This window comes from Rhinichthys klamathensis, unplaced genomic scaffold (genome assembly GCF_029890125.1).
Source record: "Rhinichthys klamathensis goyatoka isolate OS25496 unplaced genomic scaffold, OSU_Roscu_1.1 h1tg000059l_1, whole genome shotgun sequence".
NCBI classification, from domain to species: Eukaryota; Metazoa; Chordata; class Actinopteri; order Cypriniformes; family Leuciscidae; genus Rhinichthys; species Rhinichthys klamathensis.
In genome coordinates this window covers 5,182,743-5,402,684 of record NW_026606604.1, presented here as the reverse complement: position 1 = coordinate 5,402,684, position 219,942 = coordinate 5,182,743, and the positions used below count along the sequence as shown (strand labels likewise).

The window sequence follows — 219,942 nt, the reverse complement described above, 5'->3', positions numbered from 1 at the left end:
AAAAAAAAAAATTTAATTTTTTTTTTAAATATATATATATATGTGTGTGTATATAATTATTTAATATTATTTATGTATAAGATGATTTATTTAACTTATTTATTTGCCATATGCATATACATTGCTGCACAAAATTAGTTTTGTGGACTAATATACATTTTGCGCTGAATATGAAATGTATATTATATAATATATTTAATGTAAATTAAAATTGCAGAATTAAGCTAAAATATAAGATGATTAATTTAACATTTTTGTGCTCATGTATACAACACTTAAATTAGTTTTGTAGACTAGAATATAAATTGTATATTCAATCTAAAATATATTAGTAATATTAAATATATATTTTATATAAATACATGTTGATTTGTTTAACATTTTCACTTTTACTTTGTGTCAATTGCTTTGTACTTTCTGTAGTGTAATTATAATTTTTTTTTACTCATCTCAGAGATCATCCCGCTGTATAACGTCTCCACTTTCATGGGTCATGAGGAGTACTGTAAACCTCCACCCAAGAAGCTCAAACAACCAGTGGAGCGTACAGGTCTAAGTCAGGTGTCCAGCTCGCTTTCCAGCAGCTACAAGAACAGCACGGCCTGCACAACCACAGCGAACGGCCATGGAAAGAGCCACAGCAGCTCTGGAGGAGGAGGAGGAGGAGGAGGAGGAAGCCCTGGCAACAAGAGGCCAGATCGAAGAGCCAGAGGAAGCCCCAAACACACAGACACCGAGCCACAAGGTGGGCTAAGTAGATGTCTAAATTAAGAGACTTCTTGTTGATTTTGTTCTCATGTCTCTGTTGTATTTTCATATGTGTGGAAACAGCTGAGAGCAAAAACAGGATATTTCCAGTGTCAGCTGGACTCAAATAACAGCAGTCAGAGTTGCTGACTCTTCAAGATGAGTCAACAATCTTGTCCACATCTGTTCACTTTAAAGCCTAATTTCTATGAAGCATTATGGGTATTTACCTCCAAGCCTTTATTTTTTAGCTTTTATATCAGTCAGCACTTACTCTGTGGTGTGACACACATACACATTGGATAAACAGTTGATAGTACAGGAAGCAAGTAGGAATATGGAAGAGTGCCCACTTCTGGTGAAATGCAGTCAGTCACTTGAATGGCATAGAGGCTGTGTTTGGAATGTTCAAAAGTAGGATTTTTTTCTTTCTGAAAGAAATTAATACTTCTGATCAAAAAAGTTACATTAAATTGACCAAAAGTTTCAATGACGACATTTATAATGCTACAAAAGATATTTCAAATAAATATATTTAGTAAAATATCTATATTTTATATTTCAAATAAATGCTGTTCTTTTGATCTTTCTGTGCAAAGAGTCCTGAAAAACATGTATCACAGTTTTCACAACAATAATTAAGCAACACAACTGGTTTCAACATAGATAATAGTAAGAAATTTTACTTGAGCACCAAATCAGCATATTAGAATGATTTCGACATATGCATATTTTCAATACTAATGATAACCTACTACATTTTTCTAAAATATGCAATATACAACCAGAGCACACTGCAAATATTGTATCCACAAAGCAATGCGATCAACTTAACCTTCCGCTGCAGTGTCTGTTACCCCCCATATATATATATTTAAATTTCTTTCTTGGCTAATTGATTGACCTGGAAGGTAAGAAGTTAAAAAATAATAAAAATAATAATATATATATATATATATATATATATATATATAATATATATATATATATATATATATATAACATTTATCTGAAATTTTATACATTAAAATCTAATTTTATATAATTTTTATATATTTATTTTATACATTTATTTTATATTCTAGCGGTTCCTGATATAATAATATATTAGTAAATGCTGTAGATGCTGTGGCAAATCAGAACACGCTGTTCTGAGGAAGAACCGGTTCTTGATCCCCAACCTTAGTATACAGTATTCATTTGAAGTATGTAGTTTACAGTAAGCTTGTATTTCATTGAGAATTCCACATAGCTGAGGATTCCAAGCAGATGGTAGATGAATGTGCAACACATGTTGCGTCAGATGCAGTTGTTTCCATATTCTCCATATCATAATTTCCTTTTCTTTCATCATTCCTTTTGAAAGCAGCTCACTCTGTCTCACTGTTTTCCTCTGTGTTCTTTAATGTCTTATCTTACCCTGGTCTTTGTTCTTGCGAACCTTTGGTTCCTATGCCTCTGTGTCTGTGTGTGTTAGAGAGAGAGAGAGAGAGTGTGTGTGTCTGTAGTCTGTCTGTGGCAAAACCACAGCGCATAATGAGATGCAGATCTTTTCCTGTCTGAAGTGATAGCACAAGGCTGGACCGTGTTAAAATGCACAGGCAAAGGGCGCTGCAAGTTAAAACAAGAGGGGAAGATGAGCGGTCCCTGTGAAGAGTGTCTGAGAAGAGGCTGAAATCTGGCTGAAATGTGTAACGTCAGAAGTTTAGACTTGGCCTTCATTCCCAGCGGTGTTCAGGATTTTGAAGCTGTAGCTTTTTAACAAACTACTAATACACATAAACTAGGTGCAGTCAAGCTATCATTTGGAAAAGGTAGCTAGATACAGAAACGTTTAAAAGTTTTGGGTTGTTTTTTTACAAATATTTAAACGTACTTAAATAATATATATATATTATAATATTATTATTATTATTATTTTACTTTAAACTTTTAAAGTATCTTACTGAAATTAATCAGTCCAGGAAAATTAATCATTGAATTGTCTTATTTAAAAAGTGCATTCAAATAAACCATTTAGCAAAATGAATCACTTTTGTACACACACCATTGGTAGACATGTGCAGTACTATATTACAAAAAAGTTGTGACGTTTGTGAGCTTTCTACTGAAAAATGTATTTTTTTGTTTTCCAACTTAATTTCTGTTAAGTTGGAAAACAATTATTGTCCAATTGTTTTCCAACACTGTCGTGACTCTTTATTTGAATCTTTGATCTATTTTGATTCATTTTAAATCCATACATGGAGTGGAATCTCTCATTTCTCATCTTGTTGGGGGGGAAACCATAGAGGTCAGTGTTGGGTCATGTCGCCATGACTTCATCGCAGTGATGATGACTCATTGCAGGAGCCCCTTGGGCCCCTTAAGAGCCAGACCTATGATCCTCAGTCGCCCAACAACCACTTCCCTTCCCGCCGCAGGCCCGCTCCGACAGCTCCATCCATCAGGACGTCTCTAATGCCCCAGATCTGTGTCTCTGTCTGCTGATACCGAATTGATGTTCTTTGTGTTTCTTTCTCTTTCCAAACAAGCATGAAGATGTTACAGGCACACACAAACTCTGATTTATGACTGATAGGAGACGGCTGGCTATATTTAATCTCTTTTCTGTGCAGATCATGATGTGGACACGAGACGAGTTCAGGCTGTGCCATCAGGAATGGACAAGCCCCAGGTGGGTGATTCAAACCATGTCACAAATCTCCTCTTGTGCAGCAAATCGAAAAGCTTTAATATCATAATTTCACGCTTTTGCCCGTGATTGTTTTATTTGTCCTGCAGGATTATGGCTCCACTCTAAATATGTTATTGCTTGCCAAGTGCTTCGTATTAGAAATATGAACATGATCCTAAGTATTATGATTTACATTTACCCATTTAGCAGACGCTTCTATCCTAAGGGAGTTACAAAAGAGGAACAAAACAATTTGTCAAAGACAAAGCAAAATTTATAATATACAATTCCAGGTTTATTAGACAACTAGATTAGGATACAAGCTAAGAAATGCAGAAATTGAAGTTTTGTTCAGTATTTGTTGTTTCTGTTGGTTCAAATCATGCGCCTTGAGGAGAGTTGTTCTGTTTGCTTTCTTAGCAGTTGATAGTATGGTTTTTGTGTGGTGGACGATAAAATTGGTTTATAAAAACTTGACTTGAGTAATAACCTGGGATCAGATTGTCAAAAGGTGGGCAACCACCTAGCAACCATCCAGAACACCCTTGCTACCTGCACAACAACATAACGCTTGAAATGTAAGGATTGTAATTGTCTAGAGGTGGTTAGAATGAAGCACTTCCGTTTACGTTCACAAGGGGGCAGCAGCAGTTAATGAATTACTTAAGGGTTCACCTCTCTTGCTACCTCATTTCATAATCTTCATCACTTTCTGTCAGTAGAAACGCCATTAAATGTGCATTCAAGCTTCAAAATGTGACGGTAATATACAGGGGCCCAAAGTATTTAAAATGTATGAATGTCACAAGTTATAGCACAAGCACAATAAGGTTTTGTAAGGTTTTAAATGATGAAACACTAAAAATACTGTTCAAAATAAAGATCAGAAAGCATTTGGACTTGTTTTCAAATGTTAGTGAAACCTATTCATAGATGTGATGAACCAAACCTGTTTGATCTTGAGGCAAAGTGACTTTTATATATATATATATATATATATATATATATATATATATATATAATATAATATATATATATATATATATATATATATATATATATATATATATATATATATATATATATCTATATCCACCTTGGGAGCAGGTATTTAAAAAAGAATTTGCAAAAATGACTCGGGGTCCTGAAAACCCCTAATTCTGTGTAAATGTATTAGTTCAAGGTCAATTTGACCCCTGCAAAAACACGCTGTAGAAAAAAAAGAAAGAAAGAAAAGCAGCCTGAAGTAAACAACTGACAGCAATGTGCCTCTATAGTGAGTACGCCACGAGAATGTTAGCATGTGAAGAAAATAAATCAAAGTATCAACCTGATTCTATATCTTTTATTTGAGATTTATGTATACATAATTAATTTATTTTATATATATATATACACACATGCATACATACATACATACTGTTATTTTTTTTTTAGATAAAATATGTTATATAATATTTGTTTTATATCTTTGAGATTGTGTTTTATTTAGTGTAGATTGAGTCTCCAAATCATTTTTGGAGCCACTAAACATGTACCGTTTTTCTATTTAAGTGTCTTTTTTTTGTGTGTTATCAAGATGATAACTAGGTAATCCGCTTTTGTTGTTCTGCTTTAATACTAAATCACTTAATTTGAATGCAAAAGGGAAAGTATTGGGTAAATAGTCCTGGTTTGTCATGGCTGAAGCCTCTTCAGACGCAGATGTTTTTTGTTTTGTGAATAAAGAGTCTCTCCGCTCTGAGCTGTGAAGGACGTCAGCTGTACGGTGTTCTGACTGATGCTTCATTCTCTGAAGATGAGCCTACAGTAGCCTTGGCACCCAAATTAACTCCTATTTACAGCTGCCTCGATTTATTGATGTACCTTACATCATAAATAATTCGAAATTAGAATTTTTTATTTTGTACTTTAAATCTTCCAGGCTCTTTTCTAAAAAAGATGTTTCAGACTTGTTGTCACAACTCTTTTTAAGTAAACATTAAAAAAAATGATTTGCACTTTTTTTATCATGAATATGTTACAATGCAACTAAACTCAATTTCAAGTGTTTTGCTTTACAATGAAACTTGAATGTGTCTTGGCTCCTCAGGTGTCTAATGTACAGTCCCACTCCGCACTTGTGTCGTGGACTTCTGTTTTCTTATCGGGATCATCTGGACGGGTCCCTTCCTGTAGTTACGAGCTACAGCTCAAGGACAAGGGCCGTGAAGGGAAATACAAGGTTGTGTACAGGTAAGGCCCTTGTTTAACATCATGTGTACTGCACTTCACTCTTGACAAATTTTTTTTTGATTGACTGGTTTATTAGATCTGCACGATTAATCGTTTAAAGATCGCAGTTTTAGGTTTTTCAAACCCCCTCATGATCTTATTCTAAATTACAACAATTTGATCGGTCTATCAAACCTTTGAAAAGTTACAACATTCAAATGTTCATTTGCGCTGCCGCTGAACCCCAGAGAAAGCAGCTGTCATGGGTATTAAACAGCTGCACAAACTCACACTATCGTTTCATTCAAAGACGCTGATTCATCCAGTAATGAAACGAGTCTTTATGTGTGAGTCATTGAATCATTCATTCAAACCATTATGTACATTTCATTATGTACATCTACAGCTTTCTTTTTTTTTTTGTGTCCCCAGAAAGCAAATCATAAAGCTATTATGAATTGATTTGAAAGCTGAAGGAGGTTTTACAGATGCTTCATCCATCTCTCATCCATCCATCTCTCACACACAGATTGTCACTCTTAGTCTATCTTTTTTTTCAGTGGTGAGGAACTCCAGTATACACTCACTGACCTCAGACCAGCCACAGACTATCACATCCGTAAGAATAGTGTTTCATATTTGCATTTATTAATCTAGCACACACTTTTAACTGAACGACGTACAAATGAGATGAAACGCTCCATTAACCCGAGCACTTTGAACTTCATTCGAGTGCTGAAGAGAGATGAATGGTCTGATTAACAAGAGTAAAATTAAAGATAATGAATGTGAAAAAAATGGATTTGTATTTAAATGTGAATTTCCTGGATCTAAAGGGCGGAGTGGCACAAAGCGTTTTTCTTGTAATTACAGTGGATGCAGCATTTTAATACATTCGTTGTTATCACTAAATGATTCATTTAAATTGGCAATAGCCGTTTTCTGTGTATTAGTTGAACATGATTAATTACTCTAGTCCTCTTTTGGAAATTCTCACCACGTGTTTTACAGAGTAAAGCACGGTGTGTAACTCTGTCAAGGGTCCCAGTTCGGATGCGAGGGCCTTCACTACACAGAGTGCCCCTCCTGAACCCCTCTACCCCCCAGACTGTCCCATCGCACCAAGAGCTCCCCTCACATTACAGTGGAAGGTACGTTCTGTATTATTGTGCTGAGTTGCTACAAACCATTAAAACTTTAATTGTTGGGCTTGTTGAACTTTATTACTTGATGGTGGAATAGTCCTGATTATTGATCCTGATTATTATTATAAATATAATTATTAATTTAGTAGTTATTTTATTGATCATTGACCATTAGTGTTGCTTATCATGCCAAGTAATGCCTCCACAGTTATGTATGACCTCTTCGTCAATATTGACTTATTTTGTTATATTGTTTAATTGATAATATATAATTATATATAATATTTAGATCAAATAAAATGCATCCTTGGTGTGCATAATGTAAAAGACTTCTTTCAAAAACATTTTTAAACTCTTACCAACCTCAAACTTTTGAATGATAGTGTATACTGTGTATAACTTTTTTTGTAATTTCTCTTTTTTAATTGCAGCCCCCTATGGACAACGGCTCAAAAAATCACCAATTATGTTCTAGAATGGGATGAGGTATGTACCACATCACCTGTGTTTAATTAATTTGGTAAAATCCTGAGTGTCACCTATCCCTCAACCCATTTCAGTTGATTCTCTCTCTCTCTCTCTCTCTCTCTCTCTCTCTCTCTCTCTCTCCTCTCTCTCTCTCTCTCTCTCTCTCTCTCTCTCTCTCTCTCTCTCTCTCTCTCTCTCTCTCTCTCTCTCTCTCTCTCTCTCTCTCTCTCTCTCTCTCTCTCTCTCTCTCTCTCTCTCTCTCTCTCTCTCTCTCTCTCTCTCTCTCAATTTAAAGGATTAGTTCACCTCAAAATGAAAATTTCCTGATAATTTACTCACCCCAATGCCATCCAAGATGTTCATGTCTTTCTTTCTTCAGTGGAAAAGAAATTAAGTTTTTTGAGGAAAACATTTCAGGATTTTTCTCCACACAATGGACTTCAACGGTAACCAAATTGTTGAAGTCCAAATCAATGCAGTTTCAAAGGGCTTTAATAATAATATAAAAAAAAAAAAAAAAATGTATATACTTTTTAACCACAATTGTTCGTCTTGTGCTTGTCTGCGACGTGCCAGGCATTACGTAATCACGTTGGAAAGGTCACGCTGGACGTAGGCGGAAGTACCGCCCCATTGTTTATAAGTGTGGAGAAGGAACTGTCTTTGTGTCAGTTTATTGTTTCAAATGGTCCTTTCGTGTGTGTATCCTAGATGTTTAAAACAATGGGGCGTTACTTCTGCCTACGTCCAGCGTGACCTTTCCAACGTGATTATGTAATGCCTAGCGCGTCGCAGATCAGCACAAGATGAACAATTGTGGTTAAAGTATATAAATTATTTCTATTTAGAAAATGACCGATCTTTTCGCTAGATAAGACCCTATTCCTCAGCTGGGATCGTGCAGAGCCCTTTGAAACTGCATTGATGCATTTGGACTTCAACAATTTGGTTACCGTCCATTGTGTGGAGAAAAATCCTGAAATGTTTTCCTCAAAAAACTTAATTTCTTTTCCACTGAAGAAAGAAATACATGAACATCTTGGATGGCATTGGAGTGAGTAAATGATCAGGACATTTTCATTTTGAGGTGAACTAATACTTTAACCGACTGTTCTGCTTAACGCCACAGACGCAGTCTACTTTATTTTCATTTACTCAAAGCTTTTCTGGCTCAATAAGAGTTCATTAAAACTCCTCAGCTGTGGCTGGCAGCGGTTCCTCCCCGCAGAATCCATTCTGAATACCTCTGCCTTTTAACTTTAATTATATTCTGGCTCCTGTTGTTGTGACAATTAGCACAGCTTCCAGCAGCAGTTTTGTTTTTGTTGTTCTTTTCATGTCAGGAGTGTTCTGTTCTGACACAGCGTATGGCTGCTGCTGGTCTTTTCAGTCTTTTCTGCTTGTTTTAAGATGTTTATTTTATACGTGCCATCCTATTTGTCATTTCTAACTGCATCGTTTTATCCTCGTTGCTTTTTCAGGGGAAAAAGAACAGCATTTTCCGCGAATATTACGTCGGACACCAGCGACACTGCAAAGTAATGAGGTTGTGCCCTGCTGTCGGGTACACGTTTCGAGTGGCAGCGCTAAATGACATTGGCACCAGGTTTGTTTATTTGTCTGTATGTCATTGACAAAAAATATATATATATTAATAAAATAATAAAACATGGATTACTGGTTAATTTATTTTTATTTTATTATTATTATTATTATTATTATTTTATACCCAGTAATACACACCATGTGTTTTTTATATTTATTAGGATAATTCCGTTGTTCTTTGAAGTACCTTGGAGTACTATCAAAAAATCTATGGTAAATGAATATAATGATCTATATCAGCAATATAGAAATATTTCCATCTGATACTACTATTTATCATGATACTGCCATAGTTCTTATTTCTGAGTTATTTATTTTTCTGGTTATCTCCGAGGTTTAGGTGAAATTTTGTATGGTTTTTATTTATCTATTTATTTTTTGCAATAAATCATACTGTAAAACAATTTTTATAAATATAACCCACCAGCATATGTCCTTTTGGTTGTATGCAGTTAATAGAATTTTAGCCCTGTGGTGTCCTTGTGTTTAATGGCGTGGTAAATGAGAAAATTCTCCTCACTACTCGTACTCACTGTGAGTGTTGTTTTCCCAGGGGAAAAAGTCTAAACAATTTATAACTTTGTGCTTCTCGCACGCTTTGATGAGACACGGATATGTCATATAATCTTTATAGGATGGGAAAGGATGGGATTTATTACTGTTTACTGTTTTCTTTTTCTCCAGTGGGTTCAGCACAGAAGTCGTCTTCTACACCACAGGAAGTCTCCCACAGATTTCCTTGCCTCCACGGCTGATAAAGGCAGGTCCGTCCTGGGTTAAGCTGGAGTGGACTCGACCAAACAGCTGCAGCGCTGAGGAGGTGGTCACGTACACCCTGGAGATGCAGGATGAGACCAAGGTGTTGAACTCAGCCCTACCATACGCATCACATAATCCCCCTTGTGCAGTAGTTATTACGGCTTTCTGTTGCCTTCATTTTCACCACAAATAGGTTTTCTCAGTGTTGTGGGAATATGACCGCTAATAGATATAAGTCTATAAGCTGTTTTTCCTACCTCACTGGTCACCTTTGCCCACAGTTGTCAGGGTAAATCGACTCTTCTGGATCCATGACTAATGCCTTTGTTTAACACAGCAGACTGATGCGCCATCCAAATATTTGAGCGAGATTTCATGCACATAATATTTTTTATCATGCAGAGTAATTGTAGGATCTTGCCATTTTTAATAGATTTAAACCACAAATTTGTTAGGAAATAGGCTTATTCTATGATTTTCAATTACATTTTAATATATAGTTTTAATTGTATAATTATATAACATTAATTATAGAATTCACAGATTTTTATATAATTTATATAGTATTAATAATAAAATATTTTTATCCCAGTTTAATGTCATGAAACATGCAACAACATCTGCTACCTATTATACCTTTGTATTTGGACATATTTCAGAGTGTATATTAATCAAGAAAAAATGTAGGACTCCGCTTTATTTTGTCTATCATTTGATTGGATTGTAAACAGAAGTGTTACATACCAGATTGGAGGGAAGGTATTGAAAAATAAGAGGCATTGGTTTGATAAAAACAAATTGTGGTGTTAGTTTGGGGTGGGACTAGCTGGAAATAATTGTTCCATACTTCACTTCTTGACACCTAAAGAACAATGTGTTTTTGGCAGGGACTGAACTTCCAGGAAGTTTACAGCGGTTTGGAGCTGAACTGTAAGTTGGAGTCCCTAAGAAGGAACACGCAGTACAAATTCAGGGTGAGTGACGAATTTTCCAGCACCGAAAACATGAGATTTATTTCATGATTTCTTTTGTTCACATACACAACCATATGCATGTAAACAAACCATCCATGGATGTGTTAAGGGTTCTAGAAAATCACGCGTTCCTCAAGCACTTTTGCTTCATTTCCTCCTTCACTAATCAGGCAATTAGCGATAATCTAATGAACTTTAGTTTGTCCGCTAACCTGGAGCGGTTTCTCAGATCTAGCAGCTGTTGTTGGGGGAAGGTGAATTGATTTCCTGTGGTGTGGCGTGTAAAAGGCTTTTACTCTAATCTCTGAGAAGGCAGAGAACACTGCGTTATTATCAGGGGAGAAAGGTACTTCAGGCAAGATTTTAAATGCTGCTCCCTGCGATGCTGTAGGAGATTGGGACACAAAAATGGTGTTGTCTAGTACACAAAACAAGTGTGTCCTGAAATCCTCAAACGTCACCTTGGTAGTCTGCTTTTCAGTGATGTCGTCTGAAGTCACTCAGAGCTGTTTGGAATGAAATACTAGAAGCCTGAATACAGTATAAAAAGATAGATCTTCTGCATTTTTAATCAGTAATACATTTGGCTGCAATTTATATTATATTTTTTTCTATTTAATACATTTTAAAATGTCATTTATTCCTGTGATGGCAAAGCTGATTTTTTAGCATACATACTCCAGTCTTCAGTGTCACATGATCCTTCAGAAATCATTCTTATATGCTGATTTGCTGCTCAAAAAACATTTCTTATTATTATCATCGATGTTGAAAACAGCTGTGCTACTTACATTTTTTTTGTGGATTCTTTTATAAATAGAAGTTTTAAAAGAGCAGAACATTTATTTGAAATAGGATTATTTTGTAACATTTTTGATCAATTTAATGCATCCTTAAAGGTGTTCATTAATTAACATTTTCTGATCCCAAACTTTTGAACGGTAGTGTGTAGATCTGTACATATACTGCAGACATGCTTCCCCTTGTGTGATCTTCTTTACTGTGTCCTCTACAGCTCATCACTTGCAGCGGTGAGTGGCGCAGTGCACCGAGCTCTCTGCTTGTGTGTAAGACCACCCCAGACAGACCTGGACCGCCTGTGAATCCTGCAGTAAACGCAGTCACATATCACAGCTTCTGTGTGGCGTGGGGTAGGAAAGCATAATCATTTTATGTTTCACACAGGCTTTTTTTTTTATTGTCCATTTATCATTATATTCTAACCGTCACCGTTTTATATAATTAAATCAGAACCTCCACAAGATGATGGTGGATCTGGAGACTTGACTTACGTCCTGGAGATATCAGAAGGGAATTCTGAAGGTATTTCTGATTGCAAACGGGTGAATCTGACAAGTGACATGTCCACGTCACATTATCCCAAAAATGAAAGAACATTATAGTTGTAAACACTTTATTTTAAATTTAAATGTGTTCATATTTAAAACTTTTTTTATTTCAATTTTCATTTTATTTTTTTAATTATGGATTTTACGTTTTAAAGAATACATTATTCTTTCACATTATTTTTTTAGAAGTTATTTTCTTTATTGTAATGCGAATTGAGGTGGTACATGTGCTTAATTTATATATTAAATATTGATATATATATATATATATATATATATTTGTATTAAATATTTCAAATTAAATTATTCCTGTGATGCAAAGTTGAATTTTTAGCATCATTACTCCAGTCTACAGTGTCAAATGATCCTTCAGAAATCTTTCTAACATGCTGATTTGATGCTCAAGAAACATTTCTTATAATCAATGTTGAAAAGAGTTGTGCTGCTTAATATTTTTGTAGAAACTGTGATACATTTTTTTAGGATTTCTTTTATTAATATATATAAGAACATAATTAATTGCCTAATTATTTTATCAATTGAATTCATACTTCTTAAAAACATTCTTACTGACTCCAGACTTTTGAACAGTCATTTTATTTCAATAATATAATTTTGATTTTGATGTGAAATATGCCTGTGATTATGTTTTGGACCGGTTCACTGAGATAGATATGTATGAATCTGTGTTTGTTCAGCAGAGAGGCAGTGGGTGACTCGCTATAGAGGACCAGAGAGGAAACATTTGTGTGAGGATGTAAAACCAGCAACAAGCTACTCCCTGAGACTCAGCTGTGTCGATGTGGGCGGACAAAGCCAGGTATGAGAACCAAAGTGCATTTACTGATTTTCCTGGCTGATTCATAAGATCTCATTGTACTCCTTGTGTTGTACATTGACTCGTTGTATTGGTTGTGCAGTGCTCAGATGACTTGACGGTGCACACTCATATTCCGCCCCCTGGCCGCTGTCGACCCCCAAGGATCATGGGTGATGTCAAACACAAGGAGCTGACTTTGCAGTGGGGTGAGGCTCTTATTTTTTCTTTTGATATCCATTAGGGCTGGGTAAAAAATATCGATTTCTCGATATTAATCGATTCTGAGTTTTACGAACCGATATCGATTCTTAAATCTCAAGAATCGATTAGTCATCCTGTTTTCATTTGATGAATGAATGGAACATTATAGCGTGCATCAATAATCTTTGTGCTTTGTGACTATTATTATGAAATAAAGTCTCAAATTTCGAATCATGTCCATTTTCTTACGGAATTCAAAAACATAAATAGCGTTTTGTCGCTGTGGCGGGCGTGAGATCGCTCTGGATCTCATCGAAATCCATATCATGTCACATGGAATCACTCAATCAGTGTTTCATCCGTGGAAAGACGTTAGTTAAACAGCTTGTAAACAATGTCATGTGACGTCACATTTACCTCAGAAAAACCATATCCAGTGACCATAAACTCAGTTAGTCAGCTAGAAAAATTAACTCTACAGAGGAGAATTTTGCTACACATATGCACCAGATTACATATTCATTATAATTTGTAATGTTCTTCAATATTTAATGCATGTTTGATTAAATCTGGCAAGTTTTTATGACAGCCACCATTTCAATTTTTATATTTCATATAACTTTCTTATTATAAAAATTAATAAGTGTAATTTAAGTGTTTGTATAGCTACAAATCAGTTAATTTTTACCTTCAATATTATAGGCTAATGGAGCCTATAGGCTACAACTGACTCCCATAGTTTACAGCATTAGTTAAGAGATTTGTTTTCCTTGAAAAAATGTGCCATGTATTGTACCTGATATCCAACATAATCAATATTGAATCGAATCGAATCGTAATCGAATTGTGAAATTTGTGTCAATACCCAGCCCTAATATCCATTATTCTTTTCTTCTCCTCTTAAAGTCTCAATGAAACAAACAGATTATCTAAAAATAGTTTAGCATTTGTGGCCATCCATTTGGAAAGAGAAATTGAAGTTAAAAACAAGTTAAAGTGACACGTGTGCTTTTAGACGAATTATGTTTGTTGCCAGGTCAACTGGTGAAATATGCAGTGTGTTTATAGTTATAGAAGTCCAAATTACCCAGAATGCACTTGGATCAACAGAGCTTTGTATCTACTTTTTGTGTTGTTCACACATTGCATAACCCTATTTAGTGTGGGTCTGTGTTTGCATTCATGCGTGTGTGTTTGAGAGAGCTAGAAGTATAATGCAGTTGTTTGTTAGCGATAATACCCCTGACTCACTGTTTTTGAGTGAAGGTGGGCTCATTTAAGAGGCTGAACACCATCTATAAATAACTGTGAAATGTCAGTGCTGATTTCAGGCATCCATGCTGACTCTTAGAGCTCGGACATCAGGCGTGAGCTTTCCTGCATGTTCTCCATCACTGCGATTGATCGGCTCCTTCCTGTAGCCAGTTAGTTGTAGAGGGAACTGAGATCTTGTTTTGGTTTTGAGAGGCTGGTTGTAGATGGATGACTTCTGAGATCATCAAGTCATGTGTCTTGGGGACGTGTCGTGAGCGTAACGACAGTAGGATTGCATTGTGGTTTCACACCAACAGCGTTTTAGAACTGTGTCTCTATACAGAAAATAATAGTCTCTCATAATAATGGCAATAAAAATGTTATTGGGTGTGTGAATTCTTACACATTTGATTTGTCATTTACAAGAGGAAAAGGAAGGTAAATAATTTACATTCCATAAGTTATCTTTAGTCTGCCTGTGTAACTTGTATCAAGCCAGATTTTTTAACAATAGTTGAAATACAATAATGCAAAACATTTAAAAATAATAGTAGTAATAATAATAGTTATTATAATTATTATTATCATTCCGATTATTCATTTCAAATTATATGTATATATTTTTTATGTTCTGCAATTATAGGCTTTTATTAATTATAATTATTTTATTAATTATTTTAATTATTCATTACATTTTTCTTGTCAACACCTCCCAGGTCACGATTTTTTGAATTATTAGTATGAGGCATTAATTAAAGTATTATTTTTATTTTTTTGCCATGTACATTTCTATGAGGTATTCATGATAATAATTCATAAAATGCCTGGTCAACTCCTTCACAATTTTTTGGGGGGATTATTGTGAGGCATTTATGAATTATTATTGTTATTATTATCATTTGTTTTGCAATATACACTTTTATTAATTATCCTCCCAAGTCACAATTTTTTTCATATATTTTTAATGAATTATTATTATGAGGCTTCTAAATAAGCTCAGGACTTTTTCTATAACCTGTTAATATGGCCACCAAAACTAATATGTGCCACTTAGAATGTGTGAAACAGTCCTAACGTTGTGGTCATGTATATTGGACTGGAGTGATGGATCATGATTTGACTTTTGCACTTTTAAATTATTTCTTATTGTCCCTGTCTCTATATTTCTCCCCCACACTTTTAATTCTTCGTTTCTCCAGATGGTCCTGTATGTGGTGAAGAGAGTGAAGGTGTGGAGTTTAGCTTGGAGATGTGTGCAATAGAGGAAGCTTCAGAGCCGGCGGAGGTGTACCGTGGATCTAAAACAGAGTGCACTGTGGGTAATTTGCTCCCTGGCACTACCTACAGGTTCCAAGTTCGTGCAGTCAACAGTGTTGGGGTAAGTCACCCTGTACACAAAAACACATGACAAAATGACTAAAATCTAAACTAAAATTTTAAATGAAAAATATAAAAATAAAAGCTAATTCCAAATATTAATAAATACTATAATAGTTTATAAAAAATACTAAAATAACACTGAGACAGATACACCTTTTTTTTATTTTTTTTTATGCAAAATAACAAGTTCTTGGCCCTTATGAAATAGTTTTTGCTGGATTATTTGTATCTATCTATCTATCTATCTATCTATCTATCTATCTATCTATCCATCTATCTATCTGTCTGTCTGTCTAATCGATCTATATATAAATAGTATATATTTTTAGTGAAGGGAACTTGGCAAGTATTTTAGCTTTTATTCTCTTTCATAAGCAATGAGTCAGGACAAATTGTATCTCAAACAGCTATAATTTTGTCCAAATCAGATAAAATTCAGCTCTCCAGTTGTTTTTCCTCTCTTACTTGAAATCCTCCTTTTATAACAAACCCTCCACATCACATGCTGTCTGCCTCGGCAAAGATATTAAGAAAGCTAATTCAGCCATCACTGAAGATAGATGCCTAAAAGAGTTTAACGCTTTGGGTTTACCTGCCACAGAAATAACAGATTTCCCTCCTTATTGTAGAACCCAGGCTATTCATTACCTTTGAGATAGCTAAAACGCTCTTAATCTCATCCACTTTCTCTCTCTCCTTTTTTCCAGTATGGACCTTACTCTGAATCTGTGGAAATAAGCACTGCCGCTGGGCCCCCAGGACAATGCAGTCCCCCTGCCATCAATGTGACATCACACACTTGTGCTGATGTGACCTGGGAGGTGAGTCTGCAAGAGCCATTCACACTGTATACAATGCAGTAAATGATGAATCGTACTGTCAAATGATAAAATTGTCGGAGTGATTTTCTGCTGCGTTGAGAAAGAAATCAATTTTCAGAAGCAATCGTTGGCTTTGGGACTCCTAGAAAGAAAAAATGTTTTGAATTACAAGAATATGTGCTCAATACTGGTACAGAAACTCCATCCAAACTCGAAAGTTCATTATAATAACATCATCGATCACCCAAAAAGTGTTGAAGATTGATTCTTGCCAGAGAAGTTGGCAGATTGTGTCCACGCAAAATGTTTTCTTCACTTCTATCACTTCTTCTCAAAAGACACTTGCTTTTCATGACAAAGGGCCTTTAAGGTTTTGTTCACAATGAAAATGAATGTGATTTTAATCCTTGATGTCTCCTGAATGACAAAGCTTTCAGTTATTTGCATTCTGTTTGCTGTCTTGAGAGGTTGTTTCATTTATTATTGGTGCGCATGATGCATTGGCTCTCTTGTGTTTGTCCTGATGAAACCGTGTCAAGCAGGTACTGCTGGGAATATGCGTTTGTTGCTCTCGTTTCCTGGAGTGTAACGCTTGCTCTGATCTCAATCCCCAGAACAACGAGAGCTCTGGGATAGACATTTCTGAATACCGGCTGGACTGGGGACGTGATTTGGACTCTCTTGAAATGGTTTACAGTGGATTGGAAACCTACTTCCAAATCTCCAACCTGGAGGCATCAACAGACTACTGCTGCAGGCTACAGGTAGCTCATGATCTGTTAGGACCATGACACATGCGCTCAAACACTAATATAATTTTTAAAAAGCCAAAAAGAAAGTGTATTTATTTTATGATGTTATATTATTGTTATATTATTTTATATAATTTTTTTTATTGCTTTTTTATTTTATTTCTTTATTTTTTAAATCGCTTTATTTGTAATTGCTTTATTTTTATTTATTTTTTATTTTTTAAATAGTTTTATATTTAATTATCCGCTTGTTTCAAGATATTTAGTGCTGTGAAACAGGTATTAAATAAGCTTTTGCTTTTCGCTATCATTTGTCAGAGTCTTGTTTTCTTGGGTTTTTTCTGAACAGGTATCAACAGGTATCTTTTATCAAGGAGCGGCAGAAACAGTCTGTGTCTGTTCAGTAGCAAGTTTCCCTGTTAGAGTAAGGTGAAGTGGTTGAGCACAAGGTGCAGCGACAAGCGGGTGCGTTCCCGTGAAACTGTTGCGGTTGTGCGCACACGCCCGCCCGCTGCCGAAGTTGAATTGTCTTGAACTTTTTGTACACAACGAGCAGCACAAATCTTTGGAAGAGAGACTGATCCTCGCTGTTTGTGAGTTTCTAGAATCTAAATAGTTATCAGGACATCAACAGGACATTCACATGGCAGAGCATCCCTGCTAAACTAAACGCAGGCCTATCAGGTAAAGTTATGTATAATTTTAATTTAAGTTAAAAAGGCTGCAGCTGCGCATTGAAGCCGTTGCCATGGTTACTAACCATAGAGCGCCTGCCGTTCACTCGCGGAGCGCTGTCTCCCTTTCTGTTCACATGAGAGAACCTGGCGAAGCCTCCCTCCACTGCTTGTTTGGGATGGTTATTTTCCTGGCTGACCAACATCCCACCCTTCCTGTGACCCATGGTTTGACTGTGGGCCTATGTGTATTCAGAGCCAGTGAGCAACGGACTTTTTAAGATAATAATAAATAAAAAAACTGCGTTAATGTGCGATAAAAAAATTGTCGGTGTTAATAAATGTGTTAAAGCGATAATAACGCGTTAACGTGCCCACAGCCCTAATTTTTATCTTATTTTTTTTTTTATTCACATTTTCTGTTTTCAAAGAAAATACTTTTTTTTTTTTTACAGTACTGTAAATGTTAGTCTAGCAGTTGCTTGCTAAAATGAACATTTTAGTTTGTGATGAATCAATAGTTCACAGTAACATGAGTTGTGAATAAATCATCTTCCTAAGTTCTTATTCAAGGAAACACATTATTCTAATTGTTCCTGAAATTAAGTAAGCTCAAAATTGAGCATAATCACATTGAAAATGCATGCATCACTCGCTGCTTGCATTATAATTAAACAAACAAGAAGAGTGTAAAACCTTAATCACGCAGTATGAAGAGGATTAACACTCTGTTTACAATGAATATATATATTTTTTTACTTATTGTATTAAACTCAGCCTACATGCGTTGGTTTGTACATTATCATTGTCTCTGTGCAAACTGGTTTTAATGCACCAAAAATAAACCTGTGAATTGTGTTGATTAAACAATATATAAGCAGTAATATGGTTCAAATGTTAGATTGGAGCTGTTATATCTGAAAATGTTCTGACCTTTTAGTGCTCCTCTTCACATTTAATTGGCTCTGAATCACTGTGTTTGTTATGTAGTGGATGCAAAACAATCTGATCAGCACGAGAATGAAGAAAATTCATTTCTCGTTGTACTCTCCAAAATACTCTGTGTCCTTCCAAATATTTTGACAAACCAAATGCATGATTGTAAAAATGGCTCAAAAGATAATCAGCAAAACTGGTTAATAACTTTTAAGTTTAAAGTCAGCATGAAACCGATGTGATAGTCTTTTCCTGCCTAATTTGTGATGTATATCAAAGTAAAACGGCTTCTCGAACAAGAATAAATGTAGGGCGGAACTTGATTTTGTCCATCTGGAATTGTTTGGATGGTTGTGGTTTGCTATTAATTGTAATCTCATGTGAGTGACATGTTGTCCTGCCCTTGCGCCAGTAAATCATTTATAAAAATAACAGAATTGTAATTTTTGATCTCATGGTGCCATTTTTCAGTTTTTTCTTGTATTCGGTTCGTAGGCAGTGAACCAGGCAGGGGCGGGCCCCTACAGTGATCTGGTGACGTGTCGGACCCCTGCAGCAGTCCCTGATGTAGTATCCGGAGTTCACCTGCTCGACCTCCCTCCGACCCCAACAGAAAGTGAGTCCTTCTCCCCCTCCACCTGTCTGGCCCTCACCTGGGACGAGCCCCACTGTAATGGAGCAGAAATCACCTCCTACAGCATCTCAATGGGAGACGACATCATCACCACCGGAAACGCAACCTGCCACATTATCAGGGACCTGCTGCCGGACAGCGAGTACAGGTGAGCAAGAGATGTTGTTTAACACTTTGTATCTCTTTTTCTACCATACTGCATCATCAGATATATATATATATATATATATATATTTGTGCATTAGTGATGACCAGGGACCTTATTTTCACGTGTAATATACAGAAGAGTGCTGGTGAGCCACGAGCAGGTACCTGAATTAGTGTTATTAGCTGTACAAATGGACTCCACTTATGTCTGGCTCAAGAAGTGCTCAGAAAAATGGTGCATTCTGGGTGCAAGTTGTTAGAAGGGTATATTTGCTGTTTTTTTATATACAAAACCACAGTGTGTTTATATCCAATGTACCGTGGTATTCACATCTGGTATTTACTATGGTACTGAATGGCTGTCATATTCATGCACCATGCTGTTTACAAAAAAACTACAGTATTATGTCAAAAAACATGGTATTACAGTAGTATGTTTCCAAAAAACAAAACAAAAATAAAGGTTATTTATTGGTATCTATGGTTCCATGAAGAACATGTAACATCCATGGAACATTTCCATTGCGCAATAGGTTCTTTATAGTGGGAAATGGTTCTTGGGTTATTAAAATGTTCTTCAAATGAAGAAAAATGGTTCTTTTAAGAACTGTTTACTAAAAGGCTCTTTGAGGATCCAAAATGGTTCTTCCGTGGCTTCACGGCAAAAAAACTTTTTTGATCCTTTATTTTTAAGAGTGTAATGGTACTTCTAAAATAAAATAATAAAAAAAAGCGAAGTCCTCGTGTAAATAGGGATATATTTTAAAAGGATGATCTTCTTAACACATTTGCATATAAAAATTACTCTCTCACATGGTCTTCGGGCTAATAGGCTTCGGGAAAGCAAGTCTGTTAAATGTTACCTGAGGTAAAGGCTTTAATTTGGGATGGATGATAACATTAAATGGACACAGAAGTGACTTCTCCATTGAGGTAATGGACAGTGAAATACATCCCCAATTAATATGGCAAATGCACTCGTAATTATAATGACTAGAGATTTTGAAATCCTTCGCTATCGGTCCAAAAAAATAACGTTCCAGCTCACCCTGCTGACCCAATGTTACCAAAATGTATGTGAATTTCAAAGCATTAGATGACTAAATGTCAAGCCACGTGGTCTCTGAAAACAAATTATGCTCAACTTTTGCAATTTTGCAATTACCAATGTGATTTTAAATGGGTGTATGAATTCAGTTGTCCTTACGTTCACACAGGTGCCCTATCAACATCACATTAGTTGTAAACATCGCTTTTGACAAGCACAGTGTTCTCTTTCTCTCTCTCAAAATACTACCATTCAAATGTTTTAAGATTTCTTCAAATAAATGCTGTTCTATTCATCAAAGAATCCTTAATTGTTCAGTTTCCACAAAAATATTAAGCAGCTCAACTACTGTATTTTCTACACTGTCATATAATATATGTTCTAATAATAGGAGTTAGTTAATAATAATAATAATAATAGGAGGTAGTAAATTTAGTCATCATTTCCTCACCCTCATGTTGTTCCAAATGTGTATAACTTTCTTTCAATAAGACACAAAAAGAGAAATTTTAAAGAATGTTCATGCTGCCCTTTTTTATTCAGTGAATAAATGACACCAAAACAACTGGTTCTTATGCGTTTGCGCAAGTGTAACTGATATATGTTTCATAGAAGACAGTCATACAGGTTTAGAACAACATGAGCAGGGCCTAAAATTAACTTTTTGACAGCAAAATACCAGTGAAAATTCACCATTCTTTATTCCATTTTCAAGACCACAGTTAAAACTACTAGCCTAACTAATATAAATTTAAAACATCATTAAAGACAAATAACAGTAATAGCACACAGTAATACAACAAAGTAAAATAAACTATACCTGAAAACTATTTCAGGAAGATCCAACAGTAGTTTTCAGGTACAGAAATGTAATCAAATGTAAAACAATTTGCATTGCATAGTCTTCACTGTATAAATTAAATGTAAATTTAATCCTTATTAAAGTTATTCAAACAAGAGCAGTGAGTGAGTTTTTTTTTTTTTTTTGATATACATTGACACGGACAGCAGCAGGATTATAAGGCTGATGTCACTTTAAGACCTGCATGGATCCAATATAGGCTACTGATACTGTAAACATGCGTTTTCTTTCTCAACTATTTACTCTCACTTAAGACATAACCGACTATGTTTACTAGGACACTTTGTGTGAATTTGTCACTTCAAGCGCAAGACATGAAAGAGAGTTCCATTCAGTATTCAGCACTTAAAATGTTTAGGCACAGAAAACTTCCCACAACTCGCTTCTTGCACTTGAATATTTAAATGCGCAAGGCTTAAACTTTCGTGACAATGCAGCACTGTTCCGAGTATCATTCATGTTGGTTCACGTTTATGTGCTCACAACATTGCATTGTTAGAATTCATAAAAATGTTACCAGCCAAGTATTGTAATAACCTTCCCTCTTTTTAGATCTTTTCTGCTAAAACAATTTAGAAATGTTTTTCTGTCCCATGTGCACTTACAATCATTGGATTCTTGGATATCAGATGGGTAACTTCTTAGAAATCCCCATTCGTATGCAAGACCACCCCTTCAACCAGAGTAGATCATTTTCATCTGTGCTTGAAAGGTCACCGAGCTTCATTTTTGGGTGATTTATTCCCTTTAAATTTACCAATACTGAATCATTGACACCGAGTTTCCTTATAATAGTCTGTAGGGTCGTTCAAGTGAAGAGAGATCATTTGAAGAGAATCAGAATTGATTTTAGGAGTTACTTAGTCTTTTAAGCCCAAGGGAGCTAACAACTGTACAAGATTAAAAAGCTTTAACACTTTATTTCCTTTCTTCTCTCAGCCTGCAGATTCGAGCAGAAAATGAAATGGGCCCCGGGCCCTTCAGTCAGACCCTAACGGTGAGGACAAGGCCCCTGCCCCCCTTTCCACCACGGCTGGAGTGTGCAGCGGTCGGACCCCAGAGTCTCAAACTACGCTGGGGTTTCAGCAGCCGAAGTCAACTCAACAACGACACTACCTACATTCTGCAGATGGAGGACAGGAATCAGAGGTTAGCACTGAAGGATGTGCAGAACTACATAGTTTCATTATCAACTAGTCTGAGAGATGACTAATTGGTCTTAATGAAGTCTTGTGTAATTAGGCTAAATTAGATGTATTTTTAGAAGACTTATGAAGCCTTTCATGCAGCGAGGTACCAACTGATTGTGGGCTTTAATAGTTAATTGACCTATATGTTAAGGTACCTTTGTTACCTTTAGGTAAAAATGTTAGTCAGTCTTGCACAGTCGGTGAGTGTTTGTTCTAGACTTTTAGAAATGACTTGTAAAATTCTATAACAACATTTAAGAAAGCCATTTGTCTATTCGTTCAGTGTTATTTTAGTACCATGTGTTGGGGAAAGGTTATTCTTTTGAATATTGCATTACTCCCTAAAAAAGTATGTTTTTGCTTATTGGTGTGGTTGAATTGGATCATCGAAAGTCAGCAGCAAAAAGATGAAATATTAAAAAAGTGAGACTTAATACATAAAGTATATTTGTGCAATTTAACATTTCAATTATTGCAGGTTTTCGTAATATACTGAGTTTGCGTTTTACAGTGGGGTTTTTTTATTTATTTTTTTACTTTGAGGAATACTGAATCTGTTTTTGTGCAAGTGAGATGAGCAATGCCTGCTCACATTTAGTCTAGAACTGTAGTAATCATGTTAACACAGCACACACAACACCTCTGCAGTTACTCCCGATTTCTCTCAACGTGGAGACAGGAGAGGTGTCAGTCAATAAATGAGAACATTTTGTAACTTGTGTTACTTATTTAAAAAAGTAACTCAGAAAAAAGTAATCTGATTACGTAACTCTTGTTAATTGTAATGCTTTACCCCCTACCATTATAGGTTTTGGTAATATTTTGAATTAAGTTTATATATATATATATATATATATATATATATATATATATATATATATATATATATATATATGTATATATATATATATATATATATATGTATATGTATATGTATATGTATATATATGTACTTAACATCAATAGCTTGGTAATTTTGCTCAAATTATGTAAATGTTCTTCATTTGAATATAAATTTTTTTTTCATAGTAAAGCATCTCTGCATGTGTGTGCGTGTGCGTGCGTATGCATGCACTTCACTTTAATTTGTCCCTGATGCACCCGTAGGGCAGGTTCTTCTCTCTGATTTAAGCAGATAATCTGAAAAGCACATTTTGTGTTTGTGGGTCCATTAAAGTGGAGTTTGTTAATGAGAAGACTTGATCTCAAAGCTCTGTTGGGAATTAGAATAGGAGACTCAGGGTTATCAAGACCACCTGCCTTAATGCTTCCTCAGAGTCGCTCGTCACTGACCCACAATGGCTAATTTAGAAGCAAATAAAGGCCCGTATACTCCCCGGTTTTAAGCTTTCAGCCTCAGTTCCTCTTCTGAAAAATTTTAACCATATAAGCAGTAAAGTCTGGACTCTTAAATGGAGGTAATGAAGGCCTGCCTGTACTGCGCAATCTTTTCTACCTTCATGCTATTTATTAAAGTGAACGGAACAGCGTTCAGCTATGTGATCTCAAGCCATCCATCAATTTTTTTTCCATTTGCACTCAAGATTTAAAAGAAATTCTAGGCTACCAGTTAATTAAAAATTATAATGAATGTTGTTTGTGCGTGTTTGTAATAAGCCTTCACTATCTTGTTAGGTTTGTGGTGGTTTACCGAGGTCCGAGCCACACTTTTAAGCTGCAGAGACTGAGCGAATCGAGCCGGTACCGTTTCCGGATCCAGGCAGTGAGCGAGGCGGGCGAGGGGCCGTTTTCTGAGATGTACACCTTCAGCACCACCAAATCTCTGCCACAAACACTGAAAGGTACCACATTTATTATACTTCTACTCATCTGTAGAGCTACAAAAGTTTGGGATTGCTATGAGATGAGATATATATATATATATATATACACACACACACAGTGCCTAGAATAAGTGAACACACCTATGCTAAAGTTGACTAAAAAGAGGAATAAAAAATCATCTTTTGGAAATTGATCTTAATGCCTTTATTTAAAAAATGTGGAAAAATCCTACCTTTAAGAACACCAATTTTCTTTGTGAATGAATAATGTATCGTAAATAAATAAATGTTCTTCCTTAAAATACAAGGGGCATAAGTCAGTACAGCCCTATGTTAAATTCCCATAGAGGCAGGCAGATTTTTCTTTTTAAAGGCCAGTTATTTCATGGATCTAGGATACTATGCATCCTGATAAAGTTCCCTGGTCTTTGGAATTAAAATAGCCCCACATCATCACATACCCTTCACCATACCTAGAGATTGGCATGGTGTACTTTTCCATAAGATCATCTCTCAATGCAAATCAAACCAGCTATTAGGCTAACTGAAATAAAACCATGCCATTTAAGATCAATTTCCAAAAGATGATATATTTTTTTTATTCCTCTTTTTAGTCAACTTTAGCATGGGTGTGTTCACTTATTCTAGGCACTGTATAGTGTGTATATATAATGTATATGCATGTAATTTTTTTTAAAGGAATTAATATTCTTATACTCTCAGCAAGGACACATTCAATTGATCAAAAGTGACAGTGAAGACATTTATAATGTTATAAATATTTCTGTTTCAAATAAATGCTGTTCTTTTGAACTTTTTATTCATCATAGAATCCTGAAAAAATATTTAGCAGCACTACTGTTTTCAGCATTGATATAATACGTTTTTTTGGGCAGCAAATCATGATTTCTAAGGATCATGTGACACTGAAGACTGGAGTAAGTTACATATATTCAAATAGAAAACATTCATTTTAGATAAGCAATATTTACAATATTACTGTTTTTCACTATTCAAAAACAAAAAACAAACAAATGTGTAAAACATAAAAAACTAAAAATATCTTACTGATCCCAAACTTTTGAACGGTAGTGTATAGAAGAAGAAAAGATGTAAATAAAACAAAGAAACCTGAAAAACTCTTTTTTTTTTATTATTTTTTTATTTATTTATTTTTATTTTTTCAGCCCCAAAAATTGTTCAACTAGAGGGAAATACCTGTGAGGTCACATGGGAGAGTATTCCACCAATGAGAGGAGACCGGATCAGCTATGTGCTACAGGTGCTGGGAGGCAGAGAATCTGATTTTAAACAGGTATGATCCAAACTCCTTCATCTTTGACTTCCTAAAGCAGCTGTTGCCTCCACATTGTTTTTCAAGAACTTCGACTTGTTGGAAATGTTTGATACTTTTGTTTAAATGTTTGAGATAAGAATACCATATCGTCGCTGCCCGATGAAACTCACGTATGTCCAAAACGGTTACTTTTCAGGAAGTGAAAAAAACACGTAATTTCAAAAGCAGTTGAACGTAGCGTTGTCATACTTGGTACGACAACTTTAAATGTAACCATATTCTTGCCAGTGTAATGATATAATCCACATTTGACCAAAATCGAGTTTAAATGGACATACGTGCATATTTTACAGTAACGGTGGTCGATACGCGTTTTTCCGATCATTATTTAGAATGACCCAGTGGCGTTTCATATTGACAGATGAATAGGCTATGCTCAGTTTATTAAATAGCCTACGTCTCAGTTTATTAAATAGCCTACGTCTCAGTTTATTATATGTCTCTTGCAAACTATGAAGGGACAATGAATCAATACACTGACATGGCAATGCTAGACTGATAGGGGGAAGCACAGGCGAAGCACTGCTACTTGGGCGCAGAGATATAGGCTATCAAGCAACACCTGAAATAAAGCTTGCAAATTTGTTGATGAAAACATTGATTAAAATGAAGATACAATTTATACAAAACGAAATTTTCAAGCAAAAATAATATTCGAAGATCGCTGGGTATTATTTGATTATTAGCATGTGAGCAAAGCGGAGCGGTGTGACGCTTATAAGTTAAAAAACTTAAACATACGTTTCATATTTATGTTTAAATAATATAATGGTTTTTTGTATTATTTCATCTATGTTGATTATATGAAAACGGAACCGCATGAGATGAGTAAGATAGGATCATAAGATGACCAATAGGCCTATATCGGAAAACATTTGGAATGGGTCAGATTGTGATCTACTAAGTTTTGTTTTGTAGAAAGCCTTTCTTTAAATTTTATTTCGTTTTGTATAAATTGTATCTTCATTTTAATCAATGTTTCATCAAAAAATTTGCCTGGATTAATAAAAAAGAAGCACTTCATATGAAGTGTGCATTTTGTCTCTATAGGCGCGTTCACTACTGCGAAGATGGCGAGTCTGCATCGTCAACTTTATCAACAATTCAAATGTTTCATGCATAATCATTACTTTTGCCGGTTCTTTGTGGCAAGCTTTATTTCAGGTGTTGCGTGATATCTCTGCGCCCAAGTAGCAGTGCTTCGAATCTTCACGAGACCGGCGAGATGCATCCACAGGGTGGGAGATACGCGGCGTGATTGACAGCTTTGACACCAAATGGATATACGTGAAAATCAGATGACATGATTTCACAACTTTTCATTGGTCATTTAGATAATGTGAAGCATGCTGTATACGGAAATGAACCTGGACATTATATCCGTCGAAAAATCTCAAAATCGGCAAAATGGGCATACGTGGTTTTCATCGGACAGCGACGATATGGTAGTTTTACTTTGTTTCACGGAAGAAACACTGTCTTTTTCTATGCTAGATTTACATATGGCCACAGTCCCAGGAGACAAGCTGTCGATGAATAGAATTAATTTAGAACAGGAAATGGAAACAGGGCTCAAGCTATTTGCATCATTTGCTCTCTGTTCCATTTTATCTGCTTTAACTCATCACAATCAACATTTGAATGGAATTGAGTGCTCCCATACACACAGTCCCAAAGGATTCATTCAGTTGTGCTGTGGGGTCGGAAAGGCACGCAGAGAGAGGGAAACATGTTATCATACGATTGGGTCCATCCAGGTGTACAATCGCTTTAGTTGTGAATTGATTTTTGTTACGCCACTTCCAAGGTGCGATAAATCGAATAGAAAATCACAACATTTGAAATTGTCTGGATTTATTCATTAAAATGAGATAATTTTTATTCCTCCTCCTTCACATTTTCTGTCCTCTCTTCTTATTGAGGATGCGTCTTTTCATGAATATATGTGGTTGAATCTCACAAAGGTGAGACATTGTTTTAAGGTCATTTTCCTACCAAATTCTCATTACTTTAACGTCAAGTCACCTTTATTTATAATGCACTTTATTGTTTTAATTGAACAGATTGTTTTAAAGCAGATTCAGAGTGATAAACAGGAAAATAATGTTTATATTAATGCAAACAGAGTTCATTTCTGCTGTAAAGCATCTCTAAATAGACTTTTGAAATCAGTTCAGTGTGGATTCAGTTCGGTTCAATCACTGTGTAAAGATCATTACATATGAAATGAGCTAAATTCAGCTATAAAGCTAGTCTCGCGAAGCCAGACCTTCAGACTGACGGCTGAAGGTCTGGAATTCATAGCAGCTTTCTTTGGCCAAGGCCCGCCCATAAGGCCGTTTGACCGACATGTCAAACAACCAATTACAGTTAGTTTCGTTCAGCGTCACGTTTCGGGGCGTGGAAATGTCCCCACAACAACAGACCGGCGTGCAACAAGTCAGTCAGCATAGAAAATCATAGAAGGTGAAGAAAACCGAACACAATACTGAATCGGCCAGCTGTGATGTCAGCGTCTGTTGTTTCATGTTTGCCCGCAAACGCGGCTGATATCCCCTTCGCAGTTAGGTACTTCACTTGATCTTCCATAATAGATAGGAGGGGACACACAACTAGTAAAATTGGATCTGCTGGGAATCCTTCTAAATGCTGACAAAGGGTCGGCCAGGCTTGGAAAATAATACTCTTCCCAAATCCCGTCGGCAAACAGGCTAAAATATCTCTTTTTGTCTCCACTAAGTGCCTCAAACAAAACTCCTGGACATCTCTTAAAGAGTCTATGCCGTGAACCTCGCATACTTTTGAGAATCCTACGTTCAGCTGATCTTGATAAATGCTCATTGTCACTCATGTAAACACAACAGTTTTTCTTCCGCAATCACACGTCTGCGCTTTGTTTCCCGGCGGGCCGAAAATAAACGCGACACTCGCGCGCCCCAGAAATCCGATCAAATTCAACCAATCAGATGACGACTTCGACATTCCTGAAGTGTTTCCAGTTAAGTGTACCATATGCATCAGACGTTTAGCCAACGTTCTCAGTCTGAGGCTGAGACTACTATAAAGCAGTTCTGCAGAAAACAGTGATGTCATCGTCCAGCTCAGTTCAGTTCTCATCCAATAGTGTCAGTGCAGTTCACCCAAAAATAAAAATTTGAATGTCTTAATTGTGAGAGATAAAGTCGCAATTAAATTGTTTTATTCCGTGGCGGAAACGAGCTTCCATACTTTAGTGCCTCCGTAGGGGTCTCATTTTTAAAGGAAAATTTTGTTTGTTTGTTGTTTTCTTTCCAATCCAGTTTTGCTTTGAAAAATCGGCACAAATGTAATATGGATTACCTGATCCTTAATTTTTTTGAACAACTGGGCCCTTGACATTTCTTGTGATTCACCTTTACAGTCATTCATCTGTTCTACTAAATTCATCCTCACTAATGCCTTGCTAACAAAATAATTTAATAAAGGACTGGAGTTCCCCAGGCAATATATTAGCTTAATTAACAATTGAACTGAGCTGCCATTATCCCCCCGTTTATGCAAATACCACTAAGGTGTTTAAGAAGTGATTTTTAATTTGTTTTTTTCTGCCTTGTTTTAAGTGCTAGACATGTAGCATTCAGGATTATGTCAATATTTTCACTGCCTTTAATTAACTAGGATTTTTAATACACAAGACTAATTATACATACATAATTGTGTGTCTTTCATGGCAATAATATCAAGACTTCACCTAAACTGAGCTACCGTTTATTGAGAGGCTTAAAATCTCTTTTGTTTCCATGGAGACCTATGTTGCGGTCCTTCTGAGTGCTGCATGTGACAGGTGGAATGAAGTCTGAATACGTGACTTCAACAATATTTACCAGGCCTGTTTTTATTTTCCATTTACTCAGTGTTTGTTTGGTTTTTTTTGGTGCTTGTTTAGTTTTGCCAATAAAAGATGTAGAATAATTAGTTTTGCTTGGTTTTTTAAACGCTTCTCATTGTGAAGCACACTGACTTCCTGCTGTGAATTAAATGGAGTCTTCCATTGAGTAGTGCACTTGTGCTACATACAGACTATTAAGCATATTGTAGGGGTCATTAGTGCAGAATGACCCGTTACACACAAACATCCTTGCAAAAAGGTGCATGAATTTTTTCTTTTTATCTTTCACTTTTTGGTTCATTTCTCGTGTGCTTAAATTTGTGGTGTACTTAAAAATAAACACTGAGGAAAAATGTTTGGAAAATGTATTTCAAGCAAGAACATATATTTATGTAACTGTAATCATCAGTGTTTTATGAACAGAAGTACAGCTCATTCTTGTATGATATTGATCATGACAGTGTGTCTCGCACTCCAGATAAAAGGATTACAGTGGCTTGTTGAGATTCCCTTTGAGCAGACCAAACTCTTTTATTAGCGAGCTTTGAAGATTTATCTTGTGTATGTGGGTCAGAGACCGAGTGAAAAGATTGTCGTCTTCCATCTTGGATTCTTTTCTGATGACCAGTGAACCTAAAATCTTGCTGATTCATTCCTCGTTTGTTCTTTTACTGCATTTGCTGTAGCTGCCTAAAACAAAGATCTTTTGTTAAATTGTTTTTGGTAACACTTTATTTTACAGTGTCCTTGTAACCTATGTTATATGAAGTTACTATAGTAATAACAGTAAATTTTGCATAATTGCATGCAACTAACACAACCAAATCCTAACCCCTATAGTAAGTACATGTAGTTATGTAATATTACTCAGTACTTAAATGTATAATTACACTGTAACGATGACACCTTAAAATAAAGTGTAACCTTATTTTTTTTATAATAAGGGATAGCATTTAAATTTATATTATTTACAGATCTATATAAATATACTGTACATATGTATATACATAAATATTTACACTCACCGGCCACTTTATTAGGTACCCCATGCTAGTAACGGGTTGGACCCCCTTTTGCCTTCAGAACTGCCTCAATTCTTCGTGGCATAGATTCAACAAGGTGCTGGAAGCATTCCTCAGGGAGTTTGGTCCATATTGACATGATGGCATCACACAGTTGCCGCAGATTTGTCGGCTGCACATCCATGATGCGAATCTCCCGTTCCACCACATCCCAAAGATGCTCTATTGGGTTGAGATCTGGTGACTGTGGAGGCCATTTTAGTACAGTGAACTCATTGTCATGTTCAAGAAACCAATTTGAAATGATTAGAGCTTTGTGACATGGTGGAAGTAGCCATCAGAGGATGGGTACATGGTGGCCATAAAGGGATGGACATGGTCAGAAACAATGCTCAGGTAGGCCGTGGCATTTAAACGATGCCCAATTGGCACTAAGGGGCCTAAAGTGTGCCAGGAAAACATCCCCCACACCATTACACCACCACCACCAGCCTGCACAGTGGTAACAAGGCATGATGGTTCCATGTTCTCATTCTGTTTACGCCAAATTCTGACTCTTAACATCTGAATGTCTCAACAGAAATCGAGACTCATCAGACCAGGCAACATTTTTCCAGTCTTCAACTGTTCAATTTTGGTGAGCTCTTGCAAATTGTAGCCTCTTTTTCCTATTTGTAGTGGAGATGAGTGGTACCCGGTGGAGTCTTCTGCTGTTGTAGCCCATCCGCCTCAAGGTTGTGCGTGTTGTGGCTTCACAAATGCTTTGCTGCATACCTCGGTTGTAACGAGTGGTTATTTCAGTCACTGTTGCCCTTCCATCAGCTCGAACCAGTCTGGCCATTCTCCTCTGACCTCTGGCATCAACAAGGCATTTCCGCCCACAGAACTGCCGCTCACTGGATGTTTTTTCTTTTTCGGACCATTCTCTGTAAACCCTAGAGATGGTTGTGCGTGAAAATCCCAGTAGATTAGCAGTTTCTGAAATACTCAGACCAGCCCTTCTGGCACCAACAATCATGCCACGTTCAAAGTCACTCAAATCAACTTTCTTCCCCATACTGATGCTCGGTTTGAACTGCAGGAGATTGTCTTGACCATGTCTACATGCCTAAATGCACTGAGTTGCCGCCATGTGATTGGCTGCTTAGAAATTAAGTGTTAACGAGCAGTTGGACAGGTGTACCTAATAAAGTGGCCGGTGAGTGTACATGTTTATACTAATATATATAAATATTTTTTTAATTTTTTTATTTAGTCGTTTACATTTTTTATTCATTGCCACTGCCAGTCACCTTGTATAATTGGGGGCCAAGCACCGAAGGTGCGGAGGCACCTATTGTATCTGTTCAGATTCTTATTATTATTCTGCTTTTTCTTCCGACTGGGAGTATATGGCAGCCCATAGAACCGCTTGCGGGAAAGTTATGAAATTTGGCACACAGATAGAGGACAGTCTGAAAAGTCACCATATCAAATTTGGAGACTCTAACTCATTCCCACTAGCGCCACCACCTGTCCAAACTTTCACTTATGATTATGCTAATAACTTTGGAACCATAAGGGTTAGAAACAAAAATCTTTTTGCCTATGATACCTTGGCTCAAGACGATTCGATTGCACCCTATGACGTCATTTTCCGTCATGGAAATATGACCGCCATTTTGAATTGTCCAAAAAACCTACTTTTGCGAACTCGTCCTAGACGGTTTGTCCGATTTGCACCAAAATTGAACCAGATCATCTCCAGGCAGTGCTGACAAAAAGTTCAAGTTGATTCGCTTAACCGTTTTCTAATACCGCGCAAATTAATTTTACGTAGCGCTTGCGAAAACAGACGTAAGGCTGTATCTCCGCAACGCTTAATCGTATTCAGACCAAACTTGGTACATGTCATCACAAGCATGACCTGAGGCTACATGCTGCGTTTCAGCGTAGCGCCACCTACTGGTCCGGAGATATGAAAAATGTCTATTTTCGCTCATAACTTCTGAACGGTTTGTCCAAAAATCATAAAAGTGGTCTCGTTAGATTCAGGGCGTCATGCCGAGTCGACTGATATCCAATTTTCGGCCATTTTGGCTGTCGGCCATTTTGAATTATGTGCTAAAATGCTGTATTTTTTGAACGCATTAACGAATTGTTACGAAACTCGGTATGGGTCATCAGTACGATGCCCTGAAGAAGCCTGAAAACTTTCGAAACAGCGCCACCTAGTGGTAAAATTTATTTTTCAAATGCTTATAACTCTGGCTGTGGTTGACTTATTTTCACGGGAGTCATCTCGTTGACAACTCGTTGGTTGACAACTTGTCCTTAGATGCCGAAATCAACAAACGCATCGGCAAGGCTACAACAACTCTAGGACGACTGACCACTCGCGTCTGGGGAAAACCCCAAGCTGACCACCCAAACCAAGATGGCAGTGTACAAAGCCTGCATAGTCAGCACCCTCCTGTACGGGAGTGAATCCTGGACAACATTTGCCAAGCAAGAGCAAAAGCTGAACGGCTACCACATGCGATGTCTTCGCCGCATCCTTGGTATCAGCTGGAACGACAAAGTGCCCAACGCCCAGGTGCTCGCCCGTGCCGGCCTCCCCACCATGTACACGCTGCTCAGACTGCGCTGGCTTGGCCACATGCGCCGTATGGAAGATGGGCGGATCCCCAAGGACATCCTCTATGGTGAACTCGCATACAGCAAAAGACCCAAAGGTCGCCCCCAGTTAAGATACAAAGATGTCTGCAAGCGAGACATGAAAGCCTTGGACATCAATACAGATATCTGGGAGGACATTGCAGCTAACCGCAGCAGCTGGCGCTGTATGCTCAAGAAACAGCTAAATACAGGCGAGGAGAAGATCTTGAAGCTAACAGAGGAGAGAAGAACTAGTCGGAAGACACACACACACGGACATCAAGCCACGACCAACTACATCTGCACTTTGTGCAGCAGAGACTGTCATTCCCGCATTGGACTCACCAGCCACCGACGATGCTGTTTTAGTCGCAACACTACGAACTTTTAGGGCGCAATACCCATGGTCGACAAACGACCGAAGGAGGCCTACTACTACTACATCTCGTTGAGGTCCTGAATCCTTGCCGAGTCCACAGATACCAAACATGCTAGGTTTTGACTTACGGTTTGTGTAGCGTTGTGATTTAGCGCTTAAAAAACATTTGCCGATATCTTCGAAACCGCTAGTCCGATCGAGACGAAACCACCGTCAGAAGTTTGGAAACATAGGTCGATAGCTATACGCCAATGCCCAAATGCCAAAATATTGATAGTAAGGGGTCGTAAAATTCAAAGTCACGTGTCAGTCTTTTTTTATGTGTTTTTTTCACATAAATGTCTATAACTCTGAAGTGAATTGAGATATCTTCCCCAAAATTGACACACAGATGTAGGGGCTCACTCTGAGGACATGTGAAAAAAATTGTAGGACTGAGCCTCTTGGTGGCGCTATAATAGAACAAAACATGAAAATCCCATTGATTTCAATGCAGTTTTGTGATGTGAAATGCTATACTTAATGAACACATTGCTGTAACATTACGAAACTTAGAATTTGTTACCAGCACCTTGCCTTGAAGGTACTCAAAAGATTGAGACAGCGCCACCTTTTGGTCAAAAGTTAAAATTACATTTCCAAAAACTTTTGAATACATCTGCCTATTTTAATGACACTGGTCTTAATATATTCCTTGGGTTGTACCAAGAACATAGATACCAGGTTTGATGTATTTGGACGAACTTCCTATCCACCATCTTGATTTTCATTGAATACCTACTTTTTCGAACTCCTCCAAGGCCGTTTGTCCAATTTTCACCAAAATCGAATCGTATCATCTCCAGACCGTGCTGACTAAAAGTTATGGATTTCGTGTCAATCAATAGACGAAACCGTTTTTGTAAAGTGCAGCATCAAATTTTAGGCATGCTGCCATAATGACCATTCAGGCTCTGCAATACTTTGACATTTAGAAAATGAACATTGTCACCTCACTCTGACCAGACCAAATACATTTCGTAACTGCGCCACCTATTGGTTGATAGTGATAGTCCATTAAATCATATTTTTAGTTAATGTATATGATTTTTCAGCCATTTTGCCAAAATTCATCTATGCTCCTTGCTGCAGTTGGTCTGAAACTCCCAGCCATGTTGGCTTGTCTTGTCGTCTGCTTTTGCGCTTGGACCCGGTGATTGCTGCTTGCAGCTATATTTAATAATTCGAATTATATTGTAGTAGTATTTATGTAAAAAAAAAAGTGTGTGTAATAAAAATGTTAAATCCCCTTGTATAATAATATTATTTTTATAGCTAGGGATTTTTACAGAGCACCTTCCTTTCATTTATTTATTTACTTATAAATTGCCATGTATAAGTTTGCATTTATTTTGTAATACATTTATTTTTATATATTATATTTTTATATTTATTATATGCCTTTAATGAATTGGTGTGTGTGTGTGTGTGTATGTATATATATATATATATATATATATATATATATATATATATATATATATATATATATATATATATATAGTTTGTGTTATTGTATATTTATATTAAAATTTTAATATTTACATACAAAAATATATAAAAATATATTTATTATGTGTAAATATATTATTTATTTTCCATCCCATTCACCCTATAAAATATCTAAGAAGTATATTATTAATAATAATAATAATAATTCCTTTTTAAGTATCCAAAAGTATGCACCGTGATTAAGGATGAACTTGATCTGAGCTAATGCATTACTTTCCTTCTGTCTCTTAGGTGTATAAGGGAGACGAGACGTCCTTCCAGCTCTTCGGCCTACAGTGGAACACAGACTACCGGGTGCGAGTTTTTGCATGCAGGCGCTGCGCAGACACCCATCAGGAGCTGTTCGGGTCCTTCAGCCCGTCCGCTCACTTCAACCTGCGGCGCTCTGACGCCACACTGGCTGTGGAAGCGGACGTCACCAGGGTGCCCATGGGAAAAACCTTCACAGATGAACAGTTCGCCGGCCTCATAGTATTTGGGGTGGCCACTCTCTCGGTCGTAATGGCCTTCCTGCTTCAGCTTCTGATTTAGACTTGAGTTTTTAAACTAAAGCTTGCAAAACCATTAGTGCAAGTACACCTTTTACAGTTTTAAGAACGACCACCTGAGCAGATTTCACATGATTTTTTATTACAGGTTTTTTACAGTTTTTCTATAAGGTGAGTTACAGCTTTAAGAAATCAGTAATGATGAAACGTACTGTTCGGCGTCTGTGCCTGTTTTTTTTTTGTTTTAGTTTAAGATGCTGTAGCATATTTTATACATTTTATATTTAGTATTTAGGAGATTTTTAACACTAAAGTAAAAAGTGGCCTTTCGGATCTCAAGTTATGCAAGAATGGAGTTTGAGGATGTTTTTTTTAATGGTCAGTTTTGATTATCTTTAATTCAATGTCTAGACAGATAAACAGCACCAATATTCTTTCTCTTATCTGTGCCCCTGGAAAGTCTGTCTAAAAGCTTCTTTAAAGCTTTATACTCAAGTTTGTCTTAAAAAAGAGAGAGAGAGAGAGAGAGAGAGAGGTGTCCTTGGGCCTTCTGTACAAAAAAGGAAAAAGAAAAAAAAACACCAGCAACTGTCAGTCCAAAGAGAGTCAAATGACAGTCTTTGCAATCAATCAATGTACAGTGTTGTGAAGTCTGGAGTGTTTGTACCTCAGGGACTTAATGTGATGTGAACCTGTGCCTTTAAATCCACAATTCCAATCTTTCATGACGAATCATTTCAGATCTGCTGCTTACAGTATTCCATTAACCCTTTACCCTGGTCACATACAGTACATGATCATGTTTACTAGCTCAATCAGCCCTTAACCAAAGTTAGTGAGCAAAAAAAGGGTATACACAAACAGTTTGGTTGGATTTATTTATGCTATATACTTTTACTTTATAATGCAAATCACAGTGCAATCTTCATTTATTTATTACAAGAATCAGAACTGTCATATTCAATATTTTCCTCATGTAGCATGTCTTTTTTATGACAAATCTTTATTATTTTTCCAAATATACCGCAGCATTTTAACATACTTAACCTGTCTTATTTCAGATATATTTGTATTGTTTGTTATTCTGTTTTTGCTTTGGTTCTGAAAAGGTTCATATCTGATCGACCTTGTGATTTCATCTGCACAACAGCCAAATCTTGGCATTTTTATTTTGACTTTTTAACTACTCCTCATCGTATATATGTATTGCTGAACTCTTTTTTTAGACTAACATTCCATTGTTTTCTGATTAAAAAAAGGTGAAATGACTTTGACACTAGAAAACTTGAAGTGGAAACGCTTGAAGAACACTTTTTTTTTCTTTTTTGTTTTATAAGAACTATAGACCCAGAATCTTTTTAAGTGGAAAACAAATACTTTTTTCTTTAAATTTTTTTTTTTTTTTAGCTGGATATCAGGTAATAAGTGGCCTAAACATAGTTTTCCATGCTTGCATATTTTCATGAAAATCATTCCATATTACCATTTTTTGTAAGCATAACTGTCATAATTATTGATGTAAATTATAATCATAGACATATTTAAAAAAAAAAAAAAAGAAAAAAAAGTACCATATCAATTTAAATGTATAGATATTGAAAATTACTACCCTTTGTATTTAAGATGATTATGTATCTGTAGCATATATGTAATATATTTATACACAATAAATTTTTTTAAATTTCTGAAACAATTTGAGGTGTTTGTATTTCATTATGACCATAAATTATATTATATTAATTATAATTTTTTATTTTATTATTATTTACATTTTATCTTTACAGAAGGACACAACAAACATTTTCATTGGATTTTCTGTGCTGGGGAGTCGAGACTTGTTATCCTTTTTTTTTTTTTTTTATGCATTTCCAAGAACAAACACAGGACAAGCTGTGTAGTCAATAACACAAAATCCATTTTAATTTTAAAATCAAGTTATACTGAATGACATAAAAACCTTTGTATATTACACAATAACGCCAGCCAGAAAATGCATCACAGTGTGAATTTAGGCATATAGACAACATATCAAATATCTTTCATAAATATTTTCATTAACAAAAATATGTCTCAACTTGAAGATTCTTGTGTTTTACAGGAATCTCAAGAAAGTTTTACATTAATTAGAATGTCATTGCCAATAAGTAACATATACTGCATTCAAACACAAAGCTTACAAAACACAGCATTGTTCACAAAAAGTGCACTTTTTATGGCTGCTATGCATTTATGTACTATGATCCAATGGCATAAGCTTGGTGATGGGCTTTAAATGGCATGGGATGTTATCAGTCAGCACCATTGTATCTCTCCCACATAGGGTACAATGTTAGAGTGCTTACATCTACAGTGCTCTGTCATCCAGTACTTCACACAGTTTAAGGCATTTTGGGTAGTGTGCATATGTACAGTTTGCATGAATACCAGGATAAAGGGAATCGTCACTCTGCTGGTGTCTGCTGATGATGGAAATACATGTGCATAAACATTATCATAAAATACACTAATATTTGGTTTATGCACTAGGTATGTTGCTCCTAAAGTTAAAAATGCAACCATCAATAAAATATAATTAAAAGCATACAATTCATTTTTTTATTTTTTCAAATAAAAAAAACTTTTCAGTCAGCATTAGAATAGTTTCAAAATGAAAATTCTGTCATTAATTACTCGCCCTCATGTCGTTCCTAACACGCAAGACTTTCATTCATCTTCGGAACACAAATGAAGATTTCTTTAATGAAATCTGAGCGATATCGGTTCCTCTGTTGACAGCTACACAACTGACACTTTAACGCTTCAAAACATTCATAAAGAGATCGTAAAACGAATCCATATGAATTGAGCGGTTTAATAAAAAATTTCTGAAGAGACACAATCTCTATGATGAACAGATTGAGGATTTTATTTACATCTAAACATTCATCAACACACATCAGTTGTGGTAAACGGAAGCTAAAGCATGTTCGTTTGACGTGTGAGAACAATTGAGATTCATTCTCTCGTTACGCATCACGTTTGAGCTTCTGCTAGAACCAATGAGGTTCATTCTCGTGCAAGAACCAATGAGGTTCATTCTCGTGTTACGCAGCACGTTTGAGCTTCTGTAAGAACCAATGAGGTTCATTCTCGTGTTACGCAGCACGTTTGATCTTCTGCAAGAACCAATGAGGTTCATTCTCGTGTTACGCAGCACGTTTGAGCTTCTGTAAGAACCAATGAGGTTCATTCTCGTGTTACGCAGCACGTTTGATCTTCTGCAAGAACCAATGAGGTTCATTCTCGTGTTACGCAGCACGTTTGAGCTTCTGTAAGAACCAATGAGGTTCATTCTCGTGTTACGCAGCACGTTTGATCTTCTGCAAGAACCAATGAGGTTCATTCTCGTGCAAGAACCAATGAGGTTCATTCTCGTGTTACGCAGCACGTTTGATCTTCTGCAAGAACCAATGAGGTTCATTCTCGTGTTACGCAGCACGTTTGAGCTTCTGTAAGAACCAATGAGGTTCATTCTCGTGTTACGCAGCACGTTTGAGCTTCTGTAAGAACCAATGAGGTTCATTCTCGTGTTACGCAGCACATTTGAGCTTCTGTAAGAACCAATGAGATTCATTCTCGTGTTACGCAGCACGTTTGATCTTCTGCAAGAACCAATGAGGTTCATTCTCGTGTTACGCAGCACGTTTGATCTTCTGCAAGAACCAATGAGGTTCATTCTCGTGTTACGCAGCACGTTTGAGCTTCTGTAAGAACCAATGAGGTTCATTCTCGTGTTACGCAGCACGTTTGATCTTCTGCAAGAACCAATGAGGTTCATTCTCGTGTTACGCAGCACGTTTGATCTTCTGCAAGAACCAATGAGGTTCATTCTCGTGTTACGCAGCACATTTGAGCTTCTGTAAGAACCAATGAGATTCATTCTCGTGTTACGCAGCACATTTGAGCTTCTGTAAGAACCAATGAGGTTCATTCTCGTGTTACGCAGCACGTTTGAGCTTCTGTAAGAACCAATGAGATTCATTCTCGTGTTACGCAGCACATTTGAGCTTCTGTAAGAACCAATGAGGTTCATTCTCGTGTTACGCAGCACGTTTGAGCTTCCTCAAGAACCAATGAGGTTCATTCTCGTGTTACGCAGCACGTTTGAGCTTCTGTAAGAACCAATGAGGTTCATTCTCGTGTTACGCAGCACGTTTGAGCTTCTGTAAGAACCAATGAGGTTCATTCTCGTGTTACGCAGCACATTTGAGCTTCTGTAAGAACCAATGAGGTTCATTCTCGTGTTACGCAGCACATTTGAGCTTCTGTAAGAACCAATGAGGTTCATTCTCGTGTTACGCAGCACGTTTGAGCTTCCTCAAGAACCAATGAGGTTCATTCTCGTGTTACGCAGCACATTTGAGCTTCTGTAAGAACCAATGAGGTTCATTCTCGTGTTACGCAGCACATTTGAGCTTCTGTAAGAACCAATGAGGTTCATTCTCGTGTTACGCAGCACATTTGAGCTTCTGTAAGAACCAATGAGGTTCATTCTCGTGTTACGCAGCACATTTGAGCTTCTGTAAGAACCAATGAGGTTCATTCTCGTGTTACGCAGCACGTTTGAGCTTCTGTAAGAACCAATGAGGTTCATTCTCGTGTTACGCAGCACATTTGAGCTTCTGTAAGAACCAATGAGGTTCATTCTCGTGTTACGCAGCACGTTTGAGCTTCTGTAAGAACCAATGAGGTTCATTCTCGTGTTACGCAGCACGTTTGAGCTTCTGTAAGAACCAATGAGGTTAATTCTCGTGTTACGCAGCACATTTGAGCTTCTGTAAGAACCAATGAGGTTCATTCTCGTGTTACGCAGCACGTTTGAGCTTCCTCAAGAACCAATGAGGATCATTCTCGTGTTACGCAGCACATTTGAGCTTCTGTAAGAACCAATGAGGTTCATTCTCGTGTTACGCAGCACGTTTGAGCTTCTGTAAGAACCAATGAGGTTCATTCTCGTGTTACGCAGCACGTTTGATCTTCTGCAAGAACCAATGAGGTTCATTCTCGTGTTACGCAGCACGTTTGATCTTCTGCAAGAACCAATGAGGTTCATTCTCTCGTTATGCAGCACGTTTGATCTTCTGCAAGAACCAATGAGGTTCATTCTCGTGTTACGCAGCACGTTTGATCTTCTGCAAGAACCAACGAGGTTCATTCTCGTGTTACGCAGCACATTTGAGCTTCTGTAAGAACCAACGAGGTTCATTCTCGTGTTACGCAGCACGTTTGAGCTTCTGCAAGAACCAACGAGGTTCATTCTCGTGTTACGCAGCACGTTTGAGCTTCTGCAAGAACCAATGAGGTTCATTCTCGTGTTACGTAGCACGTTTGATCTTCTGTAAGAACCATTGAGGTCCATTCTCGTGTTACGCAGCACATTTGAGCTTCTGTAAGAACCAATGAGGTTCATTCTCGTGTTACGCAGCACGTTTGAGCTTCTGCAAGAACCAATGAGGTTCATTCTCGTGTTACACAGCAAGTTTGATCTTCTGCAAGAACCAATGAGATTCATTCTCGTGTTACGCAGCACATTTGATCTTCTGTAAGAACCAATGAGGTTCATTCTCGTGTTACGCAGCACATTTGAGCTTCTGTAAGAACCAATGAGATTCATTCTCGTGTTACGCAGCACATTTGAGCTTCTGTAAGAACCAATGAGGTTCATTCTCGTGTTACGCAGCACATTTGAGCTTCTGTAAGAACCAATGAGGTTCATTCTCGTGTTACGCAGCACGTTTGAGCTTCCAAGAGGTTTGTTCTCGTGCTTCAAGCAGGTTCGGTTGTGTTTGTTTACGTTTTCTGATCAATGTTTTTATGCGAATGAAAGCCTTAATTAAATATGTTCATTATATAAAGCGATTGAGTCTCTTCAGAAAATTATGGACTAAACCGCTCAATTCATATGGATTAGTTTTACAATCTCTTTACGGACTTTTTTGAAGTGTCAAATGTGGTAGTAACGTAGGCTGTCTATGGAGGGACAGAAAGATCTCAGATTTCATAAAAAAAGATCTTCATTTGTGTTCCGAAGATGAACGAAAGTCTTTAGGTGGGACGTCATGATGGTGAGTAATTAAGGACAGAATTTTCATTTTTTGGTGAACAATCCCTTTAATATACTTAGTGTGATCAGGGTTCAGCAGTTTGATTATTTTTTACTGCTATATACAGGCTAAAATATGCAATGGCTTTTATGATATCAGATGACTCAGTGGATGGTTGAAATAAAATGCATAATCTCAAAATCACCAAAATGATGAGGTTAATGTTGACTGTCCTTTTCATTCTCATTCAGTGTGTTTATAGTCTTTTTAGTCTGTGTTGAAAAGTGCACGTTTCAAAACGACTTTTCCTATGTCACGTGCTCCAGCTGTATTCATTACACACCGAAAAACTCTCCGCGTTCACGATGCTCTGCACTGATCGTCCGGGAGCGCGCCTCACTCCGAACAGTTTGCACGCCGCGCTCCTGTACTTCTTCGACATGATGTTGTAGAGGATTGGGTTGATCGCAGCGCTGAGGTAAAACAGCACAAATGAGACCAGGTTGCAGTATTCGCTGATTTGGGAGATGATGGGAGAATTTGCCTCGGATGACTTGGAGAAGAGATAACGACCCACGTGGAACGGCAGCCAGCAGAGAACAAACGCAAGAACCACCACAGCTGATAAAGGGAGAGAGAGAATTTAATGGTTTTTACATTGCATTATAAAAATAAGAAATACATTTAATACGATATTCAAAAAGAGTGTTTAAACATGCTTAGCAATTATTTCGAGTCGGCAATTATTAAGTTAAGCTACTCACGGCTGAGTCGAATCACTAACCGATCCGAATGACCGGTTCGCTAAAAGAACCGACTCAAGAACTCGAGCATTCGTTCGGTTTTCGGACTACACTGGTCGCTGTAAGTTTTTGATTCACTCAAAGAAAATCGAATCTGAGTGACTCGCGGGGTAGATATATATTTGATTTAGAACCGGGCAAAGAGTCATTTGTTCAGGAAGCTTCTTCTAGTCACTGAATGTGTTCTTCATTAAAATAATTTGATTCCTAAATAAATTATTATAATAAACAAGTTCAACGTTTTAAATGGAGGCTGGAGTTAATGGTCCATAAAGTGATAATATAGAATATCCAATAGTTTAATCAAAAGCATTAATTGTGTATGGCAGAAAAGAAAGAATTTTAGACCATTAAAATGGGGAATTTCAGGACAGATAGTCCCCATGTCTGATTAGGAGACGCATTTTTTTTTTTTTTTTTTTTTTTTCCTGCATAGCCATACCTTTGCAGTCGTGCACAAAATTAGCAAAACATTTATTCTGATTCTGATGAATAATGTAAACTGTAATGTCAAAAATGCAGATCAATGTACATTTATAACAATATTTTTATTATAATTCTTTTTAATAATTTTTTTTATAGAACACTTTATTTGGTTAAAAAAAATCAATGTAAAATCCCCCCTCGTGGCTTATTGCTTTATGCACATGGCATTTAATTAGCGTCTGTTCTGTTAGATGTAAATAAATATTTATTAAATTAAACGATTGTTATTTCTGAATGAAACCCACGCAACATATAGCCTAATATAATGGGCTATATAGTCTATGATTGTCAAACATAATATAATTATACAGTGTTTGTCAGACTTTTCAGGGCATCGTTGAGCTCACCTAGCATTTTGACCGTTTGTTTATTATTCTTATCTCGACTAGAAATGGCCCCGACTGGATTCTCCTTTCTTCTCCACAGCCTTCTGCCTATGAGGCTGTATAACACTGTCAAACAGAGGACCGGGAGGAAGAAAAACACACTGGAGACCCAAACCATCATAGTAAGCAGTCCGGACCGGATGGCATATTCGGTCGCTTTACACTCGTTGGTTTCCCAGGAGTTGGTGCCGTTCTCGTGCTCGACCCCAACCAGAATGAATATAGGTCCCGCGCTGCACAGAGCCACAGTCCAGAGGAGTAAAATCACCACTTTTACCCGACCCCGCGTGACGATGACTTTTGCCCTGAAGGGAAAGCAGATGGCGAAGTATCTTTCCACACTCAGCGCGGTGATGTTGAGGATGGTGGAGTACGTGCAACTTTCACTCACAAACTGAAAGAGTTTGCACAGCTCGTCGCCAAAGTTCCACGGTCGATACCGCCAGACCCGGTACAGGTCGAGGGGCATGCAGAGGAAAATGAGCAGGTCTGAAAGTGCCATACTGCAGAGGTAAAGGTTAGTGGTGGTTCGCATGTCTTTGTATTTAGTGACCACCGAAATGGTCAACAGGTTCCCAGCAATTCCGACGAGGAACAGGAAAGAGCACGTCACTGTGATGCCAGTCAGTATTGGGGCTGGGAAGAGATGGACCGGGTACTCAAAGTCCTCAGCAGTTGCATTACTGTCCATAATGTCCTCAGCGCATAAAGTGATGCTGAACGGGCAGCTGGACACGTTTGTCCAATTAGTCATTCTGATGAAATTTCAGAGGATTTGCATGGGCTTAATGGCACCTCATGATTTCCACCCAGCTGTTGTTAACATCCACATCTTACAGGTGTTCAGTGCACAGCATGAGAAGTGCACGCGAGTAACCTGTCAATGATGCGCCCCGAGCTGCGCGCGGGGGGTACACGATCCACTCCACGCACGCGCACATGATGCCTTGACTAATTGGACTGTGAAAGGCAGATTTGTGCATTTGTTCATTTGCTATGTATTTTGTACGTTTCCAACTTTCCTTAGCGTTTTTAGCATTTCTAACAAATAAGATACGAATTACATTAATAGAGCGATTGAAAGCTGAATTGCACGGCGATGGGTAATAGTTGTATATTTTATGCCACCTGGTGGTGTGAATAGACCATCTTATACAAAAGAATATGTAACAGAAAAATAAATCGTCGTGACACGTGCTTTGCTTAAATAAATAGTAAGTGAAGCTGCGACTGCTGCTGTCCATGGTGCTGAAAGCTGTTTGTTTGGTTTCTTTCTTAATGAAACAGTGCTGGATTCTCAAGCTCAAATAATTCTGCAAGTCATAATAATGAGAAACTTCCTCGTAATAATGACGAAGGCTGTTTCCGAAATCGCCCCATATACCCTTAAATAGGGCACTATTTGAGTGGACAGCCATTTGTAGTGGTGTCCGAAACAACCATAGTGGACGTTATCGAGTGCACTCACTCAATTCAATAACGAGTGTACAATCCATTAGTGGAGTAACGTGAAATAGTGAATGAGGGTATATGGGGCGATGTCGGACACAGCCTAAAGTTTCTCTTTAATATGAGAAAAGTGAGTAATTTCTACAAGAAAGTTTTTCATTATTATGAGAAATTACGTAATAATTATGAGTAAGTTTCTCATTATTATGACTTACAAAGTCATAATATTTTACTCCCAAGTGTGGCAGAAACGGTCTTCCATACGCCACAGATTTCACAGTCTTTATTTTGCTTTTCAAAAATATATCTGTTTAAAATATATACTTTTTAAAAATAAAAAAAAATCTGAAACCACTTGTATGTTTAAACGTGTATATATTAAAGAAACACGTATGGCATGTGTTCTATAATAGTGAGGGGGGTTAGGAACACTAATCTTCCGATTTTCACCACACGATGGCAGCATTGTCACTTAAAAGACACCAGTTTCTCAAATTTCTAGCTCAAAATATTTCAAGTATATGAGAATAAAGTTGTGTTTATGTGATTAAATATTCCATGTTTAAAACCCCTTCCTGCTTTTCCAGTATATTGGGTTGTTTCAGATTGCAGCAACAGCTCTGACAAACAGCGCAAGTTGCATCTGGTTTGGTATATTGACATGATCCATTTGCGCACACAAAATATTTGAAAACATTTGAGACATGATCTGACCATTATATCCTTGGAGCCACATATTGACATGACCGTACTCCCAAAAAAGTATTTTTTTTTTATATATTTACTGTAAATCATTATGAGATTATTTCTTTCTTATTTTTACTCTATTGCTTGAGATAGTCTTTCTCAGATTCTGTAATTTAACATTCATAAGCATTTAAAAATATTCCTGCTATGTGTACAGTCTTTTCTGACCTTTAGAAACCTTCCGATAGCAAGAAAGGAAAAAATGCTTCCCTTGTGTCAATAAAATCGTAGTAACAGGCACGTTTGGCATGCATAAAGTGCCCCTAATGACTATCCTGCCTCAATTAGAAGCCGGTGTGATGATGAAAGATACGTTTTATGTGTTTAGTAAACGAGATTACCCTAATTTGTGTGAGGTAAACAGAACGAGTTGAATTTTTGTTTGGCAGTCTACCTACACAGCCATTTTTGATTGGTATCAGGGCGTCTGATGCTGCTAGGTAGGCAGCTCACAGGGCTTTGAGACACAGCCGCAGTGTTTCCTCTGCTGCAGTCGGTCTGTTGTGGTTGCGTCTGCCGCAAACTCATTTTGTAGCCTGGTGAAGTCAGGGTTAGACCGCTGAAAACGTTTTGCCCGTGGCCGTGGGGACTGTAGCTCCACCAATGTTTATGACATTACATTAGGTAGACTGCTGCAGCCTGCAGGTAATCACACAGGCACAACCATGCTGATTTATACAGTAGTTCTGTAAATATGTAAACAAATATTAATTATTCAACAAAACTATTCAGAAAATATTAAACAAAATTGGCCAGTTTGTTTAGTTCTCCAACTTGAGTGTCGTCTCCACAGAAGAGCACACACTGACACCCGGACAGGATCTCCATAAATGAGTGGACCGGAGCGACAGAGTTTCCAAGTAGCCTACTCCTCGAATCTTTCCGTCGCATTACTCGATTGTATATCCATTACGGGTTTTCTCATTCCCCGCTGAGAGAAACGCGCGCCAAACAAACAATTTTGTGGAAAAGGGAGCGCTGCCAAAAGGCAAGACTTGAAGGCAAGCCTGCAACCTAGGCTGAAAAAAAGCGTAACACCTGCTAACGGTGCCGTAGGCCTACGCAGGGAAGGAGACAAGAGGCTTTTTTTTAAATGGATGTCAATGGAGGAGAGGCTTCACCACGCTGAATAAACTGCTTTTGTGGGAAAACGTTTATCATTTAAGCCCATCGGCTAATCTTAAGATGTTAGCTGAGCTCCTAAACTTTTGTATTTTATAAAATTTTATTTAGAGTTTACACCGAAAAAATTTGAATTGCGCATCTAAAAGAACATACTTTTTTTTAGCAGTCGTGAATAATTACTTATTCAAAATAAGTAGGCCTTCCTACTTATTTCGGACGCAGCCTATATGGTATGAACCAGAGCCGTTGGACACTCATATTTAACGGCACTGCTTTGAACGAAATTCAACGATGTAATATGATTGGTTATCAAGGCACGTGCGCAAGTTCCCATTTACGCTTTTTCCAACGATAGAGCCACAGACCCTCATATCTCCCAATAAAAAGACCATCTCTATGGGGTTATTGTTGCCTTATTCCAATTAAATAGATTGAGATTCACAAACAAATGTAAAGAGATTCACAATAATTTATCAAATTCACAAATAAATAGATTAAGATCCAAAAATAAATGTAAAGAATTTCTAAAATCTTTTTATAAAACTCACAAATAAATAAAATTAGATTTGCAAATAAAACAAATATTTACAAATGTGTTTTATGTCATAAACAACTCTGCCTGAACCGCTTTCTGTGCATTTGTAAATCACTGCACGCATTTGTGAATTGCTTCTTGTGCATTTGTAAATCCCCTCACGCATCTGTGAATTTTGAAACACTTCTAGCATCGATGTGCAAACAAATCCACAAATAAGTGGACTCGACCCACCGTTTACTCAATCAGATAACGGCCACATTGAACTGACCAATCGTAGCACGTTCTCGCTACAACCAATCACGTTACTTGGAGCGGTAACTGAATCTGATACATTTTGAAGATATTTGCACCCTTGAAATGGAGCTGTAATCTATCTATCTACATATAAATGCACAAGAAGCAATTCGCAAATGCGTGCAGTGATTTAAAAACAGAAAGCGGTTGACAAATAAATGCCAGGCAGAGTTGTGTTTGTGACATAAAACACATTTGTAAATATTTTTTTTATTTGCAAATCTCATTTTATTTATTTGTGAGTTTTATACATTTTTGTGAATCTCTTTACATTTGTTTGTAAATCTCAATCTATTTATTTGGAATAATGCAACAATTCTAACCCCATACATCTCTGACGCTGCATTTGACTTTTGATTTTAAAACAACAATCTCCGTTGCCCTCCGTGTGAAAACATCTCAAAATTAGGCTACTCACCCCAGACAACTTCTGCGCACAGAAACCGCCACGAACATACAACGTCAAGTGAGTGATGCAATCAACATTCTTGTAAAGCTTCTTGTTGGCTAATAAAATTTTATACAACTACAGGTGACACCTACAACAGTCATTAACTAAACCCCCTTTTAACCCCTTTCTTATAGGCTACTGAATAAATATAGTTTACATTTTACTTCCTTAATACTTTTCGAAACCAAAAGATGAACAAACAAATATCAGCTATGTATGAACACGGTAATTGTTATTTCTAACACTCAAAAACATCTCAGCGAGTGTAGACGTACATGCATAATTTACATGGGCGGGTCCAACTGTACAGAAGAGGAAGCGCGAGCCAGATGATCCGCGTTCGCGTGAATCGCGTCCTCGTCGTCTCGTGCTGACTTTATATTTGAGAAGCGGATTCAGAGCAGCGCTGACGTGCCTCTAGATTTTTCCATCAGGTATGTTTACATGGCTTTTATGACTTACTAACGCTCTTTTCTCTGATTAGAAATTAACCGAAGTTTTATCACGCGGAAAAGTAATGACATGTTAACAGAGTACTGTACAAAGCTAGACTTCTGTCCTAATGCAGTAACGAGTGAGTGACATGTTTGAAATGCATGGCAACAGAAGGTGGCAGCCACGAATTGCATCTGGACTGCATCACATCAGATCAGAGTCTATCGAAGAGACATATTGGGATTTGATTTGTTTAAATGAACTGCAGTAAGAGTAGGCTATGACACCTTTCCAATAATGCAGTTATCATATCATTGTCCACACTGACTCATTTTGCAAGGCAAACAACCTGCTGTACCTGCAGGGCAACTTCGACGACTTGAACTGATTCTGCTACAGCTAACTGACAGGTTTAAGAAAAAATACTAACAAACAGAGGAGCTTTGTGTGCTTAATTTTATGTTAATGTTTGGCTTGAAACGTCATTTCTAAGACCCAAGTCTGACCGTTTAGCATCCTTTGGACGTTTTCTCTCAAAAAGGTGGTGTACAGGCCACGTTTAGCATATATATCTAATTTTATAAGTCATTGCATATGTAATTGTGTATAAAATATAAGAAAATATTCTTTTTCTCAAGTTTTGTGAGATTAATCCAAAAATATTTGATGAATACAGTTCATTTTCTAGATTAAGATTTAGGATTGGCTGAGGAATCTTTACATGAACATGAATTATGTTATAATCATTATAGTCTGACACTGTATTGCATAGTTCTATAAAGTTTGTGTGGTCATATATATATATTTTTTTGTCATCAGTACGATCCCCTCAAGGATCTTGGGACGGAATGGGAGTGTCTGGTTGACTTAGTGGGAAGGTGTGTGATGTGTGTTTGGCAGTTTTACCCTTTGTTCCCTAATGAGGCTAACTTTCCCATCTGACAACAACTCGCATTTAGATAATGTGTAGGCTATGTCTTGGATAGAGACGGTGACTGTATTACTGCACTTTCCAAGACCCATGTGGGTGTGGCTTCTGTTCTGAGAACTACATCCGTGAGATATGACAGGTCTATTAATTACAACCAAGCTGTCAGATGATAATGTTGATGTTATACATGGGGAGACGCCTTTATCTACATGTTATCTACATAAAAGTGTTGCCAGGTTATAAAAGTTGCTAAACCACCTTTTTCCCCTGTAGCGATATCACCCTTCCTCCTCTTTTATTAAACGCAGGGGGCTGTACATGTTACCACTTTTGCATGTTGAGCAAGTTCAAAAGAAGCATTGGTGGTGTTGTGCTCTCATTGTGGTTAATGTGCATCATCACACTTTGGATCCTCTTTTCAATGCACATGAAACCATGATATACAGTCGTTGTATATTTGAGAACCTTTTTATGGTCAATACTTAGAGATGTGGTTCTGTTTTTAGCATTTTACACAGCAAATAATATAGTGGTATGACCAAGCATGTGTGTTGGCCTTGAGGAAAGAGGAAACAGAGCTTGTGGTCTATGTGTAATTCTATTTTTTTTTTTTATATCGAGGGACAGGAAGTTGAGTTCGCCAAGTGAGGATTAGCAATAGCGATCCTAAGATAGGCTGTGTTTATGTTTCATGTATATGGGATTCTTCTAGAACCTCCAAGCATGTGATCCTCTTTTATTACGAAATGACGAAATAAATTAGCGTTGATGTGGATGTAGTGCTGCAATGCAATGTCAAGAGCAACTGTAGATCTGTTGTTGCCTGTGGTTTTGTCAGCCGTTTTAGATTTGTGGTTTTCCCCCGATGCTCGTCGAAATGCATTTGTGAGCCACTCTCAATTAGAGGGGAATGACTGCCGGCTTAATGAAAGTCCTGTGACCATACACACGCTCTGTCTTCAGTTTAGCACAATAAACAGATGCTGTCGCAGGTCAAATGTCAACCAAGCTAGTCGTTTAATTTCCGATTTGGTATTTGTGTTAAATCTGACATTCTTTGGAATCAGTCTTGAGACACTGTTTACTGAGCATAGTGTTTATTAGGGATGACAGAATTGCAATTAGCAGACCTGGTGTTAAATTAAATCACAAGCTGTGTTTAATCAAATCCAAGTCAGTTTTAACAACATTAAGTCACTTGCAGGACCAGGAGGAAAATTAAAAAAGAATACGTGTTGGTCACAACTAGAGGGCGCTTACTCCAAAGATTTACCCATGATCATGTCTGCAGTTTCATATCAAATCCACATGGATTTTCATAGCCAATATCCACATTTTTTTTTTCTTAAGAAAATAAGTTTGTTTTTCTTAAGTTTGTTCCACCTTCTGAGATCAGCAATCCCATTAAGGGACCAATGGAATGTAATGCAATTTCTGGAGATGCTTGTATGAATAATTTAGCTGCAATAATAAATAGAGTAGTAATTGTGCAATGTGGATTCAGATGTGCTCAGCAGTGCCATATTTATCTGCTTTCTGAGCATTAGCTGGATAACATGCCTTCATTGTGCATTGATGTTCAATAAAAAAGAAATAAATACGAAAAAAGAAATTCCTGTTAGTGGCGTGTTAGCCATTAGAAAAGAAAAGCAGTAGACAGGATCCATTCTATTGGACATGCAGTTAATATATCACCAGCACACACACAGTGCCTGGATAAAACCGATCAACACTGTCTCCAGCTAATGTTGTTCAAGGGTGGGAATGAGTACATAACAAAGCTTAGGCCTGTTTTAGATTCTAAATTGAAGATTCATGTCGGATCTGTGTTTGATGCAGGCAATAAATTATTTACAATGCATTACATTGCTTTGTACATGTAGAAAATGAAGGTCCACAGCAGTACTTGAATTATTTGATTGTTTGTCACTAGTTTTTGCTCTGATGGTTAAACTATGGAATTAACACACAGATGAAGGGGAATGGTCAATTCATTGCATTAATTGTCTATTTTATTTGAACAAATTCAAATTATTTTATTAAAAAATAAACTTTATTTATGTCAATTTCACCAAGTTATGTACAGAATAACCATCAAAAGTTTGGATGGTTCGATTTTTTCACCAAGATGTTCACCAAGGATGCATTCATTTGGTAAAACAAAAAAAAAAACAGTAATATTAAATAAAAAAAAAGGTCATTTATTCCTGTCATGGCGAAATTAAAGTGATTTCTTTCAGAAATTAATCAGATATGCTGATTTTATTTTCAACATTTTAAGTTGTTTATTTTTTTTTAAAAACTGAGATAATTTCCCCCCAGGATTCTTTAATGAATAAAAATTGACAAATTTATTGACCTCAAACTTTTAAATGACAGTGTATTAATATTATGTAATTTTAATGCTTACAGTATTATTGAATTTTATTTGCAATGTAATCATCAAACAAGCATATAAATACAATAATATGGTACTAGCTAGATGCGTATTATCACAGGTCAGGCCCAAAACCCAACAATGTTACTCAATATTTTTATACAATATATACCATGGTGTTCCTAATTTCTCTAAAGAGGCGTCATTGGCGTGAAAATATAACATTATTTAATATTTTATAGGGATGTTAATGATGATGTCTCAATGTAATATTGTTGTGCAACAGCTACTGGTTCTCTTTGTGCAGAGAAACATCACAGTTATGTCCATTATCACATCTGTGGTGCAGTTTTTGTTACTTTCTGCAGTATCTCAGGTTTCCATCACCACTGAAAGAGCCACAAGTGTTACATTTCAAACACTCTTTATGTGTGACTGTACGCCGTGTGGGTGTGTATGGACTGTCATGTCATCTGCCATGCCGTCCTACCAGGAGATGAACGTTTAATAACAGCTTTCAACAAGGACTGTGGGCTCAAACACGGCTTTGTTTTAAATGCTATGCTAGGAGTCCAGAAACTCATGTGCATCCACTAGATTGACAGGTTAAAATGCGATTAAAAGCAAATGAAGGCTGTGATGAATTAATATGTTTGTGCATAGAGTAGACTCGGTCCACTCAGCGATAAGAGAAGAAGATAAGTGTTATATAAAATGTTGGAACCCAATCATCTGCCAAATATTAACCTAAATAGCACTTTTCTGAGCATGAGAAGGATAGAAGCAAGAGGATAGAAAAAAAAACGTATCCCACACAAAACATATGGCACAAGAAGCATGTTGGTGCATCTCTGCTAGTAAGAGAGGAGAGCTAGTAAGGCTCCGCCCCCTCTTGACATGTGACTACTCTGTCTCAGCCCCCATTACCCCCCTCCTTGGACATATACTCAAGCACACACTGTTGTGAGCGCTATATCAGTGTGTGTGTTTGAGTGTGTTAAACGCTTCTTCTGTTCTGGTTAGTTAGACTTTTCTGTGGTGAAGAAGAAACCGAGGATAACAGAAATGATGGGGGTGTCTCTGCCTGCGTGCGGGCAGGTTAGTAAACATTCTTTGAATTTGATTTCAATCAAGTTTTTTTGTCATACCAAATCTGCATATTTTTAAGAGGATATTTAAACCTCTTTACGAATAGCTGAAAAGGATCCTTTTTGTATTTTGCATTTCAAACAGCAGAAATAAGGAAGAAACTCATTCTGTCATGGGTCACTTTTTTTTCACAATGTTAGACTGCTAGTAGAAACTGCATGCGATGGATAAATACTGAGCGATCAGAAAGATCTGCATTTGCACAGAGAGTGTGATTTCTCAGATGTTTGTGCAAATGTATGTGGGAGAGCATGAGTCACTGCAGCATATCAATGAATGTAATATAAGCAGACGTTACATTTTGTAAAAGAAATTCATAATATTAATCAGAGATGAATATGTGCAGAATTGGATTTTGTCATCTAAATTGGATTTTGTTTTCATGAGTAAAAGAGCCTACGTATGTATGCACACCCTAAATGCTTCAGCACCTGGTTTGCAGTAGACTTTGGAAATGTAGAGAGAGCGGTGTATTCCTCCTACAGTGATCGCCGTCCACCTACCGGATTTGTGTCTTGGTAGCATATACATCACACCAACCTTTGCTATGTACACAGAAAACATTGCCTTGTATTTGCATTTGGTTCTTCTCACTATTCAGGATGTGGCTTGGTAGAGCATTTTTCTCTGTGCTGAACATGGTTAGTGTTTTATAAATGATCAAAATAAGGTTACACACCAGCAATGTTTGGGGAAATGGCTTCAGGTAAAATACAGTAACAGGGAAGTTTGGACACACTTGACTCAATTTGTATTTGAATATGCCTTAAATTTGTTTGCACTGCAAATTGCACCTTTTTTTATTTGTATTTTTTACTGACTATATGCCAGTACATATGGAAACTTATAAGTAGCAAAAAATATAGATGTAAGAATATTTTATTATGTGTACTTTTTTTTTGTCACTATATCATTTTTTGTTGTTGTTTTCAAATACTGATGGCATATGTTATAAAGGGGAAAAAAAACTATATTTCAAAGTATTGTAATATTTTATCTCACAATACTCTACTTATATTCTCACGTCAAAATTTTTTTTTCACATTTATATTTTTGGGGAAAATCCTGCTCAATGAGAGATTGCAACATAATGCACTATTAAACCTAAATAATCCGGACTCAAATATTAATATAACATTGTATTGTCCGGTCTCTCTCATTCATTCATTTACCATATCTCTCTTTTATGATATTTGAACCTTTATGGAAGTGGGTTATGCATCAGGGTAAGGTATTTTTGTAGTAGTGTCTGTTTGGATACTCATGCAGGGAGGTGACGTTGTTGTGGCAATACCGGTTTGACCGACTATACTGTTCAGCAAATTTACTGTTATAGAGGGACATGCTTCATTGCTCCACTCACAAGGTTACAGTGGCCCTTTTTCCTGCTTTTGTGTTTGAAAAGACTTGGTCACTTGCCAGTTTAACAGATACCTTTCAACGAGCACAATTGGCTGTGCATTAGTTACAGATATAGTCCCATTGGAGCAGCCTGCGGAACAATGCATGGCTCAGTAACTCGCCAGTTCCTGGATCGCTAAATCATGTTCTGGTTCTGCTAAATTTGCTGGGACAGTGCTAGGGTGTTGTGAGTGGTTGCCAATACCTTTTTTATGTAGTGACTTTAAGGTGGGTTTGATTACGATACAATTGTAAGGGGGTTCTTCTGAAGGGTCATTAGGGCAAGTGGTTGACATGGCATTGTTGCTAAAGTGTTCTTGATTGGGATGCAGTTGCTTGGGTGTTCTGAATGGTTGTTGGGGCATCTCTAAAGCCCAAAGTATATTCCGGCTGTGCAGTGTCCATGTGACATATTAATTATCGTCATCAGGAGGGTCCGCACACATTGTCCATGTGCAGCCCAATTTTTGTGTCCGTGCGTGAGTAATTTGAGCGCTTGTAAACAAAGTTCACTAGAAAGTGCGTACACGGCGAACGCATCTTTCTGCATTTACGGCCAAAAGAGTATAGGCCTACTTTGAAAGACAAAGTAGGCCTATACTCTTTGAAAGACAAAGTAGGCGGATAATGAAATATACCCTCGCTTTAAGCGGTTGGTTGGGTGTTGGTTGCTTATTGGCTTATGATGGTCCCTAGATATGTCTTGGTTCATTCGTTTATTCGAATTTGACGTCCAATTTATTGTCTGACAGGTATAAATCATAACCCTGAACGCTTAATAGCACACCCTTCCCAAATAAGCGACTTGAGGTATCAGTCATGTTTGTAGCACATGTGCATGATTTTCAACAAACTCTGAGTACTTAAAAAGTGTGAAATTATTTTCTCCCAATACATTTTAAACACCTAAGACATAGATGGGCCACTACATATATGATGCACCTTCTGGGCTAGATCAACTAGATAAACATACTTCTGTGAGCTTCAGTTGAACACTTAAAGCAGCATGAGGTTGGGGCGTTGAGAGTTTGAGGGTGTTTATAGTGGTGGTGGGAATGTGACTTTGCTGCTTTCCAGTCCAGCTTTTTTATTTGAGAAGTTATTCAGCCAGTCTATCACTGTCCGCCCTCACGTGTGCAGGTGCATCAGTGAGAACACATGGGAGATTTCCAGAACTGTTGGAGTGCGTGCTTGCATTCCTCATCTTGTTTGAAGTGAACTGTTTCCACATCCTGATGGAGGTGAAACTTTCTCAGCGAAAGTCAGTAGCAGTACGAGAAGTGGTGGATGTGTGAGTTTGTGTTTTGCAGACTATGCAACACTGAAATGTAAATCGTAAAAAGCTGCTTTTGGAACCTCGCGATGTGAGAGAGAGAGATTGGTTTATTGGTTGGTTGGTGTGTGACAGGTGTCCTCACTGGAGCTCAAGTTTATTTGACTGTCTGATTTACATAAAACGAGGAATATTTGAATAAAGTCGAATATTTGAATTGCATAGGTCCGCTTTTACGAGGATATTTAGGAAAAGCATAATCTAGTGTTTGTCCTCGTTCTGCTCTAGAACTTTATTCATGATGTTAAACCTATGTGATTTGTTACCTTGGCAAACATGTTGTTTTAACTCTGCAGCTCTGTTACCCACAGCGACCTATTAATGGCTGTTTATAGTAGGTTTCCATTGTAATCACTGTAATATGAGCCCACATTTACCAAATTGAGCTTTTTCTTTTTGCATCCCTGGATGTTTATTGGAGAAACTGTAATTGCTGGTCAATGAGAACCAATAACTCTGTGAAACGGGATCTCTCAAGCAGCTTAAAGCCACTGATCTCCACTTCACAGCTTCCTTGAAACACTTTGTTTTAGTACACAAATTCTGAAAGACCATTGACATTGAAGAGTATCCACATCTAAGATTTTTCCAGTGCACCATTTAGTATGGTTGCGCAATATATCAGCCAGTATTATAGTTGAGATTGGTTGATGCTGGATAAATACAGTATTGGTTGATTTTGGATTTTCCTCATATCCCCTATTTTTACATGTAGATTATCTTTGCCGTCATCTAACACTTAAGTTATTAAAAAAAAAAAAACGAATAATTTACTAACACTGTTAAATGTAATCTTTATCAAATCTCTAAATGACTATTCATTTGTCCATTATAATGTTGTGATACCCAAGTTCACTTGGAACTATTTAAATAGATTTTTCTTAAAATCAATATTTTTAGAAATATTAGGTATTATATAGGTATTTTATTTTTCATTTATTTAGACAGATTAGTTTAGAATTTTTTCATATAAACCATTTATCAGTAATCTACAAGATGAAAATAATGATCAGCTTATCGTACGGCCAGAATCAGCGCAGTGCATCTCTTGTTGCTAGGGTGTTGTAGACAGAAGGCATAGTGGACGCATATCAGTTTTCCCAAAATAATTGTATTATCTTTCTCATAGAGAAATATCACAGTGTGACTAGAGACTGTGTGTGTCTCGATACTTGAACCCAGGTTGATTTGAGACTGCAGTTTCAGAATATTATATTCTTTAAAACTTCTCTTTAAGAGCCTTTGCATCAGCGAATCATCTTAAAGGAAGTAAGAGCAGATCTATTTTAGTCCTGCTGTTGTGGTTACGAAAATCCACTCTTTCGTAATGACACTTTAGGTCAGCTAACAGCTCATTCAACAGAGAAGTGTCTGAACTATTACTGAAGATGCGATGATTGTAATGGGCTTTGATGGCTTTAGGTTAGAGTTACGCTTTAAGAGAACTTCATTTCATTATAGACAAGAAACATTCACTTGGACAGACCCACTCAAATACACAGTATGCCTTGTCGAGAGTGGATAAAAGTGTTATCATAATGTCATGAATTATGAGGTCTAGATTAGACTAAAGGTTTAAAAGTGATAATTAATCATCCTCGTCATTTTGTTCTGTGTGGTCACTGATATGAAGAGTGAAGGATTTTAATTTAGTACCGATGTTTTCATTATGACATGCCATTTCCTAGAAAGACAAATGGGGAAATTGTAACCACACTATTATGATGAATTTCTTAATTTCTTAAACCTGTAATCACGATATGAAAAGAAATAGGTTTGATATGATTATAAAAGAGAATTAAAAAAGGACTATTTCTAAAAAATACACAACCGTTCAGAAGTTTGGGTAGAGTAAGATTTTTTTTTAAATGTTAATGTTTTTGAAAGTATTTTATGCTCACCATGGCTGCCTTTATTTGATCATAAATACAGTAAAAAAAATAATATTGTCACATATAGTTTAAAATAACTATATATATATATATATACAGGTGAAACTCGAAAAATTTGAATATCGTGCAAAAGTTCATTTAATTTCAGTTATTCAACTTAAAAGGTGAAACTAATTATATAGACTCATTACATGCAAAGTGAGATATTTCGAACCTTTATTTGTTATAATTTTGATGATTATGGCTTACAGCTTATGAAAACCTTTTCACAATATTCTAATTTTGAATTTGGGGTTTCATAGGCTGTAAGCCATAATCATCAAAATTATAACAAATAAAGGCTTGAAATATCTCACTTTGCATGTAATGAGTCTATATAATATATTAGTTTCACCTTATAAGTTGAATTACTGAAATAAATTAACTTTTGCACGATATTTAAATTTTTTGAGTTTCACTGTATATATATATATATATATATATATATATATATATATATATATATATATATATATATATATATACACTCACCGGCCACTTTATTAGGTACCCCATGCTAGTAACGGGTTGGACCCCCTTTTGCCTTCAGAACTGCCTCAATTCTTCGTGGCATAGATTCAACAAGGTGCTGGAAGCATTCCTCAGGGAGTTTGGTCCATATTGACATGATGGCATCACACAGTTGCCGCAGATTTGTCGGCTGCACATCCATGATGCGAATCTCCCGTTCCACCACATCCCAAAGATGCTCTATTGGGTTGAGATCTGGTGACTGTGGAGGCCATTTTAGTACAGTGAACTCATTGTCATGTTCAAGAAACCAATTTGAAATGTTTAGAGCTTTGTGACATGGTGGAAGTAGCCATCAGAGGATGGGTACATGGTGGCCATAAAGGGATGGACATGGTCAGAAACAATGCTCAGGTAGGCCGTGGCATTTAAACGATGCCCAATTGGCACTAAGGGGCCTAAAGTGTGCCAGGAAAACATCCCCCACACCATTACACCACCACCACCAGCCTGCACAGTGGTAACAAGGCATGATGGTTCCATGTTCTCATTCTGTTTACGCCAAATTCTGACTCTAACATCTGAATGTCTCAACAGAAATCGAGACTCATCAGACCAGGCAACATTTTTCCAGTCTTCAACTGTTCAATTTTGGTGAGCTCTTGCAAATTGTAGCCTCTTTTTCCTATTTGTAGTGGAGATGAGTGGTACCCGGTGGAGTCTTCTGCTGTTGTAGCCCATCCGCCTCAAGGTTGTGCGTGTTGTGGCTTCACAAATGCTTTGCTGCATACCTCGGTTGTAACGAGTGGTTATTTCAGTCACTGTTGCCCTTCTATCAGCTCGAACCAGTCTGGCCATTCTCCTCTGACCTCTGGCATCAACAAGACATTTCCGCCCACAGAACTGCCGCTCACTGGATGTTTTTTCTTTTTCGGACCATTCTCTGTAAACCCTAGAGATGGTTGTGCGTGAAAATCCCAGTAGATTAGCAGTTTCTGAAATACTCAGACCAGCCCTTCTGGCACCAACAATCATGCCACGTTCAAAGTCACTCAAATCACCTTTCTTCCCCATACTGATGCTCGGTTTGAACTGCAGGAGATTGTCTTGACCATGTCTACATGCCTAAATGCACTGAGTTGCCGCCATGTGATTGGCTGCTTAGAAATTAAGTGTTAACGAGCAGTTGGACAGGTGTACCTAATAAAGTGGCCGGTGAGTGTATATATATATATATATATATATATATATATATATATATATATATATATATATATATATTTATAAATATATATAAGCAGGGGCCTGACCGCAGGGTACCCCAAATATACATATTCTTCCGTTATTGAAAAACTGTTGTTTTAATTACCTTGAACAAAACTGATAAACAAGACCTTTGTTAGATTAAATTAAATTAAATTTGCGTTGCTGTCCAAGATTGCGTAAAGGATCAGCCAAATATCCAAGTACATCATCAAAAGCGGTTGTTAAGCTGAATTGTGCTGAGCTGAATTTAGTGCTATCAGGGGTTTAAAAGAGAATAAAGTCAAATGCACCTTTTACCCCGGTGCGCCTTTAGCCCTGTTGTACACTAGTGTTTAGAGTACAGTAATTTTCAGCATCATTACTCTAGTCTTCAGTGTCACATGATCCTATTTCTTCTTATTATAAATGTTGAAATCAGTTGTGCTGCTTAATATTTTTTAGGAAACCTTAAAAAAAATCCAGGATTCTTTGATGAATAGAAAGTTTAAAAGAACAGCATTTATTTGAAATAGAAATCTTTTGTAACAATGTAAGTGTCTTCACTGTCACTTTTGATCAATGTAATGCAACCTTGATGAATAAAAGTATACATTTCTTTAAAAAAAATCTTTCTAACCCCAAACTGTAGTGTTTTCAGTGGTTTTAAACAGACTATTAGTTATCTTCACGCTCAGAAACTCTGATTTGTGTGTTTCACTGGACCGTGCAAAGGTGAGGTCTGTTGTGACATTAATGAATTGCATTGCTTGGGTGCGTGCAGTGTGTCTGGACAAAAGAGGGATTTTTGGTTTTGTATGTGATGTCTTTATGCTTCCCGAACCTATTTGTGAGCAATTAGGAGGAAAGAGGAACAGGATGGAGGTTGCAGACTGCTGTCTGTTGTCCCCGATTTAGTTCTCAACTTTATACACTCAGCACAGACTTGTCTCCTGTTTCAGTGCTGAATGAGTTTTTCTAATCTCATTCCTCCTCCCCCAAACACATGTCAAACCACACACACACATGCTCACACACTCGTTTGTTTGACATTCCCTATTGTGGATACAGTGTTTGAACAAGATGAATATCATTTCTCATTCCATTCAATAAATGTTTTATGGCTTTTTTTGTCAGGAGCAAAGTAAACCGTTTTAATACTTCCTCATTTCCCATGCTAAAAAAGTGTTGTGTGTCTCAAAGGAGCGCCCTGGCCAGCAGGCTGATTGTTAGCCATGCTGCGACAGCAAGAACCCACGGTTAGCACCCTGCATCTGGTGGCCAATGATATGACCGATATCATGGAGAACTTGGACACACGAGAACTTGACATTGGCGATGGGGAAGAGGAGTTTGATGGCCGGGATCCCAATAGTACAGGTAAAAGAAACAAAGAACCACATAAAATCACAAACATAATCCCAACAGAGGAGACAAACAAGTTATATGAAGATAATAATCATATACACTACCATTTGGAGGCCAGTAAGATCTAAGAATCTGTAAGAATTTTTTTAAATCTTAATATATTTATTCAGCAACTATGCATTAAATTGATCGAAACTGACATTAAATACTTTAAAAAAAACTATATTTCAAATAAATTCTATTCGTTTGAACTTTTTATTCATCCAGGAATCCTGAAAATCATGGCATCCACAAATAAATTAGGCAGCACAACTGTCTCACCATTGATAATACTAAGAAATGTTTCTTGAGCAGTGAGCACCAAAGATCAGAAAAAATTCTGATCATGTGACGTAAATTACATTCGAAAATATATAAAAATAGAAAATGGTTATTTTAAATTGTAATAATATTTCACAATATTTCTGTTTTTACTGTACCTTTGATCAAATAAATGCAGCCTTGGTGAGAAGAAGATACTTCTTTCAAAAACACTTTCTTACTGACCCCAACTTTTGAACAGTAGTGTGTCTGTCAGTGTCATATATTAATTTGAAGTATTTTGTCCACAGAAAATCGCATCCCCTTCTCAGCTGTGTATAAAACAACAGGCTTTAAAGAGACCGGGGCACGCGTGTTTCTTACCGCGCTTCCCATCACCGCCAAAATCCTGGAGGTGGAACGCTTCACTTCTGCCCAGGATCGCTTCAACCTCACGTCCCAGAGAAGCGTCTCTAAGGTGAGATCTCCCACTCCTGTTCCCTTTCATGGAGTGTTAGTATGTGGGCTGACATAGTATATTTGTTTCCCGGGAGATTTAGAGGTTGCCAGAGTAATTTACATGTTGCCCTGGAGATTTGGACACCATAACTGAAAATACTTAGCACATGCAAAATTGTTTTTCAGAAAAATAATGACAAACACTCATCATCACTCATGTTTTGGAAGTAGTAAACGCTGAAATCTTAAAGGAACACTGTAGTTAATTATGTGCTCTCCGTCATGTCGTTTCAAACCCAATGTTCTAATTTTCATTTTGAAGAAAGCTCTTTCCATACAATGACCATGAAGACCGTATCTTTCAAGGTCCAAAAAGACACCATAAAAGCACCATCAAAGTGGTCCATACGACTTATGCACTATGTTCCAAAAGGCATTTAGGTTTGGAACGACATGACAGTGAGTAAATGATGACAGAAGTTTAATTTTTGGGTGAACTATCCCTGATGGCTGGTCTTGTATCCAGGCGCTTCCGGCATTGTTTAAGATCGAGATGAGGCACGGAAACTTCACCTGGTTGGTAAAGAGGAAGGAGAAACATTTTATGGAGCTTCACAGGGAACTCCGTGCCTACAAGACCTTCCTCAGAATTCCATTGCCCACCCGCAGGTGACCTGATCATACATTTTATTATAATTATATCAATTATTTATTTATAATTATTTATAATGTTTATATGAATATATTAATAATTACATTTACTTATGTTATATTTGAAAATATAATATATTTATATTTTTTATATACTGTGATATTGTTTTATATGCTTGGGGTCAAAAGTATAGTAAAAATAGTAATATGGTAAAATATTATTACAACTTGTAAAATGTAATTTATTTCTTTGATGGCAAAGCTGAATTTTCAGCATCATTACTCCAGTCTTCAGTGTCACATGATCCTTCAGAAATCTTTCTAATATGCTGATTTGGTGTTCAAGAAACATTCTTTACTATTATTAATGTCGAAAACAGTTGTGCTGCTTAATATGTTTGTGGAAACCATGATGCAGTATTGTCAGGATTCTTTGATGAATAGAAAGTAGAAGTCTTTTGTAACATTATACATGTCTTTGATCAATTTAATGCATTCTTGCTGAATAAAATTATTAATTTCTTTGAAAAAAATTGTACTGACCCCAAACTTTTGAATGGTATTGTGTATATATATATATATATATATAATCATGTTTTTTTCCCTAAACATAAATGTAAATATTACTCCAACAAAAGGAAGTATCAGTAGCCCCTTTCACACATATAGTCTTTCCAGGTAAATTATTGGTAAATTAGATCATGGGCCTGATTTACTAAACAGGGCAAATTAGCGTGAGAGCGCAATTCCAAAAAAGATGGGAGTGGAAATTTCTGGAGATTCCCGTGATCTACTGACGAGTGACGACGCGCAAATTAAAGAACACAGACACAGCCGGATCATTTCCATAATGACCAACGCAATCTAGCATCACAAATAGCACCTGGGTTAAGACATGCTTCTTTGGGCTACTAAATAAATGCATATGCAATAAGATCAGCCGCAAAAATAACTGTCCACGCCTTTTCAGTGCTAATTTTTCACTGTGTGTCTTTAGTAAATCCTGACAGTAGTTTTTTAATGCCAAAAGAGGGTTTGCGCTGGCGCAAGCTGTTAGTAATTCTGGCCCCATGTGTGAACAGGCCCTTTTCAAAAATACCAGTAAATTGGTTCTGGCAATTTACCAGTATGAGAAGTTGTAACATTACCAGTAAATTACCGGTTTGATGCTGGATGTGAACAAAGAATAAAGAGTACCGTTATGAACATGCATGGGCTGATGTAAAAAAAATCTGCTTTGAGCCAATCATAAAGTTCTTATGGAGATGACGCACTTACTCCGCCCTGTTTACGGCAAGCTTTACTGCTTTTTAAAACATTTTCTATGTAAATATGTGCTAGTTGGACATCTTTGACCATTGTGCCTCATCTTGCAGCTTTTTCTATTCATAAGCGCGGCGGCTCTGCAGTTGGCTCTGCGTGTCTTCTGTGTGATCATCCCCTTACACCCGTCACACAGAAGTAAAAAAAAAAAAAGTTGTCAAATTGAACAGATAGTGAAACTAAAGCGATTTTCCTCACGCGAGTGAATGAAGACAGCGGCGAAGCGATTAAAGATCATTTCTGATGACTGACATCACTGAATTTACTGGTATTTTGGTGCTGATGTGTGAATGGTCTCTTACTGGTAAAAAGCCATATCACCATTGCTTGTGTGAACAGCATATTTGTGTATTTACCGGTAAAGTCATTCTGGTAATTTACTGGGATTACTGTGCAAAAGGGACTAATGTCTCATCATAACTATAGGACAGCAATTGAGTCATGAACACTATTGGTCTAAATGTTGACTTTATGCAGTGCGTTTGCCATCTTCTGGTAATCTTAAGATCTCTTTCTCTGTCTTTGAAATAGTCACACGGAGCGAAGGCACACTATAAACCGGAAACTTGAACGGCACATGCCAAGTCTACCCCGGGGAGGAGGCGAAGAACTGGCCAGGGAAGAGCAAGTGTCTAGTCGAAAAGTCAGTTTCCTGTTTCAGTGGAACACTGCTAACATATTCAGATGATTTGTGTCTGAATATTGTGGTTTTCTTCACAGAGACAACTTGAAGACTACTTGAATAAGCTGCTTAAAATGCCAATGTATAGAAACTACCATGCAACAGTATGTATATATTTGGATTATGTACAATATTTCAGTAGGTAGGTATGTTGTTTTTTACATGCATTAACAAATCTTTTTTTTTTTTTTCTATAGATGGAATTTATTGATGTGAGTCAGCTGTCCTTCATTCATGATTTGGGACCAAAAGGCTTGTAAGAGCTCTTTGTTTATTAGCTAAAAATGTTTTAATTATTATTTATAAATATATTCTTGTACTTTTTTTGTAATTGATCCTTGACATTTTGCACTGTGTCCTTCCCAGGGAGGGTATGGTTCTCAAAAGGTCAGGGGGTCACCGTATTCCTGGACTGAACTGCTGTGGCCACAGCAAAATGTGCTACCGCTGGTCCAAACGGTCAGTGTAGTGTCTTTCATTCTCAGCTTGCATAGGATCACAAAACAATCACCTTGGTTAAAAATGAAGAAAAATGATTTTCATGGAAAATCCCAGCTTATAATGTCTTACTGTTGGTCTTTCCAGTTGGATGGTGGTGAAGGACTCCTCCCTACTCCTCATGAAGCCAGACACAGGTGCCATCTCATTCGTCCTGCTGATGGATAAGGCGTTTGGCATTAAAATGGACACTAAAGAAACTGAGACAAGGCACGGTGTCCGCATAGACAGTCTGTCCAGGTGTGTGAACTGAGGCTCTTGTGGTCATTAAGGCAAAATGCAGTTGACATGCACCATAAATATTTGATGAAATGAAAGCGCTTTCTGCTTCTTGAAGGACTCTGGTGCTGAAGTTCACAAGTTACCGTCACGCACGCTGGTGGGGACAGGCAATTGATGAATTTGTGCGCAAGTATGGCAGCAATTTTCTTAAGGATCACCGATATGGTTCCTTTGCCAATGAACAGAAGAACATCCCATCTAAATGGTAATTATGGCTTTTTACATGCATCCGATGTCTGAAAAGATCATATCATAGATGCTTAGCGGTGGACACTTTTGACTTGGGCCAATAATCAACCACCTAGCAACACCCTGGCAACCTCCCCTCAAAGCCTTTGCCCTGTGGCAACAACTTTTACACAGAAAGTTCAACTGGGCAAAGAAGTAATTTGAAAACTTTTAGCTTTAGTTTTATTATGTATTATATTTCATTACTGATAATATTATTTATTGAAAAAATAATCATTTGGGTTTACTAAGCAAACTAAACTAACTTTTAGCTTTAGTTTTATATTAAATTATATTAGCTATTATAATATATTACATTATAATATATTTTATTTACATTCATTCATTTATGCAGATATTATGTTAGTATTTATTTACTGAAAAATAATATAATACAAATAATAATTTGGGTTTACTAAGCAAACTAAAGCTAACTTTAGCTTAAATTATATTAGCTATTTTACTGTATCAGTGATTTATTATATTAGTGATTATATTATTATTTCTTTCTTGAATAAATAAAAAGATAATTTGGGTTTACTAAGCTAACTTTTAGCTTTAGTTTTATATTAAATTAAATGGTATTGGCATATTTTATTATATTGGCTATTGTATTATATTGTACATTTATTAATTTAGATGATATTACATTATTTATTTATTTATTAAAATAATATAATATTGTATTTTATTATATTAGTGATTATATTATAATATCATTTATAATTAAGATAATTTGAGTTAAAAAAAAGTAAAACTAAAGCTTTATTATATTAGTGGTCATGTTATTATTTATTTCTCAACTTTTCTCACAATTTTCAGTTGATGTATTTCAAAACTATCCAGAAAATATCAATAATCAAACTAGCCGAAGCAGGTCTCAGGTTTTCTAGAACAGATAAACATGTGAAAGCTTTAGCCGTCTGCTGCTGTGTCTTCAGGTGAAGCCTGTTTAACAGGAGTAACTTGAGAGAATGAGAGGGAAAGTGTAACCATAGACTCCATCCTCTTTTGACCCTGTGGAGAAGCGAGATATCTAGGGCAGCAGCTTCACTGCTGGTCTGGGCAGATGATTAGTTGTGCATTGTTGCAGCATTAAGCCCTATTAGCATGCTTGTTCCCTGAATAATGAAAATTGTGTAATTAAGTTTGAGAATCAGCGAGAGTGTGAGTTTGGGACTTTCAGCCTTACCCATTGATTTGACTGATTGGGTGTGTGTGTTTCAGGTATGTGAATGGGAAGCAGTACATGGAGGATGTGGCAAATGCGCTGGAAGAGGCAGAGGAGGAGATCTTTATCACTGACTGGTGGTATGTTGAGATATAGCCCTTCCCATACATTCCTCTTTCCTTTGGGTACTATTGATTCATTTTAGAAATAATGCACACACAGATCAGGTGAACTGCATTGGTTAATGTTTCCTCAATCAAATTCTGAGAGAATCAAACATTGCCCAGTTCTAGGAAGGCAGCAGGAAATGGAGTGCATTTCTTAGAGGGGTTTTTGTTTTTTTAGAGGGATATACTGACTTTACTTTAGGATATCAATGTCCTAACCATGCGTCACACAACAAGTGCTTTATCTGTCCAAATAGAAAGGGAATGTACATGAAAAACTACAACATTACACATATTTGATGTTTTTAATATGCACGTGGAGCACAATTTTTAACCAGTGAAATTTCATTAATAATGAGAGTTATCATTTCAACATGCAATGGTTATTGTAATTTCCAGGCATGGAAAAGTCATTGAAAAGTAATAATTATCATGACTTTTTAAGATATTATTCAATTTATGCTTTATTGTTTTTTTTCCCCTTAATTGCATTTAAATATATATTATTGATTCTTAATTAATCAACTAAGTTATTGAATTTTATTTTTATTTATAATTTTTTGTATTGATTAATTTGATCCTATCCTTAATCATTTTTTTGTATTTCATTTAATTTAATTTATTTGTGGTAAATGGATGGATGGGAACCTTGAAAATTGAAACAAGTGACTATCACAATTTAGTGTTGCCTGTCACGTTCTCAGCAACTCAGATGGATGAGATGTATTGCTTATAGATTTGACCTGTCATAACAGTAAGGTCATGAACTGAGAGAAAAGCCCAAAGGAAGGTAGTAGAAAAAAGAGAGGGAAAGAAAGATAGTTGTATACTTTGTGTGCACCCTCTCAGAGGGCACCTCCAGCTGGGAGCAATGGCCAAACAGATCTGTTACCTTCATCAGACAGATGCCTGGTGCTGTGTTACAGCATCACTCAGTCATCCTGCAAGTGTGAGATTCCAGTGTGTGTGTGTGTGTGTGTGTCTACTTTTTTCACTGGCTTAATACATTTGAAATTATGTAAGTGACAGTGAGATGTGAGACTAGACGTTTATGCATATTTGATGTTACAAATGCTTCCCCTGCTCATGAGGTCGTGTGTGTGTGTGTGTGTGTGTGTGTGTGTGTGTGTGTGTGTGTGTGTGTGTCAATGCAGGCTGAGCCCTGAGATCTTCCTCAAGAGGCCTGTCGTCGAGGGCAACCGCTGGCGACTCGATTGCATTTTGAAACGGCAAGCGGTGAGTTAACCCAACACCCAACCCAACCCATAGCTGCAGTGAAACGCCATACATCTGTCTGTGGCTTTACTGCACCAGCAATAAAACCTTCCCGTTCACTGTTCTCATGTAATAATTTACATTCCAGGGTGTTTTCTGTTTTTGTGGTTATATATTAATTTTGACTGGTGGATTTGCTGTACTGACCATTAAGAACTGTTTGTTCTTGCAGCAAAAAGGTGTGCGGATATTTGTGATGTTGTACAAGGAGGTGGAACTGGCTCTCGGCATAAACAGCGAATACAGCAAACGAACTCTACTACAGCTTCACCCCAATATCAAGGTCAGATAAAACAAAAAAGTCAGTTCATTAATCGACTAGTGCTGTCAAATTGATTAATTGCATCTGACATAAAAGTTTGTGTTTGTGTGAATATACAGTATATGTCAGATCAGATGCGATTAATCTATTTAATATATTTAATATATATAAGGAATGTGAATGCAAAAAAAACACTATTATGGACATGGACAATTCAAGCATATTTGATGTTTAATATGTATGTGGAGCACAATTTTGAACCAGTGAAATTTCATTGTGAACGGGGATAATCGTCGCCACGTGGATGAAAAATCTGGAATTTTAAAGTTGTGATTTCCAGGCATGGAAAAGTCATTGAAATTAATAATATCTTAAAGTAATGGGAAAATCATGAAAATATTCTAGTAAAAATTGTTGTATTTCATGTAAATTAGTTCCAAACGATGCTGTGGCTTTAGTGATACTGAATGTATTTGTGCCATTTAAATATGACAAAAAAAAATATTTATTAAAATAAATAAAAAAGAATATTTCTGCCTGGTTGAAAGAAAAGTAACATAAAAGTAAAAATGTAAAATACTGATTATGGTTCTGACAGGTGACTCAAACAAAGTTGATTCAACTATAATTTTTTTTATATATATTTGAATGTTTTTTTTTTTTTAAACCATTTTATTATAACAAATCTCTGTTGTGAATATGTATTTTAAATTAAACATTGTCATATGAACAAACCTAAAGTGACATAATAGTATATAATAATAATAATAAAGTCAGTAACACCTCTGAATAATTTACAGATTGACTCATTAAAAAGAACTGCATCAACCGAGTCATTTGTTCATGAATCAGAAATCACATGTTCATTATTGCACTCACACTCTAAAAATATGAAATCTGACAGCTGTATATGGACACACAGAAAGTTTCCTGACTGTCACCAATGGCAACATGATTAGTCACAAATTGTAGTTTTTGTCGCATTTGCATCCATTTTGCGATCTTTAACCGCTGCGCGACACCAAAGAAACAAAGAGAAGAAAAGACTCGCCAATAACAAACTTATTTTCTTCTCAGGTAATGAGGCACCCTGACCACGTATCCTCTTCCGTGTACCTATGGGCGCATCATGAGAAGATTATAGTCATTGACCAATCGGTGGCATTCGTGGGAGGCATTGACTTGGCGTACGGACGCTGGGATGATCGGGAGCATCGGCTGACTGACATAGGAAGTGTCACCAGGACTCTTCCTGTGTCTGCAGAGGTTTGGATCTTATATTCTAATGTTTTATGACATACAGTGTTGCTTTAGTATTATTTATTTACTATTATAGTATTTATTCAATTTCCATTTGAGTTTTTTTCAAGCAATTTTGTTGTGTTTTTGTCAATTTGATTAGTTTTTGCTTATTAAAATAAATAGCTTTCATTTATTTTATTTTTATTATCTTCAACTTAAAGTTGTCATGAAACGGAAGCTTCTAGTCTTATCTTCCATATTGCGACATGCGTCTTAGTGAAACGACTTCTAGAGCGGGACTTGTCTGCTGGGAATTGATAAGATCAAAGGAAGTTGGGCGTTGCTAACTAAATGGAGGCAGATCTGATATGGGGGATATACTTATTTTGAACTTGATGTTTTAATTTTTGTCTCAGAATGCCTCTGAAGTCTCTCCTGCTATGGCTGCTCCATCAAACGGGCCCAGCGCGGTTCACATTAACGGCAAAAGTTTACCTGTCGACACAGTGGACCAGCCAAAACTAAAAGGACAGGGGAAGACCAAGAAGACCCGTTTCAGCATCCGTAGACACCTGCAGAAACACGGGCTGGCACCTACAGACAGCGTGAGCAGCGCCGAGAGCTCAGAAGAAAGTGAGTACGCCCCCGTCTCTGGAACGCTCGCGAATGCAGACTAGTGACACGTTACTGACCTAAACTCCCACATTCAGCTGTTATCACACTTCACAGCGGATTTTGTAATGCCTTTTGGCAGCGCTTTCATATGACTGACCATCTTATGCAATGATTTACAGTATTTACCATAAGTGCAGATAAACATGAATCATTACGGTTGAGGCTTAAGACATTAAGATATTGGCCTGGTTTCACAAACTGGGTGTAGATTAAGACAGGATTAGTTCATTTAGGACATTTAAGTCGCTTTTATGAACGTGCCTTAAAAACAGTACTGGTGTGCATCTTGAGACAAAACAATGTCACTGACATATTTTAAGATATATCAGTGCAAGTTGCTTTCAGTTAAAACAGCTCAAACGTACATTTTAGTCTGGGACTAGTTTAAGCCTTGTGTGTGAAACCTGGAGATTGAGGATTAGATGTGATATTAAAACGCGTTGTTGCAACAGCTTCCAACTAGATATACTTGTGCTCATGAATATTTTTGTCTAGAATCTATATTCGTGTTCATCTTCCACACCAAACGTTGTTGGGTTGTCCAGGTTGTAAAGATGCCTCCTTTTCTTTAGGTTATTCTAATAGTATTTGCAGCCACCAAAATTTGATCCCTCTTAAATGGATTGAGCTGAGGGTGTCCATGCCCTCCTGCTTGTGCCCAAGTGGTGAGTAAGAGTCAGGCTTGGGTGAGATGTCTCGGGTGTGTGCACTCTATGAGAGGTTGTCCCTAATTCTGATCCCGAACATTTAGTTGAACTATTTTTTTAAAAGTTAAATATCATCCATGTCAAACGGGCAACCTCTCAAAACACTCTGGGCACTCTGTGTGGATTGCTGTGTTTCAACAGTCAGATTGTATTCTTGCAGACTCTTCCCGATGAGTAAGATGCAGAATATCCGATGCTTGCAGATTCCAAGCATGTGTATTATTTTGGACTGATGCGGTAGTAACTCAGCAGTGTGAAAGCATGGATTGCTTCGTTCATGTGTTCCATAAAAAGTTGTTTTGGGTGTGGTTTTTGATTTTACATGATTTTATGAAAAAACAAATGTTTTACTCTTGGTTGCGTTTTTCTTTGGTTTGGGTCTTTATTTGTTGTTGTCTGTCACTCTTATCAGAGGCTGAAGCTGCACAGGATCTGCAAGCGGACGTTATTGGGCTGATGGGGAACACCCGGTTCTGGCACGGCAAAGATTACTGCAACTTTGTGCATAAGGACTGGATCCAGTTGGATAAACCTTTTGATGGTGAATCATTTTTCTGAAGATTACTGCATTTAATGTTTTTATATTCATTTTTTATTCATATAAACATAATACGTATAAATACAATATAATACATACAAATAAATTAATATAAAATACATTTTAAGCATTCATATTATGTACATTTGTAAAAAGATAGGAAAAAAAAGAATTTACAATGTTTTTATTCAAATTATTTCAATAAAAATGTATTTCTGCAATATGCTCTTTTTGCAGATTTTATTGACAGGCACATAACTCCCAGAATGCCTTGGCATGACATTGCCTCAGTGGTTCATGGGCAAGCAGCCAGAGATGTTGCACGCCATTTTATTCAGCGCTGGAATTTCACAAAGGTGAGGAAATCAATATTGGCATGTCTTAGTGCCTTATGTCTTCATGCCTTCTCCCAAAATATCAAGATAAAATGTAAATAAATGTCAAAGGAAAGTGTATATATTTTTTAACTGACCAGAGTGTGTGTGTGTGCGTGCATGTTTGCGTGTGATTAAAATAATTTTAAAAGTACAAAATATTCTACAGTTTTCTTTTTTTTAATTAGGTCAAAGCTGCATGCATAATATTTTAAAAGGAATTAGTTTTAATTGTTTTACATGCCACGCCACAAGATATTTCAACTTCCCAAAAGTATTTAATGTCTTCCCAATGTTGGCTAATATCATAAACATGGCTTTGAATATGTTTGTATTTGCATTGCCAACTTGTTACAGATCATGAAGCCCAAATACAGATCCCTGTCGTACCCGTACCTCCTTCCTAAATCTCACACTACTGCAAATGAGATCAAGTATCAGGTCCCTGGCTGCACCCAGACTAATGTCCAGGTAAAATTTTATAGAAATAACAATATTCCCATCAGACCACATACAGCTTTCATAATACTCATTGTCTTTTTACTCAGGTGTTACGATCCGCCTCAGACTGGTCAGCAGGTATAAAATACCACGAGGAGTCGATTCACACAGCTTACGTCAACGCAATTGAAAACAGTAAACACTATATCTACATAGAGGTGTGTGACGCAATGGACTTATTTTCCATTTGTTCATATTATCCCCAACTAATAGAATCAATGTTGATGTATTGGTTGCTAACCACAGAGACTTTGGCTTTTCTACCTATACAGAATAATTCAGGATGTCCTAAAGCAGCATTTCATTGATCTAATGTTATTCATTTCCTCTTTCAGAACCAGTTCTTCATAAGCTGCGCCGACAACAAAGTCGTTCAGAATAAAATTGGAGATGCCATCGCCAAGAGGATCATAAAAGCATATCGGTGAGCTGCGGTCAATAACTTTTACCCAGTCCTTCCCCTATTTTCTTTTGTATGTCCACACACCTATAACACACACAGATACATTATTTCTTTAATGAAACACGTGTAAATCAATAGGACAGAGACAAGTGTTTGTTTAAAGACAAAAATTTATTCTTCATTTGTAAATGAATAGCCAGCTGCGATAAATAGAATATATAAGGCCATATGTAGGCAAAGCATCTCTCATATTGATCTCTCAAAGGTGACAAGTAATCTTGTGTTCTTTCTGTGTGGTTCACAGGGAGGGTAAAAAGTATCGTGTGTATGTGGTGACACCACTGCTTCCTGGATTTGAGGGGGATATCAACACCGGTGGGGGCAGTGCCATACAGGCAGTCATGCACTTCAATTACAGGTAACACTAAATATTATTATCCTTTATATGCATACATACAAACAATAAAATACTTAATTCAGTAAAGGATGCAGTTGATCAAAAGTGACAGTATAGAAATTGAAATTAGAAAAAAAACATTCTATTCATCGAAGCATTCTAAAGAAAAGAAAATAAGTAGAAGAATTTTTTTTTTAGTACCCTATCAGCATATTAGAATGACTTCTGAAGGATCATGTGACACTGAAGACTGGAGTAATGATGCTGAAAATTCAGCTTTGCCATCACAGAAATAAATTACATTTCAAAATATATTAAAATAGAAAACAGTTATTTTAAATTGTAATAATATTTCACAATATTATTGTTTTTACTCAATATTATTATTTTTTTGTTAGTATTTTGATAAAAAAATATTAGCCTTGGTATGTATAAGAGAATTTATAAGAGTATAAGAGAATAAAGTATAAGAGAAAAATATTACAAAACCTTACTAATTTTATTTTTGTTACAATATATATATAAATAAGAAAAATTATTTCCCTCTGTTTAATATAACTATACACACAAGGTAAGTAAATGATTCTATAACACCTATAACACCTAACACGCAAGATGTCTAATTTTTTTTTCTATACATAGTTCCCACATGACGTCACAACATACGGGCATTTGCCGACCCGGCGCCATTTCTGTGGGCATGTTTCGGGCAGAATATTAGAAGAAGAAGCTAAAACGAGTTAATTTCGTGATAAAAAGTGAAAATGGTCATCTCCTGCTGGGTCAATGGAAGTTCAAATCGTGCCGGAGGTTCAGTTAAATTTGGATTTTACAGTATACCCGTCTTTAGACTTCATGAATGTGAGAAGACTAAGCTTTTGTCAGAACAACGACGGAGGTTATGGCTGGCGAGGATAATAAACAAGTTAACACTTTGCAGTTTTAATGATGTCCTGTATTAACATAATGACGAGGTATTAAAAACAACAGTTTCCACTGTTCGATCGCGTCCGCGCCTGCGCCTCTCTCTCTCTCACTCACACACACACACATTCCAGCATTGCAATCTCAGATTATGTCCCTAAAGAACCCGCGTATAAAGTAGTTCCGAATTACATTAATTAATTTGCACGCGAGTTTTATTTATTTTTATACCGTGTATATTCATGCACTGAACCGTGACGCCCGTACAGTTTCGGTTCAATACGAATACATGTACCGTTCCAACCAGGGGCGTAGGAATGAGCTTAACATTGGGGGGGACCAGGGTTGATTTTAGGATTTTCATTTTAGGGAGGCTCAGCCCTCAATGAGAATACGCAGGGGTTTTTCTTGGCTCAAAACGAGGAGGAAGACATGAAATCCTGATCATGTACGTATTTATAAGATAATTTGAATTTTATTTTTCACATAGGCCTACCATATAGGCAGTTATTCCCACTGTATTTTTGTGGATGTAGCCCAGTACCTCTAGGGGGGTCCGGGGGCATGCACCCCCGGAAGAATTTTTTTTACATTTTAAAGATAAATTCATTAATCTGGTGCACTTTGAGTCATCCAAATCCACTGTTGAAAATAAATAATCCACCCGCCAATCGACGATCTATGTTCGTGCCTGCGCGCGCACGCTACGCGGTCGAGCACAGTCTCTGTCTCGCACGCTCACTCTAGATTCCGGGAGATTTTAACTAATTTGCGGTATATCTAGTCGATCACGAGTGGCTCAACAGGGAGATCTATAGATAAACTCATCTTTCAGGCATTTGACCGACCGGGTTGACACTTCTGCGTGAGAAATCGGGGGGTGGCGTGTAAAAACCAATCAAATACGTGTGTCTCACGGCCAATGCGTGAGAGTTGGCAAATATTTTTGTCTTTCGCGGTGTCATTTTTGGGTGGGACAAATGCGACTGTCTCCAATATTGGGGGGGACACGTCCCCCCCGTCCCCCCCGGTTCCTACGCCAGTGGTTCCAACCATATTCTTCAGTGTACAAATAAGTACATGCATATTACAGAAAGCACCGATGACTGTTTTAAGGGGAACAGGAATTAAGTTGTGCAGGCTATGGCTTTTTAATAGACAGATAGTTTAGCATCATGCTACATACATTCGCTATGATGACTAACACTTTTCCATTGATTGCACTTGAGCAAACGTCACCAACCCAACCCTCGACAAACTGATTGTACGCCTCCAGTGATTTCCAGGCTCGGAATTGCTCACATGTGTAAAAAATACCAGATAATGGTAACGTTACACATGATAATACTGTATGAGGCAAAGCTGCATAATCAGTGCTCGGTGCTTCCTACGGATCCACACCATTTATGACTGAAATTTTCGCATTGTACCTCTCTCTGTCTTGTGTTAATAGAGTCTCTTTATAATCTCTGCCACTTTGTCTCTTCATGATTTTCGTAACATTATAAACAGAAAGAAATATTCGAAATTTGCTTGTAAAACTTTGTAAACAGAGCAGCCTATGCCCTCAAAGATGGCGTCTCCGGGGAGGTCACGTGACATTAATTGGCCTGTGGGAACTATGTATACTATGGTTTTCAAAATTTTCTGTGGTAATTGACCAAAGAATGCCTCAAATGTTTGCGTTCATAATGTTGAATCCAATACATTTTTAAATTTACCTATAAAAAAGTTAGATATTATTCCTGCTGGAAGTTATCATTTATCATATAAACTGGGAGTGTTCCATTGGAGGAATTTGTTTATTTGGTTATCTCTGAAATTATTGTGCCAATTTTTTAATACTCTCATGTTTGTGCAGGACCATGATTAGAGGAGACTGCTCCATTATCTCACAGCTGAAGAAAGAAAGTGAGTACAAAGATATATATATACACCCATCAATGTTTAATCTGTACAGGGTGTGTCTGTAATTCTTCAGAAGATCTGACCCGTCTCGTACCCTAACCAGATGTTCTTCCTGGGGGTTCTGTGAAGTACATGTGGTAGACCAATGCAGTGCAGGCACTCACAGAACTGTGTGGTTTTCCGTCTACATTGTTTTGAAAATTTAATGGCTTTGTTGATTTGTTTGATGGGTTTCAGTCTCAAAGGAGTGGAGCAAGCAGACTCAAACAGACAAGAGCAACAAAACAAGTATTTCCTGCTATGCTAACCTTTTACCTATAAACTAAAGGCTTTAAGGCTTTCCATCCCAAAACTACATTGAAATAGACTATAATAAATCACTGCATCTTGTATTCTCAAACAAGTTTGTTACATCTCTCTTTTTTGAAAAATGTTTTCTGTCATAATGCCCTTCATTGGAATAAGATGCTTTTTTTAGTCAGATGGTGTAGTGTAGTTACGTCATCTACCAGCAGGGGCTAATAGGACTCCAAAACTTAAACCCTAGGGGACGCCGGCCTTAAAGGGTTAGTTCACCCAAAAATGATCCCATAATTTGCTCACCCACAAGCCAAACACAAAAAATATCCTGGCTCTTTCAAGCTTTATAATTGGAATGAATAGTAACTGAGATTTTAAAGGCACATTATGCAGAAATTGTGTTTTAGTCAAACAGTGACCCCTATAGTCGCTGTGGAACACTTACACTGTCGTAAATAGCTATCTAGACATATGTGGACATTTTTGGACTGGTCTAATTATCAACAATGGATGAATGAACAGCATCGTAAAAAAATGGCATACTACAAGCAAGCGCAACAACATAGAACGCAATCAAGTTTAGAAATAAGAGATTTAGGCTACTTAATCCATCAACAAGATCGCCAGGTCAGCATCGCTGTTGCATCCAGTGCTGCTTTTTAGCTCGCGCCTACTAGTGAAAGCCCGACCGAGTGGGACTGTCACAAGGAAATAGTCAAAGGATTCAGTTGCGAGTAAACAGTAATTTATTGAGCACAATAGTAGATATCCGTGTGGGTCAAAATGGAAGCAGACAGAAGAAGACTCAGGCTCGGCAACGCAGGGACGCAGTGGGCAGACACAGATGCAGGAACAGGTAGAAATTCCTCCGGGAAAATCTCAGGAAACCACAGCATGGTGCAGGAGAACACGGCGAGTAGAACCCTGGTAGCCTCAACAACCAACTGACAAAGACAGGGCGAGGTAACAAACAATATATCGGACATCCTCATTCAAAACAGCTGGCGCTGATCAGCTCATCAGCCGCGCCCGCCCTCGCGCTCACTCACACAACACGCACACACATAGCGAGGGCGAATCAGGGACTCTTTTCCGGTTCCTCACGCGGTCAGATTCTCTTTTCCTTTTCCAAGTCTCTTCCGACCGCGTTTTCTTTGCTTTTTCCATCGTCAAGTATCACGCCTGAAATGCGCGCAAGTGTCTTCGTGCTTCATATGTGGTTGTTGATGTGTGTGACGTCGTTGCCGTAAAGCAAGTCGTGATTCTCGCGAGATTTGTCGGGGGCGCTCCTCTCAAACTTGCATTGCTGGTTTTTCCAGCGGCGACCCCGCCAAGCTTTATTACCAGGATGATTCGCCCTACTATGAGTTTGTTTACCACCGAAATGACTTTGAAGCTGTTATATCAAGGTACAATTCTTGCATAGTGTGCCTTTAAAGCCCCAAAAAGCACATCCATCCATCATAAAAGTAATCCATACTATAAGAAAAATATCCATTATTTTAACTTTATAAACTAGAATCACTGGCTTTTGTACGCGAGTCGAGTTCTGGCTGAAGAGTGAACTCTGACCCGGCGCAGAGGATGGAAGCGCAGAGGATAGAGCGCAACAAAAAACAGGTCACAAATTAGAAGTCTAAAACGAGAATTTCTAAAGAGAAATGTCAAGAAATGCAACAGTTTTTTTACCCAGCACTATTTGTTTGAACCGTGAAAGCTGTCTACTCTCACCTAAGCTCACGCTATTCCTACATCCTACGTCACAGCCGGAACGCATGGACGGACATTACCGAAGCTAGTTATTTCAGTTTATAAAGTCATAATTATAGATATTTTTCACTTCAGAAGGCCTTTATTAACCCACCTGAAGCTGTATGGATTACTTTTATGATGGATGGATGTGCTTTTTTGTGCTTCATTAAAAAAAAGTTTCCGTTCACTTGCATTATAAAGCTTGGAAGAGCCAGGATATTTTTTAATGTAACTCCGATTGTGTTTGTTTGAAAGGAGAAAGTCATATACACCTTGGATGGCTTGTGAGTAAATTATGGGATAATTTTCATTTTTGGGTGAAGTAAGTAACCCTTTAAGAGCATTACAACACGATAGCACCCTCTTGTGGTTCTTAATTCATAGTAAAATGTTTTGTTGTGAAAGACCTTGTTGTGGAGAAGTAGCACTGTGTGTGTTTTTTATCATGCAACATCTACTTGCAGTCAGACACATTGCAGTGTCACAATCATTCGGCCTGCATCTATTAACCCGCCATGAGAGAGAAAGGAGTGAAGTTTCTCTTTGTGCCTGAATTATCCAGCAAGTTGTTGGTGTTTTGTTGCAGCTTCACTGGATCAGAGCGTTCCCGCAGTGTCCCGAACACGGATACAGATACATATCGCTGTTCTCTGAAAATGCAGGAGCTTGATTGTGGGTGCATAATTGGTTATAGACGCAGTTAGAGTTTATGTGCTGTGTAACTGCATATCCTCCTGCTCACATAAAACTGCTTGAGAAAATACAAAAATATACACAAAAAATGTTTTTATATATAAAAGGTATTTTGAAAAGAAAGATGAGATTAAACTGTAGGTGAAACAGAATGACTCTGAAACTATATCCGCTGGTGTTACTGTTGTACAGAGGAAGGAAGTGTTTCTTTTGCCTCCATTGAGCTCCTAAAGTGGCTTGAATGTTAAGGGTGTCAAAATACATGCCAAAAAGTCCAAGTTGGCACAAAGCAAATGGGTTAAACTGCTGGAAATGGACAGAATAATTACAGAGCAAACAATTCAGACATTCAGTCAGAGTCGAAATTAACTAACATTAAATTACTTTAAACATGAAATGATTTTCAGATTCAGCTTGTTTAATTCAAACTAAACCTCTGTGCCTGTGATAATCGTGACACCTATTTGATTACTCTACTGCTGCTACTACTACTGGAAGGAATTATAATTGTATGAAGTTGCAAAATTCATTATTATTGTAGTTATTGCTTTAAAAACAGTGTCAAATAGTTTTAACAAAAGTAAAGTTTGATCATTTTATGTGACTGTTTTTACTGATATTAATCCATATTTTTCAATATAAACAAGTTTGTTGAAAAATTACGATTAATATATTTTTTTCTGTCATTTGACACTCCAAATCAGTGTTTAGGATCATTGAGAAACTATTATAGTTCTATTATAAAACTATTCTGTTTTAATTTTTGATAGTGTGTTCTTGTCATTTTTATTAGTAGTAGTAGTAGTAGTAGTAGTCTTTTTTGTTTTGTTTATGTGTCTAAATACTTTTTTTCATATTTCTTTCTTAGTTTCTTTGTGCATTAAGTTTAACTAAATGAAAATTAGATGTGTTTTTTTACATTTTATTTTCTTTCTGTTTTTATTATCTTAATTTTAACCTTATTCCAAACCGTCTGTGGAACGAAAGAACAAGATTTCCATTCAGTGTTGTTTTGGACCCCATTTACTTGCATTGTATGGACAAAAACTGTATGTTCTGGATGTTCCACAGAAGTAAAAGTCATAGCGTTTTGAAAGGACATGAGGGTGGGTAAATGTCAATGATGACAGAATTTTCATTGTTGGCTGAACTATTCCTTTAAACTGTGTAATTATCAAACGAAACCAGAAAAAGAAAAAAACCATTTGCTTTCTCTGTCTCTGCAGTGGGGGATCAGTGGATGAATTACATCTCATTTGGGGGTCTGAGGACCCACGCTGAGCTGGAGGGAAAGCTGGTGACTGAACTGATATATGTGCACAGCAAGATGCTTATTGCCGACGACAACACCGTCATCATTGGTGAGTAAAAATAGAAATGTGCAGACAGGAAAAGCACATAATGACTGTATCATCTATGCACATGTGCTAATAGGAATGATACAGCAATCATGAAACTGATGCGGTCATAATGTAAGATAAAAATATTAAAAAAATAGCAATGGCTCCTCCTATTGTTAAGATGTAATATTGCATTCTAAATGTCAATCATTTAAATGTTTAACGCAATCATAATAATCCAAAAATCTATATTACATCCATCAGGTTCTGCCAATATCAATGACCGGAGCATGCTGGGTAAGAGAGACAGTGAGGTGGCCGTCATTTACGAGGATATCCAGACTGTGAAGTCAGTCATGGACGGTCAGGAGTATCAGGCTGGACGCTTCGGATTGAGTATCCGGCTGGAGTGTTTCAGGTTCAGGACTCTTCAAGTCTGTTTACTGCATTTAGCATTTTTAGACGCATGCAAATAAGGTCCAAACATGTCTTCTACTTCCTTTGAAATCAATAGGATGATTCTAGGTGCCAACACTGATCCCAGCATTGACGTGACGGACCCTATCAGTGACCAGTTTTATAAGGAGGTGTGGATGACCACAGCTGCACGGAATGCAACCATCTACCAGAAGGTCAGCTTAACCTATTCACACAAAATGTCTTCTTCTTCAGACGTTTAAAGGGGTGGTTGATTATGATTTCACTTTTCTAACTTTAGTTAGTGTGTAAGGTTGCTGTTTGAGCATAAACAACATCCACAAGGTTACAACGCTCAAAGTTCAAAGCAAAGGGAGATATTTTCTTTTTTTTTATTGCTTTTTAAGGACTACAACAAACGGCTGGTAGCGACTACACGACATTCCTCCCGGGGTAGTGACATCACTAACCCTCAAATTGACATAAACCCCGCCCCCGGAAACGCGATTTATAGATTATCATGACAGAATATGCTAATCAATGACTAGAAGATAACTACACATAAGCTACATGAATTCATCAACTAACCATTCAGAAATGTCCTGGTGCATTCTACATTGTCACTTCTTCTTGAGTGACTTCTTCCATCATTGTCTGACTCCGGTTTGAACATAAAAGGCTAAACGTTTTTGAAATTTTCAGTGCATGTCTGTGTGAGGTAAAAGGACACAAGCTGTTGTAGCTCCGCCCTCTGTGCCAGGAGCAGCAGCTCATTTGCATTTAAAGGGACAGACACAAAAACGGTGCGTTTTTGCTCATTTTAACATGCTATATAAAAATATCTGTGGGCTAGTTTGAGCTAAAACTTCACATACACACTCTAGGGACATCAGAGACTTATTTTACATCTTGCGAAAAGGGCATTATACCACCCCTTTAATTGAGTTTTATCTATCTATCTGTCTGTCTATCTATATGTATATACATTTGTTTGTCTGTCTGTCTGTCTATCTGTATATCTATCTGTATATACATTTGTCTATCTATCTATCTGCATAACCATTTGTCTGTATATCTATATATCTATATCTATCTGTCTGTCTGTCTGTATATACATTTGTCTATCTATCTATCTGAATAACCATTTGTCTATCTATCTATCTATCTATCTATCTATCTATCTATCTATCTATCTATCTATCTATCTATCTATCTATCTATCTATCTATCTATCTATCTATCTATCTATCTATCTATCTATCTATCTATCTATCTATCTATCTATCTGTTTACCTGTCTGTATGTTTGTCTATCTGTATACATTTGTCTATCTATCTGCATAACCTGTTTGTCTATCTATCCATCTATCTATCTTTCTGTCTGTCTGTATATACATTTGTCTATCTATCTGCATAACCAGTTATCTGTCTGTCTGTCTATCTATCTATCTATCTATCTATCTATCTACCTACCTAAACTTCTCCATCTCCTCCAGGTTTTCCGCTGCTTGCCATCCAGCGATGTTCGGGAAATTCTGGAGTTGGATGGCTACATCTCAAAGCCTGGTTTGGAGAAGGAAGACCCTGCCCGTGCTCAAGAGGAGCTGAAGAAGATTCGGGGCTTCCTGGTCCAGTTCCCTCTCCAGTTTCTCAGCGAGCAGAACCTTCTGCCACCCATCGGAACAAAAGAAGCCATGGTGCCTATGGACGTATGGACGTGAGAGAACCTGTCAACATTACCAGGCTTAAAATAAACTGCAAATCTAGCAGATGTACCAGGAATGACTTCATCTTTCTTATTATAAAACGGACACTTCTGAGACCGAAAAGGAGATATGGAGGAGAGTCAGCCATTAGTTGTTTACGCGCCTGGAATTAAGGACATCAGACTGGTTTGTTTCGTCCCTGTTCGAAACTTGATTGTTTTGTGTATTCTGACACTATGCAACTTAAACTAATATTATTTTTTATGAACTATCCTTACAAGTCCTATACAATATGATGAAATGGACGTTTTTGGTGCCCTTGGAGCCTTGATTTGATTCTTGTTCATCGTCATTAGTGAATGGTTTTGTGCCCTGTAACACGCACTGAATATGTATTATTCTCTGCATGTAAGTGCCAACTATGTCTGTGTAACGTTTCTTATTTCTCTATATGAAGTGTAAACATTCCTTGTGTACTGTATTTCAAGGTAATTTATGGGTCTGTGAATAGTGGACATGATCCATTAAATTGCCATGTTTTGGTGGCCTTATTGGTTTACTGTGCACTTGATGCTAGGTATGAACTAAAATTGACCAAAGCATTTGTCTATTATGACCAAATTGAGTTGGTTTCATAAGAATACAGACTAGTATTCAGATTTATTCCAATTATTTGTCCATATAGTACAGTATACTGTAAAAACATGTTATGCCTGAAGCTCTAAAGAAGTTTACTAATCGTTCTGAATTAAACTGTCAATCTTCATACATTCCATTTAGAAGTACGGAATCAACTACAAATATTGTAAATAAACTGTTCTGGATTTACGTCACTGTAAAGATCGCAGTGTGTGTTCGCATTATAAATATGCAGCAAGTAACCTCTAACAGTTGTTAGCCAAGCATTTAAATGTCTGCACTGTTGACTGTGTATCTGCACTTTTATAGTAGTTCAGGAACGGATTTCTATTCTCTTTCTATCTTATTTTCCTCATGTCTTTTTACCATTTTCCCCATGAAATTGCAGTTTTGCACAAAATATTTATCATCAAAAACACAAATTATGTGTGTTGGAATGTTTATGAAATATGTGAATTGGTGTTATACATATAATTAAACAATGATTTTCACACTACTGAGGTGGATCTGGTCTGCAGATGGATTTGTCTGTCTTGCATATTTGTTTATCCATTTGTCTCTGTCTGTCTATCATCTCTCATATGTCTCTGTTTATCTGTCTGTCTATAGTATCTATCTAGATGAATCTGTCTGGTTGATTGAAACATTATGTCTGGTGTGTGTGTGTGTGTGTGTGTGTGTGTGTGTGTGTGTGTGTGTCTCTCTCTGGGGTGTCTGATAATGACTGAATGTGTGAACACTGTCTTACTGTCTCAGTGGTCTGTGTGGGGGTGTGTGGTGTGTACATTTGTTTCTTTGAGATATGTACAGCTGTTATGTTCCCTGCAGACTGTGGTCTATGAGCTACAGCTGAGCAACAGTCCCTGATACAATCTCCTGACCTTTGACCTACCTCTCCCACAGTGCACAGATCACTTTACGGGGCGTCACATGAGAGAAACACATCAGTGCAGTTATAAAGCTATAAAACCTGATGAGTGACTTTGGATGCCTCTTGATCCCGCATACAAATAATACATTTCAATGTCAAATTTATATTAAGTTAGCTGCCATTTCAGCATGTAAATGTTCTATTATTGTAACAATGGTAACTGGCCTAAAGTTTGCCTTGAGCCTGTTGTTTTAGAGAACAAGCCCAAACACAAAGTGTCATTTCTGTCTGATGGAAAAGAAATGAGAAGGACAGATAAAGGCCAGGATTACTACAAAGGCATGTCGTCCTGTGCTCAAGCTCATGCATGTCTGAACATTGTTTCTAAAACCCTCAGATATGTGTACCAGTGAGTAAGCTTTCTTGTTACAATTAAAAAAAAGTGAGATCTCTTTTTATCATGTTAAAAATGAAACCATGTGTTTTTATATACATTTATGTAAATCTCAGAAAGACGGTGTGGTAAATATGTTCACACAAGCATGAGTCACTGGGGTCATTTAAAGGTTCCTCAGAAAGGGTGTAGATGGAAAGATGAAAGCCATGCAAACATGCAAACATTCATGATCAACCACCACCATCTCAAAAACATTATTATTATTTTTTAAAGTATATCAAAATACATTACATTTCATTTAAATTCAAAATTGGACTATTAACATTTTTTTATTTTTTTATTATCTTTAATAATATCCTTATATCCTTAAAACTTTTTCTCTATTTTCTACATTCAACACGAAGGCTCTTTCAATAACCTATTTAGGTCTGATTAACCTACTTTATTCTTCACAGGAATCCACAGGGGAAACAAATGTTGCATAACCACCACGGGTTTCACTCCTAATAAATATCCCAGAACATACGCGTGTCTAGCAAAGTCTATAATGATATGTGTACTATTGTGACCGATTTTGTTCTGCTAACACTTTTAGTTAATTCATTGTCCATTAGACAGGGGAAGAAAGAAAACCACCCTTTTCCTCAAATCTTCAGACAAATTCTAAACAGTGACAATGATGAATGGGAGCAAATCTGGTTTAAAGGCATGAAATGTGATCAGGCTAAGCCACACAAATACAAAGGATCTTATCATAAAGGCAGGCTATTGCACAAACCACTGCAATGGGACTGGCTGCATTGTCAGCACAAAACATTTTCTCACAGGCAATGCTAATGCTAATAGTGTTGTTGCAACAGATGCGCAAGAAAGCAGGTTTTCAAACACAACAAAAATGGCCTGTTTTTTTACAAGCAAAAGTCACTGAGGAACAAAGCTGTTCTGTGGCAAAATGCGAAGAGGAATGAGCGAAATGTAGCACACACATAGCACAGTCTGTGCTGATCAGATGAAAGCTATTACGCAAGGGCTTCACACTAGCTGAATTCAGACAGGGATTCACTCTGGGGAAACATAAATTTTTACAAACAAGGTGTTGAGGGAAAAGCTTCAAAAAGACACAGAGTATGGTTTCATGACTATGTTCCTGTAAGGCACATACATGCCTCCTGTATTTATAAGTTTCCCTATCCAGCACAAAAATGCCTTTAGAATAATTAATATCCCCATTCAGTCTGTTGTATGACTAAATTATTTCAACCTTCCACCGCTAGATGGAGCACTATTCACTGTAGTACTATTTCATTCATTTGTAAATCGACAGACAGACAGACAGACAGACAGACAGACAGACAGACAGACAGACAGATAGACAGACAGACAGACAGACAGACAGATAGATAGATAGATAGATAGATAGATAGATAGATAGATAGATAGATAGATAGATAGATGGATGGATAGATAGATAGATAGATAGATAGATAGATAGATAGATAGATAGATAGATAGATAGATAGATAGATAGATAGATAGATAGATAGATAGATAGATAGATAGATAGATAGATAGATAGATAGATAGATAGATAGATAGATAGATAGATAGATGTAGCCCATAACATTCAATGGGACTGCCGTTGACAGACTGAGTGTGTCAAGAGAGGATGTTTTCTGCCAAGACAAATGCGAAAGGAAGGTGGTGTGGGGGGAGGAGGAGTTTTATAAATCGCGCTGCTTACATAAACGGAAGGTGAGAGGAAGTGTGTTGTTTGTGGCTCACTATCTCACTGTCTGAAATGTGGCTTCCTGTTTCTGACTGGTCTTACACATCATAAGTTGCTCAACACATGCATACAAAGACAATAATAACAACAACAATGCCTTTTCTAAAAAAAAAAGTGGTGGTTCTATGGTTACAATTACATTAAGACATTTTCACGTTTTGTTCTAAAAAATAAACTACACCCCTTTTTTAATTGTACAATTTGTAAAGCATCTTAAACTTTTTTTTACAGTCTATGATCTTAACTCATACCTTTATCTTTATTTTCAAGTGTCCGTGTAACTACTGTGAGTTTGGCCCCGCCCCTTGCCCTGACCACGCCCTAGAAACCCCAGTGATTGACACGCCTTCACCGCCTTGCCGAGCCCTGATTCACGTCCACTCGTGCGCGCTGGTGCTTTGGACTCGTGCAGCAGCAGATCATCGGTACCAGCACGAGATGTGTCCTTCATATGCGGCCATATAGCGGCTAATTCGGTTTTATATACCCGGATTCGCGAAAAACGGCGACTTCGCACCATCCGGGAGCTTCATCTGGTCCGATTGAAGTCAATCCAGCCTGTTTGGTGTATTACACGGATCAGCTCGGCGTCTGTATTCATGATATTTCGGGCATTATATTGTTGAATATAACAGATAATCATGGCGAGTGACTCTCCTGCGAGGAGTCTGGATGAGATCGACCTGTCTGCTTTGCGGGTGAGTGGAAAGATTCAGTGCAGTAAGATGTTTTGACTTACAATGGGTGAAATATGTTCAGCATCTCGCCATTAACGATGGAGGGGAAATATGGGAGCTGTTATTCATGCACCTGACCGAGAAAAAAAAAACTGATTAGAGATGTTTTATTATTATTATAAAATTTGTATAATTGGATGTATTTTCGAGATATGTAGAGATGGTTTGTTAGGAAAATACAAATATTTTATGAATGATTTTTAAAGACAAAGCTGCAGCACTATATGTTTGTCCTCGAGCATCTGATGAAATAATAAAGCTGGAAAATTGCTTTTATTAATACACAATTCGTGTTGTGTTCCTGGTTATGCGGCATTAATGTGTGAATAATACTAAAACAGCATATTCAATAGACATAAGTCACCATTAAGCGTTCATTTTTATGTCTAATGTGACTGCACGACAGTGTTTATGGGAATAATTTCGTACTGTATAGCCTACCGTGAGCAGTTTTTGCGTCATCCGTTTTTCTTTTTTGCGTCTTAGTGAAATTATAGCTGGATATTTTAAACTGATACACATTGAGTATCTGGTATTCATCCGAATGAAATGCCCTATGCTGTATGAGGCCTATTAAAAATGGCAATGTGTGCATTGCAGACAGCTTCACTTCTTGTCCCCGCCATTATATGATAATGATATACTATCAAGATGTTTCCGTGCCAAACATGTGCACGTATTGTGTTGAATTTGCAGCTTCTGTCTTTTGTTTGCTGTGTTTGAGATCATTTCTCTGTGACATACATCCTCTGACTGGGTGGACAGAGCCGGGCTGCTCTGGATCCTGGGCGCTCTGGGCTACACTGAGTGGTCTGAATGCTGAGTTCCTTTATGGTTGCTCTGCTTGATGGGTACTTCAGTTCTCCTTTCCCAACAACAGGAAAAATCACTGGCCCTTAAAACCTGCTGGACTCAAACCGGGAATTGTTAACGTACAAGGGCCGGGAGGTGGGATAAAGTACAATTGTCAAATTTCTGAATCTGGCAAGACTTAAGGAGCGGTCAGGTTAGCTTAATTTCACATGCAAAAAAGGTCAGTTGGCTTTTCTCAATAGTGTAGCGATGTATGAAGCTCACACATAAGTCACTTTCAAGACAAGCAGCGTTCTGTTGGTCAGTGCGGCAAATTCATATGACCAACTTGAAAATTGATGAAATCTGAGTGGGGAGCTTTTTCACCCTCATGCGGAACTCCAGATATCTCGGATTCCTATCAGAATGACTGGATTTTGCCAGCGTAATTTTGCCGAACATTGATAAATGCGAAAAGTATGAGGGTTGAGATAAAGTACAATTTACATTAATTTGATTTTGGCAAGACTAATGATGTGGTCACACTAGACTTTGGCCATGCAAAATTTCTTCAGACACTGGCTGCAGTGGTCGTGATATTCAACATATAACAAATGAGAATGCATTCAAAATGTAAAAACACAGTCTGCTCCACTTTCCTGCAACGCTGTTTGTGCTCTTTTAATTCAGCTAAGTTTTTACGCCATGACATTGTATTGGTCATGTCTTCAGATGATATGAATTTCCAGAACCAAACTTTCAACACAGTGAAATTCGAAAATTCTTCGCATGAGCTTGCGTTTCCGGTCTCCTACATTCGCATGCGTATGAATGGAAGTGAATGGAACTAAAAGTATATTGTGACCACCCATTTATGCAAACAAATAAAGACCCTTCTCATTATGATTAATGAATAATTACTAAGTTTGCAGTCTAAGTGCCTGACATGACATCCTCTATGTTATGTTTGCACTTTTTATTTTCTTATGTCTGATATAACGATGTTAAATGAAGCTTAAAGTTAGCATGAACTGATAATTCACCCTCTGTTTTCGAAATCCATGTTATAGATCTGAAAACGACAGACTTTACTCTGGTGAGATATGCAGGACTTCTCCAATCATTTAGGGTATGTTTACATGACAACGATGTACTAAAAACGGAAAAGTTTTTCCTTTACGTGTTTTGCGTTCGACAACCTTGTCAAAACAATTCCCATTCACACGGATCCGTGAAAACGACTAAAAACGCTGTATCATTCATGTCAGGCCAGTAGTTGGCGATGTCACTTTGTAAAGAAACACTAGGCACCTATAGACTGAACACGTATTATGCATGCGCATGACGTCACCGTTTTCACATACTCACATTTTTGTAGTTTACCCGGAGACAAGAACGGTATCGGTTTCAAAAACGTGCGCTTTGAAACCCGTTTTCAAAAGTTTGTTTTCAGGCCCCTAAAACGCCGCTGTCGTGTAAATGAATGTCCAAAACATTTTTATTTGAAAACAGTGTCGTGTTAGTCTGTTTAAACCCCACCCCTCAAAACCAAGGGGGTAATCCATCGACCGGAAGTTGAAGCCGGCCGGGTGCCGCCATCTTGTAGCAGAACTTCACTTGCGTTAGCATTTCCATTGACTCCCATTCGTTTTGGCGTCACTTTGACAGCGAATAACTTTACATCTGAGGCGTTTAAAGACTCCATTTGTCCATTATTTATTTCTAAAGAAACACGACAATGTATAAAGGGCTCCATTACCTTCTATGTTACATTATGGCCCCGTAGGAACAGATTTTGTAAAAATAGGCTAACGATTGCGTCATAACCACTCGACTCTCTGTCGCGCTGTACAGAAGTTACCGTACAGACAGGAGGAGAAGCTCGCAGGCAATCGGAGGGACGTCCCGTCAAGGGAGAAGCCCATAGATAATGAGTCCATAAAAGCAACGGAATACTTATTCCTGCTCACTCACGATAAAGGACTCTTTGCTCAAGTTCCCCGTCTCTGCAAGATTAACGTTGGCAATTTTCACGCACAGCTACTAGAAGATTTACGTCTGTCAGACAGGTTGCTCACGTCATCAAGCTTAGTTTGAGTCGGTTTGAGTCTGCGCGTCAGGAACGGAAGTGCTCAAAAATCGCTAAAAATGGGCTTCAACTGTCTCAACTGAGTTCCAATGAGATGGCTCTGTCCACTTCTTATACTGTCTATGCTCAAAACTCACATTCATCTGCCTCCATTTTTGAGTGCAACTCCCACATCCAGCCAACAACCGATTATTACAACCTCCCTAGATTTTGTTTTCCCCCCAATAAGCCGTTGTACTCTGATGTACATCACAAAACAGAAGAAAAGATCTGATGCTGCTTCTGTTTCTCTAAATTACTTTGGACATTAGAACATGCTTTCAAAACTCGAAAACAAAATTCTGTGATGCACTATGTTGTTTGGCTATATCATCGTTAATTCCTCAAGACTCTTGTTTTGTGGACTTTGTTTTGGACGCTCTCGATTCCGAGTCTCTGAGTTCTGGGCATTCAGGCTGCAGTAGTGATATTCCTCACAGACAGTGTGTTCCTACTGTGGGCTTGTGTCAGATCCGTTGAGTGAGATGACAGACCCTGACTGTAGGCATGTTAGTTATGCAACATGATCTTACCTGCGCCGCTTGAGTCACGTCTGGACATGATTTGTGAGGTAATCAGTTGATTGTGGGAAGCTGAGAGGGGTTTTACTCTATGTTGTAAAGCAGGGCAGTTTAGATGGCAGCTAACCTGTGACTGTTTAGCATCACCTGACTGTTTTCGATGTCATTGCATCATATTGCTCATGATTTACTGAAAGCAATTTCAGACTTGTGTATCATAAATGGAAAGTTTCCTCTTTGAATTAGTCAGTCAGTCGTCTGTCTTATATGTCGTATTCGGTTTGCTTGCGCTGTGGAAACCGCTCACCATGCCTGACTGCCGTCTTAAGCGACCATGTCTGTGTTTACATCGATGTGTAGGCGTTTGGCATTTGAGACACTCTAGACTCAGAAACCGTACAGCGGCCCTCTCAAGCTTTCCCGTGTCTCTCCATGTGAGGTATATCTTTAATGCTTTTTTTCCCTCTCCGCTACCCATGGGCAAAGCTATTTTCCTCATGTCTGCTCACGAGCTCGCCACTCTCTCAGGATCTTTTGTGCTTAAAAATTAGGTCACCCAGTACAGTGCGCATGGTCTTGCCTCACAGGGGAAGTGTATGCTTTATGTTTTGCTGACACAGATCTGGACAATGTGCTTGGTGCTACTGCTACATATAGTGTATGAGTCCCAGCGGATGGTGTTACTGAACTTCCATCATGTTGTTAACCTCGTCATGTTGAACGTTTATTTACCTGTCATTCTGTCATCATTCAATCACATTCATGTCGTTCCAAACCTGTATGACTTTCTTTTGTTCTGTGGAACATAAAATATGATGCGTTGAAAAATGTTGTTTTGCACCCCACTGACTTTCATTGTATACACAAAAATAGTTAAAATATCTTATTTTCCACAACAGAGAGTCATACAGGTCATAATTTACTTTTTGGGGTGAGCATCAAATCAGCTTTTCGGTTTATACAAACACATTATATCAGTACTGTACTGTCATTAATTCTAGACCCTAGAAAATGTTATATATTTTTTTGTACTTTGTATTTTTGAAAATATATTTTCTAGTGCCTTAGCTATGCTGCTCAACAGGATTCATATACACCTTATTCTGTTTTCTTGACCCTGTACTGCTGTATTGTGTTCACATTGTGTTAATTTGTAACTGCACTTCTGTGTTATGTGTACTTATTATGTAATTCTATGTTGTCTTGCACATTTATTTGCCTTATCTTGGCCAGGTCGCCGTTGTAAATGAGAATTTGTTCTCAATCGGCCTACCTGGTAAAATAAAGGTAAAATAAAAATAAATAAAAAAATTAACTAAAACTTTTAAATGTTTTCATTAATGGAAATAATGCTGACAGAAAATACAATATAAATATTAGATGAAAAATGTAAACTTGAGCAAAAATGAAAAATGTTTGCTTTGGCAACTAACTGAAATTAAAGTTCAAAGACTAATAAAAATGACAAAAGCACATAACAAAATGATTAAACCTTAGGGCTGTAAAATCGATTAATCGCAATTAAACGCATCCAACATAAAAGTTTGTTTATAGATGTGTATAAATAAATATTATTATATTTATATATCTATTATATATATTGTGTGTGTGTGTGTGTATATATATATATATATATACATATGTATATGTGTGGGTGTGTATAAATACACACTCATACACATATAGATGTGATTAATCGATTTTACAGCCCTATTAAAACTTAAACTACAGTTAAAGTGAAAATAAAAAAATACTAATTCAAAATATGAATAAATATATAGTTGCATATAAATAATATATAAAAATAACACTTGTTATGATTAAATGATTATGATTAAACACTTGTTTGGATTAAATTTAATCCAAACACCATTTGGATTAAATGTCTTGTTGAATATGTCATGTTGTGTCATGTGGCATGTTTCTCTAAACCACAAGAGGTTGTGACTCTGTGCAGTGCATTATGGGAGCGTTCCATGTCACCATTTGCATGTTATTGCCACAGAAGAGTGTGTGTGTGTGTGTGTGTGTGTATGCTCAACCTGTTTTGCCAGCATGGAAGAGCTAACATATAACATATATAGTTCCTGCCTCATGTGTTTTCCAGTGAATTAATTAATGGGTAAAGGACTGTTACATCTCAGAGTCATGTCAAGGGGGCGGGGGGAGTCCCAGCTGTAGATGTCAGCCAGTGTTTTTCGTCTTTTCCTTGTTTTATAATTCTGGTCAGCAACATCTGCCTCTTGCGCTCCAGGACAGTGTTACTCAATAAAAGCGCAGATGAAAAGCTAATACTCGCCCTCCTGCGCGTTGGAAGATTATCAGTATTGTTATCACCAAAGAGCAAACGTTCATCTTAACCTCCTCATCTCTGAGTAAATGTGGGAGAGTTGCAGTCGTGAGGGGATTCCTGAATTTGGGATGATCACTGTCAAGAGTAATGAATCCCTGTAATGAAGCGCTAATGAGGCTCTGTGATTCTTTGAGCATTGGAGGTCCTGCCAGATGTGTTTATTTGCGGGAGAAGTTTCTTAAATGGATATTTTTGCTGTTTTCCCCAGATTCAGCATGTTTTATGCACCAGTCAACTCAGTGGTTTTGTGTTATAGTGGTTCTGTTTGGTACATCAAGATAATGTATTTTTTTTGGTCTCTACTTTCCTGTTGATGCTTGGAAATATGTGGTGTCTTGTAGTAATATTTCACCAAAAATTAAAATTCTGTCATCCTTTACTCGCACTCATATTGTTCAAACCCATGATTTTACTTCCATAAAGGATGTTTTGCCAAATGTTGACATTGCTGTTTTCACATTATGTTAATATGGTGACCACAGGCTGTCAAGCTCCAAAAAAAATGACCATAAAAATGGACTATATTACTTTATATCCAAATCATCTGAAGCCAAAAGATAGTTTGGCTTCAGTTGTGTGACATGCGCAAACCAATGGCATGTGGCATCATTGACGTCAGATTTGAAAGGGACATTTTTATTGAATAATGACATGAAATTTCACTTTGTTCTTCTCACAAGCTTTTGTTTGACTCCAGAAAACCGAGAAAATAGGGCATGGCTGCTTCTAGCGCATTGCCAATTATGGTCTTTTTTTGAGCCCTGATCTTTCATTAAATGGAACAAGCTTGTTTTATGTTTTGCGGAAAAAAGAATGGAATACGGGGTTGGAAAGACATGGTGGTGAGTAAATGACTGAATTTCCTGTTTTGGGTGAACTATCCCCTTATGCTGAGCTTTTCTTATAGCTGGTGATTAATTGAGTGGGAATTAACAAGAAATGTAATTGCTAGTGTTGCATTACTGTATTGCCCCGGTCAACGGGTTCAACTTCCCTTCTCAGGTACATTGTTTACCAGGCCTTCTGTTCTTTGCTGTGCAGAGCTGCAGTGTTGTCATTCAGCATGGCATGTCTAAACATGCTCTGGTCTCCAATGATCTTTCAGAAGATCCTTTGAAGACGGCTTTGAGTTCTAATACAAACAGCGCGGTCACATGGCTCTACACTATAAGGGTTTGTTTCAATGGAATATCTGCATCGGAGAGCTCAGATTAGTTTAAACTTACGACGGCTCACGGTTTACTAGCAGCTACTAACAGTCATTTTGCTGTATTTTTTTCTTTCATTACATTCATACAAAGCCCATGTGTACAAAAGTATTCATACAAAGTTTTCACTTGCTATAAATCTTGCAATGTCCTTTTTAGCAAAACTTAGCATTGCACAAAATGTTTTTCACCAGAACATTTAATTACCAGCTTAACATTCAGCACAGTAGATGGGAATCTTTGCAGATGGGCCCCTTCCTTAGTGGGGTTTTCAAGAGATCAAGTGAATGGGCCTCCACTGGGCCTACCACTTAATTTACGGCCCTTATGGGATTGACCCTGCCAGCATGCTAATGCCACAGGTGGGGTTTAAAGCTACAGTGACTACGTTTACATGCAGCCAATAACCCGTTCAAAACCGGGATATTAGCAATAACCCGGTCGCGAACGGCCATGTAAACACCGGCAAAAACCCGAATATGCTCATATCCCGGATTTTAAAAACCGGGATATTATACCTGGGGTACCCCTTTTCTAACCCGAATTTTTGGTCATGTAAACGCGCATCGGCATATCCCCATAGTGATGTGTGTTCTGCGCATGTTCTATTCGCAAGGAATCTTGGTCTTTTGAGTAGAGAAACTTCTCGGCGCATACAAAACCCCGCGTGCAGTATACCGGAAGTAAACATGGCGAGACGCAGCACAGCATACTTTTGGAGCGAGGTCAGTAACGTTACCAGCACCAAAGCGCAAACAAAGGCGATCGCTATTTGCCCCGAACTATTCATTATCCGCGTGCTGCTGTTGTTGTTGTCTTTGGATACAGGAAGAAGAATCGGAAATGACGCATATTGCGTCTTAAGGTTGTCCGTACGTCCAGACGCTAACCGCGCGTCGCGTTTACATCGGGATATTGCAATTCCATGTATACAGGAGTAACTCTCTCTGCTCACGCATGTAAACGGGTTATCCCTAATGTTTCAGAAACCCGAATAGTGACCTTAACCCGACCATAACCCGAAATTTGGCTGCATGTAAACGTAGTCATTGTGATTAAAGCATAGGCTACATTGATACCATTGAGTGAATGCTATATACCATGGCATTCCATATTACCTTGGTACCTTGACCACAAATCTCTCCAACACAAACATGGCAGAGCAACATAAAAAAAAAAAAAAAATCAAATCAAAATGTTTTTACACATTTATAGAATTTACCTGAATAATCTAACTACTGGTTTAATGACAATTTAAGAAAACTCCTCTTCAGAAAAACCTCTCAAGACAGACCTACCATGAGGCGCTCCAAGGTAACTAAATGATGTAAGATTCTGTAGAAACCATAAAACTGTATAATATCATCGATTGCATTTTTATAAAACTGTTGAATAGCTGAATTCCCAGTAAAGAACTACACTAGCTATAAATCCCAAGCATTGAGTATGACACTACACTATAAAACAACAGTTTTGAGAAAAACATCAAATTAATTGTATTTTATATTGTTTTATAGTAGTTTTATTGGAGGCAAGGACACATTAAGTTGATCAGCAGTGATAGTAAAGACATACACTTCATGCGTTTTCTCGGATCGAATAGCTATCCGATCGTGAAAAGACCAGGTGTAATGCCCTCCGAAAACGCATTCGATACGGATTTAAATCCAATCGTTCAAGCGTTTTCAGGAGGTGGTCTGAGACGCATTCCAGTCGAAACTCAACAAATCTAAATGCATCTGGTTGTTGAAACCACATATGTAAATTTTACTCCTCCCAACAATGCTAAAAAATAAACGTGTGAGAGCGTGTTATAAGCTATGTCATGTTATAGCCAGATATGACTGCTCAAACTACTGCAAATAAAACTGAGTCGCAGATGCTCAACACACAATCGTCTTCATTAAAAGTAAAGAAACAAAATGATCTTACTGTTGCAGTGCTTGATTTTGAAATTAGCTGATGATCAATAAACTGCAGCTCATATTTTTTGCTTTCTGTGATGTAGCGTGGAAATTGAAGATGAGATGTATATCCATGTTGCAGAGACGCATTTGTGACCAAGTGTAAATGGAATCGTTTTGATAAATAGTTATTTGATCAGTAAAAACGCATGAAGTGACCAGGAGTTAACAGGCCCAATATGTCTTTACCAACACTGCTGATCAATTTAATGTGTCCTTGCCTCCAATAAAAAAATGCTATAAAATAAGACATTTTATTATTATTATTTTTTTTTATTACGAAAGATTTCTATTTCAAATAAATTGTTCTTTTGGACTTTCCAAAGACTAAAAAACAAAACAAAAAAAAACCTTTCAACACAAATATTAAGCAGCACAACTGTTTTCAACATTGATGATGATAAATGTTTCGTGACCAAATTAGCATATTAGAGTGATTTCTAGAAGTGACACTGCTGAAGACTTGTCAAGCTCCATTCAAAAACATTAAAATATTATTTTGTGTTTATAATAAACTAATAAATGATATATTTTAAAATAATTACATATATCTTCTTTTATGGTTTTATATTGTGAAGTTTTTTTCAGTTATAGTATTTTCAATTTTCATATACTTTTTTTGTTGTGAATCATCTCGGAGCTCTCTGTTTTTTTTAAATCCCTATAGAGAAAATGAATGGGGGAACATATAAAACCGGGTGCTAAATTTACACTGCTGTGTACCGCCGGTGTGCTCTGTCAATGTTAGCCTGACGCCTGAGGTGTCGTTTCCATGAGAAATGTGAACTAGCTTCTTGAAAAACAGTCTGACTCATTGTGTTATTTCCCTGTAATAGTTGAATTGCAATTTGGCAGAAGTAATGGTGTATCATTTAAAACTGCTGAATGCCCGGAGAAACATGCGCCACTTCTTCCATCTTTACATCCGTAAGCAGAATGTGGTTGTCTCATTTTGGTCAGCAGTTTCTTCCTCATGCCTGTCCATCTGTAGGAATTGTTTTGGAGGCAAAACATTCTGTTCGAGAGGGAAATAGTCTCACAACATTCCCAAAATAGATGGTGAGCATACTCTCTCCCCAGTGTGTGAATTATACATTGCTTTGTATGTTTGTGGTCAGGAACGAGTACCATGCAAGTTCAGGCACATGCACTGACAAAGATTCAAGTAAGATGGAAATGTGAGCGTTTATTATTGTTTCAAAAGGAGGAAGGTGTTCCTGAAGGTACAGTGATGATGGTGCAGGTGTGTCATTTTGGAAAGCCTGTGTTCTGTCAAGTTTCAGAGCAATTGAGGTTTCCGCTCGCAACCAGCAGCTGTGACGTCGAGTGTGAGGTCTCTGTCCGAACGTTGAGCGTTGTGCTGAACTCATTCTTCCCACGCTGACTCTGTGGCTAGGTGTTAGAAGTCACGCTTGGTTTTTAAAGAATCTGAGCTGCTGACTATAACGGATTCCTACTGAGTCATTCCACTTTTAGCCTGCACCCGCATGCCTTTAATTCACTGTAAATTCATGTTTATTTCAGAGCATTCCAAGGCAGCGTACTTCCTTCTGGCTGCAATTCATAATGCACCTGTCGTATTGAGTCTTTTGATCCTTTAGTCTTTACACTTAGAAAAGAAGTGGTACAAAAAGTACAGCATTGGTTTAATGCTGCAGTGATGGTAAAATCGTTTTCTTAATCAAGATTTTGGCTTGTTTTCCAGTTAAAATATCCAAAAAAACTACCGTTCAAATCTTTGGCGTCAGAAAGGTTTATTTAAAAAAATGAATGACTTTATTCATCAAGGGCACATTAAGTTGATCAAAAGTGACAGTAAAGACATGTATAATATCACAAAAAAGATTTCTGTTTTATAAGAAATGCTTTTCTGTTGAACTTTCATTACAGAATCATGGAAGAAATGTATCTGTTTTCACAAAAATATAAAGATCGAATGAAGGATCATGTCGATTCATGTCACGTTACACCGAAGACTGGAGTAAAGATGTTAAATTCAACTGTGCAATCACCGGAATAAATAACATTTTAAAATATATTAAAATTAGAAAGTAGTTATTTTATATTCTATATATACCAAACTTTAAATTGGTAGTATATATGTTGACGTTTATTTATGGCTAATAGCATTTTTTTCTCATTTGAATAAATTCAACTTTTATTAAGGTTTATTTACTGATTGAGTAGGAAATCTCAACTGAATTCATTATATATTATCTGTAAAGTTCTTAACTTTATCTTGTTGTATGATATGAACGATTAGATATTTATTTTTACTGGAATACCATTTGATCAGAAGGTGCTCAAATTGCACATTTGATATATACTGTGATACTGTGTAACATAACATGACTATCATATTAATTTACCATGACATTTAGAGTACTAACAAGAGAAAGCTCTGATGGAATGTTTGACAGTTAGTCGGAATACAGTGAATGCTTTCTCTGTCGCTTAGATGTTAGATTTGCCTTGACTCTTGTTCTTGTTTTTCATGTTTTTACGGACCGCTAAAAATCTTATCTGTACTCTTTGGCTGTTTTCGTGTTTTGTCTTATTGTTCTGTTGCTTTTTATTGCAATGTACGGCCCTTTGGAAGTACCGTGGTAGCCTGTAAGGTGCTATATAAATAAACGAACGAATGAATTGGGTTTCATAAAGTACATTGGACCCGCCTCACTAAGATTCTCATTGGTCAAGTGTGTCTTTATGGCACCCCAAGACAGGCTTTCCTGTAAGGGGTGATAAAATGGACCTTTTGTCCATTACGGCCCTGCTTCAAGAGTCATTGTAGTATCCAAAAAACATTTGTATTTTTGTTACAGCTTGTCCTTTCTGAATATCCCATTCAGTTACTTTATCAAAATAAACCTGCATCCATCCACATCCATTTAAATGAACCTGAATTCATCCTTAGTTTTCCACCAGCTTCGTCCCCTCACTTCGTTTTAAGCCGTTATGTGTATTTGTGAATTCACTGAACCATATTTCATAAATTACTCCTCTGGTGACATGAATGGCAGCTATTGTCAGATTACCATGGCAACATGTCTTGCTTATTGTTCTAGGTGTATTGCATTATTTATTGGTTGTGCTTATTTTCATGAGCATCATGCTTGTTGGAGCTGAATTGAACTCTGACAGCTTTGATAACTGCCTCAGTGTTATTAAATGAAAATGACACGCAAGAGTGATTTGATTTCAGTCGTGTTGGCTTTTTATATTCCCACCACTGCATAATGTGGTTTGCCATCACTTTTAAATAGAAACGGCACAGTCAGGTAGATATTATTGGTACTTGTGCTTAAAATATCTTGAATAATTTCAAAGTCAGTCATGATTGCTGACATATCCAATAAGGCAGAATTTTCATGTATTATAGGTACTGTAACTGAGAGCATTATGTGCTTTAAGATGTGAAAACAGAAATTAAGTTTTGGTTTTCAGGAAATCATTCACCTCAGAGTTTTTCAATATTTATTTTCTGGCTTTAGCTCACTAGATACCTTAATACGTTTTTATGTTCAGTGTGTAAACAGATATTTAACTGTAATTGGCACACTTTGTTGGGTCTATTGACTGCAGTATCGGCATTTTATGATGATCTCAGAGTCAGTGTACAGTATGTGTGATTGTCCTTGATGTTCAATGACAGGATAATGCAAGCTAATCTCCTCTTCTGTTATTTTCCCCCTCAGGACCCTGCGGGCATTTTTGAGCTGGTGGAGCTTGTGGGAAATGGGACCTACGGACAAGTATATAAGGTAAATAATGATTTAATGTTGTGCTATAAGTAGATATAGAGCTATAGCCTGGTATAGGTAGATATAGCCTGTTTAGTCTCAAAAAGATGTTTAGCTTTTCTCTCAGCTGTTTGCCTCAGTGTTTTCTCTCAAAGATCTGCACTTACCTGTTAGTGCAGCAGCTCTTGCGTTACATGTGTGGTATGTCCAGACATGTCAAGACTCATGTGTTTTCTTATACTACTTGCCATTTCACTGAAAGATCCTTCGCCCATTTCCATTACCTGCTCAAAAACTAGCGTACGCGAGTCAGATTTTTCAATTGAAAAGAGATTCAAGGCACCCACACACTACAAGATAATTGGGCCGATTTTAGACCGATTTCTCCCCTTCAGACAATCCTAGCTAAAGTCCTGATTATCTTGATGGTTCTACAGATTATCTTCTCAGATATATCAGTGGTGTGATGTGTGTTAAGAGTTATCGCTATTTCGCTATTTCTATTATAAGAGTTAACAGTTCTCGCTATTTCCTCTTGCCCACGGTTGTCCGCCATGTTTGTTTACTCTAGAGTCACGTTTGACCGCAACAAGAGATTTTGTGAGATTTCTTGTGTTCACAGTCTGTTTGTGAATGGATTCTGTTAGTGTGTGTTGTGCTGTCTTGGTCAAATCGTTTAGTGTGGGCCGGCCTTTAGGTCAATTTTTTGACAGGGTGATTTGTAGGTATGCAAACAACATTAATGAAAATATCAGGTTTTTGTTGCAGACGGTCATTGTTTTGTGTTTTGTACAGTTTGATATGCTCTGGACAGGTTGGCATGGTTGAACTTTTAAGTTCTTTAGTTTGGTGTTTCTTTTTTGATTTGAAGGTGAAAAGGCACTACTTTTGGTCTTCATCCACAGCGATCAGACTGCTAATTTGGGTATGATTGATGCATACCAAAAGGAAAATACTATTGATCTGTTTTTTTTTAAAAGAGATCACCGATCAAAGATTAAAAAAACAAATCTAAAGCCTGGAGCAGTGATGTATGAGCAGTTAAGCAGTCTGTCAATCTAACCCGCTGTCATAATGCAGTACTTTTAAAGGATTAGTTTACCCACAAAAAAATTAAAATCATGTCATTATTTGCTCATCCTCGTCATTCCAAACCCATATGACTTTTTCTTCTGTGAAAAGCAAAAGGAAATGGTAGAATATTCATACTCCTCCTTTTTGTATGATGAAAACAAATGTGAACTGATGCTGTGAAAATGATAAATAAGCACCTTAAAACTAGTCCGTACATACTCGTATGCTATATTTCAAATCTTCTAAGGCCATATGATAGCTAACAAGGAGACATTATTCAAATTATGCCATCCTCTCTACTGCAACTATGAAATGTCAGTCACATCTGTATTTATTTAAATGTGAATTTTGATGGCTAATGATTTTGTACCAAGATTTTTCAGTAAATAACTTAAATTGCAATCTCTACCTTACAGAATAATATTGCTTCAGACGATTTTTAAATAAAGTGAACTAGTAGTATGGACTTCTTTACCATTTTGTAATTGTGCTTAGTTCTCTTTTTGGGGGCTAGACTGTCAATCCCAAATTCATTTTCATTGTACACTACCATTCAGATGTTTTAATGTTTTTGTTTGTTTGTTTGCTTATGCTCACCAAGGCTGCATTTATTCTATGAAAAATACAGTAAAACTGTAATATTGTGAAATGTTATTACAATTTAAAATAACTGTTTTATGAATTATTATTCCTGTGATGCAAAGCTGCATTTTCAGCATCACCCAAACTTTTGAACGGACCGGTAGAGTATATCGCAGAATATTTTTCCAAACTTCTACAGATGTGTTCCACTGAAGTCCACTGATACAGGATTGAGACTATATGATGTCAAGCTTTTTTTTATTTTTGGATGAACTATCCTTTCAAATGTATTAACACATACTCATTGAGTTATTAGACAAATGTAAAAAGTGAAAGAGGATGTGGTTGTGTAATTGTCACTTTAGAGTCCTCAGAGAAAAGCCGCAGCTTGCAGAAGTTTTTGGGTTGACATTGAGCTCTCTGTGTGCAGTCAGTATACTGAGAAAACCAGTAGGAGGTGTGATTTCTGAGGTGTCGCCCACTTGTGAAGGTGTATGGAGGGGTCAGATCCTATCAGGTTGTTTCCTTTAGTCTCACATGATGGGAATATTGTGATATATTTCATCTCCTTTTTACAGAAAATGAGAGTGATGCGTCACAGCAAAAGATTCAAATCGAACAGGCACCCTTTGTGTATAGTTAGCATGTGTTAATGAGAGTGAAAGAGATATATGGCGTGAAGAAAGGAGAAAAATTAAAAATCAAGTGAGGCAGTGGATTTCGCTAAACTGTCTGCTGAATCAGGGCCTCAATGTACTGTCATTCTTTATTAATGTGCTTCTACCATTAACAAGAATTCCTCTGCTTATAAAGCATGTTTTCAGTGTGATTTCAGAGTTGTTTTAGGATCTTGGTAGCCTGGTTAAAACCAGACCATTCTCAGTTGTAACTGAGTTATGGTCTGGCAAAGCATCATAGACAAATAATTTCCAGAGGGGCGTCACCAATGGACGTTGCGGATAGACCTAAAACCAATCAGAGCGATGAAGGAGATGACGTATGCAGAGCGGCGGAGAAACATCTCCGAGTGTTGTTCTTTGCTCGGTTTTTAACAAAAAGGAAACGTTCAAATCGCTTAAAACAGACGCGATAGCTGATTCGAACGAGTGAAGTTCGACGGCGGCATCCATCTTTGTAATGTAGGCTACAAAATCTGCTTCAAAATCCCAGCGCCGTCGTCATCGTGTAAAGCCCGCCCCAACGTTTCTGATTGGTGCCTCGATTTCGGCGGATTGGAAATGAGCTTGAATGAGCTCTTTGCCAGACTAACTTTCAGAGCAAATCTAAATTTGCCGGAAGTTGTCTGGGTTTTCCCAGGCTAGGATCTTGGTCTTTATCAAAAAGTTTTGTGACAAGTATGTTATCTTTATGACCATTTAAATGCTAGTGTACTTTTAATCATTGACGCTTTTAGCAGATATCTGCATTTTATAAATCATATCCTTCTCTTCAGGAGACTAAAATATTTATAACTCATCCTGCACTACACAGATTTGTGTCCAATCAAATACTCTTTTGACCGAGAATGGCCCTGTCAATTCCGACTGCCATTGACTATAAAGTAAAGCCTATTGGCTACTAAAAAATGCAAATAAGTCCTTTTTAAAATTGGGGAAGGGAAAGGGAATAAACAAAGAAAAAAATCAGTCCAGTAGGTGGCGATATGCAAAGTGCAAATGACCTATAAATTAAAGAAGAAGCCCTGTGATCTGTCCTGTTTTTACTCAAAAACCGTTAGTTACTCACCGAATATTAACACTTAGTAATAGTGTGAGCAATAGTAATAGTCATGCTTTCCTTGGCAAACATGTTTCCCAAACATCCCCTTTGTTCTGCATAGTTTGGACTGCTCAAGCAAAGAGAGACACTATCAATGGCTGACTTTAGTTTTTTAATTTACCTTGTAAAGGTAAATTCCTGTCTGTTGGTGAGCCAACAAGAAAGCACACAGTCTGTGATGTTCGTGCACCGGATTTGCGTGGGCTAATCAGTCGGTCCAAATATAAAATGAATATAAAACACACTTGCTCATTTACGTGTGGGAGTTTTTTCAAAAGCACAAGCGCATGCTCCTGACATCTTTCATAATTCAGATATTATTTAGAACAGCAGGCAGGCATATATGTGTAATCGGAGTAGTTTTTTAACCAAATTAGGCATTTTGTAGATAACATTCTGGTGGCTTTGGTGAAGTCACAATCAGCCGCGATTGACTGAATGTTTAGTGTAAAAGAAGGAATAGAGGCAGTGAAATTACGAATCATCATGGTATTTATGCATTGATGAATAGTTTTTCTTTTGCCAACCGTTACATTTTTCTTTACTTTTTTTTTTAGATATGTAATAAGCCTCCCCTTTTGAGACTATTGATTTGAATTGCTTCGTTATGTGAATTCTTTCATTTATTATTACTCTTATTTGTTTTCTTGTTAATGTGTAATCAGTCATTATTTATCTTTATGAATGTAATGGATGAATATTACATTTCTATTTATGCTAATTCAGTGAACTAGTGGATTTGTAATGTCAGTTCAGACATGTATTTTGATTTTTTTCCACAGTCACTGATTATAAAAGTTTGTTCATATTTGTTTAGTAATAAAAAATATACTCTACCTTTTAAAAGTCAATAAGATTTGATTCAGTCCAATGGATGCATTACATTGATTAAAAGTGAGAGTGAAGAGATTTATAATGTTACAAAAGATTTCGATTTCAAAAAATGCTGTTGTTTGAAACTTTCTGAAGAATCCTTTGAATAGTTTTGAAGAAAGAATCCTGACAAAATGTATCCGTTTCCACAAAAATATGTTTGATTGTAATTGATGATAATAAGAAATGTTTCATGAGCACCAAATTGGCCAATTAGAATAATTTCTGAAGGCTTAGCCATCACAGGAATAAATTGCGTTTTAAAATATATTAAATTGTTGAGCATAAGAGACTTCTTTTTAAAAAACATTAAAAACTCTTCCGACCCCAGATTTTTCAACGGTAGTGTAAGTATTTAAAGGTTTCATATAATGCTATTTTGAAAGTTCATTATTTTGTTTATTGGGTTTAGTAGAATAGGTTAAAAAACACATTATTTTTCACATAATGTACATTATTACAGCTCTTCTATTCCCAGTCTGTCTGATTTCTATGTTAAGGAACAGCTTTACAAATAAATGTAACATCTGATTTCATCTGTTTTTCTGAAGGCCCAACAAAAGGGATTTGCTTTCGCATTCAAACACACGTCAACAGCACTACAATTTACCGAAGCCTCGTCTTCATTCTGCTTTTGGGTGTGCATTATGCTAATATTTCACATTGTGATGTAGACGTTTGAGGAAGTAATGTCTGGACTTTGTATCGAGGTGTTTTAGGCAGGTCTGGATCAGTATTCTCTGTTGGAGACTAAGAGCTTTGTAACTTTGCGGATCGTATACATGATCCATTACACACTACAGAAAAAGGAAAATATCATATGACCCCTTGAACTTTTTCTGTTATAGTGGGTTTTTTTTTAATTAAATTGAATATTAAAAAACATATTTTTTACCCTATTGACGTAATGTCAATGAGCAACGCACATTTTACAGAAAAGGTCCTCAGGCTTCCATCAGTGCAGCATTATTTAGCTAAATCAACTGCACTACCCAATTCTAATTTCACGGTGTCTGGAGCATCTTGGATAAATTGTGGGTAATTTCTTTAGAACGAAGTTGTTTAGAAGCTCAGACATGCTGGTCTGTAGCAAAACCATTTTCTTTTTTTTTTAGTCAGTCTTGTTAAACATATGTCTTCTGCCTCACTCTGTAGGTCTGTAGCAGCATGTTTCCGCATCTCTGTTCATCTTAATGTGCTTTTTTTGTACTGTAATTGAGATTCTGGAAATAGGGCCTCTTATTCACATTACTCAGCCTCCGGATCTGTCAATTTGGGTCAACTTTGAAAGAGAGATGGTTGCGGAGTTTTCTTCTTCTTATTAACATGACTTCTTTGAACTCTTGGACTCCTGTGTTGCTGGCAGGCGGTTTAATTAGTCCAAGGGTCATAGTTTACGACCTCACTGGCCTGCAAGAACAGATCAGCATCTGAAAAGTATTGATCATTTTATTTGACTAGATGCAGGTAGACCAATCATTAGTCACGGTAAAACCGAGGTAGTGACAGATTTATCTATTTTTTCTGCGTATTGTGACATGCGAGTATAACTGATTATCGGAAAAGAAAAACTATTGGGCAGGGACTTGTTTCTATTTATCGATTGATGATTGGATTTTGAGATGTGTCTGTTGCTTGCGGAGATGGGGTTTAAGCGGAGTAAAGTCCTGCCTACATCACCAGAGAGAAGTCTATTATTTTCACCAGAGGGTCCAGCAGCTGACATTTGGAAGTAAAACATTGCGAGGTCGATTATTTTTATTATTATATTTTTATCTATAACATCCAATTAGAAAATGTTCATTTCATGCTGACTTTAAAGGAAATGCAGGACTTTGATTTGCTCTGAGTCCCTGCAGAAAGTCCCACACAGCCCTTTCTCTGGTGGGGCGCCATCTTGGGAGATTCAGAAATCCATTAAAAACTTGCCCTGTATTAGAAGAAATAGGTTCTGGGTCAGGATGTGCAGCACTGAGACCGCTCATCTCCCACTCACATGACACTGCTTTTGAGAGAAATCTGCTATGAAGGAGAAAAATAAAATGAAGGCATTTTTAGTAAAGCTTGTGAGTTAGGTACTTTTTAAGATTTTTAGTGGTTGTCAGGCTACAAAATGGATCATCAAAGCATCATAAAATTGGACGATATATTTCAAGTCTTCTGAAAGCATATGATAGCTTTGTGTGAGGAAGAAACTGAAATTTAAGTCACAATTCAATGATCTTGCTTGACAGTCATTGGCATTTTATTCACTGTATTGGAATAGAGCAGCTTGGACATTCTGCAATAAATTTCTTACAACATGGAAGAAAAAGTCCTAAAGGTTTTGAAAAAGACATGAGAAGTATATGGTGACAGAATTATTTCAGTGTGAATTATTCCTTTGAATTCCAACATGTAACTTCTTATAGTTGAATGATAACTCTTTGGCTTGTTGACGAGGTGAGTGAGGTGACAAGTTCATCTAGATTTCAATATTGATTGTTTTTAGCAGTAGTGTTTTGTTTTTTAGACCGTTTTCACTGTACAAATCCCCTCTGAAAAGTATTTTAAATTCATTCCCCTTTGCTTTAACGCACCATCACTACATTAAAACTGACATCTTTGAGATGGCATGTCAAGTTAAAAATAGTTTAACTTTTAAAATTGTCTCAAGACCCCCTGCATTCTGTTCCATTTTGTTGTGCTCCGTTTCAGGCTGGAATACACTGCATACATTTTTGCCTCGATTTACAGTCTAGACGAGTCGATGCTAGTTGCCGAAAGTCAGAACCAGTCTGCTGATTTGAGTTGACAGATTTCACCGAATACTTTTGGAAAATTTCTGGAAATTTACCAGAAATGTTCTAATAATTCCAAAAATAATCCTTGAAAGTTTCCAAAAATTATGGAAAGTTTCTGAAAAACTTTGCAACCCTTGTAAACACCCTTAAGAAACATAACCAGTTAGGTTCAGGTGAACCAGATTTCCTAGTCGGTCATAGGGCTGGGCATTGACACAAATTTCACTATTTGATTCGATTTCGATTCACAAGCTTGCGATTCGATTTCTATTCAATGATATGGATTTCGGTGAGTTATACTGTATCTTTCAACATACCTTCTGATGTTCATTCATGTTTATTTTTTGATATAACTAGCAGTAAAGCGGAAGAGATGATCAGTTCACATGAACACCACGCTGCCACTTTTGACAATTTGAAAGCTGAGACTGTTTCATATCAGAAGTAACAAAAGCTTATTGCGATTTATGGGAGGCGCGCAAAATTTTCACAAATTTTCTTATTGGGCCGATAATAATAACATTAAAAATGAACGTATTGCCCGTTATATTCTGCATCCCTAGAAAACAGCATAGACTGAAAGATGGATTCTTGGGGTTTAAGAATCGATATTCAAAATGAGAATCGATTAAAATCCAGAAATCTATATTATTTTACTTAGTCATTCAGACAAACCACCGACTTGTTGATTTTATGCACATCTCTAACTCAAAACATCTTAGCAACCACATACCAACTCCCTGGCAACCACCCACAACACCCTAGCATTATAGCAGCAATTTTTTTAAATGTAAAAGTACCCAAACATCTGGTTTCACGTTTAAAGTGGTGCCTTAGCATGTTCTTCTCGCCCTGCATTATGAGATAAACACAGAGCTTATGGTTAAATAAGGAAGTTTCCACAATGAGGTTCTAAATAAAACACCAACTTCCTGCATTCCATAAGTGACTGCAGGGCATGTGGTCTTTTGAAGGCTGTTCTCTGAATGGAAGATGAGTGAGGAGATTCTGGCCCCTCAAAAGCTCTCTCAGAGACTTAGCTGAGAGGGTCATGCTAGGTCACATGTCTCAGGAACAAGAGGAGCTGTCTGTAGAAAAGTGTGAAAATCACAAACCTCCTCCGCCTTCCAGGCCTGTTGCTAGGCTACGGAGAGGAAGTGGTGCGTTGTGCTTTTTTTTTTTCTCTCCGCACTGGCACCCTGTGTCTACCGTTAAGCGGTACAAACATACACCAGTCTTGCAGTGACAAATAACTTCCTGATCCTGATTGTACAATAATAATAATGGTTCCGTTTTCACAGCTTATACAATATATACGACTGTCATTACCGTTGTTTGGCTTCCCTTCCTTCCAGCAGACACCGTCTTAGTTCTCATGATTGGATTGCTGAGTGTAGCCAATAGCAGCCGTGATGATGAAACCGCACAGCAATGTCTTCCTGACAACATTTTGCGGCTACAGTTACAATGCATTACTACCGCAAGCTCTCCGATAGCCATTTACAGTCATTTCAGATATAATAGGAACAGACCTCAGTATACATTTCAGCTGCCAGTCTAGATTAGAAGGGTTGTGACCACATAGTGTGCTTATCTTTTTGGCTTCTAAAAGCATTTCCATCACACTTAGGCTACAAAAAAAAAATCTGCAAATGAGCATGACAAAACTAATCTTTTTCAGTATAAAACATCCTATGACTTTGTAGAAACTGTGTAATGCGGTACAGTATACATATGGAAAAACCCAGATTACCTCTTGCAGATGTACACTACAGTAGAGTGCACTTCATGATGTATAGCACTCGACTTAATCATCATTTCCATTTTTAACTTCTCTTTCTTTACTCATTACTTTTACTTTAATTTATTAAGATCTTACCTGAAAAGGTTTTAGGCCGTGTGTCCACTAGAGGCATAACGAAACCCTCTTCACAATTCGATACAAATCGCGATACTGAACTCACGATTCGATGCCATTTTAAGATAAAATAAAGAGAGGGTTTTATTATTTATTATTATTATCAAGAATATTACCTGCAAATATAGTTTGCCCCCAGCCCCCTCTCCTCCACTGTGATTGGACGGCTAGATGAAAAAAGAGACACTCAGCCCCTCGTCACGCTGTTGCCGTGGCGCTCCCATTGAAAACAAATGAATAAATACGCTAGCCTTAGGGAAAAACAAACAAGGCTTTAGAATTTTTATTATGTACATTTTAATATATATCTATATCTCATCTTTTTATTTGTCAGAGAACTCAACACAACTCTTGCCATGAGAATAGTATAAGCTGCTAACATGGCATTAAAGTCTCAAATACCTACCTACTTCACTTAAATTGAGTAAAATTTACTTGATTGGACTGTCAAAGTGTAAGACATTTTTGCATAAAACTGCAAAATAGTATTTATCAAAATAACCATATTTATTTTCTAAATGTAACTTGCAATGTAATGAGGTCATGTAACAACAGTTTGAAACGGTTTTCATTGCATACTGTTTTGCATACTGTTTCTAAAAATAGTGGACACTATATGGCATATATGTTAATGCAGTATGTTAATATTCCATTCTGAACATACTGTACTTACATTTATCACTAATATTGCTTGGTCGGCACATTTGTGCCTTGCTTTATTATGGCTAATGGCGGTTGAGGACGGTCTTATCTTACACTTCGGGGCTCCAGAACTTTTCAGTTAATCTCTGTCAGGATGCCAGATGGTTTTTCCAGTTAGCAGTCGGCCATGTGAATCTTCTCATCAGGAGAGATGTGGAGCTGTAGAGCTCAAATCTATCACACATGCACCCATTCAACATGTCCACACATCTGATTCACATATGCCAGCATCATTTATTACGATTAGTCGGTTGTATTATTATGATGATTGGGTCATGTGTTCTGTCAGAGATGTATTCAGATTAGCCAACATTTTTGTCCAGTCAGCAAGTTCACCCCTTCCAAACCATATCTTTTTAGTTCAACAGAAGAAAGTAACTCAGAGGTTTGGAACAACATGAGAGTGAGTAAAGGATGACAGAATTTTCATTTTTGGGTGAACTATCCCTTTAAAACGCATAGCATGGCAAGCACCTCTGACCCCCTGGGGGTGGTATCTGTATGACCAAAAATGACGGAGTATTAAGTTGTTTCCGCTGTTATCAGGAAAAATTGCAAGTGATTGCGCCGGCGCCTCATGTCATGCAGTAAACGTGCTATACTTTGTCTTCCACTCTCTACACAAACACTTGGATATGCGCCTAATAATAGTACACATATATCTAGGTTAACGTTAGAGCGAGCAGCCCTGTATGTAAAGTTGCTACTTGCATGTTTCAAATGATAAGCCATATTTGATTTCGATTTCCCTTCCGACATACTGTAATTACCACAAGGACCCGACGTTAACAATCTGTCCCTCACGGACTGCGTGACTTCGCCATAAGGTTGTTTTTTTTCTGCAACTAACCGGCAAAAATTTTGGTCTACTAAACCCTAATACTGTGTTTTCATACAGATGTTTACAGCATTACAGTTTTATTACATTATTGAAATATTAACTTAAAATCTCAGGGGGGTACTTCAAGTAAATGTTTAACGTCTAAGAAATTTGGCTGTCAAAATTTGGGAACCCCTGTTTTAGAGAGCAGGGTGGCTGATCATGTATAAGATATTACACTTTTTAATGTAATATTAATAAGTAACACATGCTGCAGTTCAATTTTGTGTAATGTTTACTAAATGTAAAATTAATTTGAACTTGGAAAAAATAAACCTGTTAAAGAACAGATATACTATACTACAAAGTCTCGATTCCGACACTTATCGGTCGATGCCAATAATTAAAAAATGTACAATTTCGGCCTTGGCGATTATATCAGTCGATTACTCTAGTAAATCTAGTTATTAGACCCTCAAAATGGAATCAAGAAAAGACATATTCAAACTCAGTGCACATCAATCCATTGCTCCTACGAGTGTCTGCGTTTGATAAAATGTCGAAAGTTCCTTTATTTTTATATAGCCATGGGGTTTGTCTGGGTTTCTCCACTCAGTAGAGGTTGAAGTTGTTAATGAGCACTGATGAGACTTGTATGACGCTCTCTCTCCTCATGTTCTTCTTTCTGTTTCCCACCTTTTTTCGCTCCTTCCCTCCTTCTCTCGCTGAAACATCTCCTCTGCTCAGAATCAAAGCGGTGGGAGTGTGTTGGGTGAGGAGATGAAGTGTGCATAATTCATTCTGAAGAGCACACACTGGGTGATTCTGCCGTTCAGATGAATTCACTTCTGCTCAGATCTGCTGCGGTATCTCCTGCTATTGTCCCGAAACTCGGGACCTGCTGTGCGTGCAGATGATCTGTGTCCACGGTGTCTGTTTCCCTCATTCTGGTTATGAAATTGAGCTCAGGGGAAGTGAGAAACTTAACAGGTAAACAGGAGGGAATTGTGGGGAGACCCGGGACAGTGATTTCCATTTCCACATTCCTTCAGTTCCTCCATAACAGCGCAACGGTCCAACTTGCATAACGCTTTTGAAGGTTCATCCAATCCAAACAGAGTTGTCATCTGGTGGCATTGTAACACACACATTCACAAACATGAAATGGTACAGCCAAGAGCCCGAGATCATTCACACAGGTTTTTGGGTCTGTTTCAATCATTTTAGGAAGTGAGTTTTTTTTTCTTGTTTTTTTTTCTCTGCTATTATGTAATGATGGTGCCTGCCAGAGAGGCTTACGTCAACCTATTCTTCTGCCACAGATAGATCTCATTTCCACACGTTCAATAATGCTGGCATGATGTTAGTATGATACTCGTAAATGATATTTCCTCTACATTCTTTCTCTCTTCAGGGACGCCATGTCAAGACGGGCCAGCTCGCTGCTATCAAGGTCATGGATGTCACAGGGGTAAGAGCGCAAGCGGTGCAGGCCATGACAGTTTCTGTTTCGATGCCGGTTTGACTTTTACACTTTCACACTTGCCTTTGTGCATGATGTCATTCAAACACACACAAACATGAATGGGTCATTCTCAGTGCCATTTGTACCTCTTTTTTATGTCATTTGAAATGAAAAAAAAAACAAAGTACCGGGGCTGTAACCACCATAGACGTTGAAGGACCAACATAAGGACACGCATCACTCCCTCAATATTCAGATTATTTGTCAATCATGGGATTTTCAAATGCATCAAGCATATTGGAATATTTTAATTGTAAAGATTTTTTTTTTATTTCACTAAAAGCTAAATATTGACTTTTAAAATATTGTATTAATGTTATTATTATTATGTCTCTTATACTCACTAAGGCTGCATTTATTTGCTAAAAAAACAAAAACAATTTAACATCATTTTTTAATTTGAGTATATTTTAAAATGCAAATTGTTTAAAATTGTTCGTGTGATGTCAAAGCTGAATTTTCAGCATCATTACTCCAGTCTTCAGTGTCACATGATCCTTTAGAAATCATCCTAATATGCTTATTTATTGCTCAAGAAATTTCTTTATTATTATCATTGTTGAAAACAGTTGTGCTGCTTAACATTTTTCTGGAAACCGTGATACATTTTTCCCGGATTCTGTGATTAAAGTTCAAAAGAACAGAATTTATTTGAAACCAAAATCTTTTGTTACATTACAGATGTCTTTATTGACACTGTTGATCAATTTAATGTATCCTTGCTGAATAAAAGTATTAATTTCTTTTGAAAAAAATCTCAGCAACGCAAAACTTTTGAACAGCAGTGTGCATTAAAATATGAATAGAAATGATATTAACATATATTAAAATTTTGTTTTATTCTATAACCCATTACACTGATAATCTGAAGTTTTTTATGTTAACATACTATTAATATAATAATGTGTAATATACAGAGATAACATAAGTAAGCCATTTGTAGGTTGATTCTGTCAAGCATTGTCAAACCATTGCTTTGTCTGAGAATTCCAACCAGCCGGCATAGCAACAGACTCAACCAATGGGATGAGTTTGGGGCGGGGCTTTCTGTTTGGATGGTGAATGACACTGTTTGAGGAAACCTGTTGGAAAACAATCATTTTATCCACAATTTTGTTATTGCTAGTGGCACAGAAATGACACGCTTCGCCTTGAAAAATAACAGTAATATAAATGATGTACTTTTACTGTTAATTTTGCAGTAGTATATCACACTAGAACACAGATGGGGCTATTTCCTGACAATGACTCGCTCACAGACCAAGATACATGATATTTTCCGGCTCTGTCTGAAGTGTTGTCTGTTTTATTTGACAGGATGAAGAGGAGGAGATCAAAGCTGAGATCAACATGCTGAAAAAATACTCCCACCATCGCAACATCGCCACCTACTATGGTGCCTTCGTCAAGAAGAACCCACCTGGCATGGATGACCAGCTCTGGGTCAGTCTTCACCAGTAGTAGGCGAAAAGAATCAGGGTTATTTAGTGTGTGATAATGATTGTGTGATTGTTTCATTGTTTTTGTATGTAGTACAGTATACAGTGTTAGGGAGTAGAAAGCTAAATGCAGTGATGTTAACTACATTTTAATAATAATAATAAAACAGAACTTTTATTTTCATTTTCAGTAGTGTGCTAGTAGTTTAGCTGTTTTCAAAACAATGTCATTCAGAGCACAGGTAATGTAGCATGACAAAATGCTACCATATATTGTTTTTAGTCATAGCACGTGAAACTTACTTTTCACTGTAGCATAACTTTTTAATCATTTGAGACCTAATTTCCATAATTTTAGGTATTTCGGAGTGTTTTTTCCATCTAATATTTATATTTTATTTTCATAATCAAATTTTTTTTATATAGTTTTAATAACAGATAACAACAACAACAATAATTTAACAACAGTTTTGAAGGTTTGCATAACATACCAGAATGGAGCAGCTTTTTTTGTTTGTTTTTGCTGCCTTTGAGATAGGATAATGTAGTGAAGACAGGAAGTGAAGTGGGAGAGAACTACAAGTCGAAGCACTGCCCACAAGGCTATCGACCTAAGTAACAGAAAAGTAAACCTGAAATAAGGGAAATGTGCATTAAATACTTTGAGTATTTTGTAGTTTAAGAAGCTAAAGCCTTAAAAATACCTTCCTCAACCCTGGGAAGGTAACACTTTCCAACAGTTACTGAATTCTCACTCAGAAATGCAGTGTTCACACTCTGTACAGAGGTGCCGAGGCCTTGTTGTTTTACCATTGAACGCAGACTGCCAGCCTCATTTCCTTTGTGGTGAGCTTTGTCGTTCTTTTTGCCCAGCAACATAAAAATAAGTGCGACATTGAAGACATTTATTTGCACAAGAGCCTCTGTCAGCACAACCAGCCTTCATTGGGGGTCTTTGTAAGAAGGATTTCCCTTAGAGACAAAAACAGTGTTGCCAACTCAGCAGTCGTGACTTTGGGGAGTCCCAGAGGCCAAACATATTTAGACCCATCTGAAGGCTGGCTCAAGAGAGCATTCAAAACCAATCGGTGTTTCAGAAATAACATCATATTCTGCTCATGAATTACATTTATTGACTTTTATTGTGCCCCAGGGGCCCCTAATGAGAACAGTGCTCTTTTTATGAATGTCCTGGGAGAAAATGTAAAGGCAAAGAAGTAAAAACACAACTGGGTTTAGAAGTTTGTATGTCACTGCCACTTACTAAAACTCTATATGAAGGTAGGGCTAAAGTGAGGGAAAAAGAAACTCTTCTCTGGACACAGTTGTGAAATTTCCCTTTTTTAACCACTAATACTTTTTATTGTACCCTTCTATCTTGTCATTTAAACTAAAGTGGGAAAATGAAGTTGCCCTGGGACAGTTGTCACTTATAGGTCTAGTTTCCGCTAAAAAGCGTGAATTTGTGAGTGTGAGTGTTGAATGTGGCGTCTAAATAAAACCGGTTCTGCCACTTGTGAGCTGCTGTAGCTAAAAAAAAATAGAACTTTATAGCTCAAATTTATTATTTTTTATTTCTTTTAATTTTTGATCCTCAAATAATCTATGGTATTTGACACCCTTGCTTTGTTCAATTCAGAGAATATTGTTTAATCAGAGAATATTAAATAATATTATATAATTGTAAAGGCAGAGGAAAAGATAACGGCTGTATCCCACAGTGACTTCCATTCAAAATGCAGAAAAGTGTGATTGTTTATATTTATTTATTTATATATATATATATATATATATATATATATATATATATATATACACGGTATATTGAGCTGATTAGACAGTATTTCAAGTATTTCATATATCAGGTCCTATTCACATCTCACATGACCTCTAAATAGAAATAATGCTTTTCAATTTATTACAAAGTCTGTATGTGTGACAGCGCCAATGTAGTTCTCTACTAAATTAGCATTTTTATCATTCTTATGGCTTGTTAGGTTTTTGTTGGTCCTAATTTTGTTGGGGTGCTTGTGTCTCTAGTTGGTGATGGAGTTTTGTGGCGCCGGTTCAGTAACGGACCTGATAAAGAACACCAAAGGGAACTCTCTAAAGGAGGAGTGGACTGCCTACATTTGCAGAGAGATCCTCAGGGTGAGTGTGTGTGTGTGTGTGTATTCTGGACCACTAGAAAACTTATTAGCTTCCAGATGTGTTATTTCTGATGGGTCCCTCATTTGATCTTCTCCGGTTAAATTTAAACTCTTCATTTGGTTTTGATAGGGTCTGACCCACTTGCATCAGCATAAAGTCATCCATCGTGACATCAAAGGTCAAAACGTTTTGCTCACAGAAAATGCGGAAGTCAAACTTGGTGAGTTCACACCCCTGACGGCTGTACCACAAAAACACAATGTACATTCTGCACTTATACTAAGCACTATGTATTCTACCATCTAGTTAATAAATGCTAGAAGGTTATTCTGTCATTCAACATCGCAGTCTGATAGCCACTCCCCCTCTGCTACGAATAGAAAGCTGGGAAAATTAAGTGTAATAAGTGTTCAATATTCCACACTTCGTTTTTCGTTAAATAAGTGCGTCAGCTGGGTATTTAAATTGTACCTTTTCTTTTTGGAATTTTCAGTGTGAACAAACTACTCGCACTATTTATACAAAAAAATGGCTCCACACCTAATGTTGAGGCTTAACTAAGGAAAAGCAGCAATTAGGGATGCACCCATATGAAAATTTTGGTTGATAACCGATAATTCTTTATATTTGAATGCCGATAACCGATATATTTGCAGATAAATCTAAATCCAAATTTTTATATAATTTTTGAGAGCCTGATTACAAAAATAAAATTCCCATTAAAAGGCATGTCCCAAGCACACAATTATAATGTTCTCATTATAATTTTATGTAGCCTATGTGATAGACTGGCACTGCACTTAACTGTGTTTTCCTTTTTGAAGTGATTTTAATCATATTTCAAGCTATTTAAAAGCATCATGGCAAACAGTGCACATCTGAAGTGTCTCAGCTGAAGGAAATAATTCATTATTTATCGGCTTTAATATATCAGCCAAATTTTCTTATCGGGTTGATAACGATAACATAAAACTTTACATAAATCGGCCGATACCGACATGGTGGCCGATATATATTGTGCATCCCTAGTAGCAACAATGCTAACTAAACTACATTTTGGAAGTGTGTAAAATCCAGTAACAGACTTTTATCTTGCAATAGCTTACAATTGAGACAAAAGCATTAATCAAACATCGTTCATTTTAATGAGAAACTATATTCATCAAAAACTTGCGATTTAATTTGTCGTCAAAAGTTTTGGGTCAATAAGATTTTTGTTTTTGAAAGAAATCTCTTATGCTCACCAAGGCTGCATTTATTTGATAAAAAAAACTGTAGAAACTTTAATAATGTGAAAAATTATTACAATTTAAAAGATCTTTTCTATTGTAATTATTTTAAAATGAAATTTATTCCCTTTTATGGCAAAGCTGAATTTTCAGCATCATTACTCCAGTCTTCATTATCACGTGATCCTTCAGAAATCATTCTAATGCTGATTTGGTTCTCAAGAAACATTTCATAGTTCAGAAGTATAATTGAAATATAATTTTTTTAGTAACAATGTAAAAGCCTTTGTATCTTTTGATCAATTTAATGCATCTTTAAAAAAAAAAAAATGTAAAAATGTCTTACTGACCCCAAACCTTTGAACGGTAGTGTATATTTTCAGTTTGTCACATCATTTAAGGTCCTTGTTTTTTTATTTTTTTTATTAAATGAACCGATAATTTAACAGTCAAGATATTACCCCTTTAACTAACTTCAGTGTAGATATGTTGTATTTAGCTACCTTTTCAGTAAGTACTTTTGAGTTATGAGAAGCTCGTAACTCCCTCAATGTTAGTTTGTGTATGCGTGTTTTTGTGTTGAGGAACCTGTGACCCTCTTCTGGAGTTATTAGGGCTTGTCACTGAGTTGTTTGAGTTTGCGAGACAGTTCAGGCTGGTTGCTATGACAACGCTGCCTGCGGTGAGGAGGGAAGAGTGGCACAGAGGCAGATGGCAGAATGCACTTCATCAAAGACCTCTCCGCTCGTTACTGCACGCAGACACATTAAGGCCAAATCTTCCCGGTGTGTTTGTGTGTGTGTGTGATTGCGTGTTTTACAGTTGATTTTGGTGTGAGTGCACAGTTGGACCGAACCGTCGGTAGGAGGAACACTTTTATTGGCACACCATATTGGATGGCTCCAGAGGTCATAGCCTGTGATGAGAATCCAGACGCCACATATGACTTCAAGGTATTTCAAGCGATTCTTAATTACGCTGTCACTTTCTTCTTACAGAACCTGATTGCTTTAGTGTGAGGGTCTTGTTTGGCTTAAGGCACAAATCCTAAAACCCCTTTTTGTTACAGAGTGATCTGTGGTCGTTGGGAATTACGGCTATTGAAATGGCAGAAGGAGCCCCTCGTAAGTCTAACACAATGCAATATGATGTTAAAGTACCCCTATTATGATATTGTTTTGGGGTCTGCTACTATAGGTTTACATGCATCAAAGGTCAAAAAACGAATCACCTCTTTTCTCACAGTGTCTGAAACAGTTCAATTAAGGATTCAGTCTCCCAGAGAGCCTGTTCTGCTCTGATTGGTCAGATGGCCCAGTCTGTTGTGATTGGTCTAGGTGACAGAAATGAAACGCCCATTACCATATCTGAATTTCAGCTCTGGATGCTTCCTCAACACTTGTATACACAGTGATACGAACCGTAACGATGACGTCGGTTTTACCATATCAAACTCTTCCAGTTTCCGCTATAACTGCAGTGTTTGAGGGTGGGTCAAAATAGATGTTCGCAGACAGCCAATGAAGACCATAGATGGGCATTATGCAAATTTGTTACAAACCTACGTAGGTTCGAGTAGGAAGTAAGGAATTACTGACGACTCGTTTCAGGAATCGGTTCTTTCTTTTGGGAGACAATAACTCCATTTAGTTCTCACACTGACCTTTGAAACTTTGCAGAACTTTTACATTCACGAACAGCTATATTACACACTACATGAAAGAAAGGTAATATCTGGTAAAGTATAATAGGGGCACTTTAAACACATGATGGGTGTATTTTCTATGAAATTTAATATGAACACAGTGATTGCTAAATGCACACACCTGTCTTGTTTCCTCAGCGCTGTGCGATATGCATCCCATGCGTGCGCTTTTCCTCATACCCAGAAACCCAGCTCCCCGACTCAAGTCCAAGAAGTGGTGAGTCAGGCATGCCTGAACCCCACGTCATTTTGAATATACACTTCAAATCTACACCTGATGATAATAAAAAGGCCTAAGCGTCAAAACGGAGGTAACGCAACTGTTTGTCATTCTCTGTAGGTCTAAAAAGTTCCAGTCATTCATTGAAAGCTGTTTAGTGAAGAATCACAATCAGAGACCAAGCACTGAACAGCTCATGAAACATCCCTTCATCAAAGACCTCCCCAACGAGAGACAGGTCCGAATTCAGCTCAAAGACCACATTGACCGGACCAAAAAGAAGAGAGGAGAGAGGGGTGAGTTTTCTTTGTTTCTGTTTGGGCTAGGTTGAATAATATAGATTTAATTGATTTGAATCAATCTTCATTTTTATGAACCGATATTGATTCTTAAATCTCAAGCTCAATCTTTTACCAGTGGTGGAATGTAAGTACAAATACTTCGTTACTTTACTTAAGTACATTTTTCACATATCTTTACTTTACTTAAGGAGAATCAATAGTGCATACTTATTACTTTTACTTCGTTACATTTTGCAGCAATTATTATACTTTCTACTCCACTACATTTCTACAACGTTCTGTTACATTTTCGTTACATTTTCTGATCAGTTTTCCCCTGCCAAAACGTCATCCTGACCGTCCGTTCGTCGCACGTTTGTCTCACCAGTGAAGTTTGGTTGCCATATCAACCCGGTCACACTAAATGCATCTCTATAGCACGCAGTGTGTTTATCGTGCAATTTATACGCGGAAATTTGTTTTTACGTGCATAGGATACGCATGGGTAGGTTTAGTAGTGGTGTGGGGTGCGTAGCCTATTATACGTTTGGTTAGGATTAGTATGGCAAGCCAAGAGGTTCAGAATTACGCCATAAATGTTTTATTTGCTCATTTTTGAATATGGATATTTTAGGATATGTGACAATTTTTCTTACAACATTCCTTGTTTGAATTGGCCTTTAATCTTAAAAGTTGTATTCCTAAAAACCTTCATCTTACAATGCTGTGCTTTTTTTTCTTACAGACGAGACGGAATACGAGTACAGTGGAAGTGAAGAGGAGGAGGAAGAGCGAGACATAGGAGAGCCAAGGTATATAGACGTTTTACGCTCACCCATACACACACTCTCAAGTATTTATATGTGGGTATAGTGAATATGTGATTTACTTAACGTCTTTATTATTTAATGTCTTCCTTACAGCTCCATCATAAACATCCCTGGTGAGTCGACCCTGAGGCGGGACTTCCTGCGTCTGCAGTTGGCCAATAAGGAGCGCTCCGAAGCCCTGAGAAGACAACAGCTAGAACAGCAGCAGAACGAGGAACACAAGCGCCAACTACTGGCCGAGAGACAGAAACGCATTGAGGAACAAAAGGAGCAGAGGAGGAGACTAGAGGAGGTAAGAGGAGAGAGACGAGAAATAGTTTAATTACTGTGGGTTGCTCTTCAGCAATCTTCAGCATTAGTCATATTAGATTTATTTTATTTTATTCTCTTCCAAAACCTTAACTAGTGGTTCTCAACGGGTTTTGCTGTAGGTCCCTTATTATACATTTATTATCAAGTTATGACCCAACATAAAACCAAAGTTGTTTATCAAAAAATGTTTGTAAATGCATCAAAATGTATTAATAATATCATAAGCAATATGCAAAATGATTAACAACAACAGCTGCAGCAGACATGGATCAAACATGTTATTAGTATTCACCATATTTACAGGTGACAGATTAACCATAACAAAATATATGGGAAGCTTTTACTTCTGCTATCCTGCATGATTATATGCTTAGTTGCATTTTATTATTTGCATTTAGCATTGTTGTTCCTTGCAACCATATCGGAACAAACAGACAATATGATTTGCTATCGTTTCTGTCACATTAAGACACACACTTCCTGTACTCTATTTTGTGTGTGTGTAATGGCTCATGAGATTACTTTTTAATATCCCTGGGAGACACTGAGCAATGATCAGTCCACATGAAGGTTATCCAACATATTGGGAATTCTTCAAACGGGAGATAAAGAAAGACGAAGCTCATTGAGCCAGTAGAGATATTCCCGAGTTATGTGATGTAGGGGAGCGGGCAGAGAACCTGTAGGGATGAATCAGGTGGCTCGGCTGGGCGTCAACCTCTCATTCAGCACATCTATCTCCCACTGGTCCACTGTCAGGTCTCCGCTTTTCAGCACAGCTCCTGTCAGCAGCCCCTGCTGGGGAAAGACCATTCAGCATGGCTGCCTGCTCCAAATGCATTGTCTTTTACACCGCCACCTAGTGGTAAAAGGACCTACATATGCTAGTGTGAATCAAGGCCAAAAATTGGACTCAGCACTGAGATTTATATATATGAATGAGAGGTTCATTAATGAGGGCTTGTGTTTATAATCTCACAGCAACAGCGACGGGAGAGAGAGCTTCGAAAACAGCAGGAGAGAGAGCAGAGGAGGCGCTATGAAGAGATGGAGCAGCTCCGCAGAGATGAGGAGAGGAGACACGCTGAGAGAGAGCAGGTACATATGTACACACACATCCACAATCATGTATGGCTTATTGTGGTTGACCAATATTTTTTGACTGCTTTTATTAATAGTAAAGCTGAAAGAGGGCAGGAAATGATTATTTGCAAGAATTATTTCAGGACTGAAAATATACAATTGTTCAGGCTGTTATATATAGGTCTGTCACTACAAACTAACCCATAATCCGCTATGCGAAAAGAGATAGGGCCGCAAAACCAAGAACTGACAACTGCACGCTTATGAACAGGAAGAGAAGAAATGAGGTGATGTGGCAGCTTCACACACTCACACTCCATATGCTAACAAACTCCCCAATGATTTACCACTACTGAGATGGAGACAAGATGTACTTTCTGTTAATAAATGCCACATTTATATGACAGATACCAATTAGTATTAAAGTGTCTATTAACTGATATTTTATTTTGTTTTATTATTTTATTTAATGCTTTTTTTTCCCCCCAGCATTTTCTCGTCTGAAACATTCTAAAATAATGGTTCTCAACTGGTTTTGCTCAGGCCCCAGATTTGAATTAAACCAGATTAAATATAAATATTAAGTTGTCATACCCAACACAGATATTAAAATTGATTAATATGGTCATGTACAATATGCAATTTTTTTTTGCAAATATGCAGAATAACTGATATTTAGAACCAGTTTTTGCCTTTTGACGTTTGATAGCAGTGATAACCAAATAATCATTATTGAAATGCATTTTATAAAAACACAATATTGATGAATATGTTAGTACAAAAAAACAACAACAATTAGAACAATGTTTCATAAGTGAAAATTATTTTTGATCTGTCTCTCCATGTAAACACATACACGCATTACTGCTAGGAATACGTGAGGGCATAAAGCAGACGTGCATGAAGACAGCATATGTATCCATGGACTGTTTTTAAATCAAATGTAATTCATGCAAACATGCACTTTGTTCTCAACTGTAACCATCCACTCAGATATGCATATCAGACTCTCACATGCCTAAATCCCTTATTTAAAGCATTCTCTCCAGTCTATGACTCACTTCCTTCTGGGAGGGAAATGTTCTGCTGGATGGTAGGCATATTTTAAGCCCTCACCCACCCTTTCAAATGCAGTCAGGCCACTTGAGCCCTGTTCAGTAGTGAATGAGGATGTCTCAAGGGCCGTGTGTGAGTATGTGTAGAGACAAATAAGAATGACTGAGCTATTAATGACAGTGAAGATTCACCAGCTCTCACTCATGCCAAAAGTTTAGCGGTTTAAGAGATTTAGCAATTCTGAAACATAATTTTAATTGGACACGCCCCTTTCCACAAAATTCAAAGCTGTTAATGAAGCTGATGTCACTGTAGGCTTGTGGATTGTTAGCATATGGACTGCCTTGTGAATTTGCAAAATGGTTCAAACTTACAAAAAAAACATTGTTTGTGAGCCTCAGAGACAGTTGGGATATTTCGGTACACCTAATTCAGTAACATCTGTGAAGCAATAGATATTTTCTTAGTGTCTTTCCATAAAAAATGCTTCCAGTGTCTTTAAAAGCAACAAAGCAGAGCATTTTCTTTGCTATCATAAAGCATTTCATCGTTTCGTTGCTAATAACAGTGAAAGTGTCCTCCTCAGTTTAGGCGCATATGATCCATATTCTGAATCTTTTAATAAAGAGTAAGCCATCCTTTCAAAAATGAATGTGTCTTGCAAAATGGGCCTTTCTTTTAACACCTTTTTCTCGCCATATACCTTTAAAGTCTTTCTGCTGGGGAAGTACACTGCCATAAACCTGTTTTGCTCTATTATACTGTAATTTAATATGTGCACTACTGTTCAAAAGTGTAGGGTCTGTAGAGTTTTTTTTAAATGTTTTTGAAACCTCTAATGCTCACCAAAGCTGCATTTATTGATAAAAAAAATACAGTAAAAAGAGTACTATTGTGAAATAAGTTTTCTATTTTAAATATATTTAAATGCCATTTATTCTGGCATCATTACTCCAGTCTTTGGTGTCACATGATCCTTTAGAAATCATTTCAAGAAACATTTCTTATCAAACTGTTGAAAACTGTTTTTGCTGTTTTAATATTTTTGTGGAAACTGTGAGACATTTCTTTCAGTATTCTTTGATGAATGGAAAGTTCAAAAGAACATCATTTATTTGAAATTGAAATCTTTGTAGCATTATAAAAGTCTTATTCTGTCACTTTTGATCAATGTAATGCAGCCTTGCTGATTAAAGGTATTAACTTCCTTCAGAAAACATTTTTGTACTATAAATGTATGTTACCACTATACAGATCTATCACTTGCAGTACATAAAATATCGTCTAAATCTAAAAATGATTGTAACTTGGTATTATTAGAAGTGATATTCCCAATGACATCCCATGGCATCTCCATCCATTATGAGCCCACTGTCTAGAAGACAGCTCACAGATACAAGCACACTTTAGGATTCAATTGGTTTCTGTGCTGCACCTACCGTATCCAATTTTTTTTTGGGTCATTTTAACATTAGTAGGTTTAATCCAAAGCAACGTTTTCTTTGGTGCAACATACCCCTGGAGCTGTCTGGGGTTAATTGCCCTGCTCCGGGAAATTGGGATCAGGGTTTGAAGTAACTCCCTAGTGCATGGATGGCTCATTCCATGGTTTGAACCAATGACCTCTAGGTAGTGAGCTCATCACACACAAGGTCACATGGGATCTATGCAGGGCAGCGAGTTATTATCAGGGTTTCTTACCTTCTGATTTGCTTGATTAATCTTTCATTGTTTCACTTAAACTTAAACTCTTTGAAGGCCCTGTCATCTCTTTTTCATCTTTCTTTCTCGCTCTCGTTCTGACGTGCTGCGCTATGGGGTTAGGAATATATCCGTCGGCAGTTAGAAGAAGAGCAAAGGCAGCTGGAGATTCTTCAACAGCAGCTTCTCCAAGAACAAGCTCTTCTGCTGGTAAACATTTCCACTATCACCTTTAAAGTACTTGCACTTCCTTTCTTTTCATCTTCTGCACTTATGGCATCTGTCGGTCCCTAGTGCACTCAGAGAGAGTATCGATTGTGCGAATTGATCTGGGGCATTTGGGGTTTGTGGCAGCTCTGTTTGTTATTGCTCAGTTCTTTCGGAAATGAGACTCAGGATCCACGGCTATCAGGGCATCGGTGGGATTAGCTTATAGATCTGTTGAGATCTTCCTAACATCTGATAGCCTCCAGTTATTTGTAGGGAGTACAAAAATCTGACCCTGTTAGGATTATTTTGTCTCATGTGGAGCATCTGCTCCATATGTCCCTCAAATCTTGCTCTTTTCACCTCATTCTCTCTCGTTCTCTGTTGTGTCTAGGAATATAAACGGAAGCAGCTGGAGGAGCAGCGTCAGGCCGAACGGTTGCAGCGGCAGCTTCAGCAGGAGAGGGCTTACCTGGTCTCACTGCAGCAACAGCAACAAGAGCCACGGCCTGCAGACAAAAAACAACTGTACCACTACAAAGACTCTGTCAACCCTAGTGACAAACCGGCCTGGGCCAAAGAGGTACAAAAACATCTGGTTAGGACCCTTACTTGATTACTACTATCTAGGGTTGTGTGAGAATATCCATTTTCTGATTAATCAGTCTTCCAACATTGAGTCATAAAATCCTGAATGTGAGTTTGCAATTAAAAGAAAGTATACCACTGAAACAATGGCAAGAAATGTCTTTTTTTTTGTTGTTGTCTTCATTGACAGCATGCAATTCACAATCAAATGACTCTTACGATCCAGTTCTTTTTAGTGAATTAAAAAACCTACACCACATTAGTGTAGCCTGATTCACAAAACCAATTATTTTTGGTGAGCTGGTTCTATTTACTGAATCAAAAACATACACGGCTTTAGTGTTGCCCAATTCATGAGATCAATGACTCGCTGGATTAGTTATTTTAATGAATGGATTGGGGAGTTACTGGTTTCAATCTGAAATACTGCCCTGCATAATTTACAGCATTAACAGAGAGATAATGTCTTTTATATGCAAGCGAAATTGAAATATATCCAAATGAATCAGAATCTAATACAATTTAGCACTGAATCGAGAGCTTATTAATCCGAAACAAACTGAATCAGGACTCTGAATCGATACCTAGCCCTATTGCTCTTTATCAAGATTCTATACTCATTGATTGTAGACATATGTCATTTGTTCTTACATTTTGCTTCCTGTGAATAACTTTTCCATTGGTTTTCAGAATCCACTGGATGCTTTTTGGTTTATCGTGCTCTGAAGCGGCCCTCCTTGCATCCTCAGTTTTGTGGGTCATTATCTGAACGGTTTTATTGTGCTTATCTGAACACAGGTGATGGAGAGAGCTCAGAGTAACTCCCCTCGAATCCCTCCCAAGAAGCACCATTCGTTTAACAGTCCTGGAGAAAAACGTGTTGGCCACCTTGTCCCTGCTGACCAGAACCCCTCTAATCAGCCCACGAGACCCCCCTCCTACCCAGCAGCCTCCCACTCAAGAGAGATGGAGCTGGCCGAGCCTCAGCTCAGGATAGTCAGTGGGCCGAACGTTCCTAGAATCCGTGTGTCTTGCGAGCCAGATCCGTCCCAGCTGCTCAGGATGGTCCAGCAGGAGCAAGAGTCCCGGGTCCGCATTCCCGGTCGCTCCAGCAAAGGGGCTGATATTGAGAGAGACTTATACGTCTCAAAGGTCTGCCTCCGCTAGCATGACTCCTTTTTTTCGCCATGACCTAGACGCTTACCGATCTGGTCATGGTGTATTAAAGATTTAATGTGGGAAAAATTTTTTTTTTCCCAAATTTCTATCGGGGCATTTGGATGATCACTTCTGGAATGCCTTTGTCTCTGTTTTCCTCTTGTTCTCCGGGTGAACGTGTTCACATCTCCCAGTTAGTGTGGTGGATTTTCTTCAGACAGCTTCTGCTCTCGCTGTCGTCTTGTTCTAATTTCCCGTAATCTTCTCTTTGATCTCACCTATCGCTCCTTTTCTTCTTACAGAAAGCTGATTACAGAGGAGCAGGGGTTTGTGGGGCGAAGATGAGAGAGGTTTGGATGTGTTGGGCAACAAGAGTAGCTTTAGACCAGTGGTTCTCAACCTATTTGACTCCAAATACTTCCATTATCAAAGACAAAACAATATTTCTGATCCTTCTGCCATAATGGCAGATCCGCTCATTTCAGAAACGATGAGTGTCAATATATTTCCATAATTATAAATCATTAAATTCCATAATCCCAATAACCTAATGTTCTTAATATGTTTAACTAATTTTTGCTTCCCCTTTGGAAGTGTGCTGAGGCCCCCTAGTGAGTCCTGGCCCCCCTGGTTGAGAACCTGTGCTTTAGGCATTGTTACAATTACAAAGGATTGTTGATAAGGGGTGGTGTGTTACTTGTAGACAGATTGTGCTCTGAAGACAGTCTCTGAGTCATTTCAGATCCAAACCTCCCTTCATTCTCAGAGAAGAAATGAACATGGTTTTCTCACTAACATGGCTTTTTCTGTCTCATTGGACACTTGACGTCTAGATTGGCCATAAGCGATTCTTTTCATGTCTGGAAATGCTTGTGAATGGTGCATGACAGTTTTGAGGCTTGTTGTTTGAATTCGAGTCAGCTAGAAACCGCTGCTTTTCAGCATCTCCTTTAATATACTGGACATAATGGACTAAACGTTTCCTTTCTGTCTTTCACTTGATGATATTTCTTTTTCTGTCATTTTAGTTGTATGTTTCTTCTTTGCTTAGGGAGTCATTTCGATTGGGCTTGTGGAAGTGAACAAAAGATTATCTACAGTTAAGCTCAGGGAACAGGTCTAAAAATATCTAAAATGTCTTGTAATGAGGCCGTCTCTTGAATTTAGGACAGGCGGATTTTGACAAAGATTGAAACAATCTCGTGTGATTATGTGAATGGGAAAGATGAATAAGATTGCCAGAGAGAAGTCTCTGTACAACCTTCTTAAATTGCTGCAGGTCTCATCACCACGTTATTAGCTGTTCTTATTATATAGAGTAAACTAATTTGTGTTGATTTTAAATTTGTAATTAGCTTATGTAAATGCACTGAATTGCCATCTTTAGCCACAAATATTGGTTCGTACTAAAAACCAGGGTTTATTTGGTGTTTAGAAGTAGATTCAATAATTCCGTGTCAACAGTTCACAATCTAATTATTTATTTAGAAAATATTAGCTATTTATATTGTTGGTAATACATTAATGGATTCAGTTCCTTTTGTGCATATATTTAAAGATGTCTTCATATATACTACTGTTCAATAGTTTGGGAATTAATTTCTTTTTTTTTATACTTTTATTCAGCAAGAATGCGTTAGATTGATCAAAAGAAATACAGGATATTAGAATGAAATCTAAAGGATCGTGTGACACTAAAGACTGGAGTAATAATGCAGAAACCTCAACATTTTAAAATAGATTGAAATAGAAACGTTATTTTAAATTGTAATATTATTTCACAATATAATAAATAATATAGCAGTTATAATAACAAATTTTACTGTTTTTTTTTTATTAAATAAATGTAGCCTAGTGTAGGTCCTACGGTGTCTTAAATGTACTTTGTAGTTTCGCAGTCCATTCTGACTCCCAAGCTAAGAGGAAACCGATTGATTGTGAAGAGTTGCATGGACATTAACATCATCTCTGTCTGTCAGGTTGAGGAACGTTCCAAGCTGAACCGCCAGAGCTCTCCGGCTCTCCAGCACAAAGTGGCCAACCGTATTTCTGATCCCTCCTTGCCTCCCCGCTCAGAGTCCTTCAGCAGTGGAGGCATACAGCAGGCCCGGACGCCTCCCATGCATCGCCCGGTAGAGCCTCAGGTACTTCTTGACCTCCTGACCTGTCTTAACAGATTTCAGATGTGTTGTGAAAAACACTGAACTCAAAGTTCTTAATTCAGATGGCGCACCTAGTTTCGGTGAAGTCCCATGGCTCCTCCATGACAGGATCCCAGTCTCTGCATGATCAGTCCTCTCAGGGCGTCTCAGCCTTCCAAGAGGGTCTGTCGCCTCACCGACCCCCGATGCCTCGCCAGAACTCTGACCCCACGTCAGAAACCCCGGCCCCACCACCTCGCATCACCAGCCGAGACGACAAGTTTGACCGCAGCTCTTGGCTGAGACAGGAAGATGATGTCCCTCCTAAGGTGAAAATCTGGGATGAAATGTGTTGACTCTGAAGCAGTGGTTCTCAACTGGTGGATCACAGGTCTTTTTTGCTGAATATGATTAATAATAAAATGTAACTGACCATATAATCGATCATAGTTAGGACTTTGCTAATTTAATAGGCTTGTCAACTTAATAAAGGAAGGAGAAACACCTTTTATATATTTTGTCGAAGGCTGTGCACCCAGTCAAACTCTACAATATGTTGGCACAAATACAATAAGAAAGTATTTAACTACATTAAATATGGGTTCACTTGAAAGAAAAGTAAACATGGTTTGAGCCATTTTTATTATTTTGTCCCACATTTTATTTGATTAGTTTGTCATATTCATCCTTTCTCATTTAAATATTTAGCACAATGTGTGCAGTTTTTTACAGACATTTTAATTTACTATTGTACAAATAACCTGATCTGTTTAATACTGTGTTGGATCGTCACTTGATGTCTGTTAGTAAAAGTTCTAGAAAATTGAAACGCTTACACTTTTGTCATATTTGTAGTTCATATTTAAAAACAAAAACAAAAAAACAAACAGCTGGAGAACTTGACAAGGCTGAATCAATAACAAGGACATCAGGGCACTGTTATGTACTTGAAGTATACCAGGGTGGGCTGCATATTGTTGGAACCTTTTAAGATAAACACAAAACATAATAAAATAGTGTGTTTTTCTCAGTATTTATACTTAGCATCACATATGCTTTCAGAAAATTGTTTATAATTATTCAATTATTCAAAAGTTACAACAATGTCCCAGTGTGAAATCTAGTTCTTGAACCAAAACCAGTTGAGATCCACTGCTAACTAAATGTCATATAGGGTAAAAAAAAAAAATCAATGCCTATATTTTTAAAAAGCTGTTTTTCTAAAGTGCATTTTAGTAAAGTTAACATCTGTTATCATGCTTCAGGTACCCCAAAGGACCACTTCCATATCCCCTGCGCTGGTGAGAAAAAATTCTCCTGGGAATGGACCAGGTGGACTGGGACCAAGAACCGGAGCACATCTGATACGAGCCAGGTATATACTGTACATCCCACACACTTTTCAATAACTTGTATACATATATATAATATTATATTTCTATTTACTTATTTTGACATCTTAACCCCTTTAACTGTAACTGCTAGTAGTAAGTTAATCAGTCTTCTATGATCGAAATGTCAAACTCCACATCTTCCTTGTGTCCTACCATTGCTACAGTAACCCAGACCTGCGTATTACCATGGACTCGGCTCACCAGAGAACCAGTAGTGGGAGTTCTTCCAGCTCTAGCACGCCCAGCTCTCAGGGCGGCTCCAGTGAAAGGAACCGGGTGGGAGGTGAGAGACCCTCTGGAATATTCTCTCAGCACAGCCTCTTCACACCAATCCTTGACGTTCAATTGTCTCCACAGGCTCCAGTAAACCTGAGGGATCCCCATCAGTGTCCCAAGAATCCAAACCCAAAAACCAGGAGGAGAACAGGGAGGTGACCAGACCCAGCCGACCAGCGGTGAGAAACACAGTTCCCAAAATGTATCATCAAAGTGTAACTATGCTTTAAATGTTTCTGCTCGGACAGGGCTGGTTTCCAAGAACAGGATAAAATGAAAATATCTAACACTTCACTAAATTCTTTTTAAGACTTCTTGAACTAAATATCTTTTAAAAATCTGCACTGTTTTCCCAATAACTCATGATGTTCTTTCCAAATTGATTTACCATCAATTAAAGACAAAATTGTCAGTGTAAGCCCTTCAATATGCCCCACCCAAACTTTCTGTTTCAACAAAGTACATCAATGCAGAAATTAAAACGTGTCAAGCTATTAAATGGGGTCTTTAATATATCACCAGTAAATCAAATCTCATTTTGAGCTAACCTACTCATAACCTTCAGCTATATGATGATGTTCACATTTGCCTCAGAGTTAAAATAAAAATGTGTGCCGCTTCGTGTTACTAACCATTTTCTCATTTAACATTTTGTCTAATCCGTTCAATTGTTCCTCCACCCGTGGCTCTCTATTGTCAATTGCTTTCCTTCAGAGTTATAAGAAAGCCGTAGATGAGGTTAGTGACATCTTCTCACTTCATCTCTCTCTGTCCATTTTCGTGCTTCTTGCATTCAAGCACTCGTTCGCTGCCTGTCTCATCTATTTCTGTCACTCGCCCTCTAAAGTCTTCAATCGTTCTCTCATCAATATTTCACACCATCTCTCATTCCTTAACTCCCCTTCAATCTTTCTGTCTGTCGGTCTCCTTCACATCTTCAGACGCCGTGTCAGTCACCATCATTAGCTGCACTTTTCTCCATCGCACCAATTTGTCAGTCGTTCACAGTGTCCGTAATCCTTGACACCATCTCAGAGTTTTGACTGTTACCTAGACAACAGCTGTTTTAGGCCAAGGAAAAGGGATTTTGTTTGGTTTGTAATGTTACGTACTTTGTTAAAAAAAGGACCCTGCAATTATTTCTCTTATTGAAGTGATTTATTGGTGTAGTCTTTAAGAATATTAACTTTAATTTACTTTAATCAGTAGACCTTACATTTAGTTATTTGTGAAACGAAAAGAAGGCAGTGAGGGATGAAAGTACAGAGCATTCAATGGTTTCTAAAGCAAATTGTTTTTGTGGAAATTGTAATTATCATTCATACATATTGTCGTATTCAGTGCAAACAGACGAGCGAAACAAATTTGTGCAAATTATTTGTAAAACCGTTCTTGCGTAAATTGTCACATTCAAGTGGTAAATTCTTTTTTTTCACCAACAAAGCACTAGTGCCACTTCATAACATTGAGGTTAAACCACTTGGGTCACATGGATTACTTTAATGATGTCTTTACTACCTTTCTGGGGCTTGAAAGTGGTAGTTGCGTAGCTGTCAATGGAGGAACAGAAATCTCTCAGATTTCATCAAAAAGATCTTCATTTGTGTTCCGAAGATGAACGAAAGTCTTACGGGTTTGGAACGACAGGAGAGTGACAGAATATTTGGGTGAACTAACCCTTTAATGCAAGCAAAAATTTTCTTTAAAAATCATGCACAAAACTATTATTACGTAAATCGGTGCAACAAAATCAATGCAAAATTCTGTACGAAATTCTGTGTAAATCGTGTAAATTGTTGCAATGTCACTGCGAACGGACAAGCTAGTCAAAAATTGTTCGTAAAAGGTGTTCTTAAACATATATTATTGTTTAATTTCAGTGCGAGCACACAAGCAGAATGAACTTCTTTAAATTGTTCGTAAAACTATTCAGATCAATCTGAGCCGATATTTAGGAGTTTCTGTGTAATTCGTCCATAAACCCATTTTTGCATTTATTGTCACATTCTGTTCAATGCATCAATTTATATAAGAATGATTTAGTGAACAGTTTGTGCAGAAATTGGTTCAGCTCATGTTTCATGAATCAGATACAATATCAATTTATTCCTAGATAATGTAAAAAAAAGTTGCATACAATGTTTCCTGGGTTTTGTGACCACTGGATAGACATTATTTTATAATCAGCTGCTCAGGTAATCAACAGTTTGACACATTGAATGTACTGTACCTCTATTCCTACCTTTTTTTAAATTTGTGTCAAATTAAAAATGAGGCATTTTGCTCAAGATTGTTTATAGCGTCACACTCCAGGTGTTAGGTTGCACATTCAGTCAAAACTGGAATTAGCATCTCTTTCAAGAATCATTGTTTAAATATAAGAGCACGAGAGTTGACTTCTGGTTTCTCAATGACGTTTTCTCTCTATCTGGCTGCCTGGCGGCCTGTCAACAGGAGGAGCTGGTAAGACGGGCACAGAGCTGGAGCTGCTGACTCTTACTAACCTTCTGCATGCAGGGCACAGGCCTCAGGAACAACCCCTAGTTCTGCTTCAGTTCTTCAATCTTCTTGTCTATTATTTCTCTGACTTGTGCACGTGATGGTTTATACAGTTGTGCATCATTCTCCGAAATGATGGCGGATGTTTTTATCTCACCTTCATAGTTGATTTGTAAAGCTTTCTAAAATGTTTTACTTGATTTTCCTATCTGTAATGGTTTGCTTATTTCTTTGTTTCTGCTAATCTCTTCGGTGCCATTTACATGACCTAAATGTGCAAAACGAAGTTTATCGTCATGACTAACGGATGAATTATTGTAGCATATGCTCTTCACAGGCTTAAACCGTGAAATGCTGTTTACATTTTGGTGGATTTATTGTTCGCTGGTGATCAAATCAAGCAGATCAAGGCATGAATAAAACCTTATACGTCGTCTTTTTGTCTTCCTCTCCCTTCTCTGATCAGGACCTCACTGCTCTGGCCAAAGAACTCCGCGAGCTGCGAACCAATGAGGAAACAAACCGGCCACCCAGGAAAGTGACAGATTATTCCTCATCCAGTGAGGAATCAGAAAGCAGTGAGGATGAGGATGGAGAAGGCGGGGCTCATGATGGAACGGTCCCTGTTAGTGATATTCCACGCATTATGTGAGTGTTTTAGTTAACAGTAACAACACTGGTCGGGTTTCTTTGAGTCCGTTGACATGCTTTTGTACTTTCAAATGTTGACGGGTTATTTGTTAGCAGATACACATTAATATACAGTCTTTTGCTCAGGGCCTCATTAAAAAAGTTTGTGCAATTAAATTTAATAGGTTTTTTAATAAGTTAATAGGATTCATTGCATACAGAAAATGTGCACTGTATACATACTATAAACAGCAGGAATGGAGTAGTACGCTAGTATTTCAAAATGTCTAATTCAACACAGAAAAGTGTCTTTGCCAACCATTTCAGTTGGTCTCTACAATGTCTTAAAGGTGCAGTATGTAATTTTGACAGCTAGTGGTTGAAATGGGTACTGCAGTCTAAATTCAAAATATTGTAGAGGGTCGTTTCTCCCGTCCTCACACAGCTCACGCTGTTTGCCAGTTTTAGAGCACAACAGGAATGAGCACAATTGACAATGTTAGGCGATGAGCCTTGCACTGGAAGATGATGAGTTTTAATTTGCCTCTTGGCATAGAGCTTTTTAGATGGATGCTGAGGCTTTTTTAAGAATCTGCGATCTCTGACCTAGTTTTTTTCCTGGCTTCCATGGTTGCAATATGCTGCTCCGCCAACTGGCAACCCAGGGTGTTTAAATACTATTGGGTAAATTGGCAGCGGGCGAGATCACACAGACCGAAACGAAAAACACGGAACGCACATTTCAAAGTAGAATAACTGGCTCTAGCATTGTTTTTCAGAGAAACGAGTATGTGAACTTAGCATGTTTCCTAAAAATCTCTTAGTGCAAATGCTTTAGTGCAGTCAAAAAATTCTATGCAGCACCTTTAAAAAAAGCATCATCATTTATAGAAGTCATTTATGTATTTTTTGTCCTATTCTCCCAACAGGCCTTCTGCTGGCCAGGGTGGCACTGACTCACTGGGCAACCTGGAGGATTCTCATGCCAATGATTCATTTGGTAATAATTCACAAGACGGCACCCTGATGATGCGAGAGGTAGGTGCACCTACCTAGACGGGTTCCTTTCCTGGTTAGCACAAACTCCTACACTCATTCCTTTAGTGTCACACTTTTATTTCTCTTTTAGTTTACCAACTCATGTTTGTTTTTGCCTTGGTTAAGCCTTATTTTATTGGCTTATATTTTGGTATTTCTTTCACCTTCTGATTTCTCCAACAAAATCTCTGATCAAGCTTGTCGCACACTTGCTGACAGAGGCACACTCCGTGCATTTCCCGAATATCTCTGCAAGATGGCTTAGCCACGCAAGGGGCCTCCAGTAGTGTAGCCCTACTCCTCTTTCTGTTCCTCTCTGCAGACGTTTGGGGAAAGAAAGCTCGGTCATGCCGAGAGCAATGGTTTCCCTGGTAACTTCAATCTGCCCGATCTAGTGCAGGAAAGCCACTCGCCTGGCGAGGGCCCTGGGCGGCATTCTAGCGGGCTGGACCTGGACTCTGTGGCTGAAGTAGGTGACGGACAAGCCTGTTAGAGCCACCCTGCACTCCAACCCTCAAATTTCTAACCCGACACATCTAATCCATCCCCATTCAATTCAGATGCACATATTTATCTGGTTGTAGATTCACTGAAGCCCAGATCTCGTTATAATTCACGTTCATTTCCTTGTTTTTTTTCTGTTTGTTTCATATTTATTCTCTTTATTTAATTTGCTATCATTTTAACCTCACATTTTTAAACATATAGGACAGTCAATAAAATGCTTTCTCCCCTTTGACCCATTTTCCCTTCTCGCAAGTGCCCTGATTTTGTGCTTTTACTTCAAAAAATTATTTTATTAATCAGTATTTTTCAAATTTTTCATTTAAAAAAAATCTAAACGTCCTATTAACAAGATTTCTTAAGATTTTTTTTGTAATATTTCAAATATACATGTAATAATATAACAAATATATATGTAATATTCACAACAGTTTAAAAGTTTGGGGTTGGAAAGAATTTTTAGGATTTTAGAAAAATAAGTCTCTTATGCTCACCAAGGCTGCATTTATTTGATCATAAATAAAGTTAAAATAACTATTTTCTCTGTAGATATTTTTAAATATAATTTATTCCTGTGATCAAAGCTGCATTTTCAGCATCATTACTCCAGTCTTCAGTGTCACATATATATATATATATATAAACGAGACAAAATACTGATTATGTAAATAAACTTTTGCAGTGCTTGCTTTTCCTGCTAACATTTTACAATAAATTAACCTTTCTAACTGCAGTCAATCATTAAATGAGACATTTTGTGTGGTTTGTGGATGCTTGTTTCTCACATCCCGATTCTCCATGTTGGCAGTTTGGGATGGGGAGTGGATCCAAAGCTTCCTTCACACCTTTTGTGGATCCACGAGTGTATCAGACCTCCCCCACAGAAGACGATGAGGACAACCCTGCCTCAGGTGACTTATCCACCTCTTATACCCCTTGTTCACTTAAATAGTTAGTGTTAGTGTCCTTTTCATCAGTGGAAATGCTCAGAGATTGGCACTTTGTTCATGAAAAAAGGGGCACTAATGTGTCACATACTTATATAATAGATATATAATGAGCACTCAACAAAATCCTACTGCAAAGAAAAACAGTCAGTGATTATGATGTTTTTATTTGGCGACAGCTCACTTTGCAGATGAACTCATGCGACAGGAACAGGAACAAGCTCGATTGAATGAGGCTCGGAAAATTTCTGTTGTTAATGTCAATCCCACCAATATCCGGCCACACAGCGACACACCGGAAATCCGCAAGTACAAAAAGCGCTTCAACTCTGAGATCCTGTGTGCTGCACTATGGGGTGAGTCCAAACTCAGGCTGGTTTATCGACTTTTTTCTTACTTTATACTCAACATCTGTTCCTAATTGATCCATTAGGATCTTCAGATCGTTGTAACTCTTGTTTTTGATCGTTGTAGGAGTGAACCTGCTGGTAGGAACAGAAAATGGACTCATGTTACTAGATCGCAGTGGTCAGGGCAAAGTCTACAATCTGATCAACCGCAGGCGCTTTCAACAGATGGAGGTTCTGGAGGGTCTCAATGTCCTGGTCACTATATCAGGTGAGCTCATTATCAACTCTCCATTTGACTGGACAAAGATCTGTTTTGTTTATTTTCTTCATTTTGTTAGATCTATGCATTTTCTGTGGTAACGCTTCCTTTTACAGTCCTGTTACCCATGTACTTACTATGTACTTATTATAGTAATTATAATTACAGGGTAATAACTAGGTACTAACCCTGAACCTACCCCTAAACCTACTCCAAACCCATGTACTTACCTTATATTAGCCAGTACTTTCTAGGTAAGTACACTGTAAGTACACGTAAGTACTGTACTGTAAAAGGAAGCGTTACCTTTTCTGTATGTAATGAGAGGCTCATAATTCCTCTTTATTCACAGGCAAAAAGAATAAACTGAGGGTCTATTATCTGTCATGGCTCAGAAACAGGATACTTCACAATGACCCTGAGGTAGAAAAAAAACAAGGATGGATCACTGTTGGTGACCTAGAGGGTTGTGTCCATTATAAAGTCGGTATGTCCTTTGGTCAATTTGGCCAAATTGTTTTTTCATGCCTAAATTTACTCTATCTATCTGTCTGTCTGTTTGTCTGTCATATTATCTATGTGTCTGTCTATCATCTATCTATCTATTTATCCGCCTGTCTGAAAAAAAAATTACATCCTAATAATTTTTTCACATGTATTTGTTGTTCAACAGTCAAATATGAGAGGATTAAGTTCTTGGTGATTGCATTGAAGAATGCAGTGGAGATTTATGCCTGGGCTCCCAAACCATACCACAAATTCATGGCTTTTAAGGTGAGACAGACGTCCGGTCCAGTGTGATCCCCTTTACCCCCTTTAAAAAAGAGCATTTGTGTGATCGTTTTAACTAAACTGCCCTGCAAAGTTGAATTCTAAGGCCTATTTTCTTCTAAAGTAATGCAGAGCATGAAATGTGCAAATTAGGTAGCTATTTTGGTACTATAGTGCCTAGAGCATATTTCGTTGTGAGTGTCATTGTTTAAAGTCCCTCAGTAGCTTGTTTGTCATGTTTTTAGTGTCTCTTTTGTCTCTCCAAAGTCTTTCACAGAACTTCAGCACAAGCCTCTGCTTGTAGACCTGACGGTGGAGGAGGGTCAGAGGTTAAAGGTTATCTATGGCTCCAGCGTTGGTTTTCACGTGATAGATGTCGACTCTGGGAATCCATACGATATCTACATTCCATCCCACGTAAGTGACAACAGGCCGAGCGGAGGCAGCTCTCCCCTCCTTACCCTTATTCCAAGGGACTTTAAATAGGACGACTCCTCCCCGGGGACACTGGCATGCACTGTAGTGTTGATGTCTGTATCACATATGTCTTTTAATTACAGACAGGGTCCAAATTTAACACGTAATCCAAATGCAAGTTAAGAAACGGCTTTGGTGAGAAAAATAAAACCCTTTCCAGTTGGCTGGTAACTTTTTAGGGACTGTAAAAAATACCTTGTTTTGTTTAATACATAATACGTATTTATTGTCTGACATGAGTCCAACCCTTACTAGTTAAATAAATAAAAAAATATATATATATATATATAATTTAAGGCAATATTAAAGACATCTGGTGCAACTTAGTTCTTCTAACATCTTGATCCTCTATGAGAAATGTATCATAAGTTTATCAGCATCATTTATTATCAGAAATGTATCTTAGTTATGAACATAGTTACATAGTTGTTTTATGCATTTATCCAGAAAAACATACAAGATAAAAAAAGCCTAAAATATAGGAAAACTAAAACATGATGCGTTCACTTTTTCACGGAAATTCTGAGACCGGCTGATTTATTTGATGCTACCACAGTGACCTATAATTTGTCACAAATATATCATAAAGGAAAACAGCTTAATTAATATACTAATATAAATATATATTATTAATAGAAATAATGAAAAATGTAATTTCATGTTCTAAAATTGCCCTGAAATCACCTGGTTTTGCAGAAAGTTAATTTTGGACCCTGATTACACAGTTTAGAGCAACACGTTTGAATGTTTTGTGTGTAGATGAATGGTTATTCATCTATTAGTTGACTAAAGCAGATTTCATGATATTGCAAGTACATGCCATTTATTGTTCTAACATTATCAAATGTGATAGAAAAGCATCTCCACTGTAAGAGAAAAACATGTCCCCGATCTACGACCTTTGACAAACCAAACATGTACATGAACCAAAGCAGCCAAACCGTTCCAATGCCCCATGGTAGCCTGTTAGCAGGGCGCTTTTGGGCTCAGGCGTCGGTGTGGTGGAGTGGAGGGCAGGAGTCTCGATTGTTGCAGCAGTTTCTCGAAGGGAGAAGCTCTGGCGAGACAGTGGAGCAGAAAACATGACTGACAGGGCCGGCCCGAGTGGGGGGAGAGCGTCATCTAGTGGGGGAATGTTTTGCACTACGGCTCGTTTTTGTCACCCCAAGGCTCATCTGCGCCCACCCCTCCCTTCCCAGATTCAGGGCAGTGTTACACCTCACGCCATTGTGGTGCTTCCCAAGACCGACGGCATGGAGATGCTTCTGTGTTATGAAGATGAGGGAGTCTATGTGAACACATACGGCAGAATCACTAAAGACGTGGTGCTCCAGTGGGGAGAGATGCCCACCTCTGTTGGTAGGTTTTGGTTGTTTATTTCACACAAAACGCTCCTGTTCTCCTTCTAGAGCCCTGATGCGAGTGCACCTGACCGTCCCCGACACCCCTCAGAATGAAGCCTCTCTGAATCAGTCCTCTCACACAAACACGCATGTCTCTGTCCACTCATTGCTCTTCTCTCTTTCCTGTCCCTCACTTAACTAGACCGCTTTTCTGCCCATATAATCTGCCCTATGCCGCCCCACCCCACCTCACCTCACCTCGGCCCACCTATACTAAACCCTGACAGAGTGCAATGTTTGTCTGTATGTCTGGCACATCTTGTGTACTGTTTTGTTCACACTGTTAACACAATATATATCTCTTTTATTAATAACCACTTAATCTGATTTCCTTTAAGACAAAAAAACTTTCTGATTTGACCTTGGATCCAATTTTCATACTATTTTTATACTTGGGTGAATGTCAGAAAACATGTCTGGGTCATAATTGACCTTAAAATCAAAATAAAGAAACGACATTTGTATTATAGTATTATTTTATTCATATTATGCTTTGCTATTAAATTTGCATATGCAAATTGTTTAATTGTCATGAAAGAAAAACACAAATTAAAAAAATCTAAATTGATTTACCTAAAATAAAAAAAATGTATGTTTCAATTGATTTTGATTCTTGAAGAAAACCATTAGTCCATATGTCCATATGCACATGGAACAGTGTTTAATTGTGATCAAAAAAACTTGGTCCAAAAAATACGCTCGATTTTCTTCATGCAATTATTATTCTTTTTCTCTTGATTTTGGAGTGAAATGTGACTCGTTTTCGTGAGATTTATCCAAAACTAAAGAAAATTCTATTCAGCATATTTAAATAGATTTTTTTTAACACAAAGAGACCGTCATCAGTTTCGATGTAACTTGTTGTCTTTATAGATGTAAATATTGGTGTCTTTCAGCTCTTGCTTTGCTACTTTCATGCATCAGATATTGTGCCATGTGTCTCTAAAATTAATTTCCAGCTTTAATGTTTGTTTGTATATGTGTTTTCATCTCTCATCCGTGAAGAATGTTAATGTTATGATTTAGTCATTTGTTGTCTGATACTGAGGGTTCAGATGTAGACCAGCAGCCGCCCACCCCCTCAGTTCTGAACAAATTAATGTTTCATCCAAATTATGTTCAACTCTACAGTGATTCTGCATTCATGATAACAAAGTAAAATTCATATCTCATGCATTTTCTACACAAGATAAGGAAGTCAAAACAACCAGATCATTATTTTCTCTATGAAGGGCACAGGAAGTCCTCGGAGAGAGTTGATTTTAGTTCATTAGTATCCAAAGAGCTCTGGATTTGGATGCTAGTTCCTTTTGACATCAGTTTCAAAATGAAAGACCAATAATAACCATAATGATTTAATTTGTGATGCTCAGAAACTGCTGCAATAATGACCTCCTGATGATGTGGGGTGGCTTTGGCAGGCTTGTTTTCATTGGATCTGGGCTAGTTTCAAGTTGCTGTTGGAAGTCAGAAGTCGTTGAGGAACGGGGTGCTATGATGATGTACTGCATTTGATGTCAGCGCTCTCCTGTCACATGTTTCTTTTGTCTTTTGTATATGTTTGCGTCCTTCCCCCTCCCCTTCTGCAGCCTACATCCACTCCAACCAGATCATGGGCTGGGGAGAGAAAGCCATTGAGATCCGCTCCGTGGAAACGGGACACCTCGACGGAGTTTTCATGCACAAGCGAGCACAGCGACTGAAGTTCCTTTCGGAGAGAAACGATAAAGTATGTCAAGTCTCCTTTGTCTATGTAGCAATTTATACAATACAAATTGTTTCAAAAAAGCAGCTTTACAGTGATAAACAGAATTCAATTCTGCTGTAAAGCAGCTCTAAAAGACAATAGTGTCATTGTTCACCTGAGGTCTGGTGTTGATTCAGTTCTATTCAATAACTGTGTAAAGATCATGATATGTTATCACGATGATGCATCTTGCCCATACTGAATTTTCTTTTTTTGGGTACATTTTAACAGTGTTTAAGTAACTGATAACAAACGAAAACTGAATGTAGATTATAACAATGAATAAGAGGCAGTATAATGACATCCGTTCCTCCGTCTGCAGGTGTTCTTTGCCTCAGTCCGATCAGGAGGCAGCAGCCAAGTTTTCTTCATGACCTTGAACAGAAACTCCATGATGAATTGGTAATTCATTCCCGCCCCTCCCCTGCATTGTATCTGTAGACCTTTTCTACTTCATTGAAAAGTGTGAAAAAAGGAAAGACAGGAAAATCCAGGTGCTCTGGATAATCTGGCAGATGGCATAAAGACCAAACCTAGCTGGGTCCTTCTCAGAAGAGTCAAAGACAAACCCAAAATCCAAACGCCCCAACGAACAACAAAGGGTGGCAGAGGAGCACAACCGGTCTGCATTGTTTTATATGGCCCTTTCATTAACATTTGTGGGGTTCTGATGTTTTTGTCCTTATAAATATGTATCTAGATTCTTCTGGACGTGAAGACTGGAAATATGGGAAATCCAACCCACAGAGTAGAGTGAATATTTGTTAAGACACTTTTTGACACAATAATTTATCACGGTTGCGCTGAACGTCGGTAAACCTCCCTTGCGGGATGAATCCATTGAGCCTGGTTTGTGTGATCAACCCTTTTTCTTTTTTATGTTTCAGCTTGGAATGCACACAGATGTTTGTGTCATGTGGAAATCACTCTAATGTGTGAATTGAAACTGATATTTAAGACTTGTATGATACTTTATGAAATACCACATTATGTTGGAGCAGACACACTTCGGGCTGTCCACAGAATGCCTTAAAAATGAATTTGCAAAGCTGCTCGTTTTTATTTTTAAGTCCATAATATATTGATGTGTATGCATTTTTCTGCAATGAAAAGGGAACATGCTAATTTTTTGGATGGAAATTGATGCCTGCTGATATGGACATATAATGAAAATATAAATGATCCTGAATATTAATACTGTGCATTCCTTGTTTTATGCCAAAGCTCTATAGTATTCACATCACATTTGGAGACCTTGTGTTCTGTTTTCCTTGTGTTCGGGGAGACTGTGCTGTAATTCAGGACCTTTTTCCGTTTATTTCAATCGTCTCTGCAACTTATCCATGCACATTATGGGTATTGTGGGTTAAAGGGACAGTTCACCCTAAAATTCAAATTCTATTCTCGTTTACTCACCCTCATGTCAATACAAAACTATCACTGAATCATTCAGTCACACACAAAAAGAGACATTTAGCACAATGTCCAAGCTGCTCTCTTCCATATAATTAAAATGACCAAATGCTGCCAAGATCTAAAATGGACAAAAAAGCATCATAGTAGTACATACAGCTTGTGCACTATATTTCTAGTTTGTGAAGCCATATAATCTTTTCTGTGAGGAACGGGCTCAAATGTAAGTCATCGTTCACTAATGAATCATGAACATCTTCCTTGACATCCCTGGTCACTTTTCACTTACATTGTATGGAAAAGAACAGCCTGGACATTATGACACAAAAGTCAAACGAGTTTTGAAAGACAATAGGGTGAGTAAATGAAACTATTTCTTTTGGACAACAAATTTCCAGATTTGATTTAAGGATGAAACTGATCAGCAGAGACCATTCTTAAACGCTTTAACATCAGTCTGAATCCTTCAACTGATTGGTAAATACTACAGAGCTTTGTATTGAAACATAAAAAAGTACATTAAGATTCTGTTAGAGTATGAAAGTTGCGATGTAAGGGTGTGTGTTTGTACATGTGAATGAATGATGAAATGTAATGCTTTCCACCAACAATACAAAAAAGGTAGATATGTTAGCATTAACATACCAGCAATCTCAAATGGTTTTCGTATCAGGAGTAACACACCTCCACGTGTCATTAGGATAAGAATGTGCTGCAGTTTTGTATTTTTAAGTTTGTTTTCTCATGACTTTCAGCAAAGTGCAATAAAGGCCAAGGGAATCGAGCCTGGTGAGTCAATTGCTCGCCTTTCCTCAAGATGGATCTATAATCTCCAACTGTTTCTAGAGGGACTTTCACTACCACCCTCTGTAAATATCCACTTCCTTTTTGGAAAAGAGTCCCGCCTCCGGAAACGAATGCATATGAACTGTGAGGGAACGTGTGATGCTGTATGTGGTTCTGTACGATCCATCGTGTCCTCTGTGTGAATCACATACTGTAAATCGGTGAACGAAGGGTAGTGTTTTACAGAGCTTCCTTTTAGGCTACCTCGTTTCTGTTCACCTGTTGGATCGGTTCAGATTTCATTGTGGGTAATGACTATTGATGCCGTAAATGAAACTTTGTGAGTGACAATGCGAGGCAATATTCATGATCGTAGTTTGAAGAGGCAAGTATTTATTCTCTGGGGGGAATTGTCTTTTTGAAATGCAACCAGTAGATCAGTGAATTTTCAAGTTCATTCAATTAAAATAGGTATTTTTAATTGGCGATTAAGTATGTTGTAAATTAACTAATGTTAAAGAAGCCTATGTTGTCAATACATGTAGATTCAGAGGTGATTTAAGTGTAGAGCGCCAGACAGAAATTTTCAGAAAAAAATAAAAAAATCATGGTGCAATGTCTCGTGCAACAGCCAAATCAAGCCTACACTTCATATTAGGGTGATTCTTCAATTAGGGACATTTTCAGTAGCCTAGGGTGACACTATTTTTTTTTCTTTTTATTTTGTCTGTTATTTAATCCTAATGATATATTTAGTTAATTTGGATTATTTGTACAGTTTTCTTTTTTTTTCCTCCAATACTGGTCATTACCACCATCAGATTATTAGGTGTCATTACCTGAATTTTGTCACGTTATTTCTACTTGAAAGTTATGGGAAAATATCATAAATATTGTATGGAGCCATTTAAAGAATTTTATGATGATTTTGTGTACTTGAAAATGCCTCTAATTGCAGAATCGCCCATTAATAGACTTGAAGTCCTTCCAAACGACATGGCATTTTATTCAAATGGAATCATCAAGTCCTTTATGTACTTTTATACATTTGCATTACTGTTCTGTAAGGGCAATAGAGTGTGAAATTCATTTGACACAGCTAGGATCTTTTGAGACTTCATGTTTTTTATCCATCAAACTGTGAACTGAGTGGATGTGTGCGCAGGTTTGAAGTACTTATGGGTTCTTCTTCCCATCCATTTTATCAACACAAATGTAAACTGTGAGGTCGGTTGATTTCTTCATCCTCTCTCACGCACCACCTTCAGTGTGGAAAGTCTTTTGATGTGTGCTTGACCTCATTTTCTTTCTTAATATGGACATTAATACTGTAAGTACATCCTTTATATTCGGGCTGAGCGAGTTGTTTTATTTCTGTATTTCTCTTCATTTTTTGCGTGTATTAAACTCTGAGATTTATAGCACAACCGAGCATTCTGGATATTGGCTGTTATTTTTATGGTTCCTCCATATTGATGTGTGATTGAGTGAGTGTGTGTTTGATTTAAACATGCCGTTTTTATGGGGTTTGTTTTAAGCCTGTAAAAACACCAATTAAAGACGTAACACAGGCATACTGACACTAAAATGAGAAATAGTGAGATTTCAAGATTACAAGCCTTCTGTTATAGACATTTGAAGCTGAAACTGGGCATATCATGTTTTGTTCACAAAATAAGCAGGCTGTAATATTTTATAAATAGATTGTTAAGGCTATTAAACTGGAGTTTTGTTCCAAATGTAACTTTAAATGTAGCCTGGACTTTTAAGAGATGATCTCATCGAATCTGTTCCTAGTAGTGAGTTATATTTTATTGCTTACAATTTATTACATGGTGTAAATCAAACAAAGTCACCAAAATCTCCTTCGTGTCATTCAACCGACAAAAGAGCTTCTAAACTGAGTATTTTATGGTCATAAAACTTTTAGCAATCCAGTTTTGCTTGATATTCTGATCCAATTTATTTATTGTTTTGTACAGTGCTTAAATGCTGGCATCTTGTATTCAGAAAGCAGCAGCAGTATTGCGTTTTTTTTAAAAGGGATTGTTTTCTTTAGCTGAATTAGTTTGTCTAAGAACTATGAAATCTATTATAGTGGCAGAGATGCTTTAATATGACTGCTTTATTTTACAACAATTTTGACACTTTTTTTTATTATAAATTGTTGGTTTGTTTTATTAATGCCGTATTGTTCAGTGCCCTTTCCGTTTTAAATAGATTGCACCCCTGATAACTGCAAATATGTTTAAATAGTATAGGGTTGTTTGTGGATCTATAGTCTTGTTAATCAATACTCAGTGTTTAAAGAAGAAACCTGAAGAAGACTGCATATCAAAGCAGGTTGAAGAATCGGTCTAGAAAAGCTGTTAGCAATAATGATCATTACTGATTTTGTCAGTCTTCATGTAAGACTCTTTTCTACTTTGACTGAAACTCCAGTTTTTTAAAAATCTTATTCAGATGGAGTCAATCATTTCTGAATGAGGAGAATGTGAAATGGATGAATGGAAATATTTCAGATTTTCACTTGTCACCCAAAACAGACATTTTCTTTGCCTTTTTTTTTTTTTAAATAAATTGACACTTAAAACCAGACCATGTGTGCTGTTTGAATTTTTTTTAAATAATAAACTATATATTTTTGATATTAATAATAATATGCATAGCCTATTTGTGTCTTATCAAATCCATGGTAATAAATACTGCAATATTCCATTAAAAAACTGGATGGTCAAATTTGATTTTATGGTGACTTTAAGACGTTCCTTTAAAGGACAGAATTCACTAAATTCATCCAGAACTGCGATTTTGAACTACGTGTGTCTATCTATCTATCTATCTATCTATCTATCTATAAGATAGATAGATAGATAGATAGATAGATAGATAGATAGATAGATAGATAGATAGATAGATAGATAGATAGATAGATAGATAGATAGATATTCTTTTTTTGCTGGAATTGTATTGTTATATATGTATAATAATATGGGTATTACACTGGTATTACAGCGTAAATGTGGTTTATGAGGACATTTCCTGTGTCCTCGTAATTGAAATGGCATAAAAAACGTAGGCCTATACTAAACAATGTTTTATTTAAAAAGCAGAAGGTTTTCTGTGATGGGTAGGTTTAGTAGGGTTAGTGTAGGGGGATAGAATAGGCCTAGGGCTATACAGTTTGTAGAATATAAAAAACATTACGCCTATGGATTGTCCCCGTCCTCATAATGATACCAACGAGTGTGTGTTTATATCATAGACTGTAAAAAAAATGGACAAAGCGGTTTATGGAAGGTAGCACCATTCATGACGTTCATCCACAGATCCTAGGCGCTAAGCGGCACTAAGCATACGCTGCAGGCACAATCCATCCTCATTTCTGCAGAAGAAGTGGAATCCCGCCCACTGTACGGATGCCGCATTAAAATTGGCCGCGCTTGCGCGTTGACGTTCCTTTTTTTCTTGGAAGTAAGTGCTGCATGGAGCGTGTTTGAATTGTGAACGAAAAATTACACAGAACTTTCCTGTCTTAATGTTTACTTTTAAAAGCTGTCGGACTTGAAAGTCTACGTCATGGTGATGAACGTTACCGGATCGTCTTGTGTAAACGTGTTACGGCGGTTCTTTGATGCGGCTCTCTAGTTCGCAGGCCGCGAGCACGCGCGAGGCCTTTCCTTGCGCGCACTGACTTAATTGAATAATAGACCCGTGAGAAACTTTGGCTTACCCGCACAAGACCTGTTTCCCCCGCTTTTGTTAGTTACCTTATAGTTTACCAGTCGTGGTCGTTGTTCCTTGTATGTGTGTTTCTATTACTTTGTTATAGGGAAGAATGGGGCGTTAGCCTCTTAGCCGAGTCATTGATCAGCGGCGAAACCACGTTGACATGCGCCACGCGAATCAGACATACGGTTAACCGTTCGCTTTTCTGTAATCGATGACGTTGGATTAACGAGTTACACTCTTGATTCTTTTTAGCGAGTCTTTATGGTGAAAGCGTTACAATTTAAGCTAGCTAGCATGTATTGCCTTCTAGTCCATCTGGCCTGTTCGGCGTGGTCATTGTGTTAATTGCGTGCAAAACAACGACCGTCAAGTGTCAAATGTGGTTCGTTAAGTATTTTAACGACACGTTTGTAAATACAAACAACTGTTCGCTGAAGTTGAACCAAGTTTGGTCGTTTATTTGGCTTGGATTCTATATAAGGGGTGAAATCAGAGCAGCATGATGCTGCAGGTTTGAGTGCTAATAACAAAAGGTCGATTTATTTGCAATTCGATATAAAATAGCTGCATAACATTTGGGAATGGTTAATTGAAAACTGTACTTTATCTTCAGCTATTAAAGTTGTAAGGCAGTCCTAATGTATGACTTGCCAACTCATACAGTGGAAACCTGGCTCATTCGTATGTGACTCATCTATGATGTTATTTTGTGTGATTGAGGCTTTTTAAGGTTATAATATAATAATTTCCCCATGTCCTTTATTCCCACCAGTGCCCCTTGTTTAGATCCCCATCATGGCAGATCCAGATCTTGATTTCACCAGCGGAGATGCCGGGGCTTCTGTCACCTACCCCATGCAGTGCAGTGCCCTGCGCAAGAACGGGTTCGTGGTCCTGAAGGGTCGCCCCTGCAAAATTGTTGAAATGTCTACTTCTAAGACTGGCAAGCATGGTCATGCAAAGGTAATATTTGAATATCACTCTTTTGCATGGCTGTTTTTAACCTTTGGATGTTAGCATTAATCATTCGAGTTTCTATTTACAGGTTCACATGGTTGGAATTGACATTTTCACAAATAAGAAGTATGAAGATATCTGCCCCTCCACCCACAACATGGATGTGCCTAACACCAAAAGAAATGACTACCAGGTGAGACATGCATGGCTTTGTGAAATTCAAGATTGAATGGTGAAAATGCACTTTTTTTGTGTGTGGTTTGTGGGAGTACATGTGACTTGTGTTGTGTTATTTCAATTAAAGTTCTGCTGACCCTGTAGCCCAAGCTGTGTGCAATAAAGGCAAGCACTTTACAATTTCCACCGTAGTAACTTGTCAGTTTATCTAGAATTCAAATGTCACCATCCTTTTGTTATTGATTTGTGCCTGATTGCATTGAACACTGGTCTTTAACTAGTTGGAAAATTTAACCTGCTAGTTATTGGTGTAGTGAAATTATTGCCATGTTTTGCATTGCATGTGGAGCAAATTTATAAGACTTATTGAGCTCTTAAAGGGATAGTTCACCCAAAAATGAACAAAAGATATTTTAAAGAATATGGGTAACCAAACTGTTAATGGGCTCCGATGACTTCCATAGTAGGAAAAAAAAAAAACTGTGGAAGTCAATTGTTTCCCACAACTGTTTCGTTACTATCATTCTTCAAAATATCCTTTTGTGTGTTCAGCAGAAGAAATGTATACAGGTTTGGAACAACTTAAGGCTGAGTAAATGACAGAATTTTCATTTTTCGGTGAACTATCCCTTTAATATGTTAGTGTCCCAAACTGAGATTGTTAGTATTTTTCTAGTTTTTTTTATTTCCTTTTTAGAACATTGGTTCAGTGCTGCTTTTCTTACACTTGAGTAATTTCGTCTTAAATTGGTTTGCCTGAGGTGAATCTCTTCCAACAAAACACAGACACAGCAATGGTGTAGCTTTTGTTTGAAGTCTAGATATTCTTCTGCAAAACCATTTCTTCCCTTTTAAAAGAAGTTTTTGTGTTTTCCTAGCTGGTTGACATCAGTGAGGGATTCCTCTCTCTTATGATGGACAACGGTGATGTGCGCGAGGACCTGCGTGTGCCAGACGGTGACCTGGGCAAAGAAATCGAAACCAAGTTTGCAGCTGGTGAAGAGATGTTGGTAAGTGCACCTGTTTGAACGAATGCATTTAGATTTTTTGCCTGCTTCTTGTCAATGTAAACCACTCATTGTTTTCTGTTTCACAGGTTACTGTGCTTTCAGCTATGGGCGAAGAATCTGCAGTGGCTGTCAAACCCATGACCAAATAGGAAGAAAGACTGGGCTGCTCAGGCTGCAACATGCTACACTTTAACAAATCTCTTGCATTTGTTTCTTTGGTTTTATTTGTCACCAAAGCTATGGCCTTCACAAGCAACCTCACATTTTTGTTGTGATTTGTATTCCTTTTTTTCTTCCGATACTGTGCTGGACTTGTCGGGTCAGTTGGCATTCTTTAGGGTAAGAAGTTTATTATTGGCAGCGTTTACCCCTCGACCTCCCCCATTTCACTTTTTTTTTTTTTTTTTTTCTTCTTCTCTCAAGGTTTTACCACTTGCATTCCTGAATGTTAAAAAATCGGATCCATTTTCCGTTTTAGTATTCTTGAATTTCTTAATAGTAACTAGTGTGCAGGATTTATGCAACTTGTTGTGAAGAGAGGAAACCCCAACTGACACTGAACTTTTTTTTCTCTCCCTCTTTGGTAGCCATACTTTTACTTTTCTCCTTACATGATCTATGCCATGCTGGCACTGTGGTTAATTTATCTCAATTGAATGCCATCGCCCCCCCCCCCCCCCCCCCCCCCCCCCCCCCCAAAGTGAGCTGCACACTGGTAGTTGGCACCTCCTTGTTCTTGCAGTACTTCGAGTACCTTCTCAAGTAAAAACCGCTGTGACTGAGAAATAAACTCCAGTGAAATGTTCTCATAAATGACAGTCTCTAATTGTTCAGAAGTGGAAAGGATGTGATGGCCATGTGCGAATATCTCTGTAACCCAAAATAGCAGCCAGCTTGATTTTGGCTGTCAGTGACGACATTAAATAAAGTGTTGAAGCCTGTATTTGTCTCCAGGTAGACTCTTATCAGTGCTGCCCCAGAATGAGCTCAGGCTCTTAAGGACTGAATCTTTGATGCGAGTTCTAATCTTCCTTTGTTCACTCGAGGCCTTTGTCACCTGACTGGAGAGAGCAAAAAAAAAAAACCTAATAGATTACCTTTTTTCTTTTTTTTTTATGAAGCACTTCATCAGTATTGAAAGAAGTTCCCAAATGCTGGTTAAGGTGTTGCTTCATATTTACAGTGGATTTTTCATCTGGTAATATTTAACATGTGAGCTATTTTTATTTATCTCTGTCTTTGGAGAATGAATATCCTTGTGTTTAAAAGTTACTTAGTCTAACCTGTCTGGTCATTTGGGATAACTTCATTTACTAAGGTACAGATATTATACTTGAATCAGAAAGTGTTTGTTTTGAAGTATGACCTTAGGTACATCACCTAAGTGTTCAGTAGCACAACATGCAGTGTTTATCTTCTCAAATGAAGTAAAATGATATATTCATGTGTATATATTAGGTGTATAAAAATAAGTTTCTTTATTGTCTATTGAATGGTTTTAAATGTCAAATTTAAGGTTTAAGAATAAATGGGCAAAATGACATGGGACTTAATTTTAGAAAGTGAGGACAGTAACTGGGAAAGAAAGACAACTTTGTTGGGTTGGGCTGCCAAATCCTCTGCATGGGTGGAGCCAAATACTCATTTCCCCTTTGTGGCCGGGTGCCCAGACAACAGTGACTCAATGAAAGTGTTGCACTTCAGTCTTGGAGGCCTGTGGCATTGCAGTATATTCAAACACACAAACTTCATCTAGCAAGTGGCTCCCAGTGAGCACGTTCTCTAAAGCAAATCTATTATGTTGAATCACATCTTTACATGAATTTTTCAGATGATTTAATATCTAATTTTGCTGTTGTGTAGCTGAGTGACATTAAAAATTTAACCAAGCAAACAGAAATCTTCATGTGCCTATTTAAATTTGTTCAAGATTAGAAATCTGCCCAATAACTGGCAAATCGGGTTGTGCCTATGTGCCTGCTGAGGCCTCACCCAAGCTTCTCTTGGTATGTCTGCACAATAATGATGCAAGGATGAGTCATGATTTCTTAGCAGGAATGCAGAGCCCAGTCTCTGCCTTCCAACTCTACTGATCGAGTATACATGTGAATGTTTAACAATAGAAATCACCAAAACGAAGTGTTTATTGTAGGTTAAATGGGATTGTCCGCTACATCCGACTACATTAATGATTATAGAGCTATGTTGTAGATGTGTATAATCACTATTAAGAGATTGCACAAAATAATCATCAAGTCGATTAAATGGTAACTAAGTGAGACAAAGGCCATATGGGTGTGGAATGCATAACATTGCATACTCGGGTGTAATTACTTGCTGAAACAGAATTATATTATTAAAAAAAGGTTTAAATTTCTATACAATTACGTATCTAATCTAATTTTAAGATATTGGAGAAACATTAATTCTTTACAATACATGCAAATCGAACAACTCTTTCTTTCGAACAGGTCGGTTTAAAGAACCTGTTCCCAGAACAAACACGATTATTTTACCTCAGACTTGCACTTCCCCCAGGGTGGTATTAAATGTGCTAATAAAGTAAAAATCTTCGGTTCACAAATGCTTTTACTATCAGATATCAACGGTTCTTTAGAGTCAGATCTTTTGAATTAATAATTAGTTGAACCCAGCCTTCCTAATATATCTTGACAACAAAACCCATAGGCTGAACCGCTTCACAACCGTTCTGAAAGATTTGGACTGAACTAACGTTGTCACTCTGAGCGGTCCTTGAGTCACACATCGAGTCGTTCACAAATCGGACGTCGCTGAATCCTCGCCAACCAGCAGCCAATCAAATACGAGAAATTTCCGTGAACCCTCGCGCGGACATACATCACTTCCTCTTTCAACCCAACCTCACCAAGATGGCACCGGTACGTGTCTACCGGAGACCGGTCTTTATGGTTAAATGTATTTTATTTGATCATTCGTGTAAACAAAATATCAGATATGTTAAATAAGAATATAATATGTCACTCGGAGTTGTTTTTTGCATATGGAGTAATATGTTAATTCATTATTTTTGACGTACTATTAGCAGACACGTGGATGAGCATTTTAGCTTGACAGAAAAATTCAAACAAATCTATTTGATTATGACTGAGAGAGAATTACAGTAGTGCATTTCATAATGCGTTTATTCATTTTTATAACAGGACTGAGTTTATGAAGCAAACATTAACTTTATAAAATGTTTCTTTAGAAAAGGCAGACTGTTGTGAAAAGGAGTAAAAAGGGTGCTTGCTGGAAGTTCACCCTGGACTGTACTCACCCTGTGGAGGATGGGATTCTCGACTCTGCCAACTTTGTAAGTTGTATAAAAAATGACTAACCATACTTTGTATGATAAAAACACGACTTCTGTTGATTGTCAGGGTTCTTATACCCATAGAAAACTTGAAAATATCAGGAAATTTTCATTTCTAAATTCCAGACATGGATAATTGTTATACTCAACGTTTTATTGGCTAGGTGATCAAATTAATATTTTAGTTGTTTTTGTCTGAGAGATCTGTACATTTCAATTACATTTATTTCTATTAATCTCAACTAGCATTCAATCTATTAATTTCTGATCCAAATACATCGTTTTAAAAAAAATACTTATTCTTTAACCTTGCATATTGAAATTAAAATAAAATTATAAATGTCATAAATTGTGTTCAGGTAGTCGCATCACTAATGCTGTGTCATAACTAGGGTTCCCTTCCCTAGTTAAGTGCCTAGGGTTCTCTTCCCTAGTGCTCATGCTGTTTTATTACTAACAGGAAACATTTCTGAAAGAGAAGGTGAAGGTTAATGGCAAAACAGGCAACCTGGGAAATGTAGTGCAAATTGTGCGTCAGAAGAACAAGATCAACGTCACCTCAGAGAAGCAGTTCTCTAAAAGGTGAGATTTGTTATGCTAACAGATTCTGTTGTTTATTAGTGTTTTTTAATCAGTTTTGTTTATATACTAACAATCCCATGTTCATCAGGTATCTTAAGTACCTCACAAAGAAGTACTTGAAGAAGAACAACCTGCGAGACTGGCTGAGGGTGGTGGCGTCGGATAAGGAAAGCTATGAGCTGCGCTACTTCCAGATCAGTCAAGATGATGAAGAATCTGATGCTGATGAATGAAGCGCTGTCTTGAAATATGTTTGATGGGTGTATCAAGGTCCTGTATAAGCTGTCACATCTTCAAATGCAGGATTACATGTTTCGATATCTGCTTGTAAATAAAGATACACAGAAATTGAGTGTCTTGTTTTTTCAATTGTGGTTGGAGCAAGTGTAAGAGTTAAAATACGATTCATCAACAAGCTGGTGGTGTTTGATAAAGTAGAGGGAATGTATTGCAATGATGATTAAACTGTTAATCATTACAGTAGTAACAATCCATGGAGTGTATTTGCATGAATAAAGAGATTGCTTACATTTAAAATTGTAGAACTGTAACTGCATTCCATATTTTCTAATAATAATATTAGTAAAAAAAACTACAGCGCACCTTGTTTTTTCATATTTAAAAGCATCAGGAAATGGTGAAAGAACCATTACTTTAATCTTTAGGAATATGATTACAGAGGCCATTTTCAAAGGTGAATGATTTAATTTTAGGCTGAAAGATATAAAACATATATAAAAATGTGATTAATCAAAATGTGTTTTTTGGTTATATGCTTTTAAGTTGGCCTTCCAGTTTGGCCTCTTTAAAGGTGTAACAAAATGAAATATTACATTAATTTTACATAATCATGGACAGCGGAAGTTCTTGCATGCTTATGATGACATTCAAAATATTAACAAAGAGCCACAGCTATCACTAGCAGTGATATGATCTTCCAAATGTTAACGTTGTTAACTTCTGAAGTTTAATCTCACATTGATAGAATTAAGTTTTATCTTGAACATATTCTTCGCCTAAGGTCAAAGGTTAGAGAAAATCTTATCAATGTATTTGCATTGATATGGGGTGACTTTCCTATAAAGACCTCCACTGTGAAAGGAAGCCTGACTTCAAGCCTCCAGCCAGGATGTCATCAACCGCTGTGCACAGGGAAGAGCCTGAAGTGGCGCCATGGACCAGCACAGGGAGGAAACGTATTAGAGAGCGATTTCGTGCTACTTTGGCAGGGCTGCTGGAGTTGGAGGTCCTGAGAGTCAGACATAAAGCAATGGTGGAGACTGCCCTGGAAAAAACTGAAACCCATCCTGAAGATTCAACTTCAACAAATATCCAGCAGGGACAGCATCATTACTGGGTGGATAAAGACTCATTCCAACTAAAGCTCAGGCGCAGTTTTTCTGAGGAGGCCATTCATGATATTGGAAAATCCAGAGAACTTTGGTCATGTTCCAGTCACTCATCTGAGGACCTGCTTCATCATCAGTGCCTGACGGAAAGAAGCTGGCATCACCAAGAACTTCACTCACACATGGAAAGTCGGTCAAGAGCAAGCTCAGGTTTTTGCGACAGCAACTTTGGGGATGTTTTTACCCCCTGCGACAGTGACGATAATACCCGCTCCCTCTCCACCTCTTTGGCCTCCTTGAAATACAACTCTTTTGGAGAGAGAGAATGTTTAACAGGTGAGCAAACTCTAAGGTGCCGACCCATTTTATTGCAAGAGCATAGAACAGTTCAATCCCATTTCTCCGATGAGGCGATTCCTGAGGATGGTTTCCGATCTGTAGCGGATCTGTATCCAGACTCACACTGGCCAGATGTTTCAGACATACTTCAACCCAAAGTGGTCCTGCAACCCACTTACCGTTCTGACCTTCCAGGTCACCAGGGCATGGAAGTGTATCGCTATCCCAGTCCACTGCATGCCGTGGCCCTGCAAAGTCCCCTATATGCGCCACACAGCCCCCAGAATAACAGGGAAAAGAATGGAAGACATTTTTCTGGAAGCTCTACAAGCTCCTCGCCGAGACCGGGCTTGGCGTGTCCCTGGAAGGTTTCAGAACATTCATGCTGCCTTGCAAAATCCACCTATTCATCATCATCATCCAACTTAGTCAGGAAACACATCAATTCTTTGGGCAGTAATATGCACTTTGAGGAGCACAAACGTGAGGAGATCATTTTGAAACGGGCCCGAGTTCAATGCCACAGTCTTGCTTCACCGAGAGATGGAGGGATGCCCTCACGGCCAAAGAGAGGCATGCACCGCACCAGCTCCTTACACAAAAACAAACCATCCTTCTATTCTTTTCAGTCCACATCTGCAGAGAAACAGAGATGTGAGTTGTAATGAGCACAGCATACAAACTTTGAAAAGGCATCTAAATTTATAAAGCCTTACAATGAGACAGATGGCTGCTTGGACCAACCTGATAATGTGCAACCAAGCACTAAAGTCTTTTCACTGAAACTAATATGCAATGTTGTGATTGAGGGCTGCAAATTAAGGACACCATGAACGTGAGAAATGAAGAAATGCATCGCAATAATCAACACAAAGATTAAACACTGTTAGTGATTGCATAAAAACTCAATTATTATTTGCCATATTGTTCAATTTGATTAAACAGTGCATGTAAAAACAGTCTTTTCATCTGTCATTAAGTCACATTGTTAGGTGGCATGTTATCAATTCTCTTTTTGAGAAAGCTCATGAAGGTATGAAAACTCCCTCGTTTTAGAAGCTTAGCTACAAGAGGCGGGTACGTGCATCCTAAACTAAACTCGCTCAACCATCGTTTACAAAACACATCATGTATTTTTTTAGTTTAAGAAATACATGATCTTAATACGTCTTTATATTTTTTATTTTTAAATTAATGCTACCATTTTGTTATTTTTATTGCTGAGCTGTCAAATTCTGAAAGAAAACGCACGCGCTGACTCTGACAGACAACGCTTTTTCTTTTCAATATTGTGTTGCGGATATTTCCGCAAACCGTTTGCTTTGTAGATTCAGTTTAATCGCATTAAAGAGGGCAAATTGTATCACTCAACTGAACTCTGTACGTGCTTTTTAAACACATAGCCTACATTATTCCCGCTCCGTTCATGCAATACATGCATGTCCTTGAAAGAGTTTAATTATTTTCAACTACTCAGGTAATGGTATGACCCATTTCAGGGGTGGCCAAAATTAGCGTACGATTTAAAATCGGTCAGAGCTAGAAACTTATCTTCATATTTACAGGTAAATCTTAGACTACTTTACACCCATCATTGACGCCCTTCAGAGGGATCAAGCCTTCTTCCCCCCCCCCCCCCATACTCGTTCACTTTTTCTCTTATCCTTTTATATCCACCAGATGTCATCAGAGATCTATTGGGTTTGTCTAAATTTGAAGTTAATGGTACAGCTGTGCACATGTAAAAAAAAAAAAAAAAAAAAACCTATGCTGCGTCCCAATTCGCCTACTTATACTACGCCCTAAAAGTATGTACTCTTTTTGTGAAGAAAAAGTACATACTTTTGAGTGTGTAGCAAAAGAGTAGGCAAGCTTTGGGACATACTACTTCGTCATCTTTAACGGACAGATCTGTCGCGTGCACTGCCCTGTCAATCATCTCGTCACAGTTAAAATCCTCCATTTAATCTAATATAACTTCTTACCATTTCGGAGAGAAATGTTGTCGCACGTTCATCTGCCAGTCGTGGGTCTTTCATGCCGAGACTCTCCTCATGTGTTTGGAATTTGAATATAATAAAACATTTCAAAGTTAATGGCTAAACGTATCTTTGCAAAAGATCACAATGCTGCTGCAGATGCAATATAATGTGGACAACATTGAATAAATACATTTTCGTCAGGTTAGATACTGATAAATAATTAATCACTCAAACCCCTACATAACCGCCGGACTCGCGCGTCCTCCATGTCTGTAGTTTTTAAACACTTTTTACTCGTGTTTGTAGTTCTAACCGAATCCTCGTCCAACGCGCGATGGGTTGTGGGCAATATCATCAGCCGTTAGAGTGCGCATCGATCTGCACTTCGGATTCTGACCGGATATAGTAGACCATCCAGGTCTTTGGGACACTCATTTCAACATACTACGATTTGGGACGTACTAATTCTATTTTCGAATACTATTTAGGACGGATAGTATGCGAATTGGGACGCAGCACTATTGTCTCCTTTTAAAGTTAAATAAATTGTGTCAGTAACAATAATAATCATAACCGTACTGTTCCACTGACATGTCCTAGTGGGCCAAGATTCAGGCAAGAGCCATTCTTCTGAACATTGTCTAGGGGGGAAAATCCAACCACTTAAATGTAATCTCTTTGATCCTGCAGTTTTCACAGAAATTGTAGAATAACAGATACTGCTGAGTGTCAACAAGAGCGCAGAAGCTATAAAAATGTGTCTAAATTCACATCTGACATGGTTTGGATGTGGGAGTGAAGGCCATAAAGGAAATATTTGAAAGAAAATATTGCATAGCCAAAACCAATTTTGTCACATTTTACAGAGTTGTTTTTTGGGAAGTCAAGTAGGCCTATGTTCTAACTCTGTGATTTTGTATTGTGATAGGTTTATGTAAATAAATAAAAATATGTATATGTATTTTCTTTACTGATACATTCATACCAGCCATAATTGTTTTAATTCAGAATTCAGTTCAGAAGAAATGTGTGTTCCTTCGTTCTTATCAGGAGGAAATATGTTCTTTGACATCACATTGATGTGGTATCACAATGGTGCATTTGATTTTGGTTATGATGTAGTTGAGCAGTAGCTAGCAACGATGACTTATCTAGTAAGATCTCTTTGAATATTCTTTCTTGCACGCATACTTCACAGTTTGCTTTTTAATGCAAGGTGCATTCGTTTGTAAATTGCAAATGAAAAGACGAGTATAGTAACCATAAGGCCAGAAACATTCTTTACGCAAGTACGCGAAGGCTGAAGTTTTTATCTTCCAGCGAGGCACGAAAATATGCCTTTTTCGCGCGTCGTTGCGTTGGGGAAAAAAATTGAATGGAAACGCTTACATGGGAACATTCATGCACGTGTATACACTGATTTCACGCAGCCGCCATTTTGAAATGGCTCCGTTAGGAAGAAAACCGGAAGTGTCACCTTTAATCATAGGAGAGTCGCGAATGCGATGGCGTGTTTATTGTTGTGTTTAATAAATGTACATACATTTCTTTCATACTTTAGACTATATACAGTGAAATTCATTTATAAATAAAATAATTTTTTTATATATAATTCAGAACGTAAAAAAAGAAGCAGGAACGAACTATATAGGCCTACATAGCCTATCCTATATTGGATATTAACATCCAATAGTGTAAATCGCGGCAGCAGCTTCAGGTTGGTAGTGCAAGGCATTGTTGTCTATCTGTACTTCCGGGGTTCTTCCCACCGGAGCCTCGCTTTCGATTACAAAATGGCGGCTGCGTGAAATCAGCGTAAAGGCCATTGCACACTGAGTCCGAAATTTTCGTATGCGTTTTTTCGTATTCGAGATTCGGTGGCTCTGAATTGTCAAAACATCATTCAAACACCATTCAAACTGATTGCTACGGATGCGAAAAACGCAGAAAATCGAACCCGATTCGATTTTTTTTTATGACGGACGAAAGTTTCGGAGGCAGTGTGCAAGCGTGATTGACATAACGTGAGGTCGTATTTATTTTTTAACGTGCGAAAATTTCGGATGCGAATTTCGGAGTCAGTGTGCAATGGCCTTAAGTGATTTACTGTTTCAATGTGGAACCATGTACATAGCCTACATAAATCGTGTAATTTCAACGCATTTTTGTCAGTGAACTGAAAGAGTGCAATGTGTGTATATGCATTTAATGGAATTTCATTTGCATTGATAAGTAGGATAATCGTGTAATTTCAACGCATTTTTGTCAGTGAACTGAAAGAGTGCAATGTGCGTATATGCATTTAATGGAATTTCATTTGCATTGATAAGTAGGATGACTAATGCTGGTGCCAATATGCTTAGAAACTAAGTTTGACATGAATTAGCATGGGTAATAAGGTTTGCTGTTGAAATGTAATTGACCTATAGGCTATTGTTGTTTTTGCAGAACAAGCATGATCACTGTTGCAGTGGGAGCTGGTTGCAAACACTCGTGCTACATTGCATTCTGACATTCAGTCGCCATGGCGATACTTTTGTTTCCTGCAGAACCTGAGATCCACTTGAGTCTCAGCCATTGAAGTTGAGTGGCAGAGCAATTAAAAATGAATTAAATGCAATAGACATGCATTACTACAATAATAATGAAACTGATGGCTTTGTGTCTTTTCAGGACGCATGTCTTTTTGGGAAGGCTATTCAGTCTGCCAACAGCTGAATTTGTCAGTGCTTTTATTTACTTCTCAGACAACAATGAATGTGCTGCAACAAGTTTATTTGATTAACTGTATAGTATACAAGCTGATTATTATGATTATGACATTGATGTTGTGGCTCAGTATGATGTCCAGTAATGGTTCTGTTTTTTCTTATTTTGTGAATCATCTAGTGCTTTTTGTGCACCATCATGAAAAAGACCCACATTGGAATTGATCTTATTTGTCCTGGTAATGTATACATGTCAAACCGCTCATTTAATCTAATCTCATCAATCTCATCGGGGAAATAAAGTATGTAGCCCACATTGACCTAACAGAGTATGACCATCTAAAAGAGTCTGGGAATCTCCATATAGGCAGCTGTTGAATAGCAGACACATCTTTTAATAATGAACTCTCCTCTGATCACACGGAGAAGAGCCTAAATAATTCACGATGTCTCCGCATTATGTCCCCTGCTGTCTCTAGCTTTGCCTGGATTCCTCCTGTACCGCTGCATCGACATTATGAAGCATTCAGTGTAAAATCCCCACCGGTGAGTTTTTGCTCCTTTTCTGCCAAGGAAAAATGTTTTGGATTTGAAACTGGACACCTGTATTTCTGTTTCACAGAGCAAGAGAACTCTAGAGCTATTTGTTTTACCAGAGTAGGCAGAGTAGTTGCAGGCTTTACTTTGGCACGGTTGGAGAAAATTGTATTGGCTATGTCTGTTTTAAGAGCAATTCATTTATGGCTCAGATCAGTATAGCACTTTCAGCTCTCCCTTGACAAACCACAGAAGAACCTCATCAATATTATATATGGAAAGGTTACAGGTTGCACAAGTTAAATAACTTATTGGATCCAAATTAGATCATGCATACTCCAGATATTTTGGATTAAGAGAAACAGCAAGAGTCAAATTTAAATCTGGGGATTATTTTATAGGTATGCTAATGTTAAATCTGTATTTTAAGTGCATCATCCAGATTGTATACTATTTAGGCTAAGGGAACAGTACTTTATTAGAAGCATCATTACATATTGTCATGGTAGCTGTACAACAATGGAACTGATCAAGGTGCTGAAAAAAATGGCCAGGATAAACAAATTTTAATTACAATTTACAAGGCATTAAATTCAGCTTAAATTATGCTTAACTTGCATTTTAAAAATGCTTTTACAAGCATTTGAGGCTTTTACAAGCTTTAAGAAATTCAAAGATTTAGGTTTCAAAATGTTTCAGGAGTTGTATTTGAGCTGACATAATAGCTGACATCCATCACTATCAACATTTGCATATTGAGTTAGCCTACATTTGGTCTCATTTCTTGCCTTTATTTGCATATTGCATTATCATTGATCATTTCTTTCTAACAGAGGCCTATGTTTAATAATCTTTAGCTGCGTTAATAGTGCTTTATGTATGCTGAATCTACTGTAGTTTGATTTTTTTTTTCCCCCACAGAGGTTAAGTGTCATTCACAAACCCAGTAAAATGCCCAGTAAAATTTAATCGCTCGATTAAAAAGCAACAGCTTTTTGTTTTTTTTTAGGGCAGCTAGGCCTATATCAGCTCCAATAAGGTAAACTCAAATGCCATTCATCGAAAATGAAGTGCTTTAGGCTACTATCTGTTCAATGTGACGAATTTTCACTTCCGAGTGACAGACGGTTTCTTACAGAACGTTTTTGTAAACATGCGTTATACGGTCATCTTTGACCGTTGCGCCGGGTCTCGTTTCTTTTTCAGTAGCCTATCTCCCGCATAAGTGGCACATTAAAAGTGGTTCAACTTTTAAAAATGTTCTTTTCCATTCCATTCCAATGCGCTGCGTCTCACTTTTTTTTCCGAATCCAAAAACGTTCTGTGTAAATAATGGAATAATGGCGTCATCTCCTTCAGATCTCTTACGGCATTGACGTCAGTATTGTTTCTGCAATAGGGAATATTTTGCTGGAGCTTTGTGTAATTGTGACTGATGTCTGACTTCTCTCCTTATATATAATGACATTCATCTCACCTCTTCCTCATATTTCCTATTCTTTGCTCTGGAGTCTGATGACATCAGTTCTTTTGTCAGGACTAAATGTAATCACAGATCCCTTTTTAAGACTTCATAATTCATTTGCACAGAGAAGATGAGAGCCAGCCTTTATCTTTTATATTTGTCTGTAATCTGTGAAGAGTATTAACATATTGGCTATGTATTGTTTCAAATATTGTTGTTTATATTTGTGTTGATTGGGTAGGTCATATGTCTTTTATGACCTGGCATTCATTCTATTTTATATTCAATTTCCAGTTATTCACTCAATTCCGCCAGGTGAAATAGAAACAAGTGAATCGGTTACTACTCAGACCACAATATAATTATAATGTCTATAATATTGCACTATTACGGAGACACCTGAGAGTGTTTGACGTCTGGTCTCTCATTCTCTCTCTATCAAACTCCAAAGATAATGTGGATATAACTTCCCTCCGTATATCTGACATCATCTGGTAAATCACTGTCAACTGTGCGTCAGTTGGTGTGTGTTTTGATAACAGCTGAGATATTGTCAGGTTGTATGAACAGAGCCTGCAGTGGGACTGGTGATTAGCAACAGGCAGATCCAGCAGATCTTGGGTCTGTGATGGCAACCGCAGCTTGTCTCAGTGAGCGGCAGGCCTGCATTAGATTGAAAGAAACAAGATAGCACTGAGTGGTGATGCTATCTGTGCAGGGAAAAACAAAAGAAGGCCTTGAGGTACATGGTGGATCGAAGCAGATGGTGTGACTAACATCAAAGACGACGGTTCATAAATGGGCTTCATGCAGATAGACAACAGAAAGTAGTGTGGTAAAAAGATGACAGCAAATGGAAATGTTAGGAAAAACTAGTTTTCAAGCCTGGAAATGTTATGGGAAAATGCATTCAAAAGTCATTACAATTTCGAAAGTAAGTTATATTTTTACATTGTTATGCTAATCTCTAAAATATGTAAGGATTTCCAAATCAGTGAGATATTTAATACTCATCTTAAATATTGTTTAACACTCAATTTTCTGACACGTTTTATTAAGACTGTTGGGAATTTATTATATTAATCATTATATATTATTATATATTTCTAGTTAGTAGTAATATATTACATACCGTATTCTATTTCTTTAGCACACACACACACACACACACACACACACACACACACACACACACACACACACACACACACACACACACACACACACACACACACACACACACACACACACACACACACACACACATACAATATATATATATTGCAGTAAGTATAAGTATATTATTTAATTTAGGAAAAATATATCTGCTATTAGGAAAGAATCACCATATTAGCAGGCAACATTTTTAAAAATTGTTTGCACTTTTTTCATGCTTGTCTGTTCCAATAACAGAGAATTGTCAATGTTATATCAATGTTTATATCCTAAAGCACCAACTTTGGTCTATTTACAGACTTCTGCACTGTTTCTCCAGGCTGAAATATGACATTCTGCTCACATTGTTCTCTCTATTAGTATATCAATGTCCACTGGATATCTGATGCTCTCCATATGCTAATCTGCAAGTTTAATGAGACGTGCCACCATAGCAACATTTCACCTAAATGAATGAAGGGACACTTTCTATTGTTCGGCTATTGGAATATATTTCTCTGCGGTATTAAACCCAACATGATGTCACTGTGTTTTCTTAGTTTCATTATCTTTGGATGATATGTAATTTGCTTTCCTTTTTTCTGTAGGAAGTCATTGCTGATTCAATATAGAGCATGTTGATTGATCAGCTCATGGATCCTCTCTGAGACTGTGCGAGAGAGAGAGAGAGAGAGAGAGAGAGAGAGCGAGAGAGACAGAGAGAGAGAGAGAGAGAGAGAGCGAGAGAGACAGAGAGAGAGAGAGAGAGAGAGAGAGAGAGACAGGAGCAAAGAATAAAGCAGGAGACAGTCATACAAGACAAGTTTAGAGGAAACACCTGGAACGATAGATTGGGGAGGTGACACTATCACGTAAGAGAGGACAAACCTTACCCTTCTTTCATCCGAGTCTTCCTGTTGTGGAGGATGAGTGCTGTCTTTGCTAAACTGGACCCCAGGAGAATTGAGTGGGAGTCGTCCTGGTATGGACTCCACTCACGAATCCTGCGCACTAAACCTGTGGACTCCATGCTGGAGGGCCCAGATGACCTGCATGGCACCAGACTTGCCCGTGTGCTCACTACAGTGGATCTGGTGTCACTTGGGGTGGGCAGCTGCGTGGGCACTGGCATGTATGTGGTTGCCGGGCTTGTTGCTAAGGAAATGGCAGGACCTGGAGTGATCTTGTCCTTCATCATTGCAGCTGTGGCGTCCATTCTGTCAGGTGAGACTTTATGACTGTTAACAATTTATAAACATTTAGCAATTTAGGGCGTTAAAAAATCACTGCTGGTGCTCTAATATAAATATGCCTCTCATCTTTCCAGTTTAAAATATTACAGTGAACCAAACTGTTACTGTTACAGTGAACCAAAGGGCAAAGTTCAACTTTTTTTTGATAATTATTGATCTAGAGAGTCCATAGAATTGTCCTAGACTGGTCTGGTTCCGATCAGGGAAAAAACCAGGGACTAGTTTGCAAAAGTAGGTTATGGACAAAATTGGCCATAACAAATTTTTGCTCAAATCGAGAATCCGAGATATACATCTTGTCCGTCTTGAGCCAAGGAACACAGTGGTGTGCAAATCTTGATTCTAGGTCAAACGGTCGATGAGTTATGAGCAATTTAGTACTTTTGGTTGCTGTAGCGCCACCTATGGGCCAATCAGGGTCATACTCTGATAGGTTCTCCCCAAACTGAGGCCCTAGCACCTGGCCAGGTTTCAAGTCTCTAGGCCAGGGGTCTCAAACTCGCGGCCCGCGGGCCATTTGCGGCCCGCGGGGTGATATTTTGTGGCCCCCTACTTGACATTAAAGTGTAATGTTAGTGCGGCCCGTCGTTGCGTGTGCCGCGTTTTAAATGGGCTACCATACGGTGGGTTTGTTGTCAATAGTTGCCATAGACAACCGCTAAGTACAAACATACTGCGCGCCTGGAAAAAATGAGCGCGTCGCTTCAATTATGAGCGCGCTTGCCGCGCACGCGCACCTACATTTGAAATAACGAACTTGAGCTCGCAAAATATGTGAGCGCGATATGTGAACTGCTTGTCGAGCTACCACCAATCAGGCCGCGAGCTACTGGTAGCTCGCGAGCGACGTGTTGGAGAGAGACCCTGCTTTAAAACAATGTGAGAATAATCATTTTGAGCTTGTAATATGTGTCTAACAGGTTGATAAGAAGGTTTGCTTTGATTTGTGCAGTCAGTAATTTGCCTGAGACACTATACATGTGTAGAAAGAATTCAATAAGACGGGCAGACATGACTGCAAATATTTGTATTTCAAAAGCAATAATTGTTTTTCTAAGTATATAATAAAAGGAAATGTGCCTTCCAAAAAAAACATTCAATATCATTAATGTGTTGTATAAAGAAAATAAAAAGGACATAAGCAAATATAAATATTACAAATATGTGTTATAGACAAAGAAAGTTTGTAAAATGAACTTCAACTGTCAGAAGGACAGCTCATGAAGAACCAATCATGTACAGAAAGGAATGTTCAAATTCAGAGGAACAGTTCAGAAGAAACGTTAATAATAAAGATTGAGAAGATTGGATCAGTTGTGCTCCTTTTTCGGAATATTTGAATACTATTTTTGTGGAATACTTGATGCGGCCCAGCCTGACCCAGACTCTACCTCCAGCGGCCCCCAGTTAAGTTGAGTTTGAGACCCCTGAGGCCTTACGGTTTGGGCTGCACGATGCGTTTTAGGTTTTTTTTTTTTTTCAAATAGCAATTACAATAGGTTTTCAGCACTTCGTGCTTGAACACCTAATAATAATTAAGAACCAACTTGAGTAAACCAGACCCATCAAGACCAAGTTCTAGACCAGATCCTAACCCCAAGACTGAGACTTGTCAGTACAAGAACCAGTAATGGAGTAAAATAAAATAAAATAAAATGCTGAATTTATTATAGAATTTATTTCAAACACCAAACAATCAAGTTTTCTCTTTGTTTACAATTTTCAAATAAATAAATACAAATTAATACATTTTAATAAATAAAAAAATCCACACAATAAAAGCATTACATAAATGTATTATTATATAAATATGCTTTCAATATAAATTTACAATAAAATATAAAAGTGAATTTAATAATAATAATAACTAATAATTTCTACATACATTATAAAAATAAATAATTTTACATTTCCAATAAAACTGTCAGGGTTTAGGTAGGTGAAAGGAGCGAGGACTCAAGTGCAGGACAATGGGTAGGCCTATTTATTGAGTATAAAAATGAATGACTTGACTTGACTTGACAGGAGAGCACATGCCACAAGGAAACACATGACAATCTATGTGCTCACACCGTGACAAACACATGAGCACATGGCCAGCGAACTCAAATCACCAGCCATGTGCCCCAACAAAACAAAACATGAACAAGCAGCTCATAAGGCACGTGTTCACACAAAACATGACAACATGAAACCACGCAGCCAGTGATAAACACAAGCTGCATGCAACACAGCACAAGACAAAACATGACATGAAAGCACATGAGACAAGGCACACAGACAAGACAAAACAGGAGTGTCAGGGCTCTGTCACAAAACCAAGAAATAGACTAGACAGAAGGGACAGAACTTTCACTATATATTATGTTTTCATAATAATCAGATAATGAAAACACATAAGCTGAGATCCAAATTCCGGCCAAAGCCACGTCCAAATAAACCTCAAAATTTCAAATATCATTACTTTAAGTATATTGCTCTATAATGTACTTGCTAAACAGCTAATCTCAGGGCTTTTCACACAGGGGTCTGCTATGCTGAGTTTGGAGTGAGAGTGCCCAAGACAACAGGCTCTGCTTACACGTACAGTTATGTCACAGTGGGAGAATTTGTGGCCTTTTTCATTGGTTGGAATCTCATCTTGGAGTATCTGATTGGTACAGCTGCGGGGGCCAGTGCACTGAGCAGCATGTTTGACTCTTTAGCCAATCACACCATCAGCCGCTACATGATCAACCATATTGGAACGTTGAATGGCCTGGGTGAGTGTCTAATGATGCTACACAAATTGTTTGTGTGGTTTATGGGGTCTTTATGCATTCTTAATGTTGATGTTCATCACACAGTTCATTTATTCATCCATGCATCTCATATCAGGTAAAGGAGAAGAATCTTATCCAGACCTGTTGGCTCTGGTGATCGCTATGTTGGTGACGGTGATTGTGGGTTTAGGGGTAAAAAACTCTGTGAGCCTCAATAATGTGCTGAATGTTATTAACTTGATCGTGTGGGTCTTCATGGTGATTGCCGGACTGTTTTTCCTTTCTGGAGCCAACTGGGAGGATGGGAGGTTTCTTCCCTATGGCTGGTCAGGGGTAAGAATGTTAACTGTTGGGGAAAAAATGCATTATCTATTTGTCTTTATGCCTACTATAGAGATCCGTAAATATTGTGCGCTCTGTAGGTCATGCAAGGAGCTGCAACCTGTTTCTACGCCTTCATTGGCTTTGATATTATCGCCACCACTGGAGAAGAAGCCAAGAGCCCAGACACTTCCATTCCATATGCCATAACGGCCTCTCTCGTCACCTGTCTCACGGCGTACGTCTCTGTGAGTACAGCGACTCCTCACACACTCCAGTACTAAACTGCACGTGAACTTAGGATAATAATTCATTATGTTTAACACAATAATTTTTAACAAGTTTACCAAATATGGTATAGTTATTCTATAGTTAAATCTGCTTTCTAGTTTTTAATAGTTAAAAATAGAAAACAAAATTGCATATAATTTGTCTTTCTATGGAGTTTCTTCTCATTACTCATTATTGTCACAATTATGTTGTTGGCTGGGGCTTGTCAGGCAGTATTCTCTATAACAATTCATTTTTTCATAATTGCATCAATTCATACTGTAAGTGCGCTGCAGATAGATAGATAGATAGATAGATAGATATTTGCTATGTGGAATTTTTAAAGGACAGACACTACATGCGAGTATTTCAGCTTACATTGCACATTCACACAATTCAATTCAAGCACTTTAGAGCTGAGATTTATTTAAGTTCTCTATCTCCAGAGGCCCAATCCTGATCCCTAGAGCTGAATACCTCTGCGCATACCTTTTACCCTCATGAGACAGATTAAATGAGTCACATGTGTTTTCTTAGTGTACAATGGAATTGGAGGAATCATCCTACAGCCTCCATCCACAGCCACACCTATAAATGAGATCTGGAATGAGAGTGTTTCCCAGAGGACATTTCATGCAATGTATTGCAAATTGTTTTGACAAACTGCCAAATAATACAAATTTTACCTGTTTATATGTCTTAGGTGAGTGTGATTCTGACATTGTTGGTGCCATTTAACCTGATTGATGGAGATGCTCCGCTCATGGAAATGTTTGCCGATCATGGCTTCCTGGCAGGGAAGTATATCGTAGCCATGGGTGCTGTTGCAGGACTCACCGTCAGCCTGCTGGGATCTCTGTTCCCGATGCCCAGAGTCATCTATGCCATGGCGGGAGATGGTCTGCTCTTCAGGTACATTAATTAGTTTGGAACGGTTACAAGGGAAGTCAGTTCACTCAGCAGCCATATTTTTGCAATGTCTCCAGGCAGCTACTTCAGGCATGCAAGGCCAACTTCTATCTATTTGAAAGGGAAAGTACAGAAAAACGAACATTTAAATAACATTTAAATCAAATCAGCAACAAAATCTGACAAGAACTGTCCCAACATTTTTCTTATGCTCCCAATAACAATAAAAACGTGTATATTTCATGTTGGCTCAGCCAATGTGCATGTGCAGTCCTGAGACTGCGAACTCGGGTTTCTAAATGGAGCTTCTAACAGCAGCTTCAGTGATGAAATGACTTTACCAATAGAGTGCGAGAGTCGGGTTCCAGAAATAAAAACTCCAATTATTTTCTCCATAATGAAATCATTTTTAATGATAACTCATAAACCTTTTAAAGACTGGCCTGATGTGAGTTCCGAGGTTGTTAATCAACGGTATATGCTTTTGTTGAATCTATCTGTCATGTCAAAAAATGTTTCTGCTAGGTGCCACTAGTGTCACAGAAACTACATACTTTTTTCTTCAAATAAATGTGTGTAATGTTGTGATTCACCTCATAGCTGGTTGGCTTGGTTAATGGCTTATCGTGCTTTTATAAGACTTTTTAAAAGTCCCAGACAGCAACATAGTGTCGGCCCAGATCCAGCCAACATCTGGTTCGCGTGGAATCCACATGTACCAGATGTGGCCCTGATCTGGGCCAACACTATGTTGCTGTCTGGGTGTGAATGGAAAATATTATTCTGGAACCAACACTGCTTAAAAAGTGGGCAGGTACTAATGCACTCTAGTGACAATTGCCTGTTGTATTTAGAAGGCGGGACTTCTATTACTAGAGCCGCCATTTTGCGTGTTACAATTTCCCTATTCATATCAATAGGAGTGCACTATCTTGGGTAATATAAAGTCTTTTATATGTGTACAGCCCTTTTCATCAGGCATTTCATCCTAAGTTTTCTTGTGTGTATGCCAGGTTCCTGTCCTTTGTGAGTCCCCACACAGAGACCCCCGTGGTGGCCTGTGCTGTATCGGGGTCTCTGGCTGCTCTTTTGGCTCTCCTGGTGAGTCTGAGAGACCTGATCGAGATGATGTCCATCGGCACGCTGCTGGCCTACACGCTGGTGTCGGTGTGTGTGCTGCTTCTGCGATATCAGCCCGATAAAGACAGCTTCACCAGTTTCCTCACAGAACAGGAAGAGGAGGAACGGAAGAGAAAAGAGGAATTAATGGCGGCTAGTGAGAAGGACATGAACTCACCTTGTGGAGAAGGGTATGCCGACAACCCCTGTGGGGCCAAGAACCTTCCCTCCAAAGGAGACGACGAAACACTGATTGAAAAGTCGGATTCTGGGGGGTACCAGTCGGATAGTTCTGGCTTCGGCGTTGGAGAGAATGGCATCGAGGCGGACGACTCCGGTAGTCTCTTGAAACGCGTATTGGGGTCTCAGTATTACACTATGCGGATGCGTTTGGGCCTGCCGAATGTGGGCGATAGGCCCACTCCTGCAACAGGACGTACTGTTACTTCCTGCGTTCTCCTTTTCTTCATCCTGACCTTCTTTCTATGGATGCTCGTCATCTACGGCTTCGACCGGGTTTCAGGAGGAGCCCGCTGGGCAATATTGCCTTTCATTATTACTATAATTATCCTCATGGTTACATTGGTTGTTATTATTCTTCGACAACCTGAGAACCCTAAAAAGCTGCCTTACATGGCGCCCTGTGTGCCCTTTGTGCCCACAGCTGCCATGCTGGTGAACATATACCTCATGCTCAAACTATCCACCATCACCTGGGTGCGCTTTGTGGTGTGGTGCTCACTAGGTAGGCCAAGTCTTCTCTTTATATATGCTCCATATATTCTCAATCATCTGCAAAGGGCCGTTCAAACCAAGAACGATGATAACTGTAACGATAACTGTATTAGCATCCACACACCAACGTATGATAATATTCTGTTTATTATAAGCACATGCTGAAGATTTCTCATCTGCTGCTTTAAATGCTTGAGCTCTTTAAAGTCGAATGGATTCTGATTGGCTGTCAATGTTTTAATTGCTCATCATCTGGAAAAAATCTAATGTTGTGGACTTCCCTATTCTCATATTATCAAAACAATTATTAAAATGTATTATTCTAGTTATGATGTGAACGGGCCTTACCTGACCCCATCTCTTCACCCTACAGGTGTGCTGATCTATTTTAGCTATGGGATGTGGAACAGCTCACTGGAACTCAGCGCTAGAGAGGAAGCGGCTCACGCCAGCTCCTACCAGAGGTACGACACGGAGGTCGACGACAGCTTCAATGTTGATGAAGACCTCCCTCCTCAGGAGGACGAAGAGGGGGGACAGTACCAGGGCTGGGCAGCCGAGGAGCGTGGCTATCAGTACCAGCAGCAGGAAGATGAACAGAGACCATCCAACAACAGTCATAATTACAGAAGTAAAGGCAGGACCAATAAAGGCTTTGAGGAGCTGGTCAATGAAGAGTATTCACCGGAGTGAGCAATATAGACTAAACCGTTGTCGCAGTTGAGGTTGGATTTGGGTGACCATGATTTTTCCAAATGGAATATGTTCCTGGATCATTGAAATTACTGACAAAAATGCGAAAAGTGTTTATAAATAAATAATAAATAAACATTATTACCGCAACCGTAACGAAGCCGAAGGGAAAATGTGCATGAGCATTAATGAAACAATTTTAATCAAAACACACTGTTGACAAAATATGACAAGAAAAGTAACGCCACTGGAAGGATTTTTAAAGAATAAAAAATATATCCTATACATAGAATAATGTAGGATATATGAGAATAATTTAAATATAGAGTATAAAATTAATATTACAAACTGTACAAATTGCGAATTCAAAAGTGAACCTTAAATAAATACTGTGCTAGTCAGAATGTAGGTGTCGTTGTCTTTCCGTATTGGTTTTCAATTAAAGGGGTCCTATTATGCCCTTGTACGAAGTCTTGATTTTAGGGTGTACTAGAATATGCTTTCATGCTTGATTGTTCAAAAACACATTATTTTTCACTTATTTTACATTATTACATCTCTCCCCAGTCTGTCCCGAACACGTTGTTTAGTTCTGGTTTCAATGAAGCCCCTCCTTCTGAAATTTCGAAATGTGCTGTGATTGGTCAGCTGGCCCAGTGTGTTGTGATTAATTAGCAGCGTTGTAGTTCTTAGAAAGTGGATTCTGTTAAATAAAATATCTCCCCTTGGAGTGGACTTTTGAGGTTTGTAACCTTGCAGATCTTTTTTATGCTCAAACAGAAACATTACACACTAACTAAATTTGAAAAAGTGAAAAAGCATAATCAGACCCCTTTAAATTAAAATTAATATCACAGACAGCAACATAGTGTTGGCCCAAATCCGGGCCACATCTGGTACGTGTGGATTCCAGTCTGGGTTGTTTGTTGATTGGATGGAGGCAGAAAGGGGCGGAGTTTAAGCGGACTAGATAAGATCACTAACATTCATTTACAAAACAAATTTGAATTTCCATTTCATGCCAACTTTAAGTTTATAAGTCTGAGATGACAAAAATAAATAAATAAAATATTTTAGTCAAAATACAAAAACTATTGTTAAACAAAAAAAAAACCTGAAGTAAAACAAACACTTTTAATTAAGAACTCATGAAACTGGCTGTGTAGTTAATGGTTAGGGTTAGTTGTAGTCCCAACAAAAATGTTAATCCCGGAACACATTCTACTTTAAAAAATCAGTCACTGATGGATTTCCTAGGTTTGATAGTGTTGTTAACCATGTCTCACTACTAGTTATTAAAACATTTTTGAGTGTATTTCATTGTGAAAAAAATCTTAAACAGGTTGTTAAATGCATTTGCACCTTGTGATGGATAAGTGACTTATCTAGAGGGCCGTTTTTTATTGAGGCTTCTTAAGTGCCTTTAGATAATCCCTTCTTAATGTTATTCTTCTAAAATCAAATATAATGTCTTTCTGATGTGAGCTTCTGTTTCAGTGTTGGATTTAAAATCGCACAGTACTCTTTTACTCTGAGATGTTACTTAGATCCTAAACCAATGCCCTCCATATAAAAAACTCAAGATGCCTCTTTAATGTAAAAGCCAATGCAAGCTGTTACTACATGAGCAGAAACCCCCTAAAGATGCATTGAGTGGACCTTGCATCATCTTCACAGCTGTGTTGGATCTAAAAATCTCAAGCGCTCCCTTGAATTCAAGGGGAAATATTATGATTGGCTCCCTGTGAAAGCTTAATAGTTCTCAAAATATTTTGCAACATCGATATCAAATTCTTTCTATGTTGGTTTGTAGAAATGTCTTACTCTTGTGGTTTCACCCTTGTTTAGGTTTGCACGAGGATATTTACATTTCTTCCCTACAGCTATGTGCGTAAAATCAGTCTGATTCAGAACACATGTAAATACACAGAGATCAAGGGTTATATGTTTGAGAAGAATTATACAACTATATTTAAAGTGAAATATTAAAATTAATATATTTTACAAGCACAAATGCTGTCTTTTTTGTGTCGTCATCATCAGCCAAAACAATAATGATTTGCATTTTAAAAAGAATATCTGTGGGTTCATGTTTTCATTCAGACACGTTAAATCATGAGACCGCATGACGATTTTGAACATATCACTCAACATGCATAACATAGTGGACATTATATGAAGTGAACTCCCAAAGAGCGCATAAAATAATACATCACAATAAATCAATCACAGACCAGCCTGAAAAATGACCCGGATTCCTGTTACAGATATATATTTTTTTCCTCAAATTTCAAATGCTGATTTCCTAGGAGGTTGTGTACAGGATGCTATGAGACGCTCTCCAGGAAAACAGTGCAGATGACATCTGGTCATTTTACCACACAGGTTTCCTGTCTGTCTGTATATGCTTTCCTAACTGTCGGCATGAACGAATAAGCTTATTAAGCTTAAGTTATTAAGTAAAGAACGTTTTAAAATGATGTCACTGAAAAATAAAATATAGGAGCAAAATGAATACTGTGTGAATAGTCTATGAAAAAACATGCCTAAGGAACTGGAAGAGAGAAATGTTTCCCTTTGGATTCATTTCAACGTCTGTTCAAACAAAGTCAAACGTCTGCGAGCACAAGTTTCCACCGAATTCTCTGTTCCCTCCAAATCACATGTTTGCAGTCAAACCATGGCAGTAGAAAACAAATTCTTCACATATTTCATTGGTGTGTGTGAGCTTTTTTGAGGTAAACTCGTCTTATCCAGTCTTTATCTCCGCTCTCACACATGTGCGCTCTTGGCATGACTGTTTATAGGAGGCCCAGAGTTAGCAACTCCACCGTGTTTTGAGTAGTAGTAGTGGTTTTCAGGATTCTGAGTTGGGCCCCTTGAGCAACAAATCATCATCGAGCTGCCAAAAAAACAGAGGGCTGAACCGACCCATCCAGCATACAGGGAGAATCCAAACGACATCAGGCCGTCCTCATGAAGCACTCCAATAGGGAACCACACTGTCGACACCATCCCACACAGAGCTGAAACAAAAGGAAGGGCACTATAATGTTCTACATAATGACAGCACCATAATCATGGAGAATAACAGACTGACTTACAAGCATCATATTAGGAGTTTTATTAGTGTTTGCAGAGTTGCAAACCAGCTCAAAACACCTGTAAAAAGAGTTGACCATGACTGGCTCTTCCCGCTCTAACAGGATGTAGGAAATCTGGATGTTTTATAGTTACTTCAGTCAAGGTTCAGCCCTGTATGTTGAAAGCATGATTTCAGGGAGGATATGAGCAAACACAGGACAACATCTAGCATTTTGCTTAGAACAGCTGAATTTTCAACAGTGTAATAAATTCCTGTCATTTCGATTCTGGAGTAATACTCTAGGGGGTTATTTACAGGAAACTGTCTCATTTGAATGACTGTACAAGGCATGGTACACAATTTTTATCGGTTAAATGCGTTTTGGTAAAAACTAATTACAATGATGGGGTTGAATAAGTGTAGCACTTATTCAAAAGGTTCCAAAAGGGTTCCCCAAAAAACCTTTCACTGACAGCTAGTGCTTAAAATAACCATTTATTTTCTTAGTGTGTAGAACATTTTAATTATATGATGCATGAATATTTTTTTTTCACAATAAAGAACCTTTTGTGGTTCCATGGATGTTAAAGGTTCTTTATGAAAGCATACAACCTATATTTTTAAGAGTGTAGGCTTAATGTTGCTTAAATATTACTTTAAAATGTTGAATCCACATATTTAGAAAGGAAAGTTCACTTAAAAATACACAATTTATTCCCCATTAGTTGAAAATCCTAACAATTGGTCTTTGCATTAGAGTTTATTAGCGAAATTCTTTTCAATTAATCGATTGATCCAGTTCATTTGTTCACATTTAGACTGATCCAATTCTCAAGTTCACTAACTCACAACTATTCCTAATGACTATGACTTTTGGTCTATTTGTCAAAAAAAGGTTATCTTATGACTTCAGAAGACGGAATACAGCACACAAACCATGCATGTGAACTACATGTACTTCTTAGAAAATTGTATGTTATATGATTCCCCCCGGGTTTCAAAGTCGAGGCTTAAGCTAGTCCCGGACTAAAATGCATGTTTGACATATCTTAAAATATGTCCCCAGACAGCAACATAGTGTCGGCCCAGATCCGGGCCACATCTGGTACATGTGGATTCCACGCATACCAGATGTAGGCCGGATCTGGGTTGACACTATGTTGCTGTGTGGGTAAGTGACATTTTTTTTGTCTCAAGATGCACACACCAGTAATGTTTTTTTCTAAGGCACGTTTATAAAAGCTACTTAAATGTCCTAATTGAACTAAGGCCTAATCCTGGCTTAGTCTGAGCCCTGTCTGTGAAACCAGGTCTTTGAGTTCTAGAACAAATAAAGTGAAACAAATTTTAGAACAACGTGAGGGAGAGGGAGAATTAATGATTTGTGAGTGAACTATCCCTTTAAGAAATGACCATTGAAATTGTTTAAATAAAGATATGGCTGTCTATTTAAACAATTTCAATTATATTTCAATTTCAATATATATATTACAGCAATGACTCACATATGAAAAGTATAAGTAGTCCTCCCAGGACTGCGCGTCTGTGTTTGGTGTCTTCGGTCTCTTGGCTCAGTTTGACGCAGGGCATCGCCAACAGCACGAGCGCCAGAGCGGGCAGCCCGAGCAGAGAGGCGGAGACCATCAGAGCGCGAGACGTCTGGATGTAAGCTAAAAATAAAATATCATAATGTGAAAATATCATAAGCGACGCTTTACATTATGATTCAAAAATTCATGCGACATAACTTTTTTAATGCCTCAAATAATATACTGAGAAAACCCTGTAAAAAAACAACAACCTGCATTTAAATGTGACTGACCAATAACAAACCTAAATGTTGAATAGTTTTTATTCCATGAATGAAAAAAAATGGATGCATACAAACAAAATTATTTTTTTGAAAAAACTGTTTCTCACCTGGTATATCGAGGATTTGGTTGAGTGAGATGCAGTGATAGAGAGCAGTAGAGATGACACACTCTGTCCACAAGCCCTTGGTCTCCAGCTCATCCATCTTCCTGCAGGTGTGCATGCCGTACTTACAGGTCACCACCCAGTCGTTTGTTGAGGTTGCTATAATAACACCAGTCCAGCCGATGCAGCTCATTAAAAAACCACAGAGCAGGCGACAGCTATGAGACATGATTTCTGACTGAATGTGAAATGTGTTCCCAAAGAAAATGTTTACTGAAATATGCTCTTCAAGCCAAAAACATACAAAAACATAAAGTTATTTAAATATTCTAAATAAAACGCATTCTGGAGAAGATTATCATACTAACAGTTTGAGTATGGACTGTAAAACAATCCATCTGGCAAATGTACTTTATAGTGGACGTGCCCAGCAGAACTTTCAGCCAATCAGAAGACAGCCACAATGGCCTTCCCTCAAAACCTGGAGAATAACATCCTGCAGAGTTTTTCACTGCGGTCACGCCATCTGTGCTTTAGAAAAGCGCGGTCACGCCATCTACGCTTAAAAATATATTGCTCGTCTACACGAGGTTGCGTGGTAGGCTCAAGGTGTATGCGCTTGGTGTCGGCAGACTTAAATATTCATAATAAAATAAATAAAATCTGGTTGTTTTCTGCAAATTCCACCAGATTATTGTTCTACATCTCACTGACTACCACTGTGGTGATTTTCATGTTGATCTACTGTTTTATTATTTAATAATTGCCTGCCAAAGTCCTATACTGTAGGCTACCTTGTTATACAGCAATATTTAATAAATTCATAAATAATGTAAATCAAATTGTTTTCTGCAAATTCCACCAGAATATTGTTCTACATCTCATTGACTACCACTGTGGTGATTTTCATGTTGATCTACTGTTTTATTTTATTTAATAATTAACTGCCAAAGTCCTATACTGTATGCCTGGCTATATAGGCATATTTGATAAATTCATAAAAAATTTAAATCAAATTGTTTTCTGCAAACTCCACCAGATTATTGTTCTTCATCTCACTGACTACAACTGTGGTGATGTTCATATTGATCTACTGTTTTATTATTTAATAATTAACTGCCAAAATCCTAGACTGTATACCTGGCTATATAGGCATATTTGATAAATTCATAAAAAAATAAAATAAAATTGTTTTCTGCAAATTCCACCAGATTATTGTTTATCATCTCACTGACTACCACTGTGGTGATTTTCATGTTGTTCTACTGTTTTATTATTTAATAATTAACTGCCAAAGTCCTATACTGTATACCTTGTTATACAGCAATATCAGTAAATTCATAAAAAATTTAAATCAAATTGTTTTTTGCAAATTCCACCAGATTATTGTTCTACATCTCACTGTCTACCACTGTGGTGATTTTAATATTGCTCTACTGTTTTATTATTTAAAAATAGCCTGCCAAAGTCCAATACTGTTTAATTTAATTTAAATGTTTTATGAATGTATTAAATATTGCTGTACAACAAGGTATAGAGTATATGACTTTGACAGACAATTATTAAATAATAAAACAGTAGATCAACATGAAAATCACCACAGTGGTAGTCAATGAGTTGAACAATTTGATTTGATTTTGTTTTATGAATTTATCAAATATGCCTATATAGCCAGGTATACAGTATAAGACTTTGGCAGTTAATTATTAAATAATAAAACAGTAGAACAACATGAAAATCACCACAGTGGTAGTCAATGAGATGTAGAACAAAAATCTGGTGGAATTTGCAGAAAACAATTTGATTTGATTTTTTTTATGAATTTATTAAATATTGCTGTATAACAAGGTATACAGTATAGGATTTTGGCAGTTAATTATTAAATAATAAAACAGTAGATCAACATGAAAATTACCACAGAGGTAGTCAATGAGATGTAGAACAATAATCTGGTGGAATTTGCAGAGAACAATTTGATTTGATTTTTTTTATGAATTTATTAAATATTGCTGTATAACAAGGTATACAGTATAGGAATTTGGCAGTTAATTATTAAATAATACAACAGTAGATCAACATGAAAATCACCATAGTGGTAGTCAGTGAGATGTAGAACAATAATCTGGTGGAGTTTGCAGAAAACAATTTGATTTTAAGTTTTTATGAATTTATCAAATATGCCTATATAGCCAGGTATACAGTATAAGACTTTGGCAGGCAATTATTAAAGAATAAAACAGTAGATCAACATGAAAATCACCACAGTGGTAGTCAGTGAGATAAAGAACAAAAATCTGGTGGAATTTGCAGAAAACAATTTGATTTGATTTTTTTTATGAATTTATTAAATATTGCTGTATAACAAGGTATACAGTAGAGGACTTTGACAGACAATTATTAAATAATACAACAGTAGATCAACATGAAAATCACCACAGTGGTAGTCAGTGAGATGTAGAACAATAATCTGGTGGAATTTGCAGAAAACAATTTGATTTGATTTTTTTATGAATTTATCAAATATGCCTATATAGCCAGGTATACAGTATAGGACTTTGGCAGGCAATTATTAAATAATAAAACAGTAGATCAACATTAAAATCACCACAGTGGTAGTCAGTGAGATGTAGAACAATATTCTGGTGAAATTTGCAGAAAACAATTTGATTTACATTATTTATGAATTTATTAAATATTGCTGTATAACAAGGTATACAGTAGAGGACTTTGGCAGTTAATTATTAAATAATAAAACATGGAAATCACCACAGTGGTGGTCAGTGATATGTAGAACAATAATCTGGTGGAATTTGCAGAAAACAATTTGATTTGATTTTTTTATGAATTTATTAAATATTGCTGTATAACAAGGTATACAGTATAGGAATTTGGCAGTTAATTATTAAATAATACAACAGTAGATCAACATGAAAATCACCACAGTGGTGGTCAGTGATATGTAGAACAATAATCTGGTGGAATTTGCAAAAAACAATTTGATTTAAATTTTTTATGAATTTATCAAAAATGCCTATATAGCCAGGTATACAGTATAAGACTTTGGCAGTTAATTATTAAATAATAAAACAGTAGAACAACATGAAAATCACCACAGTGGTAGTCAGTGAGATGAAAAACAAAAATCTGGTGGAATTTGCAGAAAACAATTTGATTTGATTTTTTTATGAATTTATTAAATATGGCTGTATAACAAGGTATACAGTATAGGACTTTGACAGACAATTATTAAATAATAAAACAGTAGATTAACATGAAAATCACCACAGTGGTAGTCAGTGAGATGTAGAACAATAATCTGGTGGAGTTTGCAGAAAACAATTTGATTTTGTTTTTTTTATGAATTTATCAAATATGCCTATATAGCCAGGTATACAGTATAGGACTTTGGCAGGCAATTATTAAATAATAAAACAGTAGAACAACATGAAAATCACCACAGTGGTAGTCAGTGAGATGAAGAACAATAATCTGGTGGAATTTGCAGAAAACAATTTGATTTGATTTTTTTTTTTTTGAATTTATTAAATATTGCTGTATAACAAGGTATACAGTATAGGAATTTGGCAGTTAATTATTAAATAATACAACAGTAGATCAACATGAAAATCACCATAGTGGTAGTCAGTGAGATGTAGAACAATAATCTGGTGGAATTTGCAGAAAACAATCAGATTTTATTTATATCTTTATATTATATATATATTTTATAATTTATTATGAATATTTTTTAAAAAGTCTGCATACACCTTGAGCCTACCACGCAACCTTGTGTAGACGCGCAATATATTTTTAAGGTAGATGGCGTGACCGCAGTAACTTAACCCCACATTCATATTTCATATAGAACAATCATAATATTCTTTATAAAAACAAGTCCTTACTTTTTCAAAACTGGCATGATAACAATATTACGTTAGTACGTGATATTTTTAATGAAGATGGGTGTTTATATAGCCTACATATGGCGAATTCCTGGAAAATTTTAATTTTCCTGTCACGACTAGATAATTTGCCATCGTTTTCGATGGTATTCCCACAGGTCTTATTACATTGGTTTTGATAGGACTTTGTTTACCATACCACCTATTTTTGATCCCACTCAAACAGTGGTGGGCAAGATTTGTCTAGTTCCATACTCTAGCAATAGGTCCATCCGTGCTCTCTTTCAGAAAGATATTGTTACCAAATCTTATGTAATTACCTATTGGAGCAATTTTAGTGAACATTGTGGACTGGAGAAAAGTTTGGTTATTGACAAATAAATACCTTATTTTAAATAAAGTTAGATAAGTCTCATTTAAATTAATTCATAGATCCAGAGGAAAGTTATATAAAAAGTTTAAACCTGACATTGACATAAAATGTGATTTCTGTAATGCACAAGATGAAATTACTGTAGGCCTACACTTGTTTTGGGACTGTAACTATACCAAACATTGTTTCAGAGAAGACCAAAGCAAAGTAAAACATTGTCTTCTTGTGCTCTCTTTAAAATCCCCCTTTAAATTTTGTCGCATTTTCTTGTCCTAACATTTGCTTATCTTTTCTTGTATTATTATTGTACGTTTGGTCTTTTTTTTCTTCTCTCCTCTGGTGGTTGTTCCGGTTCTAGTTTTACATGTTGATACTATTTGTTGTCTATTGTATATTTATATCTAAGAAAAAAAAAAAAAAGAATAACATCCTTTGATTTATTATAGCATTAATATGTTTCTGCTCATAATTTCTTTATCAGTGTTATAATTATTCGGCCTAATATTCGAACTATTTTACAAATTACTACAGAACTTTGTGTTAACCATGACGCTTTCTGATCAATTTACCATTTTGGGTGTGAATGCCATCTAGTGGGTTAGATGGTAAGCTGTCCAAAACAAATTTTTGACATCATGAACATATATGGGCGGTGGGCGCTTTGACTATTACCAAGCTCAATAAAACTGCCCTTACTAAATCAGAGAAAACATACAGCATGAAGATATTTGATCTACAATAATTGTTGTTAATGTTATTTTTTCGTTTCTTTTCATCAAGCATTTAATAATTTTTTTTTTTTTTTAATCTACAATATCATCTACACACATCATGTATATACAAGTTTGGGGTCAGTAAGATGTTTTAAATTAAAAAAAATTTTTTAGATGTAATTTGCTCCTGTAATGACAAAGCTGAATTTTCAGTCGTCATTACTCTCTTTAGTCTTCAGTGTCACATGATCCTTCAGAAAAAAGAAAAAAATCTATTTCAAATCAATTTTGTTCTTACCTTTTTTTTTCTATTCATCAAAAAAAAGTATCAATTTCCACAAAAATATTAAGCAGCACAACTGTTTTCAACATGTTTCTTGACCAAATCATCATCTTATTTTTTAACAATGTAGAAGTCTTTACTGTAATTTGTAATCAATTTAATGTGCCTTTGCTGTCTATTTATACATCATTTATACATAAAAAAATCTTACTGGCCCCAAACTTTTGAACGGTAGTGTACATAACCCACAAAGTTGGGTAAGCCACACTGCCACCTGCAAAAGCAGGTGAAAGAGAGAAAGAGAGCTGTAAAAAGAGAAAAAAGAAAAGGAACAATAAATGACCAATTCAAGGTTTCATAACAAAATGTAGTTGGTTTAATTAAATAATCAAAAGTGGCACAAGAAAGGTAATGTAACAATGAGAAACAACACTTGATGACACAATCTAGCACATAGTTTGCCTCAGCAAAATGCCTACAGTAGTTTCATAAGGTCTCATAAAAAAGGCACCTTTTCACTGCCTTGATTGAAAACGATTGCCTTTGGATACCCTCTTATCTTATTCTTTGACAGTTTGTCTGATTTACACAGAACCACTGTGGAGATTTCACAAAATGTCATTTATGTCAGTATCTCAAACGTCATTTAAAAATGTTTATAAACTTGAAATGAATCGCATTTGTACTTTCTAGAGCCTTAGAAGACAAATATATTAAATATTACAAATCCTTCACAAAACATTTTTTTTAAATTTATACACACAGAACACTGCATTGTTATACATGTATACATGGTATGGAATACGATAGGAAAATATATACATTGGGACATGCACACAATAACAGCACTTCCGTTCTTGTCGAACCTCTCCGCACTGACACAGGAAGTGATCTCCTTTGCTCTCAGTCAAAAATATAAAATCATTGACCCTGATCATGATTACCCATACAAAAAAAGGAGATGCTAACAGTTCCCTCCTACTGCGATTAAATATACATCCTGTAAAACGCTCACAGACTGAGACCATTATATTGCTACCATGCTTTCAGACAGAGGCTAAGTTTACAAGAACTGTAAGGTTTTGCTAGTTTAGTTCAAGCAAATACATGTAAGCTTTTTCATAACAATGAAATTATCGCATAAATCTCTGAAGATTAAAGTGCACAAAATGGCTCTATTCTATTGGCAAGTGCTCTTATGGTCCACAAGGATATACCTAGCTTCTTTTGTGTCTCAGTTTCATTCTCTTTATCTTCCACCTTCTTTCAGGGAGTTGATGCGGGCGCATATTTTGAGAGCAGGGCCGAGTTTGATATTCAAGGCGCTCATCAAATGGTCTTCGGTCAGCAGAAGCAAGGCCTGCCCGTCTATCTCTTGGGCTCTGAAAGATTCTGCAATGTCTTGACACCCTGAGACAATTTAGATGGGGTTAAAAACAGTAGCGTTAAAATTAAAAAAAGAATAATGAATAATCTGTCAAGACAAACTTTGATGTTGGATTGAGAATGCCAGCCAGACAGACAGACAGACAGACATTTACTGTTACTTTTTACCTGGTAAATTGGATATAAAGCTTGACACTTGATCCACCGACCACTGTGCTGGTTTTGGGTAGGGGGAGACATCTGTGGGAGACACCGGGTCTATGGGTGAGGTGGGAGCACTTCTCGTCTCCTCCACTGTTTGTCTGACTCTAGTCTCTCTCTCCCGTTCCTGTTCCGTGTGTCTGCGGAGCCTGGTCTTCATCGGAGCGGCCGTCCCATCTTCCCCCTCATGTGGTGGCTGTTGAAGGATTCTCCACTGCTCCGTGGTCCCATGTTTGGCCTAGGCGGGAGTAGAGTTTAGTAATGCTCACAGAACACAAACATGCACATTGTTTTACAGGCCTTGGACAAACCTGGTGGAAATTTTCCTCTGCGCCATTGAGCTCAGATCGATGGCCCCCCTCGCTCACACAGCGCCTGAGCGCACGGAAACGTTTGGTGTAACTGAACCTGCAAAAAGGTACATGGAGGTAAACAAAGGTTGTCTTTAGTTTAAAGTTAACCCAATACACTGACCAAAATCAGCCTTGCAGCTCGTAATGTGTGTCATGGGTTGATGTTTATCACAAACCATGACCACATCCTGTCACAGTGTGTATGTGTAAGTGTGCGAGTCTTTTTTAGGACAATGCTAGTGACTAGCTTTAAGTGCATGACTCACTATTCAAACATACTATATACAGTGGCCCTAAAAAGTATATGAACAATGTTGCACACTTAAAAATGTATGAAAGTCATTGCATTTAGATACAATATATAAAACCAAGCGGCATATGCAAACAAATGATGGAGCTTTTCTCTGCACTAACTACACAGTCATTTTGCGATGACCAGGAGGTGTCATTTTTAGTGTATCTATGAAGTCAGTTCCTCAAGTTCACACAGGTGTCCTAGTACAGTAACCACAGATATAGTTCACCACATTACCATTAAGCATGTTCCATTTGACAACCAGAACAGTTACATTTATTTATTTATATATATATACAGTATATATATATATATAGAGAGAGAGATTATCATTTAAAACCAACAAAAAAACTGTATTTTTGTTTTTCTTTGTTCTATATTTCTTTAAATATTTGTTATTTAATGCAATGCTATTCATACACTTTAAGGTGTCTAAACACTTTTTGCGTCCACTGTAAACATGCATATTAATTTGTTAAGCTTCTGATGGAAATACCCTTTTCAACACCACACAAAATATCTGTTTGAGTCAATTAGTCATGCACACCTCTGTTATTCTTGAAGTAAACTCTTGATACATGCAGGAAATCATGCTCAGGCCCTTCCAGTTGTGGTTTCTGACTCCACCAAGCAAGAGAGACATTTGCAATGGTGTTGATGGAGTGGTTGTATGTGCATAGAATACAATTTAGGCACCAATTCATTGTGCCAGACATACTAACAGGTTGTTTATTTTACTCTATCAATGTGGCATATCATGTAAGGGAGGTGTACCTCTTGGCACAGGATTTGGAGCAGAAACGCTTGGAGCGTGGGAATGTTTGGGCAGTGCCTTTCCTCTTGCAAAACTGGCACTGCAAAACAAGCTTGTGGGCCCGTACGATACCATCTTCAATGAGAAACAAGATGGAGGAAAACAGATTTTATATTTACACAAAATCCTGTAAAAAATATTGTTTTGCTGTAATGTTTCAGTTTAAAGCCTTGTGTGCTATTATGCTAAAGCTGCAATATTCTGATCCAAAACCTTGTGTCCTAAATGATGTACTATACACTATGCACTCAACCGTATGAATCTCATAATGTTATTTTGTCATGCAATATCAGAATCTAACAGCCCAACCCCATCTGCTACATAATTAAAGCTTTAAGTATATGACGTGTCCAACCTTCCACAGTTTGTTTTATCAGTTAGGTTGTTATATGTGCATCATCCAGGTATTTAAAGTACACTTTATTCGGGAGGATTTTCAGTGTGAACACATTACTCACACTATTTATACCACAAAATGGCATAGAATAGTGCACAAGTACGCAAATTAGGACACAACTTTTTTCTAAATGCTAAAATATTTTGATCCAGAAACTTGTTTGCGGCTATGCTAATGTTGCAATATTCAGATACAAGTGCTTTGATGCTAATGCTGAAATATTCTGATCCAGAACCTTGTGTGTCGCTATGCTAATGCTGCATTTTTTAAGTATAAAATGCAAAGCACACACAAATATTGTAATAAATAGTGATTTTTTTTAGTCCATTCCATTATTGTATGAAAGATCTGGAACAGGCCAATGGTGTCTTGCTTGTGATGTGGTCCTTGATGGCTTTGCTAATTTTACAATTCCCTAATTGAGGCAGCCATAAGTGGTTTAGTTAAGGATTACGTGGCATTTTTTGTAATAAAAGATGCTGCAATAAACCTGAAAAAGAAGTGTGTTTTACTTACTGTTTGTAACCAAATCCTCATCATCTGAGTCTGTGGAGTCTTCTGGAGGTTCTGAACTAGAAGGGATGAGTTCTGCTTCCCTCACCCCATTCACCCCAGACTCCTGGACAGGACCCACCATCAGAGATGACCTGCTCACCTGTGGGATTCAGAAGAAAACATAATTACAAATATTGCGAAATATTATTAGAATTTAAAAGAACTGTTTTGTATTTTTTTATATTTTAAAATGTTATTTATTCCTGTGATAAAGCTGCATTTTCAGCATCATTACTCCAGTCTGGAGTATCACATGATCCTTCAGAAAATCATTCTAATATGTAGATTTGCTGCTCAAGAAACATGTCTTATAATCAATGTTGAAAACAGTTGTGCTGCTTAATATTTTTTACATGATACACATTTCCAGAATTCTTTGATGAATAGAAAGTTCCACTTTCTACTACAAAGATATGTTATTCAGGCAGCGGTTGATAGATGTTTTGTTTACCGGGAATGGCTCCAGTCCCTCCTGTATGATAAATCCTTCCACCAGGTGTGTTAGAACCAAAGGTTTGGGCGCTCCTGATGGTTGCTGGACCTCTGTGGGTATCATTTGACTGACGGTGGGAGGCTGAACCGGTGGTCTGTCCAGCACAGGGAGAAACCTTGGAGGAAAGCAGCTGTCCACAGGAGACATATCTAACGGCTGAGTCATGGAGGACTGGATGGGTGACATGTCAGAAGAGAGGCTGGAGATTGCTAGAAAAAATGAAGACAGTTATGATATTACCAACAGCATCTATAAATGCTCCTTCATATCTCAGGACACTTTATGGAGTTCTTAGTTATATATAAAAGCACCAACTTTCTACACCATTAGACTCTGGGCCCAAACATTGGAAAAACTCAAGGGTTTACTGAGTTGAATTAATACCCCCCTTCCTCTCTCTCTGGTTTTATGGTCATTTTATCTTATTTTATTGTTCTTGTTCATCTGGTTAATTTATTTTTTCCTTATTATTAATCATATATTCCAACTGTCGTAGATTTCTCTCAGCTCTATTCTACTGTGTTTTTTTTTGTTTTTTTTGAATGGATTTTTTTTCTAACAATTCTAATAATCTGTAGTACTTATATATATTTGTGTATATCTTGAAGTATATTCTGTACGTTTGTTTATTTATTCATTATATATAATTTTTCTGTATCTTTGTTATCCCACTGATATAGTGCCCTATATATATTTATTTTAAATTTGTATTATCTTAATTATTGATTTATTCATTTTTATTTATAATTACTTGTATCTCTTTTTCTTTTTCTCATACTGGGGTAATTGCTAATTGTTTGTCTTCGTCATTATATGTCATGTTTAAACAATAAAAATTTGATAACAAAAAAAAGCACCAACTTTCTCAGATGTTTCTCCTAACACATTCAGATAAATTGGACAAATTTGAGTTTATATTGAAATAACTGAATTTATTTCCCTAACCCTAACTAACACTAACCTCTTCTGAAACTGTACAAGAGACACATGTGAGACAATTAGGTTATTTCTCAGGAGAAACATCTGAAAAGCATTAGACTTGGGCAGAAATCTCCATTTAATCTGACAGTTGTCTAGAAGAAATGTTAAAATTACTTGAAAATATTTGTGATATTTCTTTTATACAGATAAGTGACTCTGTGTACCTGAGTGATTGTCTGACTGGGTGGACATTTCCTCACACTGCTCATCTTTCTCAGCTGGCCATGGTGCGACTGAAGGCGACAGTGTCTCATTCTTCTGTGACGTCTTCATTTGGCTGTCAGTCCTCGAATCCTCTGTGCAGACTGTCATCTTACTCAAGACCTGAAATGCAGAGATGTCAAAATAAAGTAAAAGTAAAACAGTGTTACTGTAGAAGCATCATTAATATACTATTATAGTTTAGTTCATATTTCGAATTCTTTTTTCCTACTATGGAAGTCAACGGCTACTGTCAACTTTTTGGTTACCAACATTCTTTACAATATCTTATTTTGTGTTCAGCAGAAGAAAGAAACTCATACAAGTTTGGAATAACATTAGGGTGAGTAAATGATGACAAAATGTTCATTTTTGGGTGAACTATCCCTTTAGCGTTTATTTATTAACAAAATAACAAAAATGTAACGGAAATGTTTTTTTTATGGTTTTAGTTTCCGCTAACTATAATAACCCTGGTGAAAAAAGTAATGAATAATGATAGACCGATATATAGGCCATGAGTATTAATCAGACCATATGTGGCATTTTGAGATGGGTATTGAAAGATAACTGATTATCAAGTGTTTCTCCTTGTATCATTTCCAATTTTGAGCAAATTCTGAGTAAAATAACTGTTTGTTCAATTTCAGCAATTTGTCTATGCATCATTTGCCATCATTAAATTGTCTTTTATATGTCTATCTTGTTCTCTAGCTATCATATCAGCCATTGATTAACCCATATTGGCCAAGATGTTTGAGTGATCATGCATTGTGCTTCTTCTAACCTTCTCCGAAGTTTCACTTGACGGCTGATCTACGGCAACAGCCTGGGGGATTTTCTTTTGGGGTGCTGGACATTTCAGATCTTGAGGACTCTGGTCTAGTACATCCTTCTCCTTCTGTTCTTCCTTTCTGTCTTTTGAGTCTTTTAACGACTGGGCCGTTTGCGTGGGGCTCTGTGAGGTCAAAGGGGATTGTGGCGGCGCGAGAATGCTGCTGGTGGACACCAGGGGCAGCACTGGAGAAGGAGGAGACGCCCTTTGAGGAGACGCCAGCGGAGGGGTGGGGATGAGAGGGGTGGCCGCTGTGGTTTGTCTGGAGGGCGACAGCTGCACCAGCTGTGGGCATGGGTTTGTAGTCCGTAGCGGCTGGGCAGGGCACTCTGGTTTAGAGAGCACAGGCAAGACAAGCGGCTTCGATTGGATGAGATCGTGGGGCGGCGACACAGTGGCTGTTTTTGATTGGCCGTTGGTGCACTGGGCAGATGCAGAGGACAACGCGATCCTCAGCAGCTGTTTTGTGGCCAGTAAGGATCCACCGGGTGAGGAAGACCTCAAGGGCAAAGTCAGGGTAGGGGGTGTGAGGTGAGACCTCGCAGGGGAAGGAACTGTGATGGGCACTGAAGCGCTCTGCGCCGACATGCTTTGTGATGGCTGGGTGGACGGGCAGCGCTTTAACTCTGGAAGAGGCTTCTTTGGTGTGGCGGGGGGTGAGTTGGGGGGTGTATGCCTCTGATTGAAGGGGTGCTGGGGGATGCTGATTTGGCTGTGGGGCCTCTTGAGACCGCTGCTGTTCAGCTTCTGTTTTGCTAAGGCGTGGGCCTGTGCAGGTGCGTACAGGGCTGGAGACAAGAAAAAACAAGAAAAAAATTCACAGTTCGCAATTCAGCTTTTTTATTCCAACATATCTCTCCAACAAGGGTTGTAGTCCTACATATTTATAAAAAAAAGGTTTCTTATTCTCACCAAGGCTGCATTTATTTGATCGAGAATCCAGTAATAACAGTAATATTGTGAAATATTATTGGAAATTTTTTAAATAACTGTTATCTATTTTAATTAGTGCTGTCAAATCGATTACTGGCGATAAATCACATCAAACATAAGTCTTTGTTTACATGATATATGTGTTTATATATTATTATATTTATACATTATAAATATGTCTTTGTGTGTGTGTATTTATACTGTGTGTGTATATATATATATATTTTTTTTTATATATACACACACATATATTATGTAAACGATAACTTTTATTTTAGATGTGGATTTTTTTCCCCCTAGTATTCTTTGATGAATAGAAAGTTCAGAAGTACAGCATTTATTTGATATGTCTTTTGTAACATTATAAATGTCACTTTTGATTAATTTAATGTGTCCTTGCTGAATAAAAGTATTCATTAAAAAAATATTACAGACTCCAAACTTTTTTGAACATGTTTTTCTAAATGTTATTCAAATATTTGCATTATGTAGAGAGAGATACGCATGTGGCTGCTTACATGGAGGTGGAACTGTAAGATGGCGAACAGGTGTTGCTTTCGTTTGAGCTGTTGGGCTTTCTGTCTTAGTTGCTCCATCTTTCCCTGGAGCATTCGCTGGCTGGCTGGGTCTCAGAAGGAAGGTTGGTAATCTTGGGCACGAAAGCGGAGGGGGTTGGTTTGACGTTGTGGGTTTCAGTGGTAAGTTTGGAGGAATGGTAAGGGTGCCAGGTAGAGGTGGACGGAGAGTCAGACTCTGGAGCTGAAGAACAGAACAGAACAGAATGAGAGAGATATTGATGCCATACATTTGGAAAAACACCATATGTAGCATAAGCTAGATAAACAAAGTTTTAAAACATCAGAAAAACATAAAATATTATCTTATCTTTTGTTTTTGCGGTTATGTTACTCAACTCAACTTTTATTTATAAAGCACTTTCAAAACCATTAAAATGGACCAAAGTCCATTTTAATGTCATTTTGAATGTCAGTTACATGAAATTTACATAGAAAAAAGGTTTAGTTCACCTACAAATGAAACATTTGTCATAAATTACTCACTCTCATGTCGCTCCAAACCTTTCTTCAGTGTAAGGCGATATTTAGCAAAATGTCTGAGTTCCTCTTTCCATATTTTCAAAAAGACAAATTTTTTTTTTAAGATAATATTCTTACAATGTCTTACAGAAGTCATACGAAAGTTTTGTATGAAAAAAAAAACCCCAACCAAACTCAATGACGTCAAACATGAAATCATTTTTTAATGTCAATATCAATAAAGTGAATGAGATTTGAGAGCTGTTGAGGAGGGGAAGATTTTCAAAAAATAATTTCAAAATTTTGGGACCATGTCACCATTAGTCTGCTTTCGTTTTCACAGCATAGTATGAAACATTTCAGACATTCCCCTAAATTTTCGTTTTGTGTTGCATGGAAGAAAGTAAATGACAAAAGTTCATTTTTGAGTGAACTATCCCTTTAAATTCAGTAGACCAGATGCCTCTATCACATGACCATACATAATCGAGCTCACCTGTGTGGAAGGAAATCGAGGTGAGGAAGAGGAAGGGGTGGAGGAAGAGGAGGAGAAGGAAGAGGAGGAGGAGAGGGCAGGTACATCAGGCCGCACAGCAGACGTTAGAATCAACTGCCAGATGGCAAGCACAGAAAAAGAGAAAAATGAAAGAGAGAAAGAAAAAGAGAGAAGGTAAAAAGATAAAGAAAAAGTCCCAGTGGTGCAAAATAGAAGGCTGTTATTTCCTGCCTGTTGTGCTTTTGCTGTGTAGGTGTGATGGTGAACTTCACAGCACAGTGAAAAGCTTTTGATGTGGTCGAGTAAAATCTGTCCTCATCAGAAACATGCAAGCATGCATTGAGTGCAGACCTCTAGACACTAACCCTCCATTTGTTCAAGCCAACATACCAGCTGGTCACAATAGACCATGAGCTGAAAGTAATACAACCTGTAGACACCAATTATGAGTGCATTTATGTGCAGATTTAAGCAATAAATACAATATTAACAAGGACTGCGAGTAAACAGTGCAGTGGATCACAGGACAGAGGTTTAAATCAGTATTCATTAAGAGTCAAGAAACCAGCAAAGTGTGAGTGTGAAAGGGGGCATGGCGTCTGGGTAAAAAGACGTTTAAAGTGCATGTGAAGATCTAAAGATCTGCAGAACAGGACGTGACAGGTTGCATTACCATCTGGGCCCTCAGGAGCATCTGAGCCTGACTCGGATTCGGGCTCTTCCCCAGAAGCAGAGCTTGAGGGGAAATCTTACGGGTGGCCGTAGCAGCAATCGGATTATGACTTCCTCTCACAAGAGGTGTTGATCCAGCAGCAAGAGAAACCTGATGGTTAAGAAATGGATCAAATCAGTGGAAGTTAAACCATAAATGTCATGACAGCACCTATAAAACGAGCATCATTCTTGAGAGCAGGTGCTTCTATGTTGTTGCACACACACACCGTTTTCGGGGTCTGCTGCGAAGATGAAGCTTGGCTGAGTCTCTCACTAGGTGAAAAGGAAGGTGCCAGTCGGTCCCCAGACAGATTGACCTTCAGGAAGAGATGGAAGTTATGGTTACAGAAGAAAGTGCTTCATTATATTGTGCAAAGATTAAAAACAATAGTTACAAACAGTACTCTAAAAAGTTATAGTATAATATAATAATAATATAAAATAAGATATATATATTTTTCCTTTCCAAATGTGGATACTGAATAATAATTAAAATATATTTCCATATTTTGTTTCCTACTATGGAAGTCAATGGGGCCAATCAACTGTCTGGTTAACTGACATTCTTTAAAATATCTTCCTTTGTGTTCAGCAGAAGAAAGAATCTCATACAGGTTTGAAACAACTTGCGGGTGAGTAAATGATGACAGAATTTCCACTATTCCTTTAATGATCATATTTCCATTTATAAATTAATTTGACTGATTAAATTAATTTCTGTGTGTACGTTGGTGCTCTTATTCCAGTCTTTTGCAATAGTTTAATGAATTCCTTAAAGAAATGTAATGATTCTAAACTTGCTGAATTTTAGCATTAACATGTAATTTACATATAGTGAAATAATTGTCAATGAAAAATGACAGGATAATGATCAAAACATTTAACACACGCAATTGCTAAAAAGGGCCAACTCTGTGACAATTGGGAGCATGGTTTGAACAAATATACCTGCACCACTTTTCTGTTGGTGGGGGTGGGTTGATTGTGGAAGGTGGTTACAGTTGTGAGTGCAGGGGGGGTTTTCGGGGTGCCATTGGCCTGATGGGAAGGGTTCACCGCTGTGGTGGTCGTGGTGTTGACTGTGCTCTTTGCAGGTTCTGCTTTAATTTGTGACTCCTTGTCCATTGTTCCAGAGAATCTGGACACACGAAGCTGAAATAAAGTTGATCGTAAATATGTACATGTGTACTAAAGTTCTAGCACAAGTTAAGATATCAACCTTGAGGTCAATTGTCCATTTGTAAAATCTGCTTCCCAGTGCAATTGACTGTAGTAACCTATATATTTCCTAAAGAAGTGCGTATACATTATGTCACCCACAGGCAGGTCATTTGTCTAGAGACTCAAGCTAAACATGCAAATTTCCAACAGTTTACTTGTATTTGCTTACAGGGCCTGTCTTCCGACCTTATGCAAGATGAAACTCAAGTCAACCAAACAGTTTGAAACAAACTCTGCTTATGCACAAGAAAGAAGGGTAGCACATGACTGATGTGGAAACTGACAAACTTGTAAAGGTCTACTGAGTTTCACTAATGAAAGTTAATGAGCTAAATAAATGAAAACACAGCACATATATTTAGAGATTAGATTTATTTTACGTGGCTTCATTTATACGTTGAATCTGTTGATTCTGTAAACCAAGTTGCATGTGAGTCAAAATGTTACACCGTTTTAGTTCTAGCTGAATTTCTATCAGGAAATAAATCTCAAATCAGATTCAGTACAATTGGTGGGATCTTTTAAATTAACCAAATTAATAGTGCAATTACAATTCTGTATGTGCTGCTATTGTATGCTATACATATACAGTATGTATAGTAGAACTGATAATCCCACATTAAATATGAGCAATTTCAGAATGGAACTATCAGACTGTCAGAACTGTGAATTTAAAATGTGGAGTATCTGCAGAAATAAATGCTTAAACTGAACAACAGAGTATGGAATCTACCATCTGATCCTTATAAATTATACGTTATAAAAACACAATTTTAACTGGAAAAGAATGTAAAGTGTTCCAGCTAAAACCATGTTAATTGGTTAACTCAACTGTAAGTTACCTTTTAAATGATAAATAAAAATTATATCAAAGTGTAAAAGACGATACATGAAAATTTATTTTAAAACGCGAGGGAATTATCTTATAATTTATAGATAGAATTTGTAGGCTATTATATTTAAAAAAGCAATAAGCTATGTATCTTTTAACAGTAAAATAATGTTAAATTATGTTTTAATATGTAAAATGTACAAATCACTTTTAAGGGAAATTTTAAGGAACATCTCAGAAGTTCATGCAAAAAATTCATGCATGACATTTGTTTGGATTTTATTAAAAAAGTTAGTTTCTTTTATTTTTGTTATAAGTTATATACATTATGGTGTTTTATTTTACTTTAATGGTATTATTTTAGTGTAATCTAATGGTGTTTGTGTGGGTAATTGTGCTCTTTCTGTTACTATTGACCTCAGATGCTTGATAGGTCAAATAGCTCACATATGTTGGTATTAACAGTACATCGTTTAATAATATGTACAGTAAGGAAGAGTAAAATACACAATCACCAAAACATCTCCCTAGCTGCTTGTAATATCATCATTGTAATTTTATGGTTAAGTTCTGGAAACACACAGCTGCCAGTTTATTATTATCATTATTATTATTTTACCTTGAATTTGACCAAAAATGTATAGTGTATTATTATTATTATTACTACTCACACCAGGCCGCAGCTGAACAAAAATGAAGCATCTGAGCATATCTGCCTAAAACGAGACAAATCGACTACATTAATAATGTGAAATCGCGCCATGCCTGCGCCGTGAAGGCGAGAGTAATGCGCTGCCCTTTGTTTCATACGAGCCATAGAAATAAAAATCCCGAGAGCAAATGAAGCATTCGTATAGTTCTTGAACATCAAGGCTGTCCGTGCAATAACTGTGAAACCTGAACGACATTAATGGACACATACCAGGAAGCGCCGCGCGCACAGGTGCCAGAATGCCACGCGCGTTTTCAATGTTTATGCGCGAGCCGCAGTCATTTGTGAATAAACACCCACTGTGATTCCCAAAAACCTCCCCGTATTTGTCAAAACATTTCGACGGCCTATAACGGAGAAGGTTAAATCGCATTAAAACCAAATGCATATGTCCAACAAAAAGCCCGCTGAATACGACTGTGTCTCGCAGAGTCGATGCATTTACGTCTAGTTCATTCCACGGGTCATTATTTTGATCATATATTGAAAATGGGCGTGTGTTCGTGCAGTGACAGCTAGAGCCCCCTGTACGTCCCTGAAGACCTGCACTTCCCTAAATGATGGCGTGGCGTGATATATATAAAAGCAGCTGCCTTTTATCGAGCACACGAAATGCACACGGCTACAAATCACCGTAACTTGCTGTGCATCGAAATACACAAAATGAAAGTCAAAAGAGAAAATGATGATGCTCTGTGCGCGAGCGTGCGCTCCTCCCTTCCAACCCAGCCGGTCGCAGACCTTTCCTAAACATCCGTCTTTTAACGTGTGATTAATGATCGTTCAAGGTAATCCTACCTGTCCGAAGTCAACGGGCTAGTTCTCCCATCACACACTGACCGTTTTCAGCGACTGCTACAATCCCGTCATGTCCTAATGCGTCAAAGTAAAAGTAGAGAGCGATAGAAATTCATCGGGGCGGTGAATGTTACAGCACCGCTTACAGTGTAGGAGGACCGTACACGCTTCTGTCGTCGAAAAATACATGAGGAAATGTACCTACCTACCTACACTTTGCAGAAGGAATAAAATGCTTATATTTGTCCGCATATCATAACCCAATTCTATTGTGTGCACGTGTATGTATCTGTAAAGCGAATACCATGCAAATAGGCTAAATAGAGCTTCTTGAATCAATTAGCCTACTGAATCTGAGTAAATGACCACAGAGCTCTCTTTAATTTTCTTTTTTCATACATGTACGGCCACATATTTAAATTTTTATAGACCCATTGATTAGGCCTATCTTTTCATCTTTGAAAGTGGTTTTGTGGAAAGTAGTTCCATTGGTTATCTATATGTTTGCATATTTTGTTTTGGGGTGGATTCTGTAAAAAGGCCTGCTGTAAAAAAAAAAAAAAAGAAAGAAAGAAATTAAAGAGAGCTCTGTGGTCACTCACTCAGATTCAGTAGGCTAATTGATTCAAGAAGCTCTATTAGCCTATTTGCGTGGTATTAGCTTTACAAATTTTTTTAGGTTAATTGAAATAAAAAAAATTGTTAATACAATGAAGGAGATTGGTTTAATAAATAGAAACTTAAAATAGTATGTTACCTGAACCATATTAATTATCTAAATTGATTTGACAAAAGATCAAAAGTTGTGATAACAAATCATGAAAATATTTTTTTACAGTGTGGATTCAGGGTTGGAGACGTTCAGTTTCACCAACAACAAAAAAAGAGTTCTAGCACAGAGAAGCATTTGCTGGGGATGCAATTTTGATGCCCTCTGACACTCAAGTTTCATGATCCTTCATATTGCATTTCACTGACTGCGTGTAAAATAGCTAGGCCTAGAGGTCTACAATGCACCGGGTTTGAACCGCTTTAATAAAAGCTAGAGGCTTAAGTTTTATTAACTTTATTTTAGAAAATGAATAGAGCAGCCCACCGACACTCTTATTGTGCAACTTTAGGCAAGTTTAGGCTTCGTTTAGAATCGATTTATTTTTAGCTTAGCCTATATATATATATATATATATTTTTTTTAATTACGAAACAAGATTTTCACAAAAAAAAAAACATTATAACGTTACTATATTTAGCAAATATTTAGAAAAATGTATTTAAAAAACATTTTTTTCAATAGGCTTGTTTTCAGAAATCGCTTCCAACCTTCCAACAGGGGTGGTAACCATAGCAACAGTATACACCTTGGTTAGGCGATCCACAAAACACAAATATACTGTGATTATATAGATTTTCACATCCACAATTTTTTTTTTCAAAAGTAAAGGAGATTCGCTAAAAATCATGCATATCTATCTCATTATTATGATTAGTAGTAGTAGGCTAGTGGTTACTATGGGATACCGAGGTCACCACAGTGTACGCCTTGCGCGCTCATTATAATCGGATCACATGCACGCGGTTGCGCTTTTCACGGTTGTCCACTTGACACGCACGGCTTTGATACTTTCTCGTATTTGAAGTTGATCCTTTTGAATGAAAATATCTGTTTTTTTTTTCTGGCTGAAACCGGTACATTCAAGAAAAAGTTTCATTAACGGAATAAGGAAATTTGGGGATAGGTGAGAGACATATGAGAGGTTGAGTGCCTCAATGTTAAAACTGTAACTTAAATATGCCGGACACGAGACTTATAAAGCCGAAACCTGTTGCAGCGAAACCTAAGCATCTGAACAAAAAAAGCAGTACAGCCGAAACAACACCTGCCGTCAGAAGCAGAGATGTCGGTGTCGGTCACCGCAAAAGGGCCTCAAGCTGCCCAAGATGTGTCACCGAATACAAACCCAAAGCGACGGAGAGAAGCACCAAAGCAATAAAGGAGAAACAGTCCGAGACTTTACCGAGGTCAAAACCTGCAACATGTGCACCGAAGGAACAACCAAAATCACATTCTCTTTATGAAATCCACAGGTAGGAGGAATGCTATACAGTGCCAGAGGCCCCAAAAAAAACATATGGTGGATCAGGTCTTAATCCAAGCATCAGCATTAAACTGTGTAGTTAATAGTTGCCAAAAGTAAATCCTGTAGAGCTTGTTTTGTTTTGCTCACTGACCTTTTTCTTTTTTGTATGGCAGTCAAAAAGCATTTACAGTATTTGCACCAAACCCAAAGAAAAGACAAGACATTCAGCAAAGTAAGTTAGGCATATGCTGTGCTTCAGCATCTCTGATTTTCTTTTTATTTCTCACTGAATGGGTGATTTTTCAACTGGGGAACCTTTGAACCCCTTGGATGATTTAAAAAAAAAATTATGTTTAAAAAATAATTTCAGTTAAATTAAGGATTATAGCATTCTTAACCGTGTCATTAATTCATTATTTTAAAGAGTGCTTCTTTTTCTTTTCTTCCATTACTTTTTAACTTCTAAATAATAGTGTCACAATTGAAGTATTGCAATCAAGGGACATTTTTTTAATTAAAATACATTTTTCAGTTCAGTTGGTATTTGTTTACATTTTTTTATAACAAATAATCTGTCTCCAATGATCCTTTCCTCACACAATTTTAAAAGACAGTAAAAAGTGTCAAGCCTATTTGATGTAAATGTAGTGTGATGGATTTTCTAATGAATAAAATAGTTAAATGTATATCAAACTAGCCATAACTCTAACATCTAACCTTATTCCCCTTTTCGGCCTAACATTCTAACACTTTGAACAAAATGTACTAAAACGTTCTGTTCTTTGAGTATTGTATTCATGGAAAATGAAAGTGCTGACCATGACAAAATCAAAAATATACTTTCTGTATTATGTCATGATATATTGAGTAATCAACTGCCAGTAACAGAGGCTGAAAAGTTGGGGGCTTGCTTTCACCAATTGAACCAATCATATTGATAGAAGGTGACATGTTAGTAGATGATCTTATTTGTTGTGTCTGTCTCTATTCTATAAAAACTGTTGTATTCCTTTTGCGGGTGGGATTCTCTCTGAAATTGGTCGGAGATCCTCCGGCCGTGATGTAGGCAAATTTCTTCTTCTTGGGGGAGATTGTCTGAGAACTGCTCGGGAACTCTCCCGGCCGTGATAAAAGCATCGGAAGGACATTTGATGAAGACTGTCTGTTTATTATTGCTGCGCAGCAAGTTAATTAGTGTAACAATTTACAGGTTAGACAACAAAGACCTTATTTCCAAGTGATAGTGTCAATAGAGGGCGAGACGTCATTCGACTCTTTGTGAGACTCTTAGGCGGGGTTAGATTGCGGTCAGGTAACTTTAATTCTTGGGCATTTTTATTAATGCAGTAAGAAAATCTACGCTTAAGCATCAACCCGCCCGTTCAGAGGTAACTCAACTGAGTATAATATTTTCAGGTGTCAAAGGACACCCGGTTCAACCTAAGTCAGGCTGTGGGACAAATCTACCACAGCCTACTGTAAGTTTTACAGTTACTTCAAAGTAACAAGAGCACAATCATCCTTATAGGCTATCATACTGAATTCATTTTATGTTTTTGTTGGTAACACTATTTAAATATGGGATATTTCCTGTTTTTTTTTTAAGTTTTATAGAAGGTTAAGCTATCAACACTCACTGACTGAATGCTTGGCTGTTTAACAGAAGCAGAAGCAGAACTGGCAGCTCTGGAGGATCTGCGCTTGAGTCGGGCCATGGGTTACATTTCCATATCTCCTAGTACTGTGGGTGAGTCATTCACCAACCATGTCAGAAAACAAATATGTGAAGTCTATTTGAAAGGATTCAAATGAAAAGAATGTGTCATCACCACTAGGGGGAGTTAAAGTGCCTTTTTTTTATCTTCCTGGGACCCAGGAATACATTTTTGTCCACTGTAGTGGACATTATATTTTAATGAATTTCTCTGACACCATACATGTAACAGTTTCACCATGACAACAACTTCTCCTTGATCTTTAAAAATGACTGACATTAATTGAGTGATTAAATTTAGCACTCTTATGGAAATATGATATTTTGTCATTATAATTTAAATCTAACTCATTTTCAAATTGTTTGTCATAAATCAACATCTCAGGGAAAAGTTATGTGGTTTCAAATCAAAATATGACTTTCTGTTTCAAAACAGGGCATTGATTTTATACATGTCCACTGTTGAGGACACCAGGACTTAAAGATACAATATGTAATTTCTTTCGCCGCTAGGGGTCGCAAACCTCTTACAATAACAAAGGCGTAGGTTGATGATGCAACATTTTCTGCGGAATTATGGAACTTGTCGTCAAGCCGATGGATCTAATAATGTTTATGGATGAGTAAATACATTGATGTTTTTTTATCATGACTGTGGTATGAAGCAGGGCGCGATTGCTAATAAGATATCAGCGCCACACGCGAATCCCGCGGATATAAAGGAATAGCTGCTAAGAATATTTAATACTACCGATCTACCCACAAGTGCTGAATCACTCAAACAGGTCAGTTTAAAGCTTCTGAGGTAACGCAGCGCTGTTTCACTTGGTCTACACACTATCACACTAAACAGCATTTGAGTGTGTTTAAGTTATACTTTTATTCAGTGTTAGTTTGTTGGCTATATAGCAGTAAACTAGATCAACATTAGAATAACATACAGATCATATTCTAACATTCCATCATGGTGAACTATTTAACATTGATTAGTTTTATGTACATTTGCTCACTGTCTAATAAAGTACATGTAAGAGCTCTGTCAAGTCGAAGTTATTCGCGGACGTGGAGCTCTCATCTCGAAAACGCCACGCAGATATTGATCCTCGTTTTAGTGCTCCTTTTCCCCCCCAAAGTCTGCTTGCCATGGTCCATAATGTTTGAACGAAACAACAACAGCGTGCAGCTAGACCTTACGCACTACGCAGTTGTCCACGTCTGTCGTCATGGTTACTATGGCAGTACTACTAGCAGAAACCAGAGATAATGCGGATATTACGTTATTGACAGGCGACAAGTGAACAGGAATTCCGGGACGGCCAATTATTTAAAATTGGAATTTCTCTGAAATTAAAAATCTTTGGGAACTTTTGAAATATTGTAAGTACACAACTACAGGAAATATATCACACTGTGCAAGCGATTTTTGGATATTTTATTACAAAATTCTTACATATAGTACCTTAAATCATGTTTATCAGGCATTTTGGGAGACTAGTGAATAGGGAAAAAAATGATATCAATATTCCTATGAAATATTAGATATTATTATGAAAATTTTGCCAATTATTACTCCTATTATTACACTTATTTTTTCATTAAATGTTGCCCCAGGAACACATTAATATGCTAATTAGATACAGTGTATGAATTTATGGACATTTTACCCACATATTACAAAGTAAATGTCACAAATTATAAAGTAAATTGGTATATCAGTTAATTCCATTATATCTTTCATAACAACATTTGTTTAAAAAAAATCCTGAAAACCTAAAAATTGATTGGTGAATGAAAAAAAAAAATCCCATTGTTTCACATGTCATTTCATGTCTTTCTATTTTTTAAACAACTGAGTGGTGTCCACTACAGATACAGCATAACATATGATTAAAATATATAAAAAATAATAATAATACATTTCCTCCATTTGTTTATCATGCTCTAAACAATGTAATGGCATGGGACAAGTACTAAATAATAATAATAATAATAAAAACATCAGGGTTGCATTTCCCAAAGCAGAAAAAAAAAAGATTTTTGAATTTAGTTTTTTTTCCCATGTCACCACATTGTTTAGAGCATAAGAAAAAATAGTAAAAAAAAAAAAAAAACATTTTTGAAAATTGATATTTTATTCATATGTTATGCTATGTACTCTGTAGTGGACACCAGGACTCAGTTGTTTAAAAAATAAAATGACATGAAATTATATGTATAGACAAAAACAATGGGATTTTACTTTCAATCAACAAAAATTGTTTAGGTTTCAGGATTTTTTTTAAGCAAAATTTGTATAAAGATGATTCTCAACTAAGTTATGAAAGATATAACGAAATGAATTGATACACCATTTTACTTTATGCAATATGTGGGTAAAATGGCCATAAATTAATATTCCCATTCAATGCAATGTATCTATACACTGTATCTAATGTGCACAGTAATGTGTTCTTGGAGTAACATTTAATGAAAAAAAGAAGTGTAATTTTTTTTCTTACATATCTAGGTCTGTGCATCATTCATGTGGCTACCACCGTTTCTGGCAAAACCAGCCAATGCTCCACAGGAACATGACGACCTGCAACCTCCTGTTAAGTGGGGCCATTCATTTCACTGGATGTTTGGCCACCTAGACATTAAGAATGTTGACTCTGTTTGGCCTGCAGTGCATCAGTGCGAGCAGTTTCTTTCGCCATCAGCGCCGCTACACCATCCCTGTAATCGTTCAGGCCTGGCAAAACGATCAAGCAAAGAATTTTAGTGACCTACGGGCAATGGATGGCGGGCTAGTTCTTGCTGGTGACTGCAGGTAAAAACTGGTGTCTGGTGATTGCGTAAAAAATAACCGTTACTAACCAAAAACTACAAAAACTGGACTTTAACACCATTTTGGAGACATTTCTAACTTTATTTACATATCTTGACTGCTTTATGTACCAATTAATCGACAGTGGTGTTTAACCTGCACCATGGGCTTTAATCAAGCAGCACTGTTACTACACAGCGAAATCCAGTAAAGAAAAAAGAGATCTAGTGAGAAACATTCACATTTCTCCGTTATTAACGGATCAAACAGCGCTGACACGGAAACCAGGAAGAAACATTGTGCCATGAATGAACTATTCAGTGTCCACAGATCAGCAACATTCACCATGGACAATTACATTCAACATTCAACATTTTAATAATAATATCTAATATTTCATAGGAATATTGATGTATAATTTATTTCCATATTCACTTGTTGTGTCTCCCAAAATGCCTGATAAACATGATTTTAGTCCTGATGTCCTCTACAGTGGACACGTTTGAAATAAATGCCCTGTTCTGTAACAGAAAGTCATTTTTTTATTTGAAACCCCACAACGGTTTCCCAATGTTGCTTTATGAAATACAATTTGAAAAGTAGTAATTTAAATTATAATTATAATATATTATCATATTTCCATAAGAGTGCTACATTTGATGACTAAATTAATGTCAGACATTTTTAAAGACCAAGGAGAAGTTGTTTTCATGGTGAAACTACAAAACATTTGGTATCTCTGAAAAGCCCTGAATGGGCTCTTTACAGGACACCCAGGTGTGACATGTGACATGTATGATGTCAGAGAAATTCACTAAAATATAATGTCCACTAAAGTGGACAAAAGTCTATTCCTGGGTCCCAGGAGGATATAATATAGACGCGAGTTCCCTCGTTACCAACCGAGTTCAACGGAACTTGCGACCATTGGCTTATGATGGTTTTGGGAAACTCATCCCAGGATGGTCTTACACAATTGTAAAACCATTAATGAGTGTGGTAACTTACAAATACTAAATACAGACGATCCCTGGATTACCACATTTGACAGTCAAGATTTCTAGATGCGTCAATTAGTAAATATAATCAATATTTTCATAGAAAATAATTATTCGTAGTCTGGTTTAACCATGTCTACTATTTCCCCAGGTGGATGCCTAACTCTGGAAGAGGTCAGGGCAAAACAACAGCAAGAAATGCAAATCAAGAGAAGACAAAAGCAGGTATAAGACTCAAATGATATTCCGTGAAACAAAACTTCTCCATACATAACAAGCACAATAATCTCACGAATGCCTTTTCCCCCTTTCAGGTTAAACATGTATTTTAGAAACTTCTTCAGTTGTGCAAGAATAAAGGTTAGAATACTGCCGACAACAGATGAACATTTATTTAGTTTGCTTTTTAATTTTAAAAGTGCAGCTAATTTCCATGGACTTCCCGATGTGACCTTATATTCTAAATGTATATTATTCACCAAGTCTTTATGAAATATTCCTGTATGAGTTTTAGAACAACATCATAAACGATGTTGTTTTAAACGCTGGACATTGTTGTTGATTAGATATGATTTAAATGTAAATGTACTCCCTGAAAGACAGTATACTGACTATGCATATTAAAATGACAGAATCATTTACAGAATATATTGATAGTGTGTTTGTTATATGCATGCAAACTAGACTAAAGTGTACAAGTATTTTTATTTCTTTTAATGTCTTAAGTGACAAACACACATTGAGTTATTACAATTGTGAGGCACGGTGTAGTAATTCAGCTTAATTTGGTCTATTATTTCATGCAAGCGGTCCTCCTGGTGATCTGTTTTTCCTCTGTTCCTTAGCAACAAGGATTTTTCTCTCTTTGTTTTGTCCTCTGTGTATATTCTGCGAGCCGTCTGCTTTGAAGGTTCCAAAAATACGAATCAGAGTCCTGTTGCTTGGCAAGGGGAGAGTGACAACATAATGAAAGGAAGACGATAGGTGAGGGCAAATAAATTAATAAAATAAATTATTAAATTCCCTGGTACATTAATCTAGCCAATTGAGTCTCAGTCTCTTCATCTATCAGGTGCAGCAGAATACAGTTTTTCCAACTATACTCTAATGCACTGTTCAGCATTGTTGTTTTTTCGGACACTTTTAATAACTTATGTTTGCACTGCACATAATTCAGAAACCATGACTATTGCTTTTAGGTTCTGAAAGATATTTACATTTTTCTTTTTTTTAAATTCATGGATCTCTTTCTGGATAGGTTGAATTACACTTGTTTTGCCTCCAGGTCTGCCACTTTACCTATTGCTTTTCAACCCTTTGCAACTTTCCAATTCACTCTCAAAATAGCAGAGAAACTGTTGTTGTTTATTCTAGTGCTTTGAAAAGGTTTATCTGAGAGACTGGAAGTAATGAAAAGTAAAAGCCAAAGGCTTCAAAAGAACATTAAATTAGTCTCAGACTGAAGAAAAAAACACAAAATAGCTTTCCTGGAAAACACACACAGCGGCCAACTAGTGTTACAGATGTTTTCGTAATGGTGACCCATAAATGATTTACTTAAGGATTATAATTTTATGATGCTTATACATTCTTTCTTTCTAACACACAGTTGTACAAATGTCTAACCATTAGGGTGTTTCCTCTGACTTGAGTAATCCAGGCATAGGTCAGGGTGTGAATTTACAACATGTTAGCAGCTAAACTATAGAAATGCTAACTTTGACGCAAATGAAAGTCAAACTAGAGCCATTTGCCTTATGCTAATGTCCACATGGAAAAGGACACAAAGAAGAAAGGGAATGCAAATTGATGTCTGGAGGAATCATTACACAAAATGTAAACAGAAAGTAAAGATATACTCATGCTCAAATACAATATCAAGTGATATTTTGGGGACCTGTATGGCCATTCCATCCATTCATAAAACCATCTTGTATCAAATATATATTTACATAAAAAAAAAAGGATTTGGCATCAACTGGTACATACTGGAGGTTGGAGGTAAACAACAGCACTTAATATTTACTTAGTACCAGCTGGTGAATGCTAAGCACTATGTCATAATGTGAAAATACATGATTTATGTAAACAAAGGCCAAAGGATGAATTAGCAACTTGCACTCTGTGTTAGTCACAGTAAATGATGCTGAATGACAGGACTAAAATTAAAGATTGAACTAAATATACATAGACAATGACTAAACAACCTATGGTATGGATATGACGTACAATTGTTTTAGAAAATAGCTAGCAATATAGAAAAAACTATTTGCAATCTAGTAAATGATTGAGAATATGTTTTTAAAAATAATCACACAAGGAGACTATAGGGTTAGTTATCAGACTGGAAAGTTGTCACAAAGGCTATCTTAGAAACGTCTCTGGTTACTTACGTAACCTATGTTCTCTGAATAGGGAACGAGACGCTGCGGAAAGCGCAGTGGGATATCCTCTGGATGTGCCGATTGTCTGAAGCCCTATAGAATCACGCCAATCCATTGGCTGATGGCGCTCGCGCAAAGCTGGCTCCGCCCCGACGCTCTTACGTCGTAGCATGATGTACGCGCGCGCGCCATCTTCTCCTCAGATTTCTCTGCCGAAAAGAAAAACTGTCGGCAGCGCGAGGAGCTTGGCAGCGAACGCAGCGTCTCGTTCCCTATTCAGAGAACATAGGTTACGTAAGTAACCAGAGACGTTCTCTTTCATAGGTTCACTCAACGCTGCGGAAAGCGCAGTGGGAACGAAATACCAAACTCGCCAAGCTAAGCGCTGCCATAACCGGTACCAGACCAAATAAGAACAACCATGATAGGTTCAAGCAGATAGAACCTGGGAACCTGGAGTCATGTCAAGATCCAAATTATAGAACCTCACAAAGGTGTGCGGAGAGGACCAACCTGCCGCCACACAAATGTCTTCCAAGAGGGCCCCTCTAAAGAGAGCTTGAGAGGAAGCCACACTTCTGGTGGAATGCGCTCTGATGCTAAGAGGTGAAGGCAAACCACGCACCTCATAAGCCAGCGAAATAGCGTCCGTTACCCAGTGGGAAATCCTCTGCTTTGATGCTGCAAGCCCGCGGCGGCCAGCACCAAAACATACCAAGAGCTGGTTTGATTTCCTCCAACCGCTTGAGCGATCTACATACAACTTCAAAGAACGGACCGGGCAGAGCAAGTTAAGTTTCCTTTCTTCCTCAGAGGCAAAAGGAGGAGGGTGGAAAGCATTAAGGTTAACAACCTGAGAGCGGAACGCCGTGGAAAGAACCTTGGGTACATACCCCGACCTCGGCCTCAAGGTAACCCTAACCAGGCCAGGAGCGAAGTCCAAGCATGACTCACTAATAGAGAGAGCCTGCAAATCCCCTATCCGCTTCAGTGAAGATAAAGCTAACAAAAGAGCAACCTTAAGAGTCAGAATCCGCTCAGGAGCTGACTCCAAGGGCTCGAAGGGAGCCTCTGTCAAACCCTCCAGGACGACTGACAGGTCCCACGAGGGAACACTAGGGGGGCGAGCCGGTTTCAGGCGCCTAACCCCACGCATGAAGGCCGAAACTAACCTCAGTTTCCCCAAGGGAATCTCATCCGATTCTCTATGAGCAGCAATAGCTGCGACATACACTCTGAGAGTGGTAGCGGCCGCTCCGGAAGCAAACTTTTCCTGCAGGAATTCCAGCACTGAGCCTACTGGGCAGCTAACTGGGTTCCTATCATGTGCTAAGCACCACGCCTCGAACACCCTCCACTTGGAGGAATATAGCCTCCTCGTCGAAGGGGCTCTAGCATTCGCAATAGTCTCCTGAACGTCGGTTGGGAGATCAAAGCTTAAAGCTAACGGCCTCTGATAGGCCAAACGTACAGCTTCCAAATGTCGGGGCGAGGATGCCATATCCTGCCCTGAAGCTGGGAAAGCAGGTCCTCCCTGACCGGTATCTCCCAGGGGGAGGATTCCAACAGAGGGATCAGCTCCGAAAACCATGGCTGGGACGGCCAGAATGGGGCTACCAGAAGGAGGCGGACTCCGCTCTCCCTCACTCTGGACAGAACCGCCTGGATCAGCTTGATGGGCGGGAAGGCATAGAGTTTCTGCATCGGCCAAGGGTGGGCGAACGCATCTATCCCCAATGGAGCTGGAGGGCTCAGAGAGAACCAAAGCGGGCATTGGGACGACTCCTGAGATGCAAAGAGGTCCACTTCCGCTTTTCCGAACACCTCCCAGATCAGGGCCACCGACTGGCGGTTCAACATCCATTCCCCAGACCTGAGCTTCTGCCTCGACAGAAAATCTGCTGCGAGGTTCAGAATCCCTGGGACATGAACTGCTCTCAGAGAGAGGAACTTGTCCTGGGACCACAGGAGAAGGTGACGCGCATGCCTGTCTAGGGTACGCGATCGTGAACCCCCCTGTCTGTTTACATGGGACACTACTGCCATATTGTCCGTTCTGACAATGACATGGTGTCCTTCGAGGAAAGGGAGAAAGTGGCAAAGAGCCAGGAAGACAGCCCTCAGCTCCAAGCTGTTTATGTGCCACGAGAGGGTCTCGCCAGTCCAAACCCCACACGCTGGCCTGCCCTCGAAAACCGCTCCCCAGCCGGTCAGAGAGGCATCCGTCGTAACCATCTGGCGACGGAATACCGCACCCATACCGACTCCTTTCTGAAGGAAGAGGGGGTCCCGCCAGATTGACAGGGCGCGAAAGCAACTGCGCGACACCTTCAATAGGCGAAAGGCTGGCCCCGTGGGCCGAGCCCCTGAGAGCTTCATCCACCACAGAAAAGGTCTCATGTGGAGCAGCCCCAGAGGTAGCACAGGGGAGGCCGCGGCCATAAGGCCCAGAAGTCTGCGGCAGGTGCTCACGGAAACATGCTGGCCTAGTGCGAAACGGGACAGACATGTCACCAGACTGGAAATCCGTGCAGGAGCCAAACGGGCCTGCATAAGAACGGAGTCCATGCATACCCCCAAGAAAACCGTGTTCTGAGCTGGAGTAAGAACGCTCTTCTCCGTATTCAGCCTCAAACCGAGAGACTGAATATGACGGAGGACAATGTCCCTGTGGTGAGTCACCAACTCTCTGGAGTGGGCTAAAAGGAGCCAATCGTCCAGGTAGTTGAGTATATGGATGCCCTGGAGCCGCAGCGGGGCCAGAGCAGCATCCATACACTTTGTGAACGTCCTTGGCGCTAGAGCGAGGCCAAAGGGGAGGACCCTGTACTGGTACGCTTTCCCTCCAAAGGCGAACCTGAGGAACTTCCTGTGTCGCCGTACGACCTGGATGTGGAAATAAGCATCCTTGAGGTCTACCGTCACGAACCAGTCCCCCCGCCGGATATGAGATATGATGGCCTTCAGCGTCAACATTTTGAATTTTCCTTTGTAAAGAGAGAAATTCAACCGGCGAAGATCTAGTATCGGCCGCAGGCCGCCCCCCTTCTTCGGGACCAGGAAGTAACGGCTGTAGAAGCCCTGTTCGACTTCCCCCGAAGGAATCTCTTCTATCGCCCCCTTCAGCAGAAGGGATGAAATCTCCTGCTGTAGTACAGAAGCCTGAGCGGCGCTGTCGACTACAGTAGGAAAGACCCCGTTGAAGCAGGGGGGGTTGCGACAAAACTGAAGCGTGTAGCCGAGCCGAACTGTGCGAAGGATCCAAGGCGATACCCCTGGTAAACGCTCCCATTCTTGAACGAAATGTGATAGAGGCAGAGGAGTGTTGCAGTGCAAGGGACATACCTGAGGTAGGGTGTCGCGCTGGTTTCCATGGGGAGGCGCGGTTGACCGTGGAGGAGAGCGCTTGGCGTCCTGACACGTATTGGGGGGTACCACCACCTGGATAGAAGTAACTGGGTCCGCCTGCTCCAGAGGAAAAAGAACTGTGCCTCTGAGGAAGCGATTGGCGGGTGTAACGTGCACCGGGAGCGAGGGGAGAAAGCAAGATGCGTCTCCTTCCTCCTGCGCCGGACTGGGTGAAGAGAGTGAAACAGGACCTGCACTTCGAAACACGCTGGGTGGCGAAGGTGACAGGGTTGGATGAGGAGAGCCGGCTGGAGGAGGGCAGAAACGCTTGCGCGGTCTGTCCCAACCTCGTAGATCTGATGAGGCTCTCCTCTTCCTGCCCTGCGGGTCAGGAACGGCTCGAGGAGGCTGGAGCGGCCGATTTGTTGGACCGCTTCAGCTGAAGGCGCTTGTGAGGGCGCTGGCGAGGAAATGGACGACCTCGGGCTCCCCAGACAGTAGTTGGTGGGTGGCGAGCCGGGTCACTCCTGCTAGTAGGGAACTCAGCCCTATGAGCAGAGCGTTCTCGGGTTTGAGAAGGGGGAGGGTTGGAGTCACTGGGCCCTCTGACCCTCCTGGGCATAAACTGCCTGAACGCGGCCGACTGAGACTTAGCGGCGCGGAACTTGTCAACCACCGTGTTGACCGCCTCCCCGAAAAGACCTGAGTGGGAGATAGGGGCATCCAGGAGGAAACTCTTATCCTTGTCTCGGATCTCCGTGAGATTCAACCAGAGGTGGCGCTCTGCAGCAACCGAGCCCGCCATAGAGCGACCTACAGCCCGAGCAGTGTGCTTGGTGGCTCTTAGGGCCAGATCTGTGGCTTTGCGAAGCTCTTTGACAGCTTCGGGCGTCAGTCCCTCTCCTTCATCCATGTCCTTCAAGACGTCCGCTTGGTAGGCTTGAAGGATGGCCATGGTATGCAGGGCCATGCCTGCCTGACCAGCCGCCATGTAAGACTTCCCAATAAGGGAGGAAGTAGTCCTACAAGCCTTGGAAGGAAGAAGGGGACGCGCCTTCCAAGACGGTGCAGACGACGGGGCGAGGTGGTTAGCCAGCGTGTCCTCGACCGCTGGAATAGCGGAATAACCCTGCTCCACAAAACCAACAAGGTTGGTGAAGTCAGCGGCTGCCGCATTAGTTAGGCGTGCGGAGAATGGCTGCTTCCAGGATCTGGAGATCTCGTGATGCAGATCGCTGAAAAAGGGCAGCTTTCTTCGTTCTGGCCTAGAATTAGGGCCACGTAGGAACCTCTCGTCGAGTTTGGACGATTGAGACTCGCGGGGCTCATCAGGCCAGTCAATAGAGAGCTTCTCTGTAGCGCGCGACAGCACCTCAATAAGCTCAGTGTAGGCCGGAGTAGGCCGCGCGTCCTGGCCGCTAGGCGGGATAACGTCATCAGCCAGAGCAGGCCCGAAATCCTCGGAGTCGGAGGCTGCAGTGTAAATAACGTCATCCAGACCGAAAGAAACCGATTCGCGGGCTCCCGGGCTGGGACATAAATAATCATGCGCGAATTCAACCGCGCCGCGTGCGTGCTCGGGAGAGGGAGGGAGAGAAAGGGCGAGGCCCGTCTGCTCATACTCAATATCCTCGAGCTCAACATCCGAACCCCAGGCCGCGGATCCACGAGAGGCCTCAGCAGTCTCGGGAGCGCGACGGGGGGAAACGAATGTCTCCTTCTCAAAAACCGCGAGTCTAGAGCGGAGGGTTTTGAGAAGGAGATTGTCACAAAATTTACATTTCGACAATCCTAATACAGCCTCACGCGCATGCGAAAAACCCATACATTTAACACACTTACTGTGAGGGTCGTCGTTCGAGATGAAACGAACGCATGGCGGAGAGCAGCGTCGATAATCCATGACACTTCACTGTAAGGAGAACAGAGTTCCACTTATACCAGTCGCTGAAGTGTCGAGACGAAAGCTGAAGTTGAATTGAAGAATTCGGGCTCAGAAAAACCGCACGAAGGGCGAGATGTGACCGCTTCGTGAAGGCAGAGAAATCTGAGGAGAAGATGGCGCGCGCGCGTACATCATGCTACGACGTAAGAGCGTCGGGGCGGAGCCAGCTTTGCGCGAGCGCCATCAGCCAATGGATTGGCGTGATTCTATAGGGCTTCAGACAATCGGCACATCCAGAGGATATCCCACTGCGCTTTCCGCAGCGTTGAGTGAACCTATGAAAGAGAACTATAAGCTTTAGAGTCAAAAGTCCAGTTCAGTTCAAAACTGTCTTAAACTAGATTAATATTTGTGGATTCTGTCTTGCCATCATACTTCCATTAGCTTATAGATCTTGGGTACGTGTTCAATCAAAAGTATACAATAAAATGTATTAATCACTATTTCTGTTATTCAAAACAATGGTATGACATTTTGTTATTTTTCTAAACCCTACACCAGATATAAATATGAGACAAAACATGCAAATGTGACAACATGCTTCACTATTAATGAAAAGTTTTTGCCTTTCAAAAATAAACCCACTCTTTGAGAAATCCTCCCTAAAATAAATAAAAGTCATTTTAAAATGACTTATTACATCTATGTTTAATCATTTTATAATATTTTGCTTAGTCAATCTGTGTTAATTAAGCAACAAGCTATCCAAAAATAAAATCGATTTTACAAATGTCTGCACACACCTTTACCACGGTTCACAATAATTCTTGAATGTTTACCACACATGTAAACCCTAGCCTAGATCGCTAGAGACAGACCTCCTACTCTTGCTGCGGTTGCTATGACTAGCTGGTAGGAGCCAGAATAGGAGCAACCGACTGCAATTGGACAGTTCAGTAGACATTCAGAGAGCTTAACCAATCAGTGATTAGGTTAAGGGCGGGGCTTATAGAAATGCTGGCAACGCCCCCCAGATCGACAGACAGACTTCCTCCGCTAAATCACGCCGTCTAGCCGTGGCAGCCCGTCGGGTGACGTAGGTTGTTGGGTTGTGGATTGACGTTGTAAGTCTATCAGCATGAAGTCAGCAGCACCAGTGTTATCAGCGGCAGGGCGACGGGCGCTCGCTCGACTGTGAACTCCGACACGGAATCCCATGATATAAAAACACAAATATCTCACGAGCTTTCCTTCGCTTCTCGTCAAAAAAACTGTGGGTGGAATCTTCAGATTTAAAGGTAAGCTTGAATATATGTTGTTTTATGTGGGTTTACATTCTCTATAACGAAAGAACGTATTTTCAATATTTTATATGATTATTATATTCAGTTTCTCATGATATTGCACCCTCCCGTGCCATTACATTGAATGCCTCCTTTATAATCGTACAGGATTATTTTCGACTGTTTCAGTTGTATTTTATAGCCTATTTGAATTTATTTTTATATCGATTTTTAAGATTGCTCATATATATGACATTTGATAATCGACAGTAATCGACTACGATTATAGATCATTTAGTTCAAGCGCTGTTAGATAAGTTAACAATGTAGCTATATTTCTTTTAACATCGCGTTGATCATATTTCAAATGGGCAGAACCTAAATGTTTTTATTACCACTAATTCTAAAAACCCGACTATTTTTTCGGCAATTGAAATCTTTCGAGGGGTGCCTTCACAGTTTGTTGTGAGATGTTAAAGTGTCATAGGTGTGTGGGAACATATGGGGGTAGTCCCGCAGAGGTCTCTGGCACGACTGAGTGAATGTCATTACCACGGCTGAGGGGGGAGGGGCGGAGCTCTGGCTGTGAAGAAGAGAAGAAGCCCGGTTAGAGAGGCGGGGCTTGTGCGCGGAGGGCGGGGCCTGCAGTCAAAACACATTAGCCTACAGATATGATTAATTTGAGACAAGATTTCGCTATCGCTGACGAAACACAAAACCATTAAAAAAAAAAACTATTGGCTAATACCATTAGTTTTCCTGGAAAAGAGCCAGGTTAGGGCATGTATTTAAATGAAACTATTTTGTGAATGAATCGAATTTCCCAGACATTTAGATGTTCACACATCAGTTTTATTTTAGTATAATTGAAATGATATTATTGTTTTTAATCAATATTTTAAATTATTTTAGTGCATCAAGTTAAACTAAATGAAAATGAGAAATATTGCCTTGGCAACTAGCTGAAATAAAAAAAATTGTTTATTTCTTTGATTTATAATTTTAATGTTTTTTTTTTATAAATATATAAGATCAACAATGTATTGTATTATATTTTAAAATATTTCTTCTCTATCTTATTACATTTATTAATAAAAAAATAAAAAAATAACAGATGCCTGTTAAATGTTACTTTTACTATCTAAAATTATTTTTATATGTATTAATCTGTGATGCTTGTTTCGACTTTTCAGTCATCTGGGAAGCATTGAAGACTATGATCCACATATAAAAACCACTGCATTCCTGAGACTTCTTCTGTGTATCTTCCGGTCCCTGAAGACCACTTAGCTATATCTATAAACAACATTATGGCGACTACTGAGAACAAGCGTCCAGACATCCCCAAGGAGCAGGCACTTCTAAAAGTCCCATTAAAGCGGTCGATGCGAGACAAAGGCATAGACGGCGCTCCCATAAAGAAACGTGTGATGGCTGCTCTCAATCTATCCTGCAAAAAAATCCCAGAAACCTCTCTCGGCTATCAGGTCTCCAAAGCGACGAACAGGATAGAGGCCACTCCGGATCTGAGCCCTGGTTTGAAGCACACTCTAGCGCAGTTCTCTCTGAGCAGCCAATGTTCCCTCGGTGGCCCGGCTGCGTTTACTGGTCATCATGGTCAGTATAAGCTGGCGCCCCCTCTGGCCCAGGGAGGTATTGCAGGAGGGCCCCTACTAGTCCCCCCTGACAGCTCTACAGACCTCAGCATCTGCTGTCTGGAGGGCGAGTCCATCTCCTGCTTCTCTGTGGGAGGCGAACTGCGTCTTTGTCTGCCCCAGCTGCTAAACACCGTCCTGCGGGACTTCTCGTTGCAACAGATCAACTCAGTGTGTGACCAGCTGTATTTGTACTGTTCCCGCTGTGATGCCACACAGTTACACATTCTCAAAGTGCTGGCCATCCTTCCTCCAGGGACTCCATCCTGCGGCCTCATCACTCTGACCGATGCTCAACGTCTCTGCTACACCCTGCTGCATCCAGGAGAGGAACCATCTCTTGATTCCCACAAAGGGCACGGGGCTGAAGAGGAGGAAGAGAAAGACGCCGAGGAATCTGGAGGATTTTGGGTGGAACACCAATGTCTTGGCAAGTGTCAAGGCCTGCTTGTACCCCAGCTTTACTCCTGCCCGGATGCGCCCTGCATCCGCTGCTCCCAATGCCGGATGTTCTTCTGCCCGGAGCGCTTTGTCATGCACTCCCATCGACAGCCAGACAAACGCACATGTCACTGGGGCTTCGATTCTGCCAAGTGGGCCTGTTATCTGCAGCTGGCACAAAGACACCTGGGATCAGCGGATGAAGAGAAGCTAAAGCAGTCTCTGCAGGATATGAAGGCGAAGTTCCAGCAGGAGAAGAGGCAGCCACATATAGTGAGTATCTCTTATGCAATCTATTTTCATTCAGAAAGTAAGTAATCATAATAATGTAATTGCTCCAATTACATTTATCAGGTATTATAGATCAATGTTGTTTTAAAGTTTGTTCACATTAACCTTTAAAGGAACACTCCGACTTTTTGGGACTTTAGCCTATTCACCTTATCCCCCAGAGTTAGATAAGTCCATACATACCTTTTTCATCTCCGTGCGTGCTAGAAGTCTGTTTGACGCAGTGACGCACCCACCGCTAGCCTAGCTTAGCACAAAGACTAGATGTAAAAGGTTGCAGCTAGCATACTAATCCAAATAAGTGACAAAATAACGCAAACATTTTCCTATTTACATGTTGTGATTTCAATCTCACAAAAACAAACAAAAAAGACAAATTTTGCCTCAAGATAAAAAGGAAGATATATTATATATTTTTCATAAAGGAAATTAAGCATATTTATAATAGCATTAAGATCTTTGGTTCATTTTCAAGCCCAAAAGTCTAAAATTCTCCACAAATTATTAGTGCCATAAAGTATTTGTAATACAATACAATACAATGTTCATTTTCTTTAATTTTAAGGTGATATATGAAATGTTCTTGACATATTTTGTGGGATTCACCCTATAAGCAAGTTATAATGTTTGGAAGATCATATTTGTCTCAGTCAGAAATTTTTAAAAATGTTTGGAGTGGAAAGTAAACAGAAAATCGAATGTTGGGTCAGCTGAATCCAGCTCTCATGCCACACCAGATGTTTCCCTCCAAAGGAAATGGCTGAATGTGGTTCAAACCAGGTCACTAGACTCTCAAACTCCTTCTGACAGAGTCTGCACAAACAGCCGGAGCCACGGCAACAGGGGAGAGAAACAGAGAGAAAAGAGTGGGTGGGAGGGAAGAGAAAAAAAATGAGGAAAGAATGAGCAAAAAGATCAAGAGAGAGAGAGTGAAAGAGAGCGTCTGGGACATTCTGTTACATGTGCCTGTGCAGAGTATTGCTCCCCCTTACAAGCCCAGCAATCACCCTGCAGGACCTCCATCATCAACCAATCAGAGAGCAGAGCCCTGGCCCCAGCCTCCCTCTCAGCCAATCAAATCTCAGAGCATTCAGTGAATTCTCATCTCATTATATAATGCTTAGCCAGAGACTCAACAACATCCCCAGCAACTGCTGTTCTCAGACAGCACATTTTCCGGATGCAGACTGGACTTTCTGTTTACATTTAATAAAAAATATATTAATACTTATTAGATATAATATACTTAGACAGCATTTTATTTTATAGTTAATTTTCTCTCTGTCTTTATCCGTCTGTCTGTGTCTCTTTATCTATCTATCTATCTTATCTATCTATCTATCTATCTATCTATCTATCTATCTATCTATCTATCTATCTATCTATCTATCTATCTATCTATCTATCTATCTATCTATCTATCTATCTATCTATCTATCTATCTGTCTGTCTGTCTGTCTGTCTGTATTTCTGTCTATCTATCTATCTATCTATCTATCTATCTATCTATCTATCTATCTATCTATCTATCTATCTATCTATCTATCTATCTATCTATCTATCTATCTATCTATCTATCTATCTGCCCGTCTGTCTGTTCGTCTATCCGTCTGTCTATCTATCTACACAAAAAAAACCTGTAATGAGCACATCAATGACAAGGTTAAGGTAAAGGCAGGAAGTTTCATTGAATCAATCTGGTGCATTTGTGCTATTTCACGAGGTCTCAAATGAATCATGTCATTGTAGTGCGTTAAGAGTGACCGTCCTGCTCATGTCGTGTCGTAAATAGCAGTGTAGATTAGAGTCCTCGTGCCATGAGCGCCACGTGACGGTCCCCAGACAGCCCACCCCTCCCCCACACAGAGTCGTCTGGAGCCCTCGCACATGACTTCACATGGAAATGTATGAAAGTGTGTGCGCGTGTTTTTTTAATAAACCTGTATTGCTTGTTTTGTTTCTAAGAGACGTTCTTACCACTGGTATACAGTTACAATCATAGAAGAACTTCACAAGTATCAAATGAAGAACAGTTTCAGGTCCGTGCTTCGCAACCATAGCGGAGGGACTTTTGAGTATGTGTGAATTGTTACGCTGTGACCAAAGGAAATTTTAGTTTCTACATCGTGTGGGTGTTTTTTTTTAAGTCCGCACATGCTCTGAGTGTGAGTGTGGTGTGCAAGCTGGTCGCTGAGGCTTTATGATAGATCAGATGGCCTATTTACATTAAAGTAGCGTACGTCACCGACTGTTGATGGAAGAAGCATCCATATTTCCTCCAGTATTCAGAGGCCTTTAAAACATGTCAGAATGAGAGTGTTGATCCTGGATAAGATTTCACAATCCATTCACAGGGATATTAGATCTTATTTACATATTTCTAGATCTGGGTTCTCTTTTGGAATAGAAGAAATCGCAAGAGCTAACGGTGTATGTGCATGAAGCCGTGCAGAAATGACACACAAGAGGCTGCTTGGCATGTGAAGGGATCAAATCAATGATCTCTAAGTGAGAAACCTAAAGGGACTTGTAATACGTCAAGAGCAATCTGCATTAACACACAATGGTTTAATCAATTCCTCTTTGTTATTGAAACAAGGTTAACGAGTTCTTTTTATTTCTCTTTCAGGAAGTATCTTCACCTGCCTTTGTGTTTGACTCACGTTTGCTTGCCAGTCTTAAGGAGGAACCCGATCATGATGACATGATGTGGCAAAGGTTCAGTTCAATAACAAATATACATTATTCAATAATATATCAGAAAAATACGATATCCGACAAAAAACATGTTCTAAAACAGCTATACGGATTATTCTGCTGTGGCAACCCCTGACAAAAAGCGGCAAGTTGAAAGAAATAGAGTTCTGGCAATATTTCATCCTGAAAAAAAAAAAAAAATATATGATAATATACAAAGCACAAAGAAATTAAATCTTATGTGACTATTAAGATGTTTTTTGCATTGTCATTGTGATATGATGTTTTGTATTTTTAATTACTGTAAATTAATTAATTAATTACTGCAGTACATCTGTATTTTTTACATCTTAAAATTAATTAATAATGTATATGTAAATGAATGAATTAAAAGGATCATATTTAAATGAATGTTAAAATAAATAAATATATGCTATTATGATGTATAAATATTTTACAATTTGATTATGATAATGTAGGGTGATATTCTTAATTGGAATGAACACAATTATTTTAATTTAAATTATTACATTTATTTATTGTTTAATTAAAAACAGGCCTTGCTGTCTGATTATAAAATATAATTTTATATTTCTTTCAGTTAATTTTGAGGTGAAATATTATCTGTACATGTTCCTTGAAAGCTTTCACACTAATTCTTAGTGACCTTTATGTATATTGTGGATGTATAGGACAATGTTAAACACTCAGATCTCATGTTAATGATTATAATCATATTCACAATTACCATTAAAAAACAAAACAATATTACTGCAGTAATTCTACAACTAGAAGTAGTTTTAGTACACAACTGCAAGTAACTATCTTTTTTGTTTTCCTCTCCAGCTGGTACCAGTACACTCCTGACAAGCTGGCTGGGAACAACTTGGCACAACACTCTGAGTGTTTGTCTGAAAAGGAAATGGGGTCTATAGGAACAGAGGCACTGGGCGATACTCAGGACGAAAAGAACCAGGATGCACACGACACTGACCCAAAGACACCCACCTTTGCAGGTCAGTTTGCACCCACCATAAGTAACATTGCATAAATAAATATGTACGTTTCTAAATGTGAGATCTAATTGATACAGGGCAAGAAAAAAGTGGCCAGTCAGATGATGCCAGTCCAAATGAATGGCAGAAAGTAGATACGTCAGCTAGTAAGCGGTCTGTTGGTGTGACTGTGGATCACAGTAAGGACTACATGGTGATGGAACTCCTTCAGATGTATAGTGCTCAGCACGACAAACTTCAGTCAACACTATGCAGACAGAAACAGCTTGAAAAGGTTTTTACCCCAGTACACATCACATGTCTTTTCGTTCGCCAGAAGGTGCTTGTGAGTATCTGATGTGTCTTTCTCTCTCTGATACTCGTGAACAGGAGCTGCAGGCTCTGCATCAAGGTGAAGCCATAGACCGCTGTGATCTACACGGGGAGCTGGAGGCGGTTCAGACTGAGCATGCTCAGAGGCTCGGTGAAGTCCAGCAGGAACAGAGAAAGTTGAAGTCCCGACTCGACAAGCTGAGGCAGCAAGGCTGCAGATGCAAAGAACTGAATACTGAGCCGCACCAGGAAACTATCTATGCCAAACAGGTACTGACCAATCACACACACCCACACAAGTCCTTTTCGGGGCCATCAATTATCATACTTTCTTTTTATTAGGGCTTTAAAATTGAGTAATCGCGATTAATCGCATGTAACATAAAGTATATGTGTGTATACTGTATATATACACACATATATTTAGACATATATACTGTATATATATATGTGTGTGTGTGTGTTTGATTATATACACACACAGAAATATATTATATAATATATTTAAATATAATATATACACACACATTTATGTTAGATGCGATTAATTGTGATTAATTGATTTTACAGCCCTAATTTTTAAACAGATTTTTTTAGAATAAAACGGATAAATTTGTAGTCTTAGCATGTTAAATAATATACTAATGTTCAAACGTTTGGGTTCGTCAGATTTTTCAGTGTTTTTAAGTCTCTTATGCTCACCAAGGCTGCGTTTGTTTGATCAAAAATACAGTAAAAAGTTAAAAAGAGTAATATTGTGAAAATGTATTACAATTACAACAGTTTTCATATATTTTAAAATGTAATTTATTCCTGTGATGGCTGAATTTTCAGCATTATTCCAGTCTTCAGTGTCACATGGTTCTTCAGGAATCCTTCTAATATGCCGATTTCTTATTATAATCACAGTTGTGCTGCTTATATTTTTGTCGAAACCATGATAAAAAGAAATTCAGGATTGTTTGATAATTAAATAAGTTAAATAGTTAAGTTAAAGTAACCTTTATTTATATAGCGCTTTATACAATACAGATTGTTTCAAAGCAGCTTTACAGTGATAAACAAGGAAATAAATTCTGCTGTAAAGCAGCTCTAAAAAGATAATAGTAAATTGTCATTATTCAGTTGAAATCAGTTAGTTAATTAATTATGGAATGTGATAAATTCAGTTCTAAAGCAGTTCTGCTGAGAAAAGTGATGTCATAATAGCATGGCCCTTGCTGAATAAAAGTATTAACTTATTTTAAAAAAAACTCACTGACCCCAAATGTTTGAACAGTAGCTTGTATATATATATATATATATATAATTTATGACATGGTTTGAAATCCAAAAGTTATAATTTTTATAGTTGATTTTTGATTTTTTTTTTATGTTAGTGTGTGTATATATATATATATATACATATATATATATATATATATATATATACACCAGGGGCGTTGCTAGACCCATTTTACTGGGGCACGTGCCCCAGTATAAATCTGCTGTGCCCCAGTAAATCTGAAGTTTGAGTTTAACAATTTATTTTATTTGTCAGTGTATTTAATATAAATTATATTATAGGGTAATAGAAATGATCTATTTGCAACGCAGTAATAAACCAATCAATGCTTGTAAAAGCAACGCAGTTTAACCGAAACAGAAGCTGACCCACGCGACAGAAATCCGCGCGCGTCTGTGTTTCCTAGCAACAGCAGCGCGCACACATCTGAGCACACCGAAGTCCGGTGTTGGCACGCGAGGTAGGCTATGAAAACATGACGAAACAAACGTTTCTAAATAATACAAATACTCTTAAAAGTAAAATTGAGTCAGAGTCAAGTGATTGACCGTTTTGCCAAAATGAAGCATAGGCGGTCGCCTAGTTCTAATGCTCAACAAATAAATCAACTTAGTTTGGACTTGGCTGGGGAACTTTGTTTTCTTTTAGAATATACATGCTCTTTATTTTATACAGTATATATTAACTCTTTATTGATTTATTGAAATGATGTAATTGTAAATTCTTGAAAAATATAAAGGCTAATTATTCATTGTTAACATTGTGTAATGTAGAAGAATGCAAATGTGCAAGAAAGTTTTCTCTACGTTTTCTATTTTCTAAAGTTTTCTATTTTCATACAGTGTTGCCTTTTATGGCACAAAAAAAAAAGAAATTCGTGTAACATGATTTTAAAGCTATTGTTATCCAATTTGTTGGCATTCAAACACCTTAAAATGCACATATGTAGGTCCGAGAAATCCAAATTTTCTCGGGGGAGCATGCCCCCGAACCCCCCTAAGTTACTCTACCCAGCATAGTGTTTTTGAAACAAACAAATTTGATTTATCTATCGGTAAGCCCCGCCCTCCTTAGTTACGCTTGCTATCTCAGACAAACAATGGGGGGCCTGTGCCCCAGTAGAGCTTAATGTCTAGCAACGCCCCTGATATACACACACACACACACTAACATAAAAAAAAAATCAACTATAAAAATTATAGCTTTTGGATTTCAAACCCTGTCGTAAATTTATGCGCATCACTTTAGCTGACCAATGGCTTCCTGTGCTTAGTTATCAGAACTGCGCCAGAGGCTGGACCGCGCTGAGGAAGACCGCGAGGAGCTGCAGGAAGAGCTACGCAGGGAGAGAGAAGCCAGAGAGAGGCTGGAACGTACCATCTCTGAGCTCAAACAACAGATGAGGGAGTCTCCGCACCCGGCTGCAATGGACAGTTCCATGTCTTCAGCCTCCAGTGACACATATGTCCCTGACGCCTTAGCGTGATCTACGGTCACCAACCAGCAGCCTGATTTCTGTGATCAAAATTCATTTTGGAATGGTATCTCCATTTTGGAACCGGATGCCAATGTAGTTTCTATTGCAGTTCTACGGAACAATTCTACAATTATGGGCCATCCTGAGTAGGTTTGGGTTTTATGCTGTGAATTTGTTGAAAAGTTGAGTAACTATTGAGCTGAACTGATTCTTTTTTCAGACACGTGAATAAGGATTTATTAAGTAGTTCGAGACATTATGCAAAGCACTAAACCTGCAAGTGTACAATCAACACCATCCATCTTGGTTTATCACTGCTACTGATATCAAATGGAAAATTATTTCTTTTTGACTATTGGAATTGTTTAAAAGAACATCACAACTGATATTTTTTAAAAAAATATTTATTGTTTATTGATAAATGTTATGTGAATAATCTTATCAAATTATACATATTTAACATGCTTTTAGCCATATTTTGTGTTTATATTTTATGTAGGTAGTGCTCATTATGAATATGAATGTACAAAATATATGCATGTGTACCTTCATTAAATATGGATAAATATACTGTTTACACTGTGGTATGAAGTACAAATATAACAGAAAATGTTTTCTATGCCATTTCCAGTGAATGTTTTGCCTCCTTTAATGAACATCAGAATTTTATTCTTTCTCATTTCGAGGACTTCTAACACCAAATGGAAATAAACAATATTATAGATTTTAAAAGTGATGGTAGAAGTTGAAACACTCACATCAATTACAGTTTAAGTATATGAAATGCTCCTTGTACTTTACATTCTATAAACCATCTAGACAAACAGGTCTGTGTACTTTGCTCAGAGAGAGATGTTATTCTTGTGTGGGGGGGGGGGGAATTATGTATTGATATTGTTTGCTGAAACTGACAATCAGCGTGTTTATCTGTAATTGCTTTTATATCCAAAATTTAACAGAATAATTAAATAGTTGCTACCTCAAACAAACACAGATATATACGTATAAAAACATAAAATATAGGTTGTGTATAGAAGTGGATGTATAGAGTAGTCAGGCGTATGACTGATAAATACCTCTGGACTGCTGCTACGATGTTTATTTGATTTTCATTTTTTGATTTTCCAGTTGACTTATGCATGTGAGATTGAAGAAATATATAATATATAGAAAATACAGATATACTGAGTATTGTTTCCTAACATTTCACACAAAAATGTTGTCACGTATAAAATGTAACTTAATTATCTTTGCCAGTGCCATCTTTTGTGTGTATCGTATGACATGACACATTTGTCCTACCTCCACTTGTGATCGAGACACTTTGTATCACCCACCAACTTTTGTATGTCATCTTTCTACAACAACTCAATGGAAATGATATATTAATGTTCGGTTGCTGGGGAAAATAATAAAAATGATTATATATAAATCATTATATACACTGGCTTGTATCTTTTCAAAGGCTTGTCTCAAAGCACATTTCCTTCGAATAAGAAAACACCTTTAATCACAAAAATATTCAATGTTAGATAATGCAATCAAACTATAGTAACTTGGTCACAGCCATTAAAAATAATTAAAATGACAAAGATTTTTAGAAGCTTCTTACACTGTTTGAAGGAGATTCCGTATTGGTTTTAAAACAC

The 219,942-nt window shown here is 37.7% G+C and overlaps 11 protein-coding genes across 22 annotated transcripts; 8 read left to right on the top strand and 3 right to left on the bottom strand.

Annotated features, from left to right (window-relative positions):
* Positions 1-490: 490 nt before the first annotated feature.
* fndc3bb (fibronectin type III domain containing 3Bb) lies at positions 491-35,807 on the top strand. Its single transcript, XM_056249119.1, has 21 exons — positions 491-745; positions 3,366-3,424; positions 5,517-5,659; positions 6,199-6,257; positions 6,650-6,789; positions 7,215-7,269; positions 8,733-8,857; positions 9,541-9,715; positions 10,503-10,589; positions 11,605-11,740; positions 11,841-11,912; positions 12,637-12,758; positions 12,859-12,964; positions 15,413-15,591; positions 16,301-16,414; positions 17,029-17,178; positions 19,272-19,558; positions 22,407-22,616; positions 24,293-24,459; positions 25,629-25,756; positions 35,487-35,807. Exons 1-21 carry the CDS (start codon positions 626-628, stop codon positions 35,784-35,786), a joined length of 2,934 nt encoding a protein of 977 aa, XP_056105094.1. The 5' UTR covers positions 491-625; the 3' UTR covers positions 35,787-35,807.
* A 6,275-nt stretch (positions 35,808-42,082) lies between these two features.
* Positions 42,083-44,373, bottom strand: ghsrb (growth hormone secretagogue receptor b). Its single transcript, XM_056249135.1, has 2 exons — positions 43,463-44,373; positions 42,083-42,447 (listed from the first exon to the last, which is right to left on the bottom strand). The coding sequence occupies exons 1-2, from the start codon at positions 44,253-44,255 to the stop codon at positions 42,140-42,142; spliced, it is 1,101 nt and encodes a 366-aa protein (XP_056105110.1). The 5' UTR covers positions 44,256-44,373; the 3' UTR covers positions 42,083-42,139.
* Positions 44,374-48,457: 4,084 nt separating this feature from the next.
* Positions 48,458-82,251, top strand: pld1b (phospholipase D1b). Of its 2 annotated transcripts, none has more exons than XM_056249117.1 (26): positions 48,458-48,539; positions 60,579-60,755; positions 61,355-61,521; positions 62,029-62,171; positions 64,008-64,119; positions 64,197-64,262; positions 64,356-64,414; positions 64,525-64,617; positions 64,744-64,896; positions 64,994-65,143; positions 66,394-66,477; positions 67,659-67,740; positions 67,952-68,062; positions 69,119-69,307; positions 69,700-69,916; positions 71,078-71,206; positions 71,441-71,559; positions 71,935-72,048; positions 72,126-72,236; positions 72,414-72,502; positions 72,786-72,899; positions 75,664-75,713; positions 79,682-79,816; positions 80,060-80,213; positions 80,310-80,427; positions 81,708-82,251. In XM_056249117.1, the coding sequence occupies exons 2-26, from the start codon at positions 60,611-60,613 to the stop codon at positions 81,930-81,932; spliced, it is 3,129 nt and encodes a 1,042-aa protein (XP_056105092.1). In that variant the 5' UTR covers positions 48,458-48,539; positions 60,579-60,610; the 3' UTR covers positions 81,933-82,251. The 2 variants fall into 2 exon arrangements, with proteins under 2 accessions (XP_056105092.1, XP_056105093.1); XM_056249118.1 differs by lacking the exon at positions 48,458-48,539 and adding an exon at positions 52,858-52,946.
* Positions 82,252-85,948: 3,697 nt separating this feature from the next.
* On the top strand, positions 85,949-140,703 carry tnikb (TRAF2 and NCK interacting kinase b). Of its 8 annotated transcripts, none has more exons than XM_056249109.1 (33): positions 85,949-86,308; positions 99,012-99,077; positions 111,002-111,058; positions 112,430-112,555; positions 114,592-114,702; positions 114,832-114,922; positions 116,754-116,884; positions 117,001-117,055; positions 117,775-117,853; positions 117,977-118,152; positions 118,883-118,949; positions 119,061-119,259; positions 120,261-120,377; positions 123,243-123,329; positions 123,721-123,909; positions 124,713-125,066; positions 127,052-127,216; positions 127,297-127,542; positions 128,479-128,588; positions 128,772-128,890; positions 128,965-129,062; positions 131,849-132,030; positions 132,942-133,050; positions 133,373-133,519; positions 134,363-134,465; positions 134,681-134,857; positions 134,976-135,119; positions 135,463-135,597; positions 135,784-135,884; positions 136,149-136,298; positions 137,558-137,717; positions 139,351-139,490; positions 139,831-140,703. In XM_056249109.1, the coding sequence occupies exons 1-33, from the start codon at positions 86,252-86,254 to the stop codon at positions 139,912-139,914; spliced, it is 4,332 nt and encodes a 1,443-aa protein (XP_056105084.1). In that variant the 5' UTR covers positions 85,949-86,251; the 3' UTR covers positions 139,915-140,703. The 8 variants fall into 8 exon arrangements, with proteins under 8 accessions (XP_056105084.1, XP_056105083.1, XP_056105085.1 ...); XM_056249108.1 differs by having other exon boundaries at positions 123,721-123,924; XM_056249110.1 differs by lacking the exon at positions 123,243-123,329 and having other exon boundaries at positions 123,721-123,924.
* A 4,350-nt stretch (positions 140,704-145,053) lies between these two features.
* On the top strand, positions 145,054-148,524 carry eif5a (eukaryotic translation initiation factor 5A). Its single transcript, XM_056249141.1, has 5 exons — positions 145,054-145,181; positions 146,212-146,402; positions 146,485-146,589; positions 147,452-147,583; positions 147,670-148,524. The coding sequence occupies exons 2-5, from the start codon at positions 146,235-146,237 to the stop codon at positions 147,730-147,732; spliced, it is 468 nt and encodes a 155-aa protein (XP_056105116.1). The 5' UTR covers positions 145,054-145,181; positions 146,212-146,234; the 3' UTR covers positions 147,733-148,524.
* Positions 148,525-150,332: 1,808 nt separating this feature from the next.
* On the top strand, positions 150,333-151,843 carry rpl22l1 (ribosomal protein L22-like 1). Its single transcript, XM_056249142.1, has 4 exons — positions 150,333-150,483; positions 150,813-150,917; positions 151,378-151,499; positions 151,588-151,843. The coding sequence occupies exons 1-4, from the start codon at positions 150,475-150,477 to the stop codon at positions 151,730-151,732; spliced, it is 381 nt and encodes a 126-aa protein (XP_056105117.1). The 5' UTR covers positions 150,333-150,474; the 3' UTR covers positions 151,733-151,843.
* Positions 151,844-161,798: 9,955 nt separating this feature from the next.
* On the top strand, positions 161,799-169,235 carry slc7a14b (solute carrier family 7 member 14b). Its single transcript, XM_056249126.1, has 7 exons — positions 161,799-162,258; positions 164,813-165,049; positions 165,165-165,382; positions 165,472-165,618; positions 166,344-166,552; positions 167,563-168,413; positions 168,777-169,235. Exons 1-7 carry the CDS (start codon positions 161,961-161,963, stop codon positions 169,094-169,096), a joined length of 2,280 nt encoding a protein of 759 aa, XP_056105101.1. The 5' UTR covers positions 161,799-161,960; the 3' UTR covers positions 169,097-169,235.
* A 1,260-nt stretch (positions 169,236-170,495) lies between these two features.
* On the bottom strand, positions 170,496-174,531 carry cldn11b (claudin 11b). Its single transcript, XM_056249138.1, has 3 exons — positions 174,102-174,531; positions 173,687-173,851; positions 170,496-172,122 (listed from the first exon to the last, which is right to left on the bottom strand). The coding sequence occupies exons 1-3, from the start codon at positions 174,325-174,327 to the stop codon at positions 171,869-171,871; spliced, it is 645 nt and encodes a 214-aa protein (XP_056105113.1). The 5' UTR covers positions 174,328-174,531; the 3' UTR covers positions 170,496-171,868.
* A 5,191-nt stretch (positions 174,532-179,722) lies between these two features.
* si:ch211-230g15.5 (polyhomeotic-like protein 3) lies at positions 179,723-192,776 on the bottom strand. Of its 4 annotated transcripts, none has more exons than XM_056249120.1 (14): positions 192,624-192,776; positions 190,009-190,212; positions 189,288-189,377; positions 189,020-189,169; positions 188,347-188,460; positions 187,332-187,572; positions 185,833-186,668; positions 185,009-185,168; positions 183,822-184,072; positions 183,332-183,470; positions 182,379-182,493; positions 181,268-181,364; positions 180,924-181,194; positions 179,723-180,779 (listed from the first exon to the last, which is right to left on the bottom strand). In XM_056249120.1, the coding sequence occupies exons 2-14, from the start codon at positions 190,183-190,185 to the stop codon at positions 180,619-180,621; spliced, it is 2,802 nt and encodes a 933-aa protein (XP_056105095.1). In that variant the 5' UTR covers positions 190,186-190,212; positions 192,624-192,776; the 3' UTR covers positions 179,723-180,618. The 4 variants fall into 4 exon arrangements, with proteins under 4 accessions (XP_056105095.1, XP_056105097.1, XP_056105096.1 ...); XM_056249122.1 differs by having other exon boundaries at positions 192,666-192,690; XM_056249121.1 differs by lacking the exon at positions 192,624-192,776 and adding an exon at positions 192,036-192,608.
* A 1,385-nt stretch (positions 192,777-194,161) lies between these two features.
* zgc:194621 (uncharacterized protein LOC795037 homolog) lies at positions 194,162-200,727 on the top strand. The gene is made up of 5 exons (XM_056249140.1): positions 194,162-194,708; positions 194,875-194,933; positions 196,365-196,448; positions 200,371-200,444; positions 200,534-200,727. Exons 1-5 carry the CDS (start codon positions 194,413-194,415, stop codon positions 200,549-200,551), a joined length of 531 nt encoding a protein of 176 aa, XP_056105115.1. The 5' UTR covers positions 194,162-194,412; the 3' UTR covers positions 200,552-200,727.
* An 8,164-nt stretch (positions 200,728-208,891) lies between these two features.
* On the top strand, positions 208,892-218,507 carry skilb (SKI-like proto-oncogene b). Its single transcript, XM_056249127.1, has 7 exons — positions 208,892-209,134; positions 210,313-211,488; positions 214,136-214,224; positions 215,050-215,219; positions 215,297-215,493; positions 215,589-215,801; positions 218,090-218,507. The coding sequence occupies exons 2-7, from the start codon at positions 210,430-210,432 to the stop codon at positions 218,300-218,302; spliced, it is 1,941 nt and encodes a 646-aa protein (XP_056105102.1). The 5' UTR covers positions 208,892-209,134; positions 210,313-210,429; the 3' UTR covers positions 218,303-218,507.
* Positions 218,508-219,942: the final 1,435 nt, after the last annotated feature.

Coding starts and splice junctions, on each gene's coding strand:
- slc7a14b (XM_056249126.1), top strand. CDS start 161,961: ATGAGTGCTGTCTTTGCTAAACTGGACCCCAGGAGAATTGAGTGGGAG. Junction 162,259..164,812: donor TGTGGCGTCCATTCTGTCAG/GTGAGACTTTAT, acceptor CTTTTCACACAG/GGGTCTGCTATGCTGAGTTT. Junction 166,553..167,562: donor GGAGATGGTCTGCTCTTCAG/GTACATTAATTA, acceptor TGTGTATGCCAG/GTTCCTGTCCTTTGTGAGTC.
- skilb (XM_056249127.1), top strand. CDS start 210,430: ATGGCGACTACTGAGAACAAGCGTCCAGACATCCCCAAGGAGCAGGCA. Junction 215,220..215,296: donor AAAGACACCCACCTTTGCAG/GTCAGTTTGCAC, acceptor TAATTGATACAG/GGCAAGAAAAAAGTGGCCAG. Junction 215,802..218,089: donor AAACTATCTATGCCAAACAG/GTACTGACCAAT, acceptor TCCTGTGCTTAG/TTATCAGAACTGCGCCAGAG.
- eif5a (XM_056249141.1), top strand. CDS start 146,235: ATGGCAGATCCAGATCTTGATTTCACCAGCGGAGATGCCGGGGCTTCT. Junction 146,403..146,484: donor GCAAGCATGGTCATGCAAAG/GTAATATTTGAA, acceptor TTCTATTTACAG/GTTCACATGGTTGGAATTGA. Junction 147,584..147,669: donor CAGCTGGTGAAGAGATGTTG/GTAAGTGCACCT, acceptor TCTGTTTCACAG/GTTACTGTGCTTTCAGCTAT.
- pld1b (XM_056249117.1), top strand. CDS start 60,611: ATGCTGCGACAGCAAGAACCCACGGTTAGCACCCTGCATCTGGTGGCC. Junction 64,415..64,524: donor GATTTGGGACCAAAAGGCTT/GTAAGAGCTCTT, acceptor TGTCCTTCCCAG/GGAGGGTATGGTTCTCAAAA. Junction 69,917..71,077: donor CGCCGAGAGCTCAGAAGAAA/GTGAGTACGCCC, acceptor CACTCTTATCAG/AGGCTGAAGCTGCACAGGAT.
- cldn11b (XM_056249138.1), bottom strand. CDS start 174,327: ATGTCTCATAGCTGTCGCCTGCTCTGTGGTTTTTTAATGAGCTGCATC. Junction 173,852..174,101: donor CCAAATCCTCGATATACCAG/GTGAGAAACAGT, acceptor TTTTATTTTTAG/CTTACATCCAGACGTCTCGC. Junction 172,123..173,686: donor ACTACTTATACTTTTCATAT/GTGAGTCATTGC, acceptor CTTTTGTTTCAG/CTCTGTGTGGGATGGTGTCG.
- ghsrb (XM_056249135.1), bottom strand. CDS start 44,255: ATGACTAATTGGACAAACGTGTCCAGCTGCCCGTTCAGCATCACTTTA. Junction 42,448..43,462: donor ACAAACGGTCAAAATGCTAG/GTGAGCTCAACG, acceptor TCCCTTTATCAG/CTGTGGTGGTTCTTGCGTTT.
- fndc3bb (XM_056249119.1), top strand. CDS start 626: ATGGAAAGAGCCACAGCAGCTCTGGAGGAGGAGGAGGAGGAGGAGGAG. Junction 7,270..8,732: donor ATGTTCTAGAATGGGATGAG/GTATGTACCACA, acceptor TTGCTTTTTCAG/GGGAAAAAGAACAGCATTTT. Junction 17,179..19,271: donor ACTACTGCTGCAGGCTACAG/GTAGCTCATGAT, acceptor TTCGGTTCGTAG/GCAGTGAACCAGGCAGGGGC.
- si:ch211-230g15.5 (XM_056249120.1), bottom strand. CDS start 190,185: ATGGACAAGGAGTCACAAATTAAAGCAGAACCTGCAAAGAGCACAGTC. Junction 188,461..189,019: donor TGCTCCTGAGGGCCCAGATG/GTAATGCAACCT, acceptor GCCATCTGGCAG/TTGATTCTAACGTCTGCTGT. Junction 183,471..183,821: donor AGGGACTGGAGCCATTCCCG/GTAAACAAAACA, acceptor TGAATCCCACAG/GTGAGCAGGTCATCTCTGAT.
- rpl22l1 (XM_056249142.1), top strand. Junction 150,918..151,377: donor TTCTCGACTCTGCCAACTTT/GTAAGTTGTATA, acceptor TATTACTAACAG/GAAACATTTCTGAAAGAGAA. Junction 151,500..151,587: donor GAGAAGCAGTTCTCTAAAAG/GTGAGATTTGTT, acceptor CATGTTCATCAG/GTATCTTAAGTACCTCACAA.
- tnikb (XM_056249108.1), top strand. CDS start 86,252: ATGGCGAGTGACTCTCCTGCGAGGAGTCTGGATGAGATCGACCTGTCT. Junction 117,854..117,976: donor CGACTCAAGTCCAAGAAGTG/GTGAGTCAGGCA, acceptor CATTCTCTGTAG/GTCTAAAAAGTTCCAGTCAT. Junction 135,120..135,462: donor TGTCCTGGTCACTATATCAG/GTGAGCTCATTA, acceptor CTTTATTCACAG/GCAAAAAGAATAAACTGAGG.
- zgc:194621 (XM_056249140.1), top strand. CDS start 194,413: ATGCCGGACACGAGACTTATAAAGCCGAAACCTGTTGCAGCGAAACCT. Junction 194,709..194,874: donor TCTCTTTATGAAATCCACAG/GTAGGAGGAATG, acceptor TTTGTATGGCAG/TCAAAAAGCATTTACAGTAT. Junction 194,934..196,364: donor AAGACAAGACATTCAGCAAA/GTAAGTTAGGCA, acceptor GCTGTTTAACAG/AAGCAGAAGCAGAACTGGCA.